A 228,674-nucleotide genomic window follows, 5' to 3' on the forward strand; every position below is an offset into this window, starting at 1 on the left:
CAGCTTCTTTATTACCTTACTGGTTACTCAGAAGTCCAAACAACACAGTTCCCTTCAAGTGATCCAGCCTTTGGCCTCCATCCAGGTACCCACGTCCAATATGATGAACATTTCTGTAAATCTTATTTCATCATATAAAAGAAAAGGTTCTACCAATCCCAAAGGATCAGACACATTACCTCCCAGGTTAATGAATGTTTCAGATCTTATCCAAATACACGCTACAGCCAATTCTTATTAACTAAACTAAAATTTATTTAAAAACAAAAGAGAGAGAGTATGGTTAAAAGATCAACATACATACAGACAGGAGTTCAATCCATTGAGGTTCAGATTCATAGCAGAGATGGTGAGCTTTGTAGTTGCAAAGAGTTCCTTTAGAATTCAGTTAATGGGTTCCAATGTCCAAATATCCTAGTCAGGGTGTACCAGCATAACTGGGACCTCAGTCTTGCAACTCAAACTTCCCCTGTTGAAGCCTAAATAGATCTGAGATGACAGAATCGGGACCCAAGGATCTTTTATACAATTTCATGTCCTCTTTGACAAGTTGGGATTTCCTCTGGGAACAGAAGGTAATTAGATGATTTTGAAGGAGATCCATCTATACGAATTAACATAAGGCCATTTGCTTTTTCCTCCACCATTCACAGTACATTTCAAAGAGAGACGAATACCGAGATATCCTGTGTTTACAAGTCATTTAAATGATTTCAGAATACAGCACAGACAGTGACTGTTGATTATCCTACTCATACATATGTAAATACACAAAACCACAAACAGTATCTCCCTACATGTCTTTTGAGGGTTATTTATTTTGCAGGATGTTTAACCCTTTCTAGTCATGCATCACAATGGGTAAATCCTCCCCCAGCTAGCCAGGCAAGCATCCTTCCTGCATCTCTCAGCCCTTTCCTTCAGGTAAAGTCTACATGTTACATATCTTCTGCTAGGTCAAATGGCAGGGTAACCAAGACCATCTGCTGCGTAATCCCTGCTGGTCCTGAGTACATCCTGGCAGAATTTGGAAGTGTGGGAGCAAATATTTTCCAATACTTTGTACTACTGCTCCCCCCTGCCCCCCAATGACTGACTGCCTTGGATCCAAGTTTATAAGACCTAATAGTCATCTCTGAAGCCTTCCTATTCACACAAGGAGAAAGTAGCCCTGCAGGCAGGGCAAAGGTCTGTGTTGGGTAGCTCCACTTTATTGCATCTCCAGCAAACACGGAATAGTTTAATCTGATTTGAGGTTTCAAGAGGATTGAACATATTAATAATACTGTGCAGAGCTGCAGGGACATTGAGAAATAGTTTTCCCAGGGGACAGCCTGGAGTTGCACACTTACAATGAAGAGTAGTAATAAAAAAAAGCAGAAATCTAGTGAGCAATGGAGAGTATGGAAGCATGGCTGACCAGGGGCTGTGTTAGGATATTGTGATGCACTGCCACCTTGTGTTGTATTGGCTAGAAGCAATCAGCATCCCTATGAAACAACAATTATGGCCCTACCCTGAAGTGCCCGATTCATGGCTTCTAGCTCATGCACAGTAATTAACGGACTTCCCAAGCAAAAATGATTAAGTTGGAGTCAAGGTAGCAAATTTGCATCAATTATCAAAAGGGAGGAAAAAAGTAGAACATTGTAGTTTATTGGAAGGTGAAGAAATTCTAAGTTATTGTTACAATTTCTAAACCCCTCAGGTCATATGGAAATAGAGTTAAGGTTTCTCAGATAAAATTCTGTCCTTCCTCCCTGTATTCCCACATATCCTCCACTTGAATTCATGAGGTTACTTTTCACCTGTATGCCAACTGCATTCACAATTTTAGGCACAAATCCCCACTATGCTGTCTCTCATTAGACATACTACTATATGTATTGGGCAGCTACTACACGTGTGCCCTGGACATTACACAATATACTCCTCCAGTTATTCTTTCCTTGATGAGTCAATATATGCCAATCTCTTGCCATTTTTATGTGTCCATCCCAAAGCCACAGGCTAGACCCACCCCACCTTCTCGGTGTTTACTCAAGAGTCCCCAGTGCTACACATCTTGGGCTTGAGTCATCCCTAAGATAGGCTAGCTTCTACCAAGAAGTAGGGTGCCTGATAGTAGAATTCACCCAAAGGGGGTTCACCACTGGGCAAGATGCCTACAACCCCACGCACCAGGGATCCATACCCAGCAAAAGCCACCCCACAGCTTTTTCTTGCTGAGGCAGAGCTTTAACACAGTTGCTCACAGCTCTGGATGACCCGAGACATGCCAGAGAGGCTTAAAACAGGAGAGAGCTGAGAAAGAACAGACAGTGGATCCACCGCTCTTAGTTGTATTGTCATTATCAGCATTTTATTTTTCCAAAAAGGGTGAGAGTGACTGACAGAGGAAGTGGAACAGGAGTTTAGTGCACAAACTGAGCTCCTGAAAGAGTATTAGTGAGTTTCTTTGGGATGTGGGCATGGACTCTCTCCAAATATAGAGAGTAAAGCGAAGAGCCAACTCTTCCAGCCACAGCTGCTCTCAAAGGATAACTGCAAAAAACAAAAACTAACAGACATATCTTCCAGAGTCTAACAACCTCTTCGGGTGCGAAGAAAAAGAACTTGTAAGACTTTCAGAGTAGCAGCCATGTTAGTCTGTATCCGCAAAAAGAAGAACAGGAGTACTTGTGGCACCTTAGAGACTAACAAATTTATTAGAGCATAAGCTTTCGTGGACTACAGCCCATATAGCATCCGAAGAAGTGGGCTGTAGTCCACGAAAGCTTATGCTCTAATAAATTTGTTAGTCTCTAAGGTGCCACAAGTACTCCTGTTCTTCTTTTTTTTGTAAGACTTTGTGTTACTGTGCCATCCAGTGATGTATGTCGTAACAGTGTTTCCTACAGTTGAACATTTTTAGGAATTGGCAAATAATTAACTCAACCTCCGTTACAATTGATCTATTGTAAATGGTCTGGTTTAATTGATTTATGAACACTTTTTTATTATTACTATTTGACGTATTTGCCTTATGGCTGTCCAAATGACCTCGGCTTTGTTCAGAGGGTTTAGTACTGTACCAGAAAATACAGTAGAGAAGGGTTTTCTGCCCTAATGTTTTTGCTTCCCATCCCACTGCACTGCTGTTCAGTATGATACCCTGAACTGAGGGGAAAGTGGTGCTGAAAGCTGCTTCCCTTGATTTCTGGCATTTGTTTGGCTTGTTTATTGCTTTTTAAACTCCAGCAGCCCCACACTCAGAGAGGTCCAGTACTTACCTTCTCCTGACAACCGGCAGCATGGATAGGCCAGCACTGTGGGCTCCTTTCAGTAAAGCAGGGGTTGCAGCTGGATTCTAGTGATATCCAGTGTCCTCCCCCATCATTTGTAGTAATGCATGAATCCATATCCAAACGGAGTCTGTCAGTACTTAAGTTTCTATGCCAGGAAGAGAGAAATTGAACTATCAGCTCTTGGGCCTAGATTTTTAAAGGTATTTCAGCATTGCTGTGCTCAATGTTGCAATGCTTTACTGATTTAAGAGCCTAAATCTCCCTTAGGACTAGTCTACACTGGCAACACTAAAGTGTAGGTTTACGTGTGTGGTTGCGGCAGAGCGCTGGGAGAGAGCTTTAAAAAACCCACCTCCACGAGGGACGTAGCCACCAGCGCTGGTGCACTGTCTACACTGGCACTTTACAGCGTTGAAACTTGCTGCGCTCAGGGGGTGTTTTTTCACACCCGAGTGAGAAAGTTGCAGCACTGTAAATTGCTGGTGTAGACAAGCCCAAAGTCTACATAGAAGCCAAAGTCCCATTGACAGTTGATTCAATGTTCCTAAATCCCTCTTGCAAATGCGATTTAGGCTCTTAAATCAGTTAGGCGTTGCAACACTGAGCACAGCAATGCCTAAACACCTTTCAACATCTGGCCCGGGACTTTATGGTGTGTGTTTTGGAGGCAGCTGGGAGGTGGGGCTTGGAGAATAAGTCCATATCGTTTTTAACAACAAATATTACAATCCTGATACAAGTGCACATGCTCATCATTTCATATTCCTACACTGGTTGTCTCATATGCCTCCTAAAAATCCTTAAGCTGGCTAGATCCTGCCAAGTGCATGCATAAAATATGTCTGGTTTAGAAAATCTGGGCAAGGTTCATCAATATCATACATCACTTTTATAGTATTATTGCCGTTTATCACTGGACAGCATTTCATTACTGGGTAATAATGCCATCAGGCACCAGCATTTATCTCCTCTTGTAATGTAGTTCATCTTCAGTAGTTTAATCATTGAAGTAGTCTCAGTTAGTGGGGACAACACTGTCTGTTGTCTGTTCAGAAAACTCTTTTCATTGTTCCCACAGGGTTGCTAGCAACTCTGCACTACGTTATGCCGCAGTATATTTGCTACAGGCTTTCTGCTCTCTTCCTTGCCCTCCCCTATCAGATTGGTTATTCTTTGATTCTTTTTACAACACCCCACCAAACTAATTATGTAAACAGTTTATAACCCTTCCTATCTCCTGGGACTCAATGTACCGCATACTTCAGTCCTCTCTATGCCAAAGCAGCAACATCAGTCATCCAATGTAACTACTAATCACTACAGAACCATGGCTGCTAATGTCCTTGTTCTGAAGGTGAAATAAATCCGTCACACTAGGTTACAAACATGTATATACTATGAATGAGCCACCCAGCAACGTTCACAACAGCCTTGGAGGCAGTGTGCCACCAAGTGCCCCTACCAATGGTTGCTGCTTTATTTGACTTTTTTATGAACTCCATCCCAGATTTGCTTCTTCTCCTAGGCAGTTACATTTTAAAGACGTTTCCCAAAACTTAGCTGGAGTGAAGTCTGGCTAAACAAAGGGAAGACAAAGCAATCACCAAAGCCAGAACGCTATGTTTCTAGAACAACTGGGACATGGGAATCGTGGAATTGCCACACTGCATCACAGCCGAGGTCCATCTACTTCAGTATGTCATCTCTGATGGTGGCCTCTGTGACAGACAGGGCAATTTCTTGCAATACTCTGGACAAACCTTATTGAATTAAGTTAAATAGTGAATTAGGTTTATGTATCCTTGTGGCCACAGGGTTGGTATGTATTTCCATGGGAGAGAGGAACCACAGCCCTTCCAGAACTAAGAACAGTGGAGGGCAGTTAGGCAAATTCACTCAGGTTGCAACATCTCTAGAGTTACCACCAACTGGAGAGAAGCTTGAATATACTGTTTTAAACTGGATTCTCCAGGAAACCTGTGACAAGAACCCTGCAGCAGGCAACTGTGGGATAATTTCCCCTCCCTGTCCCCCACAAACATTAGTTCTCATCCTGATCTCTAATAGTTAGAGAGAGTCTTAAACCCTGAAGCGTGAGGTTCAGAAAATTATCATTAATTCTGATAACTGTGAATACTCTTAATATCCATATACATGCCCATCCCTTTTTGAATCTGGTTAAATTCCTAGTCTCAATTTCATGTGGCAGTGAGTTCCACAGTCTAATTATACATTGTGTAAAAAATGTGTTTCATTGCCTGTCCCCTTGTTCTTGAGTTATGGGAGAACAGACGCTCCCAATCTACCTTCCCTAGACCATTCATTATTTATATACTTTCACTGTGCCGCCTCTTATTCATCCCTTTTTAAGGTAAACAAGCTAATCTCCTTGATCACTCACCACTCACCCACACTGCACACAGTATTCCAGATGAGGCCACACCATTGATCTATATAAAGGCATTATAATAGTCTCCCTATTATTCTCCCGCCTATTCCTTAAATTCTAAGGTCTTTGCTTTTTTGACTGTGACTGCGCTTTGAGCAGTGGTCTTCACTGACCTGTCTACAGTAATACCCATGTCCCTTTCTTGGGTTGATACAGTTAAGTTAGAACCCTATAAGGTGTGTGAGTAGTTTAAATTGTTCCCTCCGGTGTGCATTTATGACACAAAGGCCCATTGATGCCAGCTGGCAAAAGGTTCACTACTCCATCAGCAACTCCTACCAGGCCTGACAAACTCACTACACCTAGCACACTGCTTTCATAATGTTCACCCATAAAGAATAAGCCATGAGATATCTAATAACAGCTGATGTTGTACTGATCCGCATAATCATTGTGAGATGTATGTAGGCCCTGGGGCTGTATAATGGCAGATCCACCAGCCTCATCCTTCTGCCCACACCTGGCTGCTTCTTAATGCACAGGGAAGTCACAAGGAGTGGAGCTGTTCAGCACAGGGGAATCATGCATTCCCTCCACAGGCTTCCCAAGCTTTTCCCCCAGATGTAGAGGGAACTGCTCAAGGGACAGTCACATAGGCAGGAGGGGTGGAGTTTTGCCACAGAAGGACAGATTTTTCAAAGATGGGAATAAATAATAATTTTGCACGTAGGACGTAGCCCCGCAACCCTTAGTCACATGAATAATATACACACACAAGTAATCCCTTTACTTCAATGGATCTTCGTGTGTGAGAAAGGGTTTGCAGAACTGGGCCTTTATATAGCACATTTCATTTAAAGGTCTCAAAACAAATGTGGAAACTGAGGCACAGAAAGGTTGAGTGACTTACCCCAGCTCACGTAGCATGTCAGAGTCAGAGCTGGGACTGGAACCTACGTCTCCTCTCCTAATTCTTTGCTCTCAACATGACTCACTAACTAATTAATGACCCTCTTGCACACTCACTCACTGAATGGGCAGGTGCAAATAATGCTGATTATGGATGCACCATCATTGCCCCTCTGTTGAAAATGTGCCCTGTGTTTTAGATCAGAATTGATTCAGGTCCCAGTGCCGAAGTGTGTACGCCAGTGAGATTTTTTTCTGAATAAGGATGGACTTACCACGTAGAGCTCAGGCCCTGAATGCTTTTATGCTCCAGAAAAGGGGGGGGGGGAGGAATTTCTGTAGTAAAATTTGAGAGATTCTCTTCATAGGAAGATCATAGATTTTTAAGGCCAGGAGGAACCTTCATGGTCCTCTACTCTGACCTCCTGTATATAACACAGGCCAGTGAATTTCACCCAGTTACCCCTGTAGCGAGCCTAATAACTTGTGTTTATCCACCCCTTCCCTTGGTAGTTTATTCTAGTGGTTGATCATCCTCTGTGATAGTTTGGGGAATTTGTCTATGTAAAACTTAAGAATTCTGATTGATTTTTATGAAGTCTATGTAGAACACTGACCATCAATGTGTACGGAAACAGCCATTTGCTAGCAAAAACTGGTCATGTATCTCACAAACCCTGTGTGGAAGCTGCTATGGGAAAGCAATCAAAATGTTACCATGCCCTTGTAGAACAATGAATGTGCTAAAGTGATTGTCTACCTTAAGAGAAGCTGGTTCTCCCAGGTTGTCTTTTGGGGGTGGGGCTGGAATGGAAAATCCCCAGGAAAGAAAAGGAACAAAGCAGTGTTAGGTGCTGATGTTCAAAAGACAAATGCTTTCTGTGTGGGGAGGCCTTTTGCCTGTGGGAGCTGAACAACCGAAAGACGGAGAGCTCCGGGATTGTGGGGACGACAAGACCTTGACTGGAACCTGCAGGCTAAGCAGGAGGAGAGGTGTGTGGGGAGGGCCTGAGACCCCAGAAATGACTGACTGATGCCCAAAGACAACAAGGAGTCTGGTGGCACCTTAAAGACTAACAGATTTATTTGGGCATAAGCTTTCGTGGGTAAAAACCTCATTTCTTCAGATGCATCTGAAGAAGTGAGGTTTTTACCCACGAAAGCTTATGCCCAAATAAACCTGTTAGTCTTTAAGGTGACACCAGACTCCTTGTTGTTTTTGTAGATACAGACTAACACGGCTACCCCCTGATACTTGATGCCCAAAGGGCTCTTGGAGTGAGTTTGGGTCCAGAACAGCAGCCTAGTGAACGTTCGTGGGGGTGGTTCATGAGAGTGTTAACAAACTGATGGTTAAAAATGTGTGCCTTGTTTCTGATTTGTATTTGTCTGGCTTCAACTTCCAGACACTGGTTCTTGCTCTGTCTTTCTCTGCTAGATGAAAGACCCACCCCTTTTTTTTCTCCCAGGGTGTTTTCTTCCTGTGAAGGTACTTACTCACCACAATCAAGTCATCTCTTCATCTTTTTGATACCCTAAAAGTTCCTCCAGTCTCCTGAGGCACCTCCCCAGGAAGATAACAGCAGCTGTGAGGAATGCATTTGGACTCCTCTGCCTGGTCAATTTTTGCTCCTGACCAACAGTGTGCAAAGGATCAGTGATGGTGGAACATCATCTGTCACTCCAAGAGGACACCACTCTCAGTACTGAGCACGCCAGGGCCAGCATGCTGGACACTTCTCACATGCACTTGGTTGGTTTGTTTCATTGGCTATATATGTATTTAAAATGAGGATAATTTCCTAATGCTGTTAAAAATGTTGATAACATTTTAAACTCTCTACAGAGAACACAGATTTGACTTTGAGGTCTAGATTAACTTCCATCAGACAAGTGTAGCAATCAGCTTTCTACACTGTGAGAATGAATCTCCAGGGCATTCTCCCACTTGGGGACTTATTTAATATTGCAGCTATTATCTGTAGTGTCCACACAAGCAAGATTTTGTTCATTTAGAAGTACCAACTTGAATTCTTCCCTGTAATTATTTTCAGAAGTCTGCATCTGAAACACTTCTTCCCCTCACTGAGGATAAAACATCTGTCTGATGTAGTCAATTATATTTTATATAATATGTATATATTATATTTTGTATAATATTGGCTTGTGACAACTCCACATCAGAATTACAGTAGCATCAGTAGGAGACAAGCCTCTATCTAAAGAATTTTATATCCATTAATACAGGCTAATATTCTCCTTACAGGCAGCTAAAACTAAACAAGGCTAATCTGAGACACTTTTATCGTCTCTTTTGAATTTCGCATCAGTATGTAACAGTAATACCGTCGATATAATATAGCCACTTCAGGGGGAAAAGTCTAGTCTAAAAACTCTCTTCATTACACTGCTATCCAGCAGATTTGCCCTGTAAAGCTGGAGGATCACTTTGCTGTCTTGCTAAATTGGCAATTACTTGCTATGGGTGTGAAAGTGGGGAAATACAGAGGGAGATAAACTGGAAGCCGCTGACAAGTTGGACACAATAAGTAACTCATTACATATTGTATCATAGTGCTATAGTCATCCCTTGCTGGTTTTGGTGGAACTTTGGCATGACTTATATGTTTATTTTAATTTTTGTACCATGTATTCTCCCATCCCCTTCTGAGCTAATTCAGTGTCTTGCACTCTTGGCCAGTGTCCTACTAAATCTTTATCGCTATGTGTTAGTCTGTGACACCTTCATTTACTAGCTCGCTCACCACTATAGGCCTGATCTAATGCTCATAGAAGTCAATAGGAGTCCGGCCATTGGATCAACCTCTATCGGGATATCACATTGTGAGATCTCTAATCCGGTTTATGCAATATTATTTGGAGAAAAGAGATAATGATGGATTATTTGCAAATGTCCTAAACCTTCAAGTACTATCCAAAACAAATACTATATGTAAGTACCTGTATTTTATTATCTTCAACATTTCCTACAGGCAAGAAGTCAAATAGTAGATTTACAAATGGTTAGACAGATAGATATTTGGTGTTAGCAAAAACAATTTCTCCTAGATGTTGCCACTCATTTTTTTTTCTTTATGCTTGGAAACTTTCCTGAACTGAGGATAACTTTTAGTCTGACAAATAGTCAAGAGACAGACTTTTCAAGCTATTTAGCTTTTTCATCAAAGTAGCCACACATGGGAATTTGTTGCCTCCAACAAGCATTAACATTAACTGAAATATTGGATATATCAATAAAGTAGGGGTTAAAAAGACATCTCAGGGGAAAACTCATCATGCTGAACAACATCATTCTAATTCATCACATGGCTAATGGTATTAAGAGCTAAAATAAATACAAGAAGTGTCCCTCCTCTGTTGGCTTTTACATTGGTGTCCATCATCATAGTAGCTAAGCACCTCCTAAGAGCAGGTGTGGCCAACCTGTGACTCCGGAGCCACATGCGGCTCTTCAGAAGTTAACATGCAGCTCCTTGTATAGGCACCGACTCTCGGGCTGGAGCTACAGGCGCCAATTTTCTAATGTGCCGGGGGGAGAGGGGGGTGTGCTCACTGCTCAACTCCTGGCTCTGCCACAGGCCCTGCCCCCGCTCCACCCCTTCCCGTCCCCTCCCCTGAGCCTGCTGTGCCCCTTGCTCCCCCCCCCCCCGCCCCAGAGCCTCCTGCATGCCACAAAACAGCTGATTGGGAGGTGCGGGGAGGGATGGGGAGGTACTGATCAGTGGGGCTGCCGGAGCGTGGAAGGTGCTGGGAGCAGGATGGGGGAACTGATGGGGGGGCTGCTAATGTCTTACTGTGGCTCTCTGGCAATGTACATTGGTAAATTCCGGCTCCTTCTCAGGCTCAGGTTGGCCACCCCTGTCCTAAGAGTAGGAATAATGATCTCTCCCCTCCAGCAAGAAACAGGATGAGTTTGAAGGGGGCAGGGTTCAAATTCATCTCCAATACTTTGAGTTACACTGATGTAAAACTGGAGTAACACAATCATATGCCTTAGATTATTAAAACTGAAAGCATTTTCAAGATCTGATTTATTCTTCACTCTTTGTGCTGCCTTATTCATTTCTCTAAGTTTGGACCATGAACATAGGCTAGTCAGTTTCTAGTACATTTTACTTTCCGATTTTCATGCATTAGCACAATGCTGGCATACTACGTGAGTGTTTGCTTGTTTTGGTTTCTTAATGTTTTCCACTGAATCGAAATAAAAACAAGGAAATATTTGTATTATTCTTAGGTTTTCAAAAATGTTTTGATAGCTTTTATAACAAAACAAAAAACATTTTGGGAGAAGGTGTGGTATTCTATTAATCTTTCAGTGATTGTATTTGGCAGGTGACAACTATACTACTGTCATCAAGCAAAGATGAATGGAAAGCTGACTAAACCAGAGTGGCAAATATAACTGCATCCACAATCATCTTAACAAACTAATTTTTCAATAACGGTTGTATAATTGTGCCAGCAGAGCTTGAATTTGCAGGCACTGATTGGATCTATAAGTATCAATTTGTGTGCAGTTAACTAGTTTACAGGCCAATTTAAGCAGTCAAAATTGACAGTCTTACAATGCTGTGATTTTTTTTTTTAATTGTAATCCACAATATTTGGTGGTGGGAGGGAGTTTCTTAAAGCCCTAGACCTTGGGGTAAATACACCTGGATCACAGCTTGCTTGCTTTTTTTTTTTCTAATGTAAGTTTCTAGCCCTTGTTGCAGAGAAAAGATTGAAAATGTAACCTCTAATGTTCAAAATCTAGAAGACCAAGAAAAAATGCAAAGTCCAATATTTCAAAATGGCATGTTTTTAAGCCAATTTCATGATTTCTAGGGAGCCTGATGCATGACTTTTGAATGCCTAGGGCTAGCAATACTGCAGTTTCCCCCTCTCCTGGCTACTATTTGTGCAAACAGTTCTGCCTTTTCCAAGTGATTGGTGATTGTGTGGCCCTTCTGCAGGAGTTTTGCAAATTGAAAAACAGTGTGTGAGACTCAAACTACAGTTATTTTCAGTAGGTCACTGTATGAATCTTGTCTGGTAAGATTCTGAGTTCCTGAACCTTTGCCAAAAGGCTTGAGGCATATGACTTCAACTATTTTCTCTAGTATTGGAATTTGGCTGCCAATTCTGAGGGACCCACTGTGATATAGTCAGACCTGCCATCATAAAAGGTACTTGGGCTCCTTGGGGAGCTATGTAGGAGTGCTCAATGCTGGCATAATTCCAGCCCTGCTCTCTCCCTCCTCTCCATTTTTCACCCTTTCTCATCTGCTTGGGCCTGATTGTGCACCCAGTGCATATGAGCAACTCCTGAAAAGGCCAATAGGAACTGCTTGCATTGCAGCAGCTGCAGAATCCAAGGCATATGAACATTCTTTTTAGAGTCTGAATCAGTCATTACAGTAGAAGTGTCTGGGGAAACACATCACAAGAACTGTCAGTGCAATAATGTCATTGACTCCCCAGACTTCCACTATTCAAAGAATCTTTCACCTGCAGCTCTTAAGTCCTCCTTCAGGAAGGTAGCATTGGAAATGATGTGTACGGCTACCCTCCATGAAAGAAATACTCAATAAGGAAAATTGTGGTTCGGGATAGACTGAAGCGAGAGGGAAGCTGAAACTGTGTTTTTAGACTTAGCGCTAGAATGCCTCAGTCTTATTCTGCATCAGCTTAATTGTGCGCTAATTTTCAGGTCTGTCAAAATGTAGTTCCAAGAAAACTGTTGGAAAAGTGCTTTTGTAATGATTTTGACTCAGAAATAAATCTTATAAAAGTTTGACTTCTAGGAATTTAGTTTCAGAGGAGACAATCCTCAGCTGTTCTGATAAAGTAATAGTTAAAAATTTACAGTAACTCAGAGGCACAGGTGGAGAGATTAAATGGTTTAGGATTAAAGTCCATTAGAAGAAATTACTCGGCTGCTTCAACAGATAAAACTGTTCCTCTGAACCGAATTTAGGTGACTACCTTCAATTTCCATGTAAAAACTGAGGTGAAAAGGAAAAAAAATGTAGTAAAATCCATAGTTTTTTCTTTTGCTGAAAACACATTCTGTCAGTCCCTCAGTGAGGTAGGAAAGACTAAGGTATGGATCTTATAATGATTATGTAGGCTACAGACTTCAGGGAGCAGATCCCAGACAGCAGAGAGAGATCTCATGTACCTCAGCAGACTTCCCAAATGCCTCCAGCTCCAGCACTGCTTCTGTGGCCTTTTCTCTCATCGGCATAGGTTATTTTAGGGCCCAGAAACTTTCATCTACAAAGTTTCTCCTTAGCTCAGCTCAGGACAAAGTCCTTTTTATTTTTTTTAAAGCAACTCCCAAACAGAACATCATTTGGACTTGGTGCTTGAGTTTATTATTACATTGTGTGATTTTTTCTTAGCCAAAGAAATAAAAAATAAAAAAGGTGAAGCAGACATCATTCACTACAATTGTATTAAGCAATCAATTTCTATTTAAAGTGTGCAAAAGTAATATTTATATAGGCTCCTAGCCAGCAAAACATGTAAGCATATTTCATTGACTTTACTTAACTGGGATCATTCATGTGCTTAGTGTCACAGTTGTTGGCTATCTGCTTTGTAAAGTTGTCAGTCCTATAACTAAAGGGTTAATTATCTCTCAATGTATGTGTATAGGCTGAGATGAAATTCAGGTGAGTTCCTGTGTTCCTATTCGCTACAGGTGCCTTAAATTAGCAAAATGGTGATGCTTGCAATTGTTATTCCCACCCTGTGTCAAAGCAATTCCAAAGCCAGCAGCAGAATACTTGCTTCTCAGCTGATTCCACTGTTGTTTGGATAATTTATTCTTTGGCATTCTTCATGCTATTAAGGAGTGCCAGAACTAGAATGCGTGTGTACAAATGTACCTCCGTTGCTATTATTAGGAATGGTAATAAAAATATTTATTAGACAAGTGCCCAAAGACTCCAGGGGGACTTGGGGGCTGCACAAATATAAATAAGACAGTCCCTGCTGCAGAGGATTCACCATCTAAAAGGCACCAATGAGGAAGAGCTGGGGAAGGGAATATAACATGAAAGAGAGTGAATGTGGTGAAGGATGGGCACAGCTGGCTAATTCAATGGGCCCAGATTGTCAATGGAAGTTATGAGTCTAAACACCTGTGAGGAGCTGGGCCCTGATTTTTGTTTTTAGGTGGGGGAAGTGGTAGAGTGAGGCAGGAGAGGATCAGAGGCACCAGTAACCATGAGTGTAAGAAAAGGAAGGCAGGGGTGGTGGGATTGTCAGAGTTTCCTACCTTGCCATGATCAGCAGACAGGTTTGGTAGGCAGTCAAGGACAAGCTGTTGTCCCCCTAAGACAATGGTCTTTTTTCCTCTTCCTGGTGGAACACTTCTTTTTCCTGCTGCTATTGCCTAGCCTCCCCTCCTTCTTCCACATAATCCCCTATTATTCTCCATAGACGTATCCATTGAGTGATCCACCCCTACCTTTTCCCTGTGACCGGGCTAGGAAATGGTATCAAACAGTGAATGCTTCTGCTGTGCCTTGGCCAGTGAGGTATTACACGTCACTCCCTTCAGCCTGCAGTGGTGGGAGTCATGCAGCATCAAGTGACTACTGAAAAGGAAAGAATTTGGAAAACCTATGCCATTCTCCATGGTAATCTGCTCCCTAACTATAAGTCCTCTGGTTTTAGGCTAGGACTAGTTATGGAGTCAGTTTCACTGGCAAGTTCTTACTTTCATGGGAGGCCTGCTGGAGGACCAAATGCTTGTCTGCCAGGTGCCCTGAAACCCGCCCTGCTGCATGTCCCATAGTAACCCTGCACTCAGCAGCGGGGCAGCACTGTAATAAGAGAAGGAAAGTTATGTTTGCTGCAGGGCTGCACCCCTTCCTGCTGTGCGCCTGCAGAGGCAGAGAGATGCAGCTGGCATTGAAATGAATGGCAAAGCTCCCAGGGATTTCACAGACGGTCATGGGTGCATCCCTACCCCACTTCTCCTCCTTGCTAGAGCGAAGCAGGCGCTGGAACGCTATCAACGTGTTTTGGGTGGGCTGCCCCCCGGGAGCGGATGGAACGTTGTGTCGGCAGGCGCGAGACAGGGCCGTCCTGCACCCACCGCGGCTGCTTTGCGGGCGCCTGGTGGCCTCGGGCGGAGCCTCCGCAAGCGCTCGGCGTAGCGCCCTATTCCTGAGCAGGGAGGAGGGCGGCGGCTGGGCCGTAAAGCGATGGTGAATCGCTGGGCGGCAGCGTGCACGTGGAGTGTGTTTACAAACAGAGTTGGGACGGGCGGTGCCCCCGCCTTACCCCACCCAGGCACAGCCCGGGGAGGTGGGGGGGGGGGGGTTCCTGCCGCGCTCCCCCGCCTCCGGCTGCAGACAATGAGGCGGAAGGTGCCACGTTAGGCTGGGAAGCGCCTTGAGCAGCGGTGGCTACTCAGGTAGGAGAAGGCGGAGGGCTCGGCCCTTTAGCCCATGAACGCAAGTGCCACCGCGCAAGGCAGCGGGGATTGGTCTAGACGGAGGAGGAGCCCGCAGCGCCGCGGTCAGGGGGTGTGACCGCCCCCCAGCCCCTGTGGCTAAGGGAGGGCAGCGCCCCCCAGCATGCCCGCCCAGGAGCGCCCCTGTGCTTTCGCAGCACCAGCTACTGACCGCGGGGGGGGTGTCGCCCTGCTTCCCTCTCCCCCCCCCCCGGAACCCCTGGCTCTGCCCTGCGTGGGGTGCGCAGGCGTGGGTGAGGAAGGAAGGGGGTTGGCAGCACCGCCCGCGCCCCATGGTCCCTGCTCCGGAGCCCCGGGCATTCCCTTCCCCGGGGAATCGCGCTTGGAGGAAAACAAGGACTGCGGCTGGCTGCGGGGGTGGCCGGGGGAAACCCTGTTGTGATCTCTCCGCACTTCCTCGTGGTAGCGTGGGGGGAGCGCACACCTACCTTTGGCCTTGGCCGCTCTCTTGCCGGGGAGCAGCAGGCCTTTGCATAGCGCCTACGAGGCTAGTAATTATGATCGTACTTCGTACATGAACGAGTGAATCTTCCCAGTGCCCCGTCTGTGAACAGCCCAGCTTTGCAGTTGGTGAAACTAAAAGCAGGGAAGCCAAGACCTGCATTTTCCAAAGTGACCCCTGATCACGGGGGCTCCACATTTCCGAAACCGAAGTGTGTGAAAGGGAATACTCAACCCTTGGAAGCAGCATCTGGCAATATGGCCCTACAGGATTTGCCCAGACCCACAGAGTTAGTGGCAAAGGTGTGAATGGAATCTAGGAGCTCTGACTCCAGGCTCAGCCCTGTCTTCTAACCCCTGGGCAAACTGATGGGTCTTTTAAAGAGGAGCTGTTATCTAGTCCAGTGGTTCTCAACCTTTCCAGACCACTGTACCCCTTTCAGGAGTCTGATTTGTCTTGTGGACCCCCAAGTTTCACCTTGCTTAAAAACGACTTGCTTACAAAATCAGACATCAAAATACAAAAGGTGTCTCAGCACACTATTACTGAAAAATTGCTTATTTTTACCATATAATTATACAATAAATCAATTGGAATATAAATATTGTACTTAAATTTCAGTGTATAGTGTATCTAGACCAGTATAAACAAGTCATTGTCTGTATAAAATACTAGTTTGTACTGACTTTGCTTTTTACATAGCCTGTTGTAAACCTAGGCAAATATCTAGATGAGTTGATGTACCTCCTGGAAGACCTCTGTGTATCCCAGAGGTATGTGTACCTCTGGTTGAGAACCACTGGTCTAGTCCAACCAGCTGTCAGTGCAGGTTGGGTGCACTACAGTATATTTTCCTATACTGTTTTCAGCTTCAGTTTTTATCTGGTACAACTTTGCTATAATATAACTTTCATTTACCTAGTGTTGCTATTGTAACCTGGGTTTTTCCTGCTATCGGCCTGCCTGGCCAGAGATTCTGCACAAGTGGACCCTGTGCCCTGGCATAACCCTCTAAAGCAGGCCTGCACAACTCGTAAAGCGGCGAGGGCCATATTATTCCAAAGAAACCAGCTGAGGGCCGAAACCCCCCTGGCCCCGCCGACCTCCCCCCCAGTGCCGCCCAGCCCCCCAAACATAACCCCCCCCAGTGCAGCCCAGCCGCCTGAAACATAACCCCACCAGCACCGCCCACCCTGCGAACCCCCCCCCCCAGCACTGCCCAGCCCCCCCCCCCGAAACAAACCCCCCTACAAGCGCAGCACGCCCCGTGGAAACAAACTCTCCTTCCCCAGCACCGCCCCACCAAAACAGCTGTATTGAACCTCGGTAATATGTTGTAGCCTGCCCCTAAGGTAGTAAAATTAAGGTAAAAGAAAAATGTCTTTTTGCTAGAAGTAGAATAAGATCTTCCCCCCACTTTGTAATCAGTTGCCCTGTTGAATGAAAGTGGAAGGCAGGCACCTCCAAACAGCTGCAACCCTTGGAGAGGGGATAGGAGCCAGACCAGATCAGTAGAACAGGTCAGCCACTGACTCGTAGCTTGCCACCTCAGCCCCCCACCCACCGCTGCCCGCTCACCTCCTCAGCCCCCCGGCTCGCCTGCCCCCCCCCGCTCACCTTCTCATCCCCCTTCTCCCCGGCTCGCCTACTCATCCCCCGCCACTGCCCACCCGCTCGCCTCCTCAGCCCCCCACCCCCTTCGGCCAGTGATGAGCTGCCAAAATCTAAACAACCGGTTCCTTCCTCACCCCACAATGGGGTCGTGGCCCGCCCCTGCCTCCCGGGACTCCTGCCCCATCCAACCCCCCATGTTCCTTGACGCCCCCCCTGCCCGGAACCCCTGCCCCATCCACCCCTCTCCCTGTCCCCTGACTGCCCCCTGCCGCCCAATCCAACCCCTCCTCTCATTCCTGATGGCCCCCCGGGACCCCTGCCCCATCCAACCACCCCTTCTCCCTGTCCCCCCTGGAACTCCTTCCCCTGACTGCCCCCCACCTCTCCATCCAACCTCCCCCTCCTTCCTGACGGCCCCCCAGGACCCTTGCCCCCATTCAACCCTCCTGTTCCCTGCCCTCTGACCCCCCCCACCTCCGAGCACCCCCCCGAACTCTCCTGCCCTCTATCCAACCCCCCCGCTCCCTGCCCCCTTACCGCGCTGGCTGGTGGCGCTACAGCCGGACCGCTTGGCTGGAGCCGGGCCACGCCGCCGCAGCGCAGCACCTGGAGCACCAGGTCAGGCCAAGCTCGCAGCCCCCCCGCTTCCCGCGAATCAGCTGTTAGCGTGGGAGGGCTGAGAAACGATGCGGCAGCTTTGTGCTCAGGCCCAGGGAGACGGAGGTGAGCTGGAGCAGGGGGGGGCGCTAGGAGGGCCACCCGCGCCGCAGCAGGTAACCCGGGGGGCGCGCAGGGGAACCGCTCGCTGCCCTAGCTCTCCTCCGTCTCCTTGGGCCTGAGCACGAAGCTGCCGCATCGCTTCTCGGCCCTCCCAGGCTTCCTGTGCGAACAGCTGATTCATGGGAAGTAGGGGGGAGGGGGAGAAGCAGGGCGGAGCGTTCAGGGGAGGAGGTGGAGGCGGAGCGGCGGTGAGCTGGGGCTAGCTGTCGGCTCACCTGCCCCCCTGCCACTGCCTGCCCGCTCGCTCGCTTCCTCAGCCCCCCCCTTCCCCGGCTCACCTGCCCCCCCCCCCGCCACTGCCCACCCGCTCACTTCCTCAGCCCCACTCCCCCGCCGCCGGCTCACCTGCCTCCCCACCACTGCCCGCCCGCTCGTTTCCTCAGCCTCCCTCCCTCACCCGCCGTTGCGGGCCTCATGTTGTGCAGGCCTACTCTAAAGTCAGTAGAATTCTGTGCAGGTATGCTTGTGCAGTCACTTATGAAATGAGGTGGAAGTTAAGGAGTCAAACCCATTTCTGTAGATTTTTTTTTTTCCAGCTCAGCCTTGTAATTACTGTACAGCAGGGCTGTCAATTAATTGCAGTTAACACACGCAATTAACTCAAAACAAATTAATTCAATTAAAAAAATAATCACGATTAATTGCAGTTTTAATTGCAATGTTAAACAATAATAAAATGCCAATTTAAATTTGTTGTAAATATTTTGGGATGTTTTTCTACATTTTCAAATAGATTAATATCAATTACAACACAAAATACGAAATGGACCAGATTGGGTCAGTTTGTGCATTTCCAGTGCTTTCTGTACTCCAGCCACACCTGAGGTTTCTTGTCCTGTCCAATTCCCTTAATCTCTCTCCAGATCTGTGCTAATCACCATAGTATCTGAGTTTATTTTTCCCCCCCACCGTTCTAAGTTGTATCCAGGCATGCACATGCCTCCCACCCCATTGGAATTATTAGTGGGAAGAGGGAACTTAAATTAAAAAAAAAAAAAAAGGAATTGGGAGTGTGGAAGTCCTTCAGCCTAGCAGAAGGTCAGGCAGTGCGGTCAGCAGTAGCTGCTTTCTTACTGCTGCTGTCCACAGCATTAGCAGAGAATCCTCTGGCTCTTTATCAGTATGGGCAAGACAGGAATGAGGGGTGGGTCCAGGAATACATAGACTGGCTGTTTTCACAGCTGGCTCCCTGTTCATGTGTGGGGCGTCATGGTAGCAATGCTGAATTCTGGTGTCACGGTGGAAACAGTGAACAATAGTCACTTTCAACCATTGTGATATTACGTACTGTGGGAGGGGGGGGAGAGATGTGGGGAAGTTCCTTTGAATATTTAAATACTTCTCCAGCCGTTCCTTTCCTCTGGGAAGTGTTGATTCATCATCTGAAGTTTAGATTTATATGCCTAGCCAAATAATTTTGGAGCTAGCTTGTGCTCTTGAGTGTCTTTGCTTCACGTACTGGTTATTACCTCTAATTAGAGAGCAGATAATATAGACCTGTACATCAAGCTGTGCAAAGTATGCCCTCTGGATTACAACAGAGTTATTTCGAAAGCCTTCGAGCAACATCTTGTGCAGGCATTAAGATGGTGGTACAGTTGCGCGCTGCAGGAAACCTGTATGTGATTAAAGCTAGCTTGGCGGCCAGTGATATTCAGCTTGTGGCTCTAGCACAGGGGTAGGCAAATTTTTTGGCCCGAGGGCCACATCTGGGTATGGAAATTGTATTGCAGGCCATGAATGCTCACGAAATTGGGGGTTGGGAGGGGATGCGGGCTCTGGCTGGGGGTGTGGGCTCTGGGGTGGGGCTGGAGATGAGGGGTTGGGGGTGCAGGAGGGTGCTTCAGGCTGGGACCGAGGGGTGTGGAGGGTGGGAGGGGGATCAGGGCTGGGGCAGGGAGTTGGGACATGGGAAGGGGTCGGGGTGCAGGCTCCTGGTGGCGCTTACCTCAAGCAGCTCCCAGAAGCAGCAGCATGTCCTCCCTCCAGCTCCTATGCGGAGGTGCGGCCCTGGTTCCCTGCCAATGGGAGCTGCAGGGGCTGCGTTTGGGGTGGGGGCTGTGTTCGGAGCCCCCTGGCTGCCCCACACATAGGAGCCAGAGGTGGGACATGTCACTGCTTTCAGGAGCCGTGCGGAGCAGGGCAAGCCCCCAACCCTGCTCCCCGGAGGGAGCTCAAGGGTCGGATTAAAACGTCTGGAGGGCCGCCCACCCGTTCTCTAGAGGGCCCTGCATATATCTCCTGATCGGAATCCAGGGCCGTCCCTAGCCATTTTGGTGCCCTGTGCAGCCCCCCTGCAGGGAGGCTGTGTGGGGCCCCAGGCCTCCATGGGGGGGGGGCAGAAGGGGCACCGCCCCCCAGCACTCACCAGCAGCGCGGCTGGGAACCAGGGGAGAAGAGCAGGCTGGGGCTGGGTCACTCCACTTACCATGCGGTGAGTGCAGGCCTGTCCCCTGCAGCAGTCCTCAGGGGAGTGGGGACAGAGCAGGGGTGGGAAGAGGGGCGGGGGCTTTGGGGAAGGGGCGGGACTGGGGTGGAGCAGGGGTGGGAAGAGGCAGAGCAGGGGCGGAGGCCATAGGGAAGAGGCAGAGTAGGGGCTGGAGCAGCACGCAGCTGCACTGGGCACCAGGAAATGTGGTGCCCCAAATTTCCTGGTGCCCTACGCAGCTGCGTACTTTGCGTATGGGTAAGGATGGCCCTGTCGGGATCCCTTCACGTGCTGGCTGGTCTTGGGGTCGGAATAGTGGTTGCATAAATGTTTCCCATACAAAAGTGCTCTCCTTGCTGCCTGATACATTTAAGTGCCTAGGAAATGGGGTAAGGAAGAGGTAAAGAGAAGCAATGTTATGTCAAATGGTGGTGTAGAAGCAAAAGGCAATCATGGGAGAACATGGCATTAAGTTGCAATGTTTTAGTTGCTATGTTGCATCACTGTGACTTTACCACATTAGTTTCATGCAGTGCCACAACCAAATACCCAAAGCAGTGTTGGGATGTCATACAGGGATTATTTGGTGGCTGTCTGTGACAGGGATGATTGCTACTGATTTTGTTCTATACAGATGTTGTGAGTCACTTATGGCAAATCATTGAAGGTTTCCTAGGTAGGGAGATTCACTGCAGTTAAGAACCAGAGTGTGTCAGTGTCTGCCTTACTTCTCCAATGCCAGAAATATGAACTGATCCTTGGAGCTGTTGATGCAGCATGCTTTCCTCCTAACAATTCTCAGCCTGACCCCTGGTCCAGTAACTGCTGGGAGTGGGGGAACAAGTCACCCAGGAGCATGTATCCAGGGGAAGGACCTGGGAATGCTTACACCTAGACTGGTATTAGATGGCAGGTGCAAGAAAAGATTGGACTGCGTCTGTGTGGACAATGGGAAGTTGAGTTGCGGTGCTGCAATGGGCAAAGTAAGTGGAGGTGGGATGGGGATAGCCGCATTTGGGAAGCATCTCTTGTTTGGAAGACGGATAGGGGAGTAGATGATGTGTATACTTGTCATCTCTCTGAAGAGGTTAAGCAAGTACATAATAATAATACTGAAGGAGGAGACCCATTGCATTTCGTGAAGATACTGAGTTTAAAAAAATGCAGACTCTGCTCCTGCCAGTTCTTGTTAATTGCATCTTTCAGTTGCAGTAACTTCTCCCTGTGAACACTCCTCACCATTGCTGCCTTTGGCCAACCGATAATTTTTTACTCTTCCACTGTTCTGGAAATGAGAATTTCTTGTCCACTCCAATAAATAGGTTTATGAAAGCCTTTCGGTAAAGCGCTTGTTATTTATCTTGGGATCATGGTTTTAATCCATCACTCTTGCGGCCCACCTGGACAGTCTTTTCCCCAGAGACTGTTGTCCAGATCCTAGTTTGAGACATGTTATCTGGTTTCACCTTTGTAACTACAATGAAGGTTAAGAAGAACACAGCTCTGTGTGATTTTTGTGAAAAGCACATTAGTGGCTTAAGGAGAGGAATGGAGTAGGAGCATGTTGACTCAAATCCACTCTTGAGTCCTATAATTCCTTGAAGGAAATAGAAAACTAAAAGACAGTTGATGTTAAGGCAATAGTAACCGTCTTTTACTGTTCATTCCCTCACTTTGCAGGTGAAGGTACATATTAAATTGACAAATCTGTTCTTAAAGGAGAACTGAAATTTAATATAGGAGATTCTAATAATTTCACCTAATTACAAAAAAAGCTCAGTCACTTACAGAAAAAATCTCCTTGGTCCCAAGGCAATATTTATGTGGCTGATGTCAGCTGGGCCCATCCCCTTCCCCTCTGACTTGCAGTTCAATCCCTTCCCACCTACCCCTGAAAAAACTCTATTCTCTTTGCTCCATTTTCACTCAGTCTCTGGACACCTCATCTTCTCTCTTGAAGTTTAGTGCTCCTGTACCTGGTGACCTAGCCCACCTCCAAGGGCCAGATTTTCAAAGGAGCTCAACTTCTACTTAGTCACCTAGGTCCCAATTCAGGAAAGCAGCAGATATTCCTGACAGCACTATAATCACGTGTTTAAAGTTAAACACATGCCAAAGTATTGTTCTGAATAGAAATAGATTTAAGTACATGCTAAAGTGCTCTTGTGAAGTCGGGTTCCAAAAAAGAGCCGAATATTCAAAGGAGCTCAGCACTTGGAATGCAGTTGGAAGATCTGGGCCCTTATTTTAGTGCCTAATGGGAGCTGAACTGTTTTGAAAATCTGGCCCTGAATTTCAACTCCTAGTTGAGTAATTTCTGACCCTTGCTGAAAATCAAACGCTGGTAGAAGCTCGAATGAAATGGAACTGGGCAGAGTCTGGAACTCTCTCTAGTTCTCTTCCAAATGTTGTAATGTGTTCTGGAATTTTATGGATGCTTGAATACTGTCAGTTACTGGTAGCATGTCTCATGCTCCTCCCACCCCGGTACCACATGCTATACGTTCTGACGTGCGTGGTAGCAGGGTCCACTTGCCCAGTACACGGCAGGCTACCATGCTGTAGATTTAAACTCTGGCTTGCCATCCACTAAGTCTCTGTGTAGACAAGCCATTAGTCTCTCTGTTCCTTTTGCCATCTGACCAATACCACAGGAGAAGAGGACCACCCAGGAGGATTATGTGTCGTTTAAGCTTCAGGGGAGAGGAAAGAGGAATGAGCAGTATCACAGGCATTTCAGAATTCAGGTCATGTAATGGGTCTCATAGTACGGTATTCTAACTTGGCACTTCTAAGTACATTACTGGATTGAGATGAGGTGTCCTATTAGTACTGAATTTGAGGTTAATAGAATTACACCTTAGGAAACCTTACATGAAAATGTATCAGCTCATGCACAAAATCTACTTGCCTGCCCTTTGCCGTGGTTGAGACTAATAGGAGAGGGAAAAGATAATTCACCTATGTAAAAATAATAATTAATAATAATTCTCTCTGGGTGAATGGACACGTTTTGCAAGGCTGACTTAATCATACATTATATTGGTGACAGAACTGTGATGTCTAAGACTTTTTCACTTTAACCGTTAAATGCGTCAAGTGAAAAATGTCAGTGTAAATTTCTGTAGGAACATGCCCCATCAATGCAAAAGGCCTAGATGTTGCCCTTGTTCTTATGCCATCCAGTTATTTGTCATGTTATTTGTTAATAGCTACTTAATTATTTTGTTGCCAAAATTTTAAAAGGAATTAATGCATTTGCTACTTTGAATTGAATAGCAACCGCAGTTTACTAGGTTAGGCTAAATGAAGCAGTTAAAATGATACAGAGGAAGTGACATATGCTATATGCACTCTATGCAGAATGCATTTTGTTTTGAGAAATCAGCATTGCTTCAGAAAGTTGAGACGTTTGTGTGCTGGCTAGTATTGTACTGTGGAGTCTTCACAAAGGGATTTGTTCAGCCTGAAGGTATGTTTGAGTTTTGTAACAGGCTGGAAGGAAGAGAGAAGTTTTAGTGTCACTAACTCAGAAATGGGAATAATGATGCTAGTGAGGCAGAGTCACCGAGTGTTAGCCTCTGCCTGAGGCAAGATTGTTGTCAGGGTGACGTTACTCTGTAGGACACATCTTCTGTAAAGTCTTTGGACTGCCTGCCTATAAGAAATGCCTGGTAATTAATGAAGAGATGTTAACGACTTAAGTACCAAGTCACATGACTCCTCCAGACTGCCAATAAAAGACTCCCTGGAATCAGATTTCAACTGCAGGGGCTGATCCCAGCCATGTGTGTGGAATCTAAGAAGCAAAAGCTAACTTTGCGGAGATTCAGCCAACAAAATAAGAGTTCCGTAGCAATTTTTGGCCCATTTTGGGGCTATTTTTGTCTTTTTTTTCCCCTGAACTATAAGGCTTTCATGGCATGGAATCTTAATAGCCTTCAGTACTCTGCTTAATGCTTTCATCCCATCTTCATCAGTTCGTCCAGACACTTCCTGAAAGAATGGGGGCAGGCGCATTAGCCATCTGTGTGAGTACAGACTGTCTGTTGTATGCTGTGATTACTCAGAGTACGCGGAGGGAGGCCTCATCCAGTCACTAGTTTATTAAACTGCATAAACTTAACAGTGTGTGCATCTGCAGGGGGAAGATGTTGGATAGTATCAACATGTCTGAGGTTGGCTGACTTACTTTTTTTATCTTGCAAATCTAAACTAACCAATCATTGTGGATCTATTCAGGATTTTCCTCTTTTGCTCCATCCACTACATCCTTGCACTGTGAGCCATTGTTAATTTCATGGGGGGGATGAGTGAATATTTCCTAGTTTCTTTCTCACTTTTACTCTGAATTGAAATGCAGGCGCTCTCTCTTTCTCTCCTGTTTATATTGGACACCTAGTCCAGGAGGCTGTTACAGTGGGAACACGATACATATACTAGAACTGACATGTTTTTGGTTGATCCAGTAAACTAAAATGGTATTATTGGTATTTCTCCTCTCTTGTTTTTGATCCTAGTCTTTTCACTCTGTTTTATGTTTAGATGACCTATTGCCCCTTCGAAACAGTGTCTAGTGATGGTGAAATTGATTGACAATTTTGTTTTTTAACCACAGGCCAACTGCAACATGTAGTTTAATTAAGATAATTTGAAAAGGGCAGAAGTGAAAAAACATGTTTCTGAAGTTTGTGACTAGTCTTCTAAAATTCATACTGCTCTCTCTTGTTACACTCTGCAATGCCATTAAGCAAAAAATGGTTAAGTGGGCCAATCATTTATGTCTTTATCTAAAAAAAGCAACCGATTTTGATTAATTTATTTCCCCAACTGAGACTAAGTAGGATTCAGTTCGCTGCTTAGAGACTGCCACGGGGAATGGTTTCTTACTGATCACTTAAGTAGATTTTTTCTTTCTGCTAGAGGCAAGACTTTTATATTTTACATACTTAGGTCTAACAAAGATTTATAAATATATCAGGAATTACACAGGATATGTCAGCTTTAAACAATTTCCTTTTTCTAATCTCTGTTAAAGAATAGGACTGGGAAATCTGGATTCTGTTTCTGGATCTTTTACAGACTTCGCTTGTAAACTTGAGCAACACACTTCACCCCTCAGGGCTTCAGTTTTTCCCCATTGTGAAATCGAGATGGGTTACCACTTACCAGCTTCCCAGTGATTATATGTGACTAAGCGCATGCGTAAGAGTTTGTAAGTTTGGGGCCTTAATTAGAAAAGTGTTTCAAAATCCTCTAATGGAAGTATTATTATTATCATTATTATTTGCCTGGTCCATACAACCCAATCTTTGCGTTGGCATATATCTTAAATGAAAATAGCTTACGGTAGTCACTTGTAATTCTCATAAGAAATATTATTTTTTAAATGGCAACAGTCAATGGAAGCTGGAATTTGAACATTGACTATACTTATTTATCATATGTATTTATAAGGTGATCGTTACAACACAATTTTTAATTATATGGACTTATACCCTTTTTCAAATAATATGGAGTATTTATAACTTATTCTATAGCCTCAGATACACAAGCAACATCTTCTGTATATGTTAGACCACCACAGTCCAAGAAAGTCATTTACATACCAGATTGCATGAAGTTGCCAAATCCTGGTATCAAACAGATGATTCTAGTACACATTTCCTCATAGAAGCTGTGCTTAGCAAAAAGATGCAGCAATCTTGGTAAGAAACGATTAATGCAAATTCTCTCTCTTGTACCTGGAACAAGGTACAGCCTGGCTTAATAGCAAAGTCTGGACAAGTGTTCAAGTTAGTTAATGAGGTGGAGTTGAAACATCATGTTGCATTTAAAGAGAATAGAAAATGGTAATGTTTATTTGAAAACAAAACCATAGGTGTGAGTATCGTTAAATAGCTCTGTCCCTATATGTTGTGACACACAAATTGCAGACAAGACTTGAGACGTTTCTACAGACAGGACTTGAGACATTTCTACCAGATTTCAGTGCTTATTATCAATACATACCCAGATTCAGCTGTTTCTTATACTCCACACTTTGAATTCCATTATGTCATGGGTCATCACCACCAGTCTTGTTAGCTGCTAATAAACTTGATGTGCAAACACTTTTTTAAAAATAGGGTTACCATACGTCCGGATTTTCCCGGACATGTCCGGTTTTTTGGACCTCAAATCCCCGTCCGGGAGGAAATCCCAAAAAGCTGGACATGTCCGGGAAAATAGGGAGGGAGGGACCGGCGGTGCTTGGCCGGGGGCCGGGGCCGGGGCCGGGGGTGCTCGGCCCGCGGTGCAGGGCCAGGGGTGCTTGGTCGGCGGCGCGGAGCCAGGGACCGGCGGTGCGGAGCTGGGGGTGCTTGGCCGGGAGCTGGGGCTGGGCCGGGCCGGGGGTGCTCGGCCGGGGGTGGTGGTGCTCGGGCCGGGGGTGTTCGTCCGGGGCCGGGGGCCGGGGCTGCTCGGCCGGGGGCCGGCGCCCGGTGCCCCAGGGCCCGAGCCAAGCCGGGTGGGAGACTCCGGGGCCAGAGCCTCTGGGCCAGCTGGCCGCCAGGGGAGCCGGACTGGGCCGCCACCCCCCCCCCCCCCCCCCGCCCCAGCTTGCCTGCTGCTTCAGGCTTCCCGCGAATCAAATGTTCGCGGGAAGCAGAGGAGGGGGAGGGGGAGGGGCAGGGCGGCGAAGCGTCCAGGGGAGGGGGCAGAGTTGGGGTGGGGCCAGGGCAAGGGGTGGGCTGGGGGAAGGGGCGGAGTTGGAGCGGGGCCGTGGAGTGTCCTCTTTTTGGACACTTAAAATATGGTAACCCTATAAAAAATGTGGGTTGAATGGATTTAGGTGAGTTACATTCTACTTGCCTATAATAAATAAACCAAAGATGATGTGATGTATGGTGCGTTAAGATACTGCTAGATGAAGAGAGTTCTCCTTTCAACCGCAAGCTATCCTATCTTGGTTTACATTTCTACCCTTATCTATTACTTACCCTGTTACCATTAGGTTTTATCTGGACACTTTATCTTGTGGATTCTTCATCTATTCAGTCTTAAGTCAAGGCGGGTTATCTTTCCAAAAGATAATGCTGTCGGTTCAAACAGAAGTTATGGGCTTGATGCAGAAATTATTGGGTGAGGAAGGTTCTTCTCTCTGTGTTATATAGGAGGTTAGACTCGGTGGTCAGAGTGGTCCCTTCTGGCCTTAAAATCAGAGTTTAAGTTGATGATTGATATTTTGCAGCTAACATAAGTGGTCCCTTCTGAGTCTGACCCACTGGTTACTGTAGCAATATAGCTTGGATACTGCAGTGTATTATCCACCCTATCTCTTAGCTACAGATAAGTTGTGGCTTTGGACTCCTCCTCCTTACTTTCTTTTTCCTTTCCCTCCCCTTGTTCTCTGTCCTACCCGTTTATATTGTACGACTTCATAGAGATTTTGCTGTGGACTAAAGTAAAACAAAAAAACCCACCAGCCCTGCAGACTGTTCTATTTCAAAACCCAAAAACTTAATTCTTAACTGACATGCAACCTCCTGTAGTAAATGTGACCGACTGCTCTCTTTTCCTCTGCTCCCTTAAGCAAAGTAAATCAGCAGTGAGGCTAAAGGAAGACATGAAAAAGATAGCTGCGCTGCCACTGAACAAGCAGAGGGACGATCGCTGTCAGAAGGTGTTTGGTGTGAGTCTCCAGGACCTCCAGCAGCAGGGACTTACCAAGAATGGTCTCCCAGCAGTGGTGTGGAATACAGTAGAATATCTGACCCAGCACGGTAAAGTTAACACCGTCTCTTTCATTTAATAGTGTTATTTATGTAAGCCTCTTCAAAGGAAGTTTTCTGTTTGTTTATTTATTTTCATTTATTTGGCATGAAAACTGAATCAAGCTGTGGATCAAACTGTGCTGAAAATAATACTGCATTTGGCTTTCCTCTTTTTGTTTGGTTGCCTTTATGTGGAAGTATATTTATAGGGACATTCGCAAATGTAATCTGCTGTGTTATAAAGTGGCTATAAAGAATCTGTTCATTTTATAATTTAAAATGTTTTTATAACTAGACTTGCATTATTGCTTGATTAAAATTAACCAGATATGCCCATAATTTCTGACTCTAGGTCCTACACATAAACATAGTAGTGAATGTGTATGATAGTGAATAGAATGCTGTGTGTAATTGTAAGCCACAGAATGGGCTTTTTGTTTTTATCAACTAGCCCTGGAAGGTTTCATGTAAGCCTCTAAACTTCCAACCTCTCCTTACATACATTTAAGTTGTAGAATAGAATGAACTTCTTTCTCAGCGGATAAAATACACCTCTTTGCAGAGGGCCAATGCAAGGCCGTTGGTACAAATGCGAAGCACTTCTGTGGCTCTTAAATGATGGCTAAGCCTTGTGCTGGCCTGCTACATGGGAGTGAATTTCACTCTGTGAGAATTTACATCTTCTGGGCTCACCCTAGAGAGTGGAACAATGTCCTTTTTAAGGATTCTCCTTCATGCCTGTTTTTTAAAAGCCCTGTAACACTGGTTAAATTGCAGTGTTTAGGTTTCCAGCCCACACTTTGGGAAAATAACCAAGCTTTTAAAAACAAACTCATAATAAGCTAGCAGGGATTAATATAGGAGGTGAATTCGCTGTGCAATAGCTGTTTGTGACAAATAACTCAACAAATAACTTTCCAAGTGGGTTAAGCTAAACAGGGACAAAGCACTGTTATTCTGGAATAAGAGTGTCCACATATAGAGTTATTCAGGAACAGCTGTTGCTGGATAATTCCATGGTCAGACAAGCTGTAAGATATTTCACATGTGATGGAGGAGGGCGAAATCAAGGGCCTAAGTCTCTTCTCAGTTAAACTTCTATAACTCCATTTCAGTCAATAGAGGTACACTGATATAAAAGTGGTGTGAGATCTCAGTCAGCCACCAAGACCTTCTCATAGCAGGTGATGTGGGTGATTGCTGTTTGGGGGCATGGTTTGGATCTCACTTTTGTTTAATTGATTTGGTTAGTGGGAAGGAGGGTTGATAATTTTTAGATTCATTTTCATTTTGTGTCATATCAATGAGGAGGCCAATTTGGTAATGCCTTGATGTAGTACGTGTAGAATGTACAATCCTTTGGAATTGGAGGCACAATACCAGTCCACTGGGGGTTATATTGTACATTGGAGAATGATTAGGATTCTCAGCATACATTAGAGTGACCAGCAACAGAGGGTCCTGTGGCACCTTTGAGACTAACAGAAGTACTGGGAGCATAAGCTTTCGTGGGTAAGAACCTCACTTCTTCAGATGCAAGCCTCTTGCATCTGAAGAAGTGAGGTTTTTACCCACGAAAGCTTATGCTCCCAGTACTTCTGTTAGTCTCAAAGGTGCCACAGGACCCTCTGTTGCTTTTTACAGATTCAGACTAACACGGCTACCCCTCTGATATTAGAGTGACCAGACGTCCCGATTTTAGGGGACTTGTCCCGCATCCCGACCTTACATCGGTTGGGACGCCCTTTGTCCCGATACCGGGGACCGTCTGGACCACAGCCGTGGCGCCGCCACTCACCGCTTCCTGGTGCAGCTCCCGGCTCCCGCCCGCTGGCAGGAGCGCTGCGTGCTGCAGGGGTGGGGCTTGCAGGTGCTGGGAGCAGGCAGAGCGGGCAGAGTGCTGCACCTGTATTACCCCGTGACTAAAGTGTGCTCGGGGTGGGGATGAAGATTGACTGGTGCTCCCTTTGGAGTCTTCCAGTGTTGCTCCTTAACTGGCATAAGAGATCGCTGTGCACTGTGATAGCATACAGCAATGGCAGTTGGCTGGAACACTCGGTTGTTTTTGTAAGAAGGTTCCTAGAGCAGATGTTCCTCTGGATTTTTCCCCTCTCCACTGAAAACATTTCTGTGCAACTACAGTTTGCTCTCCCAAATTCTGAGCAAGAATGTGGACTTTCTTTAGAAGGCTTCTTGGCATTGATCCCCAGTGATGGGTGGGTGTGAATGAGCAAGCCTCCAACAGTGCCATGACCACTCAAATGAGTGTACACGAGATGCTGATGCGTTTTGCACAGTTTCTTCAGGTCCTTCTGTTTTCCCACGGGACCCTTCTGGCCATCATCTTGTCTTCTTTCACTTGGGTTTCCTCAGGGACTCTTCTTCTGGTTTTGTTTTTGTTTTGTTTGGATTCTCCTTTATCCAAACTTAACAGCTTCACATCTTCTGGTTAGGGAGAGAAACAAACTCCTCTGAAATTTACAGGCTGAGAATGGCTCCCCTTTCTGTACCTCTGAGTGTGGCGCCATGACAGATTTCCTTTTCTTTATTGTCCCAACACCTTGCTGTTTAAGTTTAATTTTACATTGACATATTTGCCTTTTCTACTATCACTCGCATGAGCAGGGCCGGCTCTGGCTTTTTTGCCGCCCCAGGCAAAAAAGCCTCCCGCCGCCTCCTGGCCCCTGGCGGGGAGCACGGCAGGGGAGGGCGCCGAGCCCAGCCGCAGCCCAGCTCTCCCCGGCTGGCAGGAGCGCCGGGGGGAGGGCGGCGAGCCCGCTGCGGCTCCGCTCTCCCTGGCGGCCGGAGCGCTGGGGGGAGGGCGGAGAGCCCGGCCGGGGCCCCGCTCTCCCCGATTGGCCGGAGCGCTGGGAGGAGGGCGGAGAGCCCGGCCGGGGCCCCGCTCTCCCCGACTGGCCGGAGCGCCGGAAGGAGGGCAGAGAGCCCGGCCGGGGCCCCGCTCTCCCCAACCGGCCAGAGCGCTGGGGGAAGGGCGGCGAGCCCGCTGCGGCTCTGCTCTCCCCGACCGGCCAGAGCGCCGGGGGAAGGGCGGCAAGCCCGCCGCGGCTCCGCTCTCCCCGACTGGCCGGAGCACCGGGGGGAGGGTGGCGAGCCCGCCGCGGCTCTGCTCTCCCCGGCGGCCGGAGCGCTGCGGGGAGGGCGGCGAACCCGGTCGCGGCTACGCTTTCGGGCCTGAGCGCCGCCCCCCTCCAGGTGTCGCCCCAAGCACATGCTTGGTAGGCTGGTGCCTGGAGCCGGCCCTGCGCATGAGGATGGTAGGGGAGCAGAAATGGAGGAACCAGATCAGTCACTTTCTGCAGGATTTAAAAAAAACAACAACCCATGAACCCTTTTTTAGCCTGTGTGGCTGGAAACAACCTTCCAAATGTGAATCAATTATAGTGCCCGATTTTTGTCACCCCTCTTCATTCTGAGCAGTGTGTTACTCTGTGAGGAATTGTAGTGAAATCAGGTAGGGGATTGGCTGAGACCCATCTGGTGAATGTACCCTTTTCTTTAGATACATGACTCCTTCCTCTTGGTTGCTCAGTGCATCTCTGATCTTTAGATTGTAAGCTTTCCAAGGCAGGGCCTGTGTAGATATTGCTGACCTGTGCAACAGCAAGCATGTAATAACAGCTAATGTGAGATCATTCATCGGCAAGCCTAGTACCATCCCCTAGGTCAAAAGACCTAGGGGATGGTACTAGGAAGACAAATCCTAGGACTCCAAATGACATAGCCTCCTGGCTTCTGTGAGTGAAGGGGGTTGTGTAGGCAGGGGTCAGGATGGAGGAAAGGAATCTTTGCTGTTCTACCCTTCAACATTCTGGCTACATTTATTAAGAGAAAAGGGGAGGTGTCTGCTACTGTGCCCTTCTTCCAACCTCTAGTTTTGAGCCCAGGGAAGTCCTCTGTTTTTCGACAAGCAACAGCAGAATAGAATCAACCTGCTTTTTAATTGATCTAGTCTGCATGATGAGAAATACTCTTCTTTCCCAGTAGATTCACGAGGCTGTGGATTAGGGTTCCCAACTTTCTAATTCCAGAAAACCGAACACCCTTGCCCCGCCCTTTCCGGGGGCCCCGGCCCTTCCTGAGGCCACGCCTCCGCTCACTCCATCCCCGCTCCCTCCGTCACTTGCTCTCACTCACCCTCTCTCAAGTGCTCATTTTCACTGCAAGGCCCAAACAGGCATAGTTATTGTTTTGACAGATGTATTATGCTAAGTTCAGGTTTTATTTGTCATAGGACGCTACAGCTGGCAGCAAAATAGTCAAAAAGCGTAATTTAAACAAATACGAAATTTCACAAAGGTTTTCATGATTCTTTCCCTCACCTCTTCCCATTTTGCGTAACCAGCTCCACGTTTTTTGTTCACTAAAGTTATTGTAATTTTATGTGTGGAATTAGGACCACACATTATCACAGGGGCAATGGGTCCATTAAAGGCCCACTCCTGAAGCCCAAATACAAATCCATAGAGGACAACCACAGAAATGCACACCTGTCCAGATACCTATATAAATAAACCTGTTGAAACTGACTCCCACACCTACATGCAGATACACACGGGTATTCATGTGTACACATCTAACATGCACTAACGCATATACTTCCACATTATTTAATATTACAATTGTTGTTTAGTGCCTAGAGACCCCAACTAAGATCAAGGCTCCAGCGTGGTAGTGCTGGACATATACATAAAAAGAGAGAATCTGCAACAAAGAATTTATAATGTAGCTAGACAAAGGTGGGGAGAAATGTGTGGCATTGGCTCTTCTGCAACTACTAGTCAACAACATTCACTTTTTAAGAAATAATACATTTCTTTTAGAGTTTCCTTCTCTTATAAAATATGTATGTATTCATTTCATAACAAGTTTTTAAGTCATCAATTTTTTTGTGCACAGGCCTGCAAAAGGAATAAAAGTCGAAGAGTTAAGCTGCAAATTTTATTCACACAGGTATACGCACATGCGGCAATACATGCACCTCGAACAGTCAGCGGCCTGCCGGGATCCCTTTTTGACCGAATGTTCCGGTCCTAAACCAAACACCTGGTCACCCTACTGTGGGCTGCCTTCTACTGCCACGGTCTAGGGTGAAGAGACTCTGGGTTTGTTTTCACTGCAATTAAAAACCCGCAGCTGGCCTGTGTCAGCTGACTTGGGCTCGTGGGGCTCGGGCGAAGAGGCCCTTCACTTGCAATGTAGGTGTTCGGGCTTGGGCTGGAGCCTTGGCTCTAGGACTCCGTGAGGTGGGAGGGTCCCAAAGCTTGGGCTGCAGCCCAATCCCAAACATCTGCATTGCAATTAAACAGCCCCTTAGCCTAAGCCCTGTGAGCCCGGTCAGCTGTCACGGGCCAGTCCCAGGCATCTCATTGCAGGATAGAAACATGCTCTGTGTATTACAGATGGTTGGAGTAAGATTGCCACCACCATGCTTCAGTGTTGTTTTATTCATGTAGCACAATGACTTGTGAGGATGATGTATAGGGAGAAGGTGCTTGGGAGCCAATCAACTAATGGTCAAGGGGAAAAGATCATGGTAATATCCTACTGTGTATTGATAAAACGGACTCGTGGCGGCACACTACGCTTCCTTAAAGAAACCTGAAACCCAAATGCCCCATATATCTGCCAACATAAACTGATTGAATTAAATCCTTGTCTCTGGTGGAAACTTAAGTGAGCCCTGGGTTCTAAACTGAGAAGGTGATGGTCTGATAAATCCCCATCCCTTCTCCAATGTGAAAACAAGATCTAAAAGATGTCCAATTGTCTGAGAAGAGCCTGGGATAAACTCATGGTTTTCAAGGCAGCCATGAGCTCCTGAGCTAACCTGGAAGAGCAATTTTCTGCATAGACGTTGACATTAACTAGGAAGAATAACTAACACGGCCCTCCATGTGAGCTCAGTTCATTTGGATGGGAAATAAGAGGTACACAGTGCACCATCGCTAATGCCAATTCAGTTCCATCCTGGAACTCTCACTAGAGTGAAGACCCACGTGAATGGTCACTGCTGACATCTAAAGTTAGATGTGGACAACCCACTGCAGAACCCCTGTTCAAGTTCATGTTGACCTGAATACCTATCCAAGCTAGCTGAGCTGGCTGTAGGTCAGCTGTATCATCTAGACACGCTCTGTTATACAGACAGAATTGGCATTTTATGGGGGAAGATACCTCTGCAAATGTTAAAAATTGCCCATTTTCCCCCAAAATCATCTAGCCTAGCCTTTTTCCAGAATGAATTTCTTATTGGAAGATAAAGAACATCTGATCTGTGTGGGGAATTTGTTATTTTGCCCAACTTCTTGCACAGAAATGCCATTCGTTACTATTCTGCAGTGCTTCCCATTGTGCAGCAGATGTCAGAATAGCAACATTGCTTTCTGTGCACCAGGTATATTCTGCAAGTTGGGCCTTGTGTTTTAACGATGTCTCTTTCTGACTTTAAAATGTTCCATGCTATGTTTGTAACCCTTTTAGTATTAAGCTTCAGCATGAAAGACTAATTCTGCAGAACTGGTTTGAAAGACTGCAACGTTTTGGTTACTGGGGTGCTTTTAAAAAAAATATAAGGTTTCAGAGTAGCAGCCGTGTTAGTCTGTATCCGCAAAAAGAAGAACAGGAGGACTTGTGGCACCTTAGAGACTAACAAATTTATTAGAGCATAAGCTTTCGTGGACTACAGCCCACTTCTTCGGATGCATATAGAATGGAACATATATTGAGGAGATATATATACACACATACAGAGAGCATAAACAGGTGGGAGTTGTCTTACCACCTCTGAGAGGCCAATTAATTAAGAGAAAAAAAAAAAAAACTTTTGAAGTGATAATCAAGCTAGCCCAGTACAGACAGATAACAAGTGTGAGAATACTTACAAGGGGAGATAGATTCAATGTTTGTAATGGCTCAGCCATTCCCAGTCCTTATTCAAACCGGAGTTGATTGTGTCTAGTTTGCATATCAATTCTAGCTCAGCAGTTTCTCGTTGGAGTCTGTTTTTGAAAAAAATATACTGACTCCTCAGTTTTGTGGAGTTGTTCTACTTAAGTGTTTGAATCTAGGAATGTCCTTGGAATGCAGTGAACTTTTTAATATGATGTAATTCTCCTGGCGTCCTCTATGGAAGATGTAGATTTCTTTTACTTACCTGAACAAGTCCACTGAAGCAAATAGGGGACTTTTCACATGAATGACATTACTCACATAAGTGGTAGCAGGATCAGGACCTGACTGGACACCAATTGAAGTATGTGGAAATAGGTTCCAGCCATTTGGGCCCAAATCCAGAACAGTGCTGAATATTGACAAGTTATACTGAAGTCGTTAGGCATTGTGGGTGCTTGGTAGATATTTGTAGGACTCTGGATCTGGTCTTAAACATTCATTATTACTTTATCCAGAGAATCCACTGGCTAATAGCTTTGAGTCTTGGTTACTTACAGAATGGTACTGTTCTCAACAGGGTGTGCTAATTGAATGCCAAGTGCATGTTGTTTGTTTTACTCATGTTTAATATGTAATTACAGGGCTGACACAGGAAGGTCTCTTCAGGGTGAATGGTAACATGAAAATGGTGGATCAGTTGCGTCTGAAATATGACCGAGGAGAGGAAGTGGAGCTGGCTAAAGATGCTGATGTGTGTTCAGTAGCCAGTTTGCTGAAATTATTTCTGAGGGAGCTGCCAGATGGGGTGATCACTTCTGCATTGCATTCCAGATTTATACAGCTTTACCATGGTGAGTACAAGTAAAATCCTTTGATAACCTGACATGTAGTTGCTTTCTTGGGAACCAGAATTTACAGACTCCACCTGCCTGTATAGCATTTCTTATTGTTTTGCTCTTTCCATTTTGGATTTCCCTTGGCATCAACCACCATCTCGTCCCAATGCATGTGCTCATGGTCACATGCACACACACACCCCTCCCTAACAATTTTAGTGGAAAACATCATGGTTGTGTAAGACATAGCTATTACATCTTTAGATAGAAAATGATTTCTTCCATAAATGGCAAAACCTGCGCGGTTTGAAGTGACTCCAATAATTCAGTTAAAGGCTCCTGATCTTAACTTAGCTTTCTAAAATGGACAATTGTTTGTTAACTGTTCTTGTCGACCTGAGCCCTAGACAGTATGTAAGATGTGGCCTTTTCCGGACAAAGCTTTCCTGTCATTCTCTGAGGACAGAGACTTGTTTTTTTAAAAGATTTACTAGTGGACTCTAGGAAAGGAAAATTTATAGCTGAACGTGACCTGCTTATCGAACTGAACACCTACAGGGGCCCAAACAGTATTTATCTCCCAGTGTGTCCATATCTAGATTACTCAGCTTACAGGTAAAAATATTATTCTTCCTCACCTTCTTTATTGCCAGGCTCAAACTCAACCTGGGAGGTGACTGGCAAGTGATGTTCTTTCCCGTGACTCATGCATCATCACCAGTAATAAAGATTCCGCAGTTGGAACTTTAATTAACAGTTCGGTTGAATAATGCATTGATCTTATCTCTTCATTGTATGAGCCAGAATAGACTTCAGTGGCCCTACTGTCCTTCCAGAGGATACGAGTGGGTCCCATTGATTTGGGGGAGCTATTTTATCCAGTTGCAGGAGGTCTGGGTCCCTTCTTGCTTTCCCACAACCTGCAGAAGCAGCAAAGCTAATGGATAAAAGTACTAGAAATGTATCTTACCAGTAAAGTGAGTGGTTGTGAGTGCACACACTAAGGACTAGAGTGTGCATTTTAAAGCATAGCCCTGAATAAAGGACCGTGCAAAGGTTACACTCACCCCGGTCTCAGTCCCCACCCCAGGTTGGCTGGAGTAATGAGTGGGGATGGGATTCAGTGCCTCCAGTCCTCCTTGGAGGCTGATGAGAAGAGAGAGCAAGGCCATGGTCCCACTTTCTCTGTGCTCCCCTTGGGGTGATGTGTTCTCTTGGAGATGCAGTGCAGAAGCAGGCCAGGAGTGCAGGGATTGCTTTTGTAACTGGCCATTCTGTAGGTGGTGCAAATGCAGGGGAAAGCTCTTTGCGCCCTTCTCCATACTGTGTACACACACAAGGACACACTGTCCAATAGTTGAAAAGAAGATGTCATTGTTTAGAAGGGTCCTTTCCTGATTACAGCCACACTTACTGATTATGATTATTATTATTTTAAGATTTCATCAGCTGTGACTTATCTACCTATGGTGTCTCTTGTATTTCATTGCTGTTACGAAATGGAAAATTGTTTAGTACCTCGTCTTCCAAAAGGTCATACCAGTGCATTATGTTGGGAATTACGAACACGTGGTATGAACAACACAGGTAGCCAGCCATTTGGAGAGCTCCATCCGTACTTTGGAATCCACAGGTAATTTCCCCTAGGAATGGAGAATTCCTGTGGATATATATATATCTCATTTCCATGGGAAACACCTCTCTAATTAACAGAGAGATCTGGCCACAGAATGCCACTGTTGCATTTAAAACACATTGGTGCAGTTATTTGTGTAACATACAAACTTTTTCTCTGCACAAGGCAGCTTAATTAGGAAGGTATGAAAGCACCTTGATGATTAAGGTTTTCACCCTATTCCACAGTAAATCCTAATTTTAGTTCTATTATAACTTTGGCAGGAAAGATAGGGTCTGATCTGAAAAATGCCAGATGGATGCTGAAAACTAAGAAGAATTTTTCTGTTAATATTGAAGTGTGAGTGAACTTTTTCTGTGGTTTATACAGGTCATTAACAAATTACCCTGATCTGAAATGTTGACTTTGGCAGGGGTTTTACCTTTGCTCACTTGGTAGGTATCTGTGTTTTTGAAGCTGAAGGATCAGAGTTCTAATTTCTGCTGTGCAGGTTCGTGTGAGTTATCCAGGTACTTATGTATGGGTGTACCAGCAGATTCATTGCAAAATGGCACCCTCTTTTGTGTATGTGTGGTTTTCTCTTGCAAACCATGAAGACAGTGGGTCAAGCTATTTTTGGGTTACAAATTGTTAAAAATAACATTGAGTCTGGAGCCACTCATCTGCGACTCCACAATGAAGATTGCTACTATGGTTTCATTACAAATCTGTATTCACTCCCATTAAAACTAAGATCAGGGAATGTACTTTTGTGAATGCTTCAGGGTACACTAGAATTTGTTTGGAAAGTTTTCAGGGAATTGGTGTCAAAACATCTGTAAGTTATCTGAGCCTAAAAGTAACTTTTTAAAATATTATTTAAAATGCCTAATTGTGGAGAGAGGGGAATCCCTCTAGCCATAAATATAACTTAATTAAAAAACTACGAACTTTACATGTCTTTATATGCTGTTAACATATAGGGCATAGTTTAATTAAAAGCAGAAGTCTTCTTAAAAAATAATCAACCTTATTGATTTGTGTAGTACAGCAACAAGTACTTTATAAAGTCAACATGGCTTGATGTGCTTTCTGAAGTCTATGCCAGTGATACTCAGATCTCAGTGGTACAGGAGCCAAATTAGCAATCAGTATTACCCGAAAGAGCCGCAGTAGGATGAATTCATTGTTATATTTAAACAGTATGACAGGGGAAATATTTAGTTTATATTATTCTCACATCAAAATGCCTGACCAAGTATTATTATTTTATCAACTACAATTGATTTAATAACATAGTAAAAGTATCCTCATTGGTTAATAACTTAGATTGGTTAATAATTAAATCACACAGTGATATAATATGTGCTGAGAAAAAGAGCCACGGGAGACACATTAGAGAGCCACTTGCAGCTTGCAAGCCTCAGTCTGAGTATCGCTGGTCTGTGCAAGGCAAGGTGAAACAGGAGCCCAGCAGAAAGCTCCTAAATGCCAAAGGATATGCAAGATATGAGAGAGAGAGAGAGAGAGAGAGAGAGAGAGAGATATCTCTGCAGAGCTAGAAGAGGCAAGAGGTGGTGGAGAACCAGTGGAGCGCCTGAGTCCCACAGCACTGGTTATCTAGTCTGTGGAGGAGACTGAGGTTTCTCAGGGGTTGGTCCAAAACTGTGCAGTGATTCCCCCCAGGAACTTAAGAACCTGTCCTCACCACCTTCTGCTTCAAATGCAGGGCACATTTCTTCAATCTGCCTTCTCTAACATAAACACAGAGCAGTGTGCACATTTAAAAAACAAAACCCTACCAAAACAAAACACACTGCATATACAGCCCTCCCCCTGGGGAGAGGACGAGAGAGAGGGAACAAACCACATGTGACAGAGGTTAGTCTCATCATCTCATGCACTACTTGATGGTGCTCAGATACTCTGGTGATGAGGGTGCTATAAACAACCTATACAGAACAGCAAATAGAATCTTTGGAAAGCTGAGAATCTTGTAGAGCTTTAGAGTTCTGCACGAGAGAGTCTGCTGGTGGAAAACCAGGAACACTGCCAGTTAGTGAACTTCCACTTTGCGAGGCAGGTTGGATGGGTATGAAAGAGAGAGAGAGAGAGCTCCTAACCCCATAGTTTAGTTTTAAAAAATTGTTTAAGTGAAATTGACAACCAAGTGTGTTAGCGTTAAGGTTGTTACTATTTATTTCCACTGAAAAGAGGATTTAAATGTATGGAAGTGAACACAAATACACTCTCAGTTCATACAGGTAAAATATTACAACATATTTTAAAGGCACCCTTTGCTCCGCTCAAGCACAAGTCTACCAGGAAAGGGTTTGCAGCAGTACAAGTCGCTGCCACGCCTTTGGCAAGGTGCTTGTAGCAGGCCACCATTGCCCCAAAAATGGGTGGCATTGGCCAGAGAAGATGCATGGTTAGGTGATGCATTGTTTCACTTCTAGCACATTCCTATGCAGCCTCTGCCAACTGGCTCCTGTGGTGCACCTGGCAGAAATTAATGCTCCCTGCCATGGTGGAGGACATGCCCCTCCCTCCCTCTGCCTATACAGAGTGTCTCACTGGTACAGTGAAGTGTGATTGGTACTTGCCTGCCCAAGCTGCGTGAATCAAACCTATAGACTAACAGGAAGCATCACTGCTTGGAGATTTTGTTGTTGTGATGGAAGTCCCCTTGGAAGTGCTCTGCAGCCCCCAGACCAGGGTCCCCTGTATAAGATTGTTTATTCATTCATGTCTTCTCTTTTGTTTCTTGATCTCTGCCTTGTAAAGACCCTGGTACATTCTAGGAACCAGTCAAGCACAAGCTCTGTACATACAGCCCTTATCCCCTTCCACAAGTCACTTCCTTTCGGCAGGCCAAGTTGTTACTGTAACTTTCCTTCCAGAACACAGGAAGCTTTTTCTTGTATAATCCTTTTGTGGCGTTCCTCCCTTGAGTAGGTATGTATTGAAAAGTGGGCCCCACTGTGTATTGTTTGTTTTTTGGCACTCCGTGTATTTATGTTGAAGAGCAACCTAATCATAATGCTTGCTAAAGATTGTTCATGTGCGGTCGTGGCTCCATCTGAGAGCGTTATTTTCTTCACAAGTTGCATCTAGAGTGAGATCATGTATTCCCCAGTCTCATCAGTAGCTTTGTTTGGCAAAGTGAGGCAAGTAGTATCATTGGAAGGGCTTTCTAGTATGAGAAAAGGGAAGATCTGTTCTGCAACAGTTCATTCCGGTGCAGCCCTTTGTATCATGCTTCATAGCCAAGCACTGTCCCAATTAACTCCTTAAAGACAGAGCTAAAATATGGGTTCTCAACTTCTGTAGGCCAAGTTTCAGCCTGAGAAATGGGTCCAAGAATGGAAATGGGAGCTGACCTCTTCATCAAAGTATTTCAAATCCAGCATTGTAATAAAGCTGGCCTGACTTCTGTGTCGTGCATTGTTATTGGCTGTCGCTGTTCATTTTTTTCAACGTTGCTTGGCTTGTATTTTCATTTTGATTAATATCATGGTTAGCTAGGAACTAGAAGAACAACTTGTTTGTTTTCTAAATACACAAGATACTTATCAACCAATAATAACACTTGAAGCTGCATTTCATGTGTAGATAACATTTAGTGCAGCAGTAATACCAGTAAGGAGGCAAAGCTGTAGAGAGGGAGAATAAATGCTGCTTTATTAAGTGGATTATGAGACCCATCTCTGTGTCCTTCTGTTCCTGGTTTGGGTCGTTTACCTCTGAGCTACCTGTTTACATTATTATAGAAGGTGTTTTTTTGGTATTTCTTTTATTGACTTAAACAAGGTGTGATCTGTTGCCCTAAGGCAGGACCACATCTTAAACATGTCACCGTGTCTGACAAATGAGCTGATATAGGTATATTTTTAGGATGGTATATGAGTGAATAAAAGAGGGTTTCAAAGTTTCCCAACTCCCCATTAGCCACAATGGCAATTGTAAAACTTAACTCATTGCATGGCACTTCTTAGTTATGCTCAGTCATCGTGTTTTGAAATGGGAGGAAAATGATTAAGGGGCAGAAGGGATTGAATTAGATGATTAGCTAATGCTTACTGCTCGTTCAGAGAAACCCAATATGTATAGAAATATGATGACCCATTACAAAGCTGTCCCCCCTTGTTCAATTATGTGAATGGATAGTGACATGCCATGAGCCTAAAAATGACCACACAACTGTATCCAGTTCAAACTCCTCTCTCTCCCATTACGGCCTGTAGTCTGCTTACTTCTCTCTCTTTAATGCCCCAGTCACAGTTCTGTGTATTTCTCGATGCTGTGCATTATGCCTGAAAGTAGCTCCAACTTCTCTCTTCTCCTTTCTTCAAGTCCTCCATCAAAGCTTCTTATTCTTATTCTAGCTGAGCTTCTTATTCATCTCTGCTCTCTTGTTGCCTGAAAAAAAAATTTTTTTTTTAAATAGTATGCGTGCTCACACACAAACTAGGCAAACCTTGCTGTCACTATACTCACCTATGAGCAGCTTTCACTTTCCTCTTGTTCCCTTTTACCCTTCCTCCTCCTTTCCACCATTTAGGGCCAGATTTTCAAAAGAGCTCAGCACGCTGGATCCTATACTGTTTTTGAAAATCTGGCCTTTATGGGTATGTCTACACTACCGGATTAATCTGAATTTACAGAATTCGAATTTTGGAAACAGATTGTATAAAGTCGAAAGTATGCGGCCACACTAAGCACATTAATTCGGCGGTGTGCGTCCATGTACCGGGGCTAGCGTCAATTTCCAGAGCGTTGCACTGTGGGTAGTTATCCCATAGTTCCCACAGTCTCCCCCCCGCCCATTGGAATTCTGGGTTGAGATCCCAGTGCCTGATGGGGCAAAAAACATTGTCACAGGGGGTTCTGGGTACAGCCTCACCCCTCCCTCCATGAAAGCAACAGCAGACAACCATTTCACGCCTTTTTTCCTGGGTGAACACAGCAGACGCCATACCATGGCAAGCATGGAGCCCGCTCAGCTCAAGACAGCGGTCATGAACATTGTAAACACCTCGCGCATTATCGTGCAGTTTATGCTGAACCAGGACCAGAAAAATGAGGCAAGGAGGAGGCTGCGACGGCAGCGCGGCAACAAGAGTGATGAGGATATGGACATGGACACAGAATTCTCTCAAACCGCGGGTCCCAGCGCTTTGGAGATCATGTTGTTGATGGGGCAGGTTCTATCCGTGGAACGCAGATTCTGGGCCTGGGAAACAAGCACAGACTGGTGAGACGGCATAGTGTTGCAGGTGTGGGACGATTCCCAGTGGCTGCGAAACTTTCGCATGCGTAAGGGCACTTTCATGGAACTTTGTGACTTGCTTTCTCCTGCCCTGAAGCGCCAGAATACCGGGATGAGAGCTGCCCTCACAGTTGAGAAGCGAGTGGCGATAGCCCTGTGGAAGCTAGCAATGCCAGACAGCTACCGGTCAGTCGGGAATCAATTTGGAGTGGGCAAATCTACTGTGGGGGCTGCTTGCATGTAGCCAAAGCAATCATTGAGCTGCTGCTACGAAAGATAGTGACTCTGGGAAATGTGCAGGCCATAGTGGATGGCTTTGCTGCAATGGGATTCCCTAACGGTGGTGGGGCGATAGATGGAACCCATATCCCTATCTTGACACTGGAGCACCAGGGTACCCAGTACATAAACGGCAAGAGTTACTTTTCAATGGTGCTGCAAGCACTGGTGGATCACAGGGGACATTTCACCAACATCAGCGTGGGCTGGCCAGGAAGGGTTCATGACGCTCGCGTCTTCAGGAACGCTACTCTGTTTAAACGGCTGCAGCAAGGGACTTACTTCCCGGACCAGAAAATAACCATTGGGGATGTTGAAATGCCTATAGTTATCCTTGGGGACCCAGCCTACCCCTTAATGCCATGGCTCATGAAGCCATACACAGGCAGCCTGGACAGGAGTCAGGAGCTGTTCAACTACAGGCTGAGCAAGTGCAGAATGGTGGTAGAAGGTGCATTTGGCCGTTTAAAAGGTCGCTGGCGCACTTTACTGACTCGCTCAGACCTCAGCCAAACCAATATCCCCATTGTTATTGCTGCTTGCTGTGTGCTCCACAATCTCTATGAGAGTAAGGGAGAGACGTTTATGGCGGGGTGGGAGGCTGAGGCAAATCGTCTGCTGATTACGCGCAGCTAGACACCAGGGCGATTAGAAGAGCACACCAGGAAGCACGGTACATTAGAGAAGCTTTGAAAACCAGTTTCATGACTGGCCAGGCTACCGTGTGAAAGTTCTGTTTGTTTCTCGATGAAAACCCGCCCCCTTTATTGACTCATTCTCTGTAGGCAACCCACCCTCCCCCTTTGATCACAGCTTGCTTTCAAAGGAAATAAAGTCACTATCGTTTAAAAATCATGTATTCTTTATTAATTGAATATAAAAAGAGGGAGAGAACTGACAAGGTAGCCCGGGTGGAGGTTGGGAGGAGGATCGGAGGGAAGGAAAAGGCCACTAAAAAAAGGTTAAAATAATGACAGCCTTTTGCTTGGGCTGTCCACTGGGGTGAAATGGGAGGGTGCAAGGAGCCTCCCTCCCCACGTTCTTACACGTCTGGGTGAGGAGGCTATGGAACATGGTGAGGGGAGAGGGGGATTATACAGGGGCTGTAGCACCAGTCTGTGATCCTGCTGCCGTTCCTGAAGCTCCACCAGACACCGGAGCATGTCTGTTTGCTCACGCAGTAGCCCCAGCATTGCATCCTGCCTCCTCTGATCTTCCTGCTGCCACCTCTCATCTCGAGTGTCCCTCATGTCCTCACGTTGGACCCTCATGTCCTCACGTTGATCCCTCCTGTCCTCACGTTCACTGACATCTTTCCTATACTTTGAAACCATGTCCTTCCACTCATTCAGATGAGCTCTTTCATTGTGGGTGGATTCCATGATTTCCACGAACATCTTGTCTTGCATCCTCTTTTTCCAACGCCTTATCTGAGATAGCCTTCGGGACGGAGGAGGAAGGCTTGAAAAATTTGCAGCTGCTGGAGGGAGGGAAAAAAGGAGAGAATTTTTTAAAAAGATACATTTTACAGAACAATGCTTATACTCTTTCACAGTGAACAACACTATTCACATTACATAGCACACGTGATTTCTGTGCAAGGTCGCATTTTGCCTCTTAATATTGCGTGCCTGTAGCTTTGCTGCTAGAGATCACAGACGCAGGTCCGGGCAACAGAATTCGGCTTGCATGCAGCCATGGTAAGCCATTGTCTTTCGGCTTCTGCGCCCTCCTTTCCCACATACCAAGCAAAGCCCGTTGAGTGCTGCGGTTTTCCTGTTAACCTTCAGCAGCAGAAAACAAACTAACACCACCCCCCCCACATCCAGTTCTCTGGGATGATCGCTTTATCCCTCCCCCCCACCGCGTGGCTGGTATCAGGGAAGATCCCTGCTAGCCACACGTGAAAAGCTTAGCGCCAACCCCCAACCCCCTTCCCCCCCCCCCCCCCCCCCCCCCGGCGCTTGGCTTACTACAGGGAAGGATTTCTTTTCAGCCACAGGCAAACAGCCCAGTAAGAAGGGCCACCTCTGTCCCCTTAATTAAATTCCCGTATTTCAACCAGGTTACCATGAGCGATATCACTCTCCTGAGGATTACACAGAGAGATAAAGAACAGATGTTGCTTGAATGCCAGCAAACACTGGGACCATACGCTGCCAGGCTTTGTCATGCAATGATACCAGATTACTTGCTACTAGCATGGCGTGGTCAAGTGTCCTACCATGGAGGACGGAATAAGGCTGCACTGCCCAGAAACCTTCAGCAAAGGCTTTTGGAGTACCTCCAAGAGAGCTTCATGGAGATGTCCCTGGAGGATTTCCGCTCCATCCCCAGACACGTTAACAGACTTTTCCAGTAGTTGTACTGGCCGCGAATGCATCCCAAGTCCTCAGGGCAAATTAATCATTAAAAAATGCTTGCTTTTAAACCTCACCTGAGGTCCCGTCCATGGGGTCATGGTCTTGGGTACTGGCTTGGGAGGGTACTTCAGTCAGGCTGAGAAAAAGATCCTGGCTGTTGGGGAGAACGGAGTGCTGTGTGCTCTCCGTAAGCTCGACCTTCTCCTCCTCCACCTCTTCCCCGTCCGCAGAATCCTCAGGTGTGGCTGATGAGATTACCCCCGCCTCGGTCAGAGGTGGGGTAGTGGTGGCGGCCCCCCCTAGAATTGCATACAGCTCAGAGTAGAAGCGGCATGTCTGCGGCTCTGACTCGGAGCGACCGTTTGCCTCCTTTGTTTTCTGATAGGCTTGTCTGAGCTCCTTGACTTTCACGCGGCACTGCTCTGAGTCCCTATTGTGGCCTCTCTCCATCATACTTTGGAGATTTTTTCAAAAGTTTTGGCATTTCGTCTTTTCGAACAAAGTTCTGCCAGCACTGAATCCTCTCCCCATATAGCGATCAGATCCAGTACCTCCTGTATGGTCCATGCTGGTGCTCTTTTTCGATTATCGGCCTGCATGGTTACCTGTGCTGATGAGCTCTCTGTGGTCACCTGTGCTCTCCACGCTGGGCAAACAGGAAATGAAATTCAAATGTTCGCGGGGCTTTTCCTGTCTACCTGGCCAGTGCATCCGAGTTCAGATTGCTGTCCAGAGTGGTTACAATGGTGCACTGTGGGATAGCTCCCGGAGGCCAATAGCATCGAATTGCGGCCACACTAACCCTAATTCGAAATGGCAATATCGATTTCAGCGCTACTCCGCTCGTTGGAGAGGAGTACAGAAATCGATTTTAAGAACCCTTTATTTCGAAATAAATGGCTTCGTTGTGTGGACGGGTGCAGGGTTAATTCGATTTAACGCTGCTAAATTCGAATTAAACTCATAGTGTAGACCAGGCCTGAGTGTCATATTAAGTGCTGGATGCTGAGCACTTCTGAAAATAGGGCCCTGATTCAAGTGCCTAAATTGGAGCTGTGCTTCCTTTAAAAATCCGGGTCTTCATGTGTTGTTACAATGATGTTCACTAGGTAATTTAGACCACAATGCTGCAAAGACTTAAGCACATGCTTAGCTTTGTGCATTGTATGTAGTCTTATTGAAGTCAATAGGATATACAAAATCCATAAAAGTTACTGACTTCAGTAAGATTACTCACAGTGCATAAAGTTGAGCATGTGCATAAGGATCAGAGCTTTAGATTGTGAAGTCCTGAGACAGGGACTTTGCCTATTTACTTGTCTATATAGTTCTGTGAATAGCAGTGGCACTCTATAAATAATTGTGTTTTCTGTGCTGTCCACTAGTTGTTAAGTAGTTCTTAATGCTCAATTTAAAATGGAATAGAAAACTTTAATAGCAGATGATCAAACAAGCCAGGAGTAGTTTGTGTGCTTGGCTGTCATGGCACGAAAACATTTGTGCCCTCTGGTAAGCTGCAAAGAGATTGCCCCATTTAGAGAGAGACTGTCAAGTGTGGTTGAGACCGATTTACCCTAACACGTTTACAAAGCCCGTGCAATTCTATGTGTGTGTTTCCTGGCCTCCTCCCAATTCATCACTCTTTATATTTATTGTAAGCATTAAGAGGACTGAATAAAATGGAGTATCATAGTGGTGCAACGTGTAGATTTGTGCCTCTTTTTTAAAATTGTGGTGGCGAGGGAGGGCTTGACTTCCAGCCCCTCTCAAGCTTCTCTCCCTTCACCTCCCCACCCCGCCTTGCAGGGGGTGTCAAGAGAGAACAGCCACCTTTACCTATCCCCCTTTCAGGTTGATGAGGAGAAGCCACTATATGGATGCCTGTTCAGTGAAGGAGAAGAGGGATCGGTGCTTCACGCTGTTCAGTGGAAATGTGTTCTCATGCCCAGACAGTTCCTCTCCGACGACCAAACAATCTGAGCTTCTCCTGAAATCACTGGACATGGCACACCTAAGATCAGAGTAATGCTGGGCGAGGGCCATGGGTTGGATCCTGCCCAGGGCTAAATACTCCTATTGCTCCTGATCAATACCTTGCAGGATAGTACACTTAATGAATAGGGAAATCAAACCCATTGAATTAAGTCTGCTGCTGTGATATTGGTAGCTTTGTTTACAGCAAGAATGCCCTCCTGGCTTCAAAATATAGTGTAGAGGGGATTAGCATCTTGCCAGTTTTTCCAGGGATGAAAGAGCCTTCAGTAGATGGAAAAGTACCTAACAATCTCAATTGCCAGTTGGAAGGTGAGAGAGACAATTAGCTCTCAAAGGCATTTCCTAATCAGGTAGTTAGGTGTGAGGAGACATGTTTTCCCTGAGTGTTAGGATTTGGCTTTACTGATCATAACTGTAAGCTTCTTATGGGAACAAATATTTAGAAGAGTAGGCAGTGTTTGCTGCCTAATCAGAAGTATTTGTGGAGGTTTAATTCTAATGTTCTGGCAACGTGGCCGTGATACTAACCTGGCTTTTTAACCAGTCGTTGTTAAAACAAAAAGGTAGTTAGTAATCAAATCAAAGGGATTACCCAATTATCTGTGCAAATTGAGATACTATTAACTTCCTTATTATTATCCCAGCCTTTCAAAATTGTCACAAAAGTCTTACCAGTCCCAGTAAAAAGAAAGAGAGGAAAAAAAGAAAGAAAGAAAGAAAAAAAAACCCTATTGTCTCATCATATGCTGATGGATGATAATGAGGGATTTAATGATATTTTAACGTCTTTCAAAAAAAAATTACTTGCCCTAGATTAAGTGAGTGAGCAGAATTTTGCAAATCTGCTCTATGCAATGTTTGACTTTTCCCTTTGAGGAAGAAACTAGCTTTTGGCTGCAGAGAGAAAAGCACAATTAAAATTAATTTGTGTCCTGGAATTGTCAGGTATGTTTACACATACATTTGACAACACAAACCATTAATGAATTCTGATTTAAGCTTGTAGTGTAAAAAGAGATAGAAATAAGCTTAATTTGTAATGTGCGTTGAACATTTTTTTTTAAAGGGCTTCTCAAATCAGTACATCATATAATCACTAAACCCCATAGCCTGAGAAACAGTTGTCGCTGGTATTTCAGCATGCTGTAATTCCAGTTAATCTAATTTATGAGAAACTATATTGAGTGACAGATGTGAGAACATTTATTGCCTGGCCTTCTTAAATTACATGCAAGATAAGTCTTGTTTAATTTTTAACTGTAAGAATGTCTGACTGCAAAATATAAAGCACATCCCAACCTAACGATCATGCCCTCAGTCCCCAAACTGTGGCAGTTTTAACGATGTTGATCATTCATATTTTTCTTCGTAGCGCTCTTCTTCCCCCAGGGTACTTTGTAATTCACCCTGAAAATAGTTACTGGACACAGAAGTATTTTAAAAACACCAACTACATTTTTTTTTTATTTACAGTCTCTGCTAAAGAGGCTTGGGAAAATGTAAGCCAAAAATATGATTGCCTTGAAAGTCCTTGTACCGGTGACTTAGTGTACGGAATTGTCCTCTACTGGTATTTGAAACTGAGGGCACTAGATCAAAAACATCAGTTCAGGCATTAGAGCTAAAGCAGAACCTCCATCTCTGCTGTCAGTAGAAGTAACAGCATTTTATGTGTCCTCTATCCTAGCCTCCAGCCATGAGAAGGCAAACCCACAACACAATGTCCTTTTCCTTCTTTTGCAAAGCACTCTGCACAGAGTGCACAAAACATAGAACTGTTCCAAAGCAGCATGTACTTGGCATGTATATTGTTCCGGTAGGCACTTGCTGAGCTAGCTCAGACACAACATGCATGGTTTAGGCTGTTTACCGGACGCAGGTCTCAGAAGTCCCTGACCTAGTTGGGACTTAACCAGAGGACGTTCTGTTCCAAAACCAGAAGGCTTTACCTCTTGAACTAAAGAAGCTCTTTTGACTCACAGCATTATGTATTCTCTCTTCAAACCACTAGCTGCTTTGGGACAAGATACTCTTCTGCTAGGAACACATAGTACAGGGATGGGCAACTTTAAGGTAGTACATGGTGACAAAATCCACTAAAACCCTTTGGTGGGCCTGGGGATGTGATGTGGTGGGGGAGAGAGGTCAAGTGCTGGGGAGGGTCTGGGTAGGGGTGTGGAGAGTGAGCCCACCCCTGTGCTCACCCCTCAGGGTGGCTGCTGTCCTGAAGAGGTGGCACGGCTCCCTGCTGTGGCCCATTGGCTCTTGCCACAGCATCATGTGACATGCACATCTGCTCACAGGTGGGGCCTCCCCTTGTGACTCCACGTCCTGCCCCCTTCTTGGCCCTGGTGCTGCCAGATTGCCTGCCCTGAACTGGTAAAGTTCAGGCCAAGTAATGTTATCTGGCAGATTGGGTACAGCCCCAGTTGTCCATCCCTGACAAAGTAGGTCAGTATCAGGGAGATAGAAGTGTTAAAGTGGGGTTACACGGAGCAAGGACGCCACTCCAGTAGCAAGAAAGAAACAGGAGGAGCTATAAGTGTTACTGAATATATTTTAAATCGATCACAGAGGAAAAAAACTTCGTTACCTGTCAGTTTTACCTGCAGCGTTAAAACTAGGTAGAAGCAAAACAACATTTCTGAACGAAATGATTATGTCAAAACAAAATGATCTTATTGATCCAAAATTACTTTTTAAAAAAATCAGAGAACTTTTGACATTTCTGCCTTTTGTTCCAATTCGGAATAAAACAAAATTTCAAAATCTTGAAATCCTCCGTGAAATGCAATTTCCATTCTCTACTTGTAATACAATACCCTTACAATTCATGCAATTTCTTCTAAAAATCCACAGATGTGCAAATTCACATTAGAGACACCAATAGCACACTGCAGTTTCACCCACAAAACATAGCTACTAACAAACATCACCCTTTCTTTTTCCATTTGTACACAGGGGAAAAAAAGACTTGTTTATATCTAGGATACAGTAATAGAGCTAGGTTTTAGAGTAGCAGCCGTGTTAGTCTGTATCTGCAAAAAGAACAAGAGTACTTGTGGCACCTTAGAGACTAACAAATTTATTTGAGCATAAGCTTTCGTGGGCTACATCCCATTTCTTTGGATGAGCTACATTTCCTGTTTCCCCAAACAGTCCTGATTCCGCACTCCTTACATACAGTCGCACTTACACCTATGACTGAGCCCTTTGACTTCAGCAAGACTGCTCATGTAAGTGTTATTCAGCGTGAGCAAAGGTTACAGAATTGGACCTATATAAAAGTACACTTTAAGGAGTATTTGCCGAAACATATTCCAATAACAGAATGTTAAAATTGTAGTTCAGGAACTATACAACACCTGAACCATCATGCAGTTCTTGCTTGCTTTATAGATCATTCTTATACAACTGGTTTTTTTGTGCTATACTAAAACAAATGACCAAGAAAAAGGGGGTAAGAGTTTAAAAAAAAAAAAGTTTTGAAAAGTCTAATGTACATTTTCACAAATATGTTTATTAGCTTTTCTTATGGTACTTATTGCTATGGCATTTAAACACTTCACAAGCACTAATCAAATATCACTGGAGCTAATCATGAGGAGGGGAACTGAAAACCAAAGACTGAGGGAGGGATAGGGTATCACAGAGACCTTCTTCATACAGCCACAGAGCAAAGGGAATGGTAGAGCTGCAGCAAGACGCAGTATCCAAGACCCGTCCTCTGGGATTGGGAAAGAGCCCATGGACTGGATGAGCGGGAGAAAGCAGTAGGATAAATTAGAGAAGTATGGTATGAGGAAAGAAATTTTGTGACTAGTGGAAGAAGAAAGGGGAGAAGATAGTCAAGTACAGTATAGAGGGAGAGAGGGGAAAGGGGAATCGTAGCCCCCCCCCCAAAAGCCCTTAAGAAAAGATGTGGTGATATGTGGGAAAGAAAAAGTGTAGTGAAGCCAAGAAGAAGAGCACCAAAGCATAACACAAAGGTATGAACATGCAAATAAATACAATGCCAAATAACCAGAACAGAATGAACTACAGCGAGGGTGGCTCTGAGTGTTGTGATGGCAGTTTCACTCTGGTTAGTCCTTAGGCTCAGGGCCGGATTTCCCATTAGGCACTGTAGGGCACGTGCCAAGGGGCGCCAGCATTCTAGGGGCGCCTAAAAGTTAAAGGTGGGTTAAAAGTTTCATTTTTTACAGAAAACACAAAGGTCAGTTGTAGGGGGAGGAGGGGGCATTGAAGATGCTGTGCCTAGAGGTGTCTAAGGTGTAAATCCAGCCCTGCTTTGGCTGAGAGGTTTCAGGCAAGTGTTTCAAGCCCAGATTATTTATTTTATTGCACAGAATGCATTTAGTATCCTGCCTAAAGAAATTTCAGACTAATAAGATGAACAGGAAGTTCCCATATATGAGTGCCTTGGGTGCACTGTTTGGAGAGGTGGATTAGAAAAAGACAGGCTGATTGAATGGTAAAAGTGTGTTTTGAGGCAGGATTTTTGGGCAGAGGTTTGTCACACAGGTATAACTACACGAGTTTAATTGAGTTAATCTGGATTTAATCCTGTGTAAATAAGGGCTGGTCTACACGCAAGCTTGCATCAGTTTCCGATTTAGTTATTTCAGTGCAGGTTTGTGTGTAGACCAGCCCTTACAAAAGAATCTGATCCTGTCCGTTTAACTACTTTAGTTAATGTCCATCAATAAATTGGAGGTGATGAAGGATCAAGCTCAGAAACCATGTTCTTCCTCCCCCTCTTCTTCCCAGACCCTAGAAATGATGCTGAGAAGGAGAACAACTTGAAAGAACTAATAAAAGAGCTCCCTGATGCCAACTACTGCCTGCTGAAGTACCTGTGCCGGTTCTTGACCCGAGTTGCTGAGCATCACATGATGAACAGAATGAACATTTTCAATCTGGCCACTATTTTTGGACCAAGTTGTTTTCAGTAAGTTCATGGTTTTCTCTCCCCTCTACCTCCCCACCCCCCCGCTTTCTTTCACTTCAGCTGAGCACATTTTGAAGCAGGTGGCAAGAGACACAGCTCGGAATTCTCACCGTTTCAGCTGATCCTATAAATTCCCTAAACAATGGATGCAGACTTTAAGGGTAACATTTGGGGTTTGAGTTGTCCTTTTGGGGTGGTGGGAGGGGGTTTGTTGGCATTTCGAAACACTTTTTTTAAGCAGTTTCTTAGGTGGTGAAATCAGGAGAAAAATGGAGCAGAAAATCCCCCAAATTTGTAGAAGGAAGAAAGTTGCATCTACAGAACATTCTTCCTTTTCTGCCACACACCATGGAGGCTTCTCTGCACAACATCTAGAGAGGGCATTTAGGGAAGATGGCATCACAGGGCAGCTGGTGGAAGCTGCCTGCTCCAGGCTTCCAGGTGGCGAGACATGCAAACCCTCTTGATTTAGGAGTGTGTGATCCAGATCCAATGGCATTGTGGCGCTGACGGGAGCTGTGCTCCTAGAGGGCCCAGAGACCTATCTGGAGGGGATGAGGGTCTGCAGAGAGCGAGTGGGAGTTGCCACGAGATTCACTGGTTCTGCTGACTGCTTCCTTCTGGTCCAGACTCTTCCTCCTTTCTGGAGGCAAGGATGTAATGGACTCCTCCAGGGCTAATGTGAACTTCTGCGTACATTGTGATGGAGCTTCAGATCGTAGGGCCCTGCGCAGAGATGCAGAGTTACTTCCTACTCACTTGTTCTTACAGCCATTAACCTCCATGATTCAAAATCCCAGGTGGTTGGCAGAACAATGATTATTTTAGATAACTGCACTGCGTTAAGTGATGAGTGTTCTCAGTCAGTGCTGCCTGGACATCTGCTGGGAGAGCAATACAGCAGTGCACAGACAATCCAGGAAGGTTTTGGAGAGTGTTAGGGACATCTTCCTGGTGCAGTTACTGGAGGAACCAACCAGGGGCTGTTCTCCTCTTGACCAGCTGCTTACAAACAGGGAAGAATTGGTAGGGGAAGTAGAAGTGGGTGGCAACATGGGCAGCAGAGACCGTGAGATGGTTGAGTTCAGGATCCGCACAAAAGGAAGAAAGGAGAGTAGCAAAATATGGACCCTGGACTTCAGAAAAGCAGACTTTGACTCCCGTAGGGAAGTGATGGGCAGGATCGCCTGGGAGGCTAATATGAGGGGAAAGGAGTCCAGGAAAGCTGGCTGTAATTTAAAGAAGTCTTATTGAGGACACAGGAACAAACCATTCTGATGTGCAGAAAGAATAGCAAATATGGCAGGCGACCAGCTTGGTTTAACAGTGAAATCTTCGGTGAGCTTAAACACAAAAAGGAAGCTTACAAGAAGCGGAAACTTGGTCAGATGACTAGGGAGGAGTATAAAAATATTGCTCGAGCATGCAGGGGTATAATCAGAAAGGCCAAAACACAACTGGAGTTGCAGCTAGCAAGGGATGTGAAGGGTAACAAGAAGGGTTTCTACAGGCATGTTAGCAACAAGAAAAAGGTCAGGGAAAGTGTGGGACCCTTAATGCATGGGGGAGGCAACCTAGTGACAGATGATGTGGAAAAAGCTGAAGTACTCAGTGCTTTTTTTGCCTCGGTCTTCACAGACGAGGTTAGCTCCCACACTGCTGTGCTGGGTAACACAGTATGAGGAAGAGGTGAAAGAACGGGTTAAGCACTATTTAGAAAAGCTGGACATGCACAAGTCCATGGGTCTAGATCTAATGCATCCGAGGGTACTGAGGGAATTGGCTGATGTGATTGCAGAGCCATTGGTCATTATCTTTGACAACTCGTGGTGATCAGGGGAGGTCCTGGATGATTGGAAAAAGGCAAATATAGTGCCCATCTTTAAAAAAGGGAAGGAGGAGAACCTGGGGAACTACAGACCAGTCAGCCTCACCTCAGTCCCTAGAAAAATCATGGAGCAGGGGGTTGGACTAGATGACCTCCTGAGGCCTCTTCCAACCCTAATCTTCTATGATTCTGTGTCAAATTATTGCCATTTGAAACTTTAACCAGCCTGTTGGTGGTGGGGACATGGTGTGTTTGGTTTTCTTTGAGGTTGAAGAGCCCATAAATAAACCTGAAAGTTACAGATAATCTTGTAAATTTTATAGTGTTGTTAGTCTCCATTCATTACTGGAATCAGAAAAAAACTCAGTACCACAGGATTGCAAACATTGGTGTATACAGAATCACACATGTGGGTCACCATTAAGAAGCTAACATTTACCAGCACTTACACACAGGAATAGAAATGGTCATGAATTGTGACTGAAGATTTGCATTGGAAAATGCTGCTTTATTGAAACGGAAACTTTTCCTGGAAATGGACAAGTTTCGATGAAACTTTCGTTGGGGAAGGTTTCTGAGGTCCAGGATGGAATTTCTGGTCAGAACACAAGAATAGTTAAATGCCCAGTGGTTAGGGCACTCGCCTGGGTAATGGGAGACCCAGGTTCAAGTATCTGCTCCGAATCAGGCAGGACTTGAAGCTGAGTCAGCCACATCCCAGGTGAGTGCTCCGACCACCAGCTTGGTGACTAGTTTGCTTTGGGTGTGTCTTTGTTTTTTTGTTTTTAAAAAAATGTTGAAAGGTCTTGTTTTTTTCCTTGATGTGCAGCGGGAATGTATCTGAAATCTCAGAGCTTCGCAGGACAGGAAGACTGCTGCCACCCAGCTCTAGAAATGGGTATCAGAGCAGCTATGCAGGACATTGAATATTAAAAAAATATGTTCTTTTGGGGCTTCTTTTTGTCATTGGAATCTGTGGTCTTGTTCATCAATGAGCAAGCAGAGAAATATTTTTTTTAACAAAGCAGAACAAAAAGCTTTACAAGAAGAAAGTGAAGTTCTGCATTATAGCCTTCAACTCCTCATGACTCCTCGCTCATTTTCTTAATGAATGACTCTCAAGATGAAGTGTCCATCCAATGATGTATTTTGATGAGGAGGGAAGGAAAAGGTGGCATGACCCACAGGTGGAAATGGAGAACTTCCAAAGAAAAGCAGATAGGTTTGAAATCCACTGAAGTATTTGGTATGCTAGACCTGAGGGATGTGCTGGACACAGGGCAGACGGGGATGCCTTTAGCCTAGTGTGGGTTAGATTTATTTGCCTAAAATTCTCCACCATTGCTGCCAGCTGCACCGTGATAGCAATGGGGAGTGCTAGCATAGATGGTGGCCTGGTAGCTGCTGATGTTTTAAACCTGCTCTGAAAGGGTTGAAGGACTGGGTGGTTACAGTGCTGCTGTCTGGTCTGTACTAAAGCTCTGCCACTGGTGTTGGCAGTGGTCAGAATTTAGAGACAAAGGAAAAGTGAGTGTTATGCCAAGGAAAGTGAAGTGCCACGATTCTGTGTGTTTCTACCTTTTTATTCACTATTTCTCAAGTGAAAAAAAGAAAAGATCAAAATACCAGGTCAGTGTAGTTCTCCGTACAGAAAAGATAAAGCCCCTATGCCTAGTTACTGTTGTTTTGAGGTCGAAGTGACTGCGGAGGACATGGGGCTGGTCTGTATTCGTTTACAAATACTATGTTACCCAGTGTTGGGAATGGTAATAGTGTGACCGTACTGAGTTAGTAGAATGTTTTATACGTATGCTGGTTTAGTTTAATAGCAGGCCTGATAGGAAACTAACAGGAAGGCAACACAATGGCCCCAGATGAGCAGCCTCCTGCCTGAGCTATTAGCTGGGAAGTACTAGCAAAGTAATAAGCCTTGTTTTGCCACAGCTGGGATCCAAAAGCTCAGAAGGACACTAAGCAATTCAATAGTCCCTCTCTTGGGCAGGGGAGTCACTATCAGGGAACTGTCCCTTAGGAATAGAGACATGCTCCACTGGAGGGTCTGAAGAATCAAAACCTCCCTGGCCCCCGCCACAGGGTGATGGGGCTTGGGTAAGACAGACACGCCTATAAGCTTGTTGTTATGCTTTGTTCCAGCTGCTAAAATTAAACAATACTCTGGTTTGAGGAAAATGTCTGGTATTCACCGCTGATGGTAATCTCCCAAAGGTAAGACATGCAGGTGCCGGTCCCCGTTGGCTTATTTTTCTTCTTAGCTTTTGACAGTTGGCTGCTATATCTTTACAAGATCGAGACATGTCAGAGAGAAGAGATGTAGATTCTTATTATAATAAGTCCACATTTATTTTCAACCCAAGAAAATTCTTTTAAGCATTTCATCAGACCCATTCTTCTAGCAGCATGGTGCTATTGAAGGAATGGTCCTCAGCTGTTCAGGGGTCTGCTGGTAATAGGTAATTATACACTATAGTGAGGAGAAAGAGGTTCTAAACCATGAGCAATAATTCAGATTTCTTCAGCCCAGTTCTCTGGTTGTGTAAGTGCGTGAAACTGAAAGTCAGTGGTATTGCATCCTGTTCAGCTCTCCTGGCTAGTGCGGAAGGGGAACGTAAGACCAAGGCTCTGGCCTCGCGCTGCTCTTCCCTGCCTTCTTTGCGTCTAGTACCAGAGGCGCCCCAGACGTGTCCTGTTTTTGAGCTCAGGAAGCGCTAAATGTCGGCACATGGATGGTTATCTGTAAGGGGTGCAGTGAGGAGGGAGGCTCCTTGCACTGTCTCTTCTCCTAGTCCCCCTTTCAGGGTTCTCTGGCTAACAGTATACTGTGTGTCACCCCAGGGTTTCTGTCCTGAACAAATCTATCTCATTCTGAAGTAGATGAACAATATTGTTGGTTCTTTTTTCCCCCACACAGAGGTTTGTGTTGGGAGGGAGAAGCTCATGCATCCAACTGTAAGTGCTGATATAAGTTGTCCAGTGATGCCGGTTACATTGCTTGGAAATAGTACAGGAGAGTTTCCTAGTCTGATCTGTGGAGTGGAGTGTAGTTAGCAATGGGATATTTTCCTCTGAGACTTCCCTTCTTCTTTAGCTTAGCTTGCCCAATCATCCCCTGAGCTCCATACTCCTGATCAGGCCTCTTCTACTTTGGAGGGAGAGGGTTCATGGAAGGTCTTCTACAGGGGCTGCGGTGCAGAGATGGAGCTGGGATGCAGCTGCACTCTGATGCATTTTACTCTGCAAAGTCTGCTGACAACAGAGTTGATATTCATACCTAAATGAGTGCTGCTGGAAGGGTCCATGCCTGTATGCCAGTTAGAAAAGGGAATTTTGTGTAAGAACTGGGTGGGTGGTGAATGGTGGCATGCTCCTATGCGGGTGAAGGGAGGGGAGAGGAGGAGCAGGCAGGAGCTGACCATGCATAGAGGTAGAGCATCTTGCCAACGTGAGGATCTATGGGGATTAGGAAATTCTTCCCTTTATGGGAGATGCATTAGATGGGAACTCCATAGGTGAGCTTTTTAGAATCCCGTAGGTCCTCTGAACACCTCCCATGGGTATTTCCACAGGAGGGCATGGTGTGGTCCCTCCAGTGTATGTCTGTTTTTATTTGGACAAGGCCATACCACATGCCATTGTGGAGCCAAGAAAAATATAATAAAAATGTAGGTTTCCTGGTCTCCCCCAAAGTCTTTTCTGCAATCGGGAACTGCTCCGATTAAGCAGTCGGTGGAGCTGTGCTGGGACTGACCCCTAAGAGTAGACAAGGGCAACCGGAGTTTTGCAGTGATTGAGCTAATCGGGTTTTACCCCGATTATGAGAAGGGATAAACCTCCATGAGCCCGGTCTGTGCAAACCCTTGCATACCTTTGTCTATGCTTAGGGATCAGCATTGATGCAGCTATTATCTATTGCTGAATAAGGCTATTCCTGAGTGTGGGTAAAAGAGTTCTGAGAGTTCCAGACATGCTGATTTTTCCACTGAGGAGTGGAGCTGGAAAGAAGAGGAGTTCAGTAAACCCTAACCACTAATTCCAGTTCCAGTATAGTCCAAAGTGAAATATTTAGTAAGGGTGTCTTTTGAATTAGGATAATAAGGGATTTCTTTTTGTAGCTCTGATTTGAATACTGTTGTTTGTCATATTCTCCTAGATCCTCGAACATTTCCTCCATTTCTGTCAATCCTACTTCATAATCTGTACATTGCAGCAGCTGTTTGAACTGGTGGGGATTTTCATGCCCAAACCCTTGACTTTTTCTTAATTTCTTCATGTAAAGGTGGAGGCAGACTAGCAGCTCGCTAGACGCTCTAGCCCCCACAGGGCAAAAGACAAAATGGTGTTCTGACATGAACTAGGAGACTAGAAATAGCAATTAAAGCATGAAAAGTTGCAAAACTGCCCCAAAGTTTATGCTACTGAAAATTAACAAATTCCAGAAACGTGATACTGGTGTGTAAATAATTATTAGCTCAATCATGAGTATTTTTTTATGTTGTTGCTTTGCCTGCTGCATGGCAGTTTCCCCCTCGCACTCCTTCTTTTCTGTTACAACATTAAAAGGTTGCCTGTTGACACTTTTACTAGGGTTACCATATTTCAGCAAGCAAAAAAGAGGACGGGAGGAGCCCCGCCCTAGCCCCGCCCCTGCCCCTCCCACTTCCCGCCCCCCCAGAACCCCCAACCCTCCCCCCGTTCCTTGTCCCCTGACTGCCCCCTCCTGGGACCCCTGCCCCTAACTGCCCCCCAGGACTCCACTCCCTATCTAAGCCTCCCTGCCTCTTGTCCCCTGACTGCCCCAACCCTTATCCACACCCCCACCCCCAGACAGACCCCTGGGACTCCCACGCCCCATCCAACCACTCCCCACCCCCTGACAGCCCCCCCCCCAGAACTCCCAACCCATCTAAACCCCTCTGCTCCCTGTCCCCTGACTGCTCCGATCCCTCTCCCCACTCCTGCCCCCTGACAGCCCCCCCCAGAACTCCCAACCCATCTAAACCCCTCTGCTCCCTGTCCCCTGACTGCTCCGATCCCTCTCCGCACTCCTGCCCCCTGACAGCCCCCCCCAGAACTCCCAACCCATCTAAACCCCTCTGCTCCCTGTCCCCTGACTGCTCCGATCCCTCTCCCCACTCCTGCCCCCTGACAGCTCCCCCCCAGAACTCTCAGCCCCCCACCCCGCTCCTTGTCCCCTGACTGCCCCCTCCTGGGACCCCTGCTCCTAACTGCCCTCCAGAACCCCACCCCCTACCTAAGATTCCCTGTTCCTTGTCCCCTAACTGCCCCCTCCTAAGACCCCCCCAACTGCCCCCCAGGACCCTACCCCCTACCTGTACCCTGACTGCCCAAAACTTTCTCCACTCCCCCCAAAAAGCCCCCCCCCCGTTTCTTGACTGCCACCTCCAGAACCTTCCTGCCCCCTGGCCCCCTTACCCTGCTGCTCAGAACAGGGTGTTGGGCTCTGTGCGAGTCGGACACGTGGCTGAGCTCCCCAGCACAACAAAACCGGGTCCCTGGCCCTGCACAACAAAACCCGGTCCCTGGCCCGGACCGGACTGCAGGGGAGAGCTGCCCTTGTATCAGCACAAAGTGCCCTCGCTCCCGTTTTGCTACGCTGCATGGCAGAAACCGCTCCCAGTTGCAAAAGGGGAGGGCTGCACTTTGTGCTGATACACTTGCTCAGAATGCAGGGCGGATCCGGCTCCTCTCCAGCTGCTCCGGAGTCCAGCCCGGGACTTCCCTGCAGCCCTCCCAGCCGCTCGCTCTGCTCTGCCGGGGGAGGGGGAAAATCCCGGACATTTTTAGTGCTTTACAAATTCCCCCCGGACGCTATTTTTAGCACAAAAAGGAGGACATGTCCGGGTAAATCCGGACGAATGGTAACCCTACTTTTACAGTGCTCACTAACTACTGTTAATTTCCCAGTATTGATTAAGAGAGAGGTCAGTGAATGCTAAAGTGATTTCTACTAGTGTCGATTACTTGGTGTTTGTTTCAGAACCTGTTTGTCAGCGAACAGTTTAAGGCCTTGATTGTTTTATGGATTATTTTACAGTAACATTTCTTATTTGAGTTTGATTGCATGGTAAATGAGTCTTGATTAACAATTTAATTGGGTGGGTTTTTTTAACAAAGCTATTAAACAATGAACAAGGCTCCCAATGTCAGCAACATGGAGATCCATTTTTATTAGTAAATTAAATGCTGGCCAAAACACTTGGTCAGAACAATGTAATGTACTCATTTGACTTCCTTTTCTCCTTTGGAACGCAGTTGCCGCATGTATTTGTGAACTATCACAAATTGTTGCAAAGTTTTAGCATCCGGTGTAAATGGTGCAGAAAGAGAGAACCTTTAGAAAGATGTGCCCAGCTGAAACAAATAGAGAAGACCTTGCACAACAAACTAATAATTTGTTTATAAAATTAAATGTAGCCACGGGCAGCATCTAGCCTTGAATATCAGGGCTGGTGGTGGCCTAGTGTTCGTGTCATATTCTACAAATTAATAACAATAAAACCTTGTACTTATGTAGAACTTGGCGTCTGGAAGGACATCCAAATAACTTTTCAAGCTGTATTTAGGAATCTCTGTTCCTCAGTGGAGTTTAGCCATCTCCAGGGTTGAATGTGACAACTATTACTATTAGTGCACAACAACTGACATAACAATTTAGAACAGGAAACAAAGAAAAATACTTCAGCTAGTTGCAACTGATAGGAGAATTTGTAGGCAGAGTGGCCCTGATCCAAAGCCCACTGAAGCCAATGGGTATCTTCTATTTGGTTCAGGTCCATTATGATCTCGCTAATTGGAATATGGCTGAAATGCTGGGGCTAACACTCCTGTTTCCAAAGGATTCCAAAGAGCACGTGTGATTATGACTGTAGTTTTATGTGTCATCTGAAAGACACCACAATGCCTCTAACACCATGTTGGGACATTTCATGTGTCTCCCAAAAATTCATTAAACAAAACATGACTTTTTAATTAACCACAGTGTCTTTCACTGGATCAGAGCAGCAGCAAAGACAAAAATAAAGTGACAAAGTGAATTGAGTTGGCACAGTGTGAGGGATCCTTAATTAAGCTACTTTATTTTGGGGTGTTGTCTCCAGATTGACTTCAACTGCAACTGACTGCCATAGAAAATATCCCACATCTGAAAGGTGCGCTTACCATGGTTTATAAGCTCTATGCTCCACCCCTGTAATTTTGAAAGGATACACTTAGCCATTAAAACTCCACTTTGTTTATAAGCACCACAAAACATTTTGTAAACTCCATAGTCTATGGAGTTTGTAAACTGTGTAAACCAAATAGCCTTATTCAAGGAGTTTGGAAGTTTGACAGATCACAGAGCAACATTTGTAAGCTCTGCAAACCAAACAGCTTCTATTCTGGAAACATAGCTCTTTAGGAAGGTGTAATTTTATACCTTCCTCTGCCAGCTGGTAAACTGTGGTCCTGTATAATTTTTTCTTGAAATCATAGCTAAAAACATGTTTGTTTCTTTTATATCTTCTGATTGTTCTGCTTATTACTTTATTCTGCATTTGTATTACTTAAATCTATAAATTGGTGCATGAAGGTCTATATGAAAGCTCTTTTATGGAATGATGATGTGATGGTTCATCAGGAAAGACAAAGCAGCCACAGTGATGAAATTTAAAATAGTGCAAATTGTGAGTACCTTTAAAAGCAGATGGATGCTATTTTACAGTATTAAAAGGCGTTGTCTGTTGTTGCTTTTTCTGCTTGCTGGGTATTTTCCCTTTTGTGATGACAAAATAAGTTTAATTGCCTCAAGTGGAGGCTTATTATTGTGATGGACCAAGAACATTTTTCTTTCTGATATTGTTGTTTTGCAGCTGGCTTCCATAAATAGGCATTGTTCCCTTTTCTTGTCCCTTGTGTATTTCTTCTTTGTTGATGGTAGTGTGATAGCTGGAGAACACTTTCCAGAGGATGTGATAACTCTTAAGAAGAATTTTGTACATGTACATTTGGTTGTTGTTATACATGGATTTTGATGCCTCAGGATTTTATAACACATCTTACACGTTTTATAACAGGGAACAGAGGAAACTTACAGAGATCAAATGGGCAACAAATATTGGCTGTTTAGTCCAATCGCTATTGGTTCACCCCTACAAAAGTATGCAAATGTTTGATTTCAGGAGGATTACTTGTGCTGAATAATTTTTTCAGGATCTGTCCCTATGAATATCTGAAATATTTCATATGGAGGATTACTGTGGGTTCTGAATAAGGGTCCTCCCCACCCCGTCCCCTTAATCAAACCTGTATGGCCTAGTACTTTGTACAACTCTCAATTTGTGCATCTGCAGCTAATAAATTGCAGCCTACTTAAAACCCACTCACAGGTGATAGTGTGGGGCTGCACATGTAGCATCCTGTTAGGAAAAAAACATCCGCTAGGGTTTCTTTTCTTTTTTTAGTGAGACATGTTCTTTTGCTTGGGCAGGTAAGTTTGGACATTGACAGATGCCCTGCTAGGAATAGGGTTGAAGTCCTGGCCAAACAACAGTAGTTTGAGTTGTGATCTCTTGGAACCAGAGAGGTGCATATTCTCCTGTTTCCCTGCTCCCATCAATTCTCCTGCACTCCAACCCTGGCTATGGGGGTTTTAGGCCAATAGTGAACTGCACCATTGCACAGACTGCACTTCTGCTTCATTTATTTCACCCATATCTAAATTATTATACCCCCTGGTAGACTGCCAGGGTACAAACTCCAGTGTGTGCGCGTTTTAAATAAATTGTCTCTGGTGCACTCGTGCATCACTGTGTCCGAAGAATGCAAGGAAAAGGAAGGAAAGGTGTGGAGCTAGACCACAATGTAACTCTAATAGTACGCTATGAACCAAATTACTTTTTCAACTTCTGTTTACTGCTTGGAAGAATAAAATCTCTGTGTAAAAATGGGATTTTAATATTTGTAATGGCTGAGACTCAGATTTGTTTTCCCCCTCTACAATTTGTCAAGCATTTCTTGGGATTCCAGAGTGGAATGTATTGATTTTGTGAAAGGGCTATTTGCTGGACATATTTGCTGTATGAAAGCCAAGGATCCAAACTGTGCTTTTGGTTTATTGCTTAATTTGCAAAAGTTAAAAATGTGACCTAAATTTCAACAGGGGTTATTCATTTGAATTGTAACTATTTTGGCTGCTGGTGACATGTTACGTATACAGACAGAGGGCACAGACTATTAACATGAAGGTCGAGGGACTGAATCTTTAAAACTAGAATTGTTGTTTAACTTTTAGCATTGGCCCAAAGTGCCTTTCAGGCTATGTTTGGTTAGATTTTGTCTCAGCCCCCACTGCTCCTGCTCCTGCAATGAGCTCTGCACACCTGGACTGTAAGATTGGGGCCAGGGTATTCATTAAAAAAGATACCTCAGAACATGAATTGGTATAATAGTCACTATCGCAAATTAAGCTTAGACTATAACTCCTGTTATGTACAGTGCGATTGACACTGGTTGAAACCTTTTTGAAAAACTTTCCTTTGGGGGTGAAACTCTGTAGGAGCTCACTCCAGATCAGGGCCGGCTCCAGGCACCAGCTAAGGAAGCAGGTGCTTGGGGCGGCCAATAGAAAGGGGTGGCACGTCTGGGTTTTCTCTGGGAATTTGGCGGCGGGTCCCTCAGTCCCTCTCTTCCTCTTTGAGCTGCCGCCGAAGTGCCGCCGAAGAGGAAGAGAGGGAGTGAAGGACCCACTGCCGAACTGCCACCGAAGGGCTGCCGATCGGCTTTTTTTTTTCCCCGCCGCTTGGGGCGGCAGAAAACCTGGAGCCGGCCCTGCTCCAGATATTTTTTTTTTATTATTTTGGGCTTGAAGAAAGCAATTTAAGCCATTTTGAGCTACTGAAGAATAAAGGAAATATGTTTTTTGAGCTACTGAAGAATGAAGGAAATATGTTTTTTGAGCTACTGAAGAATGAAGGAAATATGTTTTTTAACTAAAATATATAAATGCTCTTTTTTTGCTGACTGGTAGCTCAAAATCACTTAGGTCTGGTCTACACTGGGAGGGGGCGGGGGGGATCGATCTAAGTTACGCAACTTCAGCTACGTGAATAACGTAGCTGAAGTCTATTTACTTAGAACTATTCACCACGGTGTCTTCACTGCGGTGAGTCGACTGCTGCCACTCCCCAGTTGACTCTGCCTGCACCTCTTGCAACGGTGGATACAGGAGTCAATGGGAGAGCGTTCAGGGGTCAATCGTCCCCTGCTGGATTGATTGCTGCCTGCCGATCCAGTGGATAGTATAGACATACCCTTAGACAAAAAATTCAGATGAGGCACATACCTAGTCCTCAATAAGGAATAGTTATTGTCAACTGTGAAGGAAGAAAATTCTGAGTTAAGCAAATATTTCAACTCTTGTAATTTTTGTGTGTGAGCATGATGAGTAGGGAATTTCAAAGACTTTTGCAGATCCTAAGGAAGCCTTGATATAATGAAATCCAAATGCTACAGACATGGGTTACTTGATGAAATCACCCAGCAAGGACTAAAATTCTGGTCCTACAGCTCCAAAACACAGGCCCTTACCGCTTGAGCTAAAAAGAGAACTTGTTATCAGGCAATAGAGCTAGGCCCCCAGCACTAGAGCCAAACCTGCATACAAACATTATTATGTCACAGCCAGGCATGAGGAGATTTCTGAACATTTGTCCTGCCTTGCTAGGGGTTGGACTGGAATTAATCCCTGGTGCTGCTTGGGAAGAAGTGTTGTTGATTTTTCCCTTGTATTTCTCCACAAAGATGTGACCAAAGGGTATGATTTCCCTTCTCTTACTAGACCCAACACTAGTCAGGACTTTAGTATATTGCTATAGCTACAGCAGCTCACTCCTCTGGTCTCCAGTGATCATGTTCAGCAAAGTAGATTAGGCATTGTTTCTACTCCCCATTGAACGGCTCATCAGTGAGGTGTGAGGGGAGCCTCTGTAGCCACTCCTTCTGCGTGATGCTATTGGAGCCTTCATTGGGATGGGTAGGGCTCACAGGGTTTTTCTCACAGGGCAGGGATCAAAAGGAGTCTGTTTCTGGACTGATTGCAAAGTTGGATGGATGTGAGTAGGAGGAGAGGAGAAGTTTTTATACTAATAACGAATATGAGTGGGGGGGAGTTTTAGGGAGTCCTCTTCGTTTCTTTTTTCCGTTCACAAAAATACCAAGTTTTTGGCATTTAATTTCCTTATTTCAATGCCATGTTAGGGCAGTAAACTGCAACATGGAAAATACCAGAAAATGAAAAATCTAAGGCTCTCAGAAGAGTGTCAAATCATTCCTGTTTCACATATCTATGTAATAGCTCTTTATTATTAATTAGGCAGTTACATTTACATTTTAATACACAGTTGGAGTAATGTGGAGGAGGTAGTGTTACTCTGAGGGCCTTAACTTTTAATATTGTCTGACTTTTTTCATGTATAAATTATTAAGTTGCCATAATATAGTTGTTGGCATCTGATTATTAGTTACAATACTATAATCCTGTAAGATGCTAAGTGAGTTCTGGAAAAGTTGTTCTTGAGCAAAATGGGACTGAGTCAAAAACCCATAGAACTCAGAGGAAAGATTCCCATGGACCTCCGTAGACTTTAGATCAGGCCTAGTGTTTGCCCTCTTTGCGGAGTTCCAATAGCACAAGAAGTTCTGACGCGGAATCTAGCATTTTAGCATTGTTACCTAAGTGGAGGTGTTAAAGTTTTTTGTTTATTTGTTTAAATTCTGTGAGTGGACTTATTGTTTATGAAGGCGAGGGATGAATATTACTGGCTGGAGATTAAAGTTTGCACCTTAGTGCTCAGTCGTTGACCTGTAACACACCTGTTACTATAGACCTGGGCTGCCTCGGACTACAGGCTGCCTCTTGTGTGTGGTTAGGTGTTAGTTTTGTGATGTGTACCCACTACCAGTGTAATTTGCACTCATCACCTGATCCAAACTAGACTATCAAGGCCTTAGAGGCAGTAATGATGTTTTAGGAAAAAAAACCATTCCTGAAAGGTAACTTTGTGGGGTTTGTTGCCTCTTACTGATCTCTAGGTTAAAAATGCTCAGTTTACAAGTAAAGAAACGTTTACTTTTCTAACTTTCAGCTCTTCAGACTCACCCTGCAATCTGAGAGTCATGTTTTATTTCCATTATGTGCATCATCACCACTAAAAAGGTTCAAGGCCTTTGGTTACAAGGCAGGGCAAACTAGGCCCCTGGCTACACCTGTGGTTGGACTTACAACTCTGTTGTTATTGCATGATGCCCTGGGTAATCTTTTGGTTGTGGTGTACAAGTGCCAGTGGTTGGATTTTAGTAAATCTGATGATGCATGAATGGAATAGAATTCAGCTCATTCTCTCTTAGCTCTATCAACTCTGAAGGAGGAGCAGGAGTAAAATGCAGTAAAAACATTATTTTTGTCACTATCATTGGCAGATATGACTCTGAATGCATGAAAGGAACAAATAGTTGCCGTTAAGAGTAAAACTGCATTGTAAAATTGTGTCTCTATGTAAATAAAATGTCTGGAATGTTTGTAGAGTGTTAGTGGAGATCTGAAGTAATGCGATAGCCACTGAGAATGAAAATAATTGATTCAATAGAAATCTAGCACACTACTACTTAGAATTCAAATTATTAATGTTAGACATAGGATAATAACACCAAAATTGCACCCGGTCATGTTCCTAAATAACCTGAAAATATTTGCAGGTGTGCCATTCCTCTGGTGCATTTTGTAGGCTATTGCATATCTAGGTAGATTATTTTGTATATTTGCCCCACTTGTTGAGTTTCTGTTGCACAATTGGGTTTCAGTGGTGATTATCAAATGTCTGTTCTATCACTGGACCTCCTGTATGTGAAATGAACTGGTGACTACTAAAGATTGCAACGCCACTCATGGAGATGGTGTTACTGTGCCAGTGTAATGGGCCACTTACATCAGTGGGAGGCAAATTTAAGCGTAGATGCATGCACAACTAGGGCAATGCAAGGCAGCTTTTGTCGACATAGCTTAGTCGATCTAAGACCGATCAGAGAGACTGTGAAGCTGAAGGCTTAGGCCAACTCTAGGCCTACGTATCAACTGAGAGTCTCTCAGGCTTAATGCTGGTTGAACGTTACTAAAATTGCAGTCAAATATGTAGTGTTTGGACTTTTCTAAATGCTGGTGAACGGATGACTGTAATACTCATGCTAATCTCTGTATTTCTCCTGCTAAGAGTAATATCTGTACATGTGTGTTATATAACTCTCATATGTCTGGGACAGTCTTCATGATAACGAGTCATTGCTGAGTTTTGGGTACACCACTTAGACGAGAGAGTGGTCAGTTGATGCCCATTAAAAAGCAACATGTCCAGAGGAAACTCCTTGAGTCTCAATACAATAGGTAGCAAACAGCTTACAGGACAATGGAGAGAGGGGAACTCCCACACAGGATGACTTCACCGAAGAATTACCTCATGGACTCCCCCATCACCTTTTGCATCTGTGAGCACTGGGGTCAGAACAGTCATATGGCAGGGTTTCTGGGTAAAAGCTGACTAGTGGAAGGAAACAAGATTATTTTTACCAGACTGGATCCTAAGAGGCAACGACTTTGTCTGCCAGGTAAAGGACCCTTGGCTGCCACAACTGGGATAAGCCTCAGAAGCTGAACCTATAAGACTTTGTTACTTTGATCAGAAGTTTTATAAAATAATAACCTAAGTTTATCTTTGTCTGTCTCTTTAGTATTCTTGTTCAACTGTTTCTTGCTACATTTTCATTTAAAATGAATAAAGTCTAGATAAGTTTATTGCAGGATCGGACTTACTGTTGTCTTATTGGATAAAGGAGGCCAGGAGGGAGATATGGGGAGGAACGGATGATGGTATGTGTTTGGCCCTTCGGAACAGAGGAACTTAGATTTTCTGTGATATTACTGTGAAAGGGCTCTACTGTCACAGGGGTACATTTACATGGTATCAAGGACTTGGATTTTCAAAAGCACTGTTTACATTTGATATTAAGGCTGGCAAAAGCGTAGGGAGTTATTAAGCAGTGCAGTTAACTTTCCTCTTGTTGAACAGTCTGCTCTGAAGTGGAACCCAGTGTTGAGATAGCAAGGGGAGTGACAGAGACAGGATGTTAATCCTCTAATGTTTCAGTGTGTTTATGTTGTACATGTAATAGCACTTTTGTGTATAGTCTGTTTCACCAGTATAGTCAGTCAAGTAGTTAGTTCCCCTGTTGTTTGTGTGGGTCTGTCACATGGCAACAGGAGAGAGAAAAACATTTAAAAAATAAGAAAATATAATTGCAAAACCACAAAAATTGTCAGAGGGACACAAGGGCAGGGTTAATGCTGGAAACTACTTTTTACTAAGTTTTTAAAAACAATTTAAATTGACTAGATTACATGTTGCCGCTGTCCTTTTAAATGTTTGCATTTTGGTCACACTTTTAAGTGTCCACTTATAAATAGTTTAAGGGGTTATAAATGACTAATTGCTAATCAGTTGTTAATAAATGATTAATACATGGCTAATCAGTTGTTGTTGTTAGAGTCCAACGTGTTAACAGATTACTTAAAACCATCTATACAGCATACTGCTCATGTCTGTAATATGCTTATAACCTCTATTTAACAATTTCTAAACTCATTGTAAATTATTTATAAATGTACCATATAATATAAGGTGTGACCACATTTTTAATAGCAGGTCAAATTAATTGAGAACAAATTGCAATAATTGTAAACAAGGTAAAGTTTGAATGTTTAGAACTTCTTTCATTGAAAGTCTATTCATAGGTAAAGGGAGTTTTTATTATGTACCAGCAAGAATATCTATTACAGTATGATGGCTATGTACAAGAACACTGGTATTTTGAGTCCTTCTAATGCTCTGCTTGATGTTTCATCCAATTTTGTAGCGTGCCTTCTGGATTTGAAGGTATGAAGGAACAGGAAATCTGCAACAAAATAATGGCCAAAATGCTGGAAAACTATAATACCTTGTTTGAGCTGGAGCACACAAAGAAGGATGATGAAAATCATGCATGTGAAGAGCTAGCAAGAATTATTTTAGTGAAAGTGAGTACCTGTAATATTGCCCTTTCAGTTTTGATGCAATACTGTGATACAGGTGAGACCATGTGGGGGAAGTCTAGAAATCTTCACAAGCTGGATGGGAGGCATTGATGCTGGTATAATACATTTCTCTGATATTGACCTTCATATGCTGCTACCACCATTTCACTCTTCTAACGACTCTGTCCTTTAGCAGGTCAGTTTTCTACTGCTATTTGCCTTTTGGTGCCCTGAGAATTTATTCTATTTAACATGTTTATTCTCTATTAAATTAACATAGGGAGTGCCTATGATTAAACAGGAAACAGCTCTAATAATTTCCTTTATTTAAAATAAAAAGGTGGATCTAATAGTGATGGTGTGGAGGGGGGTGACTGAGGTCAGTGTCCAAGACAAGCAAGTATAATGCCCAGGGGCCACCTTGGCAAAGGTTCAGTCATGCACCGACCTAAAACATCGTAGTCCCTCACCATTGACCTGCAGTAAAGAAAGTATCACCTTCCTGGAAAGACCTGTACTTCTGGAAGCAATTAGTTGTAGACCTGTGGCTAATGTTTGGTGTTATTCACAGTCGATCTGGTATGATGTAACCAAACGCTCAGGCAAAAGGAATAAGAGCAACCTGTTTACTCCAAGCTGCATACATACTTAATGGGCCCTTTGACGGTGTGTGTTCTGCCATTCCTGAAAGTCACCTTCCTTGTGTCCTGGCAAGTGTCCCGGCAAGTGTCCCTGAACCTGCTGATTGTGTAATAAATTCTAGATGGCGCAGTGGAACTTATAAAAGGAATGATAATAAATTAGTTCAGTATGTAGGAGAAAGTCAGTGAGGTTCCAGATTACAAAAGCTTATGCATCAGCAGAAGGTAGCAGCACGTTGCTCCCTGTCACAAAAATACAATTACTTTACAGATTTATTGGCTTGCTCTGGGTCACATAGTCCAGCAACTTGCATGTGGTTTGTGTGCAAAGTCTATTCTTCTTGCAAAGCTATTGAGTAATTCCCATGTACTGCTGGCTAGTGGCAGACTTACAGTCATTGCAGTGTTTGCACAAGTGAAGAGTTTGGTCCGGATTCTACTCCGATTTACACCCTCGTGCAATCCCGTTAAACTCTGTGGTGTTGCATGGGGTATTAACCAGGACAGAGTCTGGTGCAGCGAGCACTGGCTACAGTTTGAAAATGCAGGTATGCCAGAGCCTTCCAGCTCTTCTTTGCTGGGTCCAGTTGGTTCATCCTAGGGTGCCAGTCTCAGTGGCCTCCCAGCCCTCATTCCACATGGAGAGCAGCCGAGGGGAGCATTTGCAGCTTCCTGACATCATCATTCCCTGGCCTCTGAAATTTGGACATGGAGTATTTCCACCCCCTTCATCATTATCTGTATTGCCATTGGTTGGTACTGCCCTTTCATCCCTCTCCTACCATTGCAGTCCTCCAGGTGCCCAACCTCACCTTCCCTGTCCACTGTACCCATCTCTCCCCTCCCCTGCCTCTTCGCTTCTCCCTCTCTCCTCCCTTCATCCCACAATTCCTGTCCTCATACTTTAACCCCAACTTGTCTTTTTGCCCCAACATCCAAAATTAAGTTTGTATAATAAAACAAATGTTGTAAAATAAAATGACCACCTGGTGCTATCAGGTCATGGTCCCTCCTACCCCATATCACTGTGTCTGTATGTTTCCTCCACTCTTCTTGGCGTATTTTTAGCCTTGTTTCCTCCTAGGTGTGTGCTGCGACACTAGGGCATTGGGACACAATTCTGTGGGAATTCTTTATTTTGAAATGCTACATGAAGAGCCCAGGTGATGGGAACAGAGGGGTAAATAGGTGGAGGAAATTAATTTAAAAGTGTGTTTGTCCAGCGCCAGTTTAGACTTTTAAAAACATCAATGTTGGCACAGAAAGCTTCCTGATGCAGAGCTGGGGGCAAGCGCCAAGGGCCTTGGACAAAGGCCTTTTGTGTTTTTGTATGGTTCTGTGCTTCTGTTTTGTTGCTGAAATCAGGAACCTGCTCTTAGACAGAGCCTTAGTATAGATTTTTTTTTCTTCCCCTGTATCTCCCCTGTTTTTCATGAATGCATTTCAGACACGAGATTGTCAGCTGTCCTCACCTCCTGCATACATAATGCTCTACTTTTAGAACAGGCGCCAGGCCTATTCTAGGTATTTGCTGGTAAAACATGATACAAGGGGATTATGGCTTTTGCCATCCCTTCCCACTTTGGAACTGTAGCATCTTCGCTTGAACTCCGTTATGCTCATCACCTTCTTGACCTCACGTGACGCATGACTCCCTGTGGCCTGGATATCTTAAGATCTGCCCAGACTACAGATAAAACCGTTTGCTTTCTTAAAGGAAGAGAATATGCTCTTTTAAAAAATAAAAACGTGGCTCATTCAACCAAGACCATGCAAAGATCACAGGTTTTTGAGTTGCATTTTGAAAAAACACTTGACTGCGAAAACCATGCAAGATGCAAAGCATTTAAAACTCAGCACCTCGTAGTTTTATTATTGTACAAAGTGCAAGAGTTTTGAAAAATTCAGTGTTTTTGAGGAAACCAAAAGTAAATAGCTTTTATGAGAAGGAAAAAAGAGAAGTGACTCCACAATGCTATAATAATGTAAAATATCAAAGGCGAGATGGTGACTCTTGCTATGTGTCTGCACAGGGCGGGGGGAGGGGGCCAATGAGCATCTTCAACCCTGCGTGTGTTTCACCTCTCTCACAGATGGGCAAGGGTGTGGACAGGTCATTGGCTCCACCCCCCTATGTGCTCAGTCGCTGTGCACAGGAATATAAGCTGTGCCAAGGAGAGGGCTGGCTTTCCCCATGGATCAGTAGGGAAGGAGGGACTGAATGAAGACTTTCCAAGTTACAGATCAGTCCCTGCTTTGCTCCCGGGACAGCGCAGCTGCATGCTGCCTGTTACTCAGGCCATATTGTAAGATTATAATCTCAAAGCAATGAAAAAATCATCAAGGCTGTTATTCCTTAATTTTGGGTACCGTTCAATGACCTTGAGAGAGTTTCTGTACCATTATCATATAGTGGCATAATTGTCAAATTGGGGGTGACTCCTTTCTGTGGTATTTGCTAGCCTAAAGATAATAAGAGATAAACTAGTAGAGTAGGCGCACATTAACAAGAGGGTTATGTGTACAGATTAGATATCTATCGTGTGTTGCATACCTCTGATTTACAAGAGCCATAAAATAAAACCTCAGTGCACCCTCCTAATTTCTGCCTTTATGGAGTAGTGTCACATCAGAACTAGTTATTACTTGACAATCCATCCAGGAAAGGGGACAGTATAACTGGACTGCTGTGTATGAATTGCACTGTGGGTATGTGTGTGCTAAAAGAAAATGTTACTCATGTTCTGCTTTAGAGCAGAATTCTCAGGGTGTTTTGATATGGTCTTGACTGAGTTTTGTGGCATTAAACTGAAAAATAACGTACATAATTAAAATATAAATCAATTCCCCATTTCACTATTGCCATTTTATCACCTGAGCTGTGAATAAACTGGTTTAAGAAGCCTACCCAATAATAATGCTTCCTTCCATTTATATCTAGTGCCTTTCATTCTAGAGGATCTCAAAGTGCTGTTCAAACTGCAATTATAGACAGTCCAATAATACACAATTATCCATTGTTATGCAACCACATCTCTGATGAAATGTGACTACTGATTAGCAGTGATCAGCAATGCAACCCAACAGTTAGGAATTGGAAGTGAAGAATGCTTTTATTGAGTTTGAATTGCGGAGGGAATCTAAGCAGGCAGAATATAATTTCTCCAGTGAGAGTCTGGCCAGATTACCACTCCTTCCAAAAAAATATAGTGGGCTTTTTAATTACCAGAAACCATCAAGACCTCAGTCTTACAGTATATCTCAGGTGAAAGATGACACTCAGTAGCAGGGTGCCTCTCAGCAAAATGCTAAGGCCTTGGTTGAGTGCTGACTTGGATGGAAAAGTGCAACCTGGCTCCCAGCCACACACACTTTTTTTCCTTTGGAGGTCTCCCACCCAAATGTCTTTTTAGCAGAACACTTTAAATTTGTAATAACTGAGCAGCTGACAGCACAGAAGGGTGTCATTACATGTAAATGCTTGCACTGAAACACAACAGAACTTGCTTAAGCAGTGGGTTGAACAGGGCTTGATTCTGCTCCACGTTTAGCTATAGGAGATGTGGCAAAGCCATGTAATTGTCCTTTTCTTCCCCTTTTAGTGACAGAGCAGACCTCCCCTGTTTGCCTGGATGCAAAATACCAAGTAAACTCTGTTTATAAAATTACAAGCAATTTCTAGGTACATTCCAATGAGTAACAGGGGAGGGGAAGTTAGTTAGGGGATTTAAAACTGTAGAGTGATATGAAAACTGGTCTCCTGTCAGCTTTTTCTTTTTATGTGGAATGTACTTTTCCCTTCACCCATTTCTACTGTTCAACTAAATGGTTCCACTTCACATAGGGGATTAGCTGGCAAAACAGATTTCTGCACTTTGTGCTTCAAATCACAGCAGTATTCTAGCAGAAATGTATATGCTGCTAGCACAGCGTTATGTCCACTGTTGGTCTATGAATGCTTAGTTAGATTTTTGTGAGAGAACTATCAAGGGCAATTGTGTTTAGAAATGAAATCATTTGGGGCCTGATCATCAGGATGCTGAGCGCTCTGGGCCCAGTCCAGCAAAGCAAAATACTTAAGCATGTGCCTTACTTTAAGAGCATGAGTGATCCCATTGACTTCAATCTTAGCCACATGCTTAATTACTTAATTGGATCAGGCCAGAGGGCTCAGCCCTTGCAGAATCAAGCATGTTATCTCCAGGTAGAACAATGAAGGTGGATGTTCAAAAGTAGTTAGCATTGGTCTAATTTTGCTCCCATTTAAGTCAGTGGTAAAACTCCATTTCCACTTTATACTTTTGCAAACTCCATCTGGATTACTGGAAAGAAAATATCCTGCACGCAGCAATTTTTAAAATAATAGTCTCAGCCCTCTTCTCGCAACTATCTAAAACAGCCTAAACACTTCTATGACAATGGCCAGAAAGAGTTGCCCAAAACTGTCCCAGTGGGAGTCTGGTGGTGAAGTCCCTCACCTTCCTCCCTAATTTTAATCAACCAATCTTCCCCCTCACTCATCTCGGCTGAGATACTGGGCATTATACATGTAACAAACACAAGAGAGTTGTCCCTCCACTGGTCAGGAAAAGAAAGACCCGTGTTCTAGTCCCAAATGTGTCTTTTGCCCCGGGGAAGCTTTTGAAGTTTTGAACAGCTTCCTTCTACTTATGTCCAGTTTAATATTTTTCCATGCCATTCTAAAATTGTACTAAGGCTAGGTTTTCTAAAGGGCTCAGCATTGCTCAACTCTTCTCCCATTGAAGTCAGTGGGAATTGATCCTGTTTGAAAACCCCACCTTAAGGATATAGTAGCGCTGATAAACAGCGCAGGCTTTCTTTTCTTTCTGTATTACCATATTTGGACAAGACAACAACAGGTCTCTCCCATCTGGGCCAAAGAGCAATCAGTGTTTATGATAGCAGACTCAAATAAGAGAGCAGAGAGCAGTGTGGGGAAAAGCACCTGTGGATATCTTTCTTTGGCTTTCTGGGTAATGTTTCCTTGTTTAGTACTTCAGTGTTGTCCGCCAATGAGCAGATGGGCATATTTATAATAGGAGCAAAAAGTGATTCAGCCAAGATGACATTTTAAGATGAGAGGTGACAGGAAATGAGCAATATGAGATGTGTAAGGGAAAGTTTACAAGCCTCCAAACACTTCACCTACAGTAGTGTGTTGAATGCCAAGGCGGGGAAGGAATGCTATGATGTTTAGTCTATGTATAAGTCAAATAGGAACGGGAAAGATCAGATGATCCTCAAATAATCACATGTATAATTTTGGCATCTCTTTCTAATGCTCTTGACTCAGCAGCTTTAAGTATTATTATTATTATTATCATTATCAATAATAATTAATTATTTGTATTACTTTAGTACAGGGGTAGGCAATCTATGGCACGCGTGCCGAAGGCGGCACGCGAGCTGATTTTCAGTGGCACTCACATTGCCTGAGTCCGGGGGTATCTGCATTTTAATTTAATTTTAAATGAAGCTTCTTAAACATTTTAAAAACCTTATTTACTTTACATACAACAATAGTTTAGTTCTATATTATAGACTTATAGAAAGAGACCTTCTAAAACGTTAAAATGTATTACTGGCACGTGAAACCTTAAATCAGAGTGACTAAATGAAGACTCGGCACACCACTTCTGAAAGGTTGCCGACCCCTGCTTTAGTACCTGGGAGCCCTATTAATGGACCAGGATCCCACTGTGCTATACACTGTACTTATGTAAAACAGAGTTATTGGGTTAGTGTTGTTAATACATAATCGTTCATTTAGCTGAAGCACTTGCAAAATTATAAAGCAATAGATAGTGGTGTTACTAAAGTCAGGTCTACACTGCAAAGTTTTGTTGGTATAGCTTTATTAATTAGGAAAGTGAAGATCACATCACTAACCATCATAGCTACGCTCCCTCCCTCCATGTAGACACAACTTAAACCGAAGTAGAAATTGCTAGTATAGTTTGTCACTGGGGGAGCTAGTTTAACGAGCCCTTAATATAATCCTGAATAAATACACAGATCTGCATATGTACAAATGATGTAAACTTCGGCTGTACCGTATGTGAAGTGCTAGATTATTTAAATTCAGTGTATTGTGAGAATAAAATAGAGTACTTCAGGTATAGCACAGCTCAACTATGATTGAATCAGAGAGCAGATCTTTTCCTCCCTCCTTCCATCTCTATTTCTCGAGTACCTTCTTTAAAGATAACTGCCACATTTTTGTCACTGAAATCATTAGGGAGCTTTGCCTATTGTGTATATATAAGCAGGCAGGTGCTTGGCAGTAATGCTGAGTGATCTGAGTAAATAGAAATAGTTATTTGTGTGTGTGTGTGTGTGTGTGTGCATGTTTAGTTTTAAGTGTTTTTATTGTCTGTTTATTTTTGGGGTCTCCTTATATTAGGCCAGTTGTGAGCAGTCCCTGCCTATCAATCTGACAAGAGCTTTAGAAAGAGAGGCACCGAAGTCAACGCTACGAAGCAAGGTACAGTAAAATGGGCATATTCGCAGACATACCATTCTGTTGTTGTTCAGTTTCCCTGCCAGATGGGAAACAAGAATTTTGGGGGGTAAAGGGAGTGAGAGTTTTCATGTTGCCAAGATCCCGTTGGTCCTCTTCTTCAGATTCCTCAATCCTCATGCTGCTTCTCATTAACTAGTCACACAATTGATCAGTCAAGTTTCACAGGAACTCTGTGTGATAGCTACGTATTATAACCATTTTAAAGTTTGATAAAGTTGAGACCATGTTTAGAAGAAGGGCATGTTACAAGCAGGCAGACCTACTCCAGACAGGTTAAGTGTAGATATTTTTCACTGTGGGGAGTTCACTAGATTCTGAACTATGGTGTTTTGATCTACACTACTTTTAGGGTGGGATTTTCAAAAGGGCTTAGCATTGGTGCAACTCTCCTCCCATTGTAGTCAGTGGCAAAACTCCCACTGACTTCAGTGGTAGCAGAGTTCGGCAGGCACTGTGCACTTGTGAAAATCCCATCATTAAATACGTTTAAGGACAGATCATGCCTAATAGCACACTGTGTTGGGGTCTGAGTGGTGTCACACCATCCGAGGGGCTATGCGGGAAGGCAGAATGCGTTCCTGGGTGCATAGGCTAAGCACAGCTGCTGCACTATTTCTTAAGAGAGTGCCACATGATCTTCTCTGCATTTCTGGCCATTTCCGCTGGTCTCTGCAGAGCGTGGAGGTTGGGGGCTTTGCCCCACCTCTACGGTACCTCTTTAGGTTGTGGCTTGCGCCCCAGGGTGTTCTAGAAGTAAGCAGTCTCTGTTCTCTGGACAGCCCAGTAACTGCAATCATGACTGGTTCCTGTGCAGGTGTGAGAGGGGACAAAAGCTCTAGCTACCTGTTATACACCTTATGTCTCTCTTCTACCAGGTCCAAGCACCCTTGGACCCTGATTGTCTATACTTAGAGGGAACTAGCTTGCGTGTAGTTAATAGCACATTTCCAGTCATTAGAAAGGTCCTATATTGTGTACATAGGGAATCTCTGGGACAGTAATTGAATGAACTACATAAGTAAATTTAAAAGTAAATAATTTACTGAAATGGCAAATACTTATTTTAAAATTCAAATTGATGTATTCTCTTTGGGCTGTTTCCCTATGGCAAGTTTCTGTTATTGTATGTGTGCTTGACTTTTAGATCAGCAGCACAACTTCTACTTTTTCAGGGCTGACTCAAAGCAAGAGTAACATGAGATGCTAGTCTGGAGAGCCTGAATTTCTCCCACATCTAGGTCATGCTTTTCTTTGAGATCATGTTCTATTTATGGATTACTTTACAATAAATAGATAAATCAGACACCTGTTCTTAAACCACTCAGAGAGAACAATAAAGGTCCTTAGTGTTGATCCGAGCTTTGCTGTTCCATAAACAAACCCGCATTACGGCACATACACCTAGCTTTCTGGTAAGTTGCAAGGAATTTTAGCCATGCATTTGCTTTGGCAATGTTTGTTTGCAGGTTTTATTTTAATTTTGATACTGATTCCTTATTTAGCATGACTTTGAGGGTTTAGACAGTATTTGGTCCTGCCATGCAAGCAGGGGACTGGACTCGATGACCTCTCGATGTCCCTTCCAGTCCTTGAATCTATGAATCCTTATCTAGCATGACTATGAGGGTTTGTCTACATGGTAGTGTAAGCCCCGGGTTAGTGGGACTCGAATCAACAGACCCTGGATTCAAGAACCCAGGGCTTGAGTGTCTACATTGATTGTTAACTCTGTTTTAAGAATTTTCTAACCCGGGCTCGAGCTTGGATCTCTGTTGTTCCATGCTGCAGCACGCAGACTCAGACTCCCTAGCGCCCTCCTGAAATGTGGCTGCTCTAGCCCTTTGATTGTGATGCATTGTGGGAAAACGTGACTGTCCATCCTGTGTGTTACAGGAAGTTTGAACAGCCTGCCAACACATCCTGCCAAGCAGTCATTTTGGTCTTTGCACTCCTAGCTACTGGACCCAGCAACACGGAGGAGGCATCTTTTGATAAACTTTTCTTGCTTGCACTTTCACTCCTCTGTCAGGATGCGTGAGACGCGGGTCGATGTTTCAGCAGTGTTTTCTGAGCCACCAAAGGCACCTCATAGAGCTTATGATGGAGAAGGAGAAGCACACAGACCTGCAGACTCAAACTAGTTGATGCTGCATATGACACTTGGTACAGCCACCGATGCCCCCTAGATAGACAGCCACTTCTGAAGCATTGCCACAAGCACAGACTGGTGGGATCCCATTGTCGTGCAGACCTGGAATGACCAGCAGATATTCCAGAGCTTCCGCATGAAGAAAGGTACATTTCTGGAACTTTGTGAGCCGCTTACCTCAACCTTCCAGGATAAAGACACACACATGAGAGCACCCTCACTGGTCCAAAAGCGGATTACTATAACTGTCTGGAACCTGGCTACCCCAGACTGCTACAGGTCCATTGCTAACCAGTTGGGTGTCAGAAAGTCAACTGTGGGTAAAGCAGTGGCAGAGGTGTTCTGAGGCAATCAGGCACGTGGTTTACCCCAACGTGATGGGATATTCCTGAAGTAATTGCTGGCCTTGAGAGAATGAGGTTTCCAATCTGCGTCGGGGCCATTGGTGGGACTTGTGCCCATAGTTTGCCATCCTCGAGTTGTACATGAGTACATAAACCACAGAGATGTAGGCTTTTGTGAATCACAGAGGTCGAATTATGAATGTCAACGGGGGTGCACTGAAAAAGTTCATGATGCCAGGGTTTTTTGCCGGTTGGGAGTCTACATTCATGGACAGGCTGGGACACTATTCCCACCAAATGACATTGTCATAAATTGAATTACTGTCCCCACCGTTGTTTTGGAGGACCCTGAGTACCGCCTTTTGCCTGGGCTAATGAAACTGTGCCCTGATTTCCGAGGCCCTGACAGAAGACAGTTTAATTACACTCTGAGCAGGTGTAGAATGGTGGTTGAATGTGCTTTGACAGATTGCAGATCTGTATGGATTCCATATCAGTGCTGTCTGCATTACTGTAGCTTGCTGTGTCTTTGTGCTGCCCGAGGTGAGCCATGTTGCCCTGAATGGATGTGTGCCAGCAAGGGGCTGCTGAATGCAACAGGTCACTTCACTGTCTTCACTCGGCACCTGCTGCTGGCTTCCATCCAGGGGCGGCTCCAGGCACCAGTGCAGCAAGCCTGGGACAGCAAGCCGCGGGGAGCGGTGTGCTGGTCACCATGAGGGCGGCAGTCAAGCAGCCTTCTGCAGCATGCCTGCGGGAGGTCCGCCGGTCCCGCGGTTTCGGCGGAAATTCGGCGGCAGATACGCCGAAGGCGCGGGACCGGCAGATCACCCGCAGAAACGCCGCCGAATCCGCGGGACCAGCGGACCACCCGCAGGCATGCCGCCGAAGGCCACCTGACTGCCGTGCTTGGGGCGGCAAAAAACATAGAGCTGCTCCTGCTTCCATCAGGCCTCATGCTGGGTTCTGGGGCCAGTAGGCACCATCCTGCCTGACCAGGTCATCATGCACCACCATTGACTCCGTGCTTGGCACAGCACCCAATCAGACTCCTTATAAAACAGGTGTGGTGACGGGTTGCCCGAGGTGGGTTTCTGGTCTCTGGTTTTCCTGTACTCAATCTTGAGATGCTTAATCCACTCCCTGCACTGGTCATTGATCCAGTAAATTTGCATAATTGCCAGTTTCTTCACTATTTGCTGGTATGCATAATCATTCCTGGTCCTCTTACTGAAGTCCGCTGTTTTGCTGGCCTTGCACCTGTGACCATGAAGCTGCTTGCTTCGCAAAAGATGACTTCTGGTCAGTCTCTGTTGCCGGCACAGAAGGCTCTCTCCTGGTGTGTTTGTAACCCGGTGTTCAGAAGCCAATGGAAGGTTAAACGCTGACTCACCGAGCTGCTATACTCTACTAAGGGGGATTGCTGCTTCTTCCCTGGAGACTGGAGATTCTTGGGCTAGAGAGGAAGTTGGCCCATGGGATTTTGGGATAATTTTGGCGGCCTCCCAGGACCTGAGTTGTGGGGACTGCCACTAAACTGCAAAGCAATCGGCTCAAACCGCGGGTCCTGGCTTGACTTGGGCTCAAACCCTCTACCCCTGCAGGGTCCAAGCCCTAACCTGAGAGATTTGTGTGTAGAAGGAAATGGGGTTTGGGGCTCAAGTCTGGTCTCAGCCAGGGCTTACGTTGCAGTGTAAACATATCCTGACAGTCATGAGATCTTGAATCATTCTCATTAACTTTGCTTATGGCATCTTAGCTCTTAAGGTGTCAGATGTGACAGATGCTGAGTGTGTGCAGATGGCTATGGTAGATGGAAACACATGTGGGTCTTTTGTCTCCTGAACCCACTTGTGGAACTAATAACAATGGGGGTTACAGTCACAGAAAGGGGAGAGCAGAAAATGAGCCACCCTAAAATATTGTGGATGTACCCTTTCCAAACTCAGGAAATACAAGCTCAGCACGTGCTTGCAGTATTGTCTGTTTAACCCTTCATGCATTCATTATTGAACGCCCCTTGATTACCAAAATGCATGTTTTGCTGTATGAATATGGAAAAGTCTCTCTGCCTCACCCATATAATTAAATAAAATCCCTATCTGGCAACTGTGGAGAGAACACTTTTTAAGAACAGAGGAAAATGACAAATTTTAAAAGGTGACCAATTAAGGGCAACTTGGCAACAGGGAATTTTATACGTGTAGCAAAACTTTTTTGTAGATGCTTTGCATTTCCTTATAAAAATACTGCTACATTCTCTAGCACCAGTCTCCAACATTCCAGCTTATCAGGCTGTATGTGTTTTGTTGCAATATCTATAACAAATGAAGTAGATTAAGGCTTTGTCAAAGCAGAGCAAAGTCACGTTTATTTTTTTAGTAAGAGATATGGTCTCAGGTAAAAGGTCGCATATATAAATAATCTTGGGAGGACAAAAGGAAATGAAAGGGGAACTGAATGTGGGTATTCATTACGCAGTGAAACAGTGGTGATATATATTTGAAAGCTATTTGGCTGTGCTTTTTATTACTTCCATCTCAAAAGTCTGTTGAATTTTTGGAAAGATTGTAATATAGGTTCTGATGCACCCTAGCTTTTCTTCCCAGGCCTCAGTAGCAATTGAGATGAAATCAGCATGTTTAAAACAGGAGTTTTTATACTTCATCATACGGCTTGTTAATCATTCTTTTATCTAAACAACTTTGCTTACATAATTTCCTCTTTCAACAAGGATGTTTTCTTCTTTTTCTGTGAAGCCGAAAACAAATAGGATTACATAGTGGGGGATGTGGAGCGGAACACTAGTAGCAACAAATGTTTTTTATTGTTTATGTTAAATCACTGTACATGTTTGTTTTTACCCAGAAGAAAATTGTACCGCAGTGGTGGTTTCATGAACTGATAAATGAATAAAAATGAGTTAAGAATATAAGAATAGCCATAGTAGGTCAGACCAACGGTCCATCTAGCCCAGCATCCTGTTTTCTGACAGTGGCCAATGCTGGGTGCTTCAGAGGGAATGAACAGAACAGGGCAATTTATCTAGTGAACCATCCCCAGTCATCCAGTCCCAGCTTCTGGCAGTCAGAGGTTTAGGGACACTCAGAGCATGGGGTTGTGTCCCTGATTACCTTGGCTAATAGCCACTGATGGAGTTGTTCCTTTAGGCTAGCTTTCTGGATTCCTGGGCAGACCTTTGTTTTGAGAGAACTCCGCTGCACCCCTCTCTCTCACTCTTTTTTTAGGTCAGCATTTTAACTTAAGGACTTATTGCTATAAGAATAAAGTTGCCTGTGTTTGAACATGGTTCTTTGTGCTGAGAAGGGAGTGTTAAAACAGGGGGCTGGAAGTCGAGGCTCTTGGATTCTGTTCCAAGCGCTCTTTGACCTTGGCCAATCTATTCAGGCTCAGTTGTTGTTTTTCTCGAAGGAGCCTAAGGGAGTCAGATACCCAAATCCCATTGAAATTTGATGAGTTATGCACCTAATTCCCTTAGGCTCCTTTGAAAATCCCAGGCTTAGCCTCTTTGTACCTTAATTTAGCTGCTGTAGAATAGGTAAAGATTACTACCATCTCACAGGGCTGCTGTGAGGCTTAATTCATTAGGGCTCAATAGTGAACCACTTTACACAACCATGCAGGGGAGAGAGGTGGAGTAAACTGCCCTCTTACTTCCTTGGGTGAACTACCTGCACTGCATGGGTGGGGGAGAAGAGCTTCCATGAAGTAGCTACTCCGTCTTATACCCCCACATTGCCACTGGGGCAGTAGTCTATACCAGGTATAGGTCTGGCACAGATTTCCCCCCCGCCCCATCCACACACACACACTTTGCAGAAACCGTGTGGCATATTCGCTGCTGATACAATGCCAGCACAGCTCCATTGACTTCAGAGCAGCAGCCCCACGTTGATATCAGCAGGGAATTTGGCTCTATGTCTTGAAGAGAAAGTGTTGGTAAAGGTTTGTTTGCTTACTGACTGATTCTATGTGAGCAGCTCAGACTGGAGAAACCAGTTATTAAGCATTTGGAGATTAAGTTTGCAAATGTCAGTGCTAATCTAAGTTTTCATTAAAAAGGGAGAGGGCCATGATGTTTGGTCAAATAATACTCATAGAATAACTATTCAACATGTTTGTGGGTATATTGAAAATATCATGGCTGCTCTGCATTGTGGTGTCAGAAATGCATTGGTTGTGATTAGATCAACGGCAATAGGGAACAAAGGTTGGTAAGCACAGTTTGTTTTGGTTTATTGGTGGACATTAACTTTCTTCGCTAAATGCTATGGAGGTAACAAGACAGGGTTTACAGGCAGCTTTGCCAGCATCCCCTTTCCAGCCCTATTTTCAACCCCCCTCCTCCTTCCTGTGTTAATTCCGTTAAGTAACCTCTTTTTGGCCTCTCAAAACGCCATGCTTAGTCTCAGAGGAGGGATATCTATTTATTTATATTTTGCCAGGTTCCAAGGAAACTGACCCAGCTGAATGGAGTCAGGGGCAAGTCACATTTGAAATGTTGACAGAAGGATCTAACATGTGTAGTAAGGCATTTGATACAGTCTCGCATGATATTCTTATCGATAAACTAGGCAAATATAATTTAGATGGGGCTACTATAAGGTGGGTGCATAACTGGCTGGATAACCGTACTCAGAGAGTTGTTATCAATGGTTCCCAATCCTGCTGGAAAGGCATAACGAGTGGGGTACCGCAGGGGTCTGTTTTGGGACCGGCGCTGTTCAATATCTTCATCAACGACTTAGATATTGGCATAGAAAGTACGCTTATTAAGTTTGCGGATGATACCAAACTGGGAGGGATTGCAACTGCTTTGGAGGACAGGGTCATAATTCAAAATGATCTGGACAAATTGGAGAAATGGGCTGAGGTAAACAGGATGAAGTTTAACAAAGACAAATGCAAAGTGCTCCACTTAGGAAGGAAAAATCAGTTTCACACATACAGAATGGGAACAGACAGTCTAGGAAGGAGTATGGCAGAAAGGGATCTAGGGGTTATAGTGGACCACAAGCTAAATATGAGTCAACAGTGTGATGCTGTTGCAAAAAAAGCAAACACGATTCTGGGATGTATTAACAGGTGTGTTATGAGCAAGACACGAGAAGTCATTCTTCCGCTCTACTCTGCTCTGGTTAGGCCTCAGCTGGAGTATTGTGTCCAGTTCTGGGCACCGCATTTTAAAAAAGATGTGGAGAAATTGGAGCGGGTCCAGAGAAGAGCAACAAGAATGATTAAAGGTCTTGAGAACATGACCTATGAAGGAAGGCTGAAAGAATTGGGTTTGTTTAGTTTGGAAAAGTGAAGACTGACAGGGGATATGATAGCAGTTTTCAGGTATTTAAAAGGGTGTCATAAGGAGGAGGGAGAAAACTTGTTCACCTTAGCCTCTAAGGATAGAACAAGAAGCAATGGGTTTAAACTGCAGCAAGGGAGGTCTAGGTTGGACATTAGGAAAAAGTTCCTAACTGTCAGGGTGGTTAAACACTGGAATAAATTGCCTAGGGAGGTTGTGGAATCTCCATCTCTGGAGAGATTTAAGAGTAGGTTAGATAAATGTCTATCAGGGATGGTCTAGACAGTATTTGTTCCTGCCATGCGGGCAGGGGACTGGACTCGATGACCTCTCGAGGTCCCTTCCAGTCCTAGAATCTATGAATCTATGTTTTAGTATCTGTTAATACCTAAAAAGAGCTTAGTTTTAAAAACTCAAACTTAATATAAACATAATGCACTTAAGTGACTGCAATGCAAAGCAGTGGTGTGCTACAGATACAGAAGATCTGTCAAGTTTTCCTTTATAACTCTGCTCTTTTATGGAGAGGCTTTTATAGCTCTGAGGTTACACTATATTAAAGGTTATTGCCTGGCAGGCTGTTTACACTTGTTCGGCATTTTGTTTAAAAGGGCAAAAACAAATGTAATATCCTGTCCAGTTTGAGTTTCATATCATAACAGGACAATAATGCAAGATACAAATATGTAACATGGACTATTCCTACTGAGTAATGACAGCCTAAAAAGGAACCAATGCAGGCCGTACTGTCAAAACTAAATAAATAAATACATGGCTGCAGAGCTGCACTATTCAAAGTCTTTTTGTCATTGCTCTTTACTGTCCTAATGAAGAACCCATAGACATATTAACACCCCTTTTGATATGTGGACATCTCAGACCCATCACCAAGCCAGCAGCTTGGCTTCAGTCCAGTCTTCGCTGATGTGTGTCACAGATGAATCTAGTGGGTGCATAATCCCTGAGAGAACTCAGCCCCAGGAGGATCCCCGGTGCATTAGCACCTAAGGGGAAGGCCATGGGAGGAGCAGTTGAGCAGTGGAGCCAGAGAATCCATTGGGATGCAGATTCTCCTTTTCCTCCCCAGCTCTGTGAGTGTAAGGGGGTGTGGAGCCTGCTCTGCAGCCTGAAGCAGGATTCCCAGGGCAGTTGGCAGCTGGGGCTAGTAAGAAAGGATTTGCCCCATAATTATAAAGCACTTAATGAACGTTAAGTCATTGACTTGATGACTGAGTCCCATCCTGCTTTCTGAGCACTGTCAGCTTTGGGCAATTAGAAAAATTATTCTGACTGCTCCCCCATCAAGAATTTGCATGCCCATATGCAAAAGGACCACACTCAATTTTCTGGAAAGGTAGCAATCCATATACCTTACTCAAAAACTGTCTGGATAAGAAGTGGGATAGCCTGAACTGGTGCAGACTCAGTCGATTCTGTGCCGGTGTGGACACAACAGGCTGGCATAGTTGATGCACTTTCAACTTTAACAGCTGTCATCTTTATCAGTGATCAGAGCTAACAGCGATCGGAGCTGTCAGGGAACCTCCTTAGTTTGCTAACTGAGGGGCCCCACTTTGCCCGCCTCCCTGGCACTCCCCCTTCACACATGCCATCCTCTCCAGATTTACTCTGCCAGCCATGTTCCCCTTTCATCTCCCTATATGACCTCATGTATTGCTCCCACCCCCCAGCTCTTACCACTCCTCGGCCTGTGGTCAAGCTGTGGATCACAGGCTAAGGCATTGGATACACTTGCAAGTTACAGCGCTGTAAAGCCTCCCCCAGCGCTGTAACTCACTCCCCGTCCACACTGGCAGAGCACTTACAGCGCTGTATCTCCCTGGGTACATCGCTGCAGGTACTCCACATCTCCGAGAGGAATAACAGCTGCAGCGGAGTGGCTACAACTCACTGGTGTGAGTGTAAACGCTTGGAGCGCTGTTCTATCACCTTGTCAAGTGGCCAATCCTCTCCATTGTTGTGACCGGCTGCAGGAATGCGGAAGTGCCGGTTTCAAAGCTCATACCACAGAGAAAAGCAAACAGTTTGCAGCTTGCTTTGAGTGAGTAAATGAATGACCAGGGGGCTGGGAGTTTGGAACTTGCAAAATGGAGAGCTGACATGCTCCAAAAAGCACTCTCTCTCCCCCCACACTCCCTCTCACAATCCACCGCACCCCTGATTTTGAAAAGCACGTTGCAGCCACATGAATGCTGGGATAGCTGCCCATAATGCACCGCTCCCAACACAGCTGCAAATGGCAGTGTGGACAGACTGCAGCGCTTTTCCCTACTCAGCTGTAAGAAGCCAGGTTTACTTCACAGCGCTGTACAGCTGCAAGTGTAGCCAAGACCTTAGACGGCATGCCCTGCACAGTATTCCCCTTTCTCCCTTGCCATTCTCCCCCACATATGCTGTTCCATTATCACCTCTAGAAACACCCTGGGCTCTACTCTCCTCCTTTCTACCTGTCTTCTCACATTAAGGGATTATTCACCTACAAAATAAGTAGGACGAAAAGTATTACTGAAGTGGTGTAATCTTTTCTAAGCAGGGAGATCTCTGTAGTTAATGTTTTAAAATAATATCCAAGTGAGTTCTCTAATGCATTGAAAAAGCAGAAACTGCATTTAGAGCCACTTACGGATTGCGTGAAGAACTTGGAAGTATGAGAAAGATTCTTGGCCAGCAAGATGTTTATGGTGGTGGGGAGAAGGAGCTTATTGCTTGAAAAAATATACAGTCAGCATGATCTAGGGCAGTGCTTCTCAAAGCCGGTCCGCCGCTTGTTCAGGGAAAGCCCCTGGCGGGCCGGGCCGGTTTGTTTACCTGCTGTGTCCGCAGGTTCGGCCGCTCGCAGCTCCCACTGGCCGCGGTTCGCTGCTCCAGGCCAGTGGGGGCTACGGGAAGGGGCTTTCCCTGAACAAGCGGCGGCCCAACTTTGAGAAGCACTGATCTCGGGTACAGGACTGGGACCCGGGAGAACCAGATTCTCTTCTTGGCTTTGCCACTGACCTGCTGTGTGATCCTGGGTAAATCCCTTCTCTTTCTACTTCCACTCTTTATCTGGCTTGTCTCTTAGACTGTGAGCTCTTCAGGGCTCCATCTTTCACTATTATTATTTATTTATTATTTGTATTACCATAGTGCCTACGAGCCATAGCCATGAACCAGGACCCTGTTGTGCTAGGAGCTGTACAAACCCAGAGCAAAAGGACTGTCCATGCTCTATAGAGATTAGCTTTACTTTGTATAGTAGGAAGCACATTGGTTGGGGTCTCTAGATGCTATTGTAATGCAAATTATAAATAACGATGATAGCCATTTTGAGCCAAATACATGGTCCAGAAGGGGTTAACCAAAGCTTTTGTTGCAACAGAAGGTCAATTAAAAAAACAAAAGTGCTCTAAAAGTGTCTCAGTTCATGAGCAAGTATGTAAGGGATGACAGAGCTGTCACTTCATGCTGACAGATTTGTGTCAGGAATCACTGCTTATCCAAGAAAGCAAGTTAAATGTACGGTTCTCTGCCATTCCTTATTACTTTGCACCTACCTGCTTGCGAGGGGAGTGCTGTTAAGTGATATGACCCAAAAGGTGGGTTCTGACAATTTACCATAAGGATATTAGCTATTTATTTCAGCCTACCAAGATGTGGACTTACATTGTGGGATTTTATTACTGGCAGTAAACCTTACGTGGAAGAAGTCTCTGCAGGTGGTGATGGGGCATGCTTCCCCATACCCATTTGGCAGGTGTTTTTTTTTTTTTTTGGTAAGAGCCCTTGCAAATGATCAGGATAGTGGGTAATTTTCCAAATGTAACAAGCTGATTACACAGGTCAGGAATTTAAACATAGTAGAGAATGTACGTGCAGAGGTCATCTGGAACTGTTAAGAACACAAAACAAAACTCCTGCCTTTCAGATGCTATCCTGAAGTCTGGGTGTATACAGCATGGTTTTTCCAAGGTTTTTGGCGAGGGTAAGAAGAGGATGCAAGTCATCAGTCTTTTCCTCCCACCCCCAGTGAGACCGTTTGAAAATCTAATGCAAATATTACTTAGCTTTGGTAGTCTAGAAAGCTGAAGATGGGGATGACGTGCAGGAAGGGAATGCTTAAGAGTAAAATATAGCAACATAGTGGGATGTCATCTTTGGTAGCGAATCCATCATTCATTATTGCTGTCTGTTAAACCTTGATACAGTATTTTAATGTGGTGCTTGCCATGCACTTGTGAAGTAACATAGCACTTTCCAGGAGTTTTACCAACACTGAGTGGAAATATTCGTTTAGAGCCTGGCCAGCAGAAATTCTCCAATTTGGTTTATCAACCAAACTTGTAATCACATCCAAAAAAGATATGAAGTTAATTTGACAGGATCTATTTTCTATAAACCCATGTTGATTTGCATTAATTGCATTTCACTCCTTTAGATCATTATTAATTGAGTCCTGACTCAGCCACTCCATTATTTTGCCTGGGATCGATATCAGGGTGGCAGGCCTATATTACCTGGATCATCCTCTTTACCGTATTTCAAAATTGGCACAACATTGGCTTTCCTCCAGTCTTCTGGAACTTCCCCGGTGCTCTAAGGCTTATTGAAAATCAACATTAATGGGCCAGCAAGCTCCTCAGCTAGCTCTTTTAAAACTCTTGGATGAAAGCTGTCTGGACCAGCTGATTTGAAAATGTCTAACTTTTTGGTAACTTCCATTTTAACATCCTCCAGAGATACCAGTGGAATGGAAAGAGTGTTATCACCACATGATGAGACTGCATCATTTGTTTCCCCCCCAAATACAGAACTGAAATATTTATTGAACACTTCTACCTTTTCTGCATTGTTATGGATAATTCTACCATTTCCATTTCTAGTAATGGACTGGATGGATACCATTGTCAGGATTTTTTTTGTTCCTAATATATTTAAGAAACTCCTGATTGTCCTTAACTCTACTGGCCATAGATTTCTCCTTGTGTCTCTTGGCTTCCTTTATCAATTTTCTACCATTCCTAACTTCTGATTTATATTCATTACTATCAACCATCCCTTTTGTCCATTTGTAATAATATACACATATATATACACACACATTTTTATTAAATAATTAATATATATTAATTTTTTACAGCTGCCTTCGCTTCCCCTCTAAACCAGGTTGTTTTTTTAATCATCACAGAAGCCTGTGTGATTTTGTGGCATCTATGAAGGTGTTCTTAAATGATTTCCAATTGTCATTCACATTTTTCTGATTAAATTCTTCCTCCCAGCTGATTTGGCTCATACTTGTTTTCAGGTTTGTGAAATTGGTCCTATTAAAGCACCAAGTATATATATCACTGGTCTGGACTTTATTTTGCTTGCATATATCAAGTCATGATCACTTGTACCTAAGCTACCATTAAATTTTAGTTGTGTGATCAGTTCTTCTTTATCCGTTATGACAAGATCTAATATAGAATTCCCCTATGTTGGTGGCAATAGTTTGTGAGTTAAGAGATTGTCATCTATAATATTTAGAAATTCCAAAAATGTTTTAGTACTGGCAGCATGAGACCTGCAGCATAAGTCAGTCAGATTGAAGTGCCCCATCGTCACACCGTTCCCCTCCCCCATTCTTTGTAGATAGGTGCTTAATGAAGCTGTCATCCTGCTCCCTAGTTTGATTTGGTGGTCTGTAGTAGGGACACAACTAGTACCTAATATTATGCTGTATCCGTTAAGACCTAGGTCCATCTGAGTTATCAGTGACTCAGAAACAGGTAATGTCAATTTTGACATAGTGCCGCTCCCCCTCCCCTTGTGCCAACTTGAGACTTCCTACATTGGTTATAGATTTTAACAGTCCAGTGGTGCTAGTCATCCCACCAGGTTTCAGTAATACCAATTAGATTGAATTTATGCTCTTAAATGAGCAATTCCTATTCCTCTTGCTTGTTACCCGGGCCCTGAGCATTGGTGTACAGGCAAATCAAGAAGTTCTCCTCTTCATGTCCTTTGGTTCCTTGATTAATTTTGTTCTTAATATCTCGATTTTGTGCTTAGTGTTAATATCTCCCTTCTTCTTACCTTCCCCTTTTGCTATTAGTTTAACCCCTCCTATAGCTAGCCTGTTTACTCTTTTTAAGCCCCGAGTTTCCAGTGGGACTGAAAAACAAAAGAAACCCATTAACAAAAGAGCAATGACAGATATAAAGAATAACACTAGGCAAAGTGACGGTAATATTGGCTAGTTGATATATAAAAGCAAAATTGACAATAGCAAGGAATCTAATAGACTTTTTCTTTAAGTTTGAGTCAATATATGAACACTAATATCCTGCAAATGTTAGGCCTTCAGGTCCCATGTTTTCATTTTTGTTTGTGCCCTTATTTCTGGTCTTAAAGAAGCTGGACTTGTTAACAATCATTGAAACCAATAAGAATGTTTCTGCTGACTTCAACAAGTAAAGGGCTGGGCCATATTACAAATAGGTACAATTCTGTCACTTCTTACTCTGACAAAACTCCTGTTACTCATTTATTTAGTTCTGTGAACTCTCATTGATTTGAATGGGTGTTTTGCCTGGATAAGGAGTGCAGATCATGGCTATAAGTGACATGTAGAGGAGGGCTCTAGGAAAAATTCAACATTTCAGCAAACCATGATGTAGGATTTCTCTTATCATCCTGTGGCTGAGCAGATTTTCTGCAAGCAATTTGTCCTAATTGCCTCTGCTACCTGTATGAGCTACATTTAGCACTTGCACACCACCAGAATAATAATAATTAATAATCTGAAGTAGTCACAATGGATGCTGATTATTGGCTATTTTAACATATTCTGAAAACAAATGTACAAATTATAGTAAAGGAATCTTCAAGCAGAGACTCTGAAAAGATCAGCCCTAGTGGTAACAAATAGCAATATGACCACCAAAGGGTAGGCTTGAGAGGTAAGGAAACATGCCAATCGTATATTTCCATCCTTCCTTTTAGCAAAGTGCTTTTGCTATAAGTATGGAAATAAGATTTCTGCACTAGTAAAAGAAGCAGATGTGCCAGTACAACAGAGCTGCTCCACTGAAGTCCATGTATGTAGGTTTGAAAGGCTAGAATACATCTCTGGGAAACTTGTCTTTCTCCATTTATGGTGTTGCTCAACTTACCATCATCACAAAGAATTACAGACTAATAAAAGTATTTGTGGTGCCTGACTGACATCATTGGCATTGTCCTATCCTGCACGATAAATCAAGAGACATGGGCAGGTCCTTCAAAGAAAGTGACTAGTTTATATTTACACCCTATTTTTCTCCTACCCCATACCATATATTAACAGCTCATTAAAAAGGGGAAGAAGCTAAAGCACTGAAATAATTATCCTGGGTTCAATTCTGGCACCATTACTCACATTGAGTAGTATCTTATCCTTCCCAAACAAAACAGCAACAGAAACACATTTGCTTTGTCACAGCTGTTAGTTTGTTGTGGCCGTCTGAATCAACAGCAAAGAACCAGCGGAATAAAAGTGATCCACTATAAGACGTCCATTTTGCAGCCTCTCTCCTGTTTCTCATTTGGAGAGACTTTATTTAAAGTGATACAAATATAATGACAAAATTAAGTTAACCAATTTAGGGTGATGATTAGGAAAATCTCCAGAATGGTGCGACTGTATAAAAATATGCCATGGGAAGAGGCAGAAGCTTCCATCTCTTGGAACTGTGACAAAATTCCTCCTCTACCTCGGTGGGTCCTGCGCTTATTGGCGGATTTTCTCACTTCACAGATTCACCATGTGGGTCGGGAAACAGCCCAGAGACCTTCCCCTCTGGTATAAGCCACAGTCCAGGTCAATTCCTCCTGTGTCTGATCAGGGGTTGGGAGGTTTGGGGGGAACCCGGGCCCACCCTCTACTCCGGGTTCCAGCCCAGGGCCCTGTGGACTGCAGCTGTCTAGAGTGCCTCCTGGTACAGCTGCGCGACAGCTACAACTCCCTGGGCTACTTCCCCATGGCCTCCTCCAAACACCTTCCTTATTCTCACCACAGGACCTTCCTCCTGGTGTTTGATAATGCTTGTACTCCTCAGTCTTCCAGCAATATGTCTTCTCACTCTCAGCTCCTCTTGCTCCGAGCTCCTCGCATGCACACCACAAACTGAAGTGAGGTCCTTTTTAAACCCTGATTAGCTAGCCTGTCCTAATTGATTCTAGCAGTTTCTCAATTGGCTCTAGGTGTCTTAATTATCCTGCCTCTCTTAATTGGTTCTAGCAGGTTCCTGATTACTCTAGTGCAGCCCCTGCTCTGGTCACTCAGGGAACAGAAAACTACTCATCCAGTGACCAGTATATTTGCCCTCTCCCAGACTCCTGTACCCCACTGGTCTGGGTCTGTCACATAACGTTTAGAACTAGAGTGGACAAAGCATTGGAAAATACACTGTGGAGAATAATCTTATATTGACACAGGGTGAGCAGGGTGATCTCATACATTTTCTCCATCCCCAATTTTCATAACATTATGTTTTTAGTGTTGGCACACCTCTAATTTTAAGTAGGAGTTATGACAGACAAGTGACTCATCTCGTCAAGTGGGGCCAGATTCTTCTTTCACTAGCACTGGTGGAAGCTAGAAGTAATGCCCCTGAAGAGAATTTAAAACTGGAAGTTAAGTGAGAGGAGAATCAGAAACCCACTGAAGACGAGAACACCACAAAGATGACCATGTAAGACTCTGTTATTGCAGGAATTAAGTAGTACAATAATTGCTTTCATTATGCTGAACTGAGATGAAAAACAGAAAGAGCCTGAAAGCAGGCGACCCTTTGATAGTACACTAATAAGTGATTCATCATGGATACTAAACAGCACATTCTAGACAGATGCATTTTAATATAAAATTGCATTTCATTTATACAGGCTGACACTTCAGAATGAATAGGGGTATGCACACAGACAACACAACAAAAGCACTCAGGAATCCTTTAAACCAGGGGTTCTCAAAGTGGGGGTCGGGACCCCTCAGGGGGGTTGCGAGGTTATTACATGGGGGGTCGTGAGCTGTCAGCCTCCACCCCAAATCCTGCTTTGCGTCCAGCATTTATAATAGTGTTAAATATATAAAAAAGTGTTTTAATGTATAAGGGGGGGGGGTTTGCACTCAGAGGCTTGCTGTTTGAAAGGGGTCATCAGTACAAAAGTCTGAGAACCCCTGCTTTAAACATTAACCTGTATGTGTCTCTCTCCTATTGACTGTGGCAAGAGATCATATTTGTACTGGACAGCAGTACACAAATACATTTCTGTAGTTCTTCAGAAACAGTACAGGCTGACTGTTCATTCCAAAATTTGCAAATCCCCCATTCCCTCCCTGACTGCCTCCCTTCCCTGCTCGCTTTCTTAGGGTGATGGTTAGCCAGGATTACATTATTCTGCATAAATCTTGGTGTTCTTCTCTACTAGTTTTACTTTACTGTGTATGTTTAAAAATAAGAGAGTCATCAAAGGGCTGACAACAAAGCTGAATTTAGTAATTTGAGATACTGAATCATTACTGTACTGTAAGCCCTGTGATTTAAAAATCTGTCTCTAAAATGTAGTCACCAACATGCAGATAGGCATCAGTTACCTGCTGTAGCACCAGAAGTGTCACCCTGCCAGATTCATGCAAACACAAGACATTTTGCATATATATATTTTTTTTTACCCCTGTCTGCATGCAAAACAGAAATGTTGGAGAGAGGAAAGAAGAAGGATTTACAGCTAAAGAATTATTGGCATATTAAACCTGATTCACTTCTTCTTTGCAGTTGGTGGTTGCGTTTGCACCATGTACGGACTGAACACAGAGCATGTGAAACACAACCATTGTGATATCAGTGCTCTGCACAAGTGTGAGAACCACAGGGTGTGCAAGACAGTGAAAAATCACATGTACATCTGGGGTGGAGGTATTAATGATTAGGGCTTCTTATTTTAGGTTAAAACCAATAAAACTCCACTGCAGTTTTTGACAACAGGTCTTTGGAAAACAAACAAAGCCCATCTATATCTCTTGTGCCCCCTCCCTGCGACTCATAGTTGGTCCATTATTGAAAATTGTATGAGCAAGCTCTAAACGGTCCCTTGGCTTGCAGGGATCTCACTCATTCCTTTTCTGGAATCCAAGAAAAATCTTTTTATTTTTTCACACCAATTTAAACAAACCAATCATCATCAAACTAAATACGTCTCAACTTGCCTAAAAATTAAACAGAGAAAATTGAGGGGGGAAAGATACACTCTTGAGCTAGAATCCCCATTTCTGGTAGATAAAGAAGATTTCTGGCTCAGTGCGGAAATACATGCACAGAGGACAGAATGGTCAATGCAGTTCCCCTTGTAGAGTTTCATCTGAATCTTTTGATCTTGGGGAAACCCCCACCCTCAAATGGAAGCAGCGTCCAGTCCGTTGGATAGGGTACAGGACTATGCATGCAGAGACTGGGTACCCTGTGCTCTGTTCCCATGCTGCCAGCAGACACCTTCCTCTGGAACCCCCTCTACTGAGGTTCCCCAGTGCAGAGACCATATTCACATTCCTCTTCTATTTGCACTGGGTGCAGTGGGCACCGTGTGTGTCATCCTGCTGCAGGCAACCCCTACCTGCCCAGTCACAGTTTGACTCACAGAGCGCTCTGTAGACTGAGCCCTCTGTTCCGTGGACAGAGGGGGACACTTCACACGGAATATCCCCTGCGTGCTCATCCTCAGGGCAAGGTCTGTCCCACATTTCTTTCAACAAGGGTCGTATCCTGTATCTGCTACATACTGCAGGCAGAATTCACATGGCAACCAATGAGCATTCTGAGCACAGAACATCTTCTGGACTGAGCTCTAAATATGTTGGATATTGTTGGCATTTTGGCAAAACTACTCATAGATTCATAGGTTTTCCAGGCCAGAAGGGACCATTAGATCATCTAATCTGAGCTCCTGCATAACAGCGGAGCAAGTCTACTGCCTTTTCGTGACACCCCATGTCAGTAGTGAAAAGTGAAGCTAAAATCAGAGCTCCAGTTCCCCTGTATAACACAAGCCAGAGAATTTCACCCAGTTGCCTCTATATTGAAGTTCTTTGTTTGCCATGTGGGAGAATCCCAGGTTTCAACGTAGTCAAATTCTTTGGTTTATTGCATATGATGATTTTTAGAATGATGTGGCTGGGGATTCGGTTATATTATGTTCTGTCTTTACTGTTAGTGTGAGAGAGATTTGGAAACTCATGTAGTCAATCCATCCTGTCAGAAATGCTTCCAGAGTTAGTTCTTCAGCTTCATTGTTCTGTCAGTACTTAGCTGAGCTGTAGAGCTTCAGTCATTTTTAATACAGCAAAGCAAGAGCTTTGATATTTGAAAACACCAGCTGCACAGAGCAAATGGGAGAGTGGTATTTTTTTTAAAAATTATGGTAATTACTTGCCCTATATCATCATAAATGACCATTTTTCTAATGCAGTTCTTGGTTTTGGACTAATCCTTCCTAAACTGTACAACAGCTGATTTATAGTAAGAGGCCTTCTAACACTGGAAGCTTGGATAATTTGATAGGCCATGTGATAGGGGTTTGGGGGAAGAACTTAATTTAAAAAAAAAGTGGGGGTCAGGACTGGGGTCTTATCATGAGCCTGTAAGTGTAGAGCAGCATTTAGCCTAACACCAGCCCTTCGGAGTCAAACAAGGAACAGTTAGGATCAGGACAGCAGCTGCTTACGTAAACAAGTATGGAGGCACATGGAAATGGAGTACGTCTTGCTCCATCAAGAAGCAGCAGGCATATGGATAGGCCTTTCCCTCAACACACACTATTAAGTGCAGCTAAGGCCAGGGATGGCAAAATGTGACATTTGGAATTCTGCAAAGCTGTTCAAAGCTGCCCTTATTTTTAATACAGACTCTTGAGTCATATTAATAATGTAAGAATGCAATGCTCTCTCATGATTTAAGTAGCCTGAGACATGTGGTATACATGGGCTGCATTTTCTTATTCAGGATGAGGACAGCTGCAGTCTATCCCTTTTAGTGCCTTCTTTCTGTACGTGCTGTTACCAAGAGCAGTGAATAAATAAGTTCAGATATGCTTAGCATGCTGCCATCGTTTTAGGAGCTCTGATAAAGCCATGCAGAAAGCAGTTTTCCAAACTGGTCTCATGTCTCTAGAACAGAATATCTCTCCCAGTATTGATTTTTCCCTCCTTCTCAAAACAAATTCCTCCATCTGATTCCTTGATTCCTCAAAAGTTCAGTCTCAAAAGCATTTTATATAAGTGGTTAAGATCAGAAAAGTGCCTATGGAGAAATGGCATCGTCTTTCACAACAGATCTATGTTGTCTATGTTCAGAATCATATCTGTTTACTTGAGTACCTAAACTTATTGCTCTTTACTTGAGTTTGCCCTTCAGAGCGAACGCAAGTGAGGGACAGTGAAGTCTTGCATATCAACAACAGAATTGTTAACAAAATTGCAATTACAGTGCCAAATTATATCTTGAGCGATACCTGTTCAATCCATTGACCAGGTTGGATAGTTATAAGTGAAGGCAAAAGTTGGCACTGTAATTGCAATTTAGTTAACAATTCTGTTATTGATATGCAAACCAGAATAAAAGTAATTTGTGTGCTGTTTGAAACCAGTGGAATTGGACAGGTATAACTGAGAATCGAATTTAACTCACAGAATCTTTGTTATTGATGGTGATTCTTGAGCAAGAAAGGAAGCACCTTGCCTTCACAATGGGGAACAGCGGAATTAGGTGAAATACCTTTTTCCTCATAAATGGCGCACACTTGATGTGGAATTCACTGAGGGGTAATAAATAGGGAACCCCATAATGCCTTGTATACAGTGTATGCAGTTATTTTCCAGAGTAAATTTGCTTTTTAAATCAAATGGAGAGGTTTCTAGAACCAAGATTTTTTGAATGAGTGAACTGTTGCTTGGAAGTCATCCCAGCAGAACCCCACCCTACTAGTGAAATATTGTGCTATATATTCCAGCAATTCTGATACAGATTTATCCTCAGTAATTAGTATCTTCTGGCATCTCCTCTCTGGAATTAAAAAAGGCTAACGCTCCAGTCCAGCAGTGTATTTTAATGTGCGCTTAACTTTGAGCACATGAGTGGTCCTGTTGACTTCTGGGGGGTAATCGCACACTTAGACAGCATGTGCTAAGGAGGATCAGGCCCCAAAGTAATATCCAACCCAGTAAATCCCAACAAACTTTGTCCTCCATAAGGTTGGGGTGGAGAAACACTCCTTAAAATATCAGTGCCAGGTTGAGTCTTAAAGCTTCAGACATTTTAATATAGCACTGAATCAAAAGCGTTGATGTTTGAAAAGGCCAGCTGCACAGAGTAAATGATTTAGTGATATATTATTTAAACATACAGGTACTGTAACCATTCAATATATGTCATTGTAAATGAAAATGTTGTTGATTCAGTTAAGTTTTTTGATGCCATATGTGTGAAGGATTTATCTGACATCTTATTTATGGTAATAAGCCTTATTTAACCCTTCCCATCCCTGGTAATTATTTAGATTTTTTTTAAAAGACGTTATTGACAGCTAAAATGGCTCAACCATGTTTCTTCAGAAGCTGCCAGCAGCATTTGACATACCAGGGCCCTGAGTAACAGAGGCCAAGTTTCTAATCTCTGCTACACTGGTGTAAATCCAGAGTAACTCCACTGAAGTGAAGTTTCAGCCGTGTAACTGAGATCAGAATTTGGCGTAGACAGTGGTGGATGTGGTAACAGCAGCGTAGAATGTGATGACAGGGTATGTGGAATTTTGTGACATCGCTGTGGCAGTTTGGAAAGGAAGAGTTTGCGCTTTGGTTTTGAGTGAGTGTGAGAATTAAAGACTGAATCTCATAGACTCATAGACTTTAAGGTCTGAAGGGACCATTATGATCATCTAGTCTGACCTCCTGCACAACGCAGGCCACAAAATCTCACCCACCCACTCCTGTGATAGACCCCAACCTGTGTCTGAACTATTGAAGTCCTCGAATCATGGTTTAAAGATTTCAAGGTGAAGAGAATCCTCCAGCAAGTGACCCGTGCCCCACACTGCAGAGGAAGGCAAAAAAAACCCAGGGCCTCTGCCAATCTGCCCTGGAGGAAAATTCCTTCCCGACCCCAAATATGGCGATCAGCTAAACCCTGAGCATGTGGGCAAGACTCACCAGCCAGACACCCAGGAAAGTATTCTCTGTAGTAACTCAGATCCCACCCCATCTAACATCCCATCACAGGCCATTGGGCATATTTACCGCTAATAGTCAAAGATCAGTTAATTGCCAAAATTAGGCTATCCCATTATACCATCCCCTCCATAAACTTATCAAGCTTAGTCTTGAAGCCAGATAGGTCTTTTGCCCCCACTGTTCCCGTTGGAAGGCTGTTCCAGAACTTCACTCTTCTAGTGTGTTCAGCAGCCTTTGCTGCCTATACTAACCTTTCTGGTGGTGTGCCTGAATCTTGGTAAGAAGAATCAGACTACTAAGCTTTCTCTCACTTTCTTCAGACTCAGATGGTGTTGTGTTTTCTAGTTGAAAACTTGATCTGTATTAACCTCTTCAAACATGCTTTGTGTGTATATTTTTAACATAATGTCTACAATATTTTAAATGATTGGTCAAGTTATTTTCTTAAATATTCTCAGGATTTAGGCCCCACTTCAGCAGGGTGTTTAAGCACATGCCTAACTTTACGCACATGAGTAATCCCACTGATGTCAATAGGGTACTTGTGCTTAAAGTTAGGCATGTGCTTAAGGACTTTGCTGAATTGGTGCCATAGTTGTTTGGGGAAAATGCCACTATAGTTCTAATTTATTTGGTTAATAAAGTATCCTGGGGAATGAGTGACACTTGTAACAGCCTATGTTGGGAGAATGGAAATGAAGTCTGGTAGATGTGCAGAATCAAGATTGGCACTTGCTTCTGTCGTGTAATGAATCAGGCCCTGAATTGTTAGATACAAATAGTACTTGAGGGGGGATGGCAACAAGGGGGAGGATAATTTTTTTTTTTAAATGAATCCCCAGATTTTCAATCAGAAATTTAGTTCCTCCATCCTGGGATGGCACGGGTGGGGGGTCTTCAGACACAGCGTCCTCATGACTTTGCTCCAGTCTCCAGGCAAGTCTATAGCTGTCATGAATGGCTGTGGATGTTGGGCTGGGAGGAAGGTTGCTACACTGCACAACCTTTGAGGGAGTATAATGCAGGAAGAAATTGAGATATCTCTGGGAGTTCTGGATGCTGCTGCCCCAAAAATGTGTCCCTCCCCCACCATCTGGGAATAAACAAATAGGAACAACATGAAGTTCTTGCCAAAATCTGTCTTAAAGCAGAACCTAAAATAGTTTATCTTGAATGACCCAGGTGTTAAGCTTACAGGTCTGTGTATATGTGATTTGAAACCACATCAAAACTATTGATCATTCAAATGGAGTGAATATGTTTGCATCAAGAGGCACCAGTGGTCACATACAAAATGTAGGTTTCAGAGTAGCAGCCGTGTTAGTCTGTATCCGCAAAAAGAAGAACAGGAGTACTTGTGGCACCTTAGAGACTAACAAAGAAGTGGGCTGTAGTCCACGAAAGCTTATGCTCTAATAAATTTGTTAGTCTCTAAGGTGCCACAAGTACTCCTATACAAAATGTAGGTAACTAGGCAGGTGGCTCATTTCCAAGTTACTTGATTAGACAAATTGGGTAAGTCAAGTTCAGTGAGAACGAGTTAGTTGTCCTACAGGTGAGGCATGCATCTTGCTAAGGCTCCTCCCACTTCCCCAATTGTTGTTCATGAAGCAGAAATAATGCTGACAGATAGATTGCATGTTAAAATATACAGTTTACACTGATAGCTAATTGAAGTGTTTTAGGCAAAATCTTAGACTAGTGTTAAATTAAAATAGCATTCTGCAGGTTCTAAATCAGTCTGTCTTGTCTCAGCTTTAGCCAAAAAAAGTACCTTTACCTGTTCAGTATAGTGGTTAGGCTAACATACAGCAACCTGCAATAAGAGTGTCTTTGCAACAGATTAGATTGGTAATATGTGGAGCCCCTCAAATAATATATTCATCTATATAGGTACGTATATGGTTCCTATCATCGTAGTATCAATTCACTTTTACATTTTTAAGATTGCAGTTTCAATTGTATAAATCATGTTTTGAATGTATTTGATTTTGCAACCAGGAGAGTGCTGTTTTAATGAAATACTAACTGAAGGCATATTTTTGTGTATGCTATTTTAAATTATAACTAGCTGATGTTATTTCCACTTTATTTTGATTGCCTTATTCTGACTTCATCTTTGTTTAAATGTATATAATTATGAAGTTATCCTAACTATATATTTACGTGGATGTATAACTTGAGATACTGGAGAGTATCTTTTTTCCTCCCTCAGAGGATGAGGGAAGGTCTTTGGTGAAGAAGGATGATCTGTATTAGGATCTGCATCTTTATTGCGTGCCATTGGAGATATAACTAGATATCTTCACTGCCTCACTCATAGAATACTTGTAATCCCTTGTGACTCTTAGTGCCAACTGGCCAGGAGTACAGAGAGAGGGTATAAGGGCTACAGGGGTCTCCTGGTTCTGGTGTATACATTCTAGTTCACCAAAGACTGTCATATGAGGTCTCAAGAAGAGCCAGTGTCACCCTTGTCATCAGTATTAGTGTGAAATGTGTGTACCAATGGTGTGTTAAGACATCACTTATGTACACTAAAAATTATGTTCTTAAAGTCTGTGGCTAGGGACCGGTCTCCAGGAAAGGTAAGAAACAGGATTTCTGTGAGATAAGAAATGTTTATCTGCTTACTTGTTGTATACTTTCATGCAGGGTCTCCTCTCACCACTCTGAACCAAATGCTAATGAAGGACTGTGAAAACTTCAGAAAGATAAAAGTAACAGGAGGAGGGGACCTAAGCTGTGATGCACATCAAATATTTGATTTAGTATAGTTGAGGGGCAAAGAAGACACCCTATCATCCTTCACATAAGTAGCAAACGGATAGTGAGTTTGCTTCATGAAAGAGGGGTCTCAACCAGGCTTGGTTGAAAACTCTGGAGAGAAATTTGGGTGAGATAAGTTTCTTTAACCAGGAGGTAACTTGTTAGTTAAGTTTAGTCTCTAGAAGCATGTTAGATTTTGTTTTTATATGTAACCATTCATTTCCAATGTTCTTATTCACTATCACTTGAATCTCTGTTCTTTGATAATAAACTTATCCTTGTTTTCACTATAAATATATCTAAGTGCTGTGATGTTAATCAAAGTGATAATCCTAAAATGAATCTTACAAGCTGGTATGTTTTGCTCCTTTGTGAACAGGTGGTCTGGTAATTCTGTAAGTGTCCAGTGGATAAGGGGCTGGATGCCACAGGAAATGTTCTGAGGACTCAGAGGTTGGTGTGTGCCTATTGCTGACCCATACAGAGAAAGCAAGGCCTGTGGGGGCCTGGAAGGTAGTGTTTGTGTTGCCAGGAGGCTGGTGGTTTCAGGGAGTTGACCCATAGCAGGCACAGACAAGATTTCCTTATGCTAAGGGCAGGTGATGGTGAGGTGCTCTCAACCCTGAGTATCTCTGGGGAGCATCACAGCCTCCTCTTTAGGAATACAGAAAGCTAGGATTTGCAATACTCCACCAGATCTTTAGTCTATAATCTCTGTTAACTTACCTCTGAACTTGGCCAATGTCTGATGCTTCACAGGAAGATGGAAAAAACCCCATAGTGCACCTAGCCAGTTGTGAAATACTAACAGTGGGGACTGTGAATTGATGCCTTCCTGAATGGTCAGTTTATGCCCCAAGGGGAGAGATTAAATTATCCTTATTTTAGCATGAATCAATACGAATTTTTATATTGGCCATAAAAGTATCCAGCCTCTTTTAAAGTCCAGATACAGTTACTGACTTCTGTGACTTTGCTGGGACAGTGAATGGCTGAATCCAGTCCGTGTGACGTGGTATTTCCTTGTATTAATTCTAAATGATCCTACAGCTAATTTCACTCTGAGACCCTTTGTTTTCAGCCCCTCACACCTGAACCAGAGCCGCATCCTGCTTTCCTTTCTGTGTATTCAGCACAAAATCAATTTGCGTTTCAAGTCATGAAATAGCTGTCTCTGGATTTAAAATATAGGTGTTTTTATTGTCTTAAATAATACATACAATAAAATGTATGTAGACAGACCCGCCCTAGCTCTGCTTGAGCTAGGATGCTAAAAATTACAGTGTGTCCATGGCAGCACGGGCAGTGACTTGGGTTAGCCACCCAAGTACAGTTCCACCTGCCACCCTGGTATGCACTCAGGCGGCTAGTCTGAGCCACTGCCTGGGCCATGCAGCCACTCTGCTAGCATGTCTTGTTTACCTAACTTGGGAATACAGGCGCCGGCTTCCTGCAGGCCCCGGGTGCTCAACCCCTCCCCACTCCGCTCCGACCCTGCCCCCACTCACCCTCTTCTCCCAAGCACCCTGCCCCACCTCTTCCCACCCACTTCCGCCCCCTCCTCCGAGCGTGCCCTGTCCCCGCTCCTCCCCCTTTTCCCCCAGCATCTCCTGCATGCCGCAAAACAGCTGATTGAGACAGGTGGGAGGCGCTGGGAGGGAGGGGGAGGAGTTGATCAGCGGGGCTGCTGGCGGACGAGAGGCACTGGAGGACGGGGGGAGCTGGTGGAGTCAGCACCTATGCTTGGGAAGCACACTCCCCACTGCTGTGTACCCCTCCTGCACAGACCCACCTCTTAATATGCAGCAGCATGTGTACTCCTCTATGAAAGCCTCCTTCCCTCCAGAGGGAACCATTGCTCACCTTCCTGCTGTCCCGCTGGGATAGCTAATAGCAGTTGTCGCACAGTCTTTCCATAGAGGGTCAGGCATACGCCTGTCTTTGTCATGTGTCATTTGAGGTTCAGCTTCATCAATGAAAAGGTTATCAGCAGACAGATGTTACACATTTCACTTTTCCCTAAACAAGCTTTGCTGTTTGGGCTGCCCTTGAATTTATCAGTATCTCTTCACATCAAGCAAGGTTAAGTTGTTTACTCATTGAGAGAGATTTCTGTTCTGTGGTTCAGCTTGGTGTGAAGCTTATGCACTAGCTTTAATTCTTGCAGGAGACAGTCCCAATTTGATAGAATTAACATCATGCCAGAAAAAAACCCAACAGTTTTCTCCGGTGCAATCTGCAGCAACTCCGAATTTTAACAGGATTACTGTGTACTGGTGGGTGGGAATGCAGGAGATGAATAACAAGCATAGAGAGGTTAACAACTTTTGTGGGTGGGATGGTGAACATGCAGAATTTTTTAAGGCATCTCCCAAAGCAAAAACAAGTGGCCTTAAGCCAAAATCAGAAACACTCTGCTGTGTCCAAAGGTCAGCCCGAGGGAGGCAAAACTATTGCCTACACAAGAAGTTATTTGTGAGTGGTTTCTTTTTTTTTTTTAAAGAGTAGTTACCTGCACAAACTTTCCCTGTAGTGCTAGTGTTGTCCTGTTTGTGAGGAATTAAGGGTACATTTGGAATTGCAGTAAATCTTGACCCGTAAAGAGCCCAGCAGTGTGGCTCTGATGATCTGGAGGAAGGGGGCTCCGTGCAGAGAGAGATTTGGGGATGGGACAGAGACGTACATGGGCAGGAGTTCAGGCCAGGACTGGCAGACCAATTAATCCTGCCATGAGAAGGCAGAAGTTGCTGGTGCTGACATCTCAGATTCATGACATTTACCCTCCCATCTGTTACCAGATTTGCCCGTTACTTTGGGGTATGCTCATTTATTAGGGTTACTGTTCTTGGGGGTGGAGGGTGTTCTGTAATTCTATCAATGTACTGCTTGTGTCACATGTATTTTCATACGGAGCTCTACTTCTGCACGTTCCCTCACAATAGAGCTATCCCGCAGGACCTAGGTTCCCCAGGGTCTTCCAGCCCCAGAATTGGACGGACACACACACACACACACACACACACACACACTCTCTCTCTCTCTCAGAGACCAGGTTAATCAGCACTCCCAAGCTGACCCTTTATATGCCCTTGGACTCAGCAGGCTGGGTCGAGCAGCACTTCCAAGCTGCCACCCTCATATGCCCCAGGTTCAGCATGTCCCTATCCCCACTTTCATGTTACAATTGTTCTGGTAGTAACCCAAATCCCAGAGGATTTTTGGGCGCTGCAGGAATCTTTAGCTTAGACACGAGGAGCGTTGCTGCAGAGCAAATGAGGAAGCCAAAAAACACCCATGAGGGGAAGAGAGAGAGAGAGAAGCAACCAGCTTAACCATGAATATTATTGCCAAGTAATAACCATAGGGGAACCAAACAAACAAAACAGTTATAATATTAAATCTAACTTAAATTTGATTATAAAAGTCAGGTTTAGAAAACCATGACTGATCACACAAGTCAGGGTCAGAAGACTATACCTAGAGAGAGAGAGAGAGAGAGAGAGATGGGTTCTCATCACTCCATGAAGCTTGAATCGATCGGGGGTCCCAGGTGGTGGTGGTAGCTGAGGGTCCGGAGTGCTGGAGACAGGCAGAGCTCCCAGCACGATCAGTCAGGAGAAGATGAAGTCGCAATGGAACTGATGCAGAGTTTGGATCCAGGCATCAGAGCACTTACTTGAGCATGGGTAGGGGTTTTTGTAGGGAAAGAATAATGGTTCAAGGGAGAACACTAGATTTGTTTGTGGATAAACTGATGACTCAGGGAGTATACCAAAATTGTTTTGTTCAGGCTAGACAATAGCAACTGATCATTCCTATGGGCGGTGTTCCTTTGAGGAAGCTTACAATGCAATTAGGTAGCTTCGGTATTTTGGATACCAATAAAGGATTTATCACTGGAATTGGTCTGATAACTACTGAGCTGGGTGTGTGCAGGCGTGGGTTCATTAGCATCTGGAGCAGAGATCCCCCATCATGCAGTGCTTCCCTGCTTTTCTGGTCCCAGAGTTCAGTGTGGTTCTTGCCTTGGAATCTCTGTTCTCCATTCTGTATGCTAATGGGGATGCCTCCCTGTCCTATCTTCGATGCAAATGAGGCTAGGCGAGTTTGCTTAATCCTGTCACCCTGGTCTGGAGGGGTTTAGGTGTGTCTCTTCCTATCTTTTCATTGCTTTTTGTAAGTCTTTCTTCTGATCGGCTTTGGTTCAAGCAGATGCTGGGAAGCGGGAGGTCTTTCGTGAGTCAGACAGGCTGAGTACTGCGCCCTGGTTCCCCAAGAACATAGAGCTGCTAGGTAACACATCCCCATCAGCTTTCACTGTATAGCTCTTGGATTTCAGTTCCTAACCAGCCCTAGCTAGCCCAGGGTATAGAACTGTGACTTGAGGCAGCAAGATGGTATTCCCCTCTGGCAGACGAGGTCTTACAAGAGAAGTGGGGAACTGTTGTCCAGCACAAGGTAGTTTTTCCCCACGTCATACAGGCAGTGTTGGGTTTGCTATGCCAATGTAAAAATCAGTAGCTGAGCCTCTGACTCTGGACTCTGTGGCAGACTGTGTGTGTGTGTGTGTGTGTGTGTGTGTGTGTGTGTGTGTGTGTGTGTGTGTGTGTGTGTGTGTGTAAATTCTCACTAAACTGCAGTTCGGTACCAACAAACCCACAAATCCTCACTGAAAATAAATGTGTGGCGTGATGGGGGGAAGTTCATTGAACAATAATCTAATGAATCCTGCTGCCGTGCCAAGGTGGGGCCATTATGGGCAATGCCATTCTCCTTGTGTGCTGATGGGAGAGCACTATGTCACTTTGTGGTTCCTCCACTGGTACTCAGCCTGGCCCTGGAACACGACTAGGATATGAGCAAATGGCCAGCGGTGCAGGTGCTCCTCTCCGTTGCCAGCGCTCACTCATCTGCATGCCTCCCCAGTTCATGCTGAACCTCCTGAGTGAGGTTCTTCTGTTCATTTCTTTGATGCTGTATCCTGGGTTCTTCTTATTGTTGTTATGTTACTTTGTTCATATATTCACTAAAAACGGTAGTACCGGATAATCGGCACTGTGTCTTCCAGCCATTCATCTGGGTGAAAGAGGTTCTAAACCCCTAGTAACCTTACTGAATTAAAGGGAGTTGCTCCAATTTTACACTGGTGTAACTGAAAACAGAATTTAGGCCAGAAAGAGTGTAAAAAAAATGTAGTGAGATCAGATTTAAGTAGGGTTGCTGCTATTTGTGTGTTATGTTGCAGGGCAAATAACCACAATACTATGGTGTTGTGTTATAATGTTGTCATGTTGCTAGGTTATAAGTAGTATGGACTAGAGAAAGAAGCATTCCTTTTTTTCCTCCCTTTACCTATTCGGATTGGTGTGTTGTAATTGTGCAATGGAAATCTTAGCCTAAAATCTGGTTTTACAAGCATAATTGTCCCTCAGAGTTTGTGTGTGATACATATATTGGCTTGTAGCAGTGGCATTATATAAATAACCCCAATACCAACACTGTAAAGAGGGGTGGGGGGAACTTTAGGAAAGAATAAAATGATTCACTAGGATTTTTTCCCCTCCTATGGACACCTGAACAATGAATCCGTTTTTATTTGGAAAGCCTCAAGATATCAAAGGATTTACAAGTCACGGTGTTACAGACCAAGGAGTTTGAACAGCTCTAAAGAACTCAGTCTGACGCATAGTGTCTTGCCAAAAGGCCCTCTTTTCATTACTTTTTCTAGCATTGTGTGAGGCAGAGTCTACAGATGAAATGTCTGGCAGAAATATTCTGTGGCTGCATTGATCATGAACATAAGAACAGCCATACTGGGTCAGACCAAGGGTCCATCTAGCCCAGTATACTATCATCCGATAGTGGCCAATGCCAGGTGCTTCAGAGAAAATGAACAGAACAGGGCACTCATTGAGTGATCCATCCCGTCATCCACTCCCAGCTTCTGGCAATCAGAGGCTAGGGATACCCAGAGCATGGGTTTGCATACCTGACCATCTTGGCTAATAACCACTGATGGATTAACCTTAATGAACTTATCTTATTCTTTTTGAAGCCAGTTGTAGTTTTGGCCTTCACATCATCCCCTGGCAATGAGTTCCACAGATTGACTGTGTGTTTTGTGAAGAAGTACTTTCTTTTATTTGTTTTAAACCTGCTGCCTATTAATTCATCAGGTCACCCCTAGTTCTTATGTTATATGAAGGAGTAAATATCACTTTTTCTCCACACCATTCACGATATTATAGACTTCTATCATGTCCCCTCTTAGTCATTTCTTTTCTAAAATGAAAAATCCCAGTCTTTTTAATCTCTCCTCATATAGAAACTCTTCCATACCCTTAATCATTTTGTTGCCCTTCTCTGTACCTTTTCCAATTCCAATATATATATATATTTTGAGGTGGGGTGACCAGAACTGCACACAGTATTCAAGATGTGGGCGTACCGTGGATTTATATAGTGGCATTATGATATTTTCTGTCTTATTATCTATCCCTTTCCTAATGGTTCCTAACATTGTTAGCTTTTTTAGCTGCCACTGCACATTGAACAGAGAGCTATCCACAGTGACTCCAGGATCTCATTTTTGAGTGGTAACAGCAAATTTAGATCCCATCATTTTGTATGTATAGGTAGGATTATGTTTTCCAATGTGGATTAATTTACATTTATCAACATTGAATTTCATCTGCCCAGTCACCCAGTTTTGTGAGATCTATTGGTAACTCTTCGCAGTCTGCTTTGGACTTAACTATCTTGAGTAGTTTGTTTTGTCTGCAAATTTTGCCACCTCACTATTTATCCCTTTTACAGATCATTTATGAATATGCTGAACAGCATTGGTCCCAGTACACATCCCTGGAGGACCTCATTATTTACTTCTTTCCATTCTGAAAACTGACCATTTATTCCTACCCTTTGTTTCCTGTGTTTTAACCAGTTACTCATCCAGGAGGGGACCTTCCCTCTTATCCTATGACTGCTTACTCATAAGAGGACATTCCATCTTATCCCATGACTGCTTATATCGTGTACTTAAATCAGTTTGCCTACAATTTGTTAAGGGCATAAGGGGAACTTTCTGCTACTTCCTGGCCTTGGATCACTAATCCCCATATCTACACGGCATGTTAGTCTGCTCTGTTTACACACCCATTTATTCATTTATTTATTTATTTTATTCCTTATTCATTATAGTGTTCTAGTAGAATTGTTTACATCTTCGAGGGTGTAATTCCTGCTGCCCCTAATGTGGAGCTGTACCTTAAAGTCACAACTGAGCCTTGTATTTTGCACAGAATAATGTGTGTGTGTGTGTGTGTGTACACACACAAATGTAGAATAATAACAATTCCATTCAAATCACAGCAGCAGAAAAGCTCTCTATTCAAATAATAATAATAATTAATTTATGATTTTATTAATTGCATGGAGTTTTCTGCTGCTGTGACTTGAATGGAGTTGTTGTTGTTTAACATTTATATTGTGGTAGCACCTAAAGGCCACAGTCAGGTTGGTCCTCATTGTGCTAGGCCCTGTACAGACATAAAACAAATGACAACAGCCCCCACAGCCTCAGGAAAGTGAAGCCTAGGAGTGCCAGCTTTCAAAGAAAAATACTCTTGCCATATTAAGAAAAAATATTGCCACTGAGAGGTCATTTCTTCTTCCCCTGATGAGTTTAGTGGCTACTTAAGTGTGTTTATTTTATAATGCTGTGATTCTAGTTTTAACTGTGATTTTCAATAGTTTTCTTCTTCTATGTTCATTAAAAACCAGATAATTATGAGCCTGGTATTGCAGTTCTTAAAATGCATGAGGGAGCCCCTTTGAAGCCCACTGGCTGTCCGGGTAAGTAAGAGGCTCTTTGCATTTGTAAGGATTGGAGCATCAGGCCCATATCCTCTTGCTCTTTGAAGTACAGCAGAGCAAATTCTGTTCTATTTAAGGCTTATAATAATGGTAAATTCTTTATATTTCATTCAGTCATCAATGTTTATAGCTTTCAAAGCAGCACAACCAAATGATATCTATATCAGCTAATATATATACATCTCATCATGCTACATAAACTATAGTAGCATCAGGGATATCTGGATCAATAAAACATTCCACGTTGTCAAAAAAGTATCCAACAGGCTTAATGAACTGGAATCCTCACACCCCAGTACCCCTTGTACTGGCTTCAGACACCCCCCGTATCTCCCAGAAGAACACACAGTTTCACTTTTTGTTTCCTCCAGTCACCCTCAAACCAGTCCAACCTGCAGGATGGAACTTCTAAGAGCCGGATTCTGAACTCATACGTCTATGCACACAGCCCCACTGATTTCAATAGAAAATTGCTACTGCATGAGATGGGGCGGCTAAATCTGGCTGTAACATTCAAAAGGTGAAATCCTGGCCCCATTGACAAATGGGCCCTATTTACCCCTGGCAAAATGCCTATTGACTTCAGGGAGGCCTAGTTGTGCAGTCTAGAGTCTGTAAGCCAGAGACACTGAACAAATGCTCTTTCACTTAGTTTATCTGTTGCTGAATTCACTCTGCCTCTGGTGCATGTGACATAAATGGTAGAACAGGGAAAGGTCACTCTGCCTGGCGTGCCTGTCTCTTCTCAGTTCATCTTAATCCCACCTTCCTCCTTTATTCCCGTGGCGTCAGTCCCATGCTCGTGCAGGAACAAGGGTAAATGCTTCTTATGGTCATCTGTACCCTTATTTTATCTACTGTAGAAACTTAGATCATGCCAGCTTCAGGTCTTCTCTCGTGCCTGTGCGTACACATGGTGAAACGGTGGCCAAGTGACGTGAAATTATACCTGCTTACAGTGGAAAATTGAAAGCCTGAGATTTCCCTTTTTAGTGACCCCCTCCACTTCCACACAGGCCTGCACCGGTATACCTGGGTTTCTCTTTGCACTGACATCTCGGATACATTTACAGTTTTCATTTTACATGAGGAAAATAATAATGCTCTATGAGGCACCTCGCTAATCCCTGCCTTAGTCTGAGGAGGGCTCCAACAGCCACAGGCAACACAAGCGTTCCCCTCTTAGCCCATGCAGGCTTGGCTGTCTCTCTGCAGGTAAGCAATAGGTACACTCCAACCTCCCCCTGCACCTCAAGCATTCTGAGCATGCCCTGGAGTGTTTGGCCCCTCTTCCACTGGACACTCAGAGAATTTGCAGATCCACTACTTCCAAAGGACCAGAACACACCAGTTTACCAGTTACTCCTCAGGATCACCACTCTGCTCATCACACAGCACATAGATACATTTACCGTAAAAAGAAGAATTTTGTTTAAAAAAGAAGCAAGATTTGAGAAGAAGCAAGTAGAATTAATGGAAACAAATGGTTACATATATAAAATAAAATTATAACATGTTTTCTAGAGCCTAAACTTGCTTAGATAGTTATTGTCATATCACATAGAGCAAAAGCTTACCCCAAATCCTTCCAGTGTATTACAGCCAGACTTGGCTGTGGTCTCACGTTCATGAGATAAGTCACACTGTCCCCTTGCCTACTCAGTGGAAAGATCCCATCTCTTTGCAATCCCAGATATATCATAACAGTCCTTTGATCTTATTATTTGTAAACAGGACACCCTCTACTCATTGTTCTTTCCTGTGACCTCCTTCTCTTGTTGACCTTACAGTCTTTTAATTTGTATCTGGCTCCACATGCAGATAGGTTTACATTGTGGGACACAAAATGCACACTATACAGTTGACCAGACACACAGAGAGAAGCATATCCTATCCCCTGCCTGACCAGAATCGCTCCACAGCATGTTACCTCCGGGTGACCTACTTTTAACTTCAAGGCTTTAAGAACTTAATTTCCAGTATAGATACCTAACTTCATAAATATTACTGATACGTACGTTTCATAATGACTAGCATGACCAGTGCGTTCCTGGTTCTTGGTAAAGACCTCACATGCCACCTTTGCCATGCTACTATGTAGACATCAGACCCAGAGGATCCCTGTAAACCCCTGCGCCCTCTGCCAGTTGGCACCAAGAAGTTCCTGGGTCACCCGGAGGATGGTAGGAATTGTCTCCTGTGTACCTGTTGGAACAGGACCTCTCCATTGCTCCTCTACTGTCAATTTCATACCAGCCCCAGCACCTGCAGCTGCATCACCACCAATGGTCCTGAGATTTTGGACAGTGTTCTGACAGTTTAAGAAATTCCCCAAAAGTGAGAGTCACAGGCCAAAAGGCTGAAACTGGGTAGATATGAGTGCAACGATTATGATCCTTTTCATAAACCTATTCATAACCAATTTCCAGAGACATCTATAATTCTCTCTCATAAATCTGAGAATCTCTATTAGATCACCTCAGAGTTATCTTATGCAGTGTTGTTATAGCTGTGTTGGGCCCAGGATATCTGAGAGACAGGGTGGGTGAGGTAATAACTTTTATTGGACCAACTTCTGTTGGTGAGAGAGACAAGCTTTCGAGCCACACAGAGCTCTTCTTCAGGTCATTATGAAATGACCTTCAGGGCCTGAAGAAGAGCTCTGTGTAAGCTCAAAAGCTTGTCTCTCTCAGCAACAGAAGTTGGTCTAATAAAAGATATTAGCTCACCCACCTTGTGTCTCAGAGATATATTGTTGTTATTCAGAACAGACAGGAGTGTCTGTAATATAAATTCATGGAGGTTAAGTTCATTAATGCCTATTAGCCAGGATGGGTAAGGAATGGTGTCCCTAGCCTCTGTTTGTCAGAGGATGGAGATGGATGGCAGGAGAGAGATCACTTGATCATTACCTGTTAGTAGGGTGACCAGACAGCAAGTGTGAAAAATCGGGACAGGGGATGACACCTTAAGGTTACAGGGCAGGCGGTGACAGAACCCCTTACAGGTAGGGGTGATTTCAAAAACATCACAGTGGCTTCATAGCAAAAGTTTTGGCAACATAAAAATATAAATCCCTTTCCTCCCCAAGCAACAGGTGTTCCATATGTAATTACTTCAAGAAAATCCATCTTTTCCCTCCTTTTACATTTAATTCCTGCTTGACTTCTATCAATTGCTGTCCCCAAGAACTAATATTTTTCCTGTGTTGTAACAATATTTTTCTTTCGGTTCCTGTTTATACTTCCTAACCTTTCCGGTCCAAATTCCCCATTTAGATGTGTGTGCGCATCACCTGTCCAAGTCAGTGGGAGTCATGCATGGACATATGAGTGCAGAATTCATCATTGAGAGATTTTGTCCAAAATTAAACCATACTATTTTTGAGCATCCTTGTCGATATATTTATCCTGGGGAGCAGACATGCAGTATGTATTGACATTAACTGCAGTTTTAAAAAAATGAAGTATGAGCTGTCCTAACAGATTTAATTCCTTTGCTAGTACTTCCTATCTTTTACAGTCTATTTTTCCTATTGATCTCAAGGAGAAATAATTGATTTGTCTTTTTGTCATCTATGATATCCTACCATCATGTAGAAAATAACTTTCCAGTGATTGCAATTACCTTCCTTTGGTTAATTTCCTTGATGATCAGCTGACACATCTTTTCAGTCTTTATTTTGTTTAATTGTTTTCATCTAGTAAAAGGTTTGGTTTATATGTATTTTATACAAATGTTTTGCAGCCTGTCATTCTTTGTTATTTATACACTATTCTAACATGGCTTTCTGCTACAAATTAGCTGGAAAGGTTGTTGTGCCCTTCTTTCATTTTCATTTTTATTTTATTCTTTTTTTTCCTCTCTAGATCACAAAGTCCACGAGGGAAAGATCTGTACAGGAACGCCTCTTGCCACAACCAGAGTTGTCGGATGGAATTCCTCAAGTCAGCCTCCGATTAACTGACAGTAGTGCATGTTTGGAGGAAATGGATTTACCAGATGAAATCTCTTTCATTAACAGTGCTGCATTCTTCTCCAGGTTAGTGCTCCTTTCTTTTCATAAAATATATCTCTGGATGTGTTTATATTCAGAGTATTAATATATAGCCAGGACAGAAAGCAGGTGTGTAGCTTTGTATCAGTATTGTAAATGCTGCTGATGCTCAGATTTTAATCTTAAAGCAGTCAGTTCCTTTTACATTAAATAGGGCCTGCATCATGTTACCATCTGCATGGAATAAAACATTATGCTACATGCCTAACTAAGCAAGGGGACCATCATTCACCCAGATTCCCAAATGCCCTGACACTCTTTGAAATGCGGTTTAAGACATCCATGATTTAAGACTAATGTATTTCTACGATACTAACTGTGAACTATGGAAAATATTCAAATATACTCTTAAGAAGAGGATACATCCCATTTTGATAATGTCTACAATTTTATGTTTCATAGGCATGTGGGGGCAATTTTTAAGCACTCCTGTTGTGAACCAGTGAAGAGGGAAGAAGGGTAGCTTAAAAATACTTTTAAAAAATAAAATTTCTCAGCCAGGCTGTAATAAAAGGGCATCCATTCATTTTTTGCTTTTTTCAGTTTATTACGTTAGGTTTAATATTGAAACAGATTTCACTAAGTGGTAGAACTTAATCCCATATTGCTTTCTTTATATACCATTACCTGGCAATCCAGCTCTTTTCTTTATTTATAGACATGTTCATGCACACATGTACCTACTCTTATGGGACACGTATGCATAGGGCTAAATTATTAAAAACATGCGTGTTCCAAATGGAGTAGTGTGTGGAAACAGATATTCAGATGCATATATAAAAAGAACACACATGTTTGTTCCCCATAAAAATTTGCATGCATATAAACCTGGCCTGTTTTGTAAAGGATTGTGATCGAGAAAGCTGTTACACATTTGAAACTGTGCTGAGAAATGTAGATGTGTTTCTGGAATAACTGAACACACAAACTGATGGAAGGTTGGTCTTGCCGCAGGCTTCCTATGTGACTTTAGTCTCATGACTTAATCTTTCTGTGCCTGAGTTTCTCTGTTAGTAAAATGGGATAATAATACGTACTTGGCTTATAGGAAGGTTTTGAAGCTAAATTCATTAAAGTTTTTAAAGTCACCCTTGAATGGAAGGAAGTACAAAATATTATAATACTTTTAAAAAGTGGTCAATGTGGTGCCGTGGTTTCTGAGGTTGCTGTGTAAATGTGAGCACACTGAAAATGTGTGCATATGTACATTATATATTACATCTGTATGTGTCTGCACGCGCACACACAGGATGGACGATGCTCTGGGAATGAATGAGTTGTGTAGTGCAGTGGTTCTCAACCAGGGGTACGCGTACCCATGGGGTACAGAGAGGTCTTCCGGGGGTACATCAACTCATCTAGATATTTGCCTAGGTTTACAACAGGCGACATAAAAAACACTAGTGAAGTCAGTACAAACTAATATTTCATACAATGACTTATTTATACTGCTCTATATACTGTACACTGAAATGTAAGTACAATATTTATATTCCAATTGATTTATTGTATATTTATATGGTAAAAACGAGAAAGTAAGCCATTTTTCAGTAATAGTGTGCTGTGACACTTTTTTATTTTTATATCTGTTTTTGTAAGCAAGTAGTTTTTAAATAAGATGAAACCTGGGGGGTACACCAGACAAATGAGACTCCTGAAAGGGGTACAGTAGTCTGGAAAGGTTGAAAGCCACGCAGGGCCGGCTTTAGGCCAATTCCACCAATTCCCCCGAATCAGGCCCCGCGCCTAAGAGGGCCCCATACCCAGTGGCAGGGCCGCCCAGAGTGGGGGACAAGTGGCAGAGAATCCCTTCCTTGGCTACAGGCGCCTTTTAAATTTTTACTCACCCGGCAGCGCTCCGGGTCTTTGGCGGCGGGTCCTTCAGTGCTGCCGAAGACCCGGAGCGAGTGAAGGACCTGGAGCGAGTGAAGGACCCGCTGCCAAAGACTAGGAGCGCGGCCTGGTGAGTACAAGGCCCATGTGTTTATATATATATATATATATATATATATATATATATATATATATATATATATATATATATATATATATATTTATTTATTTTTTTTTTTTTTTTAAGTCATCCCTCCCGGGGCCCCGTCGAAACTGTTCAAATTGGGCCCCGCACTTCCTAAAGCCGGCTCTGAAGCCACGGTTGTAGTGAATGAGGATGTTGTCTGTAGGTCTCCTGTCTCAGCTTGTAGAAGTTGGAAGATGTGTGGTGAATGAGGCTTCAAACTGCAGGAAGAAATAGGATGGTCTTGTGGTTAAGGCTTTTCAATGCTATGATGTAAGTTGAATGCCGTGATACATGTTGAATATTGTAGAATTGAGTTCTGTCCCTGCCTCTACCAGAGAATTCCCGTGTGGTGATGAGTAAGTTCTTACACCAGATTTTCCCAGGTGGTCACCAATTGTGAGTTCTGCATTTTCTGGGTGCCAAACTTGAGACCCGAGGGCCTGGATTGTAGAAGTGCTGAGCACTTAAGCTGCAGCCAAGTTCAACAGGAGCTGCACCTTGAACATATAATGTGCTATAAAAATGTTAGGTCCTCTGAAGAATTATGCCCTAAGCATCTCAAACTGGGCACTACTGACCTTAATATCTATGTGCCTCAGTCCCCCATCTTCGGAGTATGGTGGAAATAAATTCATTAGGGTTTGTGATACCCTCATATGGAACAATGAGGATAAAAAATATGGAATAGCTACCCATTTAGTGAGCCCTTTCCATTCTGTGCACTGAATGAGACCAGGGTCCCATGGGGAAAAAAATGATATTGAGTATGTGATCATATAATTAAAGACTGTATCGTAATGCGTGCGCAAAAGGGGCCAAATTAAAGCTGCGTGGGTACCTTAATTCTGGCATTTCCTAACCTTTGAGTGCTTGACTTTGCTAACTTGATGTTCTTTTAACATAGTGTTTGTGTGTAATATATACATATACACATATAACAATGACACTCACCTACTTTCTAAAGCACTTTGTGATCTACTGATGAGAAGCACATATAAGATTATGTATATTGTGCTGCATGATTTCTGAGCTCTCCTCTCCATTGAATTATATTCAAAACATTCCTTTCAGACTGAGGCAATTTCAAGACACTTCATCTTCCTTTAGCACTCCTTGAACTTTTGAAAATCCCTTTCCCCCATGAATGACTGATTGTAACAAATGTCTAGGGTAGGGGAAAAGGGGTGGGGCTGATTTTTCATAGGTATCACTTACTGCTTGCATAGTTACAGTCTTAATTAGAACAAATTATGAGCTACCTATGAAATGCTAAGTCGTAGTTCATAAAAAAGTCTTGTTTTTATGTGCTCATGTTACTGAGGATAGCCTGTTTGCAAACTCAGATTTTTGATCTGAAGAAATGGATGGAGAATGTTGTTCTTTTCACAAAAGTAATGTTAATGATGTGGCTCTGGCATATGCACAGTACACAAATACTTTGGCTTCTAATATTTGCAGAGCTGGGCGAAGTATTTGGACTGGAAACAGTATTCCTGAACTCATTCTGCCATGTATGGTTTTGTGTTGAGAGTATGGTTGCAAGCAAGGTTCCCTCTCAATTGAAAGCATGCCCGGCTGCACCCCCTGCTGGCAGCCACTGCACATTGAGCGCTGCCTACTGAGTTGTGAAGCTTCCTTCACAGTAGGCATCTCCCCTCCACTGGAGATTTCCTCTCTTGTTGTCTGAGGAAGGAAGGGACTCTAGGCTTTCCCTCTAACCCTGCTTCTCCACAGGGAAGGGGCTTCTGGAATTGCTGGGGAAGGGAGCTATGAAGCTCCTGCTCCTTTCCATAGGTCCTATCCTCCTGTGGCTGCCGCTAGTAACAAAAAGAAGCAAGCTGGACTGAGGAGGGGGAAAAGTTGGTTCTGGGGGAGGGGAGAGATGGAATGTGGCAAACCAAACCAAACAGAGAAATCCATTTTTTGTTGGTGGGGGTGTTCCAGGCTCTCTTCTGTTCTAGTATTCATCAGACAAGGCTGCTCAGTACCTGTTTGGAAAAACATTCACCTAATTATACCTCCTGTTTGAGGCATTCTCCCTCAGCCATCGAGCACATTCATCCGTAGTAATTTTTCCCAGAAGCATAGTCGTGGCTCAGCTTTCTGTCGTGGTGGGCTGTCAGATTTAACCATTTGCCAGTAATCTCACCTAGTAGGCCACCGCCACCACAATCGCAGCTGCCTGAATCTGTTCTACAATGGTGCTCATTGTTCAGCTTGAATCATTAACTGGAAAAGGGACACTTTTCTTTCATCTGAGTACAAATGAATTTTGTAATTCTTAATTGGTGTAATTTTTCCAAAGTCATTTTTGGTTTGATTTTTGAATTCCACTAATAAAGAAGGTTTTCTTCAGATTGGCACCATAGTAATGGATTATAACATTTAATAGGGATCAAGAATTTTCAACTGCACTTACAGAAAGAGTCTCTAGGAAGAAGAAAAGGAGACTTAGGTTGTTTGTATTAATGTTTTTGGCAGTATTTAGAACACAACTTCAACAAGTGTTATGTTGTCATTATACAGTATACTTGTAATTAAAACCCTAAGTATTAGGTACCAGATACAGTGTTCACTGTTGGCTGTGGAATGGCTTATTACCCTTTTATGTTAAAAGTACAGTTTGTCCCTTTGCAGGTATGATATTATTTATTCCAGGGTATTTTTTAAAAAGGTTCTGCTGTAGTTTCATTGATAGGAAAATAATTTAAGAATATAAAAACAGCTATACTGGGTCAGACCAGTCCATCTAACCCAGTCTCCTGTCTTCCATTAGTGGCCAGTGCCAGATACTTCAGAGGAATGAACAGAACAGGGCACTTATCAATGGATCCATCCCCTGTTGTTCAGTCCCAGCTTCTGGTAGTCAGAGGCTTAGGGACACCCTATAGCATGGACATGCATCCCTGACCATCTTGGATAGTAGCCATTGATGAGCCTATCCTCCATGAACTTATCTAATCCTTTTTTGAACCCAGTTATCCTTTGGCCTTCACAATATCCCCTGCCAATGAGTTCCACAGGTTGACTGTGTGTTGTGTGAAGAAGAACTTCCTTACATTTGTTTTAAACATGCTGCCTATTAATTTAATTGGGTGACCCCTGGTTCTTGTGTTAAAATAACACTTCCTTATTCACTTTCTCCACACCATTCACGATTTTATAGACCTCAATCATATCCCCCCTTAGTCATCTCCTTTCCAAGCTGAACAGTCCCAGTCTTCTTAATCTCTCCTCATATGGAACTGTTCCACACCCCTAATCATTTTTGTTGACCTTCTCTGTACTTTTTTCATTTGTAATATACTTTTTTTGAGATGGGGCAACCAGAACTGCACACAGTCTTCAAGATATAGACATACCATAGATTTACATAGTAGCAATATGATATTTTATCTCTTATTATCTGTCCCTTTCCTAAAGGTTCCTAATATTGTTAGCTTTTTTGACTGCCACTGCACCTTGAGCAGATGTTTTCAGAGAACTATCCTCCATGACTGTAAGATCTTTCTTGAATGGTAATTTAGACCCCTTCATTTTGTATCTATAGTTGGGATTATGTTTTCCTATGTGCATTACTTTGAACTTATTAACATTGAATTTCTTCTGCCATTTTGTTGCCCAGTCACCCAGTTTTGTGAGATCCCTTTGGAATTCTTCTCAGTCTGCTTTGGATTTAACTATCTTGAGTAATTTAGTATTTTCTGCAAATGTTGCCACCTCACTGTTCACCCTCTTTTTTTCAAATCATTTATGAATATTTTGCATGGCACAGGTCCCAGTACAGATTACCTCTCTCCTTCGTTTCCTATCTTTCAACCAGTTATTGATCCATGAGAGGACCCTCTCTCTTATCCCATGACTGCGTACTTTGCTTAAGAGCATTTGGTGTTGGACCTTTTCAAAGACTTTCTGAAAGTCCAAGTACGCTATATCCACTGGATTATCCTTGTCCACATGCTTCTTGGCGCTCTCAAAGAATTCTAATAGATTGGTGGGGCATGATTTCCCTTTACAAATTTAAATATGCCAAGTATTGTTTGCAGTCAAGGTATATTGCAATGCATAAAATATGTATTTTACCCTTTCTGAAGTCCCTGCCCCACACAGTGTTGACTGTTGATATAGAGAACAATTTTATGTTGAGGTTGATGTATTTCTGTATGTATAAAAAGAGATAATTTTGCCTTTCCAAAATAGGTGGAGTACTGTTTGTACCAGCAATCTGTGCCAGTACCTAATGTATATGTTCTCTCAAAAATTACATCATCTTTAAAACTATGTGCTATGGGCAAACTGCTTTGCATATAGTAGCAGAAAAACACAACTTTAAGCCAGGCACTGTGGAAGAAGAGGTAAAGTGAATAAACATGCGCACACACATATTTTTGTAGGACTTCTCCCATTTTTGAAAGTGTATAGGTATAACTGGCTGTCAGAGCTCTACCAGCTAGAAAAGAGGAACATGCATAAGGCTCTGATCCAGCAAAGCACATGCTTAACTTTAAGCACTGGTCCCTTTGACTTCATTGGGATTAATTGTGTACTTAAAGTTTTGCATGGCTTAAGTGCTTTGGATTGAGGTTCAAATGGATTTTTTGTTTCAGGAACAGGGTGCGTGAAGCTTATTCAGTCACAAAGGAGGAAAGGCCTCCTTCTGCCAAAGTCTCTTAACATAAAAGTTTGAAGCTTCATGTGCCCAAATATAACAGTAACAGAAAGCGTAACACTTTCTACAGCCCAAAGGTAACAGTGAAAAATGCTTCCCACAGCCAGAGCCCAAGGTGGGAGCGTGTTGTGTTGAGCAGAGGTCCTTTCCGGATGCTGTTTATATTTCTGTAGAGTACCAGATGTTTGCTACCTATAGCCTTGTTAGCATCACCATCATGAATCCCCTGCCAATTAATAAGGCTTTGCGGCATATCGCTCGTAGCCATTGCATATTGGGGCTGTATCCGTTCTTGATCCTGGCAGTATTTTCAAGAACATCTGTCTGTACTGGGAGATTAACACCCTACTTGCTAGACACAGCCATTACACACGGGCTTATCCAGCTAAGAAGTGTTTTTCCAGATACCTGCCTTATCACCAATTTACATATTCAGGTGGTGGAGAAAAAATCTGCAGGGAAATGGAAAGAAAAATGACATGCAGATTCCAGGACCTGAAATCTTAGAGCAGTCAGTCTGAAGTCACTTGGGGATCATAAAGTGTAAACCAGCTTTTGAAGTGCTTTCCATCCATTCTCCCCTTGTGTCATAGATCACAAACTCGTGTTTATGGCGGCAGTTTCAGCTACCGCGGGATTTGCCAGCAGAGCTACGCTGTAGTAGCTTTCCAATCTTCGAATGTTTTCAAAGGGAAGCGTTGTTTACTTCAACATTTCTTTCACAAAGTAACTTATACTGCCTCTTGTCCTAATTCCTACCATCGTATTGGTCACATGCTCATATGTCGTTAAAACAAGGTGTGGGTTTGTGTACATAGCTGCACCCTGTTCTTAAGGACGATGTTTGTGTGTTCGAACCGTAAACTGCTGAGGTGTCGATACCTATATCCGTACACTTTAAAATATGTACATAACATAAACACTTGCCTTTTCTTTTGCTCTCTTGTGGTTTTCTTTTTAGCAACTCTCCTTTAAAAGCAACACAAGCAAAAACTTGTCATTGTTCTGTGGTATGTGATGTGATAAGAACTTGATTACTTATTGCTGATAGAACAAATCAAGCAGGCCTTTTTTTTAGTTTATCTGGGCATTACATTTGGAACATATTTATTACCCAAACTAACAACTTCCCTTATCACTCAGGAGCCTCTATAACAGGTTTACATAAGGGATCAGAACCAAACAACAATCCCTGCCCTCTGAGCTCTCCCGAATCTTGGAGAAAGCTGCTGATTTCTCAACAATGAAGCAAAGAATTAGGGTGAGGTTGATTAGAGAGAGTGGTAAGTTCTTTGGGATAAGGAATATCTTCCTATATGTCTGCATAGTGTCTAGCACCTTTGTGGGGCTGTAGTAATATCCTTAATAAATAATGACTCAGTGAGGTACTATTTTTCATTTAATTGAGATTTGTTTTCTCTGTGTCTGCCTCTCTCTGTGCTTTAGGCTCTGTTGAGTTAGTTTTTCCAAGCTGACTCACTTAATTTTGAGAGTACATTTGTCTCCACCCTCATATGCAATCAATTCCCTTCTTTCTTGCATTGTGAGACGCTGGCAGTATGAACTGTTATATAACAAGTTTTCAAGAACTACATTCTCCCAAGGCACAGGCAACAAAGACTATTGCGATTTATGTTTTTCTTCAGCTTGGGTGATTGTGATCTAGGAGTTGGGTGTGGTCTCAACTTTCCCTTTGTTGTCCCTTGGACATCTATAATCAGGTCACCTTGTCAATTAAAATAACATGTGAACACATTATTTTTCCTCCTGTAATTCACCTGGTTTAATTGAAAAAAAATTTTTTTTTTCAGAGGCCCACCTCTTCATCAGCCCAGGACAGGTACATTGCTACCTCTTTGGGCTTAGGGTGTGTACGCTAGACTCAGAACACCTTACTATCAATCCATGTGGGCATTGGCACTTTCTTGTTTCTAGCAATCATATTTTTGTCTCTTTGCCTAGAATTGCTCTGGTGACACAGTGGTGGCTGGAGAGCTGAAAAGCATTCTAAATATAGTGGTCTGAACAGTGCATCGTAGGTAGAGGTTCAGCCAATGGAAACAGCAAGAGTTCTTGATGGGACAAAGAATTAACAGTTGTACATATGAGAGAAACGTCTATCAATAGTTGCACGTGTGAGACTGCATTTGATTGGCTCATCTTTTTAGTGGCTGATCTGGACAAAAGATTCTTCTTTCATTTTGTGTGCAAAGTGACTTTTTTTCCTTGGTGTGGAAACTATTCTGGGGACTCAAGAACTGTAAGGGTGTGTCTGCACTGCAATTAGACACCCGCGGCTGGCCTGTGCCAGTTGACTTGGGCTGGGGCTGCAAGGCTGTTTAATTGCAGTGTAGACTTCCAGGCTCAGACTGGAGCCTGGGCTCTCAGACCCTGTGAGGTGGGAAGGTCTCAGAGCTCAGACTGCAGCGCAAGTCTACGCTGCAATGAAACATCCTGCAGCTTGAGCCCAGGGGGCCTAAGTCGGTTGTCCCGGGCCAGCTGCATCTTGTTGTTTGCAGTGTAGCTGTAGCCTAAGAGGCTCCAACAAGCATGTCATTCTAAGAATGATTCTTTATCCCAGTTGAGGCATAAAGAGAAATGTGAAATGAAACTCATTCCACAGTTCAGGCTTTTCCTCACTGAATGGGAGGATTGTTTTTTACTTTCTGCCTTTCCCTGGTGGAGAAAGACTTTTCATCTCATGAGGCCAGTGAGAGCTCCTTACTTTGGTGCCTGAAGAGTCAGATGGAGTAGTGATGCTACATTTCGCCTTAATTAATTTGAACTTCACTCCTCCTTGAAGAGTCTGGAGGCCTTTTCAAGCATGAGATATCAATGGGCTCTTGCACAGAAGAGCAGGCAGTACTCAAATGGCTGATGAAGTTTCAGCCTATGCTTGAAAAGTCAGTTGATTTTTAACCGTGACACCAAGCTATCCATCTCTGCACATCCTCAGCAGTTCATTATACACAGATAAAATTGACAGTTCAGAGTACTGACCATTTAATGTTTAATTCTCAAGAATCAGTGGATCCTTTTCTCTTTTATTCTTGGTGTTTTCCCTAATATGCCGGTTGCATTGTTCAGCTCTGAAGATCAATGTAGCAGGATTCCTTTTCAGACACGAATACACCAGTTATTTTTGCATTTGAAGTTGTGTGATTTTTCTTCATGTTGTGCTTTTCAGAGAGCATCTTCCCTGGCCATCTCCAGTAAAAACTGGTATAAAAGGTCACCAGTTCTGAATCAGAATCATGTATTTACTTGTCCACTTTCCCCAGTTCAGTTGCAAGAAATGTGGTGTGGAATGTTGTGTGTTGTGTGCAGTGCAGCGTTTGCTGAAGGATTTAAACTATGATTTCTCATGACAAACAGATATTTTTAATCAAGGTAGCTAGCTGGATGTCTAGTGAAGAGAGAGGTTAGAAGGGTAGGCTTGTCACTCGGTGCTCCTGTCCTTTTGCTTGTATCTGTAATCTGAGCATTTTCAATCCTGTAAAATCCTTCTCCCCCATGGCCTAAGGAAAAACAGATTTTTATTTTTATTTTTTGTAAGTGATTTGGGTACTGAAAGGGTCTGCTTACCCACAAGTAGTGGAATCTGCACTTCGCTGCATTAGCAGCATGCCTCAAACTTGACTCAGAAGGACCACTGGTTTAGGGGTCAAAAAGTAGTTTTGTCTCCACATCTGTTTGATCCCTAGTCACTCTGTCAATTGTGGTAGCATGATTTGAGTGCTATGGTGGTGTGGATCACTGGGAAACTCCCAAATGCCCATCTGTTGTTAATGACGTCCAGTCATTAATGACTTGGCAGGAATCTGGCTAGTGACCCACAGTCAAAAGTTTATGTTATCCCATTGCCAATTCACTGAGTCAACCAGGCCTCTCATGATTTCTGTACTTCCTTAGGTTTCAAAGTAGCAGCCGTGTTAGTCTGTATCCGCAAAAAGAACAGGAGTACTTGTGGCACCTTAGAGACTAACAAATTTATTAGAGCATAAGCTTTCGTGGGCTACTGCCCACTTCTTCGGATGCATATAGAGTGGAACATATATTGAGGGGATATATATACACACATACAGAGAGCATGAACAGGTGGGAGTTGTCTTACCAACTCTGAGAGGCCAATTAAGTAAGAGAAAAAAGATTTTTTGAAGTGATAATCAAACTAGCCCAGTACAGACAGTTTGATAAGAAGTGTGAGAATACTTACAAGGGGAGATAGATTCAATGTTTATAATGGCTCAGCCATTCCCAGTCCTTATTCAATCCTGAGTTGATTGTATCTAGTTTGCATATCAATTCCAGCTCAGCAGTCTCTCGTTGGAGTCTGTTTTTGAAGTTTTTCTGTTGTAAGATAGCCACCCACAGGTCTGTCATTGAATGGCCAGACAGGTTAAAGTGTTCTCCCACTGGTTTTTGAGTATTATGATTCCTGATGTCAGATTTGTGTCCATTAATTCTTTTGCGTAGAGACTGTCCGGTTTGGCCAATGTACATGGCAGAGGGGCATTGCTGGCACATATCACATTGGTAGATGTGCAGGTGAACGAGCCCCTGATGGTATGGCTGATGTGATTAGGTCCTATAATGATGTCACTTGAATAGATATGTGGACAGAGTTGGCATCGGGCTTTGTTACAAGGATAGGTTCCTGGGTCAGTGTTTTTGTTCAGTGATGTGTGGTTGCTGTGAGTATTTGCTTTAGGTTGGGGGATTGTCTGTAAGCGAGGACAGGTCTGTCTCCCAAGACAGACCTTGTACTTCCTTATTTTATTTTACTCCATCAGAATTTTAGGATCAAGTGGGGATGGATTCATAAAGCTGTGATTTTTATTGTGAGTGAATGTTAAAATGATATAAGAAAAGAGTGTCTGTACATATGGGTGTAGTGCTTAAATTATTCAAAAGTACAAAGATTGGTTTAAAAGTAATACAATATATGTAGTACATAATCAGCAATAACCCAAATAAGATTAATAAATGTAACGATACAATTTAGATATTAGCATCCGAGTATTTGGGTACATCACTCATGAAAAGTTATACAGAGAGTTGGTTGCAGAAAGCAAATTGATGATTGAGTGAAGATTGTCCCTCAGTAACTGAGAATTTAGGATAGGTTGTCCGTTAGAAAATTCAGTCCTTCCGGGAAGTATTTCATTTACTTTCCCGACTGCACTTCTCATTGACACTCCAGCTCATCTCTCCTGGTATTCCTGATGTCCGGTGATGTGTTCTAGTTAAATTACTGTTAGAAATTACCCAAACATAAATTGATTATTATTGCTCTGCATAGCGCACCGTTGATTTATGCAGCATTTTACAAACACATACCAAAAGAAGTTCCCTGCTCCAAGATGCTTACAAGCTATCACACTTATTCCAAATCTTCTTACCATGAATTGTTTACCTTACTTTGGATTGTTGGTATCATGAGACTCTATGAAGTGATTGCAGAATATTTTTAGAGATGTAGTTGCCCCTCTGGGCAGCTCTGGCTTTTTAAAATTGTAATCAAGATTTTAAAACTGAGTGGCTCAAGTGTTCATATCATTGCTATGTCTAAACATCTATTACTGCACAGGCCTGGCATGTTGTCTGGACATTTCAGGAATTACTAGTTGCAGTGGCCAGTACCAGATGCTTAAGAGGAAGGTGTAAGAAATACTGCAGTAAGCAGTTATAAAATAACAGGTCTGTAGGGAAAGTTTTCTCTTAAAGCCCTCATTAGTTTGTGATCATCTTATGCCTTGAAGCATGAGGGTTTATATTCCATCCAAACCACTTGAGATTTGATTTTGTTGTTTTAATCCTTTCTTATTGTAACTCTGGATGTTCTTGTTATCTATGCAAATGGCCGGTCCTTTTCTGAATCCAGCTAAGCTCTTAACCTCAGTGAGATCTTGTTCACTCATATATTGTTCAGAATGGCCACTTCTGAATGACAAGAACCTCCTCTGCCTCAGATTTCAGAGGCAAAGTGTGCTCTTTTTGCAATGCTCGCAGCCTGTATCAGCCTGAGAGCTAAGGATCTAATGTGAATCTTAAACACTGTCCGTAGCAGTGAATGGCACTGATTAATACACTGCTGAGCTGGCACCATTGTATTCAGCTGTGCAGGAAAGCAACATTCATGTTCGTTAATGTGATTAGGTTAGGTAAACAGGCCAGGGTGCCGCAGAAACAGCCCTTAATTTTGGGTTCAGAGAGCTAACGGCAAACAGGATTCTTGTAGTGGGGGGTTAATATGTGTAAGGCCTTGTCTACACTGCCACTTACAGCCAGCAAACAGGATTCTTGCAGTGGGGGGTTAATATGTGTAAGGCCTTGTCTACACTGCCACTTACAGTGCTGATAGAAACTTTCTTCGTTAGCTGTGTAGACATTCCCTAAGTCAAAGGGTTTCTCACAGCCTACGTCTCCCCTCCTCCCAGCATTGGTCTGACTGCCAGTTCTGTCCAAATGCAGAGATCAAGTTCCTGTCTACAGCTCACTCTTCTCATTGTGCCTTCCCGCAGAGCCTGAGCCTAGTCATTTCCTCCCAACACCCCTCTCGTGAACCATTTGACTGTCTGGTAATTGCTTCAAAAAGAGCATTCCTTTGTAGTGTATCATTTGCTCAGGAAGAGGCGCTAACTCTGGAGGGTATTATACCACCTGTCCCATCCTAGTCAGAGTTGGCATCCATGAATCTGCTGCTTGCTTTGGAAAATGATTGAGAACAGTGGATTTTTGTGTGATTCTTCTAAAACTTCTTGTAAACAGTTGCAGCTCATCCCCTTCCATACTGTCTACTCCAGAGTAAACAACGTGCTGTAAATACATAGAGCGACGGATTAGCTTTTAATCAATAAAAAATACATTTTTGTAGGATTGTCTCTTTTAATTCTAGATGGAAATGAAGATTGGACCTTTCAAAGTGACATGTATTTGTCAGTGTTTGTCACATCAATTAAAAAAAAAATGTTTGTAATTGTAACTGTTAGGGCTTGATTTTTAACAATGGGAGCTGCTGGGTGCAGAATAAAATCTGACCATTAGAGTGGACTTTTCCAAAGTGCTCAGTGTTGGTCGAACTCTGCTCCCTCTGAAATCAGGGGGAGTTTTACAGTTGTCATTGCTAGGAGCAGAGTTAAGTGAGTGATGAGCACTTTCAAAAATCCCACCTGCAGCAGTTAATATTCAAAGTGTTTGTCATCGCAAAGGCAGGCAAAATCAGCTCATACTAGCCAATCAATGTGAATGTAGCATTGCACTCAGGGATGGCATCGTCGGGGCTGACTGAGGCAGAATTATCCCGCTAGCTCTGACGGCAAGCTTACATTGCAGTGGCTGAAAGTATTTGCTTGCCCTTGCATTCTGCCAGCTCTAACTAGCAACTGGAGAATGGCTTTCCCGTCATCATGGGCTCACCCTTATCTTGTCTTTCCTCACTATCTTTGGGAAAGCTGCTCTGTCTGTGGCATTATCCTCACACAACCTCTGCATTCCCCAGCCACTTTGTAGCTGTCCCTTGTGCTCAAGAAGGTTATAAAAATGGTTCAAGGCCTTGTCTGCACAAGCATTTCGCCCAGTGGTGAACCCTCCCCACCCCAGAGAGCATAATTGTTCATTATTTTCAACCAAAATTGATATTAAATCTGCTTAATGTTAAATATGCTCTTAGTCTGCATGAAAAAAGTCTGTTTTTAATCTTCTGTGCCACTGCGCTGGAGGAGTAGTTAGCTTTCGATCTAGAAGCATCATACCGCTATGGGATCTTGTGTGTTGTTTTATTTATTTGTATTACATGGAATATTTGTATTCCATGCTACATGTAGCATGGAAAGACACCACTCAGGATTAGATTAATAGACTCATAGATTTTAAGGGACCATTATGACCACCTACTCTGACATAACAGGCCAAATAACTTCTGAACCAAGACCTTACCTTCTGAAACGGATACCTAGATGCATAACTAGCCACCTGCACATGTATTTGCATGTACGATTGCAGTAAATGCTGCTACACACACCTGTGAAGTCTATCTTCCCTGGTGGGCTCCTGATTTCGGGAGCTCTTTCTTAAGCTCCTAATTAGGAGTCTGAATCTCCTGGGAAAACAAGGAGACTTAAACAGAAAGTGGAGGTAAGATGCTGTACTCTCAAATGCTTCTGCTTTCTGTAGTCTCAGCTCGGTTGCTTTAATCTAGGGGCGGTGCAACCTAGTTGAGGCCAGAGAGACTAGAATCATGTGGGCAGAGCATCTTGCCCCCACTTCTTTTCAGAGCACAGAGATAATTCATTGTATTGCAGGTAGCGAGCGTAGCTCCCCATGTGTAGCCGGGAGGGGCTTTCACAGTGAGAGCTGTGGTGAGAGGAGCAGGGCCAGCAGCAGTGGCAGAGCAGGGTCTGGAATAGGTCTCGAGGATCCCATCTCTCACTGAGCTAGGCAGGTGAGTGTGAGCCAGCACCCAGAGACAGTCTCCCCTGAACGAACCAGAAATCTCAGGGATATGGTTGCCCCCTCACCTGCCCCCCCGGATGTCTATGTTATTTGCTTGCCCTCTTTTGGTGGCTGCTGAAGTTTCTGACAGGAGACACCTCCCCGCCCCCAATCAGGTGTCAATGAACAATGGTTTTAAAGTCCTATTTCCAAGTGTTTACCGTAAGTTTGTATTTATCTCTCATTGTCTCTAGGGCACCTAAATGGCTAGTAAAATTATTTATTTTAACTGACTGCTGTGGAATTCCTGTTATTGTAGCAGAGCAACTGGTACTGCGGTGAGGGGGCAGGAGTAGAAAATGAAAATGGAAAAAAGCAAACCCAGAGCAGGCCAGTGGGGTCATATGTATTCCTCAGATGTGTCAACTGAACCATTGCATCATTTGCATAAATTCTCCAGGTTTCAGCCTCCCCAGGTACACACATACCAAACAGCTCTCAGAAACGTACTCCCTCCCAGGAGCAGCTCAGTGCAGTGAGACGAAAAGAGGAGCCGGAGCTAAACTGCTGTTGCTGCCCTAAACCTGAGTCCTGCAGCCCCACCCCTTCCATCAGTGGTGCCTTCTTGCCCAGCCCCAGCCTGGAGTGTGAAGAGCTGGTACTGGGAGCAAGTCTGGAGCCCCACACTTCCTCCAGCACGAGCTAGGAACTGCTCACACTCACATCGACCTGACCTTCTCATTAATCATCTGGAGAGAGAGAGAGAGCCTTATATATTGTCACCAGCTACAGGAAATTACCAGTAGTCAGGAGAGAGCTGCTCACTTCTAGAACCAAAGGAACACATTCCCAACAGGCTACTCAGTCACTTTCCATCCAGCCTACCACCAGACACCCAATACATTCTCCTTCACCCAGCCAGTTTCCACAGGATGATCATCATCGTTCACCACTACTACTACCATAAGAATCAATTGCCTGATGGGTTGACACCTTAAAAACTTCTATGAGGTGTTTTAGGAAGTACAGTGGGTGGAGAGATATGAGGTCCGGAGCACGAGAGAAAGAGAGAGTGTTTTGTGAGTGGTCTGTGTGTCATGATTGTGGGAGTTATTTTGGGAATGGGAAACAGTAAAATGGATGAAGTTGGGGGCTGGGGGGAGGATTTTATGCAGAGAATTTACATGGATCATCCCTGAATGGGAAGTTTTAAAATTTGTCACTGATACTTGCTTTTACTTGGGCATTGATACTTTCCCCCCACTGCTTTTACAATGCAGAATTGTTAAAATTGTGTGTGTGTGTGTGTGTGTGAGAGAGAGAGAGAGAGAGAGAGAGAGATGTGTGAATAGTTTTATAACATTATAATCATTTTTAGAAGAGCGTGAGAAATTTCACTAGACATGAACATACAGGGACTTCATCAGCTTGCAGTGCTAAGGAAAAAACCCACTTTTGAAAAGACTTGTGCAAAACCAGACTTTTTATTTGCTTGCTGTCTTGTATTCTGGAACTTGAACTGAGTGGTGCAGAGGAAGAACCCAGTGAACTTTTGTACCATATGTCTTATCCTGATCCCATGGCACATCGACTGGCACAGTCATTCCTTATGTGATACGTTCCTGGAAAGCCCTTTAGAAACCTATTCCTAGTCCTCCCCCTCTTTCTCCAGCAGGGAAGCCAAGAAGGAACTTCTGTGCCATCTCATGAGGTGATAGGCCGCTGGAACAAATTAAAGCAGCTGATCTCGTGTGTGCCATCCCCTGTAAAGGACATTGCTTCTTTTTCAAGAACAGCAGTGGCATCTAATCTGACACCCCTGGGAGAGACTGTGAAAGCACTGGGTGTCCTGTTCCATGGGAAATGTAGCTGAGGACATAGTTATAGACCACGATCAGTAACTGAGAGCCTCATGGCCGAGGTGGATACTTTCCTGCTGTCCCAGTGAGTTAAGGAACAATTATTTAAATTGTACAGTTTTTTAGCTATCTGTTGAAAAGGAATTTCAATTCCTGCATTTTCAGCAAGGACCAGCAGAATTGCAGAAAAAAAGCACTTCATATTCCCCTCCTTTTTATCCAAGGATTATCCTTTTATAGTCTTTAGTCATCAATGCAGAAAATAAAACCTGACAAAATTTAGCTGAGGTTGGCTTGTTTTTCTTTTGGACAAGAGGGAATCAGTTAGTGAAGCTGGGGAAATACATAGATGATTAAACAAATCCCATCTGCGCAGCTTATCTAAAGCTGAGTCTTCTCCCACGTGGGCAGCTGGAAATGAGTTTCCAGTGTCGGGGCAGTCTGCCAGTTGGAACACCTATGCATTGTTAAAAGCCACAAAGGTCACAAGGCGGATGTAGACAGCACACTCATTATGGAGGAGCACTAGCCCCTCCTTAGCTAAGGTCACAGCTATCTTCTCCTTAAAAGCTTTATACAGCTTTCCAACAAGATCTTTTTATGACACGGTGTATGTTTTGTGTGTCTTAAATCTTTGGTATGTGCATTATAGGCCCTTTAGGATAACTCTTTTCTGTTAATTGCCTACTTATACCTTACATGTCTAGTAAATCTTAATTCATTTAGTAATTTACTCATTATACACTTATTTTCATAATCCCTTTTAATACGGACCTTAAATAATTTGACTGGGTTTTGTTTCCACAAGTACCAGTACATGTTTTAATTATTACAGGACTTTGATAAAAGAGGACAGACGTGTCTTAGTGATCTACTGTAAGCATCAGATTTGAACTACTGTCAATTTCTGGAACCAGAGGCTCACAGGTGCCGACTTTCCAAAGTGTCGGGGTTGCTCGACTCCCCGGCTCTGCCCCAGGCCCACCTGCACTCCACCCCTTCCCCCAAGGCCCCACCCCTGCCCCGCCTTCCCACCCAGTTCCGCCCCCTCCCCTGAGCACGTCGTATCCTCCCCCCGAACCTCCTGCATGCCACGAAATAGCAGATCGCCGTGGGCGTGAGGCAGGGGGAGGCGCTGATCCATGAGGCCTGCCAGCAGGTGGGCTGCTGCACTGGAGGGCATGCGGGGGAGCTGATAGGGGGGCTGCCAGTGGGTGCTCAGCACCCACCATTTTTTCCTCGTGGGTGCTTCAGCCCCGGAACACCCACAGAATCAGCACCTATGCACAGGGTAACCTCATTCATAGACTGATAGATTTTGAAGAACCATTGTGATCATCTAGTCCAGGGGTCAGCAACCTTTGAGAAGAGGTGTACCAAGTCTTCACTTATTTGCGGTAATTTAAGGTTTTGTGTGCCAATAATACATTTTACATTTACAGCGGTCGGCGGATGGAACCCCAGGCAGGCAGCGGGCTGAGCGGGGCCAGCGGCTGGGACCCCAGGCCGGCAGCAGCATGCCACAGTAAATCAGCTCGCGTGCCGCCTTTGGCATGTGTGCCATAGGTTGCCGACCCCTGATCTAGTCTGACCTCCCTGCATAAAACATGCTTTAGGGCTTCCATTAATTAATTTCTGCTTTGAGTCAAGTATCCGTTGTTAAACAAGAGCATATCTCTTAGAAAAACATCCAATTGTGATTTAAAATTTTCCAGTAATAGAGAATCCACCACAACCCTTGGTAAATTGTTTCAGTGGTTAATTACCCTCACTGGTAATTTTTAAAATCATATTTCTAATCTGAATTTGTCTAGCTTCAGCTTCCAACCATTAGATCTTGTTATACTTGTTATATGTGCTAGATTGAAGAGCCCTCTTTTATCAAATTTTTGTTCCCCATGTAGATACTTAAAGACTGTGTTCATCAGGTCACTCCTTAACCTTCTCTTTGTTAAGCTAAATAGATGGAGCTCCTTGCATCTTTCACCATAAGGCATGTGTTCCAATCCTTGAATCCTTTTTTGTTGCTCTTCTCTGCACCCTCTCCAAATTACCTCCATCTATCTTGAATTGTGGACACCAGAACTCGACAGAATTTTCAGTAGCAATTGTATTGTGCCAGATACAGAGGTAATATAACCTTCCTACTCTTATTTATACCTCAAAGGATCACATTAGCCCATTTAGCCAGTGTTGCACTGGGAGCTCATGTTCAGCTGATTAGCCACCATGACCTCCACGTCTTTCTCAGAGTCAGTGCTTCCCACGATAGAGTCCCCTATCCTGTAAATATGGCCTGCATTCTTTGTTCCTAGATGTGTGACTTTGTTTGGCTGTTCTGAAATGTGGTTGTGGAATCCCTGTTGTATGTTAGACAAACATCCGTCAGGGATGGTCTGGGTTTATTTGATTCTGCCACAGCACAGGGGGATGGACTAGATCAGTGGTTCTCAAAGCCGGCCCACCGCTTGTTCAGGGAAAGCCCCTGGCGGGTCGGGCCAGCTTGTTTACCTGCCGGGTCCAAAGGTTCAGCTGATCGCAGCTCCCACTGGCCGCGGTTCGCCGCTCCAGGCCAATGGGGACTGCGGGAACCAGCGTGGGCCAAGGGATGTGCTGGCTGCCCTTCCCGCAGCCCCCATTGGCCTGGAGTGGCGAACCGCGGCCAGTGGGAGCCGCAATCAGCCAAACCCGCGGACGCGGCAGGTAAACAAAACGGCCTGGCCCGCCAGGGGCTTTCCCTGAACAAGCAGCAGACCGGCTTTGAGAACCACTGGACTAGATGATCTCTTGACGCCTCTTCCAGCCCTACATTTCTATGATTGTTTGCTTGCTTCCAGCTCACCAAACGATCCAGATTGCTCTGTATCACTGACCAGTCCTCTTCATTTTTTTTACCACGATCACAATCTTTGTCATTTGCAAACTTGATCAGTAATGTTTTCTTCCAGGTCATTGATAAAAATGTTAAAAATAGCGTAGGGCCAAGAACCAAGTCCTGCGAGGCTTGAGAATAAACACACCTGCTTGATGACAGTTCCCTGTTTACAGTTACGCCTTGAGATCTATCAGTTACTCATTCATCCTTTTGAAATAAACTGAATCCCATGCAATGTATATAGATATTGTGGAGAGGAGTGTTTAAATGTGATATTCAGGCTGCTTTACGTGGACAATTAAGGGCTACATTTTGAAAATGCACCTTCTATTTATATGCACACAGTGTTTTGCTTATGCACACGGACTATCTTATATACGCAAAACTCTTTCCAATGGATTTTTCACATAGAAATGCCATCATTTACTTGCACAAATTATATTACACCAAAAACTGCACCTATCCAGCGTGTTCACAAATAGTATCGGGTTGGGTTTTTTTAAGTTGTTTAGATATTTTCTTTTCCTTGTAACATACATCAGACTTCCATCAGGCATCTGATTTGGAGGTGCTTATATCACGGCTTCACATCTGATGTTTCTGAAAAGGAGAAGCTACTATATAATTTAGTAAATATTAAAGCAATGTTTAAGAGGCACTGAACTGATCTTTAGCTTTAACTAAAACTTTCATCAGAACAGTCAGGATCTTATTTTTTCAGTGGGTATCTTATGTATGCATCACAGTGAAGGGAGGCACTGGATAATTGCTATAATGCTTTTCAAGTGGCAGACATCGCCACAATCCTTATAAAATCCATTAAGTAGATCAGTTATTTCCTCAACCTCCAGTTCTGTGCGGTTCACAGTTCCTGGTCTCTTGTCTCTTTTCATACTCTGGGGGAAAATACTTGCTATGCAGTAAAGTGTTTAAAGTAAAGAAAGAGGAGAAAGTGACAGTACAATAATGATTGTCATGATGCTTCCTGTCCAAATCCTTATGTTCAATCTCTAAACGTTGATTTTTGGGAAGCTGAGATTATTTATGTATGGTCTCAGCCAGTGTCTTTTGGATTATTTTTTTTTTTAAAGAAACCTTGATAAAAGATTATGAGCACAAGTTGTTCAAATTTGGGTGCCGATATGAATTTAGATGCCTAGTTTTAAGTAACCCAGTTGGAATATTTTGGCCTCAGACACTTTTACTTTTTTCACTCATTTTTTTTTGTTTATTTCTGATAGCTCATACAATATGCTAAAAGAAGAACAGGAGTACTTGTGGCACCTTAGAGACTAACAAATATATAGAATATAGAATGGAAATGATAATCAAGATATCACTTCAAAAGTTTTTTTTCTCTTAATTAATTGGCCTCTCAGAGTTGGTAAGACAACTCCCACCTGTTTATGCTCTCTGTATGTGTGTATATATATATCCTCAATATATGTTCCATTCTATATGCATCCGAAGAAGTGGGCTGTAGTCCATGAAAGCTTATGCTCTAATAAATTTGTTAGTCTCTAAGGTGCCACAAGTACTCCTGTTCTTCTTTTTGCGGATACAGACTAACACGGCTGCTACTCTGAAACCTGACAATATGCTAAGAGCGGTATAGGTACAAAAGAAGGCCCTGCCCCTGCCTACACTAGCTAATTTCTATAGTGCCTATAATCTTTCTATGCAAGTACACACACCTTTGTGTATGAGAGTAGAGGTTGTATAATAACAATGCCTCGCTCTTACATCTTTTCAGCAGTTGCTCTCAAAGTGCTTACAAAGGAGGAGAGTATTATCCCCATTTTATAGATGGGGAAACTGAGCTTTGGAGAGGTGATGTGACTTGCCCAAGTTTATCCACCAGGCTAGCGACATAGCTGGAAATAGAACCCAGGTTCTCCCATGCCAAAGCTCTGTCCATTAGGCCATTTTGTCTCTAATGTAAGAATGATGGTTGATTCCACTCTGAGCCCTTCCTAATATATGGTGGGGATAAACCTTGGGCTAACGTTCTCTTGAGGTGGTGATGCCATTTATCCCATGATAAGCACGCAGCTGCTGAAATGTTCTCCCACTGCGGACAAATTAGTTTTGCCAGCCTAAGCAATAGAAATTGATAGAGAGATAAAACGTACATAAGAGAATTTATTTCATTTAGTCTTGGAAACAGATTTAACAAGTACAGACAACAATCAACAACAACAAAAATTATGTGATGCCCAAGTTTTACATGTGATAAATAGCCTCAATTCTGCGGGAGCCTAAGTTAAAAGTATGATTAGGGGACAGAAAAAAAATCTCTGCTACATTTAAGATAGCGAAATTACTTCAAATTAAACATGCATTGTCTAATCTGCTATTACGATTACAGATAGTTACTGTTAAAGGAGGAATACATAAAGTGTTCATGGTCTGCATAGTGTATAGTGAGAAATGACTCGTATTGAGAGATCAAAGATAAGGGAATTTTGCACTAGTGTAGTGACACAAATGTAGTGATGGGATAAAATCCCCAGTGACGCGATGCACCTGTGTAAATGCAGGTTTGTACTGGTGTGACTTACCCCAGTTTGAATAGCAGATAGTGCTAGCCACAGACATGGCTGACCTCAGTCCCATACAGTACTTTTTTTACTCCTCTTCACATTTTCCAATGTCTACACCATTTGATTCTTAAAGCTGCCTTTACTCCAGAAATAATTAAAGCCTTGGGAAAACAGGGCTTCTAGCAAAAGGCCAGCAGTTACATTTTTCCATCTTTGATCTCTCTGCACTTAATGGGCATTAAAGTTTCAAGCCAGTGAACATGTGGGAAAACATGAGCTATGATACCTTGCCGCAGACTTGGCATTTTAGAAATGTTAAAGACGCAGCTGAGGGAGGGGGTGCGGAAAGTGAAGGCCCCTTGAAGGGAAACACCATGGGAAAAAGGCACAAAGAGGGTGAAGCTGAGTTTCATAGATAGTATCAGGGGGTAGCCGTGTTAGTCTGTATCTACAAAAACAACAAGGAGTCTGGTGGCACCTTAAAGACTAACAGATTTATTTGGGCATAAGCTTTCGTGGGTAAAAACCTCACTTCTTCAGATGCATGAAGAAGTGGGTTTTTACCCACAAAAGCTTATGCCCAAATAAATCTGTTAGTCTTTAAGGTGCCACCAGACTCCTTGTTGTTTTTGAGTTTCATAGAGAGCATTAAGGAATAACAACTAATACTCGCCTGAGCCCTACAACTTATTTTAGAATAATGTCAGGAATGGTCCTTCTTTTCTGATGCAAATTTGCAAGTTAAAATCTTTTGGTAATTATCACCTCCCCTTTCATCTGAAAATTCTCTGCAATCAATAGACTTTTAGGTAAATTTTAGTTGATTTTTTTTTTTTAGCTGATTTAGCATTCTGATGGCAATACAGTAGAACATCAGAGTTCTGAACAACTCAGGAATGGATGTTGTTCGTAACTCTGAACAAAACGTTATGGATGTTCTTTCAAAACCGAACATTGACTTAATACAGCTTTGAAACTTCACTATGCAGAAGACAAATGCTGCTTTCCCTTTATTTATTTAGTAGTTGACATTTAACACAGTACTGTACTGTATTTGCTTTTGTTTGTTTGTCTCTGCTGCTGCATGATTGCATACCTCCAGTTCCAAATGACATGTGTGGTTGACTGGTCAGTTCGTAACTCTGGCGTTCATAACTGAGGTTCTACTGTATCTGGATTTATAGAAACATAATATGGCAATAATTACTGTTTTATATGCAAAATAAGGTATTGCCTGATAAATATCAGGTGCATTTAATATCAAGTCAGGAAACTATACTATACAAGGGTTTTTTTTAGTTAAAGAGCAATTTTATATATAAGATTATTTAAATCTTCCTTTTTTATGTTGTACTTGGTTTTAGATAAATAAAAACACATTTAATTTAACAGGAAACCATGGAGGTTTATGTGCTGCGATTAGTCACTTACTTAGAGAGAGGTCAAATAATGACACCCAAGGTCTGAGATGGCAGAGAAGCGTATATTAGCACTGCTTGTTTTTTTTTTTTTAAAAAAACAGCATCACTTTATAATGTGCATGGGTGTGATTGTTATGCAACAGAGCGCTACATCTGAAACAATTTACAGAAGCTTTGTTAATGACCTTTCAATGAGCCTGTCAATAGTAGCAAGCATTAAACAAACAGCTTAACTCACTAAAGCAGAGCCACTTCTCAGTTTATTAGCCTCTTTTATGTGTTTCCATGACACGCCCCCTACTCCTGTGTGTCTGCAGGACTGTGCATTGGTTTTGTTCTGTTTTGTTTTTTAAATGCAAACTCTTCCTTCTCCTGCTGTGAGGGACCAGGAGGTGCAGATTTTAGGCATCCTTGTCTGATGTCTGGCAAACCTCTGCTAATCCATGGGGGTCTTTTGGTTCTCAAAGGATCTGACTGCTCATGACTAATTCATATGACCTACATCCACATGGAAGCTTTAAACATGTAGTTAACAGACTCTGGCCACTGCTTCCCCTGAGTCTGTGTCTGGCTCCTATGAGCCTGAATGTCTCTTAAGGGTCATGCTGTCAATGTTGATATTAAATCAGGGTTACAAGATGCTGTTGGAACCACTGTATTAGAACCAGCCCATAGATCAACTAGCAAAATTGTTCATTTCCAAGGAGTAACTTTTGCTGCGTGGTGGGTTTTTGTATTTATTTTAGATGTGGCAGCAAAGTCATTGCTCATTTCTGGGAATTCTTGGCCAGTGCGTAATGCGGGGATGCCAGAAACTCTCTGCATGCCTGCCTTAGTGTCCCTTGAGTGCAGGATCATGTTCCAGATATCGGAATTTGCTTTCCAAGACCCCAGTGTCCTAGAACAACTGGGTTAGTGACCCCACACATCCCACCATTGGTGGTCCCACCCTATGCCCCCCAGCTTTCCTCATCTTGGAACATAAAGATTGAGGGTCAGGGTTTTAGACTGCCATTGGCAGCAGCTACAGAGGATGTGGAGGCAGCAGATTTTGAGGGAATCAGAAGTAGGATTGCCAGGTGTCCAGTTTTCGACCAGAAAGTCTGGTCGAAGGGGGACCTGTAAGGTGTCCGGTCAAAAGTACTGACCGGACACCAAAAGTCCAGTTACCACTTGCAAGGGCACCGAAACAGGGGGATTGCTGCCTGCAAATGCCACCACCAGCCTTCCCCCTGCCAGCCTGGCCTCAGGATTGAGAGGGGCCAGGGCAGGGGCCAGAGCAGCGCAGGGCGGGCACCGGATAGTCAACCCACGCCAGCCCCTTCTCAGCCAGGGCCACCTCCTACCTGCAACTCCTGGGCAAGCAGGCAAACAGGTTCTGGGTTAGCTCCAAGCCTGGCTCTGCAGGCCACAGGTAAGTCCTGAGAGGGCGGGGAGACTGCAACCAGCGGGGGGATCAAGCAATCGGGTGCGAGGGTGTAATGTCTGGTTTTAAGAAATTGGAAAGTTGGCAAACCTAGTCAGAAGGGGCATATTGGGAACATCAGTAAAACTAACCTGTGCTGTTGCTGCAGTGCACTCTCCCTATACCATTTGAAATGTACAGTTCCTGTCTATTCTCCTCCACTGTATGGAGCCTGGCTTTGTATTGTTAAATACCGTGTCAACTATTTATTATTTATTTGCATTATACTAGTAGCTAGGGGACCCAGCTGAGATTGAGGCTCTGTTGTGCTGGGCCAGGTATATACCCAGAATAAGAGTCAGTCGCTGGCTTGAAGAGCCTAAGATCTAAATAAAACATAATCCATATAAAGTATTATTAATAATATAATCACCTTGTTAAAACAGATCTACTCAGATCATAGGCACTGACTTCCTCTCTACCTGGGGGGTGCTCAATTTCCTCCTCTCCCAGCCCACTCCCACTCCACCTCTTCTTCCAAGCCCCCACCTCGCCTCTTTCCACCCCCACTCCACTCCTTCCTCAAGTCCCATCCCCACCCGCCTCTTCCCCCAAGTCCCCAACCTCGCCCCGCCAAGGTTGACCAGATAGCAAGTGTGAAAAATCAGGACCGGGGGTGGGGGGTAATAGGTACCTATGTAAGAAAAAGCTCCAAAAATCGGGATTGTCCCTATAAAATCGGGACATCTGGTCACCCTAGCCCCGCCTCTTTCCTATCCTGAGCGCAACCCGTCCCCGCTCCTTCCCCTCTCGCCCAGTGCCTCCTGCACGCCGCGGAACAGTTGTGAGGGAGGGGGGAGGAGCTTGGCTATGACTCAGATCCTCTGTGTGGTTGGGGAGGAGAAAACAAATCTGCAACCCCATGCTCTGGGTTGTCCCTAGGCCTCTGATTGCCAGATGCTAGGACTAGATGACAGGGGATGGACCACTTGATGATTGTCCTGTTCTGTTCATTCCCTGCTATTCAATACATCTATCCTGATACATTGATTTTAAAATCAGGATAGAAGTAGTAGGGTAGAATACACGAGTCAGGCTAGCGAGATATTACTTAAATGAAGGTTCTGTCTCTTTGTGTGTGTATGAAAGATCTCATGGTATTTTTCATAAGAGTAGGGAGTGTATTTGTACTTGGTGAGAATTTCACCTCCTTGCACTTTTGTGTAGTGTGATGTGTGCCTTTTACCCTCAGCATCAGAGATGGCTGCATTTCAGAGCTGTGTCTAATTACTAAAGCACTTTAGGATCTTTTTGATATCAACGGCAGTCACTGTATATACTGTAAAATATTAGAAAAAATGTACAAATAATTAGAATATTTATCTGCTCAATTTTATTGTAAAGATTCAGTTATTTTGATGCTTTTTCTATATAATTGCTGAACACTGAAGGGTGTTTACATTAGAAAAAGCCACTGGGCCAGATTCAAACCTGATGCAACTCCATTGAAGTTACTAGAGTCGTGCTTGCTTATACTAGGTTTCAATTTGGCCCATTGTTATTAAGAGACTGATTTCTGGCATTAAAACGTACGCTCTTTGGGGCAGGGGCCATGTTTTTGTTGTGTTTGTACAGCAACTAGCACAGTGGGGCCCTGGTCCATGACAGTGGCTCCTTGGCACTACCACAATACAAATAATAAATGGTGGTTATTATTAAGGTTTAGAGAGATCACTTTGGGCTGGTGCATTCTAAATGTCTTTAGAAACATTGGTACACATTGCTGAGGATAGCAGTGATTCCTTGGGAATCCCTTTGCAGTTAGTAGGTGTCTAAGGGAGACAGTTTGGTTGTATCTCAGTCTTATACCATTAGTCCAGTTCACTAGGACGCACAGCTCCTCCATGGAGCTGTGCGCATGGCTGGAATAGATCATTGTATGTTCGATGTTTCTTAGTCATTCATTTAAAACTCAGGGTGACATTTTTGAAACACAAATAAACTTCTAGTTCAGTTATGGGGAATTAGGCAAGAGGCTTTGTTTAGTGTTTCATTACATTGTATCTGTGCTGTAAACACAAAGGATATAAGTTTGGCATCTTGCTTAGGTATGTAGCATTTCCAGTAGCCTCTAAGCTTGGGTCTGTGCTAGCAATTTATGCCAGTACAGTAGTGTCAATTCAAGAGTGATTTTTTTTTAATGACATTTCTATACTGGCAACAGCTTTAGTGTAAATGAAATTATACCAGTATAAAAGTACTTCTGCCACTGTAGCTTATTTCTTACAGGAAACTGGTATAAGCTATACCAGCAAAAGCACCCTTTTGCAAGTATAAGCTGCATCTAGACTAGGAGGGTTTGCTGGTACAGCATCCTTTCTACTGTAGACTAAGAGGGCCTAACCTGGTTGGCCTGTATGCACTACGTTAACATTATTATTAATTATTTGCTTTGTGGTAGCACCTACAGACAGTAACTGAAATTAGTGCTCTCTGTGTTAGGGGCTCTATATAGTTAAAGAATAACTGAAGTGCTGCTGCTTCCCATGTTTTGCCGGTTCTGAGGACAAATAGATTTCAGTCACCAGGGCTTTCAGTCTGGCACTTTTGACTTGCGCAAAATTCACTTGAAAGAAAAAGATCTTTTCCACTTAATGGCTCAACAGCTGAAACTTGCATTTTCAGTACAACTGGATTCTGATCTCCCTTGGATTATGTACATGACTTTATGGCTGTTTAAACCCCCAAAGCTACACATTTTATTTTATTTTTTTTTTCACTGTGACTCAGTACCCATCCAATCCCTTAGTCATTAGAAACCAGGTGTTTTTCCAACTTGCTTGGGTTTGACATTCATTGATTGTGTGCATGTGGCATTGGTTGGTGGCACCTCTTTGTTTATTAAGAGCAAGACGCAACGGGTTGCATCAACAGATGTTCTGTTCTTGTCCTCCCCCAAGAAGCGAGAACTACGTGCCTGACGTGATGTCACAGGTCTGGAGTCAGTACTGCAATCTGCAGCAGACATGCCTGCAGCAGGGTGAAAACAACTAGCGACAGGAAATACAAGCAGGCATGGCATGCACAGGGATCACGTAGAACGTTTCCCCTAGAGAAACCTGTTGTGCCTTTTCACGTAGTCACGTCAATTTAAAAAAAAAATCCTGCTGCTGCTACCTGTGTTGTTGTTGTTGTTTTTTAATCTTGCTGGTGATTTTAGTCTGCTTGACTAGCAATTACTTCCTCGTGTCAATGCAGTTTCTCACTGGAACCTTTTGTCTCCTTAAGAGGCTGCGTGTGCTTTTCTCAGGAGCAGCCATTGGTTGCGTGTCCTCTGTCTGTCAGCCTCAGCAGTGGAATCGTTGTTGGGGCAAGTTTCGAGTTCCCAGGATGGCAAGCCCACAGAAGAGGAGGAGGTAGGCAGACAGAACTGTTGCAGCTGCTATTCCTGATTGGCTAGATGCTTCAGCTGCTTCTCTGGAACAAAAGGTCAAAGAGTACTGCAGCAGCATATTGTAGCAGAGTGAAGCAGCAGCTAACGCAGCCGTACTTTTACTCGGAGAAGTTTGGAGAGGCTACTTCGCTAGCTTCCTAGGGTGACAGTAGCTTGCTGTATTCTCCAGTGAGTTTCCTCTGTGTAGCCTATTGCAGTGGTAATCCTGCGCCTCTCTCTGTGGCTAGGAAATAGGAATGCACTGTTGGTAGTGTGAGAAGACCTTCACTGCAGAGAAAAACCAGTTGTGGAAGAAACAGTTGCATGTTACCAATCTAAACTTTCATTTCAGAAATGGCTTGTGAAATCATGCCTCTGCAAAGGTATATTGCTGGGTTTTTTTACTTGCTATTATTTAGATTCATGTAGACGTTAATCATTACCAGGGTTGAAGTGATGCAATGGCAGTAGTACTTGTACATTGTAATAGCACTGTGTATTATGTATGGATGAGTTTTTTCTAACAGTTTACAGGATATGATTTTCTTTTCATTGCTGAGTGAAACTTGTGTAGTTGTTTAAAAGTTCGTCTTATTCCTGATTTAGCTCAATGTAAAATACTAGACTTGCCTCCTTAACCTCCTCCACTTCAAACATAGTTGCATATTCTTTATAGCAAACAGATGAATTTCTAGAGTTCCTGAGGCAGGTTTACAGGATGTGTCTGACCAGCTCCTTACCGGTCCTTTGGAGCATATGAGCCACATCTTTGCTTTGTTTTCTGTGTGAAGGTTTTAGTCATAAGTGCTGGAACTAAGGATGCGGGAAGTGCTGCAGCACCCCCTGGCTTGCAGTGGTTTCCAGTATATCCAGGAAAAAGCACAGGAGTACTTGTGGCACTCATATATCCAGTATAAGTATATCCAGGGTTTTTTGGTTCAATGGCTCTCAGCCCCCTCCCCCCCCCTATAAAAATTGTTCCAGTGCCCCTGATTTCAGTGCTTAGTACAAAAATGACCCCATTCCTTTCCGGGGAGCCTACCATGATGACACAGACAGGTATTTTGAAAGGGCACTAAGAGATTTAAATGCCCAAATCCCATTGACTTTCAGTGGGATTTGAGTGCTTCAGAGCCCTTTTTGCCTTTGTAAATTTCTCTCATATTGATTGATAGCGGTTTCCCATCCCTTTCCTGTAATGTATAGCTGTAGTGCAGGAATGAAGAATTAACAGCTGGACTGACAGAACACAACTAGAGATGCCCTGATCCTCTGAATACTTTCACCCAGGTACATGTCAGGTGTAATCCTCCTTTATAGTTGCCTTAGAAACAGGGGGGAAAGCTGGACTTTTCACTGGACAGTTCTCTTTTCATAGCACCTGGACACACAGCTCCTTAGCAGTGACTGCTGATGTGTGCCTGTGCTAAAACAGTGTAGGGTAAACTGCTACTGGGCTCTTAAAATGGAAATATATAACCAGTTAGGGGGAAATGTAAGCAATCCCTTAATTGTGTCATTATTAATATTTTTGCTGGTTGGTGTTTTAATTTTCTAAATGGTGTGTTTGCCTTCCTCTTCAATAAAATATGGTGAATAGTCACCTTCATGTAAACTAAAGACCAGTAAATGCAGTAAGTGAGTGATCATGCTTTTTCAACATTGTTCTGATAATAAGCGTTGTTATTTTAACAGCTTCTCTGAAGTTGCTGTATTTTCTTTGCAATGATAAATAGTAATAGAATTTGATGTCTAATCATATTGCCCTGATCCTGGATTCAATGTACTGTGTGTGAACATGGAAAATCAGTCCTGTGCAGGCAGATGTGAAGGAGCTCTGTTTTCCGTAATGCAGTCAAGAGTCACATTGATGCCTGCAGAGAAACAGAAATATGGTCTGTGCCTTACAGGATCGAGTATTCACTGTGCTGATTTCAGTTCCAAGATACCGTCTCTCTGCTGTCAGAACCAGTGGCTGTTACTGTGTTCCCTGTAGCAGCCTCTTGACCGTAAAGGTGTGCTCTGCTGGGGAAAGTAGCAGAGCACACCTGTTTCTGTTAGTTGAAATGATTAACTGGAGAGCAATTAGAAATGCAATGTATTTGAACAATAATGCAGTTGATTAAAAAAGGAAGCTTTTTTTAAATTCTTAGTCTGTGATGAAACTGTGCAGATGGTGTAGAATCATTTGGGTTTCTTATTTTAAAGTAACAGTTTAGAATAGACACATGAATATTGTATCTCCTTGGTTTCTACACCCCCTAATTTCCCTTAACTAGGCAGATGCACATAAAGTCCTGCGGCCACCCTATAACATCATTCTCTCCTAGAACTCCCTAACCTAATATCTCCTTTCTTTCTATGCTGTCTTTTCACTGTAGAAAAGGTGGGGATGAGGGGGGGTTACAGTGGGATCACTGTGCCTTACCTATCCTAGCGGAGACAAGGCACCGGGCATTGACCTTGCTTAGTTTACTTCCTGATAAAACTGCAGTGCCTTGGCACCATTAATACTTTACAGCTGGAGAGCTGATGTGTGTTACAGTATCCTGTGGTAAAACATAATTTTTGCAGCAGCGAAGACAGAGCCTTAGATTCCTGGGTGCACTGCTCCCATTGGCTTACTTGATAGGCAGGTTAATGACAACTTCAAGTGCTACTCCACAGACTAGCAAATGGAAGCACTTGTACAATGAGCTTCAGTCCCCTTCTCCCTTTTCAGAAAACAGATCTCTTCCCAGCAGCCACCAAATTTTGGCCTGAATCCTGCAATAAGATCTGTGTGGATGGATCTCTGCATCATGGACTGGGGCTCATAAGCACAAAATAGATTGCAAGGTCTTGGGGACACAGACCATCTTTCTGTGATGTGTCTGTGCCATGTCCACAACTGTTGTTCCCTGATCTATATCTGAATCTAGCCTGAAAAATCAAAATATTTCATTTTGTAAATGACAAAATGAACCATTTTAATACTTCTGAATTTTTGTTTTGTTTTCATTTCAGCCGAAGCATTTTGGCAAAATAGACACACATTGGCAACATGTTTTGGTTGACCCAAATCTCCATTTTTCAGCCAAGAAAGTTTCAGCTGAAAAATTTGCCCAGCTCTAATCAAGATATTCATGTAGGGGAAGGTCTGTCTAGATATCACATAATATTATATAATTATGTATGCACATAACCATGTGTACTGTACATACACATTTCATCATATATATAGATGTTTATCTAAGGAATGGTATGTGAATAGACATGCTGTCTTTGTAAGAGAGAAACACAGTATGCATGCCCAGGGCGCACTTTATTGTGGCACATGAGGTGGAATGTTGAGTGCAACTGGTACTTTGCTGTTCCCAAAACATTTACCGCATTCTTGTTTTTCAAAGTCAGCATCAGTAAATGACATTTTTCATTTAATTTAGTTAAAACAGGGGTTCTCCAACTTTGGAGTCCTGACCCACAGTTTGAGAACTGCTGAGTTAATACCTTAAGTATTCTTCTGAATGAATAACAGCAACATTTTATTAAGTTATCTTATTAGCAGTACTATTGACTCATTTTTTATCTTATTTATTCTAGCTGAGTGTTTGTATCATATTACAAACTTCATGAGGCTGCTTTCACAAAATGTACCTGCCACATCTCAGGTTCAAGGAGCTGGCTGATAAGAGAGCCATGTATGTGATTTAGATTCTGTGTGCAATCCAGTGGCCTCTGTTTTTACACTCTGCCAGAAATAAACAAATTGGAGGAAGGAGTAAGAAAACCATGTCAGATATTTTTAAACCCTTTTATGGGCTGATGAGTGTGGCTAAAGATTTCCAACTGGGCTGCTGGTGATGCCAAACTCCCTTCGTTCCCAATCTTATTGTTTCGTTTACCGTCTGTTTTTATGAGTACAACTGTATTTTAGCTGGAGTAAAACGTTCCTATTCTAGTGCGTTTTCTTCTTGTTGGAACTGTAGACAGGTTATTTTAGCTTTTCTTTTTCAGAGCAATGAGCAGCTGATCAGAAAGTCATATTGTAAGATAAGCCTGATGGAAATCATATTGATCCTTTGGACTGCTGTATCACCTTCCCTCCAAGGAACTCAAAGTGCTTTACAAACATCAGTGAAATAAGCTTCACAGTTTAACTTTGGGGGTAGGGGTTGGAATTATTAAACCCATTTTACAGGTAGGGGAAACTGAGATACAGATCATAAATGACGTGTGCAAGGGCAGATATGAAGGCCTTGGAATATCTCTTGACTTCAAGTCCCAGGCCTGATCTGCTAGCTCTGTGACTCAGTGCCCACTGAAACCATTGAATGGGAGTCTTTCCATTGACTTCAATGGGAGTTGGCTTCCAGCTCCTAAAGTGCAATCTGATCCGTAAATCTTCTCATTCATTAAGCTTTGCCTCCAATTTTTTTTCTGTGATAAATATTCTGGATGTGATAAACTTTGTAAATGAAATCTAGCATTGTTAACTTGAGCTATCTGTAACCATGTTCGATTACTTTCTCTTGCCAGAATCGGCAGATTAGAGAAGAAAATCTAGATTTTTATACGGAAAGATTGGGCCTCTCAACATGTTCACTTGACCCCCATCAACGTTTTAGAAGCAAAAAAGCCTGCAGTTACTTAGTCAGTTTCGTTCCATTATTATGCAGCGTGTGTGTAAGCAATTGTATAGCTTGCCACTGTTAAATTCTAGGAAAGGGTGCAACTTTGGCTGGAGTACACTTGGAGTCATTCCTTCCACCTCTTTCTAACCTATTTTCTGGTTTTATCCTACTGGAGAACATTGCCAAACCACAAATAAGGAGACAAAACTCTGCCCTGTCTTTTTTTTTTTTATCATCTAAAAAAAAATAAGAAGGAAGGAACGGGGTTGAATACTATTTACAGCAGCTTACAAAGATAAACCTATCTGTAATATAACAAGATACGAGAGGAAAATAATTGTACAAAATTACACAATCATAAGTTTCCACGACATACAAATAAACTTAAATGTAAATATGGACTGTAGTTTGCAATGGGAAGGGGGTGGTTCCACTCTGCTTATCGTGCTATGTTATAATTTGCGCTACAAGTTTATCAGAGATTTTTAATAAATTTCATAGCAGAGGTGTGAGGGGGGAAAAAAGTCAGGGAAAGGGGGGAGTAAGGAGCCCATAGGGGGATGTTGGAGAGCAAACCCACCCACACTCACCCTTCTGCGATGGCTCCTGTTTCCTGGGGCTGGGCCTGGCTCTCTGCTCTGGGTGTTGCAACATGGCCCACATGGTCGTAGCACCACTCCATTGATGGAGACAGAAGGACAGATGGGCCAAAACTGATAAGCATTGCAATCCCATGCGCTAGGTCACAACGCCGATCAAATTTGGCTCACTGCCCCTCTGTCTCCATCTATGGAAGGGTGGACGCGCCAAACCTGAGTGGGCCAGGTCACAATGCCCGGAACGGGGAGCCAGGCCAAGCTCTGTGGGATAGGAGGTACTGCTGATGGGTCATGGACTTCATTCAAATTCACGGTTATCTTGAAAACTGTGACCACTGCACCAAAATGGTAGCCTTATTAAAATAATGTCTCTTTCCACACTGCTGTTTTGTAATGTGAGAACACCGGCAAAATAGACAGCAAAACTCTGTCCAGGCTGAAGGAAGTGTCACTGCTGTTATTGAGTCTGCAGTCCTTCATCTCCTTGTCCTCCGGAATCAGTATATATTATTGAGGCAGAGCACATGTAGATACTTAGTAGTGGTTTAAAGGATACATGCATATACTGTATAGTGGCTTTCTCTAGGGTTAAAAGAGAATGACTCCCCATTATAGACTTGGTACTGATACCTGAGTCGTCTTGTTGAGACCTAGGTTAGATAATAAGACCTTCTCAGTGGTATGACATACTGATCCTGCACATTTCTCTGTTTGTTTGTTTTTATAAAATTGGCCACTTTTTTTTAATGCCAGATAAATGAGTGCTTTAATCAACATAGAGGCTCACCCATGTTGATATCTAATATGGAGATCTCATACTAAGAGGTCATCCTGCCTTCCTCGCAGCCTGCAGTCATACCCCCACAAGCCATAATCTTACACGCTAAGGCAGGGTCTACTTGGGTCAACACTTGGATGAGAGACCTTGAGAGAAAAGCTCAGGTTTTGTGGAAAATGGAGTAGGAGACTCCTCTGAACCTTCTAAGTCAATTCCAAGCTGGTCCCCGAAATATTGTTAAGGGCCTTTTAGATTATATATGTGGCATAGGTTCTGAAGAAAGATAACTGTTATTGAATAGATGTCTAATGCTTTGTTACGTAGACCCCAGTCAGCAAAAGTACTTATTTGCCTAACTTGATTTCAGTGGGACTGCTGACATGCTTAAAGTTATACACGTCCTTAAGTACTTTACTGCATTGAAGCAATTGGGAAGAGAAGTGCTACAGACATAAAATCTTTCTTAAATTTGCTGGATGTGAAAGTTGATCTTTAGGGCATCCACAGAACTAATGAAGAGCACTGGTCTCTGTTTAAAAAAAGTCAGGACATGCCAACAGTTACTATATAGTGGTTTCTGAAATGCCACAGCACCCCCTCTGTAATTAAAGTAGGAAACCACAATGGTATCTCTTAATAACTGAAGTAAATGTTGATTTTTAATGGTGACCATTCAGTGTGCTGAAACAGCTGTGTTGCAACATTAAGTTAAACTTGTTTCCTCTTATTTGCATAAAGGAAGCTGGATTTTATTTCTACTAGTTATTATGCCTTCTCCTTTCTTTTTTCTCCATCACCCACCTCAGTATTATTGCTATTGTTTTTGATCTGCAGCTTCTTCTCTTCAAAGAACCTAAAATAATATATAGAGATATATCTATCTCATAGAGCTGGAAGGGACCCAGAAAGGTCATTGAGTCCAGCCCCCTGCCTTCACTAGCACTGATTTTGCCCCAGATCCCTAGGTGGCCCCCTCAAGGGCTGAACTCACAACCCTGGGTTTAGTAGGCCAATGCTCAAACCACTGAGCTATCCCTCCCCCCTGATAGTATTTCTCATTAGCAATCCTTCCCTTTCGCCCAGGGTTGTGGAGGAGGGGAGTACAAGCGAACAGTTGTGATGTTAAGAAATCACATGCAATAAAGATGAATCCGGTATTTCAATCTTGCACCTTTCACTCAAACCACGTCAGCTTTAAAAAATAATGGAGTGCTGAAGAATCTGTGGGGGAAACTTATACATTCAGTACAAAATACTACCATACCATAATATATCGGTTTTCTGTGAGGACTGTTTGTTTCCAATAACTTCATTACGAAATATTCTATAGAGATTTATAAATATTGAATATAAAAATAAGCAAAACAAAAAAGTGCCACTAAAATCTTTTGCAAAAGAAAAGTGTTGCTGTCTCTTACACATATAGATTAGCCTGACACGCTCATTCTGAATGGAAGGAAGAAAACTAGACTGTGATGCCTTTTTGGTCTCAGAATAGCAGATCTCCCAGTTGAGCCCAAAATAACAAAACCTGTTTTAGCATAGATACCAGTAGTAAACTGATACCGTTGGCTTTTCCATGGCTCCTCCGTTTGTCCGTATTAAAAGTAGCAACAGTGTATTTCCATAAAAATAGTGTTGTGACAAAAATAAATTGATGTATTTTGCAGTCCAGAATAGCTTTTTGAAATGTAATGGAGAGGAAAGGAGAGCCTTTATTTTTATCTAACTTTTGGGGACAGAACAAACATGCAGTCTATGGCACGGCAGTAGGAAAACATGACCTTGGCTGAGTAGTATACCCTGCTGATGTCTAGCTTCTTTGTCTCAAGTGCAAAACATTGACCTTTTAGTCAAAGTACATTTTGAACTATTCTAATGTAAAACAAATCAAGGATTAAAATAAAGGTCCTTCCCAGTCTTTGTACCTTTGTAGAGCTGCCTTTCTGACAAGGGTGTGATTGTGGAGAGCTGTAGCCAAGGACAAGATTGGCCATTTGGTATCCTGGGGTCAGGATTCCGTGGTATCCTGGGATGAAAAGTTTATCAGTCCTCAGTACTGGTTACCCTCATTAAAAACTATCAGTCCAAATGGACAAGAATTAGCTCAAGCTCTGGGAAAGGCTCGCCTGTTCTCTTATTTTATCTAACAAGAAATATGAGGAATATTTAAAAAAAAAAAAAACCTCTTCACTGAGAGCATGAACACAAGCCAGCAGCAGGTACAGCCTACCTGTAATGACCATGTTGCAAAAGGAAGGGAAATAGCTTCCAGAATAGATACTCACAGATGCATTGGCTGTGAATGTTTGGCCTTCAACCAGAGGCACAGTGGAACCTTAAGAACTTGCCATATGATGGTGGGAACATCTTTGGGGAGCCAATGCAGTCCACCCTTACAAAGGCTCAGGGAAAGCAATGGCGCAGCTCTGTATTTTATAAGCATTCAGAAATTTAAATTCACACACACACACACACACACACACACACACACACACACACACACACACACACACTAACTATACTGGACGTGTGTGTGTGTGTGTGTGTGTGTGTGTGTTGATCAGTTTTTGCAGAAAAAACAATAACCCTCTTTTGACTTGAACTGAGTCCGAGTTCATGAATACATCCCTTACAGTGTGTTACCTGCATGGCACAGTTCCTGCCAGGCTTTTGACCTCTGGCTAAATATAGTGCCAGGGTGGTTTTGTTGCTTTGTTTGGATTATGACAGTGTATCAATAAACAGTTCAAACTTCATGGATGTTATTGCATGAAATATTTTCTTGTTTTGTTCTTTATGGATAATATATTTTGTGTGTTTTCCATAAGAAAAATATTTGCTTAAAGATCAAGTCTCCTATTAGGTGTTACACCAGCTAGGGAACATTACTGGCATTCTCCCGGTCTTTCAAATAAGATTTTTTTTTTTTTCATCAGCTCAGTAGGAGACAGGAATTGCAACATTTCTTTAGCAGCAAGGACAACTAAAGATAAATGCATTGAGATTATTTTTTTTTTTTTTAGCAGCAAGGACATGGTCAGGATTTAGATGTTGCTGAGGGGTGAGTGAGAAACTGCCTCCTTTTGAAGGATTGTCTGAAAGTGCCATCCATGTCTGTTCAAAATCCTAATTGTGGGAAACATATAAATGTCTGGAGCAGAGTTTGTCCACTCTGCTCCCTAGTCAGCTGCTTAGCCATGCCAGTGAATGGCAGCTGAACAGACAACTATTAACTTAAATCACTTCTCCCCTCCCCATATATATTCAGTGCCTTGTGGCTATAAATAGTGTGTAACGTTTAACAGGGAGGTGGGAGTGGAAAATCATAATTTACAACCGAAAACCCAATAGTTATTATTTTCTACATGTGTTCTGTAGTTTACAGAAGGACTAGCAGGTTCTAATGTGTGAATATTCTGCTGAGGAGTATAGAAGTCTAGAATGTACCAGAAATTAACTTTAGAATTGCTTACTCATTCTGCCACTGTGCAAGCAGTTGACTTGGTTTTACAGTGGTAAGTGCTAAGTAATCGTTTCTTTCTGAAAAGGTCCTTGTCTAATTCCTTTTACACAGTGCAGTCCACTTAAATGTTTAAGATTTCTTAAAGACTTCAAGCATTTTGTTCAGGGCTGTGTTCTGAAAGGGTGCAGGGTGAGGAATACTTTTTGCTGTGTGTCATCAATGATAGATCCCTCCGAACAAAATTTTTCACTGTGCCAGTCAGCGATCTTTCTTTTAGGAAACAAGCTGACAGTAAAGGAGTCTCGTGCAAAATACTTTTAAATCCATTACCATCCTACTTTTATGGCGCAATGACTGTAAGATAACCATTTATGGCTTAAATCATATTGCTTATTTGTTTGTTTTTTATATCTCGCATCTGATTTCTCAAAGCATTAAAGTAGGTAGAAATTGGTTTAAAAGCTCTTGTATGATGCTCCCAATTCTGCTCGTACTACAATTTGTGCGAACAGTTTGTGTAAACAAGGTGTTCCCTTACAGCAGCAGGCTACAAAATGTAGTTTTAAATTTAAAAATGTAATAATTTATATATGGGAATTTTATTTGGATTTCCAGGGGGCTTGGTGGTCTAACATCCGATTTTTGGGAATGCCTAGGTTACATGGAACCAGTGGTTCAAATCTGACCATGGTTTATACAGGTCTTCAACCTTCCAGTGCACAGTAGATCAAGTGACTAACATGCACTTGTCAGGGGGAGGATATGCTTTTTGGAATAGATCTTAAAAATGGAGAGAACCTGCTCTTCGTGGATATCAAAGCACCGTAGTATACTTCGTAAGGTTAGGGTAAAACCCAGTGTTCCTGTCCAAAGTCTTCCCCTCTCCCTGTGATGGTGGTGTGACATAAGTTGCCACCATTCATCCCAGAGGTGGCTGTATGTTAGTGCTGCTGGGTTTAGACAGTTAATAACTTTAAATGCTTTATATTTAGCCTGTAAAATTTCATAACTCTGTAAGCTAAATTAAATGGTTCTTTTTTCCCCCTCTGACTAATGCTGTCAGAATAGTTTTTCTTCTGGTTTACTTTGCAAAAATACCTAGTGGTGAATATTCGTTTGTGTACGTATAAAACTTGTTTAATGGAACTCCTAATGCAATGATTTTACTTGCAATCAAATGAAAATATGATAACTGAAACAAACAGCAACTTCTTCTACCAATGCTACCACTCCAACAAACCCATCAAAAAATGTAGAGTGGATATCTATATAAGAAAGTTATTTTGACCTTTTAATGTCATTGTAATGTTTTCTGTGACTGGGAACTAACTGGTAGCCCTAAGATAGGGAAAGACAGTGTGCGTGGTTGCGACGAAGTTGATGTCTGTTCTGTACAGAAAGGCATTTTATGTTGTCATACCAAATTACACTGATGTCTAGAAGTTCTGACAGCACTGTGGATTGTTCTGCACTTCGGCTTTATTTTTTTATGTTCTGCATAGACCATAGGGACTGTATTGGCATTCAGGCTATAAGTAAAGCTGTTATGTTATTGAAGTGTAATGAGTAAATGATGGAAACCCTGCCTCTGGCCTTATGAATCATAGGAAACTTCTTTATTGATTTAATAAAGAATGTGCCACAGATTATAAAGAGGCAAATATACACACATAAGGCCTACATATGTTGTTGTGATTAGCTTCTTTCTGTTATAAATGCTTGTCTTTGTAGAATGTGTTATGTACACATATGCTGTAGTTTGTCTTCTACAAAGCAATAATAATAATAATAATTGGCACTTACATGACTCTTTAATTCTTCAGAGTACTCTACAAGCAGTGACTATTGCTCTCAGCACTCCTGGGAGGTGGTGTTATTCCCACTTTAAACACAGAGATGCTAACTAAGTGACTTGACACAGTTAGCACAGGGGAGCCTGATTATACAGCACCTCCAAAAAGTGCATTGTGTGCTCCCCTTTATGGGAACAGCTAAACAAGCCAGTGCAGGAGATGGGGGAACCACTGCACCTACCTTCTCTTCCCCCACTCCCTAAGCCTTGCTCACCCATATAAAGCCGAACATAATCTTGCCCAAGCAATGTACAACTAATCTATGGAAATGAACAACAAAATTTCCACGGATGGTTGAATTGTTGGATCGGTTAGACCAGTGGTCCCCAACACGGTGCCCACGGGCGCCATGGCGCACGCTGGGGCATTTATGTGCGGGGCCACGGCTTAAGCCGGAGAGAAGCCACGGCCCTGCACCTGCCGGGGACCGAGAACTCCGGGGCTGCGGGCGCCGGTGTTCTCTGTCCCCGTCAGGCGCAGAGCCCGCCTAGTGCCCAGCAGGGGAGAGAAACCACGGCCCCGCACCTGCCAGGGACAGAGAACTCCAGGGCTGCGGGCGCCGGTGTTCTCTGTCCCGGCAGGCGCAGAGCCCGCCTAGTGCCCAGTAGGGGAGAGAAGCCGGGGCCCCGCAGCTGCTGGGGACAGAGTACTCTGGGGCTGCGGGCGCCGGTGTTCTCTGTCCTCGTGGCTTCTCTCCGGCTTCTCCTCTCTGGATTCATATATTATGTAATATTAAATATGATGTTTTTCGTATTATTTAATGAACAAATACAAAATAAGCCTTGAAAAATTGTTGGCGCCTGCCACACTCTTCTGAAAACATGAATGTGCTACTGGCCACAAAAGGTTGGGGACCACTGGGTTAGACGAATGGGAATGCTGCAGAGTCATTGGTGTTGCACGACAGAGGAGTCGTCCTGGGTTTCGCCAGATCTCATAACTTCAGCAGGAGCCTCCATTCCCTTCTCGGTGGTATTTTGTGTTGCCTGAGAATTCTAGACCACTGAGGAACCTAAAAACACAGGTGTTTGCTCAGAGAACGGAGCTGTCATTTCATCATGAAGATTATTTACCATCTAGTGAACACCGATCTCCGTCATCTTGTCTAGACATTTCCCTTACTTGCACTTCAATGGGGGATGAAGAGGATAATGTAGAAACATGCTTGTAGTACTCTCTCTATGCTGGCTTGACTTCATTCTGTTGTTTTGGTTTTTTTAATTGTTTATGGATACATTTGGTGTTGGTTATGGTGGGGCTGTAATTGCAATGGCTAGAGTCAGTAAATACAGCCCAAGGCAGATTTTGCTTATGAAAGCTGTATGTGGCTGGCTCTGGGTCAAGTTCAGCTCTTGGATGCTCAGCCAGCTTCCATTTGACTCCCCGGGGAGTTGCTGATGTATGTCAGAGTACAGTATTTGGCCCTATCCACAGAGACTTTCTTTTCACTTTTATTCTGTTCTTAAAGATATTTACCAAGATACTTTTGTAAATGTACGAAATTACACTGTTTAACATCTCAAACCAGTCATGGTGTTTTGCTAGTCCTCAGTTGTGGCCTAGCTCTGCTCCTATTAAAGCCAGTGGGAGCTTACCCTGACTTCAGTGAAATCAAACTCAATTGACTCAGTGTAAGCAGTGTTAGGCCAGCCTTGTGTAAACGTAAACATTAGCAGTACTTTTCGTATAACAAAATCAGTTTCCCTCTTGATTGATCGGATAAGACCGAAGTCCAAGATGCTGTATTTCCCTCTCAAGAGCTGATGACATTTTAAGTGTCAGGGAGCCAGCTGCAGCAGGATCAGTCTCCTGGCAACACACTGGGCCCAGCTGGCAGGGGCTGCCTGGTTGACGGCACTTCCTCCCCGGGCGAGGGGTGTAGCTAAGCTACTACTTGACCCAGCAGCAGCCAGAGCTTGCTGTGCCTGTTCCTGCCCAGTCTGTTCTTGTGCCCACTTCAATTCCTGCCCATCTCCATCCTGGTCTCCCCTGGCTCTGCTTCTCGACCACGTCTCTGGCTCCCCCTTTGGCTGTGGCATTCAGCTTCTGCTTCCCAGCCACGTTCCCGGGTGTGTCCCGAGGTCTTGATTCTTGACTCTGGCTCCACGCTAACCTCGAGGCCTGGCCACCCCCTGACTCTGACCATTGGGACTGACCACCCATGTCCTGGTTGTGATCCTGACCTCAAGCTTCTGAAACCGTGGAAAGACTATAGAGAAATTCTCTGTTTCTAGTGCACATGAGTTTCTCAGATCTTTTACTATGATTATTTATTTTGTTTAAAATAATTTATACAGACCCCCAAATGTACACAGCTCTTTATGGGCCTGATTCACAGCTCAGTGACGACATTGGAAAACCTTCCACTGATTTCAGTGGGCTTTGGATCATGTCCCATATGCATGTAGAGTAAGGCAAGTTTCTTGCCCCAAAGACTTGCAATCGAAGTGTCTATCTGCCCTACACATCTGACCATAACATGTATTTTTGTATGGCTTGATTAGGGAAGTTTGTGTTCTAACACTGGGTTTGTATGGTGGCTAGGACATGATCATATAACTGTGTTGGAGGAGGGTGTCACAATCTGTGGATAGGAGTTGATAATACCAGAAACCGTATTTTCCTGCACTGTTCAATCTGCTTTAGAATCTGGAGATCCCCCTCCTGAAGTGGGAACACTGAATTGCTGTTCAGTGTCTTGACTAGGTATGACCCAGACTGCAACACAGTTCCTTGACTGGGGGTCTAACCTTTTTTCCCAAACTACAAACAGTGAACATGTAGACACTTCTAACTGTTCCCTGACACAATTAGACTTCTAGGCCCTGATCCTACAAACACTTAAGTGCTTAACTTTACTGTTGTGAGTAGTCCTATTGACTTGAGGGGAACTATTCGCAACAGGAAAATTAAGACCATGTCTAAATGTAGGATCAGGGCGCTAGAACAAATGGGCCTTTAAACAATACAAAGGCAAAACATTGAACAACACTTCAGAGAGGAGAATCCTTTAGTGCCAAATTGATTCTAATTATCAACACAGCCCTGCAATCAATGGAGTCAGACCTGGGCTGAATTTGGCCAGTAATCTCCAATCAGGGACTCAGTGGACTCAAGTCTAGGAGGAACTGCTTTTTTTATCTATATTTATTTTTAAAATGATTGAGTTTTATTCAGGCCTGACTCACCACTGTGCCACTCCAGTTTTATACCACTGCAACTCAGTTTCATTTAAGTAGAGTAAAACCAGCATATTGCATGGTGAATCAGGCCTGGAGTTTTTCACTCTGTGCATACTTAGTTACTAAATTGGCATCTTAAATGTTTTTAAATAATCTTCCTTGTTTAACAGAAGCTTTTCTGTTTACCTTTACTAGCAGGTTATTCAATTCTGGAACAGCACGAAGCAAAAGGCCCAGTTATTCTGTTGGCAGAATTTCTATATTGTTGCTATGGGAATAGTCCCTGAAGTGCTGCAGAATTGCAGTGACTCCTGACGGTTCTACAGCAGATTGTTCCACATTCATGATCACTGGAAAATTAGTTGGGATTTCATGACTTTGAGGACTGTAATTTAAAGTTCCCTTCCATAAGTTATTGTAGCACAAAATACACGCATTAAATATAGCCTCTGGGCCAGACACATGGCGTTTCATTTTTATCTTGTTTTTGAAAGAGCAAATGTTTTGCTACAAATTAACTTGCAAATAAAGAACAGAACTACATACTAACTTCAAAAATGTGTTTTATTTTTAGTTCCCAAGAAGATGAGCGGCCCATGTCTCCCTTCTATTTGAGGTATTTACTCCTCCTTCTTTTTGTTGGTTTCTCTGTGCGGGAAGGACTTGATATTTTAACATAATGTTGGGGATGATGCCAGAAATGTGTGAACAGGCTCTAATCAAGTCTGAGATTATTGTTTACTGTCATGATCACCTCAGCAGCCAGTGGGGTGGGTGAATCCTCTGAGATGTAAAAAGATTGGAAGCTTGTGGGCGTGGGGTTTGAGTTAACATCAGACTAGTAAACTTTTCAGTTAGCGGATGAACTTGATTTTCATGTTGATTACATAATTTCATTACATAATTTCGTTCATTAGATAATATTCATTTTAAACAACTCATACTGTACAAGCTCAATGGCAGCTTTGCTACAAGCCCTGAGTAAGAGACAGCACATAGTTGCACTGCCCCAGAAACCAGATTGAAAGTTAGCAGCCATGTAGTGGCAACTTTCCTGCTATTGCAGGAAGCCAGTGCAGGAAAATAAGAAAATGCTTTACTTCCAGACATGCCTGTTCAGGGGGGAATTACCATCTGTCTGTATGAGAGAGAGGCTTGTGTAGGACTCATAGATCTTGAAAGGTGTGTTTGGGGGGGGGGGGGTTATTGATTGTCATAGCAGTGAAGATACATATGCAGATTGTTACGTAGCCTAAAATTTCAGCCCATCACTCCAAGCTATGACTGTGTCTACCAGTCTGAATAATTCCCCTCCCTCTTTGGTGTTTACACTTGGATACTGGTGGACTCTCACTGTATTTCCCTCTTCCCCTTTTAGTTGTTGCCTAGAAACTTCACTCCTAGCTCTCTGTCAGAATTACTGATTCCCATGTTTCTTCCTCCCATTTAGTGTACGTATTCCAGATTATTTTTCCTTATCTCACATTTTTCCTTGTGGAATCTCATTTTTGTTATTTTCTGCCCATATTTCTAACCTCTTTAATTTCCTGTATTGTTGTCTCTCTATCCCGCCTGGAGTTTGCAACTCTACCCACTTTAGCATCATCTGCAAATTTCATTAACATGCTGTTCATTCTACCTCCCAGATCATTAATGAAGATGTAAGTGAGATCAGACCCTAACATAGATACCTGTAGTATCCAGGCTATGCAGCTACCCCCACATCTCATTGCATTTTCATTTATTTATTATGCCTTAATGCTGTGTTATATTTTTACTCTAGATAGACAATTCCTTGTAGATATTGTTACAACAGTAGCTAAAAATAAAAGATCATTGGACAGAAATTGAAACAGATATACTTCCTTCTAACTAACCCTGAAGCTTGTGGTAGGCGGAGGGAATATAATAAGGACACTTACTAATTATGTACCGTACTGTTTTCTTTTGAGTTTCCTTTCTGTTAAAAATGACTCATGAAAGCATCCCTATTCAGGAAAGCTCTTAAGCCTGTACTTTTCTGAAGAGGGATGGACTAAGCACATGTCTAAATGCTTTCCTGATTTGGGACCTAATGAGAGCTGAGACCTCCCTTAGAGCAGAAATCTCCTCTCAAAGAAGATCCAGGAGAATATCAGTTGAGCTGGTGTGATCAAGAGAAATTAGGATGCATGGTTTGAGTGGAGTTATTGATGAAGAATCAAGAAGCCTATTAGAGGGAAGGATGGACTCTGGGATTAGAGGAACAATATTTCTTAGGAGGAGGAAATTAGAAAGATTCAAGTGGTCTCTTAAGTGTAGGGTTGGCTTTAATGGGAATGGATGAGAGAGCTCTGAAGGACAGTGACTTCTATGAGAATGGGAAGATGTACTTTGCAAATTTGAAGAGGAGTAAATGAGAGCCAATAAGTAGTTTGAAGAAATGGCAAATAAGAACAAAGAGGGAGTAGCACACCTTGTGATATAAGCCCTCATGCCTAGCTTGTTTTTCTTTTGTAACAACGCTGAGAAGCAATTACTGGTAAATAAAACCAACAGCTTGTAACTCTTGCTGTTATTTATCACACATCAGAAATGTGTAATTGTTAGGCTGGTTGCCAGGTGGAGGTAATTTGGCAGGGGAGCCAGTGCAGGCTGGGCAGCGGCTGGTGCTTTTTCAGTTCAGAGCTCCTGTGGTGGGTGGCAGATTTTTCTCATGTGACTTTTACAATTTTTATTGCTGCTCCAGCGAAGCAGATTTCGTGTTGTAAGCAACTTTGTTCCATGCAAGGGGCTGGGGGAGCCCTTTGAATCAGTGCATAGGTTGGTCTGGTGGTCCATTTTATTTGTCCTGGTTTGCTGTTAACCAAGCTTACATAGTCTGCAGCCTTATTCATGTGATACAACAATTGAATAATTAATGTAAATAAATAGGGATGTGGGTTGCTAGGAGAGTAGTCATTTCTGGGTTTGTACTGTAGTACAGGAATTTCATGCAGACGGTTATGTAACATGCTAGTTGGATGTGAACTAGAGCTGTTAATATTCCAAATGCTACGTAATACTTGGCTTCTGCCAACTAGCAGAACATTCTATCACTTTTGCGAATGTCATGATGTTTTTATTAAACTCCTTTTACTTGATTCTGTATTTCATAGTCCATGACTAGTGAGAAACAACTTTCTTTTCCTTGATCGTATAAAAAGAAAGAAACAAAACAACCGAAGTGCAAGAATTAGTACTTAAATGATGTTCCACATGTTATTGTGAATCAAAACTGTTCTTAACCCACTATTATTAAAATATACTAATTAAAAAAATCCATCTTTGGGGGATTTTATTGGAAACTGGGGCGAGAATACAACTCAAGTAAGCCTGATCAAGAAGATCTAGTTCACTTGCTCAGCAGTGCTGTATTGAATACCTTGCAATGTGAATATTTCAATAATAAAAGAAAGGGAAAACCTTACTGGCAATTGCTTGTCCTAGAAGTTCGTGCTTGAAGGGCATATATGTTCCAGAATGTCATATAATGAAAGCCATGGGAACATTAGAACTGAAATTGTTACATAAGAGGGAGCGCTCTGGACGACTTGGCTTATATAACAGGAAAGCTAATGTCAGCTGTGTTAGATAACGCAATTTCATGTACAAGTAGCAGCTGGCAAAGTCCATTCCAAGTAAGGGCAGTTGCACCCAGCCTGGTAAGATGAACTAATAGAAGGTAATAGTGATCTGTGGTGACGTGTATGTTCTAGAAATTACATTATCATATAGACTATTTTTAAAGAAATTTCTCAATGGATATATCCTGACGTAAACCAAAGGAATGGAAAAAGAAGATAGCCCTGCATCTCAAAGCAGCCAATTACTAGTAACTCATAAATCATGCTATCTCACTAATGAGTACCATAGCCACAGGAACTAGAGGTGTGGGGGGTGCTGCAGCACCCTCAGGTTTTACGCGGGGTCTCTGGACATGTGCCCAGCCCCCCACTCTCAGGACACGGCACTGCTTCCGGCCCCAGCTGTGGGGTGGGGGGGCATGGACAAGGGTAAGGGGGCTGACTTTCAGCACCCCCCCCCCACTATTAAAAGGGTTCCAGCACCACTGATGAGTACTGTATTGAAATGATACCATACCCAACCCAGCTCTTACTGAAGTGTGTGGCAAAACTTGCATTTGACTTTAGGTCTGGCCCTGCACACACTGCATTCATACATCAGGTGGTTTTCCCCGGTGTTATCCTTGTGTTTTTCCTTTCAATCCCACTGTTCTCTTTCTTTGTGGTAATGCCCCTCCCTCTCTTTCTCTCTTTAACATCTGTCCCATGTTACTCAAGAGAAATGGTCTTATCAGTGCAGCATTACTGACAAGAGTCTTAGCCTGTTTGGTGCGTATGGGCAAATCATGCAGTGACATTTACTGTGTCTATTCTGATGTCAGCCTTTCAGGACAAAATTGAAAATCTGTTTGTAGAGTTATTGGCTGTTACTTAAGAGGCTGATCCGGCAATCTCTTGAGCACCTCCTGAGAGAATCAGAGTCCTAATGTTAGCTAGTCAGAACACTTTGAATGTTGGGCCCTTTTAAAAAACGAAATGTTGCTGGGCTGGTGGTTCTGTGCTCCACTGCATGTGCAGTAGATGAAAGTGGTAGAGGTGAAAGAAGCCTGGAGTATAGATCTCTGTATACCTATTACTCTACTCCAGTAAAGTTTTAGCCTTAGCCAGGGTACTTGCATCACTCAGATATCTCTGCTTTGAACGGTAGGTGCCAGTGTGCACCAGTCACAGGAAATTATACTAGAACAAGGGATAAAGGGAGGCATATATAAGAAAAGCAAAGGAGAATTGCTATTCTTCATAGGATTCATTTTTCCTGACATTAAAATAACCATGCAAATACAATATACCACATTAAGGTAAGGCTAATTGTGTTGTATCTGAACTTTCAAAAATATGAAACTATATTAAGAGAAGGTTGAAATCAAGTCCATACCATGGTTGGACATAGCTAGGCATTTGCAGCACATCATCATCGTCAGATTTTATATACAAAAAACAATCCTCTCCTGCTTTGAAGATTTGTACATCAAATTTCAGCATGAAGCAAATTTCTTATAATGGAATTGTAAATTCTAGACAAAACACGAGCTATGTTACAGACCTTAAGCTGTAAAGGAGAAAGCACCTAACATTATGATTCTGGATAATAAATAACTTTTACACAGATTCCAGCCTCTTCTGATCCATTTAAACATTGAAAAGTCCCATTGTTAAACCAGAGGAATTATGTACCAGCTAGACTTTGGAATTGTTCTGTTTTTAAAAAGCTGTAGAAACTGTTGTCATTGGCATTTTTCCTCAGCAGCTTTGCTAGAAGAGTGAACTTGTTTGCCTCTATTGTAATTTTCCTTTGGTTATCATTTACATTTTCTTTTTGAACATTTTGTTTCTCTGCATAAAGTATGTGCATTGTAAGTAACCCCCTGTGTAAATGATAACATTAGTTCCAAGCTCTGAGCTCTCCATAGCCTGAGACATTGATAATTATAGGTCATTATTGATGGCCAGGAAGCAACACTGTATGCTTAAAAATATTTTTAATGTTTTAGATTAAATTTATAGATGTTTTCCATGCTGTTTTAATGCACCTTCCCTGGGGCAGAAGGGAAAAGCCAGTCCTGTGCAAGATTATAGTACGGTATGTTCTGACTAATTCCAATTACAGTTCTTAATATTTGACAGTAATACATTTTGCTCTGCAGTGCCTCTGTTATTGCAGGGAAGGTTTTCAGTTCCTGAGTAACATCAATCATGTGGCTAATGCAATAATAGGTAAATGATACACTGCACAAGGTGCAGATATTGGGAAGTTTAATTCAAAATCATGACAGGGTATATTCAGTTTAGATTAAAAGACGAGGGTTCATTAAAGAGGTAAAGAGTTGTGGTACCCAAACTTTTCCAGCTGTGACCTCTCTGGGAGCCATGACAGATGTGTGAGACCAAGTGCAAAATGAAATCACCCTCATTTGCACTTTTTGGTAGCTTTATTGTAGCAAAGAACAATAGGTGAAATTCTGGACTGTGCCTCTAAGAGTGTGTCTACACTGCAGAAAAAAAGTGTGTTTTTAACTGGGGTTAAAATAGCAGTGAAGAGAGGGAGACTTGCCTTTAAACTCAGGCTAACAGTGTGAGTTAAAACCTAGAGGGCAGGGCTCCCTGGGAATGATCATGAGTTAAAAGCCAAGTTGCTGGGTCTTTGCTGCTATTTTAACCCAAGTTAGTTAAGGTGTGTTCTTAACTCAGGTTTTTTTTTTTTTTCTTCCCCCCCGCAGTGTAGACTTTCTCTAAGGGTACGTCTATACCCAGCCGCTAGTTCGGCGGCTGGCAATCGAACTTCTGGGTTCGACTTATCGCGTCTTGTCTGGACGCGATAAGTCGAACCCGGAAGTGCTCGCCGTCGACTGCGGTACTCCAGCTAGACGAGAGGAGTACCGCGGAGTCGACGGGGGAGCCTGCCTGCCGCGTGTGGACCGAGGTAAGATCGAACTAAGGTACTTCGAACTTCAGCTACGTTATTCACGTAGCTGAAGTTGCATACCTTAGTTCGATTTGGGGGGTTAGTGTAGACCAAGCCTGAGAGACACAAACATAGAACTTGTAGACCAAGTGGGGTGTGGCTAAAGTGGCTTAAGCCACCTACGAAACCTCGAAGTCTTGAGCTGCCCTGGGAGCTGGAGAGGACTCTGGCATAATTTAGACAGCCCTGAGGGCCTATCTAAGTTATGGCTGCTTCCTTGGGCTACCCCTGCCCAGAATCTCCACAGTGCTGTGTGCTGCAGTCCCCTCACCCCCGCCCAGAACTCCCCCTCCTGTCTCCATCACCCTTTCCCAGCAGCCCCACTACTCCTGGCCTTGTAATGGGGGGTCTCAGAGGGCAACCTTATGGCTGTCTTCCGCAGTGCTTACATTGGAGGGGAATCCTCCTCAAGGCAGAACCAGGGTTTTTAGGGCCCATTTACACCACTCCAGCCCTTTTACCTGGTGTAAAGGTACCAGAGCAGAGGTGAGACTCTCACCCTGTATTTTTACCTTGATGACACTCACGATCTTCTAAGATTAATTTCCAAAGATATCCAACCAGTAACTAGTTATCTCGAGATGCGTGCCTCTCCGTAACATTGCTGTGTTCAGTTTGCCTAATTCTATGCTATTGTAATTTCCAGCTTTCAGTGTATTAGTGTCAGAAGTTTCTTTGCAATATTTAAAAATAACATAAATAAACAAGGAGAACGGAGGCAGAAATGATTGAGCAAGTGATGAAGGCTTTCTCTTTGCTAACAGATCCTTTGGATCAGATTCTCCTCTTACATCAGTTTGATACCACTGGAACTCCATGAACTTCATGAAGTTACTCCTGTTTTGCCCTTGTGTACAAGGAAAATCAAGCCCCTTACAATGAACGTGCCCAGCTTTGTAATATTCAGGAGAGAGTGGAACTAATTGTAATAAAAGCTGGTCTATTGAACTGTAACAGAAATAAATCAGTCCACTTGCCTAATGGGCCTAAATGGAACAGTATATACGACCCTCCCCCCCCCCCCCCCCCCCCGCTTAAGACCCTCTTTTCATTGGCGTTAATAGCAATGGGAGCTGGGGTTGCTCAGTACCTGTGAAAGTCAGATGCCCATAACTAGGTGCCTAAATATGAATTTGGAGGCCTTTAGGCACCCAGGTTTGAATGATTTGGCCTTTATGTAGCTGGATATTAATGGCTTGCCCTGTATTAATGGAGTAGTGCTAGAAAAAATTAGCATCTGTTGTCCGAGATGGACAGGGACCTGGAGGATGTGGCCCATGAAGTAAATCATTTTTTCCTATGCATGGGAGAAGGTACCTTGAGGTGATAGGGTACACCTGACAAAGGCTGAGGTGTCCATGAGACTTGGGTTGTATTTGCAAGTTTAGGGAGCTGGGTGTAAGCCAGGGGTGGGCAAACTTTATTGCCCGAGGGCCACATCGGGGTTGCAAAACTGTATGGAAGGCCGGGTAGGGAAGGCTGTGCCTCCCCAAACAGCCTGGCCTCTGCCCCCTCCCACTTCCCACCCCCTGACTGCCCTCCTCAAAACCCCCGACCCATCCAACCCCCCCTGCTCCTTGTCCCCTGACTTCCCCCTCCCGGGACCCCCACCCCTAACCGCCCCCAGGGCCCCACCCCCTATCCAAACCCCCTGCTCCCAGTCCCCTAACTGCCCCAACCCCTATCCACATCCCCGCCCCCTGACAGGCCCCCCTGGGACTTCCACGCCTATCCAACCACTCTCTGCTCCCTGTCCCCTGACTGCTCCTCTGCCCCATCCAACCGCTCCCTGTCACCTGACTGACCCCCTGCCTGGCTGCCCCCTGTCCCCTTATCATGCTGCTCAGAGCAGCAGGAGCTCTCAGCCCCGCCGCCCAGCTGGAGCCAGCCATGCTACCCGGCAGGAGTGGTGGGCCAAAGTGCTGGCGGCACAGTGCACTGAGGCTGCCGGGGAGGGGGGAAAGCGTGGGAGGGGCCGGGGGCTAACCTCCCCAGCCAGGAGCTCAGGGGACGGGCAGGACGGGCCTGTGGGCCGTAGTTTGCCCACTTCTGGTGTAAGCTAACACTGGGGCACTCTGGTGATTCAGATCCCCCCCCTAGGGGAAAGAAGTATGAAGGGGTTGTGGGAGCAGGTCAGTGAGGGGTTGGTGTTTAAAACAAGACTTTTGTCAGGAATTTGTGGCCTTGGCTGGTTCTGAGGAAGCATGAAGTCCCAGAACTGGATAACTCTTCAAATGATGTCAGTGGGGGCATGGGGTGGAGCAGTAGAAGTACAGTATAGTGAAATGAAAATAATCGACTGTATATATGAATGCGTCAAACACAGAAGGAGAAAATTATTAACCAAGCAGGACATGAGTTCACATTGTTTCACTGATTTAATGAACAAAGCTGCTATTTAGAGGCAATTAATTACGCAGTAAGACATGACAAGTAATGTGTTTTGGGCATTCATAGCATGCCTTTGGGTGCCTTATGAAGCATGAAGCTGAGGACCAAGTGACTTCAGCCACCCAAGAAGTTCAGCAAACCCCTAGGAATTTGTTACCAGAAGTGTTTCTTTGCTGTTAGCTTTTTGAGAATTTCTCATTAAATATCTCCATGTATTTACTGGAGGTTATTAACATAGTCAGAAATACACACATACCATTTGTGCCTAACATTCTAAAGCTATTTCATAATTCTGTTTACTCCATCAAGATTTTTTTTTAAAAATGGCCTAACTTCCTGGCTAATGGTACAGAATAGAACCAATTTGGCAGTGCATTTTAATTAAGCTTCAAACTTAAATAGCATGGAAAGCCAATTACTGTGGAATTATAAGAAATTTAGTGTATCTGAAAACTTCTCCTTCAAAATCCCAGTATTATTGAGAGACAGGCCCAGTAAAGAGCATTAACATATCACAGGACCAAGAAAAAGGTAGTTTCTAAATTTAAAAGGGCTAATGAAGCTTTTTTTTTAAAGTACTTTCTCTCTCTTCAGCAAGTGGTGGTGGGTGGGTGGGTGTGTATTTACTTCATGCTCTCTATATCCATGAAGTAATTTTAAAATCAGTATTGTATAGCTCTCAGATAGAACCTACAGTCCCTTAGTAGATATTTTATAGCTACCCCAAAATAATTGCCGTATGTATATGTGTCATTAAAAAATAGCAGGTTTAATGGTCTTGAAACTGAATCCGTGTTGATGAGGTCAGTTTTGTTACAGGTTAAAATCACTACTCAATATATGTGGAGGTTATGAAAATGTTTTGAATTTTATACACTGTTTTGCATTTGATTTTTATTTACTTTTTTCCTAGAAGAAGAACTGCATGCTCTAATAATCCTTTCTCCACAAGTTTAAATGAAATTACATGATAAAAGGCAAAAAATAGTTTTAGGGAATAATAATCATTCCCCCATAATCCTTCAAAATTCTGCCCAAAGCGTGAAATATCACCAGTAAACAAATGGAATGAAGAGCTCAAGACTACAGTCATGGAAACAGGAGTTTGCATTTTTACACAACAGTAATTTTGCTGGGATTATATGGCATAATGTGAAGGAAAATGCTATTTTCTGAGTTTAATCTCCTCTTAAGCGTCCTCTCCTTTTTAGACCCCATGTCTTTTTAAAAAAAGAAAAAAAGAAAAGAAAGAGAGAGCTTATTGGGGGTGGAGGACGAAGAGAGATGAGATAAAGGGCAAGTGAATATGTGTGTGTTAGATATCAATATTTGATATGTATTGTATGTAAATATTAGAAATGAGAAAGTACAGAAATTTGATGTAAAGTTAAAGTACAACCACACTTGTGTCAGTTATACATTTGTGAGAAACTACATTTATTATGCAACTTTGGTACCTCACCTGCCTTCTGCCCAGCAACCCATTCCCATGGGATTTATTCAAACCTTCCAAGAAAAATATGAAACATTTCAACTCTTTGAAGTTGCTGAGGAGTTCAGGAATCCTGCAATAGGTTCCAGGGGAAGAGACAGTAGTGGGTGGATAGACAGCGGGTGAAGTGGTCAAATATGTATGATCAGTAGCAGAGCCATGTAATAAATTAAATTAATCACCTAGATATTGCCTACATGTGTGTTGAGGAGAGTCTTCCTCTATATCTGTCTCTTTGTGTGTGTAAGGGTAATATTAAATACAATAAGATGATACAAATGATAAATGTATTAATCGGAAATATACAACTGTATGTGTATTATATAGGTATAACATCCATGTATACATGGAATAGACTGCCAAATATACATGTGCTTTCATGCTATGTGAATCCTTTGAGGAACTGTGTCTGGGGTAGAAGTCAGATTTTACAGGTGAAGCCATAGTTGAAGGGAGTGGCATGTGTGGATGTACTGCACTAATTTACACACACCAAGCTGGTTAGTGGGGATGCACTGAATTCCTTGCAGGAACTAAAAGCATGCTGGCTTATCTACAACATGTAGGCTTGCAGTAGTTCTATCCTCTAGACTGTAGAGGCGTGCTGTTGTGTGGCTTTACTAAACTGATTTTTGTGACACTTCTATTTTACCTCCTCACACCAGTTCAACCCCCTCTCCCTACCACTTGCTACCAGCGAAGCGACAGTGTGCTTTCCTTCTGAGGAACATGAGTGCTCCAGCCTTCTGGCTAGCATCAGGTCTCTGCAGGGAAGCTACAGTTGTTTGGTGGGGGAAATATTAAAGAGAAGGGATAGAAGAAACCTTAGAAACTGTGATTGGTTTAAAGTAATAGAGCAATTGTTGAATCATCAGCAATTAAAGTTTCTGAAAGGACGCCCCTTGCATGTATAGATTAAAAACAGTAAATTTCTATTAAGGTGGCACAGTAAACCTAGAATTCTAGAGTAAGACTTTCACAAGTCCCTCTTGTAATCTAACGTAGGGTCAATTTACGTCTGAGTACACCAGGCAACCCTGCTACTGATCCTCTTGCTGATAAGAGGATAAAGCCAAATGCAACGTTTAAGCTAACTTATTTGGTTTAATTAATATTGTAGGCGTGATGAACAGGAGTGAAATCTCACATGCCCTCTTATCTGCAAAGCTGAGTCAACACATGAGGAGCAATCTGATGCTACATGAAAGGGGAGGAACTTTCTTTGGCCTAATCTAATCTGACCCTGCAGTTAGAGAGCAGAGCAGTAATGGTCATGCGGGATGGCACGTCACCTTACTTGAAAGTGCTTTGAACAGTGAGTGGCGACAGCTAGAATTAGGTTATTTTACCTCTTCCTGAGCCTGGAGTCAGACTGAGAGGCAAACAGAGAGGACAGAAAATATACTTAAAAAAAAAAAAAAAAAAAGTGGAGAGGGAGCCAAGGACATGAAAAACAGGGAGTTGGGGAAGGGGAATCTGTGAAGAGGAAATAGGTTTTGCCTCTTTCCTGATGAGTAGTTTAAAACTTGTTAAATGTTAAGTCAGTTTATAGTGTGTACGTTTTGAAATCTTGACTCAAAAGAACAGAGCTCATTCAATTAAACTAAGTGTGATCTACAGCTGCAGAATATTCAGGCAGAGAAGAATCATAATGTGCTATCGCTAACATACCTTCCTTTTTACTGCAGTCTCTTGGTAGTAAATGACAAGCAATCCAATTCTGAGTGTACGAGCCTTTTACAAATGTCCGTTCTAATAGCGTGAGTCAAAATTCTGTTGGGGTCAGAAGCTTGTCATGTGCGTATGTAATTCTAGGACATGAATTCCTGCTGACAGATCATACCTTTAATTAATTTAGTAGATGGTGGAGTGTCTAAGAAAAGGCAATGAGAGAAGAAAAGCCAGTGTTCTCCTTCAGGTGTACCTTGACAGTACTTTGGTAATTAGATCTTTCTTCCCTTTCCACAGTGCCCATGTATCCCAAGTGAGCAGTAACATTCCTACGACTGGAGAGTAAGTGACTCTGTTTATTTTTAAGTTTTGTTGCTATCATTTGTTATCTATTTAAGCTTTTAAAAATGTTGTTCGCTTATTTTTCGGTAATAGCCTAGTGCTGTCCAAAGAAAAGTGCATTGTGTATAGTGATCATAAACCACTTCCTCTCAAATAAGTGCCTGGGTGTCATAGTTCCTTGCTTTTTTCCCACACCCATGGGATGTTACGGTTATGTAACCACAGAGATTTCAAGAAGCACAACCTCGCTGTGCTGTAAAGAGTCTCCTTACCTGCCTGACATTCAAGTCCCAAATTTTGGCATATGAACTTATTCTTGCCCATATATTTTACACACATACATGCGTGCGCGCACACACACACATTCATTTAGCAAAGTTAAAATACACTTTTATGATATTGCTAATTTTTTGTATTTGATTTTTTTTTTTTGAGGGTTTACAAACTCAGCTAACATAATAGTTAGCAACAAGTTTATAAACTCTTCATTGGCCTCGTGGCCCATGTAGAGGTTCACATTCATAGCTAACACATTCAAAATTAACTATCAGATTCTCTCAAGAAATCATTTTTGTGCGCCAAATGTTATTGAACATGAATGAATGAAACAAATCTGGAGTTTCTAATCAAGCCTTTTGTAAGCCATGATGTTCCAGAGAACATACGACTTTTCAAAATATCGAGGGGACAGGGAGAGAAATTCCTTTTTTCAAACTGTCATGTATCAAAAATGTTTGTCTGATTTATCTCAGTCTTTACCTCCAAACCCTCCTCTGGCCCAAAAATAAGCAGAAGAAATTTCAAGGAAAAAGGAACTTTTTTTCCACAAAGTGAGAATGGGAGGATTCAATTAGGTTTATAAGGGAAACAGTCTCACAACCTTATCTCTGGTGTCACTACAGTGACTCCATCACTATACTGAAGTGAATAAAAGCTCTGTTGCTCACAGTAGTTCTGATTCCAATCTCACACCAGAATCAAACAGGAGTCGTTCCATTGAAATCAGTGAAGTTGCAGCAAGGTTAAAACAGCATGAGATCAGAATTGGACATTTATATATATATATAAAAAATATAAAAATATAAATAGAACCAAGTAAAGTTTATGATGAGTTGCCCTACTGGGTGGTCGACATACTTGTGAGAAGGTAGTCACTCATCATTCTCACAGGTGCTACCATTTCTTATATAATTTTGTTTCACCTGAGCACTGGAAAAGCTGCTGGGCATTGTCAGATTTGACCTACTGGCTTTGTTTTGTTACAAAGAGAGGTTGTACCATCCAGATGTTCTATCTGACTGCTCTGTTCTTGTGAACAAACAGGGAGAGTATTGAATGCCATAATCTAGTTTAAATAAGAGTGGATTCCTTGAGTTTTATAGGTGGCCATGTAAAAAAATACAGTGAATAACCAGTTCACATAAAAAGATACATTTCAGAGCAGCAATTATAGCTAAAAGAATATTACCGAAATGAAAATGGGCCTCCTTTGAATTGATTATTGGCATGATTTCTGTTGAAAGATGTGCAAATTTAGAATGACTTCTGTGTATTTAGGAGGAAATGGGCAAAGGCACAATGAACAGTTGGGTACCCAGGTTCCATTTAAGTGCCCTTTGTGCCTTTGAAAATCTCCCCCTTAGTCGGTGATGGCGGAGCTATATGATGTGTAAATATGAATAGCATTCACCCTGATAACTTGTCTAACCACGCTTTCAACAGCATGCCCTTAACGTACACTTATTAAAGAACTTGCTGCACACACGTTCATGGCCTTTATCTATAGGTCACTTAAGGTCCTTACTTCAAAGAGCCTTTCCTTCTGGCAGGCCTTTCACAGGGGCCAATCACAGTTGCAGCCTGTGCACTCTGTCACAAGGGACTGCTCCCTCCTAGCTCCTCTGGGAGTCAGTCACCCCAAAAGGACAGGGGCAAGTTAAAGAGGAGACATATAGCCCCAGCCTCACATTATCCAGGCCAACAATGCTGGTTAGGTGCAGTGAGGGGAGTGCACTGCACCATCGGAAGTGGAGGTGCAGCAGGAACATTCTGCCAGTGCACCAGGGAGCTGTGAGAAGTGTTGTTCCCCACCCATACACACCACTCCACCTGCGGTGTGGGTCAGTACATGAAGAGCAGGTGAGAGAAGGGATGATGCAGGGCCGTTTGTGCATATTTGCATCATGCATGCACCAGCTATCCAAACCTAAAGCAACCCCCCTACCCTGGGTTTGTTTGTCGTGGGTCACCCAGCATGAGGTGATTCTTGTTTTTTCCATGTTGTATTCCTCTTTCCACCCCCACCCCCCCCAGTTTCCTCCCTCCCTCCCCAGAAATGGGAGTGAATTTTAAAACCCACTAAAAAACTGTAGACCCTGTTATCTTAGGCTTGGTCCACACTGGGGCGGGGGATCGATCTAGGAAACGCAACTTCAGCTACGAGAATAGCGTAGCTGAAGTCGACGTTTCCTAGATCAAACTAAGTTTACTTACTGCGGGTCCACACGGCGCAGGCAAGCTCCCCCGTCGACAGCGCTTCCTCCTCTCGGCGAACATGAGTTGCGCAGTCGACGAGGGAGCGCTTCTGGGATTAATTTATCGCGTCCAGATGAGACGTGATAAATCGATCCCAGAAGGTCGATCTCTGTCCGCCGAATCAGGCGGGTAGTGTGGACCTAGCCTTAGTATGGATTGTCTAATCACTTGAATCTTAAATTCTCGTTTCAAACTAAAGCTCTTCATGCTAGGGTCTGTTAATTTGGGGGGCTCCAGTTAGGCACCTACATAGAAATGGACTCATTTACAGAAGTATTGAGCGGCCCTAACAGCCGTTGATGGTAATGGGAGCCGAGAGTGCTCAGCGCTTCTGAAAATTGGGTCACTTTGCTCTAGGTGCCCCATTTTAGTCACTCACATCTGAACAATTTAGCTGATGTGTTGCCATGCGTCTGTACCATCCTTAGCATGTTTTAGACACTACTGCAGTTATTACAAAATTGTGACTTTTAAAAAGGGAGAGGTTTCCAGGTAAGTTTGTAAGTTTAATTGACCTTATTTTTCATCTTGACAGATACTTAGAGAAGACGATCCGCTCAGCAGTGGAACAGCATCTTTTTGATGCTCATGGCTCAGGTGGGCAGAGTTCAGAGGACTCCGAATCAGGAACATCGTCAGCCTCTTCAAATGTGTCCACCAGGCAGAGGAGGCGGCATCACAAAGAACAGGATGAAGGCCGACGAAACAGAGACGTGTATGTTCATGATTTCTTTTCCTTTAAAAATTATATTTAGTTGATAGCATCATAATCACACCCATTAAATAGGCAAGACTCCGTCAGTAGTTCCGTTATTACAAGCCTTGGCCCCAGTTCTGCAACTGAGCGCATACGGAGTGACTGCTGCACCTGTGCCAGGCTCCACTGACTTACTTGGAGCTGTTAACTGCAGAACCAGGGCCTTGATTTGGAGTCGTTACACAGCGGAATGGGCTGAAGGGGTCAGCCTAAAAGTAGTGTTCAGTTTTTGTTTTAATTATATGTATCTGGAAACAGTAACACTCCTAAAAAAAATCAGTTTGGGCATTTGTAACTTAATACTGGACAAAAAATAACCCTTTCAAGTCCTTTTGTATAACAAAACAGCTACAAAATTTGGACCAAATTCTAGTTTCACATGTAGAAAGACAGCTTCTGTTCAGATTTTGCAGTGCTCCGTGTGTGCGTTTGAGAGAAGAACGTGCCCCTTTTATTAATAAAAAATAAACCATTATTGTCTAAATGGTTATAAGACAGATAAACAGTATTTTGAGACAGCTTTTTTTAAATGCCTCTCAAGGATTAGTCATACATAGTATTCTTACTGATAACGAACAGCATATAATACAGATGTGTCACCATTGCATGCTGAATAGAGGTGGTGTTCACGCACAGATCTAAGGATTTTTTTACTGGGAGGGAAAATGTAACCTTTCCCTACTTTTAGCAAATAAAAAGTATTTTTAAATGGGCAAGATGTTTGCACTGTCTAAACTGTTGCAAAATACATATATAGAAGACTTAATCCCAATAATATGTAGTATGGGTATGTGAGGGGAAATTGAAATATTTCTTTTTTTTGGTAGGGCAGTAACTGAGTACAACTGTATACTATGACCAACATTTTTAAAGTGAGGCCCTGATCTCTCAAACATCTACGCATCTGTTTAACATTAAACATATGAGTAGTCATTTTAAAGTTAAGCATGTGCATAAGTGTTTGCATAATTGAGGGCCTAAAGTTAGGCTCTTAAATACATGTTACAGGTGCCTTTATAAAAATTACCTTATTTTTAGAGCTGCTGAACACCAACAAACTTACTGGAGCTACAGGCCTTATTATCTTTTAAAATCAAGCCACTTTTATTTAGGGGGCCTAACTTTAGGCACCCAGGCTCAAAAATTGTAATCCATGCTACTCGACATCTAGGAATATAGATTCATAGATTCCAAGGCCAGAAGGGACCATTGTGTTCATCATTGTGTATAATACAGGCCATAGAACTTCCCTAAAATAATTCCTAGTGCATGTCTTCTAGAAAAACATCCAGTCTTGATTTAAAAATGGTCAGTGATGGAGAATACACCACGACTTAGGGTAAATGTGGAATGTTAACATAGCAGAGAAATGTAACTGCAATAAAAGCATTTCTGACTGGCTTGTCAGGTAAGTAGGTCAGAGGCGGGCTAGTGTACGTGTTTGGCGGCATATATAGCACTGCAGTTTTTTCTGCACAGCCTCTGCATTGCATTGTATATTTGCCGTTAGTGCTTTCTAGCCCATTTAGCTGCTAACTCTTCAGTACTGGATTGACCCCAAAGCCCCAGATATTAATTTAAAGCAAATCAGAAGTCCTAACTTAATGGCATTGAGAAATCAGGTCATTTCTATGGTTTCAGAGGGATAAATTGTCCTAGGATCTGTTAGGGGAATTGTGGAAAACTGAAAATTTCATTTGAGACCTTTTTGATTTTAGCTGGCTTTATCTCTTTGCGGTCTGGACCCAGATCTAAAGAAGACCCATGGTGCTACACAATACAGTGGCAGCATACAGCTGGGATAATATTTATGGCATAAACATATGCATAGGCTTACATTTTGCACACCACATGACCTACCGTCTAAATGTAATGAATCACATCTCAGTGGTTTAAAAATAACAATTGCAGAAAGTTAAATGGGCCTGATAGGCTTCATCCAGAGATTTATAATTCTCTGTCATCTCCCTTTTCCAGAGACAAAACATAGAAATGACTTGTGACCTAGAAAATAACTAGAGCGTTTTTTAAAAATCTGAATACTTTCTCCCTCATGAGGACTAGCCAGACACTTCGGGGTCAGATTCTCCTCTCTCATTTACACCAGTGCCACTCTAGAGCAACTTCACGGATGTTCCTGAAAACAGAGCTTGAGCCTTGTGCCTCTCTGTACAAAACTGCTGTGGATGTGTACAACTGTTACCCTCCATTCCAGCCTTCCCTCTCTGGCTTTTAGCCTAAGGGAGCATAGAGGTTGGGAGGAAGGAAATGCGTATCGATATACAAATAGAAGAAATACAGTGATGTATGTATTTTTGAAAGTGTCTCTATTATTGCACATAATAGAAAAAATACCTATTAAAGAGGGCAGAGGAGTGGCACTGCAGAAGAATGACTGCAGGGAAAGGGAGCTAGCAGAAGATTTCCACCCTCCTAAGCAAGGAGGCAAAGATGAGCATAGATGACATTTCTGGAAAACACACAGATCTGACTAGACAAACAGGAATTTATCACAGTGTCAGATAAGAAGCATTTAAGCAAGCTAACATATTTCCATGCAGCACAACAAATCACACAGTTCTCTATCACAGCATTGCAGTTATTGTTGATGAGGCACTTTCATTCCCATCCCGTTCTCTGTTACTGATCACTCCCTCACACACACACACCCCAAAAAAAGAAAAGAAAACAAGTGTGCAATGGAAATGCCTCATGTATTCTTACCCTGCAAACTTGGGTAAAGGGCTGAGTTACAGTAGGTTTGGGAGCCATGCCCAAATTCTGCTTTCAATTTATACCGGAAATTATTACAAGTTGTTAGTTGCTAAAAAAAAACCCCAAACATTTGTCTCTGGGAAAGTTAACTCGCATAACCTTATAAAAATAACTAGTACATCCAGGAGCTGATCCATTCTTTCCACTGACTTTGGTGGGAGTTGGATCAGGTCCCCAGTGTTGATCACCATGTTTTCTCATGCGATGTAGTTCACCTGTTTTTAACTCCTTGTTGCGATTTAGGATGTCGCAACTTGTGTTGTGTTTCTTGCAATAGGATGAAATGCAGATGGGGTTTAAGAGAGAATTCCAGAACTGCACCAGTCAGCATAATGCATTTCTCTGCCAGTAGCATAAATGCAATAGGATTGTGTTTTTTAAAAACAGTTTTGTTGCAATGTAATTTTCCTTCCTCAGAGAGGTCATCAACAAAGAAAACATTCCTTCTGGATTCGGAAACCTTGAAGATTGTATTCTGACTCCTCAGGAAGTAGAAAAATTACAAGAAAACAACTCCGGGTATATTGGAGAAAGGAATAAACCAAAACGGCAGAAATCCAGCACTAAACTTTCTGAGCTTAACGATAACCAGGATAGCCCTGTGGTAAGCGAACATGCCATATCACTTGCAGAGGGGGTCAGTGTCATGTTGGGAAAGAGCATCCCACTCGCAAGCAAGCATCACGCTTCTCCACTACTTTGTACCTTGTGTCGCCGTTTAAAAAGCTGTAATCACTTGCACTTTGCACAGATGTAAATGGCTGGTTAGGGCCATGGAGAATCAGGCCCTACACTTTTAACAAGTGCATTGTGGTTACAGAAGGGCCAAATTCACACTTTGACCCTCTTAGTCTACACGTAGCTATTTTTGTTTTTAATAAAGCAAAACAATATGGTTTCAAAAATAGAGTAAGGAGGTGAAATTTGTCCCCAACCCTGCAAGGGTTTAGTAGGATTGAGACTGTTCAGCACCTCACAGGTTGGACCATCCGCTGGTGTCGGGGGGGGGGGGGGGGGGGGGATTTCCTCTTTTTGAATTCTGTCCGATAGTTTTCCATCACAATGTAGCTCATCAGTGTGTTGTTTGTAGTGAGTGAGTGCCAGGGTCATTATCAGTGGGTGAGTTTGGTGGTTGCCCTTCCTCCCAGCAGTGGCTGCATTTCAGTGGTGCTGTATGCATACACTCTGCAAAATGCTTTGAAGTCCTTTTAGGATGAAAACTGATCAATCTAGATACGTCAGACCTTTTGACTAAAAATGCACCAGTTATGTTTGCAATGTACCACAGCCTATAGAAGACACGGGTTTAAACTGCGCAGTGTTTTTGTTTTGAATCACAGCATGTTTGTGATCCCTGTTTGACCTTCCCAGTAGAAGACAGTTTGCCCACAGTGACAAACAGCAAAAATTGCTGATGCAACATCTCCTTCCCCCTATAGCCAACACAGGCACCAAATGTTGTGTTAGCAGTTAGAACCTACAGTGTCTTTCAACTTGGGCCCTTGATAAAGACAGGCATACAATGCCATATGATACCTGGCACATCACAAACTTTTAGCATCACTGGTAGCATTACAATACCCTGAGAAAAGAGTAGGTTTTGCCAGCTGTGGAATATTTTCTCTGGTTGTTGTTGATTGAGTTCCAAAGTCTCCTATAGGTGAGTGCCTGTGAAATGTGATAGGTTTGTTTTGAAAAAGTACATCGTGTTCTGGCACACTTGTTTTAGATTACACAACCGTGGTTATTTATCAGTCTGAAATGTACACAGATATCAATGAGAGAATGAGTTGGGTTCTTTTGTGTGCTAGATAGAAATGGTATTGATAAAATGAAGGAAAGAAACTGAGAAATCATAGGCTCCATGTATTAGATTCAGCACGAAGCATCAGTAGCCTATCGCATATAATAGACATTTAATGTCTGCACCCTTAGAACTGCTACACGAGACAGATTTCAGCATTTGGGCCAAGAGTACAAGTGGCTCTTTTGTGGGTGTTCCGGAGGTGGGGAACATGCAAGGAGCCTCCCCCATCCAAAAACGACCCTCTTGTACTTACAATTATACTTACAATTCCAAAGTAATTGGCCAGAGTAGAGCTAACTGCCCTCTGGCGGCAACTACTGACGTGCAGTAGCGTCCCTGTGGGACAGTATGTGCAGTTGCCTCCTTTCCTCCTCTCTAATGGAGAAGACCACATCATTTTCTTTAGTGGGGGATTCTTCTTCTGCTTCCCATTACTGCGTTAATGGGTGGTATGGTGACCGTCCACAAACATTGGAAGTATTTCTCTTTTTATTTTAAATAAATGTAAAGCAAATTAGTTTCTGCAGATGTGGGGACATGTCCTGGCTCTGGAGACACATGTGTAGCTTCCACTGAAGTGCCACTGAGAGCCTGATTTGCTTTTACACTAAGGCCCCTTAATACCACTCTGGCAGTGCAAAGTGGCCTGAAAGTGGGAGGACATTACACTGATGTCCCCATTCAGGCCCCTTCACTCTTCCAGAGTGAAGTGTAAATGAGAATCTGGCCCAAAATGTGGCCTTTAAGAAGGAAAGACTGCCAAAATACCTACTTGACTGAATACCTTGGGGTTGAGGGGTTGGTGAGGCTCTAACCTAGTGGTCTCCAACCTTTTTACGCCCAAGATCACTTTTTGAATCTAAGGGCAACCCAGGAGTTACCCTGCCCCTTCCCCGAGGCCCCGCCTGCTCTCCCCCACCCTCACTCAGTTTCACCAGGCTGAGGCAGGGGGTTGGGGTTGGAGTTCGGGAGGGGAGTGCAGGCTCTGGACTGGGGCCCAGGGGTTCGCAGTGTGGTGCTTGCAGGCAGGAGCAGCGTGCAGAGGGAGACCCCTGCCCCTGGGCCTGCGCTGGCCACTTCCAAGAGCAGCATGGGGCCAGGGTAGGGAGTCTGTCTTAGCGGCAGCCATGCTGCACCACCAGAGAACACAATCGACTGGGAGGTCCTCTAGGATCGACCAGTCGATCGCGATCGACCAGTTGGTGACCACTGCTCTAACCACTCTCAAATGAAGGGTCATCAAATTGCATTGCCTATAATCTGTCTCTTACACATTTCCCTTCTGTGGCCCTTCTCTGAACTGTGGAGCTGCTGGAGATCAGGATTCATACACTGGCTGCACAGATCCTACCTGGAGCATGCCTATGAGACGTGGCCAGGCATGTTGTCACCTCATGTGGTGTGGCTGAAAGTGTATCTCAGTGGAACTGTCAAATGGAAACAGGAGGAATATTTCTGACAGTTTAAGGAAAGCACAAGTCAGAATGCACAAAATATACATAGTATAGGATGCAGCTGTAGAGAGGCAGCCTCTGCCAACAGGACATTGCCCAGGAACTTGCTTGGAAAATAGGTAGGAGAACTGCATCTCCCATTGTACACAGAGCACGCACGTATACTCGTAAGTTCCTGCTCCTGTGGACCCTAAGATGCAGCTTGAGCTGGCATGGCGACTGAACTCTCTTTTACGAATGTAATTTATTTCCTATTTTTATTGCAGTAGTGCCCAGAGACCCAGCCAGGATGAAGGCCCTATTGTTCTTGGTGAAGTATAGATACATACTACGGCCTTGTCTAAACACTGTTGTCCAGTTATATCATTCTAGATAGATATACCAGTATAACCTCCCATGTGGATGTTCTTATTCTGGTATATGAGTGACTTTTTTTCAGTTTACCATAAACCCTTTTCCAAATGATGTAAGGTAAACCGAAAAAGGTACTCTTATACCAGAATTAGGGTGTCCACACGAGTGGTTATACTGTACTGGTATAACTATACAGATTTAAGATCCTACCTTAGCTTATCCTGATATAATTTTCCGCTGTAGAAAAGCCCTAGGAGACCGTTTCTGCTCCAGGAGCACTCAGACAACATCCTCTTTCTCATTTTCTCTTAACTCTTCCCACCCCATCAGTGAAGCTTGAAGTGGTTAGTAGGAAATTGTGTGGGAACTCTTGTCTTATCTGCTCAGTAGCATCTGACCCAGAGTGTGAAGGGACAGTCAAAGAGAAATCCTCTTCAATTAACCCTCCTAAGCAAAACCAAATAATAAACATTAAAACTTGTTATGCCCCGTTTTTATTTAAACTGCTAAAATTCTGATCTCATTTTTATGCCTGGTCATCTTGAAGAGGCTCCTAAGGCAATGCTGAAGCATAACTAGACTGTGCTGATGGAATCGTGTAGCCAAAAGAACACATCTGCTTGGATTTTAAAGAGAAGGGAGTTCCACATCATGAATGTCTCCGAGTGCTCTGGGAATTCTGTTCTCACGTAGTCTTGTTCAGGAACTGCACTCTGATGCACTGACAGAGGGCTTTTTCTTCTATTTCAAACCACTGAAGGCTGCCTTCCGGGAAGGAGACATAGCCAAAGAACTGAAAAATAGTACTCACATGCATGAAATGGCCATATTCAACGTATCCAGTAAGAGACTGTAGGCGATTTTGAAACATGCTTCCAGTTTGAAAGAAACTCAGTAGGAAAACAATTTTCAATAAGCAGACACTCAAGTGTGTACAGGACTTGCTCACATATGTCTGCTTTCCCCAGTCCCTCTCATTTATCTGTTTTTATAGACACTATAGAGGTGAGATATATTCAGCAGAAAGAAAGTGAACTACGTGTGTTGCTTACAAGTATAGAGTATGTGACTTGACCTTGTGTGATGGAAGGTTAAAAAAAAATCTGATTCATTCCAATTGAGTTAGATTTTCACATCAGTTACATCTGTAAAATCTGACATTTGTATCTTGTGTTCATAATTAGCCATTTGCCTATGCCATGACTCTATATGTGCTGTGTGTCCAAATGTGGGTCTTTTTGTGCACCCATTTTTTGTCCGTTTTTTTGTGCGCCTTTTAGAATTTAGCTTGGAGACTGGTAAGAGATACAAACAGACTTATGGTCAGTGGCTGGGATAACCAGTGTCTAATGAAATCATGTCTATAAAACTGACACAGGTTATTTATAAGCCTTTTTTACACAAGCGAACCAGGATAGATCAGAGTTCAGATTCTTTTCATAATTTTTCAAGCTTGAGATGAACGACATCATTAATGTTCCTTATAGCTGATGACCAGAGCAAACCTCAAATCAAGATTCTGTAAGTGATTGTCCTGTATACATGTTGTTGTAGTTTACGTAACCTCCATGTATACAGTAATCATTTTTCATCCTTAGTCTCTTCCTCTTTCAAGAAGAGGCACTTTATAATTCTTCCTGAGTCAAACACAAACTGTGCTGTCATTAAAATGTGTTTTGAGGCAACTCTATTACTTTGGTTGCTTTCACCTTAAAATTCTTGATATGAATGTGATTTAGTGAGTAAAGCATAGAATTGGCTGGTGACAGGTGTCTTGGATTTTGTTACCAGCTCTTCCACAGCTTGTTAAGAGATGTGCCCTTCTCTTATTCTTTTTTCCAGTCTGTTAAATGGGGACAAGAATCCTAGCCTCACAAGCTGTTCTTTGCGAAACACTTTAAGGGCTTCTGGTGACGGGCACTTGTTTTAGTGCCATGCTGTTGTTTTTAGTGCAGGAAATGGATAGTGAAGCATGCTTTTTTAAATTGTAATTCTATGAAAGACCCGTGATTGTCCCCTTGTTCTGTGTAGTACTTGGTTTGGATACGATGTTGTAATGGCCTCCAGCATTATTATTCCTTTTATCTAACTTATTGTCTTTAAAATTTGCTGTGTTACAGAGTATGGAAAGCTTTAGCTCCTCAAGGCCGATAGCCAGAGCAGGACCTGATGACATGGAGGTTTTGTCTGACGAAAGGTGACTTTTATAACTTACGTTTTGCTCTCCAAGTGGCTCTATGTGATGTGATTGTTGTTTCTTAGGGTACGTCCACACTACAGCTGGGAGGTGCTTCTCAGGGCAAGCAGACGGACGCTTGCTAGTTCTGCTCAAGCTAGCTTGCTGAAAATAACACTGTAGCGTGGGTAATGGGCTAGCTCGGGCTAGCCACCCCATGGGTATGCAGAGGTGCTGGGTGGGTGTGTACTCGGGCACTAGCCTGAGCCACCCCTGTTACCGTGGCTACGCTGCTACTTTCAGTGTGCTAGCTCGAGCAGGGCTAGCTGGTTTCTGTCTCTCTGCACTGGCAAGCATGCTCCCATCTGCTGTACAGACAGACCCTCAGTAGTCCATGGGGGTGCCGTTCAGTTTGCTGCAGAGGGGCTTCATCACCACAGCCCCACATTGGACTTGTGTAGAGAGGAGAGAGGCTCTGCAGGAAGGCCTCGGCCCTCTCTTGTATACCAAAAAGGGGCTTGGCCCCCATGCCACACAGAATAGCATGGAGGGTAGGGAGATGGGCAGGCAAGGAGAAGGGCCCCAGGATCTGTGTTTTCATGGGTACTGTAAACTCCAACACACACCCCAAGACAACTGCTGCAGAAGGGCAGCTGATGCACTTTAGCCCAGCTCCCTGACCCCAAGTTTGGGAAGCCCAACCCCCCTTTCTGCACTTCATTTTCCTCCCCCAGAGAGCCCAATCACTCAGCTTTGCTTGAGTAAGGAGAATTTTACTCCATCGCTGTACTTGGGAGATGTGAATTTGTTTGGATTAACGGCAGCAGAATTTAATTATATTATATTTTCCACAAATAGCTTCTAAGAGGAAGCAAAATGGATGGGATAGTAGCTTAGAGTGCTGTGACACGGAGTATCACATATTTACTGTATTTACAAGCAATAGCAAGCACACTCCAACCCTTTTAAAAGAGATGGTATTAGCAATGGTAGCCAAAGTATAAAAAGTGGAGGGTACAAAAGTTTGTTTGCTTTCACTATGAGACAGTCTGGTTTATTTTTGTTTCCTTTTTTTTTTAATAGCAAAGAAAATGAAAATGACGATGTGTTTTTCAGGCACTCAGAGGTTGGTATCTTCATATTTTTGAGATTTGGTCCTGGGCAAAACGAATAGCAAAGTTGAATTTTATAGAACTAGCTGGTCAGGAAGGTAAATGCTTCAAATGAAATGTTGTAACTCTGAGGCAGTGCCCTGACTTCCAAAATGAAGTTTGCTTTGTTTTTCTCCTGGATATAATTGAACAATGAGGCTTAACATCTGTTCCTTTCCCTGTAACCCCTACTTATCAAAAAAACAAAAGTCACTGAAGTCAGCAGTTTGACATTGAGTTCCATAAAGATCCTAGTGAGCAGGGCATGTGACTGATTAGTTCACCGTGTACTGAGATTAACTTTGTCTCTCCTGTTTTTTTCTGAAATAATTTTGGTCTTTTATATATGACTTCCCATTGTGGTTTCCTAATCTTGGTGGATAAATTTTCATGTCTGATGCAAATTAATTTTTTTCCCCCTTTCTCTCTTGGGAATGGTGACTTGAGGGAGGGAATTGCTTATTTAGAAGGGGTCTGTTTCTGCCCTATGCTAATCATTTTTCACCGTGGCTTCTTGCCAGTGACTCTGTAACTATTCTAAGAAACGTACCCTGAGAAGCCAGCTAGATATGGTTTAATTGGAGTTATGACCTGAAAAGCATTCATGCCATCTTTTTATGCCACGTTTCTTTTCCTGTGGTTGTGCCTGCACAAGACTTTTTTCCCCTTAAAGTTGCAATACGACGAGTGCAGCGCTGCTGGTAAGTGCCATAAAAGGAGTGCCAGCGTAAGTAGGGCTGCCGGCATTTTAATCACTGGTTCAGTTAGCACTGCTCAGCAGGTCTAGACAGCACAGCAGTTAAAATGCCACTGGAGAATTATCTGCACCAGCGCCCCTTTAGTTACTACCATTGGTGGAGCTGCACCAGTGGCAGAGAGCGATTTTAAGAGGGACTGGGAAAAGAAAAGGCTATTGTGGACAAGGGCTATCTGTATTCCACGTGACGGGTTGGAGGTTGAGAGGGGTATTGCAGCTGATATTTTTAAACCCATCTCTTTGCACTGTTTAAAAATAGTTGCTGCTCTTTTGTTGATGTTGTTAGACCCTTTGATTTCCAGCAGTGTCACTCTCCAGAAGCAGGAAGGGTAGGGAGAACCGGAAGTGATTGTCTGAAAATGATGAATCATTGGCTCAGCATGGCCCTGTCAGGGCACGTTGCTACAGAGGTTATGCAGGCCGTATTTTCAGTAAGGGAGGTGGCATTGCCTTAAGGCTCAATTTGTAGCTTTGCCACAAGCTCTCAGCTTGTCCAGAGTTCACCTTGTGACTCAGAAATGCACAGTCTAGTCCCCAGTTCCCCCTGGGCTCCAGGGAGGGAAACAATCTGTGAGAGCCCTGCACCAGGTACAGATCACTCCACGTCGGCTCAGCTGGGCTGGCTAGCACATTTATGGGGGGCACAGGGGTAGAGCCTGCAACCTCTCCATTTTGTGTTGGAGAGGACACAGGGGTCTGCAGAGGCTGCTGTCTTCAAGCTCCTGCTGTATGGACAGTAACTTCTACGAGCTGATCCTTGGATTTCAAACTAGTTTTGTTTTGTTTCATTTTATTTTTAAAAAAATCTGGAATATTAAATTATGGTTTCAAAATGAACTTCTCCTTATAAAGAACTTAAAATTCAATAAGAAAAGTGCAGCATTAACCCTGAGATCGCATTATATAGGAATTACAAGGTCAAGAAAATGTTGCATTCCTTCACGGTAGTTTTACATTCCTTGTGCCTTGTAAGCCTGTTGCTTAGGGGAGCTTAAAACATACCTTTTGTAACAAACAACTCATTCACAATAAGTGAAAGACTTTTTTACTTACCCTTCCACCCACCCACACCAGCTCCAATATAAGGATTTTGAAGAAGATATGAGGAGCTTGCAAGTTGAGATAATTGAATAGGCATTGGTTGTTACTCATACAGTTTTTGGTTTGCACTGGACCCTGGATGCAGGCATGTAGAGCCCCATGTATTCTGCACTCCTGAAGCGTTGGAATTTGCTAGGGTCCATCCTTTGCTGTAGAAACATGCTCCAGAATCTAAATTTTCATTTAAAAAAAAATAGTTTCTAGCACTTACGGTTGCAAAGGAAAGCTTTCCAAACCGGAACTGAATGTAACCAATGTAAATGATGTCTGTCTGGGTCTGCAAACACCCTGAAACAGTAGCTCTCAGAGGCATGTAAACTGTTCCCATTCATTTCAGTGTTGACTTTGAAATGTAATGATGCCAATCTGTTCTTCAGCATATTAACTGCTGATCATATTGACATCCAGCTGATGTGCTCATTCCACAAACTAGAAGGGCTTCCCAGATCTCCCCAGGTCTTAAAAAAATGGGTGCGGGGGCTTCAACTGCAAAAACCTCTAGCTTCCACCTGCCAATGTTTATAATACCGTTAATGCATTTCCAGTATTCAACTCTGCAGCACGTGAAACATGTCAGGGGTTGAGTAAAATAAATGGAATTTAATGCCAGATGAACTAACAGAGGGGTCCTGTCGGGTGGTATTATTTTCTCCCCAGTTAAATCACTAAAATCTTTAGTTTTTTATATTTATGCAGAGCTGTAAATGATTCCCCAGATGCAGTGAGACTTGCATAATTCAGGGGGTTAGCCACAGAATGGATCGTGTCTTGCAGCTCTGGAAAGATGTTCCATGTTTCACAGTTCTAGTAGTTTGTTAGTGGGAGGGTCAGAGAGCCCTTTAAAACATGCAAAAGAGATTTGGATCCACTTCCAGCTCTCAGTAGAATACAGACTTCTGAACTCAATTCCAAGACATTTCTGTTTCTTTCTAACATTTTGAGATGGCTAAGCACGTTGTCATACACACTTCAGAATAAGAATCACAACTTTGTTTCTGTTTAGACAGCACCTTGTACACTTACTGCAACCAAAACAATAATCACTATCATCATTCCCCAGGCAGAGTTAAAATAAGCATAAAAGGTTACCTCTGCTTTGTTGTTGTCTTACCCATGAAGCACCATGAATGAGAGAGATCTGTATCTGGCTAGTACCAGCATTTCAACTATGGTGTTGAAATATGCTGCTTACCCCTATGTAATCTTCCATCCCTAAAATGAACAGCTCAATAAAGGACATGATTTTTTTGAAAGGGATCAGAACCTGACCTTCTATTTTGCAGCTCCAGTTTTGCCAGGTACAAATAAATCATGTAAATATCAGCCTACCTGATTTATTGATTTAGTCTTGTAGTTAAACTCTAGGTGGCATCAATTGCAATCCCAATTATTTGCAACCACAATATTTGTTCCTAAAAAATGTAGCTGCGAATGGTTTCTAAAAATCATATCCAAAGTGTCTCATTGTAAGATTTTTTTGTTGTTGTTAATGTTACTAGTATCAACGGTATATCATGACTTCAGGCTAGTAAGATCAGTACAGAGTTCTTTAGATTTGTAAGGAATGGTAATATATTGACCCCTGAAGCATGCTGCTTCCCATTTTTTCTGTTGCTATTTATACTTCCAACTCAGCTTCATAAAGGCTGGAAGCCAGTTGCATCGGACAACCAAAAAGAAAATTTTTGTCATTAAAATAGTGAACTATCCATGAAACTGTAGGTTGAGATTGTTAATTCAAATGCATTAGGTTACACTAGTGCACATCTGTCTTCTTGTCTCTCTTGGGTTTATGCCACCGTTATTCTTCAGAATGCCTAATGGTTTATTCATAGTATTAGGAGCTACATGAGTGAGTAAGTAACCCATGCCCTCAAGAACTGAGAGTAACTGATTGTTATAACAGGACAGATTCTTGCTTAAAAATAGATTTCAGATATGGCAATCAACTAAGTGAACTCAAAGGAAAACACATATCATTAAGTTACTATGTCAATCGAAATATTTACAGTGCGGTGAAATGTACCCATCTGGAACATACATTTATATCTGCTGCAGATATAATGTATCCAGAGTCATGATGAATCATGAAATTATAAGGTTGTTGTGGGAAAACAGTTAATTCTGTAATAAGGTAAATTACATTTTCTGGTTGCTGCCTTCTAAATGGTCCGTTTATTCCTGAATGTTCTGTTAGCTGCTAAAGAAAATAGTTTAGTATACTCTAGTTGCTGTAGAAACTTAGTATGTTTTTCCCCTCAGATGCTTTTATTAATTACATCACTTTGAAAGCTCATTGTGGGATTTTCAGTCTTAAATTAGTGTGATGACAACACGAGGGCAGATTATAAAATGGTACAGTTTGTCCTTTAGGGAGTGGATAACACTGTTTGTTTCTGCCCTGTCATGAATCCTGTTGTTATAGGAGTCTGTAATCATTTAAATCTCTTCAGAAAAAAACAAAACAAAACATGCTTTTGTTGAATGTAAGGAAATATTTTAAGTCCACATGTGGGAAGCAGCTTGTAAGATATCGGGTAGTGAACTGACATTTGTGCTCATGATACACACACTCTGGTGCTGTCGAGTATTTCCTTGGTGCAATGTAAAACAGGGAGAGTTAAGTTTCTAATTCATAGTAATATCAGCTAGCATTGCCTTATTTTTGTTAACTAATGTTTTAAAAAGCTAACCTACTGAAAAGAGAAACAAAATGTAAAGTTATACAAATGCATTACATAGCAGTATTTATAAATACCAGGATCTTCAGCATCAAGGTTATGATTTTTTAAAAAAAATTATCATGCATATTCTCTGAGCAATTTTCTTGAATGTAGAATATTCATTGCTTTGCTGAATACAGTAAAATTGTTACGCCTTAGAATATTGTAAGTAGGACACAAAATTTGTGTGTGATTGAGGGACACGCATGTATGCAGTGTCAATTCCGACAGCTCATTCTGTGCAGCTTTGAAGTGTGGGCTGGATCCAGTGTCACTGTCTGTACAATGACAATTCTCCTTAGAGTCAAGTTTTTTGGGGACACAAACTCTCAGTATCATCATTTGTGCTACTCTATATCACTCTCTGGATTGCTAGAAGGGCTTTTTGTTTGTTTTTTACATTCTGCTTGTCAGTTACCTACTTCACTATGATCTATCAGTTACGAATAAACTATGCTTATTGAAATCAAGTATTATGTAACAGTTTATGTATATATTATCACTTGTGTGTGTGTATATGTATATGTATGTGTGTGTGTGTGTGTGTGTGTGTGTGTGTGTGTATGTATATATATATATATATATATATATATAACTACTGCCCACTCTGAATGCTCTGTGTTTGTATAGGTGTATATACATACATACGTGCTTTACTTTCTCTTTTCTCTGGCCACCCCATTCTGAGTAGTTCTGAAGATCATTATTCAAAACTGTTCAGATTCCTGTGCGTTAGCAGCCCTCAGGCACAGCTCCTCTGCTTTGTCTGATAGTAACAGAACTATTCAGGAGATCAGAAGGTGATATACACTGTGTGTGCACACAGCATATATGCTGTTATGCACACACAGTTGCAGTGTATCTGGAGTGGGAGAATAGCAGTGATTTCTGCATGAACACGCAGCCTATGTAGTATTCAGTGGGTGAATAATAGTGAAGCAAGCAGCAGTTGCTTCCTGCTAGATATAAATTATGGATCACTTACTTGACAGCAGGTTGTGTGCTTTTAAAAAAAAAAAAAAAGGGTACTTGCTCTTTCCCTGCATTTTTTTGGCTTTTTCCCAGGGTCCGCACTACTTCCCGCTGCGATGCCAAACCCTACTGCCGTTTAGAATTGCGCAACATTGCTTTTAATGCCCAGAGCTCCTCCATAAATAGTTCTGCTCTCCCCACGCCCAGCTAGCAAACAACCACAGGAAATCAGGGCATGTGCAGCCAGCACAGCTTAGCTGGCACTAATTGATCTGAGCCTGCACAGCCTGCATGAGAGCATTCGTGTACGGGACCTGCGCTTCTCGCTCTCCAGAGCTGCTGCTGCCTCAGGAGCAGCGACAGCTGCTTCTAAAAGACACCATGTTGCTACTGTAGCCTTAGCAACAACAGCGGCATTTTTGTTGATGTTCCAAAGAATTTCACTTCTTTAAGGAAACTCACCCACCCTTTCTTCCCCCTTCCATCCCTGTTCTTCCCAGTCAATGATTCGAGGCTTTTTTCAGCTGCATGCAGTTGTCTGGACAAACAGCCTCAGGAGCTCCTTGTGGCTTTCTAAACAAGGAAAAGTTCAAGGAAAGCGGATGGACGGATGTTTTTGCCAGTGTGAGTGACCAATTAGCATTTCGGGGTCACTGAACAGGGAATTTAGTTTCTGAGCTGGAAACATTGTGGACTGTTTGTTTTTGATCTTTAGCTTAAAGGAACACACTTGTTGCTGCAGCTATAGGTATTTTTTACCTCCCTCTGAACATTACTTTTTTTTTCTTCTTCTTTTTTTGCTGTGTGTTTGGGATTATAGCAGATTTCGAACATGAAGATTCAGGAGCACCCGAGCATTCCCGAAACCAAATTACAGAGGAAACAAGACGCTGATGATCAGGAAGATAGCTTCGTCTCAGAAGTGCCTCGGCTGGACTTGACAGCCTTGTGCGATGACAACAGCTGGGAAGGTACAGTTGCGTGCTTGCTGGTGTGACACAGAAAGAGAGAGTGAGGGGAACATGAGTGGGGTGGGCGTATCTTTGGGCTTATAGTGCCTGGCCAAAAACAACAGGAAATGTATTTTGATCTGAAGTCTGGAGAAACTGGAAATGGAATATTGCATTGGTGCCAAGTCTGATTGTAACGTAGGGAAAGGCGGGAGAATGGGTTTGCTCCTTTCTTGCAATGATTCGTCCTTTCTGATTAAGGATTATTCTTTTCATGGTGTTTTGCAGCCCAGGCTAGTGAGGAGCTGGATCCTACTTAAGCAAAACTGAGTATTTTATAGACAGAAAAGAATATCCTGCTTTCTCCCTGTGCTACCCCTTCCCACTCCCATCCTACATAGATCTGAAAATCAGGATTCAAGAAAGACTGTTCTATTTCCTGTCCTTTACTGGTCCTTAGGGACAGTGCTTCCCTAGTCTGTGTTATACTCCATGTAGAATTCTATTCACCAGGTAAAAAAGTGATGTTAAGTTGTTTGCAGTTCACATATCGTAATCCTGTGTCTTAGTTCAATTTTCCGGAGGTTTTTTTGCACTGACTTCGTTAATGAGTTACCTATAGTCAGATGCACTCAATGATCTTTTCAGTATAGCACTTTGCAGAGATTAATGCAGGAGTTGTTTGTTTATTGTTTACATTGCATGTAAATAAACACTGAAATCGTACTCCTGAGTAATTTACACCATATACACTGCATGTTTGTGGGGAGGGGAGCCACCTACTATAATTAGCACTGTCAGCAAAATGGCCAGGCATTCTGGTCTATCCCAGTGATGCTAAGGGGCCACATTGCTAAGAAAAATAACTCTTTTTTTAATGCATATTTGTTGAATTACACATTTTGGGCCCAATCCTGAGAGATGCTGAGCAACTCCACTGCCACTGACATCAAGAGGAGTTGAAGACGCTCAGCATCTTTTTGGATCAGATCAATTATGATTCCTGTCTATATCCCTTTCTTCAGTGTGCGAGTGAGTGTGCTTTTGTTGTTAGTCCTGAAACTTGGCAGGTGTGGATTGGGAGGGGCTCTTGGTATAGAAAAAGAGTGTTTAAAAAGAGAGACAGACAGACAGACAAGCGTGTAACAGGCATCTGCTCCTCTGAAAAACAAAACTGTGAGCAGTGCAGCATGTTGACAATGGCCAGGTTCTTTGTTCCTGGTTCCACAGCCTACGTGACACATGTCTTCTGCTTTCCATGTAGGAGGGACTAGTGATGACAGTGTGGGGCTGGGCAGACCAAACCAGTAGCAGTGGGTGCTCCTGATTCAAAGTCAGGCCACCAGCTACCTTCAGTGGCATTGAATTTCTCCACCCCCACCTCCAGCCTGGGAATTCCCTAGATGATATCATCATGTACAACACATCTGATTAAAGGGCAGCACGTACTGCAAGGAAGTCTCCCCAGAGACCTCTGATTCATTATATTTTATTGGGATTCTAATTAGCCATAACCTGAAGGGTTTGGACAAGCATAGGAGTTTTTGTGTTTTTAAAGGTGACAGAGGCAAGAATCTCCCCTGTGTATTCTGCTGTCACTTGAACCTTTTGAAATAAAGATTATTTTCTTTCCTTGATGCCTGCGCATAACTCCCATTGACATTAACGGAGTCATATGTATGCCTCAAGGGGAGAATAGACTGGTAAGCTTGGCCCCCAGAAACTGTCCCACCTCGTGATACAAGCTTTAGTTCCGATGCAAAGAACTTTTCTGGAGATGCTCTGACTTGCACAGGGACTCTGGACCATTTTCATGAAAATGAAAGGTGTGTGTGTGTGGGGGGGGGGGTGTATATATTTTTTTAAAGCACTTCTTTCAGACTGTTTTTCTTCCTCCTTCCTGTTTAAAACACATATGTAATGGAAGAGGAGTTTGGCAAAAGGGACAGCCAGAGCAGGTGAGACATAGGTCAGTTGTCTCCAAATGTCACCATTTTGTAGTTGCAGTATGAGTGCAGGAAAATGGTGGCTTCTGTGTCTTGGTGAACAGGAAACTTTGAACCCATTTCAGCTATGAACGTGTAATCAGTCTGGCAGTGGCTAAAAAGAGGAAGATGCTAGCCCAAACTCAGACATAATTTCCACATCTAGAGCCAGATTTTGTCTGTGAGATGACTTGTAAGTCACTGCTCACAAATATGAGTAAGGGGTTCACAGTCTGGCCCCTATTCTTATGATCTGGGCTGTCTGACCCACGTGGCAGTGTACATGCCTGCATGTCCTCTCTCTTCCTCTGAATTGGCACTGCAGCTCTGCTCACTTCCATGGTAAACAGCAAAATCTTCCAAATTCAAATATAATAACAGTGTTTATCTTTGTGTTCTATTCAGTTCTGGTGTAACTGAGCTCAGAATCTGCCCTTAAAATCAATGAAATGGCCAGGCTTAGGAAAGCAGCTCAGGTTGTGGTTTGGACTGCCTGTGAAATTCTAGCATTGTGTACTCCTGATTGTATACACTGTTAGGTATTCAGAAGCCACAGAACACTAGGTTTCTGGTGGAGCGGCTCATAATTGGCTTGTCAACACAAATTCAGTAGCTGAGGTTCCCTTCATCTCCAGGTATCCCAGCCTCCAATTAAAATTCTTAGGAAAGGTCTGAGGGGAAGCAGATATGAAAACAGTTCTACAAGATAGTCTTGTGTAGGGAATGGCTACTGTTCTCTTACCTTTACACACACAGACTAAATCTCATCATATTTAAACCACAATGTCTTAACGCAAATTAGTCTCTCTCTCTCCCTCGGGGCATTCTTCGAGGCACTTCACTAGAACTGTGACTGTTATCACTGAGTATTTTTGGGGGGTGGAGACACAAAGTAGCAATTATCCAGCCCACCTGAGATCAGCATCAGGTTAGAAATGTTTATCTTTGGGACCGCTGTGACTTCAGAATGCATGGATAGCTCTGTGACACACACACACCCCTTCCCCTCTGTGCTCCTTGCTCTGATCTAAGCGGTCTACAGAGGTGGCCCACTTGTTGGCAGCTAGAATGAAGTCAGATTTGGGGCTAGTCTACATGTGCAGTTGTTGCTGATTAGCTTTCTCTATGGACAGGCCCTCACACACAGAATGGTCATCCCCACATGGGGTGACATTTGTTCTGTCTGCATAAAGACTGACTATTTGGGTCCTGTGCAGGAGGAGTTTGGAGAGGTGTAATCCTCCCCACCCCACCCCATATACACACAAGGGCTACCATTCAGCTAGAGTAGCAGCTGCAAACTCTCAAGGGCTGGAGCCAGTGGATCTGCATAAAATCAATCTGCAGCTCCTGATGTGGGCCCTCCCTGGACCATCCCCACATAGTTGGCACACAGACCAGTCTTGTGCTACATAGGGTGTGCACAAGCACTCTGGTGCAGCCCCTTCAGGGCTTAGAGCATGGAGGGTCTTGCACCGGCCCCTTGCACCAGAATGAATTTCACTGTGATGCCCATAGGCATTGAAAAAAGCAGCTATTGCTCTGCAGAGATGCCATGATTTTATAGGATACCTTCAGTTGACACAAATTGAGCGGGTTTTATTCTCAGAGCACGCAGTGGGTGAACTGGGCTGTTTCTGCATCAAATGCTAAGGTGAGGCACAGATAAAATGCGTTTCATAAAGAGCAGCACTGGCCCTGCAGCTCATCTCTGCTGCCTGTAAATGCGTTCTGTACTGGGCTGTTTGTGACTGCTAGGGTAGCCTGCAAAGTCAGTGAGTCTGTGCAGGCCTGCAACAAATAAAACAGAGCATTTCCAGAACCGCTCCCACCACAAAGGATTTTAATCTAGTCGTTGTGGATCAAACTGCCAGGAGTGGAAGGGACACCCTGCTGCTTTCATAGTCTAACATTGCTTTGCAAAATTACCACAAAACTTTACTAGCTTGGGCCCCAAACCTACTCCCTCACCCTTTACCACAATGAAAAAATGATAGTGAGAACAACTAATGATGTGTAATGTTCCCACTTGCCTAAGGCTAGTCATGTTTTTTTCAATGAGAAAGTGAAATATTGCTGGGATGACCCAAATTCTGTCCCCCAGTTTGCTGTCTACTTTGCCTTTATTTATCTTGCACCAGAGTATTAAAAGAACACTATAAACTAAAATTTAGACCAGATTTTGTAATAGAAATATTTTACAAAACCCACAATCAACAGCAGTGTGTTCACCTTATTTTTCTAATTGCAGTGAAAACAGGCATTTTTAAACAAATAAACATTCTCCTGCAGTGTTGAAAACAGAAACATTGCACCACTAAGAACCTGAAAATGAACAAAAAATGATCAACAAAGGGCATAAATAATTACTAGTAAATTGAGTTTTTAAAATTCATTATTTGGTTAATCAACAGTGTTATTAATAGCATATTTAAAGGGACTTGTTTTTAATGTAACCAATCTAAAGGTGATAAATTGCCTTGTATTTTCTCACTGTTATAAACAGAAATGAAATAAATGTAATTTTACTCTATTTGGTAATTTCTCCTCACCATATAGTTACTTGCAACAAATAGTACTTATATTTTTATCATCATTTATTATGATGATTCGTTATTGTGTTAACAAAATATAAACATGGGTACATTAGGCATAGTTTGACTTTGAATTTGACTTTTCTAATAGAATTTTTTTTTTATCCCTGAGCTAAGATGTGGTGATGCTTCATTGGGGCTATATATTATTTTGATACACCAAGAGAGGCCACAGTATAAGAATATTTTTTTAAATAAAAATAGTTATCTTCTCTACTGATACAACACATTTCATTCATTATAAAACTAGTATGTATGTTACACTTTAAAATTGTATTAATTAATTTTAAAAGATCATTTTAATTCCCTTCATTTTCTTCTGCGTTTTCAAATGGAATTTAGGGCAGCACCCCAGCTGATAAAAATTGGTATAGTTCAGTCGCTTCACCAGTTTACACTGTCTGAAAATCTAGCCTTCATGTTTTGGTCAGATATCTGTCTCCTTTAAGAAATACTGGTACAGCACTTTAGATATCATTGTTCAGTGTGTGAATCCATTTCGCAACTGCATTTGCATCTGTGTGCATAGGTATTTTAAGTATGCTTAGGTGATGTTTCGTCCTGCAGAGGACCACATGAATTTTGTGAGGGTAAACAAAATAAAAATATAAACAATTCCCTGTAAGAAGATAACAGATGGTCTTGAGATAACCATATACATTTCTTCAGCCTAGAGACCACTACACTGCGTTCTCCACACCTCTTGATTAAAATACTACTATTGTCAACTGAAGAACATCACTTATCTTTCCTATGGTCATTTATTAAAGCGGTAACATGGTAACATATATATGTGCACCTACAGAGTTGCACGCAGCACAACTGGTGGCTGAAAGCTTCAATGGCAGATTAGTTTTGGGACTATGAAAGGTAATATTATACCGGTATTGAAGAGGAGAGTGAAGACTACAAACATAATACTAACGTTTGCCTTTTCCACACAAACTCGAAAGAGGCAAGGCTAAAGGAATTGAAATGGAAGTTCCAAACCAACAAATAGAATGTTCATACATAGACACTCCGAAGTATTTACACCCATGTGCACAATCTCTAAGTAATTTCTTCCCTTATGCATGTCCCTTATTACGAAGAATGAAAAAAGATATCCTAAAATAGAAGTGCTCTGGTTGCTGGTTAGAGGCATGGAGAGACTCCCCTATGGAGGAGAGGTTGACAAGACTGGCACTGTTTAGTTGAGAGAGAAGGTGAATAAGAGGAGACATGATAAAGGTATTCAAATTAATCAATGGCTTAGAGAAGATAGATAGAGCACTCCTATTCACCTTTTTACTCACACAAGGACAAGGGACATTCAGTAAAGCTGAAAGTATATGTAAAAGTGATAAGAGAAAATATTTTTAACACAACACATAAATAACCTGTGGAACTTATACAGTCCAAGAACTTAGCAGGATTCGTAATGTCTTAGTTGTTTATATAGGTAATGAGAGCTTCCATTATGAGAGTGTTACATTAGGTAAGATAAACACATAAATGATACAAATCCTCATGCTTCAGGCCATAAGCCAACCACTAATTGAGAGGGACTAGGAGGAACCTTCCCCTTTGGGTCAGTTATTCTATAATTGTGCATGACAAGGAGCATTTGACACTAACCACTATGGGAAATGAGATACTGGACCAGTTGGACCATTCATTGATCTGATTCCATACAGCAGATCACGTGTTCCTTTGCTACTTGTTCCGTTTCTGTTCAGGCTTTGTTAGCCATTTTGACCTCCTGATCTAATTTTTTCTGAATGTTATATACCGCAAATGGAACAACTAACCCAAAGAGTCAAGACCTCGAGGAATGAAAGTGGGAAATAGTCAGTTTTCTGTAGCTGCCATTTGTTCCATCCAAGTTTCAAACTTTCTTTCCTTTTAGGACTTCCTTCTTCTCCCCCTTTCTGACCATTCTCCTTTAGAATGTCCATTTCAGCTTTTCATCTGTATTTGAAATTAATAGTGGTACTGCACATGCCTCAGTCACTGCTGACTGTAAAACCGCTTATCTCAGAGCCCTCTTGAGTCATTATGATACTTTTTATGGTACCTGATATCTGGAATGTAAATCTACCTCAGGACAAAGTCACATACATCTTTGTTCACAGGTTTGGTAGTAGCTGAGTTTGTTTACTACTATATGCATTCCTTTTTGCCCTCATTTTTTCCCTTCTAAATCCCAGCAAGGCATAATGCTAATCCCACTGACTGTAAATCACCCAAATACTTCTTATTTTAGAAAGTCCTACTCTAAAGCTGTTAATTCTCCATGTTGGGAAGAGGGATCGCTGGAAGAATTATATGAGAATAACTTGACCAGTGAGGGTGGGGAATCAAAGGATGCCTCTTTTACACTGGGTATTAGTTTCCACATTTCACTACCACAGGGTCTCAAAAGACCTTTCTGAAAACATTGGGCTGTGATAAAATTCAGGGAAATAGTTGGATTCTGGAATGTGTATGGCTCCGAATCATCAAAGTTTGATTCAAGGGCTTGTAGATTGTGGGTTTATTTTTTAACCTTAAGCCTCTGTATTTTCTCTCTTTATTATTGGGTTCCTTCAGGATAAGGCAATTTAGAAAACATTTGCTGTAGAGATTATGCAAGGGAACTGAAGTTTACATATATATATATAGGGCCCTACCAAATTCAGGGTCCATTTTGGTTAATTTCACGGTCATGGGATTTTAAAAATAGTAAATTTCATGATTTCAGATATTTAAATCTGAAAGTTCATGGTGTTGTAACTGTAGGGATCCTGACCCAATTCTGAAGGCAGCAACACAGAAGTAAGAGTGGCATGGTATGGTATTGCAACCATTACTTCTGTGCTGCTGCGGGGTGGGGCGCTGCCTTCAGAACTGGGCACCTGGCCAGCAGCCACTGCTCTCTGGCCACCCAGCTCTGAAGGCAGCATAGACGTGAGGGTGGCAACCCCCTACAGTAACCTTGCGACTCCCCCAACAACCCTCTTTTGGGTTGGGACCCCCAGTTTGAGAAACGCTGGTCTCCCCCGTGAAATCTGTACAGTATAGGGTAAAAATAGCCAAAAGACCAGATTTCACGGTCTGTGACGCATTTTTCACAGAGATTAATTTAAGAGGGCCCTATATATATAGATATATATATAAAAAAACTAGTGGTAACATGATGTACACATGTGTTGTGGTTTAAAAAAAATTACACATCCATCACAGCCGAATCAGTGCATCTTCCCTGCAAGTGGGGTCCTTTTGGGCTTTTCTGGAGTCTGGCCACAAGTGAAGGTTTGCCTTTTCCATCTCAGAACCCTAGAAAAGGGCCATTGTGCGAATACCACCTACCATTCCTTCAGGAGTGACTTAACTTTCTGGGAACAGCATCCGTCTTTGAGGCAGAGGGGTGCAATTTACACTCCCACGCCAGTGAGGCTACATCTAGCCTTTGATGCATAAATAATGTAAAATGCTTTACACCCCAGTTGATACTGAATTCAGTAATGCAGAGGACAGTGGAGTACCTTAAACCTATTGGGCCACACACTGGTTTTACAAGAGGCTAGGAACACGGAAATGTAACTTTATGCAGTAAATGGAAGTGCAACGTTTTTCAAAATTTACAAAATAAAAAGGCCTGATCTCTCTCATTGGTATAAGATCAGGATCAGAGCCTGTATCCGCAGGAAGCAGGTGATTCTATAGCTGTTTTAAGGCCCTTTCCAATGATTCATCACCCACTATTTGATGTTTTTTCTAACTTTTTTATTTGACTTCAGAACTTCTCGTTAGAATTGCATGTTCAAAGCACAACTCTTAGATCGTCTAATCCTGTGGTGCTAAGTAGGAGCATGCAAACCAGCTTAGTAAACTATCTGAACAGAGAATGTTAGACCCCTTATGGCATCTGGACAGAGTGATCACGGGATTGAAATGATTTTTTTCGGTTTGTTCCAGTATGCTAATCGGCATTCCCAAAACAGATTTCCCTTTCTCACACCCCCAGTCTTCCGAGATGGTTACTTTTACCGTCAGCCGATTAATTCAACCCGTGGATGGGAGATTTATTAGCAGTGCTAGTGTGAGAGAGACTGGGTAGCTCCAGGTGTCGTCGTTTTTTGTTTGTTTGTTTTAACGTGAGAATGATTGAGCCCGGATGATTTATTGTTGTTAACACTTTTACAGCTGTAGTAGGCGAGGCACACCACAGAACAAAATAGTAAGATCTGAACTATGCTCCCATGAGATAAAAGTCAACTGTTACCCCCAATCACTGCATCATGGGCTATCATAAAGCAGGGAGGGGATAAGGTGGGGAAGGATGAGGGGGGCTTACAACATTGGGATCACCTTGTTAATCATTTATGGCATTTGCACATTTTGTGAATCAATTGATTCCTCCTGCATGTACTGTTCTGCCGCCCTGAGTTACCTCCTTTATACCTGACTATATTCAAGTCTGTTCAGTTCCTGCCCCAAAGGTTTGGACAGCAAAGGGGGAAGGTGCTGTCAGGTTTAGTGTCTATTGGAATCAATGAGCAGTGATGACTGACCAGATTTAGGGCTTAATTCTCCCCTGCCTGGCACCTTTTGTAGTCATATGCACCTGTGCAGCATGCTCCCATTCCAATCTGGTAGCATTTCACACTCCTCCTGCACTCGCTTTGCACACAAGTAAAGGGTGACCACGGGTGCCAGCCAGTGAAGAATCAGGCCCTCTCTCTAAAGGAGGGGGAAAGTTGAGACAAATATGGGTTTAAAAACTGGCCCATGTCTGTGGTGATCATTGAATGCATTTAGAATAAGGGAAATTAAAGCTCATTTTCATTGAGTGGTTTCAATTGATTTCCAGAGCCCGTCCCAGCTTTGTCCTCCAGGGAACGAGATGGCTTAGACTCCGACGAAGCTCACCTGTCCCCACAGGCCGGATGTCTAATTCGGCAGCTTCTGGATGAGGACAGCGATCCAATGCTGTCCCCTCGTTTCTATGCCTATGGGCAAAGCCAGCAGTACCTGGACGATACAGAAGTGCCTCCCTCCCCTCCTGACTCCCATTCATTCATGAGGTAGGTGGTGGTTTCACAGCGGCCATCTGAGCTGCTGGCTTTGCTCCCAGCGCTGCACAGTAGCAAAGGACTGCAGCGTAGTAATGAGCAGCATCTCGTTTAGCAAGATAATGCCATGTAACCCGCTGTGTGGGTGGGGCTGGTGATCCCCACCAACAGAAGCCTCCTCACTTGCTATTGCAATGATTTCTAGTGGTGGCTTCCAGGTTCGTGCCTGGGTACCCAGGATACTTCTGTCACAATAAGGAGGCCGTCGCATCTTGCTGCAGTGTGTCTGTCATTACAGAGAGGCAATACGATGTAGTGGGTGCCTGATAGGATTCCCAGCTCTGCCATTGACTCTCTGTGTTGCTTTGGAAAAGTCACTTAACTTTGTGTGCCCCAGGTTTCTTCATCTATGACATGGGAATAATGGTACTTACCCTCCTGTGTAAAAGGCTTTGAGGTCATCCTCTGATAAAAAGCACTTGAAGTGCTAATGAGGAGGAGGAGGTTGCCCAGGTAGTGGCGTGGTGAAAACTGTGTTGTGATATCCTACATACTGGTCAATACATATTTTAAGGGATTTATAATTTGGCCGTAAAAACTTTCTCCCTGCTGAAATGTGGTCTGAGATCAGAGGTTTTTTTTAAATGGAAATAATTCGGACCTGGGAGTATGACAAATCTGGTGGAAATTCTGGCAAAGAATGGCAAAACAAATGTAGACACTCCCCCGCCCCCCTTTTTATACCAGTTCCACGTCATATATATGTATTTATATTTTTAAATTCAATCTGAACAATAGCACATCACAGGCTATGCATTTGGGCCCAATTGTAGCTCATCCCAGGTGTTGTTACGCTTGTTTTAGCATGAGGGCTAAAGGTGGAGTAACTTGAACCACTCCAGAAGTACAAAATACCCTGGAAGTAGTGATGCAGGAGTGGCTCATCATTGACATTCAGGTGTTTTTATTTAGAGCTCCTGCTCTTTGGGAAATGTTTAAACTCTGGACAATGAATAATGGGGGTATATTCCCTCACCTCCCTCTCAGCCTCCCCAAACTCCCCTCCCTTGCAGGAAGCCTGGCTTCTGGAGGGAGGGCCAGTTACCAGTTCTCCATCACGTCTCTGGAGTTGGCCAGCTAATCTTCAGGTCTTGTACCTCATTTTAGAGAGCAAGTTGGTGGGCCTGCTTTCTCCTAAATTCCCTGCTTAGTTTCTTCTGAATCGCAGCAAACGGTCAACCTACTCACCCTCAATCTTCAATCACCTTCAATGCAAAGAGACTAACGCCCCATTTCTTGGTCTCGCTGCTCCTGGATGCTAGCCCTTTAACTATCAATTACATCACGCCTGAATTTGGCTTCATGATGTCCACGGGAGTTGAATGTACACCTCTACCCCGATATAACGCTGTCCTCGGGATCCAAAAAATCTTACCGCATTATAGGTGAAACTGCATTATATCGAACTTGCTTTGATCCGCCGGAGTGTGCAGCCCCCACCCACCTCCCAAGCACTGCTATATCCGAGTTCGTTTTATATCGGGTCGCGTTATATCGGGGTAGAGGTGTACTTACAATCAGGTGTAATTGACCCTCTGTGCATGCAGATGTACGCTGGCTGCTTGCATAGGATCTGACTGCATCCTGTGCTCCCTACAGGAGACGGAGTTCTTCTTTAGGATCTTGTGAAGATGACCGAGAGGAGCTGACACCTGCACAGCTGACCCGGAGGATTCAGGGGCTTAAGAAGAAGATCAGGAAGTTTGAGGACAGATTTGAGGAGGAGAGGAAATACAGAGTAAGTTCTTCGCAAGTGAGCATATGTAAACAAATTAATAGAGCCCAAGCTGACAAGGTCTTCAGGGGAGATTTTCAGATACAGCCCGAGTACCTGGAAACAGAGGGAGGTGGAGCTGCCACACAACCAACGGAAAGCACGTATTCATGTGTTAGCACCGCCAAGTGAATTCCCTTCTAAAGCATTAGGTGCTGGGAGGGCATGCAGGAAGTAATCTAAGAAACTGTTAGGATTTTTATTACCTGTTTAGTAAATCTGCCCAAAGCTGGTAACTGTGTCAGAGAATGGCTAAGTTAAACCTCTTATTTATTGACCGTTGGGATACACATCGTGTTTTAGTGAGGCTCTCACTCTGGGGAAAGCAGTAACTCCAGCGTACTCATGTACTCGGGAGGGATGGGGAATGCGCTCCTTGACTCTGGTTACTGCACCCTTGCAAAGTGCAGCTGAGCAGCACATGTGAACTGTTCTCCAGTCACTGCTGATGTTTTCTTCTGATGCACAGGAAGCTTTCTAAGGGAGAATAGATTCACACACACCCACATTTGCTAGTGATTTAACTGGAAAAGGTTAGTTCTGAAACAGTCTTGTCTGTGTTAGGAAAAGCTGGCACCAGACAGGAAGAGCGCCCTCCTTCCTTGTTGGCAGTTGCTGCAGATGGCAGTGATGATTCAGTGTTTCTCCTTTACAATATAATAGCTCGTACTTTCCACCTTCAGAGTGCTTTACACACATGAATTAACCCTTCCAGCGCCCTTGCATGAGAGTTGTTAGCCATGTTTTACAGAGGGAGAAACTGAGGAAGGAAGTTTTAAGAAAGTAGCCCCAAGCCACAGAGGGAGTTAATAAATAGAATTGTGATTGGAAAGCAGAAGTTCCTGGCTCCCTCTGCTATGGCCAAACCTCTGCTGTAGGCAGTAAACCTGTTTATACAGATCTCGGTTTGAGGTTCTCTCCCCGCTCTCTTCAGAATGATTTCACTGTGGATTTCTGTTCTCTTCCTCTAGCCTTCCCACAGTGACAAAGCAGCCAACCCAGAGGTGCTGAAATGGACAAATGAACTGGCAAAATTTCGGAAGCAGCTTAAAGGTGAGTAACTGGCAGGAGGAAAATGTCCTAGATTGACTTTGACCTATCTTGAAATGCTTCATGGATCTCTTATCCAGTAACTGAAAATATTCTGTTTTTCCATCCCCATCCCAAAAAATCCATCTAGAGTCAAAATTAAAGATATCGGAAGAGGATCTGGCTCCTGTGATGCGCCAGCGGAGCAACACACTCCCCAAGAGCTTCGGGTCACAGCTTGAGAAGGAAGATGACAAGAAGCAAGATCTGTCCGATAAAGCTGCAAAACCTGCGGTGGAGGTGACCTTAGACTCCATCCAGAAGAAGCTGCAAGAAAAACGAGCAGAGGCGAACCGGCCGGAGGACATTAAGGTACAGTGAATGCAGGTCAGGTTGGATGTCAGGACTTCAAATACAGTCCTGTAATGCACAGCTTTTAAAGTAGTTTTACTTTTCACTGGAGCACTGTAACATCAATTTTTGTCAAATAATCTTTAATTATGATACTACATTGGTCTTACTTAGTCTTCCGTTCTCTTTCTCTGGTTTTTCTGTGGCATCTCTCACCAGAGGGTTGAAGTACGGAATTGATCATTTCGATTCTCAAAGAACTATCCACATTGAATTTCATAATGGATTTTGTTCTTTGCCTCTCCCAGGTTCCAAGAAGTGTTTGATGTGCTTTTGTTTCTGGGTTCCCCCTTCTCATGTTTGGGTTTCCCTATCTTCTGTTATGACGGGAAGGCTTAGGCAAATCACATGGGTCTTTTCGCACTTTCTGAAGATGGGCATGCTTTGGCTTAGTCTTATCTTTCCTGCTAGCTCATTCAAAGTTGATCACCCTTGTCTGAGGGCACTTTATCTCCACTCTTAAGAGTTTCATATCTGGCCCTGTTAGCTACATGGTTGTCTCTGAGGGTGATTTTCTCGGTCTGATGTAGCTAGTTCCTGAAATGCTGATAGCCTTGTACATTAAGGCCTTGAGTTCGCTGACATGTCAACTAAGCAAAACCTTTTTCTGAAAAACAAAAATGTAATCCTTGATGACTGTTTTTTGAAAAGGTGCAGACAGAATTCTCTCATTGGTTTGGATTTGCAGGACAAAAAGCTGCAAGTTGAGAGATTTCAAAAGTGCTTGTTCTGTGGGGTGCTACTGTAATATTGGGTGCAGTGATGGGACAAAAGAATGTCTGGGGTTTGATTCGAAGGACAAGTGTCTCATGAAAGACTTACACTGATATGTCCTCTTACATCAAAATAAATAATAAATGTTAACAATTATATAGCACTTTAAATTTTCAAAGCACGGTAAAAACTAATGAATCCCCTTGATGAACACACAAACCCTTACCCCTGAAATCTAAATGTCATTTAGCTGTGATTTGTTTCCATAACACATAACATGGGCCCCTTATGGTAACAGTTCCTTAAAGTGCATCACAGGATAAGGGATTCGGGGAAGTAGTGGCAAGTATTGCAATCTTTATTGCAAAATAATGTGGCTTATTCTTTCAAAGTACAGTATGAATGCAAATAAGGCTAAAGCTCAGTGTTCTCTGAGTGCAGAAAAGTGACTTTTTTTCTCTTCCCCCTCCCTCCATCTTTTATATAGGACATGACTAGAGATGAGATAGCAGCTGAGAAAGTGGCTCTTCAGAAAGCACTCTTGTCTTATGAAAGCATTCATGGAAGACCGGTACGTACAGCAGCACACATGTAAAATAGTTGCTTGAATTGTCTTCACCTGTCATAGTTAACCTCCCGCCACCTTATAAGTACACCAACACCCACACTGGTGGGGGAAAAGCGCAATGATTTTGTTAATCAGTCCCAGCCCCTTTACTCAGGGCAATCACTCATCTGGTGAGAAGTGCTTTTAGCCCTGTATTAACTGCTAAGTTTAGTGTCTATCAGAGCAACAGGCTCTTAATTATGATTGGTATCCCTGAGCCTTGCCCTGGTAGAGGCTGGCTGGATGTAAAGGGAAACTCATTTGTGACATTGATAATATGAGAGAGAGTAAATTCATTTGTCACCTTTCTGAGACTGTTGTAACAATTGTATAAACTGCTCATACCTCTGGTAAATGCTAAAGTTTTCTAGTTCCACTTCGCCTGCCTTCTGCTGCCAATGTATCCGAAGGTGCCAAGTTAGCAAATTCTCTCTCCCCTTCAGTGTGCTGATGCTTTGGAGTCCCTGATCCCTTCTTTTCCCTCACGTCTGAAATATTTGCTTCTCAGCCGGTTGTTCTAAAATTATTGACTTTAATTTCCCCCTCTCTACACCATCTCCATGGCTGCCCAAAGGCCACATGATTTTTACTGCCTGCACTCAGCCATCTAGGTAACAGACTTCTATTACTGTGTAAGGCACAGCAACAAACCATTCCAGGAAAGTGATTTGTCTTTCCTGTCTCCTCTCAGAGTCCGGATTCTGCTCTCAAAGGGATGTAAATCAGGGGTAATCCCCCAATGAAGTTAATGAATGTACATCCAGGTAAAACCAGTGTGAGGGCAGAATCTGGCCTGTTGTCATAATATATTTTTCTTTGTTTTTTATTAGCATAACTGCTTCTTAATTTTTTTAAATAAGCTACTTTTACAACCTAGCAAAACTGAACCTAGTAGGAAGGGAGGCTGCAGCAGACCAGCTTTCCTGTTTCCAGCTACTGGCATTGCTGCAGTGGAAAAGTACTGAGAGATCTAGGATAATGTGAACAGTTGGGCCACTTAATTTTTTTTTTTTTTAACTAAACAACAAAAATCGGTGGAGCTCAGATTTATTGTGTAACTGGGTCTGCACCGGTGTCAGATGAGCCTGCAGAGGTAGAGGCTGACCAGCTATAGTTAAACCAGAGTCTATTTTTGCAGAATTCCTGGAGCCACTCTAACGAAGCAAGAAATGGTCTGTTCTTCATTAGCTGCTGTTTGCCACATGGCGTGGGCCTGAAATTTCGACCAAAGGCTCCGTTATGCTAACTGCTTTTTCATAGAATCATAAGATTGGAAGGGACCTCGAGAGGTCATGTAGTCCAGTCCCCTACACTCAGGGCGGGACTAAGTATTATCTAGACCATCCCTGGCAGGTGTTTAGCTAATCTCCTCTTACAAATCTCCTTTGAGCGAGATTCCACAACCTCCCTAAGCAATTTATTCCAGTGCTTAACCACCCTGACAGGAAGTTTTTCCTAATGTTCTACCTAAACTGCCTTTGCTGCAATTTAAGCCATTAATCCTCAGTGGTTAAGAAGAAAAATTTTTCTCCCTCCTCCATGTAACAACCTTTTATGTTCTTGAAAACTGTTATCATGTCCCTTCTGTCTTCTCTTTTCCAGACTAAACAAACGCAATTCGTTCAATCTTCCTTCATAGGTCATGTTTTCTAGACTTTTAATCATTTTTGTTGCTCTTCTCTGGATTTTCTCCAGTTTGTCCACATCTTTCCTGAAATGTGACACCCAGAACTGGACACAATACTCTAGTTGAGGCCTAATCAGTGCAGAGTAGAATTACTTCTCGTGTCTTGCTTACAACACTCCTGTTAATACATCCCAGAACTATGTTTGCTTCTTTTTTTTTTTTTTTTGCAACAGTGTTACACAGTTGACTCGTATTTAGCTTGTGATCCACTATAATGCCCAGATCCTTTTCGCAAGACTCCTTCCTAGGCAGTCATTTCCCATTTTGTATGTGTGCAACTGATTGTTCCTTCCGAAGTGGAGTACTTTATATTTGTCCTTATTGAATGTCATCTATTTACTTCAGACCATTTCTCCAGTTTGTGCAGATCATTTTGAATTTTAATCCTATCCTCCAAAGCACTTGCAACCCCTCCCAGCTTGGTATCAGCCACAAACGTTATAAGTGTACTCTCTATGCCATTATCTAAATTAATGATGAAAATATTCAGATATACAGATAGGGACCACACATCTTGAAGAACCTCTGGTGACGGGTAAGGAGCCTCCATTTCCTCTGCGCACTTAGGGATTCTTTTTCCCAGTCCAAACCTTATATTTATTTTTATTTTTTTTTACAAAACATGGGAGTTTATCCTCTTTGAAGTGCCATTAACTGACGGTTCGGTTCTTTGCCTCAACAGGCACCTTTTCATGTTGTTTTCTAACCTTAAGGACAGCATGGTCCAACAGCAAAGCAGTGCCCGGGCATTCTACCCATTTTTCGGTCCCAATGTAGCCTAGGCAGGGAGGATATGATCCTGATTCACCACTGCATTACTCCGTTTTGTGCCCTCGTAACACCATTAAAACCATCTAGTTACAGACAATAGTTCACAGTTTACAAGGCAACGCTGACTGCACCAGCTGATGAATGTAATCACATCCTCATGAAATCCAATGAGGACCGTGGTGAACCTAGCCTTGCGAGTCCTGTAAATGGGTGGTGTATCTCTGGGCTCCGTACTGCTGGTTACATTCCTCCCTTCTATCCAAAACACCCAACCAACCCCCACAAAAACACCTTTAGAAGAAAAGAAACCTATCCTGAACAGAATCAACCTAAAACAAAACAGCAAAAAAGTAAATTAATAAAATCTAAAATATCCAAAGTGCACACCCTACTCCAAGCAGAGTTTTTACACCAGGGACTTTTCTATTACTATCAGTTTTACATGGAAGGTACTCAGATACTACAGTGGTGAGCAGCACTTTAAAATCCTAATGTAGGTAGATAGAAATGACATCACAATCAGTTAAAGGCCCTGCCCTAAGAGCCTTTTAAATGTAAACTTAGAGCAAAGATCCAATGGAAGAACAGACCTAGGATGTGGGTAAAGACACTGGTGAATAAAATGAAGAGGATAAACTATATGGTCGTGTGAAATATTCTGCTTGTTGTTTTCCAACCTCACCCTCGATATATTAAAGATACAGAAACCCATTTAATCAAACCATTCTGTAGAAATGTAGAGCTTCACTTTCTCATGCACCACTATTAGCTAGTGTAGGTTTAAATCTCCCCCTCTCCTCTCCTACATTCTCCCCAGTCATTGCAAGGGAGTTTTACTCCCTAGCTTTGTTCCAGAAGATGAGCTGGAGAGTAAAATTAGCAATTCTATGCTAACAACTTGCAGGTATCTTAGGGGAGAAAGTGCAGCGGCAGAGGAGAGGCATTGCAATGTCATTTTACCTAAGGTCTGTAGATCAGCATGGGGAGGGGCCTCCAAGGGAAGGCAGTCAGTCATCACAGCTCCTTTCCCTTGTTCCTAGGTCAAAATTATCACCCTGTTCTGGGATAGCAGACACAAGAATGTGGGTGTGAGCCCTGTGCTTTTGGCCACGAGTACAGAAGTGGCCACAGATGCAGACTGCCTAGTGTGTAGGGGTTTTTGTGATGAGGACAAATGAATGCTAGTTTGAGCCTAAATGTCTTGCCCTCCGATTATCCACATTACAAAAGCACCACACAGCTGGAAGTTACGCCAAGGATTGGAAGAGCAGGGCTAAAGGTACACTGGGGGTCAGAGTGGCAAAGTTCATGCTATACTAATCTCAGGACCATCGCCGTTAGCACATCATTCTTGTGAACCCAGATAAATGAGGGTGCAGGAGCATACATTACAGACTAGAGTATCTGCTGCCAGACTTATGGTCCCATTCTTTCTTGCTTTTCAGGTAACAAAAAATGAGCGCCAGGTGATGAAGCCCTTGTATGACAGGTACCGCTTGGTCAAACAGATCCTCTCCAGGGCCAACACCATCCCTGTTATTGTGAGTACAGCACTTCTCTAGGGGGGATTGCTTTGGTTTGGTGAGGGAGCTTTTTTGGTGGGAGGAGGCCAGGAGAATCACACCTCTGCACAGTTACAGAGTCCCAACCTCCCTCGTCACCAAAGAACTGAGTACCTGAACGACTGCAAGTCAATGATACCACAGCAACTGGGACTAGTGAAGAGCTGGTCAAGGACTCCAGTGCCCATAGCTGGATGTTGAGCACTTTTCACCTTCTGGTGCTCCTCCTTCCATTGGGTTGCTGTTGACTTTTCATTACATGGTTTTTGGCTAAGGCCTCACCTCCTTTTTCCCTCAACATCATAGACTCAGTGTTGGTCACTTACATTGGCAGGAGTAGAGACTTGTGTCTTGCCCACACTGCTGAGCTCAACTACACCAGCAGCCAGACTGCCCAGTTTGTCTGAAGGAGAGGACAGGACAGGCAGTCTCCCAGTCCTCAACACTTACTAGCAGAATACACCAATGGCTGCTGCTTTCTAAGTTGATGCAAGGAGTGCTACCACTTCCACTGAGTCCCACACATCTGTCCTGCAGGACCATTGTCATCAGCTCCATGTACACGCTTTTGTCTTCAGTGACCCAAATTTGAAGCTACTTGTGTCCCACAACTGGTATTGCCGTCACTGGCCCTAAAATTATTGTACTATAAAACACATACGCACACTCATTTTGCCCTGCTGGTGAAAGTAAGCTGTTTTATATTGGTCTCTGCCTGCTCTTTGTTTCACGAATGATCCTTTGTCCTTTCTCTACTGCCAGGCCATGCTTGTGTCTTGGCAGCTGTTTTAACAGGGCGTCTGTTCAGAAGAACAGACCGGCGAAGTGTTACTCAGAGCAGTCAGACACACTGGCAAGCACTTTTTTCTGGGCATTCTCGGCATGTCCTGCTGTATTTAAAAAAAAAAAAAAAACTCCTGGAATCACTGTTGTGACTAGTCCTCTGTGTGAACTAGATACGTAAGGCTAGCAAGTAGAAGGAAGCCATCCAACCCAGCAGCCACCTCTTGGCAGTTTAGAGCCAGCTTCTCCAAGGAGCTCAGTTCCCATTCAGGCACCAAAATGAAATGGCCAGAATTTCAAAAGTGCTCAGTCAGCCCCCAGCAGCTGCCATGGAGAACAATGGTGCATGTCTTTCCCCTTTCCCCACCTCTCTGAGAACAGTGGGAGCTCCTGGGGGCAGAGCACCTTTGCAGATCCAGCCACGTCAATTAGGTGCCTAAATGGGAACTGAGTTATTGAAAGTCTGGCCTCGGTTGTGAGTGCTGAGCACTTTCGAAAATTGGCCCAGTGGAGTTTTTAAGGGCATACAACGTAGCTGCAGAGAGCCACGTGTTGTCTTTATACATCTATGGGGTTGCTTTTGTTGTTGTTTTTTCTTCTTAAAGCATTTATTTTCCCACTCACGCACAGCTGGCCTTTCCATTCATAGTGTTGTGTTTGCACGCACTTGGAACTGGTGTCCATTGCTAAGCAGCGACTTGAAAAAAAAACAAAACCTTTCTCTGCTTCAAGGATTTCGCCAGAAGTTTTTTCTTTTTAAGAAGCAGAGTTTTCTTACGATGGTCTGGATGAGCTAAAAGAGTTATGGAGATGAGAGGAGAGCAAGAGAACAGGTGGTGGAGGAGAAAGGGGTTCACAATGTAACCTACTTGTTAACACCTGTCACAGGGTTCCCCCTCCAGCAAGCGGAGAAGCCCTTTGCTGCAGCCAATTATCGAGGGTGAAACAGCTTCCTTCTTCAAGGAGATAAAGGTGAAGACCTCCAGCTGCTAACTAATTGCTCAGTCTGCATCAGTTTCCCCTTCCCGCCAATGACAGAGATTGATTGATTGCTTTTTTTTTTCACTAGTATTGATTCTTTGCAGTGTCTCAAAAAAATAATAATCAGTAGCTGCTTAAGCCTAGCCAGTTTTGAACAAATCCCTCCTTTGTTACTGCAGATCAGCCTACAAAATTTCCTTGGCTTTGTGTTTTTCCTCTCCACACATATTTTACTTTGTAAAAACTTCACGATTATTGGTTGCACCTCTGCTTTCTTTTGCTTTTGAATATTCCTCACCAGCTTTTTGCTGTTCTTTTTCTCACACCAAAGCTCTGAGGCTTTTATGCCACACCACGGCTGGGTTGGGCTTTCCCAGAACACGAATAGGTTATAGGCTAGCACACATGTATAGCTTATGGAAATTTACCCACATCTGTTCACCTCCTGGCTGTGTTCAGTTCTTATTTTACCCTTTGAAACGACACTTCTAGAAGCAGAGTAAGTACAGCTTAGTTACGTTAGTGAACATTTGATCTGGTTTGTTTGCTTGGATTTTTTTTCACTCTGTGCTGCCATGGGTTGGTATTTCCCAGTGTTAAGAACTGATGTGAAAACACTGGGCCTGATTCATTACTGCCTAACTGCATGTGCCTTAAATAGTTAACGCACTAGGGATTAATGTGGTCCAAGGAAGTCCAATCACCAGCACCAAGGGGCTTAGTATATGACACAATTAGCTGCATGCTTTTTATTGCCATCACAGTATGAACAAGAGAAATATGCTGCAACGCATTCCGATGTCATGCCCATTTGTCTGTTAACCATCCCAAACTGGGTAATATTGCAGATACCATGAACTAAAGATTCTTTAATTATAATTATTGCTGGCTAAATATTAATTGCATATATGAAGTACATGTTAATTAAGATGAAGCTACAATATCATACGTGTTAAGTGGCTGTGTGTTTACATAGCTGCTTATCCCTCAGTGACTTGTTTAGTATTTAATAGATAATTGCTGAACCAAGCCTGAATTAAGAGCCATATTCTTTTAAAGTGTCCTCTAATTTTGCACCACCAACTTTGCGCTGCGATTTCTTCCCAACTCAGGGTGTGATTGCAATATGTGTAGACATACCCGAGCTAGCTTTAATCCAGCTAGCGTCAGTACCAGCCGTAGTGAAGTTGTGCTATCTGCCCAAGGGCATGTCTACACTTAACAAACTCCAGCGGCAGAGCTGGGTCGCAGTCGCACTTCAGTGTAGACCATACCTACGCCGATGGGAGGGCTTCTCCTATTGGCATAGATAGTCCACCTTCCTGAGAGGCCATAGCCAGGTCAATTCATTGGAAAGTTTGTTCACTAGGAAAACTGATGCACTATAGTATTGGGTTTAAAATTGTGTATTTGTAATTGTGTGTTTTAGAATGTTTTAAGGTGCTGGGAGCTCCAAATAGATGCCCGCAAAGGTGAAAAAATAACTACAAATAAATGGATTGCAGATGCAAATAGTCAAATGCAGTTACAGTCTGATTGGCTGCAGAAGTGAATTGATTGTAGGGACAAAATTCAAGGCCAGGTCGAGGCCCATTTAAAATCATGCTCCTACGTGTCTGTCAGGCATTTCCGGTTGAATTCTCATTTAAAGAGCCTTCTGATTCGCTCCCTTCAGTTCAAGGAGCTGAAATCTTTGCGGATAATCTGTGACTATAAATTGTAATCTGAGGCATTAATGCCCCGAACAAGTGACAATTCTGTGCTGTGTCTGATGGTGTCTCATCATCCCTCTGGTTCTAGTTGGCAAAAGCTCGTTAGCATGTTTTTGTATTGCACTTCTCCTTGGCAGCTGTGACAGCGAGTGCAGTGCAGTGCAGTTAGAAATGGAACAAGCCACTTGTTGACATATAATATCCACAGCCCTCTGGAGGGAGAGGGGCCCGAAGTAATCCGTTTTAAAATTTCTCTCCCTATGGCAAAGGAGAGTAGCAAATCTGAGCAGGCGCTGTTGTCACCTTCTGCGTTCTTCATTGCTTTTATCATAGCACTTACGGCTAGTGTGCACAGCACCCTGTACCTGAATGCAGAAACCCACGCGCTGCTCTCTGAATTAGCCAGCAGGATGAGGTGTGAGAACAGTACACAACCGAAGGCACTGGCAGTCATTTTTCCTTGGCCTAAGTTTTATAACTGGCAGTGAAGCTGTGTCATAGTCTGTCTCTAGAAAAGCTTTAAAATCTAATCATCAATAAGAAATCACGTTATCTTTTACCTGTTCCCTGCTGTTTTCCTTCAGATGTTTTCAGGTTTCTGTTTTTATTGAGTTTCTCCCTTGCTAACCAGTGAGTGCTCCATCTGTCATAATTCTCAGTCTGTGGCTTCAGATTACATTTCCCTGGGAAAGGCCACTGACCTCGTAAACACAAGACTACGGGCCAAATGCAGACCTGGTAGACACTTGGCCATTTACACGTCATTGACCTGAGTACACAAGCTTTGAATCTGGCTCTGTTGCTTCCTTACTGAATGAAGCAGAAGGAGATCTAGGTTTGAAAGGGAGAAAGATCTTCTAGAAACAGTTGAAATATTAGCAAAGGGAACGCAGGAGAAACGGCAAAGAAAGTTGCTCTTTTTGGCCCCAATTCAGCAGTGTGTTTTAGCATATATCGTTTCCTTCAAGACTTCATTGGGACTGCTCAGGCGCTCATTAAAGCTAGAGGTGTGCGTCAGTACCTTGCTGAACCAGGCGTGTATCAGTCCCTGTTTCAAATATTTCTTCCCTATCCTATTATTTATTTCTTTTATCTCATTCACTGTCTCATTCCCTTGCAACCTATATTATGGCATACAACTGGCTTACAGCGATTTAGCTTGATGTCCGAGGAGGACAGGGCCCAATTGTTTAGAAGCCAGAACAAGGACTGAATAAATAACTCAATTCCAGAACAGGTTCCTCATTTGGGAGCGCCAGGGAGTGAGTGTGTGTGTAGTTGGGTGTGCAGAGCCCTTCACATTGTGTAGCCGTAAACAAAGGGAGCTTTCACTTAGCCAGGCCCCCCAGTGCAGCTTGAAGGAAGCGCTCTCGCTAAAGTATTTCAACTTTTTAATGTTTAGCATTGTATTTTCCCAGACAACAAACAGTCCATCTGGGGACAGAACTGGTAACAGATCAAGTCAGCAACAACTGCGTTTCACTCACACACACACACACACACACACTCTCTCTCTCTCTCTCTCTCTCTCTCTCTCTCTCTCATATATAATTGAATCCTGGGCTGAGTTCACTGTTATAGTTTAATCAAGGTAGAGAGTCTAATTCTTGAACTCCTCCATTGGACTGAAACATCACAAACCTTCCCGTTGTACTCCTTGTTACAACACAAATCAGTCCTTTAGCTCTCTTGTTCTGACAGGTTCCTTGCTGTGTTCTATCCTCACCATATGTCAAAGTTATCGGCAACATGCCAAGTGCTATAGAGCCTTTGCGAGGCATCCACCACAGGAGAGGTTTCATGCAAATTAACGTGGCAGCTTGTGGATTTGTCACAACTAAATTACTGATGGGCTTAGGTGTGGAGGATACAGAGAGAAGACACTGCCACCATTGAGACATTGTGTCCAATGGTTGTTAAGTTTGGAAGTACTTGTAGCTTAATCAAGAATGCTGAAAACAAATGAACAAAAAATAGCAGGCTGCCAAGAATTCTGATTTTTCTTCATCATGGTGATTCTACCGCACTTTGTCTCACTAACAAAGCTGAATTTGTGGTGGTGGTTTCTACTAATAATGGGTTGGAGCTCTGTGTGTGTGTGGGAGGGGGGTTACTACTGATATTTTAGTGCACTGTAAATCTTAGCGCAATTAAGGTGCTGTCTCTGTCTATCGACCTCTTTCCATATCTGTAGCCCAGTGCTTGTGGTGAAAGAATGTAATATGCGGGTTATGTCTGCAGAGAGAAGTAGTAACTTCTTGTTATGGGGGCACTGTCTCTCTTTCTGTAGGAGGAAGAGGAGGGTTCCGACGAGGACAGCACCGTGAAACCAGATTTCACAGTAACCCTGAAACCAGATTTCAGCGTGCGGAGTTTCCTGGATCAACTAGAAGATGAGGCTGATGGCTTCATTTCTCCAGTGGATGATAAGATGCCTTCAAAGAGCAGCCAGGACATGGGGCTTTCTACCCTCCATGCTGCTTCTATGTATGTCAGGTTTCTTGCACTATACCAAGTGTGGGCCTGGATGCAGCAAACCACAGCATATGCTTCAGTCTCATTGAAGCCAGAGGGACCTTAGCACATGGTTAAAGTTAAACACATGCTTAGTTGTTTTGCTGATCAGTGATGGGACTGTTCACACTCTTAAACTTAAGAGTCGTGTCAATTTGTTAGGGAGTGTTTGTAGGATTGGCTAAATATATTTTGGTAGAAATACTATATCATTCCCGTTTTAATTTTCTATGTAATTTTTATATCTATAATTTAACCCTACAGGCCAGAACTCTTAGAGCAGCTCCAAGAAGTCAGGGAAGAGAAAAAACGGATCAGAAAAAAATTGAGAGAATTTGAAGATAATTTTTTCCGACAAAATGGAAGGTATTTCACTTCTAATTCATCCATCTATTGCTATAACTACTGCCAGTAATACTTACTGAGAGCAAAAGGCTCTGAAAATAGAAAGTGCCCTATGTACGCTACCAAATTAGTCCTCACTTCGTTATCCTCAGTTTGTTGATAGGGAAGCTGGGATACAGAGCATCTGTTCCAAAGTCTGTTGAAGTCACTAGGGGTATGTCTATACTACCCGCCGAATCGGCGGGCAGCGATCGATCCAGTGGGGGTTGATTTATCGCGTCTAGTCTAGACGTGATAAATGGACCCCAAGCGCTCTCCCATCAATTCCTGTACTCCACCAGCGCGAGAGGCGCAGGCGGAGTCAACGGGGGAGTGGCAGCGGTCGACTCACTGCAATGAAGACACCGCGGTGAGTAGATCAAAGTTCGTCGACTTCAGCTACGTTATTCACGTAGCTGAAGTTGCGTAACTTAGATCAACTCCCTTAAACACACACACACCCCAGTATAGACCAGGCCTGAGAGTCTTCCTGTTAATTCTGTGAGACACAGCCCATTGAGGTTAAGAGTAAAATTTTCAAAAGCACCTAAATCCCATGAGGAGTTAGGCTCCTAAGGGACTTTGGGGCTTTTGAAAATTTTGCCCTAACACAGCAATGGAGCCAAGATGAAAACCCAAGTGTTCCAAGCTCCCTCTCATGTGCTCAGAGCAGTAAATCACATAAACCATAAGATAAAATCTAGAACCAACTCCTGGACTGACTCCTAGGAATGTAATTCTTTGGGACAGAATAATAATGTCTGAAGGGACACTATAGAAATGTATCTGTCTATCCCTCCTCCCATCTGTGGGTCTATGAAAACAGTACTTTGGTACTTAATGGGTAATTCATGGAGTAAATTAATTTTAAATAGCAGCACAGTAAAACAATGCAACAAGAAGTGTAATCATCTCTCAAAAAGAAATGTGAAACTCAGTAGTTAAATGCATATGATTTCTTGTAACATATTTTGTATATGAAGAGTCTGTTCCATAATGAGAAATAACATGCTACATCCTAGACTTTAGAGATTCTGGTTACTGAATATATGTGCTCTAGGGGGAAAGATGGTCCTACAGTGAACATAAGGCTAGGCCCACTTTGGGGAGAGGCTCAACTAGGCTGACCAGACAGCAAGTGTGAAAAATCGGGACGGGGTGGGAGATAATAGGAGCCTATATAAGAAAAAGCCCCAAATATCGGGACTGTCCCTATAAAATCGGGACATCAGGTCACCCTAGGCTCAGCTGACATCATAAACCCTACGAGCCAAATTTTCTCCTTGTACGAGCATGGTTCCCATTGGCCTCAGTATAAACCAAATGCAGCTGAGTGGAGAATTTGGCCATAAGCATGTAGCTCGAGCGCTCGCTCTGTGAACAGCATCAGAGCTCAGAAAGTGAATGCAGCTAGGAATTCACTTCAGGTGCATCGGCTGCTGGTGTGTGTGTGTGTGTGTGTGTGTGTGTGTGTGTATATATACACTTGCACATGGACATATATCTATGTAGCATGTTAGCTGATGATATCCATGTGATAAATTCATCTATTTATGCACCTTTGACAACCTCACCAGCCCTTTTGTCCCCTGGCTCAGCACTCGCAGACTTTTTCTAACATGCTGAATCTCTGTGCGGCTTCAAAAAGGACCCGGGGTTAACCTGCAACAAAAACTTTCCTTCTTTCTATAGTCGCAGAAGTTTCTGCCCAAAATCCCGGATCCCAGAATGGGCAGTGTTCAGTCTTGCTCCACTGACAGACGTATGATCTGATATCTCATGACCCTCCAGAACTAGAAATGAAAGCTTTTATACCTTTGGAACGGGGTACCCACTCATAATAGCTTCTGTTATAACCAGGGAGAGCCTTTCAATGGAACAGGAAGCTATCATAAGCTGAGCACTGTTTGAGGTCCGGGGGGGGATAGTATAACTGGCTCTGATACAAGGATGTCAATATGTTTTGACTCTAGAATAGTATCAGGATCACTTTCAGCTTTGACACAGAAATATCCTGAGTTTCACCCCCCATTATTAAGTTAGGTTGTGCACCTTTTTTTCCTTTTGTAGCTAACTAAAAATGACATGCATCATTTTTCTCTGCAGATGACAAGTAACGGAGGGAGAGGGGGAATAGCTGGGGAAGTAATGTCCTGCCAGAAAATTCTCACATCTCCTCCTTGTTTCTGTTAGAAATGTCCAGAAAGAAGATCGTACTCCCATGGCTGAAGAATACAATGAATACAAGCAGATTAAGGCAAAGCTGAGGTTGCTGGAGGTGCTGATCAGTAAAAGAGATATTAGTTCCAAGAGTATGTAATGAAGCTGATCGACTTCGCAGAGAGGCTAAGAAGAGATCGAGACAACCAGATGAATGCATGAAGGGTGCAGCAGGAGCCCGACAATGAGGGGCTTAGCAGCTCCCCAAGAACTGAAAGGCCATTTTTAGAGGTGGGAGGTGGAGGAAGGGTGGCTTACATCACTCTCTGCACTTGCTGTAGTCCATTGTGCCACCAGGCCAGTCACCTAGACTGGGGTTGCCAGCAAGAGAGAGGTGATGCTACGCTCAGAGACTGGGCCGAAAGGGTCCTTAGCTTTGATTCGCTTACCAATTCTGTCATGTTTAGAATATCAGAGTCAGATTACGTTTTTCCAGAGAATCACACTGAGAAGCTGACTGCTCTGAATAGTGATGAATTGTCCAAAAACGTCCTCTTCTTTCCCAACCGAGTGCCCAGTCCAATGGGACGTGACACACGGTTCCTGCTGTCGGGAAGTCCTGAGGCTGTTCTCTCTTAGCTACAGTGACAGTGAGCTCAGGCTCTCATCTTGCCTGTAGGTTTGGTGTTTGGGAATTTGGCCTTTTCAGTTACCCCATTGAGTGCTGGAGAATTGCTATTAATCAACGCCCTGCCTACGGCGTTGGACTTTAGTGTGACTTTTCCTAGTGTTTGATTTTCTTACACCTGTTTTCTAGCTGTCACTTCTGCTTAGGTAGATGGTAGCTGCCTCTGATCAGAAAAGCACTGTCAAAGGAAATTCAGCAATACGCTTAGTTGCCGGGTCGTCTTAGCTGGCATTTTGAATTGCGACACTGGGACTGCGATTGGGCATTTGGATCAGAGTGGAGGTTCTGATGGCAGCAGTCAGAATCCTATTGGATTTTAATAGCTGAGATGTTCTATTGAAATAACGCGCTGCTCTGTCACTACAGCTCTCCCAGTTCAGGTATCTGGTAAGCAGACTGAAGATCTGTCCACATCAGCATAGACAGACCACCAATCTTTCAGTGTCTAATATTGACATTAAAGACTGAGCTGGACAGTCCATACACATATAGTGCACACACCCTAAACTTTGTTCTTTTGTGCACCTAAACGGTAAGACCACATGGATTGCAGCACCACGTGTGAATGGCAGAGATGGGGATACAGAACACAGTGAACTCATGGTCTTTTCTTTCTGATGATAAGTGCAAATATAAACACTTTGGAGGAGAGGGGATGCTTCAGGAAATGGGAAACTTTGAGCCAGGTTCTGCCCTTGGAAGTGTGTAAGTCTGAGGTCAAAAGTTGGAACTTAACACACTCATATCAACATGAACAATTTTCAGAAAGGAAAACTTTGTTGTGAATGAATTATAGACAGGTATTTTAGACGCTCATGTTAGACGTTTGCTATTTTGAAGGGAAATGAGCTAAAAAAAGTGGAAGGCTCTTATTTCTGTCGTGCTGAGCCATCGGGCTCCATTATTTCCTTGCGTCACCCTCAAGAGCTTCAATGTGCAGCTTCACACAGCCCAGGGAGAGCCCCATACTTGGAACTAAGGCAGTGGATATTGAGTGCAGGGATTGCAATTGTACTTGGCCCTTGTGTAGGTCAGACGAGGGGGTGGGAAGCCTGCCTGTGCCCTACCCCATGCTTACATACCAGGACAGTCTGGCTCCAAGATACGTGGCAGTTCATGCTCCCTAAGTGCATTTCCCCCATGTTGCTATGTTATGTTGATTCTTGCCACAATAGATACAGAATATCTACAGCATGTTTCAATAGCTTCTGTATCTCAAAACTTACAAAAAAGAAATGTGTCTCTCTCTTCCCCATCCGTGAACCCTGGCAAGGTTCTCTAGAACTGTCAGGCATCAGACAGTGCCCGTGAGAAAGTAGTACATTAAAGATAAGCCAGCCAGTTGGTAAGAGGTAGTATAAGTTGAGTCTTTTCTTTTGCTAGTCACCAAATTCATTGACCTTTTCCAGATGGTTCTTCATCGATCACAGAATTATCCCCTCCACCTAGAAGAAATAACAGAAGTAGGAGAGACTGAAACCTATATTTAAAAAGGTAGCCTTTAGTTTTTGGGTGCGCAGCCTAGGGCCTGATTTTCAAAGGTGTTGAGCACCCACAGCTTCCATTGACCTGGGAGTTGTAGGCACTCAGCACCTCTGAGAACCAGACCCCAGAGGTGTCTGTACCTGGGCACACACATGCAGAGGCTACTTTTGAAAATGTGGGCTGGATTGGCTGACTGCAGTCCTCTTTCCCTTCTGCATGCAGGATGTCTGAGTATTCCAGCAAATAATAGTGGTGCCGTTGTCCTCCAAACCAGCTTTATGCCAGTTGAAAGGGTGCATGGGAGGATTGGGTATTTTGGGCATAACTGTTTAATATGACAGTGATGTTTAGTTACAGAAATGGTAGGACAAAAATGGCTGCTGGATTCCTCAGAAGTCCGTATTGCTGGTTGCCTTTTGTACGGGTAGGCCCCAGTTAAGTGAAGCACTGAAACCCATGCTTCACTTTAGCCATGTGTCAAGTCCTATTGAAATAAACGCATGCTCAAAGTCAAGCCTGTGGGTGGTGTTTTTGTAAGTAGAGATGGACTTAAGCACAAACGTAAATACTTTGCTGAATCAGGGCCTTATCTCCTCAATACCTAAATTACAGTGGCTATGATTACCTAGCCATCAGTGTCCATAGCCTTCATGCAAAACTCCAGAAGTCACAAAGACTACATTTTGTTGTTAAAAGCCTGCTTGACCTGTCTACTGATAATTACAGTAACTGTTTTGTTGCCCTGACAATTCTTGACCAACAGTATATAGCAAAATATTTTGTTTTTAAATCAATAAGACTGTAGGGTTTTCTGACTGCCTAGCTGCTGCTGTTTTCATGGCACATTGCTATGATTTCAAGTATTTTATATAAATTATAAGTATAATGATGCACTTTAGAGAGATTATATTTTTAAAGTTTGAAAGCTAATAACAAAACCTATATAGCCAAAATTGTACTCTAAAAATCCTTGTCTAGCGCTCTGTTGTTAAAAAGCTGTTCTTTAAACAAAAACATAAAATGAATAGCACCAGTTGAGCTTAATTCCATGAAGTCTCTGTATCTCAGCAAACTGATCGAGTTTGGTAGAATTTACTGCAATTCACAAAATAGCTATTCAGGTACTGATCAATCCCTGCCACCTCCAAAAAATAGTCATGCAAAAATCAAATCATTGCTGTAATTTTTTTCATTTCAGTTTTCCTTTGTTATTTCACTTACTGTAGGCCCTTGAGTGTATAACCCAATTTATGTTGCTGTTTACATGAGAACGTTTGAATGCAAGTGAGAGTGCTTTTTATAGGGGGGAAGTGCTGTACAAGTATCTGCTTCAAATAAAATGAGTAAGCTGTTGGAATAAGACAAAATATACTTCCATGGCAATAGAACTTGTAGTGTGTTCTCTGGTGGCATTATGGCCTGTTTGGTAACTGGCTTTGCATGGCTTAGAATGATACAGGCACGTGTCTTTTTTGTTTTTTCAGGAATGCGTGGTTGTGTATTACCGAATGTTAACATCATAAATGACTGAGGTTTATTTAATGATGATGATGATAAACAGGGTATAAATATAATGATAAAACTAAAAGAGTTAAAGATGGCAAAAGCTTGTAATTTTCACAGGTAGCATTTGCTTTTATTCTGTTTACTTTGGAGTAAACACTCAATTAATAGTTGTTTATATTAAATATGGTGTAATTAAAGCATCTTTTCTCTGATTATTCTGTTAGGATTCAGTTTTTATTACATGTATGTGCAAAAATTTGTAAGTGCCATCAAGTCATGGTAAAAGCCCTTGTGCCTGAGAGGGAAAAGCATAGATTAGTGACATCTCAGCAAGACTTCCATTTAGGGGAATGTTTGCAATATGGTAATTCTGACACACTGGAAACCGAACAGAAATAGAAGGTTGCTTGCTGTCCAGTAGTATAACGTGGATAAATCCAATGAGAGTAAGATCTCACAGTCGATGCCTGGTTCTGTACAGATCTCATGTCTAGGTTGTAATGGAAGTAGTTGGTTAGAAGTCAGAGAGGGCTTTATTTGCAGCCTTAGTGTAATATTGTTTAGGTACGGTGTTTGTTAAATTTTCAAAGGCTCCTAGTGCAGCAGTTCACATGCTGCGCACTTGTAGCATGGATTTTGTCAAACACTAATGCTTTGCAGGCAGTATGCAAAGTTGTACTGTTGATTTATTCACGTTTTCCGTGCCCCAGGGAACTCACTACGAGGACCCACAGCAACATCTGGGTTTCTTATTGATGTGGGAGAGAAATTGGGTTGGAGGCCAGTGATTGCGGGAGAGTGGAGTGTGTGCACCCTTGTTCATTTTAGAGAGGAAAGTAACTTTGCAATTCTGGAATTGGTGCCATTTGCAGTAGTTATCTTTAGCTATGCCTTTGTGCTAGTTTGGGGGATCACTGCATATGGTTAACAGCTGCTGCCTGTTTGCAGCTGCTAATGTTGTTAATGTCTCTCATTTTTTGTATATTTCAGAAAGTAAGAAGCGCTTTGCTACAGTGGATACATTTAAAAAGTGCTGTCTAGTTGTTGAGAGATTACTGGCTGTAGCAATAGTCTGTACCTCGGATCATTGTTAGAACTGGCAATATCTGCAGAACAAGAAGGAACCTTTTAAGTGCATCGACTGTATGCCCACTTCCTGCCAAAATCCTTGCAGTGCAGTTAAATGTATTACATTGACTGGTTCTTCTTGCTTTTCCCCACAGGGAGTCATTGGGTTATTGAAATGCCTGTGCTATGTTGGGACCTGATCCTGCTGCCACTAGAGTCCACAGCAACCTACCTGTTGACTCGCACAGGAACAGGCCCTTAGTAGTGCCAGTTGGAAAAGGGGTGTGGACTCTGGAGTTACAGAACATAGTGCAATATGTGAGACCTGTCTGACTCTCAACCTCGCCTGCACAGTGACATACACATGAGTCTGACATGCTGGTCCCTGAGCAGCCTTAATCCAACTCTCACCGTTCCGGAAAGTGGTTTCTTTTCTTATTTGCCTGTAAGTGTCTGCGTGGGGAAGGGATTTACACATGGGAAATGTGATGACATTCTAAATCCTTCCAGTTAACGTGGGCAGTGAGGAGAGCAGAGGAGACATTTCTGTGAGTGTATTTTATGCAAATACTCAGACAATCTGCAAGTCTCTTTATTGGTAGGCAAAGGGGGAGGTACTTAGAGCCTTTTTTTTTTTTTTTAAGTCCTGTTAGTGCATTTAGGGTGGGTTTCTCAAAGCAGCCTAAGGGAGGTAGGCACCCAGCTCCCTCTGGAAGTCATCTAACTTCCTTTGGCAGTATTGAAAATTCCACCCTTTATCCTCAACTGCACGATATGGAGTTCTAGGATCCAGGATTTTAAAGGGACATGACCAGGCTAAAAAAAAAAAAATTGACCCTTCAAACCCATAATATTGGGGTAATTTTTTAAAAGTTCATTTCGGCCAGTTTCCATCTGAATGTAAACATGCCTATGGTAGTGTCTGCAAACAGCATTGCAGCTGTGTGCTAGTGCGTGCAAACCAGAATGTGAGACTGAGGGCTGTGTTTGTTAACGTCCCTGCTGAGTGAAAGTAAACACACCGCATAATGGGTGAAAAGATTTGTTGCAATTTCACTCCGTCTCAATCTCTAATGTATTATTAATAATCAGCCTGGTTAAAATATATGGAGTGAAATCCTGACTCCACTGAAGTTAATGGGAGTTTTGCCATTGACTGCAGCAGGACGGGGTTTTCACCCACTGTGTTTAACCTGACAGTGTCCCTTTAAATTTCTCTTTTAGGAAACAAGGAGGAAAACTATGCAGAACTAACAGTTTATATATTTCTTCTTCCCCCATCAAAAAGAATGGAGCTGTAATTGTCAGTTAGGCCAACCAAAAATGCTTTTACCCTCTGCTGTGAACACTGATGGAAAATGCAAGGTAACCCATAGCAGATTGAAATGAAAATGTAGGGGAAGTATGCACCGTATTATATTCATTTTTCCAAATGTTGCAGACTGTTACATTTGGAGAGCAAATCAGATAGACTGGAACGTGGTTTCGCCAGAATGACCTCTGACCTCTTTTCTCTCATACCCTATTTCTACATGCTTTTATTGAAAGGTACTAAAAACAAAAAAGGATGAGGAAAGGCCGCATTCTTTTGAGGCAAATAGATTTCTCCCATGGAAACCATAATTTGCAGTGTATAATGCCTCTTTATTTTTGGACATGAGATTGGTGAGTCCTCTACCAGTTACCTTATTAGCTTTATCCATGAAGGAACCATATGCTGTGCTAGCCTTACACTTTGATGTATCGTTGAAGTATCTTGTTGTCCTTGGCAAAAAGAATTGTAAAAGTTCTTGGCCTTGTACATCTAGAGGATCTGCACGTCCAAGCTATTCATGATGGCATGCGGGGCATCAAACTCTGTCCAACCTGTATATTCTCTGTTCTGTATGACACAGGGTATTTAATGCTTGCTACAACTTGTATGTTCAGAGTATTCGTTGTGCCTACTTGTGCCTCTCTGTGGACATCTGCATGCATTGGTGTAAACCATCTTCTATTATGTGTATATGTATATACATAGAGAGGTATATATTTACACAAATGTGTGTGTGTGTGTGTGTATACAATTTGATTTTGGAGTTCAGAAGAGAAATGGCTGGAGAAATCACTTTTGCAGACTTCATTCTCTGTATGAAAGCAACTCCATAACAGGCTCATGCAAATGACATATTTAACAAATAATGCAATCTTAGCCAGTGTGGGCCCAGTTCTATGTTTACATGATTTATGTAAGCAAAATTAATTTGAATCTACAGTGTCTTTTTTAATGTAAACTGATTGACAATGTTATGTGTACATTTTTGTACATGATTGTATTTTGTATGAAACAAAGGAAATAAAACTATTTTGACTGCAGGCCTCTAGCAATCCTTGCTGCTGCATGAATTGATGACAAAAGGGACTGGCGCAACAATCAGCAGACTCAGTTACCCTAATGAGGGATCTGGCTGACGAAGATTAGAGGTGAGGAGAGGAAAAAGCAGCTGCACCCATCTCCAGGGATAGAATACGATATCGTTCTGAGATGAGGGCCTTGCTATGTTAAGTCCTGAACTAGGGGAGCTAGCAAACTGCCCTGCTAGTCCCAGACACTTGGCACAGATCACCATGGCCGGAAATAAATGTTAGGTATATCCTGCCTTGGGAATTTTTGCTGATTTGGTAAAATAAATGTGGGCCATTTAAAGGCAAAATGTTTGCCCTGCAAGAGTATTTTTCTGAGCTTTAGGCTCTCTCCCCTGCAGCAGGGATGATTTAGCAATATCTAGAGAGAAGTGTGCACCCCACAAGAGGTGGGGAAATCACCCCACCTGCCTTTGAATTTGGTGACAAAACGTTTACAAGAGCCCCCCTTCAGCCCATCTCCTGCCCCTCTGATATGTTGTCTCATAGGGTACACGGGGAGCTTCCTTATAGAAGTCTGCTGTAGCGAGAGGGGGATGCCACTGTAAAGTGTGCAGGAAGATAAAAACCAAGAGGTAGGTCATGCCAAGGGCATCCATGTTTCCAAGTTGCACCCTCATTTCAAAGCTTTTAGTTTCCTGCAAACAGAAGCAAACTTGAAGCCATTTTGAAAGGACTCCAGCACTTGCTCCCTAGCGGCGAAGTGATGGTGTGGGTATGGCCCAGATGCCCGGTTTAATTGCATTGCAAACTCCATCCCTGTGAGGCTTTCTGGGATAGGGACTGGTGCTCATGGAGCCAGAGGGACTGGTGCACTTGTTTAAAACATCTGTGATCCTCTAATTATCCCACCAGTTCCTTTAATCTTGGACCATTGAAGTGCTGACTTGCTGCCAAGTGCACGACCCCCTCCTTCCAGGCTGCCGCCCTCATTCCCTTAGTGGAGGAGTTCCACGCTGTAAAGCTTTGTGAGTTTCTTACTCTGGGGACTGGAAAGCAGCTGCTGCTCTGAACAGTGCAGGATTGCTGCCAGGAGCATGTCTGGGAAGTAGAGGTCCCTCCTCCCCATCCAAGTTCTCTCTCCTGAACAGACCTGATCATGCTAACTCCTTCTCTCAAAGCAGACTCGGGAGCCAAGTTCTCCTAACCCAGCATCTTGTCTCCCTTTGAGGCTTTAGTTAAGCACTTCTTACTCAAGCAAAACTCCAATTGGTAGAGTAGAAGCCTTATTTAGCACCCAATCCTGAGACCAGCAGAGCTTTCTTGAAACCAATGAGAGATGCTTGCTCTGGTTGGGACCAGCTGCACTAGCTGGAAGAATGAAGCAGCCACGCAGAAGCCAGGCGTCGTCATCTCTAAGCACTACCATGAGAATTTGCAACCTAAAGCTAAATGAGCAGCACTTGAGAGGGCTCTGCCTGTGACTGGAGCTTTGTTGGCAACGGCAATGGGGTGGGAGTGGGAGAATGTGCCTCTGGTGTGCTGGAGCCATGGATAAATCGAAGATTGCAGGCTCTAGGGCTGTGACTGGTCTCCGTCACCAGCACTCAATTACATAAGAATGGCCACACTGGGTCACACCAAAGGTCCATCTAGCCCAGTATCCTGTCTTCCGACAGTGGCCAATGCCAGGTTCTCCAGAGGGAATGAACAGAACAGGTAATCAACAAGTGATCCATTCTCTGTTGCCCATTACCAGCTTCTGGCAAACAGAGGCTAGGGACACCGTCCCTGCCCATCCTTGCTAATAGCCATTGATAGACCTATCCTCCATGAACTTATCTAGTCCATTTTTGAACCCTGTTATAGTCTTGCCTTTTGCAACATCCTCTGGCAAAGAGTTCCACAGGTTGCCTGTGTGTTGTGTGAAGAAATATTGTCTTTTGTTTGTTTTAAACCTGCTGCCTATTAATTTTATTTGGTGACCCCTAGTTCTTGTGTTATGAGGAGTAAATTACACTTCTGTTTACTTTCTCCTCACCCATCATGATTTTATAGACCTCTGTTATATCCCGTCTGTGTCATCTCTTTTCCAAGCCCCAGTCTTATTAATCTCTCCTCATATGGACGCTGTTCCATACCCCTAATAATTTTGTTGCCCTTTTCTGTACCTTTTCCAATTCCTTTTTTTTTTTTCTTTTTTTATTGAGATGGGGTGACCACATCTGTACACAGTATTCAAGATGTGGCCGAACCATAGATTTATAGAGAGACAATATGCTATTTTCTGTCTTCTTATCTATCCTTTCCTAATGACTCCCAACATTGTTAGTTTTTTTGACTCCCGCTGCACACTGAGTGGATATTTTCAGAGAACTAGCCACACTGACTCCAAGATCTTTCTTGAGTGATAGCAGCTAATTTAGACCCTGTCATTTTTTTTTGTATAGTTGGGATTGTGTTTTCCAATGTGCATTACTTTGCCTTTATCAGCATTGAATTGGAGAGACGCAGCTGTAGAAATGCACGGTTGTGTCATTGCTCCAGTTCAAGTAAGGGAAGGGAAAGGCCAGGAAGTGGATACTCTCCATCCTTCATTTAGGTCAAGTGGGAAGATCCCTGCTTCCTGAGCTCATGTGTGCCAGGCCAGGGTCTGAATCCCATGGGCTGTCGCACTGGGACAAAGCACAGTCATCAGACAACTGCCTGCAGCTCCATTTAGCTGCTATAAGCCAATTTTCATGGCAAGAAATGGGATCCAGCAAGATCCCTTTCATGAGAGTTGGACACAACTACACATTGCTCTTGCTGTTGTGGGGACATCAGGTGCAGAGGGACTCTGCTGTGTATTTTCCAGTGTGCCCGGTGCTTTGAAGTAGCATAACGAGCTAGATCTCTTATTCACATGCAACGTTTTAGAAAGGGGGAAGGAGTGTGGCCTCCGGAACTTCAAGGCATATGGGAAATCTTGGATTCATGTGAACAGCAAAGCTTAGGGCAAGCCTCCAGGTATAGTGTGCCCCTGCCAGCAGGGCCGGAATTTAAGAACTCAGCCCCCCAGTATGTCCCAATGGGAGTTGCTGGGGCTGAGTACTGACCCCATGAGCCTACAGCCAGGCCAGAGCCCCTCTCCCTGTAAATGGTTAAGAAGCTGTGTGATTTCCCTCAGGGGCTGGAAGTCAGCTGGGGCGATTCTTTGTTGCAATGTTTGTTTCCCAGAGTCAAGAAGTTCAGCTGCATTGGGACCTGGCTTACTAAAGCCAGAAAATTGCATGCAACTCCCCTGGGATGAGCCACATTAGAATTGCCTTTGAAAAGGGTCAAACCCACACGCGACGGGCGCTCTCTGCCAAGGTGAGCATTCCCCTCCTTCCACCCACTGTGACGCTCCTACTCCCAGGGCTCGATGGCACATGGGAGACTGTGCAGCCGTTCCAAAGTCCAGGAGCTGAGTCGGGGGGGGGGGGGAGATCGGTTTCATAGCAGCCTCGGGGGGGGGGGAGGGGGAAATCAAATGCTTTTCAGTGCTATTTCCAGGGTGAAGGGTCCGGCTCAGCGCTGCAGCCTGGAAACACACAGGAGTGAGATGGCTTCAGCGGTTGGTTTGCAGCTAGAAAGAGCCAGATTCTCCCCTCGGCTCCAGTGGGGTAAGCCAGGAGTTGTTCTGGATGAAGTCACGGGGGCAATACACCAAGGCAAGAGTTACCAGGCCTTAGAGCGCTCTCTCCATTCACACACGATGCCCATTATCAGAAGCAGAGCACCTGGGGCAGCTTCTCTCTCAGGAACGCAGGAATTGCCAGAGTGGATCCAACCAGTGACCATCGAGCCCTGTTGCCCATCTCCAGCAGTGCCCAGTACCAAATGCTTCAGAGAAAGACACTGCAGTAGGCAGCAATAGGCTAACTGGCTCCTTCCCCCACCCCACCCCCCAGACAATTTCCTCCTGGAAGCTAGATGTCAGGTTAGGTTAATACGCCTATTTGCGTCAAGTATGGAGGCTCCAGTTACTGATATAAATATCCAATCCTGTTTTAATCTCTGCTAAACTCTTGGGTGGCACTGAGTTCCCCAGGTTCATTGTGCAAGAGAGTAATTCTTCTTAGTAGGGTTGAACTTGCCACCTTTTGCGTCCGTTCATTCTGACGTAGTTCGTGTAGCAGGAGACAGGGAGAACAGAAGTGTCCAGTTGCCCTTCCCTTGAGCAGCTCTGTCTTCCAGCGAGCACAGAGAACGAGTTCTTAGAAATAATCTCAGCGCTGAACTCAGGTGCTGCCTGGGGAGGAGACTGAGAAAGTCCTTCTGAAAGCGTGGACGTAGCGGCAGCTTTCATGCTAAAGCCTTTTCCTCCTCCCATTCCCCACTCACCTTCTCTTCCCATAGCTACCATATTTTCCAAAGCCTGAGAACCAGACTGGAAGTTGAGCACCAACCTACCTTTGAGGACCTGGACCTGAGACACCAAGAGGAACACCCTGTGACCTGGGGTGCCTAGGGTAACCCTCACTGAAAATGCCACGGTCAGGGCAGGCTCCCAAAGAAGTGCGGATTCTCCCAAAACTAGGGGTTTGTGATCAACTAGTCACAAACTATGCTCCTGATCTCCAGGAGCGGCACCAGGGTTTTTGCTGCCCTGTGTGTGGGTGGGGTCCTTCCGCACTCCCGGTCTTCGGCAGCAATTCTGTGGAGGGGGTCCTTCCATGCTCCCGGTCTTTGGGGCACTTCGGCAGCAGGTCCCGGAGCGAGTGAAGGACCCGCCGCAGAATTGCCACCGAAGACAAGCACGGAAAGACCCCCCCCACTGCCAAATTACCGCCCCCCAAATCCTGCTGCCCTAGGCGACCGCCTAGGTCTCCTAAAGGGAAGTGCCGGCCCTGCTGATCTCCCACACTACTTATCAAGAAGCTGAAACAAGAAATCACACGTCCCCCTTTATTGCATTGCAGTTCTCTGGCTCCCAATCAGCACCTAGGTCCAGTAAGGTGAGGATGTATTTAAAACCTCTGTTCACGATACAAAATGTTCTTCTGAACCCCAAAGGGCCAGCCACATTACCAGGGCAATATTAATTTGGATCTTACCCAAAATACCATGCTGCCAGCCAATCCTTTAGTATCTAAAACTAAAGGTTTATGAGACCAGAATGAGAAGAGAGTTGTTAGATGGTAAAGCAATCAGATACGTAAGACTTCAGAGTCCATATATCAGGTTCTTAGCAGTACTGGTGAGTTTGCTGGCTTGGAGAGTCCCTCTGAAACACATCCAAAGCTTGGATGAGTCATTCAGTCCTTTGTTACTCCAGCGGTAAGAAGCAGAATTGAAGACAAAATGGAGAAGCAGCAGCTGCCTTTTTATATCCTCTGCTGTGTGGTTTGTACTTCCTTTGTCCCAAACACAAACTTACGGAACATGGGCCTGGAAAAGCAGAGTCCCCTGTCCCCAGGCATGTCCCTATATGTCCTGCTGACTCAGGTGTATCCCTGCCTGTTCATTGTACAGCTGATTGCCTTTGCTAGGCCATCACGCAGGCTAGAAAATGCTGATGCCAATCTGTCTGGGGGTGTCACCCAGATACACAGCACAGGTCTGAAATACAGATATTTATAGTGCTCCACACAAAGATGATACAAACATATAAACAAGATTATCATACTTGGCAAATCATAACTTTTCCACTGAGACCTTACATGACATATTTTGTAATAGTGGTACAACAGTATTGTAAATGGTCACCCATATTCCACGCAGCGTCACACACCCCTCTTGCATTCAGCTGCCACTACATCCACAAAGACGGCTCGGGGCTTTTAGCCCCACTGCAACTGAGGTTCATCCTTTAACAAGTAATTGGGTATTTGGGCATATTGAAAATAGCTCCCCAGACACACCTATCCAACTGTAGAGAAATCTTCAAAGAATTCACTTCAAAGAATAAAACGGAGGAAGCGCTGGTCCTCTCCTGCACTCCCCTGCAGAGCAACCGCCTATGAAAGCAAATGAAAATAGTTATCCCAAGCTCCAGCATCAAAAGAAACACAATGAAAGGATTTCTCTGTGCACCTTAACGCTTTGAGCCGCTTGGCCTTTTCCAGGTTGTAATGACAGTAATAGCACCAACAAAAATCTTGGGTTGCCAACAGTCTAATCGCACAAACCCAAATGCCCTTGCCCTGCCCTGCCCCTTCCCTGAGGCCCTGCACCTTCTCTGAGGCCCTACCCATGCTCACTCCAGCCCCACTCCCTCGGTCACTCGCTCTCCCCCACCCTCACTCACTTTCACCAGGCTGGGGCAAGGGGCTGGGGTGCAGGATGGGATGTGGGTTCTGGGAGGGAGTTTGGGTGCAGGAGTGGGTTCAGGGCTATGGTAGGGGGTTGGGGTACAGGAGGGGGTGTGGGCTCTGGGCGGGAGTTTGGGTGCAGGATGGGGCTGGGAGTTGGAGTGTGGGAGGGGGTTCGGAGTGCAGGCTCTGG

General features: G+C 43.2%; 1 protein-coding gene across 25 annotated transcripts; it reads left to right on the plus strand.

Moving 5' to 3' along the window:
- The first annotated feature begins 14,804 nt into the window (after positions 1-14,804).
- FAM13A (family with sequence similarity 13 member A) lies at positions 14,805-222,215 on the plus strand. Of its 25 annotated transcripts, none has more exons than XM_065597492.1 (24): positions 14,805-15,022; positions 27,920-28,109; positions 35,654-35,863; positions 52,143-52,323; positions 69,131-69,290; positions 76,353-76,433; positions 113,038-113,210; positions 156,949-156,990; positions 168,793-168,837; positions 171,908-172,087; positions 175,322-175,508; positions 180,640-180,716; positions 181,779-181,821; positions 188,220-188,370; positions 197,763-197,976; positions 199,624-199,762; positions 200,770-200,851; positions 200,979-201,199; positions 202,440-202,523; positions 206,463-206,558; positions 208,251-208,334; positions 212,346-212,542; positions 212,834-212,935; positions 215,147-222,215. In XM_065597492.1, exons 2-24 carry the CDS (start codon positions 27,953-27,955, stop codon positions 215,271-215,273), a joined length of 3,033 nt encoding a protein of 1,010 aa, XP_065453564.1. In that variant the 5' UTR covers positions 14,805-15,022; positions 27,920-27,952; the 3' UTR covers positions 215,274-222,215. The 25 variants fall into 25 exon arrangements, with proteins under 25 accessions (XP_065453564.1, XP_065453569.1, XP_065453568.1 ...); XM_008165611.4 differs by lacking the exon at positions 14,805-15,022 and adding an exon at positions 24,114-24,377; XM_065597487.1 differs by lacking the exon at positions 14,805-15,022 and adding an exon at positions 24,114-24,377 and having other exon boundaries at positions 188,223-188,370.
- The last annotated feature ends 6,459 nt before the right edge of the window (positions 222,216-228,674 follow it).

This window comes from Chrysemys picta, chromosome 5 (assembly GCF_011386835.1).
Source record: "Chrysemys picta bellii isolate R12L10 chromosome 5, ASM1138683v2, whole genome shotgun sequence".
NCBI classification, from domain to species: Eukaryota; Metazoa; Chordata; order Testudines; family Emydidae; genus Chrysemys; species Chrysemys picta.

Coding starts and splice junctions, on each gene's coding strand:
- FAM13A (XM_008165611.4), top strand. CDS start 24,303: ATGCTTTCATCCCATCTTCATCAGTTCGTCCAGACACTTCCTGAAAGA. Junction 208,335..212,345: donor CCTTCTTCAAGGAGATAAAG/GTGAAGACCTCC, acceptor CTCTTTCTGTAG/GAGGAAGAGGAGGGTTCCGA. Junction 212,936..215,146: donor TTTTTCCGACAAAATGGAAG/GTATTTCACTTC, acceptor TGTTTCTGTTAG/AAATGTCCAGAAAGAAGATC.